General features: G+C 37.8%; 2 protein-coding genes and 1 long non-coding RNA gene across 18 annotated transcripts; 1 reads left to right on the top strand and 2 right to left on the bottom strand.

Moving 5' to 3' along the window:
* Positions 1 to 6,330: 6,330 nt before the first annotated feature.
* PRKACB (protein kinase cAMP-activated catalytic subunit beta) lies at positions 6,331 to 72,324 on the bottom strand. Of its 5 annotated transcripts, XM_038144695.1 has the most exons (11): positions 71,826 to 72,324; positions 25,835 to 25,843; positions 22,927 to 22,988; positions 21,850 to 21,978; positions 21,293 to 21,391; positions 20,161 to 20,243; positions 19,531 to 19,657; positions 17,266 to 17,361; positions 15,696 to 15,818; positions 13,512 to 13,676; positions 6,331 to 9,796 (listed from the first exon to the last, which is right to left on the bottom strand). In XM_038144695.1, the coding sequence occupies exons 1-11, from the start codon at positions 71,869 to 71,871 to the stop codon at positions 9,671 to 9,673; spliced, it is 1,065 nt and encodes a 354-aa protein (XP_038000623.1). In that variant the 5' UTR covers positions 71,872 to 72,324; the 3' UTR covers positions 6,331 to 9,670. The 5 variants fall into 5 exon arrangements, with proteins under 5 accessions (XP_038000623.1, XP_038000624.1, XP_038000626.1 ...); XM_038144696.1 differs by lacking the exon at positions 25,835 to 25,843 and having other exon boundaries at positions 71,826 to 72,318; XM_038144698.1 differs by lacking the exons at positions 25,835 to 25,843; positions 71,826 to 72,324 and adding an exon at positions 71,195 to 71,742.
* Positions 72,325 to 78,996: 6,672 nt separating this feature from the next.
* LOC119704055 lies at positions 78,997 to 86,726 on the bottom strand. Its single transcript, XR_005257827.1, has 3 exons — positions 86,549 to 86,726; positions 80,884 to 81,025; positions 78,997 to 80,551 (listed from the first exon to the last, which is right to left on the bottom strand). It is a non-coding gene; the product is annotated as an uncharacterized LOC119704055 (long non-coding RNA).
* A 17-nt stretch (positions 86,727 to 86,743) lies between these two features.
* On the top strand, positions 86,744 to 153,187 carry TTLL7 (tubulin tyrosine ligase like 7). Of its 12 annotated transcripts, XR_005257822.1 has the most exons (25): positions 86,744 to 86,805; positions 88,290 to 95,050; positions 106,662 to 106,837; positions 106,991 to 107,125; positions 108,022 to 108,143; positions 108,919 to 108,986; positions 114,028 to 114,186; positions 115,665 to 115,881; positions 118,308 to 118,472; positions 119,276 to 119,434; positions 124,174 to 124,268; positions 124,926 to 125,073; positions 125,157 to 125,230; positions 128,132 to 128,267; positions 129,078 to 129,164; positions 133,489 to 133,684; positions 134,399 to 134,679; positions 136,003 to 136,059; positions 137,592 to 137,726; positions 139,413 to 139,493; positions 143,229 to 143,389; positions 147,480 to 147,653; positions 148,023 to 148,062; positions 148,888 to 149,191; positions 150,885 to 153,187. XR_005257822.1 is itself a non-coding variant. In XM_038144690.1 (23 exons), the coding sequence occupies exons 2-23, from the start codon at positions 106,813 to 106,815 to the stop codon at positions 150,939 to 150,941; spliced, it is 2,772 nt and encodes a 923-aa protein (XP_038000618.1). In that variant the 5' UTR covers positions 86,747 to 86,805; positions 106,662 to 106,812; the 3' UTR covers positions 150,942 to 153,187. The 12 variants fall into 12 exon arrangements, 4 of the variants coding, with proteins under 4 accessions (XP_038000618.1, XP_038000617.1, XP_038000620.1 ...); XR_005257819.1 differs by lacking the exon at positions 88,290 to 95,050 and having other exon boundaries at positions 86,747 to 86,805; XR_005257823.1 differs by lacking the exons at positions 86,744 to 86,805; positions 88,290 to 95,050 and adding an exon at positions 87,001 to 87,265.
* The last annotated feature ends 96,606 nt before the right edge of the window (positions 153,188 to 249,793 follow it).

Genomic DNA, 249,793 nt, shown 5'->3' with positions numbered 1-249,793 from the left:
ACTGGAAAGGGACCGTCCAGGCCATGGGGTTTGATCTCCTGGTGACAGCCAAGCCCTCACACAAGCCCATTCACACCCAGCGATGGCTTGGGGCCCGTGGGGAATCTCAGCCCACTCTGCCCTGCAGAAAGGCTCTGTGCCGCTCCTCTTTGCAGGGGATTAAGAAATTTTAATCTACAACTTAAAGAATATATAAACAGTTTATACCTGTTTGTTCCTTTAGTAATAATCTTTAGTTTAATATTGTTAAGTGTAATATTTGACGTCTCTGTTTCTCTGGTATTTACATTCTTATAGAGACTCAGCCATCTGAATGACCACAGCCCTTTTGTGGTCTGCATTTTCTGATTTTGTTCCCCTTTCTCCTCTCTGTACATTCACCTTCAAGGAGAGGACATTTGGAGCTGCACCCTGGGCTTCAGTAGGGTTTTGGCAGTACCTTCTTCCTTTCCTGTCTGCTCTGTCCTTACCCCACACTACACACTTATCACACCTATATGGTACTGATAATTTGAGACATCCTTGCACTGATAAGTAACTCAGGGTCTTTTCTACAGTTCCTGACAACTCCTATCTACCCAGAAAGAGGAAAAATCCCCGTTACTGGTCCAGTTGCACCTTTTCATCACTTTATTATCAGAAAACTGTCTTTCCTCACTTTCCTCCAGATATTTTCCACCCCTGTCCATAGTATTTTTTACTTTGCTTGAATGGAATTTAGCCATTTACCTTTCTCCACAGCATCAACAGCTTAATATCTGTTGTCCTGCTCTCCCTTCCCTACTTCAGCACTCCACAGAGGAATGAGAGACAGCTCCCAGCCCACAGAGTCCAGCAGTGAAGTGCCTCTCTTCAATTCCTGTTTTGGCCAGGAAGGTCCTCCAAAAACCATGCTGTGTCCTCTTCACAGTCCCCTTCTGACCTGCCAGGGTGTTCTGCATGGCTGGGTATTGTCATGTTGCTCTGAAGTTCTGCATAAAGCCTAGACAAAAGCCTAAAGAGCAATGTTGTTAAGCAAGTGAGGAGGGAAGGGAGGCAGAAGACCCATGGCCAGCATGCAGCACAGCAACTCGGTACCAGCCTGGCATTAATTTTCGAGGCAGTTATGTTATAGTGTGTGTTAAACACAAAATCAGAGCACAGCAGCCAGTGGGCCTGGATTTACCTTCCATGCAGTTCCCTGGGTACACTCCCACAAGGTAAAGAACAGGTCTGTAGGTGTGCACAACCTTGTGTGAAAGCTCTGGCTGCCAGGCTGGGAGCTCTGCAGGTGCCCAGCGCCGGATCAGTGACAGCTCCTGGCTGCCAGTCTGAGGGGACCAGCACTGCTCAGACTCACTGACCAGGCAGGGGGGCAAAGATCTGGCTTTTGTCCTGGTGAGGAGCCCCTGAAACCTTTGCTTTAGTATCCTAAGGCACTTTTGATACAATATGCATTACTTGACCTTTTTCTCATAATCATATGAATCTCCAGTAAGATGACTAGAATTGCACTCTTTTCATACAGCCTAAAAATGAATGTGTACAGTAGCTGACTACAATGCCAGGCCAGTGACACCTTTATGCTTTTGCTTCCTCTTTTTTTCCAAGACTGAATTGCTTAAATAAATCTTCCTGCACCTGAATTATATCCACTTCACTGAGAATTTCCTGCCCTACTTATTTTGTTGTGCAACTCCTTATTGTAGTAGTTGCTCATATTTAATAAAGCTTCTGTCTAGACTTAAACCTTTGTTATTTTAAGGTTTATTCTTCACATTAAAAAATCACTGTATAAAACACAGCTCATTGTGCCCATACTAGCAGTAATACCTGCCACATATTTGCCCAGCTTGCATTAATGTAGCAAGAAGCTTATAAAAAGTATTCATATGAAATACCAACACTGTTAAAGGTAATCCAGCCTGATAAAACCATTTCAGATAAACATGGCTCAGACATCTCAGTGAAATAGCTACTACCTCTCTGGGAAATCTAAAATGTATCAATTGGTTGTAGGAAGTGAGGCAAATGAAAAAGCACAACATGGTGATGCACTCAGAAAAACAGTTACAGACAGAAATGTGTCAACAAAACACAAGCAGAAATCTCAACTATATTTCAAACAGTACATTGAAAAATTAGTGCTAGGTTTTTTTCCCCCACTTTGCTGGGAAGCTCTTCTCCTGTTCTTCACAGTCAGTGAAGAACCTGACTGTCACAAATATCCAGATTTTTAAGATTTGTAAAGCAACCATGTCTCAGCAAATACTGGCCTCTTCTCTCCATGTTGTTCTTTTGGTGTAACTGCCAGAAGTGATGCCAGGTGTAGAAGACCAGAGTCTGGCATTTCATTCTTTGCTCAGCCTTGGAAGATGCTGCTCCTCAGCCCTCTGAAAGCACCCCAGACCCAGGAAAGGGTCTCAGTTACTGGTTCTGTTGGGGGGACTTACAGGTGCTCTGTCTGCTTTTAGGCCCTGAACTGTGAGCAGACTGGAAGAAATGACATCCCTATGATTTGTGCACCAATATGCAAGCTCAAAGCACGCACACATTGCTTTGGTAGGACAATGGTTGCCAAAACCACTGCAAGAAAGGAAGCACTGTTACAGGGCAGCAAATGTTCCAGTCACACATTGGATGACCCTATTTTCCTCTCTACTCTCTCCTTTGATATAAACCAAACCCAGATGCATCTGAACATGAACAGACATGACATTTAACAGTTCTGCATTAACACTTTAACAGTTAAACTGATAATTTAAAAACTTACTCAGCTCTTAAATTGGTTGATGAGGCTCTGATCACGGGTGCTCTCAAGAGCACATTTGCTGTAACTTGTTCTCCAACTGCTCTGGTGATCACATAATTCAGAAATATATAAACAGTTGTTCTTTTGCCTGTAAACATAATTAGTAGAGATATATCTAAATTTGATTACCATCCAACTAAAAATTTTATATCCACTCTACTATAAATACTATTTACTTAACAAATCAGCATAGGAACACTTTTCAATTTTTATTTGGTGACCATCTTTGGTTAAAAACAGTGTATTTCTGAAATTTCAATTGCACATAAAATAGAAATGTGATTGTGGGCTAGTAGTACAGACACTCCCCTCTGGTTCTAGCTTCAAATGGAAATAGGAATTATCAATCAGGGATTTTTAGTGAAATTTTTAGATAGTCCATGCAATAATACATATGAAAAAATACTTTTGTTCAAATTAGTGTCAAAACCTCCTTTCTTGCTCATGCTGATATGAAAACTAGTAAAAATATTGCAGCTATTAACTCAAAAAGGATTTAAAGGCAAAATTTACTAATATACAAAGAACAAATACTCATGGGTTGGTATTGCATGTATGATTCCCTGACATATTATGTGACTGGTACAATCTAAATTTTTCATTCCCTATTGCTCTTAAATACTTTCCAAGTCTCTTGTTCTTACTGTGCTCTGCAGCTGATATTTCTTACACAGCATTCCACACCATGTAAATGTGACATCTACTGGCAAATACATGTAACTAGAGCAGTTGGTTATGGAAAGCTCCCGAAGACGCAATCACAGAATACTTTGGGTTGGAAGGGACCTTAAAGATCATCTCCTGTCATGATTTTTGTTGACAGGATTTTGCAGTAACCTGAAACATTAAAATAAACTTCAAGAAAAGTCAGAGTTGAGTTCTGTTAGTCAATATGTAGTAGCAGAATTAAGATGACTTAGATAACTTCAGACATAATACTAGGTATGCCCTAAAGGAGAGGTTTGTGTTGCACAAATCCCAAGTGAAAAAGAATTTGTGCTGATATTTCAAGTTTCCTTGAGTGGCTTTAAAAAAGACCAAATAAGTTTATGAGATTTTAGGGAGTTATTTTCCTCCCAGCATTCCCCGCAATACTTCTCTTGGCAAGAAACATCCCTTGCAGCAAACTCAGTCCTGCTCTGAAAATCCTTTCCAGAATCCATGAGCTGCGGGTGCTGTGGCTTTGGGAGCTGCCTCTCTGGAGTGGTTCTTCTGTGGAAGTAGAGCCACTCTGGAGATGAATTCATGTGCTTGCACTAACAGACTGTATCACCACATGCACATTACATCACATGTTCTGCCACTGTGATCCTCTTTCTGTCTCAAGGGAATGTTTTTACTAAGGCTGTCTGCTCAGTTCCTCTCTTAGTTTTTCCCACTGGTAAGCAAGCCTGCCAGATGCACACTTCCCAATGCATATGGCCAGAGAAAAAGGGAAATAAAGATAATGTTTTAACTGAGGACACACAGTGCCTTTTTTTAGAGGGGCACTTGAAAGCAGATATTTTATAAACACTGGGCACTTATAAAATGATTATATATTGGTTGCTTGACCTGAATTACCATGCCTGTGAGATAGGTGAATAATGTTTTACTTATTCAGGGTGTTACCTATTATTAACAGAGTCCTGACACTCAGATCCCCAGTTCATGCAAGCATCAAGTAGAAGGATGGCAAAGACGAGAGAAAGTGAAAGAACATCCCAATCAAGCATTCATTTTGTTGAACTGTTATTTAGATAACTACATACACATTCAACATAGCAATGTAGATGCAAATTAAAGAGCAATACTTTTCGTAATCTTGTGATATTGCTGCGTAGACCAAATCATTAATACACCACTAAATCTAAGTGAGGTTTGGATTTTTTTTTTTTTTTTGCCTTCAATTGAATCAAATTACCTTAGTGGGGGAAGATTTTTAGTTAACCAAGACTTTCCAGCACTCCAATTTTCTCTCTGTTGCCCTAGTCAGCAGTAATTTTTCCTGGAACTTACTGAATACACTCAAAACATACCACACTGCTTGCCAGGCTGCTGAGACCTTGCTCCATTTGTGTCAACATAGCTACAGCTGTGTCCTCTCTGATCATCTGCAGCACCTTGGAAGCAAAGGCAAAGGAAGAAGTCTTTGATAACAACCTCCCAGCAAAGGAAAACACCTGTTAATGTAGTTGCATACAGATGGAACAGATCACTGACCTCCCTCCTCAAACTCCAACCACCTTTCATCCTGAAGAGGTTTTGTGCTGCAGCCTTGCCATCAGACAACTGTGTTGCTACTGTGTGTTTCATCACTATCTAGACCTGTAAGCTTAGCAGCAGTAAGAAATGTGCAAGTTTGTCACTGGCTCTTCCATTTGTGCTTCACTGCCAGCAGCTCATGTCAATGAACACCACAACTATGTTTATTTAAAGCTTCAAAGCAAAGAGCCATACACACACAATTCTTAGGAATATATTTTTGCAAAGACATTTATACTTGACCCTCTAAGCTGTAAGGATTCTAAAGGAATTTTTACTGGCTTTGATACACTGTTGGGAACTGATCCTGATGATGTCATAGAAACCTCAAGCTGTTTTTATCCCTCCAAGGGACTACACTCTTTGTACTAGTCAATGATAAAAATAAAATACATTTTCAGTATATGCAAGTTTCCTTCAGGCATCTCTTTTTGTCAGACAGTACCCCTCCCCAAATCCAAACAATAAAGAGGTAAAAATGTGACTAGATCTCAGATTTAATTCATACTTTTATTCATCATCAAATTCAGAAGTTAGAAAGGGAAGATATCTTGAGATCCTGTCTTGCCTCTAGGTACCCATCTTACACTTCTAAAAAAATCCAACACTTCACATAATCCCTATGTAAGATGACAAACATTTACTATCTATAAGGCATTTAAACATCCTTGTGGAGTTCTAACCCTTTTACTGCCCAGCTTGAAGTTAGGTGCTCATATTTTACCTTTCTGTTAAAGAACTTCAATCAGTCAATACCTCATGAAAATACCTTTCCATGAAAAACATTTTTAAAATGTATGCAAGACCCACACTTGTAAAACTGTGGTGGTCAAACTTTCTCCTTTTTTTTACTATCATCAAACAGATCCAGATCAGCTATATACACCTCAGCTAGAGAATGGAATTGGTTTTTTACCAGTTTCTTATGGAATGGTTCTTCAATTCTGATCTGGGATAAGTCCTCCTTATGCAGGAAATCAGAACAGATTTGAATGACACCTTCAAATCTGTGGCCCAGCATGCTGTGCTTGTTTAGGAGCTGTAGTAAAAGCAAAAGACAGTATTTTCGCAGGTTTTTTAGCTCAGCTTTAGAAAAAGTACAAAGGTCTTTAAAATGTAATGTAGCAGTGGTACCAGGAAACCAAGAACACAAGACCGCAGTCGCAGGTGTACAGCAGCAGAAGCACAGAGGTCACAGCTCAGCTCAGACAGTGGGAAGAGGAGGAGCTGCATTTCAGAGCAGGCACCAGAGCCTCTCCAAACACCACTTGCAGAAAAAGCCTCAAGACAGACAATGCCAAGACCATGAACAGTCTTTACTTCTATCAGTTGTTTCACAGCACAATGAGACACAGCACAAAGTTTGTACAGCGGGATCTGCAGACAGTTTAAAAACAGGCAATTATCTTTAATAAAAAGCATTGAGTCTGAATGAAAATAAAATGAAGACAAACAATACTGAAGCTAATGATCACCTTGCTTGCTTTTGATTGTCTAAGAAGTCCAAGACTTCTCATAGTGCCTTCAATGTTCTCCACATCACCTTCTCCAGACACCCTAGTTAGTGTAAAGCTTACTGTGCCCCAAGTCATATGTGTAGTACGTTTCACAACCTTTTCCTCTTGCTCTCAAACCCTGCTCACATGTGGGGAGGTGCAACAACTGTCATCATACATTCTGATTCACAAAGAAGCAGCACAAGTGTTGTACATAATTTAATTTGCACTTCTGTATATAAATGTTTACTATTGCACACTATTGCAGCACTTAAAAACATCTAATTATTTGCAAAAATTAGTAAAATACTTTAAAGGATTTAAAAATAAGGGTTTTAATGCAACTGACAAGATAATAAAAAAAGCAATTTACTTAATGAGATACAATCCTTTATGTTGGAAATGAAAGTTACATACAACTAGAGTACAATTAAAATATACCATATAGTTCAACACTTAATTCCTCAAATGTGTAAAATTAACAAGCTTCTACTGTCATAGATATACAATTTTTCCATATTGTGAAAAGGATTTTTCAAATTAAATACAGGTAACATAATATTCTGTAGTTATATTTCATGACTGTGTTTAAATGAGAGGGTTGTATAATACTCACATTGTCAAATGTACTCACTAATGCCTTGGAAATTGCACACTTCCCCTCCTTTTCCAAAATAGAATCTCATTTCCATACTGAAGTCTATTATGCCATATTGGAAAAGTGTTTTACTTTCTAACAGGATTTTCATAAAATTAAAAAATAGCATAATATCATGGCATTATGATGACTTTCCCACTTATGCCCGCGTAGAATTTAATCTGGATATCAGACAGACATGTCAGAACCAATTTCCTAGACTTTTGTCTTATTGTACACGCAAGATGAATGATTACAGTATTTTACAGAACAGAAAAATCTTTGAACCTTTCTAGAACTATAAATGTAATGATTAAAAATTAAAATCATAACAGAATCAAATTGTGATCTTCAACATTTATTAAAATCTTTTAAAGTTCATAAACGACAACAAAGTTACTGTAGAATTTATCGCATACAGCTAGCATACAGCAGCATGTCCTTGGTCTAAATGAAATACAAAAGATTTTAACATTTTCATACAAAGGATTTCTTTAAATTTATTAATGTGACGATATATCTTTGTTACATAAAATTTGCTACAGCAAAGTATCTTATACTTTTCTTGCATGTATGTAAATATGGGTGGACAAAGACTGCATTCAGTGTCAGCCTCCTAATGACGTTGTGCAAAAATGCTCAACAACCTAAACAGACAGAACATTGGGTGGTATGTTTCATACTCTTTTGTAAAATGTCTACAAAGGCCTTTCTTTTAGGAGCGTCGTACAGATTAAAAGGAAGGAATGCCAGCTGTTTATTTGCACTGGCATTCAAACAAATCCAATGGCTATGTATCAATATAGCTCATTTTTTAAAAAAACAATTCATCCTTGTATGCATGTAAATTTATCATAAAACATGAGTCTAGTTTAAACTTTTAGATGTGCTGTTTTAAGACAGGTCACTGAGACAGCCAGAACCAAGTGTTCAAATAAAACTACTATGAATAAGTTTAAAAGCAACCCCGAAAAAAGTGCTGAGCCGCTGATTATTAACATTGAAATAAATGTGTAAAAGTGCCCAAAGCTAGCACATGGTAGCAATACCTTTAAAGTCAGTTGGTGAGAGTATACAAAACATAATTAAACCCAAATACTTGTATCTGTGTGACCATACATTCTGATTGATTGAAAGAAAGTAGGTTAGAAATGAAGACACAATGCAACTAAAATAAACTCAGCTGTTGCAGTTTTTAAACTTGATCTCTTTTCTTCATGAATGAAGTGCTGTAATTAAAAAGAAAATGATTGTAGCAGTACTCCATCCTCAGTTTACTAATATAGTATACCAGAATAAAAACTTGGCAATAACCTCTTATTCTTAACAGCTAACAAAAAATAACCGTGTTCATCCAGCGATGCATCTAGAACATTATTTTGCATTTGCTAAACCATTTGTTTTTCATAGCTAATGGCAGAGCGCATTTTACTTTCTGTGGCATGATGGTTTTATTCTAATGGATGCCTTTTTTAATCAAAAAAGGCTTGAAGCAAGGAATACTTTGGGAGCCGAAACATTGGCTACTTTAAAAAAATAAGAAAAAAACAGAAGAAGAAAAAGTGAATCAAAATGAATTCTCTACAGTACTGACCAAAACTTCCTTTAAGAGTTTAGGGTTCTTGATCTTAAACAAGCCATTTCACACCTGCCAACTGAAATGCTGGTAAGTTGACTTGGTTTAATATGGTCCAAAGTCCAGACCAGATGGAATTACTCCCTCTCATGAGACTGCAAGCTTTCCATGGTACAGTCTGCTTATGGCAACTTGCCTACTGCCTAGGTGGGAAATACAAAGGAAGGAGGCAGTGACGAAAACTGCAGGGATGTAGAAAACCAAGGCACGGGATCTAGCTACTGTCCCCTACTTAAGCCATCCAATTGATTCTACTGAATTTTGGTCAGCCTCCAGGAAGAAATGTTTTTAAGTTAATTTAGCAGACATTTATATGGCGATAAATACTACCTTCAAAAATGCTAAAAATGTTGGCTAGGTTTAGTCTGAGCTACTAAAAAATTATTATAAATTGTAGCATCAGACACAAGACAGACATGAATTATTGGCTGGCACAGACTAGAAGCAACATTTATCTTTCACTTCAGTCTAAATCACACTAGCCGCAACACCTTCCATTTCACTCACACAAATAATACATTATTCAAAATAAAATGGAGCATTCTTGGGTAAAAAACTACTTCATTTCAAAGGGGGAAAATGAACAATACACAGAAACAAAGAACGACAGAAACCAAAGTTAAGTAGGAAAGTGGTCTATTATTCTGTGTTACTGCACAAACAGTGCTTGCTTAATTGTGCCTAGTTAGAAGGGTTGGTGCAAACTGCACACATGGAAGATGGCAATAAAGACCTCAGTCAGCTTTGTGGAATGAAGTAACTAGGTAACTGTTTTGACATATGATGGTCTCAGCTCCACCTCATCTGTTAACAGAGTGCAAAGATCCCAATGTGAGCCCTGATGTCATCTTGTCCTCTTACTCCTACTAAAAATCAGCAAATTCTTTTGCACATTTTTCTGTTAGAGAAGCACGAATATCTTCTTCTTCATAGTCATCAAAGTTGCTGGTATCTCCAGGACCTCTGCACTTTGGTATGAATGGAGCTTCTACCTGTATTGGTAGGAAATACAAAAAGGCACATGAAATGTTACTGGCCAAATACCAATAGATTTAACATTCTAATGAGCACAGCAATTCTCCCATTACTTCTCAGATCCTGCCAAGAAATTGGATATTACAGATTTAAGTTGTGGCACATAAACAAAACCAGCCTAGGAAGGTAGAGGCCTAGATGTGTGAATCTAAATTGAAAAAGACTAATCTCTTGCTGACAGACTCAAAACAAAGATTAGTTCCCTCCTTGCAGAGGCGACCCTGATCCTTCCAGCTCATTAGCACAGGACATGGAGTATATTCATCGCTGCCACCACCACTACACAAAAATCTTAGGAAAGTTTGGAATGCCTCTCCCTCCTACTTAATAACAATCTTCTATTTCCAAATAAAAACTAACCTAATGCAAGTGGAAAATAATTTGTTCTGCATCTTTTAAAAAGTTCCTCCTAGGACCTAAGTGAGAAGTGAAAGCCTTCTAAAACCTAGGCCGCAATGAGACATAAGCAATGACTTGGAGTCACTCAAAGACTATATCATAAGGTAAGCAAAATTACAACAAAATTATGCAGGTCATGCAAATTTAAACCTGGAAACACAAAGTAATCAGTATCTTTCTCCCAAACATCTCAAGGACTAAGTGTGCCAGAGGCAGAAGGGTGGGGAGACAATGAAACGGGGCAGGCACAGCTCCAGCTGAGGCAGAGGATCACACCATACTGTGCCCCCGGGTAGATTGCTGATGGTCAGAATGTGTTGCATGTATAGATCAGTAAATTAAAGAGGTACAGCACAGACCAACAAAATTAAACTCTAGACTGTGGGCAATACCATTATACACTGCCAAGAAATAACAGTAACTTGTGCATTTGTGTGTGCAATTGTCACGTGTATATCCTCTTATTCTTAAAACAAGATATGTGTTTCAGTGACTTAGCCTGAGTGAACACACAGTCTGTGTACATACCTAGCCTACAAAGCCACACATGACCAGTATCTGAACTCTGTCTCTGTGTCTTCTTAAACTGATTTTCAGTTACTTTCTTACAGCAAAACTCAAAGCACAGAAAATATCTCATTAAGTGCTTGAACTTTAGAACACTTTCAAATGAGACACATCAGACTTTTTCCTATTGTCTTCACTACAGAAATTGTTAAAGAGAGATTGCAGGAGATAACACTGGTTTTTAGTGGAAATACCTGTTTGGACCTAAGTACAATCATCTTATCAGGCAGCATGTTAATATATATGGAAACACATAAAGAAAGGAAGACTTGATGGTATATCATGCAATGGATGAGCAACTGGCTCACAGGTGGGGCACAGAAGGTTACAGTGAATGGGAGGACATAAGACTGGTGAGCTGTCACTAGTTGGACTCTGTAGGGCTCAATTCTTGGCCCTGTGCTCTTAAACATTTTCATAAATGATTTGGATGCAGGAGTGGAAGGGATACTAAGTAAGTTCATAGATGATAGAAAACTGGAAGGAGCTGTGTACTCTGTGGAGGGCAGGGAGAGAGAGACTGACTAATTTGAGGACTGGGCAATCAGCAAGTGTATGAAGTTCAACATTGAGAAGTGCTACATTCTGCACCTGGGATGAGGCTACCCTGGATGTATGGACAGACTGGGGGACAAGAGGCTGGAAAGCAGCTGTGAAAAGAAACCTGGGGGTCCTGGTTGATGGCAGGTTGAGCCAGCAGTGCCCTGGCAGCCAGCAGAGGCAACCATGTCCTGGAGACATCAGGCACAGCATCACCAGCTGGGCAAGGGAGGGGATTGTCCCACTCTGCTCCGCTCTGCACTGGGGCAGCCTCACCTCGAGTGCTGGGGGCAGCTTTGGGTGCCACGATGTGACAAAGACATTAAACTATTAGAGAGTGTCCAGAGGAGGGCAACAAAGATGGGGAAGGGCCTCGAGGGGAAGCTGTGCGAGGAGCAGCTGAGGGCACGGGCTCTGTTCAGCCTGGAGGAGACTGAGGGCAGAGCTCACTGCAGTCACAACTTCCTCGTGAGGGGAGGAGGAGCGGCAGGCACTGATCTCTGCTCAGTGACCAGTGACAGGACCCGAGGGAAGGGCCTGAAGCTGAGTCAGGGCAGGTTTAGGTTGAATATCAGGAGAAGTCTTCACCCAGAGGGGGTTTCGGTGCTGGAACAGCTCCCCAGGGCAGTGGTCACTGCACCAGCCTGAGAGGTCCAAGAAGTGTCTGGACAATGCTCTCTGGCACACGGTGTGACTCCTGGGGTCCTGTGCAGGACCAGGAGTTGGACTGGATGATCCTTGTGGGTCCCTTCCAAATCAGCAAATTTTGTGATTCTGTATCCGAAATATTAAGTAATTGACTGGTTTACTTACGTCCGTAGCATTAAAAAAAAACCAAACCAAAACTACAAACCAAACCAAACCACAAAAAAACCCACCCCAAAACAAAAAATAAAAAACAAAAACAAAAATCAAAAACCCCCAAAACCATTCACATGACATTAGGACATTAGCTGCCAAGGAACACTATGTTTATTCAGGAGAATCCATGCAGTGGTAACAGCCACTGTGAAAAACTAGTATAAGTCTAGGGTTTATTGCTGTATTTCTGTGACTACTTGAATGACATTACAATCCGTGCTGTTGTTTCAGACCCTATTACAGTATTTATTCCTCATAATTAGAAGCTTCAAACTTACTCAGTATCAGTTTTCACAACCCTTTAAATCTAGTAATAGCTATTCTGACTCTACTACTTCTTAACATTTAAAAATATTTCTTATTTATGTGAAAGTAATTCACTATAGCAGTACACTAGCAATGCTAAGAGTATTTAGCACAGTATTAAAACACTGTTAATATTATGGGGCCTGGGTGTTCCCAAACAGTGTACTGGCAAATAAATCTTGGTGCATATAAATCTGCCTTGCAAAGAGGCATTAAGCAAGTGAAGAATAGATAATTAAAATTCCACAATGGGGAAGATTTTCTTAAAAATATCTATACTTAATGCAAGGAATACAGGATGCATTAATTGTACCCTGTCTTCTAGTAATTAATACATTAGTGAATAATTCAACAACTGTACTGTCAGTTTGTGTAGCCAAACAACCAGTTTCTTTTTATAAACTATTGTTAGTATTTAGGTTTGGCCCTTAAAATACTGCTGTTACAGCAGCAAGTTCATGCCTCTATAGTCAAGACTGTTAGCATTTAAAATTCAAACCAATTTCTTTAAATATTATCACTTATCTCTAGTTTTTTCTTTAACAGAGGGAGCGGGTTGCTTTAGGAGAAAAAAGAAAAGCTGTAGCTTTGGCATGAGCTTCTCCACAACGAAGCACAGTCTGAATGCTATGACCTAGCTGGAAAGGAAAACAAATTTATTTCTGCTGTGGAGGAGCATTTATAGATGCCACTACAGCAGAGGTTAAATAAAAAGTGAGAGAGACAGGAGATGCCATGTCCTGAGATAATCCAGAAATAGACTAATGCACAACATGCATGTTAAAGAGAATGTGAACAGAGGTCCAGGCTAGAATACCCAGAAGAAACAAACATAATTCAATCTATACATATCCTTTGGAACCTTAAAAGATTAAATTACTTTCACCCTTTCTCAATTTAAAGTCCCCGATCTAGGGAATAAAAATTAAACACAATAATTAGAAATTATACTTCAATCCTTTAAAGACCTGTAATAGTTTTGATTAGGAAGGGTCTTACCTTTCTCTGATAAATGGCAATCCAATCTGTAGTTGCAAACCACTTGTGATTCTTTATGTCATTTACACCATTCTTGAGATTTCCATATCGTTTGGTCAAATCTACCTGGAGTAAATTTCTTAGAAGATCCTTTAGGTCTGAACTGAAGTGTGATGGGAACCTCACCTAAAATTGTACACCCACAACATTAAAAAACATGATACAGATTTGATTCTTTCCCCTGTGAAGGGAAAAAACTTGACACAAAGAGAAACAGTAGGGCAATTTTCTATCTTTCTTCCAAGACCAAATCAAGCAGGAATGCATGAAGAGAGAGATGACTATTGTTGCACATGTACTTCTGTTTTACAATGCCTTTATCAGTAGCATTACATTGCCCATCTACAATTTCTTGAACTGAAAGTTTCTAGGGGGCAAGATATTAATTTAATGTAACAGTGATCTAAAAGCTAAGTTGAACTTGGTGTTTTAACAACACATCATCTCAAGACATTCTCAGCTATTTTCTAGGTATAATTTTTTAGATTATATTATATATATACACACACACAGAGGAGACACAGAATATAGCATATATACTGCATATAAATACATAGATAGGCTCTGAAATAACTGTACATTCAGCAATCATATATGAAAAGTCAATCTGGAACTTTATGCTGTACTGCAATCTGTTTCTCATAACTAAATGCACCAACATCAGAAGCCTTACATAACAGCACTATTTGAAGACAGCACACTAGTGACTTGCAATTCATTCAAACCTGGCTAAAGGATATTTGAAGATGATTCGTGGGATGTAATTACAAAGGGTTTTTCCAACACATGATCTACTGACACCATTTGAGTTGGCAGAGAGAAGGAAGGGGAAAAGAACAGGCAGAAAGCTGTATTTGTCATCCTCATAGTCTCAGTGTTTGACACTCCCGATACTGAGCTGATCAGTTATGATGTAAATACAGATCATGGAATTACTTAACATAAGAACATTTCAAAAAATCAAGAAGTCCAATTATTAAAGACCCTGCTTCAGTTTACCTACCAGTATGGTTCTATTGTACATTATGAGAAATTCACAGATTTAATGACTATAATATCTAGACCACTGAGAAGTAAGGAAATATTAACTCAAATTTTTAAGTAGAGAACTATGCAAATGAGGTAGAATAAATGAAAGACCCCAGGTTATAAACAACGGCTAGCTGAGGACTGAATTACAGTTTCCAGAGTTGATGTCCTGTGCTATTTCTGCTGTAGTCCATCCATGGACTCAGTAAAAAAGGTAGATAACTTTTTACAGATGTCAAGCCAATTAGATAAAACCAAAAAAACTGCCCAACATTTTGTTTTTAGTTTAGAATAAAAAGATTTCTTTAAAAATATGTCCTGGTAAATTAATTCCCATATATTCATGGACACAGGTGAAGGTTCACAACATTAAAACCTTTCAAAGAGCAACCATCAAGCACCTTCTTTATTAAATAAGAATCGACTTCAGTGCAGGGCACCACAGGCCTACTGAGGTACTGCCCTTGAGTGGAATTAGAGGCACCTGAGATGCAGCACAGCATGTGTCTGTGTAGGGGCAAGGAAGAGAACAACTGTAACAAATCAAGTGAGCACAAAGAATCAACACTGGCTGGCAGGGGAAACAACAGAATGACTAGATTTTGCTGCTATCCAGCACACTAAGAGATATTAATGAAAAATAAAAGGGAAACACTGGAAACACTTTTTAAAAATTTTGTATTACAATGAAAGCCAAACAACGTTAGACCTGTGAGACTGTGGAAGTAAAGAGATCTAGGAATGATGGAAACTCTTCAGGGCTTCTCAGAAATTGCAAAAAAAATTAAAGAAAATAGCTAGGCAAATTAAGCACACAGCTAAGTAGTTGTTAATAGTCGTTGGATCACTTTAATCCAAGCATAAAAGGATATAATACCACAATGTCTGTAAATTTAGTAACTTGCATTTTAAATTTGAAGGCAGGGAACAGATTCTTATAACTTTGGTTTTCAAGTAACAATGTCTGTACTTATGAAATGTACATTACAAATTTCTCCTAGGTCCTTTTCAAATTGCTCACTGTCTAGAGGCCAGTAAATTCTGCATCTCCTTCACCAAAAACCAGGTTCTATAAAAACAACTGCATTTGTGAAACCACCCAGAGCCTTAACCCACCTTGCCAGACACAATCTTCTCATAAATTTGAATGGGCTGATCGGCAAAGAATGGGGGATATCCAGCTGCCATTTCGTAGATTAACACTCCTAGTGCCCACCAATCCACTGCCTTGTTGTAACCCTGAATGAAATGAAACATGCCACTGTTAGTACAGTTTCTAACACAGGTTAAGATTTTCAGTATAGATCTATATATTTACGGAACACAAAGAAAACAAATACATTATTGTTCATTTAATGCAGAACTTACAACCTGACTCCAACCAAACTAGCTTTTACAGATTCCAACAGCAACACGCTTAAAACCCAATACAGCAATGACAGTGAAATAGTGATGGAAATAAAGCATTCTGCACACATTCCTGTGATGAGTGTCCGAGATTTCTTTACACTACTGTGTAAATAGGCACAATTTATTTATTTAAAATCAAAACAATTTTTTACAGACTGATAATTCTTCAAAGCTTTAGGAAATTTCATTATAACAACATACATAAGAACACGTCCTATATTGTACACTGTCACCATTTCGCTTGATTATCCACATTTTGGAACATTCAGTTTCATATGTAGTTAACTAGCTACAAGAGCTTAAAAGTTTAGTTAATTAGCTGTTAGAGTAATTTATGATCTGATCTTAAAAGCCTGAGCCTTAAAACATTATTAGGTCCTATTCAATGTTACAAAAGACAAAGAAACCACCAAACCCATATATTTCATATATGTTCTCTGAGATTTTTTACAAAGCTCAGGGCTCAGACTCAGTCTTTCAGGAAAATCTATTGTAGCATATGCATTGCAATTTCTTCTGCTGTTTTAGCTGCACAGGGAAAAATAAACATGCAAACAACAAACTTTTTTCCCCAAACAGAAGTATTTTTTTGTTCACTTTTGACGATCTGCAAAGGGTATGTAATTAAAGCACATGTTAAATGTGTGCTTTAACATTATGCACTACAATTGTTTTATAGCATAAGCAGTTCTATATTTTCCATTTGCAAAACATACAGTGCTACAGGGAAACAGCTATAGGATAAATAATATTGTTTAATGTTGGAACACTTAATGCAAGTAATGGACAAACAGATCTACAGTCAGCTTAGACTGCATGTGCTTTATGTGTAAAAGCATTGTCATGTTTGATTTGATGTCAACTGCCTTAAACCTGAAACTCTGCAACTAATTATGTAATGACTACTGATTCATCCCATACACAGTTCTTGTTACCTCTGGAGTTTTTGTTCTAGTGTGTTAACACTTCAGAATGTAATCACTCAGATCTGTTCTTCTGATAAGGATGTTAGTTAAATAACCTAATTACAGGTTCTTTAAATTTCTTTGCCCCTCACAAGTTACATGGCAAGTATATGTATCTGGCATAAGTTTTAGCATACTAAACAAATATTTACAATGCAATGACTGCATTTCATGTAATTTGTCAATTTGTCAATTGACTAATCAATATTTCATTTTTGGAAGTATCAGCAACTGTTTATCCCTCTGAGCTTGATAATTGGGTGAGAAGCTTTAACTACATAAATGCATGGCTGAGTAACAAGACAAAGTACCTTGCTGAGAATTATTTCAGGTGCCAGGTATTCTGGAGTCCCACATAACGTCCAAGTTCTGCCTTTTACTCTTTTTGCAAAGCCAAAGTCCGTGACCTGTCATCAGAAGAAATAAATTGATTGTAAGTGCATTGTTACAAAGAAATTTAAAATTAAGTACTTTAGAAATATTTTGGAAAGCCACTTTTTACAGAGGAAAAAATTATTTCTCAAATCACATAGTATCATATACTCAGATGTACCTTTATTAGTCAGTCTTCCTGGTACTTCTAAGTCAGATAAATAATCTCATGATAAAATTAATAAAGAGCACAAAATATGTTTTTTCACCCTGACACCAGCTTCTATTTATAATTTAAAAATCAGTGGAAACTATGGTTTACGAATCTTCCCCATGTACTGCAATTACGTTATTAATTTATCTTATATTTTAATGTCAGACTGTTTGTAGCGCTGAAAATTTGAAGACTGTAAACAAGATATTTATCTTTTCCTTTAGTTAACAAATAAATGAATCACAAAAAGGGTCAATATATCCCCCAGTCTTGTGAATCTTGAATTTTATTGCATAACTGTATAAAGGTCATATGTAAAATTATTGTGGGAATAAGACAACATAGAAGAGGTCTTCCAGTAACTTCTGATTCTGAGAATCTTTGAAAGCATCACCAGAGTCAAGTTTGTTTATTTGAGGCCTGGTGGGGGGGAAATGTAGCAATAACTACATTCACAAATGGCAAGTACTTGGACATTATAAATTCCTCATTTCACTTGTCATGGTTTCTACAGTAAATTTTCAGAACTCTGTATGCAATATCACACTGTCTGTGCTTTTACCTGGACCATATTGTGGAATACATACAGAACCCAGGAAATTACATGTGGAATTCTGGGATCAGTTTCAAGCTACTAAGTCTGTGCTTGTTTCTTTTGTTTCCTCCTTCTTGGTTTCAATTTCAACCCGTTCCTTGAGAAAACATACTGTACCAAATGAGAATCACTGCTAATCATACAATAACCCCTGCTGTTGTAGCTGTACATTAATGTCACAACTAAAGAAGCCAGACTATCAAGGAAACTTTTTTTTTTTTTCATTTTTGGTAGAAACAACAGCATCAGCAGCTGGAACTGAATGGAGTGGGTTACATGCTGACTGGAGAGACCTGCTTCAGTCAGCAAAGAATCATTTCTGTGTTTGGGAATGCACGTCAGTCTACATAAGAAGAATACACTGCAGACACAGGACAAACAGTAATGGCTTTAAAATACAAAAAGAAAATGAAGCTGGAGCTGCAGCATCAACACATGAACACAAACCTCCCTCTGCCACCATCACAAAAACATACTGTTGTACAGAGAGCTGCGAGTGCTGGTGTAAAGCAGTCACAGTAAATGGAGTAAACCAGCCATACATTAATGGTGCGCCCCAACTACGTTAAAGGAACTTGTATTGATCTTCTCCCTACAGTGTTATCTTAGACTCCACGCAAAATTATCTTACAGTTATAAACAACCTAAGATATGAATCCTTTACACTTCTCTCAAACATTTTTATTATGCATTTTCTTGTTTAGATTCGGCTGTGGCAAAAGGTGACATAATGAGGGAAGAAGAACTTCCTTTTAAGGACTGCACAGCATTGCAGAGTGCTTGTTGCTGCCCTCCCATTTACCATTTAGCTAAAAACATAAGAGATAAGAGGAAGATGAGAAGGTGCCATGAGAGGCTGTTGTAAAACAAAAGCTGTCATTTGAGCACTGCAGCGCGGACTCAGCTCAGCTCCCACCCCAGCTGTGCTGCGAAGGCTAGGACTCTCCAAGGGTGGGATTCATCTGATCTGATTCACCATTCACTGATGGACATTAGGTACTATCATGTCAGGGCTAATATCTAAGCTGGTTTTCCTAAACTGCTTATACAGACAGTGCAGGGAAACAGACATTTTAGGGCATCTTTCATCTTGTTCTAGGGCACACGTATAAAATAGGTCAGATGAACAGAGCCATGTAATCACCTACTTCTCACCACAGACCCCAAGGGAAATCCTGACAACTGGCTCAACTGCAGACAGCTTTACTGTGCATACTTAATGTTAGTCAGAGGAAGTACAACCCAAGGGTTTTAACCATTACTAGACAGTACAGCATTTGAATGCTCCACACAACCATGCTAACAGACCATTTATTCTAAACACATTTTCTCAAATTACCTAAATCTATGCTGCAAGACAAAATTTGATCCCTAAATAAATGAAGAATATCATACCTGGATGTATCCTTGCTGATCAATTAAAAGATTTTCAGGCTTTAGATCTCTGTAGATGAGGTCTAATGAATGGAGGTACTCAAATGTTAGCACTATCTGAGCTGCATAAAACCGTGCATGTGGTTCACTGTGAAGAATTAAAAGAATATTAAGTACCCCAATGCTACGCTAAGGTACCAAAACAACCACCTAACTGTCAGGGATAGACAAAGTAAGTATCTTTTAACTGGTTCTTTTACTGTGCAACAAGAAAAAGCAAAACCAAACATTTTCAGAATTTATACATACATTCCCTAAATTAAAGTCTTGCAGCTAAAATACACATGCAAATCAAAATGAACATATCCCACAGTGAAGAGCTTTGACTTCAAATTTTACTTTTATAAACTACAGATAATTTCAGTGACAATATGCATAGGAATTCCAAGATTCTTTCATGCACAGATCACAAATGCCTGTATTAACTAAATGAAAAACAAATAGTAGTTCTTCACTGCCTGACTAATTTAAGTCCATGGAACAGTTAACCCTTCAGAATTTTTTCTTCAATGCTAACAAATTTTACAAAACCCTCTTCCCAAATCAGCAAATTAAGCTTTTTTAAAGGAATAGTGTCATTAATACTCTTACCTGAACCTTCCAATTCTTCTTAGATGTGAGAACATTTCTCCACCAGGAACATACTCCATTACCATGTATAAATTAGAATTGTCCTAAGGAAATTAAGGAGACAAGTAAACACATACAAATACATTAGGCATGCTACAGTCTACAACTCCCACGTGGAATACATTTAATTAATGAATGAAAATGAAAAATTGTAGCTATCCAATGACATTGACAAATGTTGGGCAACATAGGTAGAAATTCTCAAAAAACTGCAAAAGAAGAATCATATATCTCAAGAAGTATATTTTAAAGCAAATCTGATAAAGATAATTAGTGAGGTCCAGACGCAGACTGGTGTGTAAGAGACCTGATGGAAGAGAGGGTAAGATGCCTACTGCAAGGCAAGACCTTGGACTCTTCAATACTTATAACTGACAACCTGAGGTATTCTTGTCTCCACAGCCCCTCCCCTGCCCCAAACCTCAAACCTATAAAGATTAAGGTAGAACATGTCTGCTCATTTCAAATTAAAAAAAAAATAAATAAAAAAATAAAAAAAAAGAAGGCAGCTATCCCCATAAACTAGATAAACTCCATAAACTAGAAAGCTTCTCAATTTCTTTACAGACTAACTAGTATGTACTTCATTAAATTAGAAGCTAAGCTCAAAGTTGTAAGCTTAGCCTCATGTTCAAACTGTCCTTCATGGTTAAAACTGACATTAAGACCTGCCTCAGTTATAAATCTCAAGCAAAAAGATCTGCAGAACAATTACAAATTTACCATTCTATATAGTGGTACAGAAGATATGCTTTGATATCTCTCAAAGGTAAAATGATGCCTTAAAGCTCCCTTGCTGTACAATCCAGCTGCCCTCCAAGAGAAGAGAAAACTCTGAGGAGTTTAACTTAATTTAATTTTTACTTTTTTATTTGGAGATATCCTTTCAAACATTACCTGATGAACCGGGGTATATGAAGTGTACACGAGTGCACTCCACTCCTACTCAAGCCCTGGCAACAGTGCCAAATGAAGGATCTTTGAAAACAAAAATACTGGAACTGTTGTACAGTAAAAGTTATATATTTTAATATCTGAAGTGTAAGCATGCACTTCCCTGAAACCCAACAACTACTTTGAAAGTAATGACTACCTTAAAAGAATACTCCAGTTTAACGAGGAAAGGAAAGTTCACCGCTTGTAATATCCTCTTCTCATTCAGTGTGTGTTCTATCTGCTTCAGTTTGACGACCTAGGAGAGAAAAAACAATATTCAGCTTAAGTGTGGTATTTTATAGTTCTTCATAAACTTTTTAGTGTTAAACAATTAGTTGAAAGCAAATTTGTAACTTTATGGAAAATGAAAAACCTTATGGATTCCTAGTACAGTAACAGAACCAAGAAAGGATTTAAAAGTCTAATGGCATTTTAAAGAGTAACACTTGTGTAATATGGTTTGCAGACAACTCTACAAATAGTGTTTCTTCCTACTTGCTGAGTGTTAGAGTCAGTGAGGAAAACCTGTCTGCATTTTCTAGGAAAGGCTGAACCTACTGGCTAAAAGAGAAAATAAAGCATTTAAATTATCACTGGTGTCCATGTGTTATAAGAAAAAGCACAGTATGTGCAACTCAGTTCAGCCACAGCTACCAGATCTTCATGTACCTGAAACTCTTCTGTAGGACAAAACCCACAATGAATTATACCAACCTTCTGTTTGTCCAGTATCTTCATAGCATAATACTGTTCTGTGGATTTATGTTTCACCATCATTACTCTCCCAAATGATCCTGTTCCAAGGGTTTTTTGCCGCTCAAAATCATCTAGGCCAGCAGTATTCTATATGTAGGATATAATCACATTGTTTACAACAATACCAAAGAGAATTTCAACTGAATGAATTCAGTTATGAAAAAAGTTGGGAAATACTACATTCAACAGAGATAACTATACTAACTATACTGTTATAATTTGATATTTCAACAGTATCAAATGTTAAATTGATACTGTCAAATTTTAATAAGAGATTTTACATTGCACTCATTAAAACAGAAGTAGACGTAAATGAATTATATCAACATTTCTGTAATTTGTCCATACATGCTTAGTAAGGAATATCTAGCAGTAAACAGATCATGAATACAACATGCAGATAAATAACCCCTTCATGCTTCATGATCAAGAATATTAGAACATGCAAAAGACCTCAAGCTCTAGAGACAGTTCTACATGAGAGTTGTCTGAAGAGCACATCCCAAGTACATTTTCTCAGACATTTACTGCCATAGCATCTCAAATATTGCATTAGAACAAGAATGAACCTTCCCCAAAATCCCAAATTTTACAAGAATTCTCTCTAACAAGCTCCTTAACCAGCTCCCAAGCCCTATGCAGTAGTCTTAATACTCTTAATTCCACTTACTATCATGGCAGAAATTATTAACATGATAAATTACAGATGTGCCAATGCTTCTGGTTATTAAAAAAAGCCAAGTAAAAACATGCCAATAGATTTTGAGTCTTGTCATGTTCATTGTGAACATCATTCTCATAAGAGAAAATGTTCAGCAGGAGCATTTTATCAGCTCAAATCTGGAGAAGACTTAAGAATCTTTGTTGATGAACTTCAATGGAAAGTGACAAAGCTGGCATTAAAACAACCTGAAACTCCTTTACAAATTGCACTAAAATTATTTCTGCACTACTCATTACAGACTGATAACATACTGATAACATTATCCAAAACTTGCAATACAGAAAATGACTGAAGGCTTAAATGATTGATACCTGAGGGGGGCTTTCCCATTTTCTTAAAAAGTCTTCTTTGGCTTTGGCTAGGAACTCTTTCACTGAAAACACACAAAAAAAAGTACATTTCAATTAATATAATTCATCATGAGTGCAATGAAGATGCTTTGTTAACAAAATACATAAACTTCATTATCAACTTCTTTCTTCAATTGATAATATACTATTTTCACCATGGATAAAAGCAAGCATCGATGCCTCTAGAACTTCTACTGTATCTCCAGGTGATATCTAAGCTTTCTGGAGTAACTACATCATTCTACACAAAGTACTTAAACTTTACCAGCTCTAGTAGCTCAAATACTCTATAGGCAAGCAGGCTTTAAGGTGATGTCAGACATTCTTAATTCAGCTGGGAAAAAACCAAACACCTGACATTTATAAATAGCCATTCCACAAAGATTGACTTCTTATCTCTTTAAATAAATGTTGCATTTTCTTTCAGCTGCTTGAGTGTAATGTCAATCTCATTGCTTTTTCCCCTCATCACCTTTATTTAAAGGCTGTTTGCAAGCTCAAGGACCAAATGGACAGCATTACTGCAAGCAAAGACAAAGCACAGGGCTACAACAACACTGCACATTAGGCATGCCCACAGTCAGAGAATATGCATTTTTAATATTGATTTTCCATTGAAATTGAAGGAATGTACAATGGCAAAATTCTGGATGACTGTTCAAAATGTGCACCAAAATATTTTTTCAGATCATCTCTCAGCTGTTCTCTTTTTTTTGAATATCAATGCTCAGCCAGATCAATGCAGTTTACTTCATGCGCAGTCATTAATGGGAGGTGTTTCAGACATTGCTGTGGTTCTGAAAGAGTCACAGATTCAAGAAAATATCGTACTGGTTGTGTGTTCTCTGAATCATTTCACATAATACAACATTAATAACAGTGGTTTTTTTGTACTGTGACGTTCTGCCACAAGCAATTGCTAAAAATACACAGCAATATGCCAAGATTATTCTGGTCAATATCTAGCACTCTGTTTTAGCAACTGTATTTTACATTCTGACAGTCAAAAAATTAGGTTTATAACAGGTTGTAAACAAATCACTTGATGAATCAGAACTTCCTTGTACTTTTCAGTGAATACTAATGTTGACAAAAAACAACTTCAAAAATTCTCTTCTTATACTGGTACATTTCCAGCAGCAGTAAAACCAGCAGCAGCCCTGGAGAAGGCTAGTTGTAAATTATTTTTTATCCTTTTTCCCCCCTTCTTGGGTGTTCTATGGGACTTGATTATCACAAAACACTCAAAGGAGGTTTATGGCTCCCACTACCACTGGCTCTGATGGAGCACTAAATAAAATGGTAATTTCGTAGAAGTTGTCAAAAGTTCTGGCTGACCTCAACCTCAGAAAAGTGTTTAAAGCAGGATATCCACTCAGCAATTTTATTTGAAGAGAAACAAGCAATATCAGAGAAGAGGAATATATTCAGTACTCTAAACTTACGGTTAAGAAGAGCAATAAAAACACAGTTTATATCAAAGAAACTGGTAAAATGGTATTAAAACTAACTGAGAGTTAAAAATATTTTAGTGGCTAATCAGCAAAAAATGTTAACGTATTTATCCTGCGTGTCAAAAATATTTCCTTTGTTTATAAGTTATAGAGGTTATTCATGTAATGACTTTCAATTATCCTAATTTGAAGATAGGACAGGATTTCCTGTGGCATGAAATAATTTTCAACACAAAAACCGGAAACTAGCAATGTCCAAATTCATGTTTGATGATCCTTCTTCCATTAGAAGAACAGAGATGACTTCAGCAAGTGAGGAATACTGATACAGTTTTTCAAACATCAATTTATGTCACAGTAGCACAAATATTTTCTCTTAATAACAAGAAAAAACCCAGGAAAATCATTAAGATTCCCAAAAAGCTGAGCCTTCAAACTTTAGTGGCTGTAGCTTAGAAGTGAACATTAACACTACACAGCAAAACCACAACAAAAAGTAATTGGGTTTTTTAAAATGTTATTACAGTACATATGTTTAAATATCCCTCATGGTATCTCTATTCATATAAATAAATATTTTAAGTTGCCACTTATTTCACATTGAAGTATGACTATTCAGTATTTATAAAAATATACAATGACATTTGCAGTCATTTTTGTCTCTGTTCTACTTATGGAATAAAGAATGCTGTTTATGAACTAAATGTGATCCAGCTGGAAATATTCAAATTGTGGATTCATGAGAAAAATCTCTCATTTCTAGAATACCACTAAGCCACAAGCTCTCCTGCAACAAAACTCCTACATTGTTCTACTTTACTTTGGTCCTCTTTTCATAGAAAGCAGCACTGAACATACATTTTCAAAATAAAGCTACCCAAGGGTAATAAGTTATCTGAAAATCACTGTGTTTTAAAAAGAGTTTCATGTTCTGTGCTCAGTTTTATTAAAATCAGTTTCTTCCTAATGACAGAGTATATTGAATTATGCCTGGTTCTCACTTTCAGAGGTCACCTGGGCTCCTACACCTCAACACAATTCCGCAGGTGCTTCCAAACAGAACATAGGCAATTTAAATGCATGCACTTCAGTCATTTCTCAAAGCACTACTTGGAATTTGAACTTTTGAAAATTATCTTTCAAGCACATAACAGCAGCTCTTGCTACAGGAGAACACATTTAATTTCTATCTTCAAGTGCAGAATCAAAATTTACATCAACTGGGTAGCAGTGGCCATTGGTATCACTGTGATGATGCAAACAAATAGGGCGTAATAGATGATGACTTAGAGGTTTTCCTCAAGTGCACATTTTTAGCCACCTTACATTGTGATGATGTGGCTCTTGTTTGCTTTTCTAGTCTAAACTGTACCTAGCATCTGTGACTTTGGGCACTAATGAAGGAATGAGCATACCAAACGTCTCTATAGGTTCCCCAAGGGTTTGCAGGAACATTCACCCACACAGATGAGATGATGAAGAGAGGAAAGAAAGAGAAGAAGAAAAAAAAGTTTTATGCATTTCCACAACAAACACATAGAAAACACAAATACATTCCACCCTTTCCCCTCCCCACTCAAGAACAGACCCTGTAATAAACCAGCCCTTTCCCACACAGACAGAATGACTCATGTTAAATCACAGAATGTTTGAGCAAAGAAAGAAAAAAAATCACCAGCTAAAATCAGTATGAAAAAAGATGATGCATCACAGAAATAAGCACAGCTTAGAAAACTTCAGGAGATCAAGTTGGCATCTTTAATTATTAATCTATTCCAAGACATACACATCCACGGAACTGTTGCTAACAATAGTGTATCTATCTTCATCACAGTATGCTGGATCACAATAAAACCTGTAATCGGGTGATCTTCCCACTACTTAGCACTTTGTTCCAGAAGACAGCATGTGTGAATTGCATGGCATGTGGTAGATAGCAAAGAAGTGGCAAGCAGTCTCCAAAAAAAAAAAAATCTCAATCAGATTTCAGTCCTATTACCCAATAACAGCAACTTGAGAAGTCTAAACTGCACAGCTGAAGTTACTGTATGCAAAGTGGAACGTACACAGGGATCTGGTATGGTCACCATATGAGCATGATTTAATTTGGTAAGGCTGTCAGAAAAAAGGAACTAAGGAAGTGGATATACAGGTTCCCATAAACACCGAAGAGCAAGGATCACTTGTCTGCGGCTGAGCGAAGTGAAGATGGGAGTGGGGCAAGGAGTGCATGCACAGACCAGCAACAAACACTGCTCAGACTGGCTTTGCTGCTACAGCGGAAGCTGGAGCGCAGGAGGCTGAAACCAAAGCAGGAGGAGCTGCTGCTCAAGAAAGGAAGGTACTAGGGGACAGTAAAGCACAGGTAACAGCACCAGCACAACAAGGACCACAGCAGAAACAACTGAACATGGCAGGAAGGACACCAGTTGGGGAAGCAGAGAGGATGCACCCACCAGCTGTCCAGAGATCAGGCAAGCACAAACACACAGCACAAACCAGCCCTTTGTGGCCAGCATGAGCAAGCGTTGGCAGGAGAGGCAGGTTCTATGCAGCGCAAACACCCAAAGCAGGAAATTTGGTGAGGTTCAGAAGAAGGTGGGAAGAAATTGAATAATGGCCACGGACCACAAGTGAATGGCTTGAAGCAGTCTTACAACTTCTGCCTGCTCTGGTTCACCTTGGTCAGAAGCAGTGCTGCAACGACCACAACACAATGCCTCAGCTACTCCCTTGCATATCACAGGGGGCTTGTGGGGAGCTGTACTTGGAACCAAGGCAACATGAGGATAAGCAGGAAAGTCTGCTGGAACAGTGCTCTAAGGGAAGAGGAACCCAGCATCCAGAGGTTCCTAAGTAATGCCAGCATAGGAGGAATTAAAGAAAACCCCAAGCAAACAAACCAACAAAACCCAAACAAATGAAAAAACTCTGCTACACACAGAACAGAACCACCCCTGAGTCCGCCCCCAAACAAGAGGAGATTGGTCTCTATTAGTATATTCACACAGTACACAATATGTTTGCTTGTTTTATTGATCAACTTTTCCATGAAAAGTTAACATGCTTATAAAAAAATTGTTAACTAAGGGTATGAGTACTGTAATGAGCACTTTAACCTAAAACACAGCTTAAGGGCAAGTGAATCAGAAGCAAGCGCCTAAAAAAAAAATCAAGAGGGTGAGGACCTCTCAGTTGCAGGGTTGCAATGACAGCAGAGGGAAAGGGGTCACAGATGGAGCAATCCTGAGAGTTACCATGAGTTACTCTGCCTTTCTCCCACCTCCCACATGCACAGTATTTGTTATTCTCAATCTCATATCCCACAAGAGCCAGCAAGCCAGGATTTTTTTTTTGTAAGGGGGGAAAAAAAAAGTATTTGGCTAGGATTCACGGCAAGAAAGCAAGAACTAAACTGATTAAGACTAAACACTGGGCACCACTACAAACCCCCATCTGCTGTGCTAAATGCCAATCTCTGTCTGGTATTTAAAATGCCCTTTATCAAAATACAATTCAAATTTTGTTCCAAAACTGTAATATAATCATTTGAAGTCTGGAGTTAAATGGGCTATTTAATTAAATCATTTAATGGAAAAATGAATATGTATGAAGAGATTCTGGTAAATGTATATGTATATTTCATTTTTTAAAAAAGTGTATTTATAGCCTTAAACTTTATCAAGATGTATATAGATATCTCAGTGAATCCTGTGGTTATGGTACCATATTTCAGATGCAAGTGAGAAGCTTCTGATTCCGGTTCTAAGTCCCATTCTTACACCATTAACCTGTTGTCTAAATTTTTAAATATTTTTCTTTTGATTAGTAGAAATAATATAAAGTCTCAAAATAAGGTTTCTCTGCCCTGGCAAGTGTTTCAAAATGAACACAGCTAATGTTAAGTATTATTATACACTCCGAGGAAGCAGTGGGAGCCCCAGTTAACAATTTAATAGCTGGAAAACAAAGCACAAACTAAAATTGTATCATTGAAACAGACTGTCAACAAAACCAAAACACTTTGTTTCTCACAATATGACAATGGTGGGTGAAAAAAGTCCAGGTGATATAAACCTGGCTGAGGGCTTGTTTGAACACTACAGCGAGCACAGCCACCAACCCTCTCATGAAGAGCTAACCCGCAAGGAGTCTGCCTTGTTTCTGCCAAGGCTAGATCCATGAACTGCATCAACTGAATATCTCATTTATCAAGGTTTTGACTTCAACAGCAAAGTTTCAACTTCATATTTCTCTTTAAACACTAATTATGATAAACACAGGCGATGCAGAGTAAACTTACCAGCTAAAATGGGTAAGACCCTTTCTTCAGTTAAAAAACCAAACCAAACCAAACCAAAAAACCAAAATCCAACACTCCCCAGAAACAAAGAGCCCAACACATGGAGCTGTTCTGAAAGAGCCCATTTGCTGAAATACAAAACCACAAAGTTCTTAGTAGCAACATGATCATGTAAGAATTACTTATCTACTAATTAGTAGATTAACTGAATTAAGCTTGCTGTTCACTGAATATAAGCTTGCTATTAAAATGGAAGCACTAATTATCTAACTGCACACTGTAAACTTTTCTATAGAATACTGGAAAGAATGGGGAAGAAGTGGGAAAAGAGAGAGGCATGGAAAAAAGGGAGACAAACAGGATAAACAGTAAATTAAGACCAATTACAGCTGTTGTGCCTAAAAAACTAGAAAAAGGCACTGGAATCTGATCTTTGTAGGCGCACATTCAAAAGTTAATTTAAAACATGCAGCAATTGTAAAATACAAATTGATCTTATCCATTACAACTCAATTTTTGAACACAGGCAAAAATCTTATTTTAATCCTGTCCATGATTTTCAAGTTTTGAGCTAAACAGTATTTTTTAAATTTCATAAAAGCAAAGTTAAAACAGTTAAGAGCTCTGTAAAGAACCCAGTTCACCTCTTTACTTGGCTGGCTACACAGCAACAGCCTGTACAAGAGATGTGACAGATTAAGACACATCAGAACAGAAGCCAGCTTCTCAGCCATCAGAGATAACACTGATCTTTGTTGAATTGTGAGCATTAGGTACTCTACTGCATACAACTGCCACAGTCAGACTGATATCCTTCTATTTTTATTATAGACAATATAATTAATTTAATTTTCAAATCAAATGCTCAGTCTTTCTCCCTTGATCTGTTCTTAAATACCAAAGTACTGCTTCAGAGGTGGTAAACCCTGATGCCAAAAAATACAACAGGGGCCACTCTGGGGCGACAGAACTAAACCCAGATAACAGAGTCACTCAGGACATGAATCCCTGAAATTTTGTTTAACCCCCCCCCCCGCCCCCGAAACGTATAACATAAATCAGTTTATTCAAATGTATAATGCAAAGCAGTATTTTTTCAGTCACAAACACAATCAAATCTTGTACTAGCACTGATCAGCAGAGTTGTACATGCATCCACGTCCCAGTTGAATCATTTTACACAAAAAATATACCTGAGATAAAGCTCTACTTTCTTAATCTAAAAGATTAAGTTCCTCCAGACCCAATGTTCATCAGAATTTACAAACACATACTTTAATAATCAACTTCTCTCTCAACAGAAGATAAATGCCAAAAGCACTATAGCAGCTAACCAAAACTTATGATCCAAACTAGGATCTATTATTCAAATCCTAAAGTAATAATAATGTGCAAGACTTCTTCAATGCTGACAAGCAGAATATCTTCATCTGAGCAGCCATGTATAGGACGTGACAAAGCCTCCTGCAGATGCCTGGTGGCTGACAGCTGGTCCACCCCACCTTTAGGTATTTTGGTCCCTCAGGCTGCCACCCATCTTTATTACCCAAGTTTCCCTTTCAAATTAAAGGGCTATTAGCAAGGTTTTGATGATGGATTAGAGTTGAGGTTTTTGTTTCATTTCTCTAAATGGATCAGTTAGAACTAGCATGCAATCTGGTCTGGAATATATTAAAACCAGGCTTTGGCTTAATGAAAGGAGTCTCACTCATACCTTCTTCCTGCTCTTGAAGCATTAATTGAAGGACATGACACATCTGTAAATCTGCTTCCTCTCTTGCAACAACCCATGTAATTTGAGGATTTCAAGTCCAAGAAATAGCAGCTTGGTTTGTTAGGCTACAGTTCAGTGTTCAGTGTGGGCTGAAAAACCCCTACATCAGTCCTATCCTCCCACAGTCACTCACTCCTGCATTTCTCCAATGACTTTCCTTGAAAGAGCAAAAGCATTCTTGTGTCTGACGGCAAGCCAGGTCAGGGAACCAGCCCAGACTAAACAGTAATGGGCAGAAGGCAGGGAATGAGCAGAGAAGCAGCTCCCACTTCTCTTCTTCTCATGAATTCTTCTCCAGAGGTGAGTGGGCAAATATGGGGCACAGAACTGCTCCTTTTCTGAAAGGGTATCAGCTTGTGCTAGCATGCACAGAACCATGAACACATCACACTGGACTGCTGAAAAGCCTTCTGAGAAATAATTCTAAATTCAAGTTATTGGTTTTCAATTATTGTATTGAATAATTCCATTATCTTAAAATTTAAAATTAATGAATTATGTGTTTGATACAATTACTTTCAAATGCAGAACATAACACTCCCCCACTAAAAAATTTGTTCATACAGAAAAAAATCTTTGTGAAGAATCTCAACACGTAACTGAAGAATTTTAACACGTAATATTGTCATACGCTGAGGTACTTGGTAAGCAATTAGGAATTAAGCTGCAGCTGTGCAGTACCATCCTCTGTAGTTGTGGCTGAACTTTATCCAGCAAATAATCTAAAATGTTTCAACTGTCACAGAACCTGTAGTGTAAAAGACCACCTTCCTGTGTGAAATATAACAGGTATTAACAATACAACAAAGAAAGCTGAAAACTGTGTGACAATTGTCAAAATTCAAACATCTTTTGTTCCCGCAGTGCATATATTTCCATGGTTACCATGTGGGGAGAAACAAAAGAATACAGTTTAAGAATGAGTTCCAAAAACAACATCTTCTAGGGCACTACTATAAAGTATTTTGTAAATGTATCACAATTTGAGTAAAGGTTTTTAGCAAATTCTAGTAGTTGATCCAAATACACAAATTAATCAGATTTTCCTCTTGCAATCAAAACCACTCACCAAGAAAAATGTTTTCAGCACCTGCTGCAGATTCCCTCTAGTTAAGCTCTCTGCACCATTAAGATTCTGGCCAACTGCTCAGCACCCATCTCCCTCTCCATATCACTGCCCCACATTTCCTCTTTGCAGGGGTTCAGTGACTACAAAGGATAACATACTGCCATGCAGCTATCCCTGAGACCAGGCTTTATGGCTAGATTATCACCAACAGTAAGCATGAAACTGCAGGTAGTTGATCTTATCTGCATATTGCCTAATGAATTCCCTGCAAGCAGGGAATAGTACCACACACAGTCATGCACAAATACCCCTTCCTTTTAAAAGCAACCTTCAGAAGTTTTACTAAACTAACTTCTTCCTTATAATCCAAACTAAACAACTGCAGAGGCTGTTCACTGTATGGATGAATTTAAAAAGTTACTTGAGAAGAGAAACTATTTTGTTGCTTTTTCTTTTTTTCAAATATTTAATACAAGGCATAAAAATAATAGTAGGTGCACCAATCTTGGTCTATGTGCACTCATGTCTAAATCCACTTCCCATAAGCTATCTTGTTCCAGCCCTTGCATTATGAAAACTCCACAAAAATTCTCACATAGATGCTTTGGGATCAGCAAGACATCTTCACAGCTGTCAGGGTAAATCAGCAAAATAGTTCTTCATCTCCTCACAAGATCTGAGCTTCTGACACATTGCTGCACTGACATATCTCCTGCAGAACATGCTTTATATATTTACAGGAAAGGGTTGCCTGCAGTAACCAGCCAAGCAGGAGAAGTTCATTTATACCCTTAAATAGCAGGGACTGGCTTCCTGAATAAGGAAGTCTTATGTAAATAAACACATTTCACAATTCAACACACTGGGTGAATAACAAGTTTTTGTTTGTCTCAGGATTAAAGCAAGCAAAAAGTAGGCAAGAATGTCTATTATCCATTCTGATAAAGAATGAGATTTTAGAGAGAAACTGGGAAAATTCGGCACTTATTTGGCATAGAGGCATGCATAAAACTTGCACAGAACTGAACTGCAAACCCTGAAATAAAAAAGCTGAAGAAATTAAACCACATTAATTCTTAATGGGCTGGGGTATCTTTCAGCAGCTATAAATGAATAAAGAAAACCACCAAAAACATTGTGCAAGTTACAAAACTATGTGTAAGAACCTCCACAATTAAAGCTGGGAAGCTTCTGTGAACTCTGGCCTACAACAGCAGGACTAATAGAAACTCTCAGAGTAACCAGCAACAAATATATAAACAATTTGAGATGTTAACTAAAAACGAGGGCAAAAACCAAATCTTTCTGATAAAAAAATATACATAAGTAATGTAATGGCGACTAGAGTAAGTCAGAGTTCAAGATTACAACATACCAAATACCCTTTCCTTTGGAAGAAATCTCAATTCTGTTAATCTCATTTTTTTGCTTCTACCCCAAACCAAGCACTGAGGGACCGTGCTTTAATACATAAATGCATAAAATACATCACTTTGTGGATGTATTTTATGAATTATGTAAATGCAGCAGCTTTTGTCTTGTCTTTTTCAAATATTTTGTACAAGAACTAGAATTAAACACGAACCCAAGTTAACACCCAAGAAACCACTGTAGTTTGCTGCCAGAGGGTAATGGGTAACAGTGGGGAATTTTTCAAAAGAAAGCATTGGTGCCATGAGACACACGTAGGAAGATATATGGTTCTGGCACCCGGAAATCCCACAGCATCCTTCCATTTTTTACAATATTTTGAGCAGTGGGAATAATCAGTTGCTGCTTATTGTCCCTTGCTGTCAGAAATGTCCTCAGTGCAAACAGCCTATGTATTTATACTACCACCCTTCACCCTTCACTCCTTACACATGCCTATGCTCTAGTGTGCACAAAACTGGACAATATTTCAGCAGAGGCCACCAGCATGGCTCATGCCCTTTCCATGTACTGCTCCATCTGTCTCCATACACATCTGGTGACTGTCTTTTGAGTGCAAATGTCTGTATCACCAATTACCTCTATTTGCAGTATTGGAAAGTAGTAGCCCATGTAATTAGTGACATCCAGAATATTAAGCCCATTCTTAGTGAAACAGAAGATTTAGCAGACCATACCTTTCACCCCTGGGAGCTGGGGCTATTAGTTACTTGACCTTACAGTTTTATCTGTTCAAGCTGTTCAAAACAAAAATCCAACTTCAAAGAAATAGAAAACCAGCTTTTCCTTTGAGTCTTTCTAGAAAAAAAAAATCTAAGCATATAATCAGACCTTTTCTGGGGAGGGAAAAAAAGAAGAAATAAAACGGGAAAAAGATTAGCCACTTGTACTTGCAATTGAAGAAAATACATAATTATTTCATCAAGGTTTCACTTGTATCTTGGCTGTCTTTCACAAGGAAAGCATCTGATTTTATCCGCTGACAGGGTGTAATGTAACACTGCTGCAGTGAAGCCAGCCACAAAAATGCATTGAAAAGCATAAGTGGTTTAAATAGGGAAATCTTTACAGCAAAGACTTAATCTTGATGGAGCAGGAGATAGTTGCCTTTCCCTTGTCAAAATTAGACTATAGGTATTTTTGATTTGGAATCAACACCTGTTAAAAGTTCTTGCTATTTATTTCTATTTTTTGATGGAACTGGGAGCCTGCATGTCAAGATGAATAAAATCTACATATGCAAATTGCAGAATAAACCTCCAGGGGAAAGAAAAAATCCCCAACCCTAAAAAGAACCACTACCCCCCAAAAAAACCACACCACTAAACAAACAAAAACCCATCATAATTCTTGAGGTTACAAACAACTATAACCTCTTTCTCACATAGCTTGTGTGAAATTTATTCCTTTCTGACTCATAAATCATAAGAGAATATCCAAACAAAAAGCCAAAACTCAGAATTTGCAGAGCTGATTCCCACAAATCTCAATTCCTGTGGACGCTATGACCTAACTGTAAGAGAAACAGAGGACAATGTGATGGAAAAGCCACCCTGGTACCAGCTGGTGAAAAGTGGAGACTTTCTGACCCCAGGAGAGACCTCTCCCTGAGCAGAGGAGGCGGCTGTGACATGGAGGAAATGCAGAGGCTGTCGCTTCCCCCCTTCCCCAGAGGCTGAGCAGGGGCAGGTGGTGGCGGGGATGCCGGGAAGCCATCGTGTCCCTGCGGATCAAGTGCAGCCGTGTGGCCACACCAGGTCCATGCTGTGCTCCCACCTGCCAGCATCCCTGCAGGGATGTGGGGAGCACACAGCAGGGGCCGGGACACCACTTTCAGGGACAGCCTGCATTTAGGTTTATTCAAACAGCCATGAATGATGCTGTACCACAAATCTCCATCGTGTAGGTACAAAGTACTGAAACACTGCCTTAATAACTGCATCGGTTTTGACATTTGTACTTTGTACACCGAGGAAATGACAGCCACACTTTCCATTCTGGGGAAGATGACCTCAACACATTTGTATGAGATAAGTATAGATAAGCTGATGTTAGATAAGGCAGTGGGATAACTCCGCCCTGCCATGCACACAAGTGAAATCTTTGTAAAAATGGTCCTTTAAATTTGTAGTAATAAGCAAAACCACACAGACACACATGCACACAAACACCCCACATACATGATTAACTGCCCTTTCTTTTCAAAAAATCTCAAGTCATTTTCCAGAGCTCCAGACTATCTGTTTGAAACAAAAAGGCATCACTTCCGAAAACTAGCATATTTGGGCTTTTTGAAAACAATTTTCAAAGGATATATTTTTCTAAGAAAACAGATTTACAGTCTATATATTGAAAAAAACCAACTTTCAATAATATTACAAGTAAGACTATAGAACTTCATACCTCCATTATATTCAAAGTACCTTATAATAACTAGTCACAGTGGTTTTGAAAAGTAAATACCTGCCTGATAAGTTTACTAGCTCTATTACAGTATCTCATTTGAAAGGAGACTCCCCTCCCTTACTTCCATGAATGACCTCAACTATTCTGCCATCCCAGCATTTAGAAGACTAAAAATAATAGCAGAATAAGCTGGTTCAGATGAAAAACAAAAGCCTGTTTAGATTTTTCAGGTAATGATTACAATAATTTCAAAGGGCTTCTCTGATTTGTATCAATTCACAGAAAATAAATTATGAGTGATACAGAAAATTAAATGAACAGACATATATATTCAATTACAAAATTTTCCAAATCAGGTATTTCTAAAAAAAAAGCTTTAAAATACTATTTGAAACACTAAATACCACTCAAGCAAAGCAAACTGTTTAATAAAAAACTGCAAATCTTTAAGACTAATAATTTTACATAGAAACCCACAGTGAGTCGATTACAAAAACAAAGAAATCAGCAGTCGATGCAGCTCTGCAGACAAGAAAGGGAAACCTGGTAGATTTTCCCTGATTGTGAAGACGGAACAAAAAATGTGTCAAAGGGAATAGAAAAGACTTACCATTCATGCTGAAGAGCTAGTTTTCAGAAACATATTGCTCCAAATATTAATCCAACAGTTGATGAAATATGTTAATCTCTACCAAATCAGTGCTTCAATCTCTAAATACACTTACACACTAACCAGAAAGAAAGCACACAGAATCCAGAGAGCTGCTCTTCCTTATGAGCTCCTTGTGATGCAAAAAACTATGAAGCACAAAATACCAGTAGAATATCAAAATCAATATTCAGGACACAGGTATTTGGTTTTGCTCATTAACTACTACTGCTCTGACCAATGCTACCTATTCATGTCTAAAGCAACTCAAAATGGCAGGGGAAAAAAGCATGCAAACACCAGGAGGGTTTAAGATGTTCTCAATTATATCAAGCACTGGTTGTTTCCATGGCAACCTTAGACCAGAATTATCTGTTGACTTGTACCCAACTAGTAGTTATTCTAAAGCTTTAAGCAATTCATACAGTATGCTCTGTACATTATTTCACATTTAATATGCGTTTTTCTCTCTCTAAACACACATACACAAGTAGACATATATATTCAGCTAAATCTCTATAAATCATTCTACTGTATTTGGAAGTATACTGGTATTATTTTGAATCAGAGACCAAATGACATGCTTTTGACTGTTTATCACCCATCCACTTCCAATTTAGAAACGATGAAGATGGCAGATGCACTAGTGGTGACTCTCCTGACCACTTCAGGTATCCAAGTTGTTGATATTATTATGCAGATTTGGAAAACACTTTTATTGGTTCAAGACTGTAAGACACACTGATCTTACAGTCTCTACATTCAAAACCAAGCAACCTCATTCTTATTTCCTTTCGTATTTCAATTTTTGAAAGAGCAACAAGCAACTAAGAAAACAAAGCAAAAATCAAAATGTAGGTTTCATGTACTTGCAAGTGGTCACAGTCAAGACTTCTAAACAAAGAATGAAATGCATCGTTCTGATGGCTCCCACCACGTCCCTTTCACCCTTGGGCGGCGCAGCACAACTGACCTGGTCACCAGCTCAGGCTGTACCATCACATGTGTGCTCAGTCAGCTTTTTAAAACAGATTTCGAGGCCTGTGGTGCCCTGAGTCACCTCTGCCCTACTGAACTCTGAGGATATTACAAAACACATTAATTTCATGCATCAACCAAGTGTCCAAGGCAAGTCGGAGAAACTGTATGCTTTATATATCAAAATAACAAAGCAAAGAAGCTAAGTTTCAAACTCAACCACTGAAAACCCCCTAAGGCCATAGACCACATGGTAATTTATTCAAACCATAACACTGACAACAGCAACTGACAACCAAAGTCCACCCAAACAAGCAGCAGCTCCTTCCCCTTCAGCAAACCCAGAGCTTCTGCAGGAACTGCTTGTAAAAGAAACAGACCTGCTATTGTATTTCATTACACCAGAATATACAAATACATTCACTTCCCTTTCAAATGGATTCTACCTGAAGCCTCAAACAACAAAAACTCTGAGAAGTCACTTAGCAATTTTTTTTCAGGAGTTAGAGTGTTTTTGCCTTGAACTTCAAGATTAATTCATGCTGTCTGCTGAGTAGCTTCACCTATAACTTTACACTAATGCTTCTAAGCTGCGGTGATATGGATAGAATAGTTGAGAATGTTCAAATATCCATCCAAAACAAACACCAGCATGTTTCTAAAACACTGCTTATTCATTAAACTTTCTGTGAAATTAATCTACAAGCTAAATTCAGTGACTCTAGGCAATTCTATGACATTGCCCTCTTGGATATAAAAACCCCCCACAACAAAACAAAGTGACCCCCAAACAAACAAACCAACCAACCAACCAAAATGAAATTAACAAAGAAAACCCAAACACCTTGTTTCTCTTTCATGTTTTACAAACTATTTTCACAGATGATGTATTTTTCTGAAGATCTAATTAGAAGTCAGGAGTAGACAGAAACACTTCCTCCACTGTACTCCTTTTCTTCTCTATCAGTCTGGCTACAGCGGTAGCAAAATGAGAACCTTTAAATGTGAACTCAGTTCATGGGTACTTACAGTAATTTATATTATTACTTTTTAAAAATAATCTAGAGATTGAAGGTAGAGTTTCAGGATGAAGATTCAGAATTTCATCCTAAAACCAAAGCTACATAGTCACCCACCACTCAGTTACCAGCTCAGCAACTTCAGCTCAGAAAACTGCATGCAACTGCTCTGCTTAATTACGACTTAAAATAGCACTCACAGAGCAGCCATTTTCACCATGTTTATCAAGAGACACGACAGTCCATTTCCTCATCAAACATGTCACACTAGGAAGCCTGCCTTATGAAGAAGGGGAGAAAGTAGAGACTTGTACAAAACAGGTCGCAATTTGTGAGTGTCAGTAGGTCATTACCATGTTTTTTTCTTCATGTTATATAAACAAAAATGCTTCAGTGTTATTTTTTTCAAACAGCTATTTACATAAAAAAGAGCTTCTACATAAACACAAGTATGTGCCTATTTTTACCAAGCTGAAAATATTATGGAGAAGTGAAAGCTCAGAATTTATGCCCTTTCATCATTTATCTTCACAACAAAACGAGTCAATTCTTTCCTGTCTCGTTTGGGAGACCTAGATTTAATCTATTTTAGATCACTGCATTAACACCTTTTTGTTTCCATGTTTACTGCTTATCCTCTGAGAATAGATTCACTCCCTACTCATAAAATATTTTAAATTTTAAGTAAGAAGTATAAATGCTGATTTTCTTCAATACTGTGATGCTGAGAATTTTCAACATGGCCTATCTTCAACTGAAATAATTGTGCTATCTCAAATCCATCAATGAATCTGAAATTTGGAACAAAATTATCATAAATTTCCATATTGTAACATTTTAAAATGAGTATTTAACCAGAGACAAGAATTGCTTTGCAAAATACTACACAGCTTTAAAATTAAAAAGAAAATCAAATGTCAATTTATTTAGATTTAGATTGTGATTTTTGAAATCTCTTTCACTACTCAAAATACAACCATGAAAAATTTTAATCCATACAAATAATACTCTAAACTGTTCATTTATTAAGAAATTTAAGCTAATCAGCATTCCCACGCTAAGTTAATATGTAATAGTTAAAATCAAACTCAATTTTATATTGTTTACCACTATATACCACTACATATATGAACATTTCTGATGTATATATATCCCTTAAAGTAAAACTATGAATGATGAAAATCCCTTTAATTAGAATTTTAATCTGCACAGCAATGCCTGCCTATTTTGAAGTTTAAACATTCTAGTCTTTAGTTAGAGTCTTCTATTTCTGCTGAACTCACTGATTTCATTTGAAAATAAGTAATTTAGAAGTAAGAACTGGGGTGGGGGCTTGCCAAAACAAGTCAACTGTGCTTTGAAAGAAAAAGGAGCGCATGATGAATTCTCCTGCCAGCCACCAGTCCATGAACCAGCCTCCATCTCCCCCTGCCTGATGCAATATGTTCTTCTTCCCATTAATACCTTTAGGTAACGAATTACAAAATTGCCCCAGAACCTATCGCACATCAGTGTTCACACTTCATTCAGGAGGCAAACTGAAGAGCAAACACCTATAAAAGAAACAACCCCCTCCCCACACTTACTTGATTCGTCCCACTGGACAGTGAACTCAGAGCACTGCTGGCTCTCATTTTCCAGAGCCGCTCTCTGCTCATGCGCACCACTCTTGGAGTGCCTATGGAAGAGGCGGTTAGCAAACCCTTCCAGTCTCTGCAGCGCCGTGGCCGTCCCCGTGCCCTGGCTACAAGGGACCTCCTTGTGCCCTGCCATCTACACACACCAGTGACTCTCAAAAAAGCAAAAGAGAAAACATCTAAAGGGAGCTGGACGCCCCAGCGCCACTAAGAGCTATGCATGTGTCGAGCTTCCTGCCTGCAGTGTTTGCTAACCACGACTCTCTTCTACTTCCTGTTAAGGAAAGCTCTATGATGTACTGGTTTATACAGCAAAAAGTTTCATTTCATGTAAATTGAAAAGTGTTTTGTTTTCTAAAAAACAAACAAGCAATAATTTCTCTACTATGTGTTCTCAGAGCTTTTTAATGCATTACACTTCATACTTAAGTATACATTTTATGTTAGAATACTACAAACAACCTATTCAAAAGTAAAGATCAGAAAGTAGATAGGTATTTTTTTAATTTACCACAACCACACGTGAAAAAAAACCAAAAGTAACTATTTTGCAGTTCCTCCCCGTTATTAAGATGGAGTACCACACCATCACAGCAAACATAACCAGCTGGAATCTAGTCTTTAGCAATCTCATGCTTTCAACTAATCCACTTCCTAAGCAAGGAAACTACTTGCAAACACTACTGAACAAACTTATTTTATTACTGGAGGAAGAAAAACAGTATTGTTTTCCTCCTTTGTGGATAAAGTCAGTGAAGAAGTTGAATTCTATTGCACATTTAAACACAACTGCATTATAATTTTCCAAACTGGGTTCTACTTATTCCATGAATGAACCGAACGTATTTAACTTTTTGCTAATAAGATTTCATTCTTTCACAAGAAAACTTAGTATTTTCAACTGTGGAGTAAGTCTAGAAAGTGTAACTTTTAATGGCACAAAATATAAGGAAAAGAAATTGAAAGCTGTATTTAACACTATAATTATTTGCAAATTATGTAATTTTGCATGCTTACAATGGGTAATACTAAATATTCGTTTTTGTGAAAATGGAAACACATATATTTCTGCACATCTACAATGTGGCTTTTTAAAACTTAGGGCTATTCTTAAGAAAGATTGAAATATGTTTTCCACAATCTGTCTCCTGTCTTACAGTCAACACGTGTTAAAGACATACCTCTCATTTTTCACCACCATACTTCTCACTGCATAGTTTTCAAATGTCAGCAGATACCCACCCTTGGACATTATATAACCATTTCATAACAGCCCTGTGCCTTAGAAAAAATCCCTCATGCTGACAAACTGCCCATGACAGTGATAAAACAATAAAAATGCCAACAGACAGATTTTACAAATGTGGCTACATTCTTCCTCATGGGCACTGCTACACTTGTGATTTGCCTCAGCCAGCACAACCCATTAAGTTTCTAGACTCTACACAAAGCCCAGGAATGCCCTGTGCTTGCAGGCTCCAGATACTCTAGAAATGTAACTTCTATCTTCAGCCCCTGGTCAAAATTTGGAACCAACTGTCTAAATGCCTACATTCTGCACAGCCATCTGCTAATTTGGGTGAGCATCAGCTATCGCAGCGGTGCTCAGGCTGCTCCTCCATCAGGGTCTGGTGCTGCAACCTTCCCTGGGTGCAACCTCATGCCTTCCAGCCTTTCACCTGCTCTGTTCCAAGACCAATTATGACATCCACAACATCCCACTGGTTCAAGGCTCTTCTGCCAGAAACAAGAGGTAGTGAAGATCATGAGGATCTGTTTGCCTTACCAGGGGTCACAAATAGGCAGTGGGGATATATTGCATGCCATATATAACCCAACACTTTAAAACAGAGTAAGGCCGTGCACCTCCCGCACAACAATATAAAAAGTATTTAAGACAACATCAAGATGCTTATTCCCTGCATGGTGATCTTTCTGGAGCTGAAGAGCCTCTCTGGAATTGTACAGATGTGCTCCACCTGTAGCTCACCACAAGTCCTTGGGCACTGAGAGATTCTTTCCAAGAGACTCATATTCTCTCTAACCTTGGCTGTTTTCTCCAGTAAACAAAGCTACCTGGTATGATGGTGTGCTTATCTTGTCTCTCTGCTCTGCCATGGTTCTGAGCTGTTACACTACTGTGTCTTATCTTTCACACAGGTCTTCAACTAAACCATTTTGTTTCCCTGATCTGAAAGACAGTAATTTACAAGATTCACATTACATAAGTCTGCCAGCCATGTCGAGTCCATGGAGAGATGTGGAAACTGCCACAGAGCAACTCTGCCCATCAAAATTCAGGGCTCTTAATGCACCCAAATGTCTAGCCTGGACACTTGATGCAGGGGCCAAAAAAAGAATCATAAATACTCATAATCTGACATCATGAAGGTAAGTGGTTTAAGTGAAAACATGTTACCAAAAAGGAATTCTTAGAAGAATTCCTAAGAGAAAGCCTGTATTTGCCAGAATTTTATGAACCACAGCCAGTGTATGGTTACAGAAGTTTCTGCACACATAAAACATGAAAAGAAAGCACTGGTCACATTTTCACAGATAGTAATACACTTTCCTGATCTAGAAAATTCTTGGCATTGATTGGCATTATCTAATGACAATACAAAAAACTACCACACAGGCCCACATCCCACATGGCTTTCAATGTCTTCAAATGAAGTCCATGATTTTTAAAGGTGGAACTTCCTATTTCCGTTTACTTTCACCTTATTGACACACTGATCTTCCAATTAATTATTACATCAAGTAAATTATATGCTATATAGGAAGAACAGAATGCAAGAGAGAATCTGAAATTCCTGTTCTGTAAGAGATAACGAACTTCCAATTTCTTGCAGCCAAAGTCAACACTGAAATGTTAATTTTCTTTAGAAATTTTATTTTTGCTATCTTCCGACCACCAAATCTTGGCAAAATTTTAAAACACATTCAACAACTCAGAGCAGTAACATTCAACAAGTAATATAAAACTGAGACATTCAGCTCTGAATTTGAACATTGCACATGCAAATTCTCATATTTTGATAAACAGTATTTCAGCAAACAATTTTATAAAAAGCAACATCATGATGTGTTAGCCCAAGAACAAGAGCTAACACAGTGGTTCCCCAAGCTGATAAAGGCAACAAAGCCATTTACACTTTTCCTGATGCCCAACCTATTGGATGGGCAGATTTCCCAGGGGCTGATGCCCTGTGGCATGTTGCAACACACAGCACTATAACCCAGCCACAGATCTTCCATCTCCTTGCTGAAAAAGAATCTACCGGGTAGCTACATGCACAATTTGTTTTTTAATAATCTCTGCTAAAACAATATTTCCCAGTTTCTAAGAAGAAACTCTACTGTACTAGTCAAGCCTTAAAAATGAAGGATTAAGAATAAGAGAACACTCCTCTCCTCAAAGGACCCAGATGGCTGAGTAACAGCATGTTACCATGTGTTGTAACTTTACTTGGAAATCATTTGAAATATTTTTAAAGGATAATGTGTGCATTCTTCTATATTCAGGCAAAGCAGGACTGTACAAATAACACCATTCTCTAGTGTTTAATGAAGGTTAACCCTGAGAATCTTGCAATCAAGAACACAAGTTTTTAAGACAATTAAATCCATTCCTTGACAGGACCTACAAAATTGGGTTTACAATACAAACCAAATTTCAGATCAACAGCTAAATAAAATTCAGGTTTTAATACCATATATTGAAACAGTGTTTTTCTGGTTTCATGTTCTATTTCCCTAAATAAAAACACTATTTTTTATCTTCTTTTAAATATGAAAGACATAAAATTAAATTGAAAGATTTATTTTTTCACAGGCCTCTATCTGTATTAAAGAGACATACTGCAACATTTTCTGCAAATTTTTTTGTAATCAATGGAAAAAATAACTTAAACCTTATAAATGACTAATAAAGAACTTATTTTTCCTAGAGGTTAAAGAAAGTTTATTTATTTGCTTTAAAAATTGATGACTTGGTGAAACACATTTTCTCCTTTATGCATCAGTTATTTCAAGAATGAAAGATGAAAATGCAACTTCAGCATTTATTATTTATTACAAAAGGAATGAGCAATTACTTGAAAGTATTAGTGAGGGATCCTCCATTTTTAAGAGCTTGGAGATCTTGCCAAATTTTGCTGGTCTCTTACTGACCAATAAAGTATTTGTAAGTTGAAAGATGAAACCAACACACTTCATAAAAAGAAAATAATTTAAGTGTCTAATTTTGAATTCAAAAATAAAAAAATTTCTAAGCATTTAACGACTCTCAAATTTTTTAGATGATATATACAAAAAAACCTAGAGTGTCTGTGCTATAAGCCTTAGGCAATATGTGTGGTATTTTTCTAGTTATTAGATAAACCTTGAGAGAAAAGGATGTAAAACAAAGTATGCAGATAGCCCTTTTGTAACTTAAAAACCCCCTACATTTTCATCCGAAATTATGTAATTGAACACAATCCATTTTGAGTCTTGCCAGGCATGCATATTTCAGAAGGAATTATGGGTAGAGAGACAAAAAAAGGCTCTTGAAAAAGCAGATGTGTTTTGATTTTCACTGTACATCCAGCACTATTCCACTGGGTTGCATTTCTTCTTAAACACACAGAAGGAGGAGCAGCATTTGCTCCCAGCTTACAGCTTTAATGGCTCTCCATTTTGAAACAAAGATTTTTCAAGATGTGCATAAAGAAAATACACAAAATCAGTAACCTCATTGTTTAATAAAGCATGAGAAAGCAAACCCATACAGGTTCAGTGTGCCTCTGTGCCTACATTTTTTTCTAACAAGGTTAACCCTTCCTAGAGAGTCCCTCCGAGAGCTGCACTGAGGCTGGGACTGCAGCACTGCTATAAATAGGAGCGCCAGGAGGAAGTTGTTGCTATGGAAACACTAGTCATATTTCTATTTTGACTCCATAGGTCTCTACTGGCATCTACTGTACACCAGTTTAACTGCAGCACACATTTAATGCCTTCTCATCAGGAAGCATTAATTTAAGCTCACATGGTCAAACAGCATTGTTTGCTTGTTAACCCATGATGTTACAAAATGAATAAAAAATAAGTGAGAACTTGGAGTAAAGAAAGAAATAAAAATGTCAAATTCAGCATCTGATTTTTCATATGTAAGCCAAAAGTTCTTACTTACTCTTCCCATCAGTTTTCTTGTCATAATTTGACAAATTCATCATCTAAGATGTTGTGATTCACGGATGTGTTGTGGACACATACCATGGCAGCAGATCAAGTCTCCTCATTTCTACCAACACATTATCTGGTCTTTTTGAAATCAAATACCTTGTAGTTACAGTCCCACATTTAGCACTGACAAGAAGGGGACAGAGACCTCTCTCAGTACAAAAGGCAGACCTTCAACGAAACTGTCCGATTTGCCAAAGACAACTGGATTTCTCTCCTAAGACATCCCCTTGCTCCATGCTTGTCTCACAGCTTCCTTCAAGGTGCTGTGTTCACTGATGCTTGCCAAAACGACAGTTCAGACTGCAAGATCAACATTGGCAGAACGTGAATAAAAATTACACAATTGCTCCACAGTAAAACAAAGGTTAGCCAGGAACCATCTTTGAAACAGCTGCTTTCACATAAGTACAGGAGATCTGAAAGTACTGGTGAAATCTGCTTGGTGTCCATGCCCTTCCAAATCACACACACTGCTCAAATAACTTTCTGTAGTTAGTTGCTAGCACAATTTATGATAGCTTGACAGCCAATCAGAAGTTTTGTACTGTTACTTTGCAGTAAAAGAGAAGGTACCTATGTAAGTGGTTTTTGTTGTATTTACATAAAACAGTAATCTACCCAGAGTAAGCTGTTTCTGCTTTTGAACCAACGAGGTCTAGAAAAAACATGTAAGCATATGGACTTTAAAACTTAAAATCCAAGGTTAGATTATGAAGCAATTTAGCATGAACTCAGTTGCTCTGCCTCTCTGAAAAACCTAACAGCAAATAAAGGTTTTGGTCCACTTAATTTACATCAAACTAATTACTACTGTTGATTAATGTTGAGCATTAATGGGTTATTGATCCAAAATGAGTAAGATGAAGTTCTTGAATTAGAAGAACCATGCAGACATTTTGCTCAGTATCTAACTGGGCTCAAGAAGAAGCTCCCCGCTTCCATCCTGGCCATTCTCCATCAGAACAAGGATGCTGAAGATCTGCCTCTCACAGGAACCGTAAAAGCTCCTGCAGGTGCAAAGCTGCTGTGGAGAGGATATTGGCTACAGGAGGCTTTGGGTAGAGGAGCTCTCCTTTTTCCAAAATCTACAGGTTTGGCCTATCCTTCCTTGGTTTAGCTACTTAGGTAAAGGAACTTGTAAGGAACTACCCCAAATGAGGCACACTTAGGTTCAAAAACCCCTTTCTAGGACATATTAAGCATTATGTGTCCTGAATCAGACTGCCACACATAACAAATTATTATTAACCCTGAGAGATCTGGAGACATAATTACAGATAATTTTTGATGCAGGATAATGGGAGGAAATAAAAGAAAGTACAGCAGTAAAATGTCCACCTAAATGGAAGTCTTGTAGGCAAAAATTATTCACTATATTAGCAGCTACACTTCACTATCAGATCTGTACTGCACAGTAAAAGACCAGAATGATAAATACTAGAGTAACCAGAGACATTTTAGTAACACTTTCAGGAAGCCAATCTGCATTTTAAATCACCAGCACACTCCCTAGCGGAAAAAAATAGCCCAAACCGAATTACTCCACCTTTAGCCAAGCATTTTAAATTCATACCTTTGTTTTCCTCCAAAACTGGAGCATTCCTTGATTATATGACATTTAGGTTCAATTAGAAAAATATCCAAATAAGAAAGAAAGCAAAGCCAAAGTAACTCTATTAAAAGGGATAGTGCTTTTTGATAGACTGAAGGAGTAGAGAGTGCAAATTAGAATACAGTAGTGGCTTCCATAAAGCACAGTCTGAAGCACAAAACATATGGCCAAGTGCTGCAGAGATGTGCTCACCACTACACAGCCCCTGTATTCCAGTGCCTCACCAGACTGCAGGCTGCCCTAGAGGATCCTGCTCCCTCCTCTCCCACCAGCCTGCTCTGCTTCAGATACCCCACGAAACAGAGGAACAAGTGAAGCACCCACTGTCCCCCACAGCAGCTAGAGTGGAACATGGGCGTTAAACCCTGGGAAGTAGAGGGGATGCTGCTGGCCACAGGACAAGAGGCTGCAGAATGTCTAAGAGGGCATTTCAGAGTTCACATAACACACCTTGTGCTAAATGGGTGGAATCTCAGGAACTTGCAGGATGCAGAGGCATCAGAAGGACAGCTCAGAAAACAAGATTTCTCTATATGCTGAGGTTAATTACACCATGTTTACAAAATACATGTTAGTCCGACTTAAATGGAATAACAAATGCCATCTGCTGGTTTAAGACCAAACAAAGCATGAGGTAAAAAACTCAAAAGAAAATTTTAGAAGTACTCAATCATTCATTTGTAAGGTGTTCTGTAAAAACAACTGAATATCTCATTTTTTTTAGAGGGGAAATAATTCACACACCAACCTTCTAATTACTGGCTATTTTTCTTAGTGAAGCAGCAATGAAGTTCACAGATTGTACTTTTCTCCCTACTTGTGATGGGTTTTAATTTAAAATTCTAATTTATATCGAGTTTATTTCACATAAAGTGAATTTATTATTAGTCTGAATATATTCTTAAATAGTATTTACATTTGAATATAACAGAAATAATTCACCAAGTTTAAAAAAATTCTTAAAATTAAACTTTTGCCGTTAGCTATTAATGAAATGTGTTTACCAGTAAGCAACAGGCACTTTGTTTCTCAGTCCACATTACCTTGTGGCATTCCTAAGTTTTACTTCACAACAAATGCCAAAACAACTAAAGCTTGGACAGGTAGAATGGTCAAAAGATATCTTTCACTCTTCTATTTACAAAGAATGAGATAAATACATGACTATTTTTGTTTTAAAGCACAGGAAAGCAGGAAGTCTTTTCCACGAAAGAAACACTACAAGATTAATCTTGTAGTGTTTCTTTTCTTTTTTGTGGATAAAATACACCAATCTTGGTAATTCTCTAAACAATTGTTTGAACAAAGTCAACCAATTCACATGGCATGCTAGCTCCACATGCAATATGAATGTCTGCAAAGATATAATTCCTTAATACTATATCCTCAACCTTTCAATTGTATTTTCCCTTTCAAAGCATCATGATCAAAGATTTTTTTTTTAAAAAAACAAAATAAACTACTGGTTCCTTCACCAGCTTATAGAGAATAAATTACAAGCTGTGCTGAACATAACATTTTTTCTTATTTTTAGTGGAAAATGAGTGCTTGATAATATATAATATTTTTATTCTGAGAAGTTTAACAATTCTGCATTTTGTTTGAAGAGCAAATATTTTCTTTCTAAGAAACAGGTTTTTGTTATGCTGGCTACTTGTAATAGAGCTCACTAGATTTCATTTCTCACTAGAGCTCATTAGATTTCACAAAGAATAAACTTTTCCACAGTAACACTATTTAAATAAAATAAAGAAATAATTTTGAATTAAGTGTAATATAAACTTTTAACTGACAGGCTAACCACAGAAAATCACCTTGAAGCTACCTTTCAATTAGATACAAGAACATCCATTAGTTGAAATTGTATTTACCTTTAATTTTCTCTAAAGAGAAACAGGAGCAAAGAGTAATTAAAAATGCATTCTGAAAATCACCGTATCGCATACTGCGAATTGCCACTAAAAGCATCTTCTCAAAGCAGCGACAATCAACCCCATACCCTCCTGAACATGGATACTGTCACTCTTGTGTACCACCGCATGCTTCAGTGCCCACTTCCACTGCAGACTGCACACAGGGAGAGCAGATCCTTTGCCAAACAGGCTTCACCATCTAGGGCCTTCCTGCTCATAACTGGGAATGTCATCCTTCATCTGGCAGTGGTCACATCATAGGATAGGCCATCCTAATCATGATTACTCCAAAATACAGAAAATGTTTTGACTATTCCTATTTTGAATGGGTGAAGTCTATCTCATGATAGCATCATACAGGCCCTTCTTATTTCTGGGAAATAAAAATCTCTCTAATTTAGCAGAGCTGGAAAACATCTCTTGAGTTTTTATCTTAATTTACTTGAACCATTTTGAGAAAAAATGCTTAAAAGTTTGTAACTAGCCTGAGGCTTCATTTCTTCCCCCTGGAAGAACAAACATGTTTCACTGGGAGCCAGTCTCAGATGCTCATAGCTCTTCCTAACAAGCTCAATACAGAATTGTTATTTCTGGGAGTCACATGGCATGTGGGAAGGTTCTGGTTTTCTTCCAATTCCTCTCAAGTTAAAATCTACCCAAGAAAGCTGCCAACTGCCAAAATGAGGTAACAGTTGCACTACATTGGGCAATTTTTCTAAACTTATTTCCACTACAAGATCCACCTTCCTCCACTCTAGGGAGGGTGGGTGGAAGGAAACACATGGCATCCCATTTAAGTGAAGTATCAAAATAATGAACTTAGTAATTGCAGTAACTGAGCCCTCTCCTCACCTTTCTAATACAATAATAATTAAAAAAGCCCAGCACTTAAACTACAAGAAATAAAAGCCTAAATGAATACTTATCTGAAGTGAAAATGAGTGCTTACATATTATTATTAGGTAATATATGACATCTGCATTCCTTTGTCTCAGTGAAGTTGACACTTTCAGAAGAAAATATCAGCTTCACTTATGAGCCAAATAAGGCAAAGTATTATTGCAATTTTTGAAAACACTGCTGATACATGATTTTTCTGTAAAGTTGTGCAAGGCTAACAATGCATTTATGCATTGCTGGAAAACTTGCAGCCTCATTGACATTCATGTTGAAACACCAAGTCTATCTTCCTTCCTTGCTCTGAGGAAAAATGGGTACATATATACTCACTCTAAGAAACAGGAAAGAAAGGCTGATATTCTGTACAAATTTTGTTCTACTTAAAGCAACCAGCTCAAGGAATATAGATAAGAAAAGCATACTTTCAGAAGAACTGCAAACAAAACCATAACTAACTACCCTAATAACAAAATGCTTGCAGTCACCTAGAATAGGTATGAAAATAGCAGGGCAGGAAACTCAGCATGAACCTTTAACTCTTCTCCTTTTCTACAAAGACAAATTCTTCTCAATACTATTAAAAATGCAATTCATGTCTCTAGGTAAATATTTTAATTCTGAAAATCATATATGAATATTATTACATGAATATATACACTACACAGTATATAGAAAAACTTCCCCTCCTCCTCTCTCTCACTTGGACAGTTTTTGTTGCAATTACTTGTTTCACTCCCTTGAAGGAGTGAACACACATCTAGAGGTACAATTACCAGACACAGGACTGGACACAGCCACCTGCAGGAGAAGAGGCCACTTACTCGTGTCCTGGGCAATGTGCTGTGGAGGCTGAGCTCAGATGTTCTCTCTGCCTTTCTTCACAGAATTCTTTTGCACCTCTGGTTTTGCAAATACCTCTTTGATATAATTCTGTTCCACATATTATACATTCAAGTATTTTTCAGTTCAGGCTGACTCCTCAATATGCCAAAATTTCTAATCATACATTTCCATCTGTTCTCATTAATTTATGTAGTCTAAAAATAATTGGTAGCCTGAAATTCAACAGAAAACTCAGCCATACACATAGAAACAATTTCAAATAAAATTGAATGTTTTTTGTTTAAATTAAAAATAAGACTTATTTTGATGTTTCATGCTTAAATTGGCATCCTAGAGTTCAAACACTTGTTTTTGGGTTTTTTTGCATCAGACAAGGAGATGGATTAATATCACACTTTTGACAGTAAACAACATAAATTGGCTGACATACTAAAAATAAAGAGAACTATAAGTACACGTAAAAAAGACACATTTAATAAAATCTGATTTTTGTCCTAAATCAAATAAACCCTAAATTAAGGCCTCCTAAGAAAACATATTGAGTGAAATAGATATTTTTCAAGACATATTTACACCAGCAACTTTAATTATTGCTAAAACAGGTTAAAATATGAAAGATAAAGGAAATTACACTTGCTTCTTGGCTTACAAGTAATTGGTGAGCCATTAAAACACAGTTTAAAATTAAAATATTCATTTCTCTGCCAGTAAGTGTCCACTTCAGGAACAAGTATGACACAAGCATGGAGAACATAACAATATTAGAATATACCAGAACGTCACCAAAACTCGGTCAAAAAATAGGATTTCACAACAGAACTGGGGGGAGGAAAGGCAAAAAAAATCAGAGGAAGGGCTAATAGGCAAAGAATTGAGAACTGATGCAAGACTGCATTAGGGAGCTGGCACAAGGCAGAGGTAAAACTGAAACAAGGAGCTAAGGAAGGACTGAGTGAGGGCTCTGCATCTGAAACCACTACAGTGAGAGAAGACAAAACCTGAGCTTGAGGGTAACGTTAAAGAGCAGGAAAAGGCATCTTCACCAGTAGCCTCAAACAATTAGAAGAGTTTTATTCTTTCATATTATTAAAAAATAAAGTTGTACAATGCAAGTCTCCAAGAGTGTAGTGTAGCCAAAATTTTTCTAGATAAAAAGCTCTGCCTTATCACTGTACATGGAGAAGAAAATAGCCTAACCCCTTGCTGCACCAATTTTTCAGCCATTTAAATTTAAAGGACAATACTCCATGTCTCTATACAACTTCACCCTTAATTCTCTTTTAGACATTCATTCTAGAAGGTCAAAGGCCAAAAACTGATTTAACAGAATCTTATTATGTCAACTCTTTCCAGTTCTCAAACTGAAATGGAAGCTTAATTTAGTTACTGAGTGCCAACTGGGCATAAAAGAAAGATGAAACACCCTATTCAATATTCTTCAGTTTTTAGCAACTTATGACTTGGCTATAACTGACTTAGGAAATGAATACCAAACTACACATACACTTTGGGCATGCTAAAAAACTTAACTCCTCAAACACTAAAGTTTGCTAGATCTTGTTTTGCTATCATTTGTTTTTATCTGTTGTTGCCACAGATACTGATTGAGACACTTAAACAGTAAAACTTGTTGGCTGCAGCATCACTAATATGTTGAAAATGATTAAAAAAAATAAATCTGACCTTGAGGTGCAATCTCTTCTGCCAGAGCCAGGACTGCAGCATGAAAAGCGACTTCAGAAAAGCATTTCTACTCTTTGGCTCACAGGCTAAGCAATCAAAACATCCAAAGTTTATAATGGATTGCATGGATCACCTAAGGGTACTCCCCTGGACCCCAAATTATGATGCAAAAATAATTAATATTCCTTTATGATGTGGTTAAATACAGGTATCAATGGTGCTGCTTCACATTGGTATTTTTGTCTTTGCAACTTTCAGACTAAATTACTACAAGCGGTGATTACACACATTTATGCTCAAAAGCCCAACTACAATCAGTGTACAACACCACTGCATGCACTGACAGAGCCATGGAACCAACAGTTTAGTAACATTTTACCAGCTCTTCTAAGACTCATCTGTTGCATTCTACAGCTGCCTTCAACCTAGAAATGACTAAAATTCTTTATTGCCTTGGCAACTCTCTCTTTATCCATTTTCATGACTGTGATGGTTTTGTGAGGTGACATCTAACATTTAACTTTGACTGTGTGCTGTGGGGATAAAGAGATCCCGATTGGCCATTACAAAATAAATATTAACCTAAACATAACTTCTGAGCTGTGACTCCATGACTGCAGAGCAAGAAAGGTAAAGACTGTTTGCTTTCCAATATTTGGCATATTTTTAATATGAGACTTATTTTTAATAAGAGATTAATAAGTTTTGAAAATTTTGTCACTTACAGGGAAACAAGCATTTTTTCTTTGGTGTTGAATGTAAGTTCACAGAGAAAACAATTTTAAAACAAAATACTATTAATATGATTCTGAGCTCATGACTTCTAGCATACATTTCATTTTCCCTTGCAGTATCTGAACATTTTCAGGACTGAAATGAAGAAGATGAAGTTTCCCCAGCTTGCTTATTTTGAAGAAGAATTTACACAATTCACCTGACTTTACTTCATGTTTTTTTAATTAACAAACATAAAAGCTTGAAACCTGGCCAGAAAGACGAATGGCTATTCCAGGACCCCATCAGGAGGCACTTTACGCAGGAACACATGGGAAACCTGCTCTGCAATAGAAGCCAAAAGTTTGCAAAGTACTTTCCCAGAGTCCATTTAGGTTTAAAAATAGAAATGTAGTATTATGATACAGCAGTCACATGTGGTACATTTGATCTATTTTGAGCTAAAATTAATAAGCACTTTGAGAACGTGAAGTAAATTGATATACTAATTGCCATAAAATAAGGTATAGTTTTCTCTCTGTAACAGACTGCCAATTTAGATGTATGACTGTCAAAAAATGAAGATACACATTATTTTAAGTTACTAGAAGTGTTACTACAAGCCTAGCGTAATTATAAGAAGTCGCTTTACTGTATTGCTGCGTGCCTAGGTCTTCTAAAGAGTTAATTGTTAAATTAATATTTGCAGCTATTTGCCAGTTTACAGATGAAAGGTGCTTAACAGCGCCAACTAATTTTAAAAGCTAATTATTTTCCCAAAACAATTTCCCTGTTATTTTCCCTACACTTTCCCCAACAGAAATTCAGAAATGGTTAAAAGCAATAGGACTGTTAAGCCTGATTGCATTGCCTCTGCCTTGTTTTTCTGGAACATCGCGAATGAGAAGTAAGGATTTAGACAATCATATGACTCCCAAGTTTAACAGCCCAGATTTTCAGTGCATCAAGCCTAAGTAGGAAGGTCAACAAATACTGCAGTTTGACCTTGGATAAGAGCTGAATAGTATCTACAAACAATTTTCATACTGTGATACCAGAGTGTGACACATTTCTGCTATTTCTACAAAACACTGATGGGCGGGCTTCTAACGAGATTTTTAGGAGTATTTCTGAGTTTATAAAAGAGAACTCCCTAAGAGTTCCAGACAGCAAAGGCTTATCACAATACCTATTCCCTTCTTATCCCAAATTGTCTTTCTTAAACCTGATATAATATATATAAAGATTGATTTCTTCCTAAAATTTTTAATAAATTCCTCTACCTTGAACATAAAAATATGCGAACTACAAACTATGTCACTGAAAAAGCTACCATATTACCTCTTAGCTTTATTGTACATTCTAAAAATAAGAACCAGGAATTCCAGTGATGCTGGATAAAGTCAACTAAACCACTGTCAACCTACTGTCATACTAATGATGAATATTTATGAATAAAGACAATAACTGACTAGTAAAATTTACTGCCTTTTCATAGGAAAGTACCTGTCTACATAACTTAAACAGAAAGCTATGTCTTAAAGACATGATTTATATTTCACATTTTGGCATTCAAAGGCATTAAAAAAGTCAGAATTCGTATTCTTTTCATAACCTCTGCAGGGCCCTTGTTTACACATTCTTTGTAATAACAGATACAGGCACATGTTCGATTTTCCAGAGACTGGTACTTCCTGTAAAACAATGTATGGAACTATCCTGGCACTCAATCAGGATCAGGCAGAGAAGGAAATGTATCAGTTGAGCTCCTTTGGAAAGACCTACGGAACTCTGGAAGCAGGATGAAGTAGCCTCCAGCATCATCAGGACAAGCTGCTACCCAAGGGTACTAAATACCATCCTTGAAGAGTAGACACTATCCTTGTTCTGTGACAAGTAACTTATACCATATGATTTTCAGCTGTAGGTACTGCTGCTTTTTTATCCCCAGGATGATGAAATGTTACTTGGGTGCCTATTTCACAAAGAAGAAATAAAAGCTATTAGAACAGGAAGAAAAGCAGAGAGGAAAATGAGGGTTTATTTTATTCTCTACCCACTGCATTGGTTAACTTTTAGTAACAAATCAAATAACTTTCATATAGACCTTCAACAGAAAATAGTTTAATGCAATGTGTGCATGCACTATTGTAAAAACTCCAATTTGAACAAAACTGTAATGGAGACATAAAACTAATCTGTCTGAAACAGATCTATGTGGAAAGACAGCTTGGGAAAAAGGTGTAATGAAAAAACAGAGAGGGGCTCTGCATGTATGTTAATTACAGCTGAAAGAAGTTCAATAGTATTCATAAGAAGTATACATAAAAATGAGGGAAATAAGTTCAACTCCTTAATAAAACCCTTTCCCCCTGCCCACATCATGAGACTGATTTTAATTTGCCTGAGCAAGGAATCCTTTAATTGTTATAAGAGCTATATAACCATAAAAACTCATTCTAAGATGACTCTATTATGGACAATAGAGACCTGACAGAACTGGAATCATTTCACCAGAGCTTTTTTAAAGCTTATAAATTTACACAAGAATTACAAACTATCTTAGCAGCAAGAGAGAATCAGTTTTGCAAAATAAAGTGGCACACTTTATGTCTGGTGGTGTGTGATCACAAACTCTGAGCAGCTGTTTCTATAGAGAAAATATACTGATTTTTAACTGCCCAGGAAAGGAAAATTATGTATCACCTGAAAAGTCCTCCTTGGCCTGTTGATAGAAACACCAAACCATAAAATGAAGGCAAAGAACTAGGTGATACAGCAAAAGAACCTTTGGACAGTACATATCATTACAGCTCTGCTAGTCAAGAAAAAAACAACCAAACCCATGCTCCTCACACAAATGCATCGTCACCTACTTCACCTGAGCAGGTTACCTGCTTCCATCACCCGCTCATCCCTTGAACAGAAATAAGTGAAATGCTGCTCTCTGCTGCAGATTGTCTTGATTCAACCCTGGATATTTATAAAGAATGTATAAAATTCTACCTATACAAAAAAATGAACGGTGAGAAGTCCATAACAAGTTTTCTTTAGCCATGCTCAGTCAAAGTATGCCTTGCTCTGCTTTTCACGGGCCGTCTTCCACTATTTGCTCAAACTCTTTAGGGACTCTTTGCTGTGTCTTTGACTCCCCTCAGAAACAACACACACTCATGTTCTCCAAATGATATACAGGTACACAGGTTCTCCTTCCTGAAATATTCCACTGGTGAGCTAACTGGCTTTTTATTTTGAAAACATCAATTTGGCTGGTTTGAGTTTTGGTGGACTTTCCGGTTTATTTACCAAGAATAGGAAAGTTGCATTTCCAGCCTTCATTTTCTCTAGAAATCTACCCAGCCCATAATATCACAGATGTGATAAGAACAGACAGCATAAGAAGTGTTTGAATAATTTTACTCTTACCAAGCAACGTAAGATACTGAAAACGACCTGAATATACTGATACTGAAAATACACATACTGAAATAATGTAACCTTTATTTCTAAGCAAAGCAAAATTAAACTAATAGTGAGTAGCTAAAAATATTAAAATGCATAGTTTTTAATATGCAATAGTCATCACTGTTTACTACTTAAAACAACACTATTAATTATCCTGTAAGATGAGATTAAAATATATTCTTGAAATACAATGGGTTAAAAAACACCCCATGGCACCTTGTTTCAACAAGGGGTACACATTCTCTCTCTTTTTTAAATATTACCTGAACAGGTGCAGGATTTGAGGGGTAATGTTCATTAACAATGACAATCTCGCTAGCCCACAATACTTTCTATACCAGCCTTTAGAAGACAAAAGACAAAACAGAAGACAGATGCATGGTGTATAAACACTGGCTGGCAAGAAAATATTTTCTTAATCCTAACAGTGTTTGTCATCAAAATCACTCAACGAAAAGAATGAGAAGAAAATACTTTACAGCAAAGAAGATACATCTTTTACGTGGTTACATGTACTAAAATAGAAACACTGAATTAAGACAGACTGTCTTGATCCTCATAAATTAATTTGTTCCTAAGCTAGATTCTCTTTGTTAATAAATCAACAAGTAATACTGCAATGCATAGCTTGAATTAAGGAAAATGCAATACTTACATTGTGTAACAGAGGACCATAATATAAGATTTCACTTCAAAAAGATTTTCAATTTCTTAAAGTAAAAGTCTTCTTAAAAATGTTCTTGTTAAGAGGTTAAAGCATTCATTAATGTAAGAAAAAATGTTAATTGCACCATGCTAGTATGTGCCAATAGAACAACCAAAGAAAAGCAGATCCCTTACCTATTAATGGCTTGATTTTAAAAAATAAACTTTGAACATACATGTCCAAATTCTTCTACCCTTCGCCAGATGCCCAAATTCAAAATATTACTACCACACTACCACTATAGACTGCAAATCATTTATGGCCTATTTACAGGGAGCTTACATACATATCATTATCTTCAGATCAAAATTAATGCTACTTGGAATAGCAGTATGACCCACACATTCTGAGATTTAAATGGAAAAATTTAAAAAAATTCTAAGAGGATAAATATTTCAGATATACTTTATTTCCTTTTATTTAAATGAATCAAATACATTTGCTTAAAAAAGCTCCCCATGATATATTAAAAGACCTTCTTTTGAAACAGGCCTCTTATTTTGGCCACTTTATCAAAATTGGTGACTAAGATGGGAATGGAACAAGAGCTGGCCATCATCTTCACTCTTTTGTGCCTTTACCAGTAAAAAGATGAACTGATACCTGCTTTCCTGTATATGTCTTATACAATGTCTGCAGAATATTAATATGTATTACAGAGTTATAAACTACTACCACATGAATGCTTTAAGATGCAACTGTCAATATATAACTACTGTTTCTTCCCATTTTCCTAACTTTAATTCCATTGCATCACTCACCAACATCATCGTCAAAATACAGTAAAATGTTTACAAACAATTATCTTGCCTAGAGCATAATTATATTTGTTGTATTAAAACTGTTATTCTTCTCCTCACTTTCTCCAACCTGAAAAATCATTAAGTGGTAATGGCATGAAAAATTTTTCTTGCCCTTGTTCAGAGCTTTTCTTCCTTCAGTTAAATGAATTCCATCTATACATCAAGTATGCATACTTCAGTATAAAGCATCTATAAATATTAGGCTGCCATTAGGGCTACATTTTCGCCTTCTTAAATTGTAAAAATTTCAAGGACCAGATTTATATCTGCTTGTAGGTCATCTTTCAAAACTATTCTAATTTTGCCATCCCTTCTTAAACATTATCACCAGTGAAGAAGTACTTGAACAGAGCGATTAGCTGGAAGTACTTTTTAAACAGCTATGATATCGACGCATAGTATTTTGGTACTTCACATTGCAGTCCTCTAAGTTCAACTCTAAATTATCCAATCTGTGACAATTACTCCGTGTTTGGACCACAAAACCACCTCAGTAAGTACACCTATAAAAATGAAATACTGGTTTTGTTGTGGTTACATATTGTCTCATGAAACACTGCAAGGTTGATGCTGCTGCAGCAGGAAAACTAATTCTGATTCAGATAACCCTCCTGCAACTACACAAAGAAATGAGAACCTCCCAAACAATAACAGATGTCAGCAGCATCTGCAGTTTAATCGTTCATGAGAGAATACACTCTGCCATGTGATGAAACACCAGAAAAAAATTTAATGCTACCTTTCATTGAATAGTTCTTGATGCAATCACAAATAGGGAGATCTAGTGTTTCATCATATCCTTGGAGTGCAATAAAGGTCCATTGGGCTTTTTTCAGTAGGAAAAGAAGTGTCCCAAAGAGGAGTAACATCAACAGACATGTCAACGACTCCTTTTTTTTTTTTTTTTTAAACACACAATGCTAATATACTTCTGTATTTTGGAAGAGGAAAAATACTCTTCATGCTATAACACTATAGCTGATACCTGTAGCATTAGCAAATACTTAACAGGTACTAATGATATGATTTCTTAATTTTCTTGCATCTTCCTTTGTCAGTATTTACTATTTGACTCACAAAATTGCCAATATTGTGGCTTGTATCCGTATAAAGAATATATTCCTTCTTTCACAACTGAAGAACACATTTTCCCCAAATGTATTTCTCTCACTAAATGTCTCCTTTTCACTATTAAATGTGCATTCAACAAGAAATCAAAAGGGTTTTTCATATAACTCTTGCCTTCTTGAGACTATCCAACCATGGATAGTCTCAAGACACACCATTTCAGAGGAATCAAAATTCTCACCCTGGATTTATTTCTTAAAAGTGTACCTGTTGTCTCTTTCCCAGCCTGCAGTCACTTAATATAAACCCCTCTCTAGTGCTGCACAAATATTAAACAATCTCAAGCTCAACAAGCATGCTCTGCTACTCAGCTTCTCCACAACATGCCAGAGAATCATAGAACATCTGGTTGGAAGGGACCTCAAGGCTCACCAGTCCAACCTTTCTTGACAAAAGCATGCCCTAGACAAGATGGCCCAGCGCTTTATTCAGCTGAACCTTAAGCGTCCTGCTGTTGGTGAATCCACCACTTCCCTGGGGAGATCATTCCAGTGGCTAACAGGTCTCCTGCTGAAAAATTTGTGCCCAAGTCTGAAGGGACTGCATGTGAAAGGACCACACTTTCTGCTTTCCATACTGAACATCATCTGCTCTGTTTTCTCAGCCACTGTGTCTTGGGCTAGTCCTCTTAACAACTAGACTGGCAGCAGAACAAGTAAAGTTTGTATGTATTAGTGGAAATGAATGAGTCAATTTAGTTGGTGGAGAAAATTATAGTGTTGTGAATAGAACTGTGTAAAACCAGCCAACTACTATTTTCTGTTTGGAATTATTTTCACACAAAGAAAGGCAGAACTACCACAAGCTATTTTTGAAAGAAGGGACAGTAAGGCTATGAACTTTATTTTTACTTTAAATGAAAAAATACATCCCACAGAAAATCAGTATCTTCACCACTAAGCAAGAATTCAGTTCAACTACAGAAAAGATAAATGCAAGAAATGCCTTCAATTTTTTTTTGCCAAAGATCATACTAAATTTCCAGTGCTTACACCGCTAACTTTACCATACCATTTAGGTTAACTTTGATATTGGATTCCTATACATGTCTCATTGGGCTGCTGCACAATTCTGTAAATCTCTTCTTCCTCCTGCTACTCCCTACTCACATGCTATATCTAAAAGGAATGTGCAGGTTTTAGTCATCTTCCAGTTTTATTTGTCCTAACAAATACTTGAGTACATTCTGGAGCAATAAAAATATGAAGAGGAAGGCTGGTGATCTTTTTGATACCTTTAACAAAATAAATTGTGCTGACAACCATGAGGGTAAATCACATTTAACAGAACTAAAATGATACAAACCACTATTTTAGTCTCAGTTGTAAGCAAAAAATGGGGCAACTCTTGCAGATAGTATTTGAGAATGGCATGGTGATGCATAGCACTACAAAGTCAGTCAGCAGCTCCTCTGGATCAAGGGAAGGCTCCAAAAAGTCCTTCAAATTAAAAACCATCTCATGTTAACATATCCAAAAGGTGATATCCACACCATGGATATCAACACCATTTCCCCATTTTAGATCTCTCCTTTGTATCAGCCCAACACAAGGGGGGGGGTGGTGTTTTAAGATAGGTCCATGAAATAAAAGCTTTAAACAGCAGCACCAGGTGGGAGCAAGGGTCTTAACCATTGTGATGAGACACAGAGCAGTCCTTGAACAGCTGTATCAGCACAGGAGGAGCAGTGAATTTTAGCTATGAGCAGAGTAGCAGGGGTGAGAAGGGCAGGCATTTTTCAAGTCAGCTTTACTGCCAAGGAAAATTGGTCATGTAAGTACTGCATAAGCAGCAAGCTGAAGAATGGTTCATAATTATAGCCTCAAACCTCAAGCTGAAGACAGTAGAAACATGTTTTGTTTTTTTTCAAAAATATCATACCAACAAAAAACAGGTTCTACTCCAAAGACTCCTGCCCAGCAGACACTATAAAATTGCTTCTAAAATAGGTCCTGAAAAAAACACTCTAAAGTAACAGTGACAAGTAAAGGAGGCTGTAACTGGTTTAAAAATTCAACCAAATCATCATACCTCACTGTCTTATAGTTGAAAAGAGCAAGTTATTTGACCAAACTATGTTCTATATTTCTGCTGTCAATTACTTAGCAGATGTTTTTCTTTAATAAACTGCATAGTTTCAAGCATCTGCTTAAAAGCAGAAAACACAAAACAAAACCCAAAAACCACTATCACAAAAAAAAATCCCAACTCTTCTGAAGTTAATAACTAATACCATTTTAGCTCCTGAAAGTACCAAGCTTCTAGAGACACCTTCCATTTAGAAAAACAACCAAACCAACCAAAAAAAAAAACAAACACCAAACCAACAAAAAAAACCAAAACAAAAAACCCCAATAAAAACCAACCAACCAAAACCCCAAATAAACAAAAAACATCAAAACCAAACTAAAAAACCAACACCCCCCAAAAACCCCACAAGAACTGGCTGAAACTATACAATGTGCCAAGTATACCTGGCACCTCTGGCAGAGCAAAATCCCAGAATGTATCCTCAGGCATCTGGCGTGAAGGTAGTCAGGGGTGTCCTCTCTGCCTCTGTAGCAAGAGCTGAACTCAACTACAAGACTGAGGCAGGAGTGGCCCAAACAGAAGACTGTTGTCTCGTGAGACACATGTCTTTCTCATGCAGTATTTCGGCAGGCTTCATGGCATCCTGTTCATCTTCACACCTCATCTTGGAAAATTCCATTATGCCCTCATACATCACTTTCTCACCATTTGCCCTGCCTAGACAGCAGGGGATGGGATCTCCTACCATCAGGAGAGGCACGATGCCAGGTGGATCAGCTTGTACTTTGGGCTAAATCCAGAGCCCAGTCAGGAAAAATACATTAAAGATATGAGCACATCCATAATGCTCTGCCTGGGGTCCTGGAAGCTTGCTCCCTCTGGGATAAGGTGGAACACATGCATGCCACGGCCCAAGTGGGACTAATGGCAACCTAGACTTCAGCTTCTCCAAAACTTCTTATTAAGATGCTCTTGGTCCATCTTTACATTTATACATTTCCTCTCTTAAGTCTTCACATGATGGAGGATCTCTTCATCAGAGACTACTGCTCGGACCAAGCTGCAACCAGGTGGAAGAAGCTTTCCAGGATGTCCCGACAGCTGTGGTATTTTGACCTCCTCAGGCAGAGCATCTCTGGCCAGCATTAATCAGCTCCCTTTGCTGGGATGGGAGTATGTGGACAAGACCCAAACCATATTCTGCTCAGAGCTCCCTTTGTCACCCTGTTTTTACATTTCTTGACTCACGTTTGTTCTTTTACCAGCTCTTGCCTGTTTTTTTTAACTCCATCCTCATTTTCTGTAGTTTCTCATTCTCAAGGAGAGCTCTAATGTTTTATTAGGAATAAATTGATAACTGTTCCTAAGGAAAAAGCCAACAGAAGCAATGACTCAAAGCAGCTACTTAAAAAAAGCAAGAAAAAAGCAAGCATAGGACATTTCTCACTCCCCATGCCACAGAGTTTAACAGATCATGCCCTCTAGCCATTCTAGATAAGAGATGTCACTTACATAGCAATTACATAGTAATTCTTCACATGAACATCATTCCATCCTTGCCAACCTTTTCCTGAGTGTTCACCTGAGATGCAAGGTGTGCGATGTTCATCACCGACACATGGTAATAAGTATTGCTTAAAACCAAAAAGTTGTTAATTGAAATTGAAGCACCCTAAACTCTAAACATATTCTTTAAAGTTCAAGAACGTCCTACCTTGGAGTTCAATATAAAAAAACCTAAGTTATTATGCAAATGAAATAAATTCTGCATTTGAATATTAAATGAACAGTTGAATTATGAGGTAAGTAGTATCAAAAGAGCAATCTTTTGGAAGAAAGCAGGTCATAACAATAGACCAAATTTAGGTAGAAACTGAACTTTATTAGGTATTAGTGCAATCTGTGTGAAAAGCTGGCTAATTTTTTTAGTGTCAATTTTGCATCTGATCATTCATCCTCAAGAAATTCAAGGGAAAAAGAAATTGCCAAATTGCAAAAGAACCAGGAAACACCCGAAGAACCACTACAAAGCACTACACACCCTCAATCTCCCAGGCAATTCCACATCCCATGAAGCTGCTGTACATTTAAACAAATTTCAAAACTTGCTTGTTTTGCAATTTGTTATTCATACAAGCTGTTATACTAAGCTAAAAGATCTAGCACCTAATTTCTGTCTGAAGTTCAGTTCACTACACACATACCACTGCAATGTAGATTTTTCAGCCAATGGAGAGAATCCAGTTTGAACACTCGATGCGCTGTTGCACTCTGCTGCTTTAGAATGCTTAACCCATAGTTCCCAAAGCAGAGGACCAGTGCGGGAGTTGCAGGGTGTGCTTCTCACTACACAAGTCTTCACAAGGAACAAACATACAACTGAGGCATTGAATTTTTCAAAACTGCCCAATATAAAATAGTCCTCAACAAGTTAATAAAACATGTCTTCCTTCATCACAGCTGTTAGAGGGAAATACCAGGATCTTTCAAATGGGCTTGGCATGATTTTAGCTACATAATGCTCTCTCTCTCTCACCACCTACCCTGTTTTTCAATGAGAAACCCTGATCAAAACCTCCATCCTCCACAATAATCTATGAAGCAGTTAATAAAATGCTTGAATATAGGTAATTTGCATTAAAAACTTTATCTTAATGATAGACTTTGGTGCAGTTAAATCACAATTTTGCCCTGTGCAAAGTAAGGCTATATTATCATATGCTTAACAATCAGAATTTACATACACAATAAAACTGTTACCACTGCTTGCTACAAGACAAAGAATTTCAAACTGCCTAATGTTATAGTAATCAAAAGTAACCTTAATCACTATAACAATGCAACTACTGAAGTAGCAGAGTACATACACCCTTAATTATGTCACTTTGTGAGAGAGAAAAGCAAACTGATTCTGGGCACAGGCAAAGTAACAGTCTTTTCTATCTTTCAAATTTCCATCTTCTTGCCAAAAAAGCACTTTCCTTTGTTTTAATTTCTTGAGCCACATGGCAGCTGTGGATGTCTGTGGGTTTACAGACAAGTGCTAGCAACAAATGCAGTATGTTAATGAGCACAAACTTCCTGGAAGCAGCTTAACCTGAACGAAACAAAAGAAACAAAAAGTTCTTGATGCCCTCTGTTTAAATATTACAGTATTTTAGCAAAAGGATACAGGTTAACAATAAGCAGAGGAATAACAAATTAACAATTACATTTACAAAGCACCAAACAGTTTATATATTCACTCAGCTAGCAACATTTTAAAGGACACATAGCTAAGATACCTTGCTACTGTACAGTTAGTCTATCACAGAAATACTGTATCTCTCTAAAGAAAAAAGGTCAGTGCAGGTAGAACAGCACATCTCTAAGCCCTTCATAAGGGGAGGATTTGGCTAAAAACGCTCATCAGGCTTTCTCTGGTAAAGATCAGCTGTGTCATAGAAAAGGTTTTTGCTTTCTCAGAATCTGGACACCCATTTAGCTCTTACACACAGAGCATATTTATATGCCTCCTTGATTTACTGAAAAGTATTTCTAAAGCCAAAATTCTTGCTCAAAACTACAGACAGATGACATTCCAGTGTGGAGAAACTGATTGTTTATTCAGAAGTCACAAAAATGTGGCTTTTAAAATCCACACAAAACAAACACCAAAGTGTTTTCACACCTATACTGCATAGCATAATGCTAAGAAGTTAGCCTAACTCTTACTACACGTCTAACAAGGAACACATACCAGAACCCATTCTACCAGAAGCCAGAAAACACCTTTTCCTTCTGGGCAGGGAAAAGCAGAAGGTAATTTAATGGAAGAAATAAAAACTTTGTTACATTTCTTCCTCTGAATAGCAAATTGGAAAAAAAACCAAACAACAACCAAACAAAACAAAAAATAGATACATGAAAATCTTAAACAGGAAAAAAAAAAAAAGAATCCTCTTCTAAAATACTATTGTCTTAAAGATCCATATGGCAAGTGTAGAGATAAAAGCAAGCAGTGTTTTGCTCTATTTTCCTCTACCTTCATATAGCTCTAGATGTCCAACTGCTAGGTGCTAACAGCTCTCACCAAAAACTTGAAGTCTTGAATTTCTTACACAAACAAATGCAGATGAGAAAGTGGTAGTTTGGAGTAATATTTTTTCAAGAAGTTGGCAGAGTGATACCTTGAAGAGCTCAATGGTAAAAAATATAGACTCCTTCTTCTTGCCACCTGAGCATTTCATTGCCAATTACGCTTTCAACGCTTGCTTTGAATCTGTCTTTTGCCATCTGACACCTCAGAGAATTGATTTGGTGTACAAAAATAATTATGGATAGCCCAAAGAGATAAAACCTGCATTGTTTTCTGCCTATGTAAAATACCTTAACAATGGATTGCAGAAACACTTGAGTCCTGACCTGAGAAGGGTCTAAGAATGAAATCTGATTTTTCAACAGAGCCCAGATGGGCTCAGCTGTTTTGTGAAACCTTACTCTTAGCGGATGTGATTTTGCTGAGAAAGAGCAGGGGAGATGCCAAAGAGAGGCTCAAACGAGCCCTGAAGAGACTCCTGTTCCCTGCTGCTGATCCCAACACCACAGGCAGGGCAGCAGCTCCCTTTAGGTCCCTGCAGAGCACACCCTCTGAACTGCTGCATCCAAATGCTCCTGCTACACAAACTAACAGTCTCACCTTCATTTCCTGTCAGTATTTACCTCATTTCTCAAAAGAGTCTCAGAGAAGAAAGTATGTTTGTAGAAACAAAATGGGGCCTAGCTCATGACTAGCCCTCCTGAACACCAGGATAACCAAAAGAAATAAAATGCGTTTAAATCTTTTCCCAACCATCGAAGGGGAACGTAAAAAAATAAACAAAACAAAAGGAAACAAAGTGATTTAATCTGCTTGTTTTGCAACTCTAAGACAACATACTCCTCACTTCAATTACCTCCTCAGGGCTCCACTGCTACTTTGTTCTCTTTCCCATTTCCCAGGAAGCACTTCTACCTCACAGCGGAGAAACTGCTTATGGTAGGAAAATACTCGCAGTACAGCCTGAAACCACAGCTCTCTTTTTGGCAACAGCAGTAGGTCAGGCAGCTCCTGTTTAGTGCCTGCTATCTACTCTCTTCTCTGTGCCATATCCTACCTGCACTGGTGCAACTGCTTGTGTGGCTGCAGGGAACTGGATCAGGAAGCCAAATACAGGTAACTAAAGTCCCTTCTGCCTTCCCTTTCTGTAGGGTTATTTTTAACCTAGATCAATCTCAAATTCAGTTCACCTTGTTTGTCTCCTAAATAGTTACTCCAGCACACTTCAGGGCACAGAGGCAGGAAAACAAGTAGCAGGGGATAGAAAAGCACAACTGCAAATGAAAGAATGCTTATGAAATAGCACCTTGCGCCTGAAACAAAGACAAAGCTTGAGAGCAGCACTACAGAGTAGACTTTTTACCAAGTTCTAGCCCTAAATTTCACAATTTTATAAGGAAAATCCCCACTGACTCAAGGTTCCTAACACTGAAAACTTTGCAAGCTTAAATGCTAGAAGCACTGATTAAAAAAAAAAAAGCAACAAAATGAACCAGTCTAGATCCAGTTCTAGATCAGATCTGATCTGGAACTCACCTACTGTATAGCAGAAACAATATTCTTTATTAAACCAACTGCTGTAGTTTAGAAAAAAACCCAAAGCATCTGAACAAACAAGTCCCTCATGATGTCTAGAAAGATGCAGGCAAAACATGAAATCTGACAGCTGTCCAAATGCCTTTCTAAAGGAGCTCTGTCCAAAGGAGGGATGTGTCAGCTCCAGAACTCTCACTGTCTGGAGAAGACTCCCTGCCAGCCTGGCGTGGAACAGAGCAGCGCCCTCCACTCCACACCATAACCTGCAGCACCGTGCATCCTTACATTCTGCCCTCTGTACCAACGAGAGCCTTTTTTTTTTTTTTTTTTTTTTTTTTGCAGCATAGCATAGCCTTAATTAGGCTAAGGAACAAAGTGACTTTAAAGAACATGAGCAATCCCAGCATAATTCAAGATATTACTTTTGATTATGTCACTTCTACAAATGTGGATGGATAGATGAACAAACACTAAACAAACCCAGCAAGAAGGGAATGCCAAGTAATTTAAAATACTCTGTCTCTAAAGTAGTCTGAGCCTGTAATAAAGGCCTAACCACAACAGCTAAATACAAATCAATTTATCACTTGGAGGCCCTTCAGACCTTTTGTTGTGCTACCATGTGGCTATCTTTAATGAGTGATAACCTCTCTCTTTGCTAGTCCAAGCTGTGAATAAGTATTTTGTTTTTAATTAAAGCAGAATTTTCAGATGGTACCTCTCTTCACTAGTAGTCTTACGTTGGTGGTTACAGCAGAGGGATTTTCAAGTATTTCTTCAGCAAGTAATTACAAATCTTTCTTATCTTCTTATTGCTGAAACATACCTGATTCATAGATGATACAACCCCAACATAGAGGGAAAGAAGCATTACTTACATTGTTCAGACATGTTATTCATGCAGACCATTCTAGCATCACTCCAATATATATATTTAATTACTCTTTATACAATACATATTTTAGGTGATAAAAGAACAAGCTCCAAAAGATACCCATTTCAAAACCAGAGTGCTAAACATAATGAGCAAAAGGAAAAAGACACTCTCGGTTGAATAAAACTACACTCTGATCAAAAACACTCAAGTAAGAGCCTCTGGAAAAGTGGCAGGGAATCAGCTACCTTGGGATAGCAATGAATACAGTGCTTTTCACCACTTCTTGACCAATTTTAATTTAACCAAGGTCAGCAGTGATAAAGCCTTGCCTCATCTAGTCTTAACAAGAAATACACTTGTGGTCTCTTTGGGTCTTCAGCAAGAAAATACAACAGAATGACCCAGCAGGGAATACACATGAAAAATATGAAAAAAAAAAAAATACCCTCAGTTTTTAAGAAACGTACCCAGAAGAGGTTAAAATCAACTGGAAAAAGAAAAAGTAGAAGGCTGCATCTTCCTGTCAAGCACACTTCAAAGGAGCACTACTTAAATTTTCCACAAATTATAAGACTTAAAAAGCAAAGAATTGAGTATAATGGGAACTCTGTCATACTGAAGATACTGTGGAACACTTTGAGGAAAAGTGAATGAACACAAAACTCACACGCAGAATACACATCACATATGCTGCACTTGGCTATTTAAAGACCACAAAAGTCACAGTTAGTAAAATCATGCTGGGTTAATAGAACCAGAGAACTGGCTACTGGGTAAGAAGATGTACAGAATTTGTATGTACAGAATTATGCTTTGAAAATCATGTATAGTTTCCTTTTAAAATACATTTTAAGAGCAATTTGCTACCACATACTGCCACAGAAAAGGCAGCAAAGACCATCTCAACCCCATCAAATAAAACTCAGAAGCCCAGCCCACATCATCAAGATCCATTGGAAGAAGAGAAAGTTTACAAATCTTCCAGCCCCTGAAGAGTGTGTTCTCATCACCTGGTCTCTCAGCCAGTTTGGTGATTACAAACCAACAGACATCACACCTAAGTACTCTTGAATCTGTGGGGGGGAAAGGGGAATGGGCAATGGAGGAAACAAAATAACCCAACAAAAACCACAAAAAAACCCTACAAGTTGGATTACTACTAATTTATAGCCAAACCTCTTTCTATCATGTATGACATTCTGCTGCATATCTAATAGGGCAAATAATTCAGAGCCATACATCATAATTACTTTAAAAATCTGTATTATCATGTTATCTGAAGTAAAACACAGACAAAACTTTCTACAAAGTATATAGTTTTGCTGAGCTGACATACATTCTAGTTTAGAAAGCAGTTCTAGTAAAGTTAAAACATTCCTGTTTTGTGTAAAACTAATGATTTTGAAAGTAACAGATTCACATGCTGAATTAAAAAGTTGTGACCTTTTTTAAACCTCGTGTGTTGTAGTTATGTTTCACGCTACTTTCACAAATTATTCCAAGATAATGAATAATAATAAAGCTAACATTTTCCTACATTAATTGCAACAAGTTAAGGAGGACTCCCTGTGGCCTTTCTTAAAAAATGAAATTTACTTCATGTTGATATTTTTAACTTCTAGGTTGCAAAAGTTCTCAACTACTGTAAATGGAGCAGCTGAAAAAAACCAATAAATAACGAAGAGAATAATTAAATTAATATTAGGATGAGGAATCAGAGTAAATTTTATGGCAACTGATAATTGCGTCTCTCCAGATTTCAAATGAAAGATACTTATATTACTATTCTAAAAGGCCCTAGGTTGCTGTGGAAAACCATGAAAACATTTAAAACAAAGTTTAAAATGGAGCCAGAACCTTGACGCTTCTTGTTACCAAAGGACAACTTTTAGTTTTGGTCCTCCAAGTCAAAATCCAAGACATACTAGGAGAACGTGGAACAGCAGGCCATGAAATAAACCCCTAACAGATTACACTGAAGCTCTCCGTTCCATCTTCTGTATACACAATGTGTCTTACTCTCCCCGCTCCACAAGCCCGATTCACTCTTGTGGTGAGCAAGCTTAAGAACCACCAGCACCACTCAGATTTCATTCGCCAGCAACTTCAGCCCAGAAATACTCCAAAACCTTTCCTCTCATCTGCTACTGGTGTTCACATACTCATGGTTTTATTCCACTTCATTGCCTAAGTGAAGTAACAAGTACTAAAGACATTTGGCTATAATTGGAAAGCTACAATAAATGAGAAGGATGTAAGGGCCATAGTTGGGTGAACAGCATTTACTGTGCTGGCCATAGACACTGCAAGAGGTCTCAAATTACACTTCATGAACTAGTAAGTCTAGTTATCAGGGGAAGCTGCGTTACCCTTCATTGTTCTTCCAGGGACCTTAGCATGCCCTTGATCCACACAATTCCATATGCTCTATGCATGAATCAAGGCATAACATCACCTTTGGAATTCTAAGCTGGATATTCTTCTGTTAGCCCTCCAAAGAACTTCATTTTCAGTGTCCTGTAGTCTGGAATACATGCTACTGAGGACGCTTAACATGCAAAAGTAGAAAACGAGTTCAATAATGCAAATATTCAGAAATATTAAAGAAAAAATATTAAAGAAAAGTTCAGAAATATTAAAACTCCATCTCATTTTATATTTCTTTAGTTTTTGGTTGCCATGTATCATATGAATAGATGACAACCAACATTCACTGACAGTAAACCAAATGTTGTTTCTAATAATTAATTAGTTGTATAATATCCATATCTTATCAATCTTCCATGCAAGTGAATCCTGGTCTTTCCCAGCAGTATGTCAATGACAACCAATTTTTTCTCCTAGTTACAGAAGTTGTATCATTACAGAATTTTGCTGCTAAATATACTGAGTAATTAAACACCTGAGCTTGATGGCTCTAGCAGCATTTCATTTTTAAACACTAACAAAGGGGGAGAGAGGTTCTGAAGGAAACTCCTTCTGCAACCTAAAAATTTACTATATTTTGTAATATGAGAATTCATTAAAATGAAAGTAAACACTCTGTGTTGTAGTGTTATTTAAATGCACAAACTAATAGCAGTACAGTTACCATGAAGTACAAAATGCAGTGTTTTGTCATCTGGAGTACTTCAAACAATCCACCCTCTCCACACTTATCTTTATAGTTAGGCTAAAATACTTCCCATCAAAATTAATGCACTCAAGTAAAAAATAAAACCACTAAATAACGGTCAAACACTCATAACAGATTTGAATTGTGAAGTCTAAAATAATAGTGAGGTAAGACACAAGAACTGAAAGGTGAAACCAACAATCAGAACTGGGTAGGTCAGCTAGAGCCCCTGCTCCCACAGCTGGAAGCACCCACTGCAGATCCCTGGGAAGCCAGAGGAATGCTGTGTGGGCAGGACCCGGCCTATGCAAATCGGGTTACCTAGTTCTACCCCAGACCTCAACAGTAAATACACAAAAAGTACACACACTAAAAAACCCCAAAAGAACAATTAAAAAAAAATCCAAAATAAGAGAAAAAAACCCACCACAACAACAACAACAAAAAAAACCCCAAAACCAAACCAACAAACCCCCCCAACTTCGACGTTTAAAGTTATTTCCATTTCAATGCCCTAGGATTTTCCAGTAACAAAGGGTATTGTTGTCACAACACCGAGCTTGCAGAACTGCCTGCTCACTACATCTTGTCTTTACTCTTATCCATCACAAACATACCCAAAGTTTTTCACTAGAAACGAAGTAAGTCAACATGCAAAAAAATAAAGTCTAGGGTTTTCTTCCCAACAACTGAATCGGCTTTATATTGTTCAAAGTTATGCTGAAATACTCAGAGGAAAAAAAAAAACCAACAGAACAACAAAAACAAAGCAAACAAACGAACAGAAACACCAGTGGAAAGCTCCCTGCCATGACGAGTTCAGATCAATGCTTTTGTCTTCCATTTTACTCAGGGCTCAGGAGAGCAACGCCGTACCGAGGGCTCTCCCAGCGCGCTCTCGAGCGATGTAAACACGCCGCGGGGCTGGGGCTGCGCCGCGGGGCGCGGGCACGGCCGCAGGGTCACCGGGGCTGCACGATCCGGGCGAGCACAGGAGTTTCTGACCTACATTCCCCGCAGCGGGATAAAAACCCTCCCGCCGCAGACGGAGCGCGGCGGGCGGGCGGCCTCCCCCGCCGGCAGGGTGTGTTCGGGGGTGGGGAAAGCGAGCGGGCCGGGGCGAGGATGAAGGCTGGCGGAGGCGCCGACACCTGCCCGCCGACACCGCGGCCCCGCCGCCGGCTCCTCCTCCACCGGGGACGGACACCTGCTGCGGGACAGCCGCACGCGCGGCCCGGCGGCGGCCTCGGCCCGGCGGCCGCGGGCGGGTTTGTCCCGCTGGTTTCCCGAGAGCCCGCTGAGCCCCGCGGCAGGGCCGGGGTCGGGCGAACTCCCCGCGGCGCCGCGCAGGCCGCGGCCGGGCCTGTAGGGGCGGAGGGCTCGGCCCGAGGCCGCGGGGCCTGCGGCGGCGGCGACGCGGGGCGGGCGCGCCAGGCCCGGCCCCGAGCCCTCCTCCGGGAGCGGAGCCGGGCGGAGGCGGCGGCGGCGGCGCGTCCCCCTCACTCACCGCTCTCGATCTCGTTGCCCTTCTTGGCGGTGGCTGCGTTCCCCATGGCCGGGCCGGGGCGGGGGGCGGGAGGGATGCCGGGCGGGGGCCGGGCCGGGCTCGGCTGGCGGGGCGGCGCGGCCCGCGGGCGCGGCGGCGGCAGCGGCGGCGGAGCTGCCCTGGCCCCGCTCTGGGTCTCTGTGTCTCCGGCCGCCGCGGAGGAGGAGGCGAGCGCTCTGCCCCCTCCCCCGCCCCGCACTCGGCGGAAATGACGGCCGGGGCGGCGCCTCCTCCCGCTGCGCCGCCCGCGGGGGCGCAGCCGACCACGGCCGGGCCGCTGCCGCCGCCTCGGGCGGGGGCTGGCCCGGGGCAGGGGCTGGGGCAGCCTCGGGCGGCGTCCCCCGCCCGGCAGCGGCTCGGGGAGGCGGGGGCGGTGAGTGCCCGCGGCCGTCGCCCGCGGGGTCTCGGCACCCTCCGCACCCCCCGCCTGGCGGGCGGCGGCCCCGGAGCGCCCCCGCTGCCGCAGGGCAGGCCCGGCCCGGCCCGCCCGCGGGGCAGCGGCCGAAGCGGGGGCGAGGCCGCTCTGCCCAAGGTGACCCCGGGAGGCCGCGCGGGCCGCGGCCCTGCGGCTGCGCCCGCCCCGCGCCTCTGAGCATCCCCGAGGACACTCGCCCGGGCCTGCACCCCGGCGGCCGACGGGAGGAAACTCGCGCTTGCCGCCTGTTCAGTGACTGTTTTTACACGGCTCACCAGACTATAGGAAAAAAAAAAAAACGTAGAAAGTAAGCGGGCTGCCAGGAAAGAGGTTTTTTTTTTTTCCTCCCCCCCTTTTGCTGCCACCCATCATAAATAGCTACAGTTACACATTTTCAAGCGGTATTGTGACTTTCAAGTTGATGATAGCTCTCTTTATATATTTATCATGTGAAACACTTTGAGTGTTTTAGCTCTGAGAGGAAATGCTTATCAAAAAAAGGCACTATTTTATGTGCTTTTAAGTGGAGAGAGTGGAGAGCAGAAGTGCTAATCTTATGGATCACAAACTGCATATGTTCTGCCAGGACAATGTATGTGATACCCAGCCTCTTCTGGCAGCATTCTTTCCCCAAGGCTGCAGGAATTGTTCTGGCTACCATCCTTCTCTGGGGTTATCAAAATCCTCTCCCAGCACTGTGGGCTGCCTGCTGGTGAAGCACATGCTGTCACAGCTTAATACTGAATTACCTTACTACCAGACAGGATTTTATGCACATACACTAATGCACACTAAAGTAGATACTTCTAGGAAATGTCCAGTTCCCTAGGCCTGTGCAGTGGAGTACAGTGTATGGGAGCACTGGGCAGATCTAGCCAGTGTGTGCTCTACCTCGACAGTTGTACAAGCTGCCTGGGTTATATGGCTGCAAAGTTTTGGGAACACTTACCTGAATTATCTTGATGTTTTGTAGGTTGAGGTTTGATCCATGAACTTTTCAGTTGAAGGGACTTTCTCCTGATTTTCTTCACCTTTTCCCTTGCATTACCCTGACGTGTGTTTTACTGCTTACTTCAGGGGAGTACCTGTGTTTCTATGATTAAAGAAGCTGTCTCTGAGGAAGCCAGGTCTCTATTGCTTTGAAGATAGAAACAAGACTCCAACATCATGAGGAAATAACCTGCAAATCATTGAGGGCAGTGAAGCAGCTACTATTGCAGAGGGCTGTCTCATTTTGCCAAACATTCTTTATGCACTTAAAAAGAGGTTCAGCAAGTTATCAGTAATTCACTTTGCTGAGGAATGGCATGTAGATTGCAATGGCTGGATCTGCACCAGGAGGAGAACTTAAGCACGGGGAAAGGAGAGGGAACTTTTGCCATCTGTTGTCTCAATCATTCTTACAATAACAAAAAATAGAACTCTAAGGTGCTGTAGTATTTAAATAAATATCGGAAAATGATATCTCAGGTAAAGGTCTTATCCCAGTTTTAAATGTTTTCCCTGCTCCAGCCATCATAATTTTCATTTTGGCCAGATTGAGTCTGAGTCAGCTGATTTTCATCCAGGTGCTGACAGGCATTTTGATATCCTTGAGAAGACAGCAGTGGCATCGCTAACAAATGAGATTCGCTGCAGCATCTTTAGCATATTCCTGGCGTTACAGCTCATCCCTTCGCTAGCAAATTATGCTGCAAAGGCTGCATATGTGGGAATCTACCAAGGTCCAATACACGTTACTGCCCTTTGGGTCTTGCTGGACAAGGATCAGCTGGTCATTGCATGTACTCCAGCAAAATCCTACATGTACACATCTAGACCATATATATGTGTGTGTGTGTGTGCACCAATGCAATGACACTGGTTCTCAAATAACCACATGCTCTTAATGCACATGCAGCACTGATGGATTTGCATAAATGTTTTTACCCAAATACTCTCTTTATCAGAAACCTAACAAATATAATTCAACAGTGCTGTGAAATATTAAATTAACCATATCCATGGTTCTAGCATTACACGTGTAGGCAAAGATAACAGAAATAAAGACTTAGGGATGGACGTTTGTAGTCACATTCACACTACTCACATATCTTATGCTGTATTAACAAGTTAATAGCCATTGATTAATTGCAAAACATACCAATGATTATAGACATTATGTGTATCCAATCACTTAGCATTCAGACTGTCAACTCTTATTCCAGTCCTAATCTTTAGGTTCCTTAATTTTCTTATATAAAATCTTTTTATGCTGAAATGCCTCATAACACTGCTTATTTACAAGTAGTTTGCCTTCTGTCAACACAATTAGTTAAAAAATAAAGTAATGCAAATATGAAAAATGTTCTGTTGGTGTATGTTAATATATTTCACTAAAGTCCCAATCTGAAAATTCAAATTTCATTTATTTTGCTGATCTATACGAGATTTAAAAAAATATACTCTAAAAAAGTCATTTCAGCAGTTTTAGCAGTATGGATTTGATGATGTTGTTTCAATGACTCTCAGCAGGTTTTCATCCATTTTTAAACATATTTCTTGGGAACTATCAGTTAGGAATATCCTAGCAAGACCAATGCTTCACTCTGATAAAGCCTAAAGCTCTGTATCAGATGTATAGTTCCCTCATGAAGCTCACATATTTTACCCTACATAGACTTAGAACTAAAAATAAGAGGGTCATTTCAGGACAAAAAAAGAGAAATTTCTTCTAGTTTAAAGACTCCCAGGTGTTTTCAGTAGAAATCACCTATTCACATAGTAATTACTTCTGGAGCCACATATCCTTTCACTCCATAATAATTTTGATTTCTAGATGAGGTAGTGGCATTTCTGTAGCAACTCCAGCCATTGTTTTCAATACACATTTGAAACAAGTCACTAAATTTAAATCATTATGCATCTTCATTTTCTTCTCTCGAATTTGAGGTGTGCCTGCATTGCAAGGGGTTGGCATACACAGATTGATGGTTCAGCCCATCCATACTGATCATCCTTAGCCTGAGGGTGTAGGCTCTACTTGAGTTATGATTATTTACCTGCCTTAGCTGGGGTTTTCTTTCTGTGGTCAGCCTGTCTTACCATTGCAGCAGTGCCTCTAAACTGCGGGCTTTGAATACCAAATTAGACTGCTCTTCCCAAAATCCCACATTCCTGCATCTTTGAATACCCCTGGCAGGCTCCTTCTCTCTCCTAAACACAATGATATATTTGGCATTTAACTCCTTGTTTTCCTTTTGGGTTGTTCCAGGCTACTGGCACATTTCCTGCTCTCAGCTAACCCCTGTTCTGCCAGTGTGGGATGCTTTTCTAGCAGGTTGCTAACGTGCCAAGAAGCATATGTGTTTCTTTGTGAATATGGAAGATATTTTCCAAATTTTACAGCTTCTGACCCAGAAACAGGAATATTCATCACTGCAGCATAATTTCAGACCTGCCAAGAATACATCAATTATGTCATGTAGATGTGCTAAGGGAAAGGATGAAAGCAGGAGTACAGCAATTTCCCCTGCTCCCTGTACCAGCTATACAGACAGCAATAAACTACATCCTTCTGCAGGGAAGGCTTCATCCACTGATGCCAAATTCATTCCAGTTGAGGACCCACCCACTCAGAGAGAAGCGAAAGGACTTACATCATATTTCTACAATATCTGAGATTGCCAAGGCCTGAATCCACTATGAAACTAAAGCAACTTGGCCCAGAACTTGCTCTGCCAGATGTCCTGAAAAATGTTCTTTGATGCTCTTCAACTGTGAATCCAAAAGGAATCTGAAGCCTCAGGAAGGTGTTTGTCACACCATGGATGTTACAATTTTGAGGGACATTTTATTTTGGAAGGAGTCTTAACTAAGGGCAACTTGGGCTTCCTTCAGGGTGACTAGGTAGACTTAAAGCAAAAAGCTCCAAAGGAAGTTTACACCAGCAGCTACTTGTTCACCACTGCCACCCCTTCTTTCTTGGCATTAGATGTTTCCCAAATATTTCCCAAGATAGCCACTGGTCAAAAAACCCCCATGTAAACAGAAGAAAAGATTTTATATATTCCCTTACTGATTTTTAACTACGGTTCACCACAAGCCTCTCAAGAGCCGTAAAGCTGCAAGGTGGGGTTTTTTTTGGTGTTTTAGACCTAATTTAACAAAACAGGTTCTACGCTTTTGCTGTCAGTATTACCCCCTACAAGAGAGCATTTGATCAAATTTTCTATGGATATTGGCTACATATTAATTCACCACAGGAGGTGACAGGTGCTGTGTTGAGGTCAATGTTCTGCAGAACAGACATGTTTTTTCAGAGATAAGCTACAGACTGCCTTAATGGGCAAGTCCAGCTGCTCAGTTCTTGGCCTTTATCTCCTATGATCATTTGGCAGTGGGTGTAGTCTCTTGCTATCAGCCAAGCAGCACTTTTTTCAGTTGCTTATAATTGTTCTGCAGATTATTCCATATAAGTTGAATTTGTACATACTGAGTAGAGGAATGCAAACAAATAAATTCACATTTTTCTTGTATTTTTAGTAGTTCAGCAACATATTTGTACTGCTGCATATGAACTATAGCAGGAATGAAACGTAAGTCAGAGTTGATGGTATACTTGTCTGATATTTGATTCTAGTTTACTCCCACAGATTTGAATAGAAATACTACTTGTGTAGTCAAAGTTATTAAAAATGCATAGCTGCTTAAAGAAACTATATAATAAGCCACTTTCAGGGCTTAAATTACTTAAGTTTACCATAATTGAGAGGTGATCAATATTACACTGTTTGTTCTTACTGTATATTAAGACTCTGAATCACCTTCTACAGAATTAAGAAGATTAAAAATGAAAAACAAAAAACAGTGGTGTTTTTAATTTATCTTTTTAGGTCTTTTCTACAGAGATCTCTAAGTTAATTACAACTGTTAATTTAAAGTAGACTAAGCTATATTAAATGCCTCAGTATCTATTTTTCCTCAGAATTAAAAATGACCTTAATTCAGTTTAGCTGAACTCACTTTGGAAGTGAAATATGCTAGGTTACCTGAAGGTCATTTTAATTCTAGCTAGGAAAGTTCAAACAGTTTAGCAAGGTTTCCTACATACTCTGCACCCAATAAGTGAGGAATGATGAGGAACTAGTAGTCTCACATCTAAATCTAGGCTTTACAGTATTCTGCTCAAATGTATGTCCTTTACATTGTGTCCCTCTGTCACTTATTACTGTGTTGGTTAAAGAAGTCTAGCTAGAAAAGTTCTTAATGCATAATCAGCTTTTCTGCTGGTAATATCTTTAGTAGTGCCATCTAAAAATGGGAAAACAGTCCGAGATGGTTTTCCTGTTTTGTTTTGGTTTTTTTTTTTTAAATTTCTAGAAGCACATTTTAAAATAGAATAAAAATCACTTTCATAAACCTGTATTTTTACCCCTTTATATTTCTCCAACTTGCTGTTTTTATCTCAGAGTTACAGCACAGTTGCCAGAAATACTAGGAGCTGTGTATATATGCCTAACAAAGGCAATATATCCCATTTGCTCTTATGCTTATTATTTCTTCTGCACACATCATCTTTTGCTGCAAGTGTTTTTATTGTACAGAAAACAATCATCCAAGGCAGCAACATGCAGTTTCTTCATGGTTCAGACCCCTGGCACCTGAAGACAAATACAAGGTTTTGCTTAATGTTCAGAGTCTTCCATCTGCTTTATTTGTGTTGTTATTCCTTGCTCAGGAATTCCAGCTCTGGGTGTTTTTCTGCCTCTGATATCTCTGTCTTATGGTATTTCCAGCTCTTGGTAATATCTAAGGTTCCAAAGTACAGTCCAGTCCAACACTTGAATATTCAATACTAGTTTCTTGGCAGATTCTAAATTGCCTTATCTGCAGTCTGTTTCTCCCAGAAGTCTATTTCTGCATTATTTGCTCCACTTTCTGTTGAAAACCAGTAGCTTTTTAAAGTTGGAAGGGTGTTACAATTTTTTTTTAAAGTCTAAAAATCTTCACTAGATCGTACCCTATGGCAAGGTAATGCCACACTTTATCATACACTTCTAGCACCCCAATCTTATATAGTAAGTATCTTATAATCTTGTCATCCCAATATTATAAAGTAAAATACACTTTTAAACATTCAGGACCAAAGCATATAACTTTAATATGCTTCATTTTTGTACCAGCTTCATGAATATCCTCCTTTTCTTGGATTGCTGAGAAGTGTTAAATATGCCAAATGCATCAGCACTTGCTATTTTCAGAAGGAAAACCTCTTTTTGATAGACTTGCTTTTAAATAACACTTACTGTTTCCAGATGTACACTGAAGTGTTCTTGCCTTCTTTTCCAGTAGTTTCTGCCATTTCCAGAATTTGAGCCTTTAAATGCTTTAATTTCTTCTCAGTGTATTTTTTTTTCAAAATTTTTTCTATTGCTGGTGCCATAAATGAATGGTCATTCCAGGCTCAGAGGGTTTCAGCAGATTTCTTCAGTCAGATACCTGCAGTGCTTTTTCCTTACACTTACAAGCCAGGAAGCTAAATTGCTAAAAGAATATTTAGACCAGTAGCCTTTCATTAGGAGAAATAATAAACAAAACCAATAATAATATCATATTCATAGGGGTGAATTTATTGAAAAAATATTCATGCAAGAAAAAAAGAGTAAAAACCACTTTCCATATGAAAAAAAAGCAGCAAAAACCAGATTTAAAGTTTATTTACTATTTTTGGATTTCTTTGTGTTTGACTCACAAAGCTAAAAGGAGAAATATCTACAGTGCATGCCAAGAAGAACTTATAAATTCTCATTAGCACAAAGAAGAAGTGGTTATTTCAAGTGGTTGTAATGCAAATGTCAATGTAAAAGTGTTTTTCCCCCCAACTCCAGAGCCTGAGAAGCCACTGTCAGACTATACTTTGATATCAGTAGATGTTCTGTATATTTGATGGCTGTATGGCTGATTCACCAAGAAAGAGAAGTTGAGTGTTTTCAAGCATTGTTTTAATCACAGAACTTTGACTTCTATTTGCATTTAGCCCAAGCCAGATTTTCTCTAAACTCAGTTTCACATCTGAAATACAGAGGTAATTTTCTAATAATAGCTGAAATAAATGTAATGCTTCCAGTGAAGCTCTTATTTTTTAAATCCATTTTAAAAGACAGTAACCATGTGCAGTACAGTTTTTGCACATGAATGTGACAGAAAGGGCTTTAAAACTGGTATTAAGTATTATGATTTTAACCATCACACTTATAAGAAAGAACTCCATTCTTTTTGTGCAAAGAGCAGATGCATCCTCAAGTAATATATTAGCCAATAAATGTCTACATATAAAAATCATCCTCAAGCATTTCTCATTTCCAATGCTGTAATTCCTTTCAAATAATTTCAGGTAAAATGAATCAATCAAGGTCTCTAACAGAGGATGTATAGAAATCTGTCTTGGGGATAACATCTGCATTTATTTCTTATGCTCAGGTGCAACATTTTATCACAGAGGTGATGGCATTATATGTGTAGATCACTTGAAACAGCTAGATTTCAAAGCTTGTCCTTTGGTATTTCTCCTCAGAAATCTCCCCTTCCACCTACTTTATCACAGTAAAAGTTATTCTGTGATTTAATCAGATATTTTTTGTCCCTCCTAGTTTTAATTTTTTATACTGCTAAAATAAATCATATTTCCATTCCTCCCAAAAATGTTCTTTTCTATCCTCCAAAGGCTTTATATGCATGTATTTTCACACTTGGCTTTTCCTTTTTCCCTATCCCTTTTGGCCTCCATTTGGTTTTTTTTGCCACTCTATTCCATTTACTTGGTCTTTCCCTTCACTGTACTGCAGATTTACTACCAGAACTGTTATTTTGTAAGAGTTCACAAAACCAATGGAATGCAGCAGCACAGTTTGGTGGTGCTTGGCATCCCTTGCCTTCTCCAAATATTTGTAGGTTAGATCTTAATTTTCATGGATAGTGTTGAAGAAAAATGAAGGCATGTTAAATCAGTCAGGCCTTTCCTCATCATTACTGAGAAGACAAACCAGATTTCTGATCCCCTGAGCACACACAAGCAGGGGCAAAGGGCATAAAGGCCATTACTGATAAGAAATTATTTTTCTGAAGTCTCAAATGAAATCTTGATTTCTTCGTACTCAAATGAAGTTTTGCCATCGGTGACATCAGGATGTTACTTGCAACACTGGGCCTGGGTGTGTTTTCCAGTTTTGTGCCTGTTACTCTTCATAAGCTATCTCAAGGATATACTTCTCTTGCATCCTCCTTTTCATTTCTGCAATAACATGCATCAATTTATGAAGAGACAAGAGTATGTATAATTGACCATATCCATTCCTCAAAGTTAGCATAGGATAGTATATTGAATAGGCACAAAAGACATGTTAGAAATGGTCCTTGGGTAAATAACTGATTCCTATAATTTCTTAGAAATGCTAAATCCAGGTTACAATTGCTCTCCTTCAGTTTAAAGTTCATTTTCCCTCTGGATGACAAGGGAGGAATATTTTTTTCAATTTATTGTCTGTTTGAAGAGGGAGGTAAATAGTTTGTATATGAATCCTTTAACATAGAAATATTAAGAACACAATCAATACCAATACTTACCATTTATAGAGGGCTTTTTCATCCACAAATTTCAGGGTTATACAGTTAGAGGTAAAAGGCTTCTGAGAGTTTCAGTGGTGTTGGTGAGCAGGACTTCTATGGCAGCTGGGATTTCAAGGAAGGAGGAAAGAGAAAGGCTGGGCTGCAGGACAGAAGAGAATGTTTGAAAATGGTAGAGAGAAGAAAAGGAAGCCAGGACAACTGGAGCACATACATGTGCAGGAGAGAGGAGAACAGATAAAATAATTATGGAAGAATTATAGAACTTGCCTCATGCAACAGGAAAATATGCAATGTATAGTCTTTAAAGAAAGATAATAGGAGATGGTAACCCATCTCATTTGGAGAGAAAAAGTGTTGCTTTAATTAGGAGAAACTGTGATTTTGTTACAATCTTGGCAATACACACACTGTCCAGGTTCATCCCTGCCTGTGTGTGCTCTATGTGTGCTGCTGTCTTTTCCCTGATGACTCTGAGTGGAGTAATTTGCAGACTTCTGGTCCAGACACAGTCTTTTAATAGATGTTTGTACAGCTGCATCACAATGGGGGACTAATTTTGAATGGGGTCTCTGTTTTCTACCATAATTGAAATAATTAATCATAGTCACTCAATAATGTTGTCACTGTCACTTCTTGGACATAAAATCCAATGAGATCATAAGGAAATGCACATTATGTTAATATTATCTATTATAGTCAAAAAATTACAATCCATAGTCTGAATCAAAACTAGGCTGTGTTTCTCCACAGGCAGGGCTCCTTTCCTTGATGTGAGTTTGGAGCCCACAGCACAGACAGGGCAGGCCCCTTTAAATCTCTGTTTTATCTGGTTGCCTAGACAACCCCTGTAAACATCAGTGGAACAACTGTGGTCTTCAAAAAGCTGGGGACCTTGAGGAAAAATGAGGTCATGTGGGGACAGACAGATCCAGTGTATCCTTACCTATATGAGCAGACATTTTTTTTTTCACAGACTTCTTTTGTGCATTTGTTTTTGAATGCTTAATGCTCTTATAGTCTGTTTCAATTTGTGATATATGGAAAGAATAAACATGTTTTCTGGCAGCAGGTTTTTTTCTTGTTTTCCATATTGCTTTCTGTTGTGACAGAAATACATACCTATATACAGGAATTTCCACTTGTATCTGGTAAGGTATGGATTGAACAGATACTGAGAACATTCACAGTGTGAAAGGACACGCATGGGAAAAAGCACAACTTTGCTGGGGTAGAAGTCTCATGCCCACTTTTCTCATATTTGACCATATTGCTTAAAATAATGATTTAATTACTACGTCCAACAGCAAAGGAGGAGTAGCTCACACCCCTCTTTCTACTTGGGCCTGCCTGCCAGCAATAACATAAGTATTTAGTAACATTATATGAACTTGCACCAGTTTGTGAATATTTACAAAAACTGGTTTTATTTCCTGGATGACCCTACTAACTTAGTTGACCCACAGATATAAGTTTCCACTTTCCTTCAACTTATGCCTCATTTCATCTTATAGCCTTCATACAGTAGAATAATTTTTTTCTTCATGGCTGCTCAACAAAAGGAAATGTTTCTCCAAACTGCTGAAATTCTGGGACTTCCTTTCTTAAACAGTGGCAGACAGCAGATGGAAACTTGAAGATATTTGAAGAAGAACCTCCAAGCTTTGATTACTAAACAGATACAGATGCTCCAAAATGATATTTTGTGCGGCTAAAAATAGAAATGTTCCTATCTTAAAGCTGTTCAAAATCATGCCTGAACCAAAGGAACCTCATTAATTTGAGGATAATTGACTGAACTCTGTGGATAGCCTTGGTGTTATAGTATCTGCTTACATCAGTACTGAGTTTCACCCAGAGTGTGTTTGGAGTGTTGAGGACTATAAAAAGTTATTGTATATGAAATGTTACATTATGTCAATATCATAATGCTACAACTTGTAAATTCACATTGATCTGTATAATAAAAGACGTTTACAGCACTAATGAACTCAATCAAGTGCATGTTTGCTGATACATAAAAAAGTAACAAGCCATCTTGCTGGGCATTTGATTTCCAGGAGATAATCCCAGACAGTACTCTGAAGATTAGAGAGAGAGGAGATAAGAAGCTGTGACAGGCTGGCAATATCTGCCTGAAACACCATCCCCTGATAGCAGGTGTTGGTGCTGCTGGGAAGCTGTTGCATGGATTTTGCTAACATGCTGAGCAGATGGCTTATAAAAGAAATGGGTGTTGCTTTTTGAAGCAAAAATTATGTATGGCCTGAGAAGTATTGTAGCAAGAATCCTAAGGGAATATAAAATGTAGGGATGGAAGTTGAGCTGTACCTTGTTTCTTCATTGGTATTCTAGGCTGACACTAGTAAATGGATGGTTTATGACAGCACAGATTATGTTTGGACATGGCTTTATAGCAAGGGGGAAAATGCACCTGTTTAGAAAAGTGTTGATTATCTACTTAGTAAATATATTCTAAGGTAAGTGTTGTGCAAACAGAAGAAAACACACTATTTATAGCTATTGGCTAATAAGAATAGACATTATTCCTATTATAAATCTATATGCTGATTCTGTTTCAAAGCTTTTGAACTTCAGGATTGTCACATTAAATATTTTGAAGATCTTTTTGGCATTTGCGAGTACTAACAGCTGCACAAGGATAGAGCCTGTTTCAACAGCAGGGGTAAAATGCAACTTCAAGTTTTCTGGACCACATCAGACTGTGCATCCTACTGCAGCTCTGTAAGCTGGTGGTTCAGCAAGCAGGAGAAATAGGTCTGCATTTCCAAATCTATTCTGTGATTTTGTTCAAGTACCAATGTTCTTTAGAGAATTTAATTATCCTCTTTGTAATTTGAGGACATTGTATTTACTGACTTGGAGATGGATTACATATACATCAGTACAGTGCTCATAATTATTCAGGTAATATGTTTGTAGTAACAGGAAGCGTGAAATAGGAACTGTGTTCAAATAAGTCATAATTCTTTCTCTTGAAGATAGAACTGATTCGATTGCCCTCACCATTTTTCAACTGTAACAATTAAAATTCATAAAGGAATCCAGAACTTCTGAATGGAAAAATTGGAAAAACCGAAGAAAATTCTTAGAAATACGTCAATTTCTGAGAAAGCACTTTCTTCCTGATCTGTTTTTCTGTCTTTCCTGCTTGTTCATTTATGAAATTTATAAGATAATCTTCATGCTATGTAAAATGTATTTTTATTACTATTTCTATTTACAATAATTATCTAGGCACATCTGTTCTCAAATGCATCAATATTCAATATTTAAACTAGCTCAATATTAAAAATATAACTCTATTTAATGCTCCTAATTAAGCATCTGTGTATTTAATACCCCGCTTTGGTTCCTTACTACATTTTGCTAGCTCTAATGTTTCAACATGGAGGTAGTGAGTACCATTTACTCTCAGAGTGATTCAGAATGCAGATCGCATTAAAAAAAGTAAATCTGATCTGCTTCTGGGAAACAACAACTAAAAGCACATTCAGGAAGAGATTAATGCCTCCTGCCTCCCAGGAATGGAGAGGAGAAAAAGCATTTCTGCTGTGAGGCTCTGGCCTTTGCGGGGAAGATGTGTTGCCAGCAGAGAACAGCACCCATTGGTACCAGCCCTCTGAAAAGAGGAAGCATTAGCTGCACTTGGAAGAGGAGGCTTATCCTAAAATCCTCCCAGGAGCCAAGCAGGCCACAACTATATTTCCAAACTTCAGGTTTGCTTGTGAAACATGGAGCAACAGCTGGGTGCAATCTCCCATCACAAACTCCCGCTTGTGGTTTGCTGATCTAATGTACTTTGCTCAGCAGAGGTGTGCACATCGCTGGGGTGGAGAGGCCTGGTTTGGGCTGTGGAATGTGGACACACCGCTAAAACAAAGCAGGCAGGGGCTGCTACATGCCCAACCCAAGCTTTGACCCAGAGATAACGTGCAGTGCATGTCAGCCTCACAAATGGTTTCATCTGCAGTCAGTGGCAGCATTCCAAATGACTAACGGAAAGAGAATCAAACCTTTCCTCAGGAGCATCCTGGAACACAGCTTTGGCACAGCTTGAGAATAATGACTGTTTACATGGGGACCAGCTTAAATCCTGTTGCTTCAGCATGGGTTTTCTATCACTAAAATTCAGACCTGTTCCTAGAAACATCTACACAAACAAGCATGGGAGCTTCTATCAGATTACATGTTTGTGGCCAGAAATTATATCTCTGCAAAAAGTAAATTCTTCAACTTTACAAGCTACAAATTGATACCATACATGAGAAAACAGTCTGATATCTCTCTAGGATTTCTTAAAGGATTTTTCATGTGCTTTTCTGTTCTTAACAATAATTTTAGCATTTGCAAGAAGTACACAATCTGTTCGTATTAAAGTATCAGCTTACCTCAAAGGATGTTGAAATAGAGTAAAAAAACCACAGCTTAATGCTGATCAAGCTGCAATTAAATTTTCATTTTTATTTAACATTATCAACTTTGTTTCAGTTCTTTCTGACCAAGAAATAGAAAACTTGAAACTAAGCCTACTCAGTATATTTATTTCTAACTGTCTTGAAGAGGTAGTTGCAGACATTCTCAAGGTAGGCTTTTTTTAGCCAAGAGATTGTGCAGAAAAGACTATGCTGGAATTGTTTTTAAAGGTATGTAGTAGTGAGGAATGTATGATATAAGAATGTAATAGTATGAACAACAGAAGATCATTAATTAATAAATCAGAAGTCAATAAAAGATTACAGCTAGTTCCATGGCAAACATAATGCAGACAAAATCAAATGCCATGGTGACTTCCACTGCTTGTGAATTGGGCTCCTAACCTTGATAAACACAGAGGATGCCACATAATCTACTGAGATAATTGACTAAATTTCAGTTGCAGTTTTATGATTTATTCTGTAAGTATTCTTTTTTTGTGACACTTTTTATTCTTCTGAAAAATTCCTAAAAATTTTTGTTGGGCAAGCGTTTCTCTATTTTTTCAATCCTTATAGCATTTATCTGATTAGGTCACGTGCCTTTATGTGAGGATGCAAAGTGTTTCAGGAAAAGCCCGAAATGTTTTTTCAGAGTGGCAAACAGCGATTGTGCACACGGGAGGAAAACATTTGGCTACGGTTCCAAAGGGGAAGAGGAAAAAAAACCTGTTTGGAGCCGCGGGCAGGGGGCACGGATTTGCGGATCGGGCAGGTGCCGGGCTGTGCGCGGGGAAGCGCCGGCGGCTCCGGGCCCGCGGGCGCCTCCACCCGCCCCGGCCCCACGCGCCGCCGGGCCCCGCGGCCGCTCGGGGAGGCTCAGCGGCCGGGGAGCGCTCCGCAGGGTTCCTAAGGCGCTTCCCGGCAGCCGGAGCCGGTCCCGCGGCTCGGCTCGGCCGAAGGGAGACGGCCGCAGCCAGCCTTAAGTGCGGCGCGGTGCGGCGCGGTGCGGCCCGCCTCGGCGCTCCCGGCGGCCGCGGGCCGCTCCGGGCGCTGCCCGCGTGGCCGCCGGCTCCGCTCGCGTCCTCGGGCAGCGAGACAGCGCGGGCCGCTCCACCGCGAGCGGGGGGGCGCACCGGCGGACCGGCAGCGCTGCCCCCGGCCGCCGCGCCGCCCGCCCCGCTCCGCGGACGCCGCCCGACGCCCCTCAGGGCAAACCTCGCACGTACCTGTGTGGGAGGGCCCGCGCTCCCCGCCCCGCCCGGCCTCCCGGCCGCCGGCGGTGACCCCTCGCAGGGAATGGTTTGTCCCGGCTCCCCGCCGTAACCTCCCGCTCCTCCTCCCGCCCGTGCCCGGCGCGGATGCTGCCGCCCGGCATCGCCCCGCCCGGCATCGCCCCGCCCGGCATCGCGCCGCCCGTGAGGCGCAGCACGCGCCGCCCGCGAGCCCCGGAGCGCCGCAGGACCGCCCGCCCGCGGCCCGGCAGGTGAGGTCAGGGTGAGGGGCCGGCGACACCTGCTCCTCCCCTGCGGCGGCGGGGGACAGGCTGCCACCCCCGTGAGAGGCGGCGGAGCGGCGGCCCGCCGTGATTCAGCATCGCCGGCGGGGGAGGGAAGCCGTGTCCGGCCGGGGGGCTGCGGGAGTGTTGGGGGACCGGGGGCTGCCGGAGCGGGATCTGCCGCCGCGGGATCTGCCGCCGGCTCGGGGCGATGCTGCGGGGCGGGAGCGCGGGGAAGTGCCGGCAGCCCCGCCGCTTCTCCGGTGCCCCGGGGCGCACGGGGCAGCGCTGTCCGCCCGGGGCCGCGGGCAGGTGCGGCGGGAGCGCGGGCAGCGGCCCCTCGGGAAGTTTCCTCAATGCAGCGGGCAGCCCTCGCGCAGGGAGGGAGCATGACTGCGCGTGTCGCAGTGTGAGGAATAGGGAACCAGGAGGCATTCCAGGATTAAAGGTATTCATTTTCCCTTCTCCCCCCCCTTCTCCCAATTTTTGCATGCGAAGCCCATCGTCTGTGCGGGTCGTATCGCATGTACGGCCGGGTCCCTTCAGAACCAGTTAAGGTTAAAATGGGATCGTCTTTTGGCAGTGGTACCCAGTGGAGTCTGAAATGTAGAACAAGTTAAATCTCTGGAGATGCAAGTCAAATATCTTCCTGTGCTTTCTGTGCTTAGCTGGAAGCCCATAATCTGTGGGATCTTTTTGAATTTCTGCTGCTGAAACCACATATTATTGTAAGCAAAAGGGAAAAGCAATTGATGCTGGAATTTGAACGTACTGCTGAATTCTGTGAAACTGACTTAAGGTCTCAGTGTTGATTGCTTTTGTGCCTTTCTTATGTATTTGCAGTATGAGTACCAAAATTAGACTTTGTTCCTTCTTAAACCCCCTCTAAACCAACCAAATACACACATCCCACCTACCTCCAGTTCGATATACTTTTCTGTCTAAATCCCTCATTAATTAACCAGAGTGTTATTAGCTATCTAAATAATATTCAGAGAAATCCTGCTGGTTCTTTTCACACACGGATGATTAGAAGTACTCTGTGGGAATTGGTTGTCCCCCGAATACTGCAGAGTATCTCAAAATATACAGTGACTTGGCATCTGTAGAAGCTTTTGCCCCTGTTTTAAGTGCTGTGATGGGGATTTTAGTAGAAATAAGACATGTTATTTTTTGAACTAATGATAATTCAAACAAAAAAAAATAGAGAAGCAGGTATTATGCGAGGGGTTTTCCTGTGTGGCGAATAAATATAATGTCTGTGATGACATATGGAGCTATTACTTCTAAAGCAAGATTCTCTGGAGAAAAATGTTACAAAGCTTCAGAAAACTACAGGAGCTATTTATTGCAGAATATGTGACTTCTTTTATAATGATGAAATATGTTTTTAGCTGCAGGTATTCACCATAATATGCAAGAACATATAGAAAAATAGTTGTCAGGTTTTTTAATTTATTTTTTTTCTTTAGAAAAATGCCCCTATTCTAGATTTCTGATGGTTTGGATACATTTCACATATTTCCAAAGGGATCTACCCAGCACTTTGGGAGTGTTAGAAGAGGCCAGGAGATCAAGCCTGTCAGCAGTTATTAGGTAATTATTCCAGTAATCTAACAGTCATTTTAGTAATGTGAAGCTAAGGCTTGCAATCAAAATAAAATTTGTTCCCATGTTCTTTCAAAGCTGATAGTGGTAAATTGGCAGCATAGATTTAGTTGTGGACAATGCTGAAGACCTGGGAGATTAATTGACCAAGAAGTAGTTAGACACAAAGCCATCTTGCAGTTTTTTGTATAGTTAGGATTTTTCTCTAAGACGTTTCTAATGCTGTATGTTGGTTATGAAGGCCATAAATAGAATTTTGAAGGTGAAATGTAGCACACTGATACTGACTGCTGAATGTGCTCACTCTGAATTGACAACATCAAGAGTGACTGAAGTGTCATTTCTTGATTTTGAATCTCCATCCTTGGATATTTATTATAAATTTTAAAAGTCTCTGTAGGATGCATATGGCAAATTTCTTGAACATCCACATTTTCTAACGTTCTGTGCTTTTTTTTCCCCTTTTTTTCTCCTTGCCTATATTTTAATGTTTAAGGATTATTTTTGCATTTGCTAGCTACTTGCAGATGTCTCATACTAATTGAGAACACATTAATCTAAGGATGTAAATCTTTAGGCCACAAGAAATTGAAATGAAACCTTAGTGTCTGTAATAGGGAAATGGATAACATCTTCCAAGCTACCCTGCATCTACTTTTGCAAAACTCCTGTTTTAAAAAATGCAAATGGCAGCATGTTGCAAGATAAGTTTTTGAGATGAGTTACTGATGTTTTCTAAATTTCGTGGTATGAATTTATCAGTGTAAAGGTGTCTTGTAGAAACCAGCAATGTTAATTTCTCGCTTCTGTATGTTTCCACAAATCTTCAGAAAGTTCCAAGTGTTGTTACTGCCTTGAAGTGTTGTGGCTTTTGGGCCAATCCTAAATCATGAAGACACTGATGTTGTTTTGATAGGCCTTGTATCAGTCCCTGACAAAAAAGATGAATACTTGCCAGTTATTTTTCTTTTTGATGAGGTATTTCCGTCATCCATAGTTCACACAGTGACTCTACAATGATCTGAGTGTGAAAGGAATAGTTTGGATTTGCCTAAAAGAGGGAGTTAATTTTATTTGGAAAGGTGCATACAAACTGTCAAAGCTAAGAAATCTCCCAGGGAGTACCACAGCATTCATATTGGAGCATATTAGCTGAATTTTGTTTTTCCCTTGTGAACTTCAGAACACTTAGCCCTCGATTAATTTTTATTTTCTATGTACCTGAAAGTTAATTGAGGCCATTTGAATCCTACTGATGGAAGTCAAATGGCCCTTATTAAGCACGAGGAGCTCTTTAGAGCTCCATTAATGCTTACCTAAAGTCCTGCCAGAATGATACTTTGAAACTACTCCTTTTGCAGACATTATAAGCTTCCTGGAAAGTTTACCGGAACCAGTGAACCTTTTTAACATTAATATTTAAAATACTAATGTATTTTTAAATTTAGAATGGAATTTTTTGATGTCTACTACTCTGATGTGTAAAAGAATGATTTGAGATTTTATGGATATGTGAGAAAAAAGGTGACATTCTGAAGGAGTCAGCCTTGGAACCTGGTGGGCATTAGAGCAAATGTTCCTTTTCCAGGGTTGCAACCCCTTGGTGCCAGAACCTCTCACACTAGGAAATTCCATAGTTCCCCAGTCTACTGAATCCTCTTGTTCATGGCAGTGAAGGCAAGAACCTACAGGTTCTGTAGGGGTCAAATAATAGATTTTGCTAAGAGCATTTCCCAGTTTTCCTCCTTGCCTTCTCTCTGAAGTGTTCATACAACTGTGCAATATAGTTTCACAATTCTACCACATTAATTTATACTCATTTACCAACTTTTACACTTTTGCTCTGCCTTGAATTCCTTTTGCCAGGAAACAAGCTCTAACATTAGAATAAATTTTTGGCTTTGTGTTTTGAAATGTTAAGTAAAGCAGACATAATGGTTCTTGCTTTCAATATCAGTTTTAATCAGAATACAGGATCTCCAAAATGAAGACCACTGTATATAATTGTACTATTTGTTTTCCCAGTGTTAAAAATTAAAGTTCAGATAATTTACAATGTTAAAATATAGATCCACATTGTTTCAAAGGCAGTATTAAAAAGTACAATCACATGGGGTTTTTATGAACATTCATTTCTGGGGACAGAGGAACAGTACTGCTTTACAGAGAGCCCAAATTAACAATAATGAAAGAAAGACAAAAGAAAACATTCTGATTTAGGGATCACTTTTCACTTTCTGGAGTGGAGTGAGTGTCATGCCACTTCCCACTTATGCTTGTATTTGGTTTTGGAAGGATTCCAGATTGAAGTTTAATATGCATGACTGTCCAAATGCACCTTAGATGGCTGCATTACTGTTAATTGATAGAAAAACTGGCTGCCTGAAAGGATGGAAGTGCTTTACACAGCAGTTCAGGAGCCCTTTGTGGCCAGCAGTAGTAACAGAGTACTAACAGTCACTCTTCAGAATAAAGAAATGAAGGCTAAATCCACTTTTCATATATAATAAAAGCTGCAGAAAGAGTTGAGTAGGGTGTGGGTTTCACAGTTAGACACAGCAATGTGTTGACATGTTTATTTTCATCCTTGCTTAGTAGCAAAATGCTAAATATATTCTTCTTTGGTTACATTAAAGTATGATTCCTTTCAACTTTGTCCTTGGGTTGACATGTGTTTGTTTTATTTTTAGCACTTGAAAACCAACACAGTTATATCCCTATAGGGTGCAGTGGAAGCACTGGAGTATAGCAAGAGAAAATGAAATCAGATGCTTAATACTGAATTGTTGCAGGTGAAGAGGCAAAGATCTTGATACTGATAACAACCACAAAAAAAAAACAAGTGGACTGACAGGACAGAATATTGTGTGATTTGTTGGAAAAATCACTCTTATCTGCTTGATCAGAGTGAACTTCTTGAGAAATATAGAATAGAGCTATGTGATAGAAGACTGTGCTTTCTATGCTTTTGTGGGTGGTTGTCAAATGTTTAGTGTTCATTGAACATGAAATTTCTGTGAATTTGTAATAGTGTTTTATCCTTCCAAGCTTATCTTGGTGTTGTGGAAGGTGGGAGAAACATGCAAAAACACTTCATGTGAAGTATTGGTGAAAGAAATCTCAAAGATGTGCAATTTACTCACCAAGAAAAAAACTACCCTTTGAATTAAATTTTATTTCATGGGGCTTTTTAGAGGGATATAATATTATCCTAACTTTTTATGCCAACTTGAAGTCTTTGAGAGACTATAAATTACTAGTGAGCATTAACAATTAGGCATTAATTTGAATAATTTTTTTTTTCTAAAAATGAGCAAAAATTATCTGAGAACATGAGTTTGGTACATTTTGTGCCACTTAAAAATGGTAGCATTTACTGAAAATAATGTTTCTGAGGATGGAAAGGAGATATCCAGTTGAATAAAATAAAGTATGGAGATACAGGAATCAGTGCTGTTTCAAGCCAAGCTTGTTTCAAATTCATAGAGTTGGGAGTCTTTTAGGCTATTGTGCTAGTTGTGGCTGGGGAAATGTTAATTTTCTTCACAGTACATAGCTTGGGGCTACCTTTTGCATTTGTGCTGAAAATTGTGTTGATGAGAGATGTTTTTGTTATTGCTGAGCAGGGCTGACATTGAGCCAAGACCTTTTCTGCTTCTGGTACTGCCGTGCTGGCAAGGAGACTGGGGATGCATGGGAAACTGAGAGGGGACACAGCTGGGACAGCAGATCCCAGCCCACCAAAGGGGTATCCCAGAGCATATGACAGTCATGCTTGGCAAATACAGAGGGGTGAAGAAAGAGGAAGGGGCGGGGGGATGTTTGGAGTGATGTCTTTTGTCTTCCCAAAGAACTGTTACTCATGATGGAGCCGTGGTTTCCTGGGGATGGTTCAATGCCTGCCTGTCCATGGGAAATGGTTTGTGAACTCCTTGTTTACTTTTCCTGTGCATGCAGCTCTTGCTTTCCCCATAAAACTGTCTTTATCTCAACCCATCAGTTTTCTTACTTTAGTCCTGATTCTCTCATCCATGCTGGGAGATTGAGGTGGTGGGGAAGAGAGTGAGTGGCAGCGTGGTGCTTAGTTGGCAACTCAGCTTAGTGACAGATATTGACCCAGAGCAGCATCCACAAGTGCAGAAAGAGAAGACAAGTAAGGGAACAGTACAGAGTTAGATATGAAAGTCTGGACACCAGTTGAGAAATTATGCAGTTAATGACCCCGAGCAGTCAATTAAAAAAGCCTATATATTACTTTGTTCTGTTGCCTCTAGGTATGAAGAGAAAATGAAAGGACATTGTGGCCTTTTTGCCAAAAGCAGCACTCAGGAATACAAGCACATACAGGAAGCAAATCTTTGATATTTTATGAGAAAATGAAATAAAACTTATTAGAAATGAAAATAAAAAAGAAGATCTATTCTTGTGAATGTGTGTTTGGGAAGGTCTGACACAGATAGTCAACACACTGTTTAGTTTCACTGATAAATAAGTCTCAGTCATGGGATATGCATACATAATATAGTTCCAGTTGTTTGAGGATAATATCGATTAATAAATCAATTAACTGTACCAATTAATCTATTGATTAATGGTGCAGTTGAAGCTGAGTTTCTGCAACAGCTGGGTGGAAGACACCTGGAACCAAGACACTATGAAGAGCCATGGGGAAAAGTCATCTGTGGGAAGAGACTTCAGGAGAGATGTTCAGATTTCAGTCCCTGTTCTATTCTTCCACATGAAATTGCATCTCAGTTGGCTGCACTAAGTTTTCTCCTGTAATTTCCTACTGTTTTGAAGTCCTTGAAGTACTTTCTTCAATTTTGGAAGATGTACCTGGCCAATCATGACTGAAGTGGAGGCCTTAATCCTTCTCTTAGATGGACAAGCAAGAGACATTCTCTGTTTTTCAGAGAGAGCTTCTGCTCCTATCATTTGCAAATTAAGAGGGTAGGAAGTAAGGGGAAATGTCTCTTTCATACACTGTAGCCTTTGCACATTCTGCTCCTCAGCTGCATTCTACCTGCATTTGATTTCCAAAGGCTGGCATTTGGGCTACTAGGACTACCAGCAGTTTATGTGAATATATCCCTTCCCATCTCACTAGAATCTATCCATAATACTTCATCTGATGCCTTGAGAGGCTATAGAACAGAGGCTAGACAGTGTTAAAGGAATAAAGTAGGTATTTATTAAAAAGGCCTTGAAAGGATACACCTTGGGCAGCATGAGAGCCTGTACTTTGTGTACTAAGGCTACACCCAAGAGGGACAATGGATCACGCATTTTCACACTTTTATAAGTTTTGGTCCATTTACATATCGGGGTTAATTGTCCAATTATAGCTTCAAGTTATGAAGTTGTATCCTCCCAGATTGCTCTCCTCAATTCCCTGTTGTTTATACCTTTGGGCTGGAAAAGGATTGTTTTATTTAACTAAACTGTGAGAAGAACTTGCTAACACTTTATATGAAATTCAGAGTTGTATACTAATGCAGCTCAGAATCTGGATAATATGAAAGCTAAAATTTAAGGCATCACATCCTTGTAGGATAGGTATAGCACTAGTGGTGCAGTCAGTCTTGTCTGGCACATCCGATGGGCCTGATTCCTGTAAAATTAATGCAAAACAATGGAGTGCACTTGGTAGCTCCAGGTTTCTTCCGTGGTTGTTCTTTTTTGGTGGCTGTTGTTTGTTTAATTTTATTCGTGGGAGAAGAGTAATCCATTTGAACAAAGGAACTTTGCAAATCTTATTGTCAGATATCCTTTGTGGTCCTCTGTCCATTAAAGTGTACTGAGCTGTCAAATCAGAGCAATCTTTTCTTAATGTAAAAGAATAATATGACAAAGAAAAGCCATCTTTGGAAGTGATGTCAGAAAACAATTTCTTATTCGTATAAATTGACATTGTAAAAGAAAACAACCTCATTTGAGGAATATGAATTGTTTCAGAATATGATAGAAACAGCTTTTCCAGTAAAGGACGTACCTTTTCTCTTGCCATTACTACACTTAACATTTCATTTGGTTTAAAAATTGATCTATAAGGTTGTAATGCTGGCTTCACTAAAACCAGGTAGGTTTGATGTCAAAGCTCAGATCTCATTGGTCCAAGCCTGGAATAGAATGAGAATATTTTTTCTTAGCCTTCTATACTAGTGTCTTGTGTTATTGTGATCTTGACCTCTTAATTGTACGTTTGGAGAAACCATTGTCCTGGTTACAGTAGCTCATATCCCTGTTATATCTCTTTCCAGTCACTGAGTCATTTTCTGTTTTTAGATTGTACTTCTTTTTAGCTTATTGTTATGACTAAATCCTACTGACTTTCTTCCCACAACTCTTGTCACTAAGTAAAGTGGGAAATAATGCATTTTTTTCTTATATCATATACCATGCCTTTGTCTTGCCACCCGAAATACAGGGAGAAAATACCTAGAAAGGGTTAAGAAGGAGATCTAAAAAGTGCTAGAGATGGGTTAAATGGGAAGGAGCTGCTGCTGCAGCCAGTCTTTCCCTGGTGTATTACTGCCTGAAACTGTATCAGCTATCAATTATTGATAGAAAAACCTGTTTCCAGAGAGCTGACTCCTCAGATAGTTTCAGCAATGCTATACTAACGGTAAGTGATTTCATTTTGCTACTTCTGTTGCAGAATTATTTTAAATCTGTTTCTATATCAGTGGGAGGTCTTGGTATGACTTGTGTATTCTGCAGTATGTAATCTTGTCAGCAAAGTCCATGATAAATAAATGTTTTGCACTATCAGTAATTGTATGCAGAAGAATTTGGTATATCATCCTGCCACATGCTGCTGCAAAGGTTCGGTTTGTTTGTTTGTGGATTTTTTCACTATGACTCTACTGCAGACTATGTTAATTGAAATCCATTGCCTTCAGTTTGAATGCTCATGCATTCTGTCCACCACATATATTTTGCAGTGAGTTCTTTTTCCAGAATTCTTGTTCCTTTTCTCTATTTTTCATGCTTTTTCTCATCCATTCTTGAGCTTGGGGTTTATCTTTCCTTATAACAGAGAGCTAGATTCAGGAGCATCTGCTGAATGCAGTAAATTGTGGGCCATTAGTTGGACAATATGTACTTGAGGAGAGCAGCATGAAGCATTTTCTGTGGCAGTGTATCTGAATATCACCTGCACAGTAATCCCTGTTTCTAAACATGTGAATCCTGCATGTGCTGTGGAATATGAAGTCCTAGCTCTAGACAGCCAAGCAATGCTGAAAGTGATACTTGGAGCTTGTAATCTTTGCCAAGAAAGAGAGAAATCTGGAGGCAACTGAGTAAGTTTGAGCTGTAATTTCTACTGTCATGGAAGTTCGATTTAAATGGACTCTAGTTTTGACGTGGATGAGACCAGAGTCTTAATTATAATTCTGAATTGTGTCATCAGCAGATCTGTCCTGGAACTGAAACATCATGATATAAAGTCCACAAAAGTCAATAGAAATATCTATATTTACTTCACTAGGTTACAGAGAAAATCCTGTATGCTTGATCTCATTTACATTATAGACTTTAGAAAAGTTTTGTCATTTTTGTACATATCTTCAGAATGAGGGGGCTAGGAAATTTCCTGAAGAAAGCTTTTTCTTCCTTTGAGCAATCAAAAGAGCTAAAAAAATTGGCAAGAAGTTTTATATTTGTTAAGTAATATTCAGAGTCCTGCATCAGTGGCCAACTATGAGAGCCAGTTTATTATCCTTTTTTTCCTATTTGGTATGTCAGTTGGGATTGTCTCCATTCTCATTTGTATTGACACTTTGCGTGAAACTTTTTCTGAAAGATTTGTTGTTGTAGCTATTAGGTGTGTGTACCTTTTCCATACCTTTGGATTTACAAATGCCTTTGATTCGGTTTGGTGCATTTCCTTTTTCCTCATCTGTGGTTTTAAGGAAAATATGCTACTCTCTTTCTACATATATTTTTCTGTAGTGTGAAGGGTATAATATGTCTGAGAGAGTCAGAAGTACAGAATAATAAATTTCATAATTTTCTGCCTAGGATAATATGATAAAAAACCCTGTATGTGGCTCAGTTCCCAGTCATGTTTTATTTTGGCTGGCAGTGATGTATGTTGCTATAACATAATAAGAAATTAATGTATTTGTTTCTTTTGAATATTTGAAAAGGAGTTAGCTTTGTAGCCAGCATGCATTTGACTATGTAAGTTTATGCATTTCTTTTTCATTATGAATGCACCTTTAAGAAATATAGGATTAAAGCAATGGAAAATAAAATTGAACCTTGCTAAATGAATGGAATATCTCACTGCTCCAGCCTCTAGTTGAGGACTTTAATTTCAGAATACTTTTCAAGTGTAGTTCTTAGCTCTTAATCTTAACCAACACTTTTTTGTTTTAATAAAAAAAAAAAAAAGGAAGAAGAAAGGTAATACACACATGCCAGAACCTCTTACTTTTAAGTGTAGCTTTTTAGGACTTGACGAAGATGGATGAGGACAGGACTAACTGTGATATTGTTCCAAACCTGGAACGTGACTTCTGCTGTGATTAAAGCAATGGAGGCAATAGTCATGCTTAGGGCAGTTTTCTCCTCAGGTTTTGGAACTATTTTAAACTACATTAAAAAGCTCTGGTGCTATTGTCAGTATGGGCTCTGCAGCTCAGAGGTGGTGTATGATTACTCAATAAATAAACTACTGAATACTACAGGGTTACCTCAGTAATGCTGTACTTATTCAGAAAGTACATTATCCTGATCCCATGAGTTCAAGCAAATCCCAGGAAATTGCTTTTTGTGGGCTATTCTCGTGATTTAAGTAAAAATTAAAGCTATTGTGTATAAAGTCTGGTATACTTCACTTTTCTCTCTAATTTTGGATATTCAAAGTATTACATTTGGGTTCAATATTTTAGACGTTATTTTTCTAGGCTTTGTGAATACATGCTGTATTTCTCTACAGGTGACCAGTATTTGCACAAAATATTCCTGTAGTAGGATAATGGAGTCTCATCTCTGCCAATGGGGATAGTCACTCTATTTAGATCCCCTACAATGGATAAAATAGTGTGATACAGAGAGTTTGGAGCCAATCCAGCCTTTTAAGGGAATTTCTATAAATCAGGTCAATTCATTTAAAGAGGCTTCTGAGGGCTCACATCCTTTTGAAACTGCTTGATGTTCTCCTGTTTTTATGTGCAAAAATATTTTCAAATCAGTGGTACCCCACTGAGCCCCAAGTACTAAGCTGTGGGGAGGAAAGCATGTTTTTGTGAAGTATTTTATGGCTGCTGGGGTTTCTGGTTCATTTATCAGCTGTTTGCAAACTTTTACTAGCACTCAGTGATATTGTAGGCCAGCTGTGAATATTTCTGACCGTCACTTGTTCTTTGCAGAGTAGAAGTATGTGACAGTCATTAAAATGTTAGAGATCTACCAACACTCATACAAGCATAGAGGTATTGCTAGTGGAGCTGAACAAATGATTTCATAGTTGAAAATGTCAAGATAATGTGATAAAGAACTTGGTGATCATAAAAGAGCACCTTTCTTGTGCTTTCATGGTCAAGAAGCCTTTGAATAAATGTTTCTTGTGATTGCAAGTAACTTATTTTTGGTGATTTGTTCAAGACCTGATTATTGTCTTAACATTTGCACGTCTGATGCTGAAACTACAGGATAATGTCTGCCAATTTAAATTTCACACTGCTGTGGGAGTGTCACCCTTGTTGTTAAACTAGAAAACAATGTTATGTAGCAGCATGTGAATTAGGATGATGTAATCTTCAATCAGGGTTGTCGTGGGCCGTGTGTGAGGATTGCAGCCCATGTCTAGTGATGCTGAAATGAATCTATGAATCGCAGGCTTGTAAAATATGTGATGAAATGATGCAGACCAGCACAGGGCTGAAGTGTGGCTCTTGTGATACACAGAACTCTGTAGAAATGAATTTATCCATATTTGTGTTCTTGTGTTCCTGAGCTTGAGGTTGTTTCACACTAAGCCAATGCTGCCAGCTTGAAGCAAGGGAAGGAGAATTTGATGTGTGAGGGGGAACGGTCTAAAGATATCTTTTTCTCTTTTTTTTCTTCCCCAAGATCCTTAGCAAATCTCTCCCCATGGTCTATTTATAATATAATGAATCACTGCAAATGTATCAGTTTCATTAAAGGATCAGTGCTTTTTATGCTAAGACAGCTCTGCTGATATATGTGAAATGTTAAATTGTCCTATCTTGTAGATCCCTAAGGCCTCCAGCTCTTACTAGAGAAATAAATCTTTAGAGAAGTGAATGATAGAAAAAGAAAGGAGTAGTATAATTCCAGCAATGATTAGTGTGGGGTGTACACAATTTGAAGCGCTGCGTCGTAGCTGTTGGTGTGTGTTGACGTGCTGTAATGAAGAGCGTGGATAGCACACTGCAAAGTCAAAAGAAGAGCAGAGATGTTCCCAGAGGTGCCACAACTCAAATTCCTCTTCTAACTCTCTTTTGTTTACCTTTCCCCCTACCAAACCCACAATGTTGATGTCACACCTCAATATTACTACGACACTGGATCATTATGGAACGTTGCCATCTCTGTTTCATTCATTCGAGGCCATGGCTGTCTCACCACAGTGTCGGCCCTCAGCGCGTGTGATTCCATCAGTGAGTGTGGCTTCCTGGCCTCGGTCCTCAACACAAAGCAAACAAATGTCCTTGTGCTGCTTGGTTCAGGGAAATGCTTCATTTGAGGTGACAGGGCTCCAGCCCTCCTGTGGCCATGGGTATCCTGAGGCTCTAATGGTGTGTGTGTTTCTAGGCTGGAAATGCCTACAGCACACCAATGCTGTTTTAAATGAAGCTGAAATGGTTGTACATAACACATTTATGTAAAACCATTTCACATATATATATATGAAATATTAAAAAATGGTTCTATAATAGATTGAGATTGGCTTCCATTCAGCAGTGTTCAGTGGTACTTACTGTGATCAGGGGGTAGGAATACTTTATGTTCCAGAGTTAGTGAAATGTCCTGCTGTCAGATTTATGGTGTAATTGATACTTGGTGAAGTGATGAACAGTAATGCAATATCTATGCATTGTATCTGCTTTCTGCTGGCAGAGAGTAGAATATGAAAGCTGATTTTTTTAGCAGCAAGTGACAAAGATATGAATTTTCTGAAATTTAGATTTTTCTGTATAAAAGCATTGTTACACTTGCTTGTTTGAGCTATTTTGTCAGTATTTTCCTTGCCATTATGAATGCTAAATAATGTTTATTTAAAGTTCACAGCATTTTATTTTTTGAATTATTGATTTTTAAGTCATGCAGATTCTTATCTCTTACCTTTTCAATTAATATATTTTCAATGTTTTACTGAACAAGTAAAAGATTCAAACCTTGACCTTTCTGTACTTTTCTAATTTGGTCTCACTTTCTTTGATGGTCCTTTTTCAGTATACAAACCATAATTATGAAACTCTATACTACTCAATTTGCTAACAGTCTGAAATATGTTATCACATTAGAAAGGGCTTTTGAAGGGTGAGAATGAGCTAACAGATAGTCACATTGTGTGGTCTGCTATGAAAGTCACTTTGGAGGCCATTTTTTAAACAGAAAATCAATCTTCAGATTTGAAAGATTTGACATTGATTTAAATTTGGCCAGTGTCTTGAAGTTTCATTTTGGAAAATGGATGAATGAAAAGAGAAGCAATATTACTTCAAGACAACACTGAAATTAAAAAAAATTGCTTCTATGCTCAGTTACAATCTCTGTATTTTGTGAGTAGGAAGTGATTAATGCCTGTAAAACTTTGATGTGAAACTCCACCATTTTAACAGCTTCTAACATAAAACATTTCCTGTTTTCTGAATCAGGCACTCTATACTTATAATTTCATAGATGTTTTGTGATATTAAACAATAAAAAAAATCAATCCAAAGCTGTGAAGGGCAAAGTCAGGAGAAGACCAAAGTAAAATCTGTGAACTAACACTGCAAAGCTCCCGGGGCTCTGTGCCACTGTGTGTTGCTGAGCCTTGGAGCTGGCGCTGAAGGGTCTTTTCCTGGCTGGACTCCAGCCATTTAAAATAATGCACTGTAGCTTGGCTTGGTCATTTGGTTTGGTGGCTTAGGGAAATGGAAATGCTGGCCATTGGGATAAACTAGTTCAGACAGTTGTTTTACAGGATTGCATTATTCAAAAAAAAGTGGTGTAAATCATGCTGTTTGGATTAATTTGTAGCTTGTACCTGTCCATTTAGTAAATCAAACACCTGAGAACTCTGTGCATTCTCTTTACCTGAAAGAACTGCTGAATAAACATCTCATCTCTTTGGTGGTGGGAATTAAGAATGTTCAACTGAATGGACTTCATTTGACTTCAGAATATTTTGAACCAAGCCCTAATTACAAGCAATTTTAAGCCAGCTGACAGATAGCCTTTTAAAAACAACCTTGTCACTTTGACATATCAAGCTTCAAAATGAAGACTACTTTTTGCATATAGAATTGCTCTGTAAGAGTGAGAACTTGCCACCAAATTGTTCTTTGAACATGTAGCAATAAAACTGGTCACTATGCTTGTTTGTAGCAGGAGCACTTCAACATACATTTTATAAGGCCATATATTAAAAAATCATGAAAGGGTAGGAGGCTTTTAGTTCTGCAGTTTCATTACTGAAAATTGTTATTATCTTGCTAAGCAGTGTCCTGAAAAGGTATTTTTCTCTATTAATCTCATTTTGAATCTGCATTTTATATCTTAATTCCAGATCAACAGTAGATTATAGGTTTGCATAACTGTAATAAATAGCACACTCCTCACTACAGTGTGTCCAGACTTCCACATTCTAAGATATAAAGGTAATTAACTTAAATGTTAGATTGAAAAAAACCTGTAACTCAGATGTTTGCTAGGTCAATGCTCTGAAGACTATGTTCACATCTTTCTTTTACCTGTTTCTGTGAGATTTTTGTTATATTGATTTTCCAGCTAAGTGAAGAGTGGGGATTGCAGCACTGTGATTTTGTCTTTCCATCCCTGTGGTCACCTGCCCAGTCCTGTAACTGTATCTCCAGTGTGTCTCCATTTTATTGTGAAAGCTCCTTATGTCAGGAGCTTTGTGGGTTTCCTTCCAGCTCCTCTGCATTTCCAGACACTTGTGACAGCACTGAGTAAATTGCACTAATGGGCTCAGAGGAAAGCAGTCTGCTTGTTTGAAAATCTGTTCTAAAATATTCCAGCTCACTGTTGATGAGTGAGTACTTATCTGTACCCAAAGAATTCAGGAAATTACCCTGACAATCCATTTTTGTAGCCTTTTACCTAGGTATGTAGGATGTCAGATGTCTTTGAGAGGTCTTGTCATATGTACCATGGCTTAAGATCTGAAGTCTTGTTTTCTGTTCGTGTATGTAAAGTTAAGCAAATGTATAACCCATGGAGCTTTTCAAACTGGGCACCAGTAGTACCACAATTGCTTAGAAGGAAGGAAGTTCTCATTACGAACAGTACACTGAGTGATGTGTGGAACATCAAACATAGGGTATTTTGTAGCAGGTGATTCTGCCATTCTGAGAGAGTAAATATATCGGATTAAATAATTAAAAATGTGCATGTGCAATCTAGTCTCTTTTTCTTGGGGTTCACAGTTGTGGTTTCAAAGTTACTGGTATGATCCAAACTAGGTTGAAGAATCTCATTGACTTGAGTTGTTTGGAATAGAGTCTCAAATTACACTACCTTACTTTCAGTTTGAATTTGACTCTCTTGCTCTTTTTCAATCTGATTAATCAAACCTTTTTTCTGTGATACTTACTGTTTTGGGGGGGAAAAAAGGGGGTAGGGTCTAATTAGAAAATTACTATTTAGAGATTAAAAACTTTCCAGACTGCGTCAAGACATGAAGTGAAGATTCATGAAAGGCATAGGTCACTTGTGAGTAGTCTGGAGGACTAGGAAGGAAATTAAAATGAATTAATTAAAACAAAGGAAATTAGAGAGGGATTTGCTAAAAAATACCTGCATATAATCTAGGCTGGAAGAGTATTTTTCAGGGCAATTTACTGACTTATTATGATACACCTATTTTTTGTAACAGCATGAAATACTATTAATTTTTGAGTTTCTAGAATTTATTACAACTTGTCAAAGAATAATTCTATTAACTATGAAACCACTTCTTTCCACTGTCCCCTGCTCTTTACCAAGGCACTGTTCCTTTAAATGGACTTGAGCATCTGCTATGTTCTCTGTCCGTGTGCAACTGTGCAACACTTCCCTCTCTGGCAAGAGTATCCTGCCTCTCCTGTCCCTGGAGGAAAAAAGATCCTTTTTTCTTTTTTTTTTTTTTTTTTCTTTCTTTTTTGTCTTCTGTGCCTTTCTAGGACAGAAATGTATCTTTCCTACTGTCACTCTCACACCTTTGCCAGGCAGCTGTAAAGATAACATCTCATCTTTTTTTTCTCTGTAGAGGACTTTTAGTCAAAGTGCTTGCTTATGTAAGAGTGTGCTAACCTGATGAAGATGCTTTCATTTCTTCTTCACAAGTCTTTCTCCATTTATGTGTTAACCATTTTTGTCCAGCTACCCTTGAATCTGTATGGTTGAGCAACAAACCTTCACTAATTTATGTGCATCAGGATTTCAGGAGGGAAATGGCATATGCAGCAGGAACTGCATTCCTTTTCTGCCTGAGTGTAAATTCAGAGATTTCTGACAGCTGACTTGCTGCAAAAGTCTCAGTTTGAAAATAGAATGCTTTATGTTATTAAAAGCAACCTCTTGGAAACAGGTCTCTCAGGTAGATTGCAAGTGAGATATGCCACTGCATTATTGTAGCTGAACGCGGGTTATAGGTTATGCTTATTTTATAAGCAAAAACTTGTCACAGGTATGAGAAGTGACTCAGAATTTGATGTAGTCATTACCTGACAATGCTGCTGCTGTTACTGTACGTGATTTGGGTGAGTACTGCAATCAGCTTTGGCCTGTAACTGGCAAAGGCTGCCTGCAGAGCAGTCTGTGCTGCAAGACTTTTCCTTCAGCTGTGCTCTGACCTGGGAGTAGGGCTTGGCAATAATAACAAATCCTAAGATATGAGCTAGAGGAAGATGCCTGGCGAGGACCTGGATCAGAGAATGAAGTAAATTTAGGATGATTTTTGCTGTATAGAATTAAAAAAGAGGTGTAGGAGCTTGTGGCTGCCAGGGCCTGTACACTGCTGATGTTGCCTGTCCGAGTGAGCTCTCCTCCTTCCAGCTCCCTCCCCCCAGCAGCAGCCCTTCATGTATTGCTGTGAGAGCTGTATTCCTGTCTCTCCCAAGTGATCCATTCCTCTGCTTAGAGAGTTGGTCATCTAAAGGCAGTTAGAGCAATGGTTGCAGTTTACCTGGGAAGGTTGCAGCTTCTTCAGCAGGGTGGTGCTAGGTTTTCTTGCTGCAGAATTGGAGCATCTCATGCTGCTGCACTGGGGATACACAAAGCAGGGAGGTCTAAACAGGGGCAAGTCTACTGCTCCCATGGCTTAGCCTACAATTCACTGCAGCAATTCACTGCTCTGGGTAATGTATCCCCCCAGATGAGATGCAGTATCTCTTGACATGTCATGTCATGACTCTTGATCTGTCACTTGACATGATGGGAAAAAATGCTGAGACTGTCCCATTTCACTGGACCTTATTTGGCCTTTGGAAAGGAACAAAGGGAAGGCTGCATCCTATGTAAAATATTTTGGAAAACTAATGGTTTAGAACTGCTGGTGCTTTGGTATTCAGTGAAACACTTGGTTGAAGATGGACTACTGAAGAGAAGTCAAGGAGTTGTGAAACAATTTTGAATTATTACATAGAAGCTTAGGTCAGAATACAAATATTTATTGGTATGGAATGGTGCTTTTGAAAAGTTAAAATCCTAAAGTAAGTTTGAGTACAGAGTACGGTCCCATTACTTTGTTTTCCATATGGCTGAACTACAAATTGTCCTTAGAATACTCTAAAGGTAGCCATAAATCTTTACCGTCAACTCATGTATGTGTGCGTAAAACTTGACTGGTCACAGACCTTGGTGTTGGTACATGCTATTTAGACCCTAAAGAGTATTCTTTTGAGAAGAAAAGAATAGTGTCTATCTAAAGAAAAGCAGTAACTCAGCAGTGTGGTGTAGTTTGGAATTTTATGGTCCACCTTCAGAACACAGTGTGTTGTAGTAACTTTGGGCAGATAATTTTCTGTGATTGTTAAATGAATGAAAGTTCCATGAGCTGCTCGCTTTTTATTAGCATATCATAGCTTGTAAATCATGCTGTGTTAGTAAAGGGCTGGCATTTCTCACAGGGCAGTGTTAGTCCTCTTAACATTCTTCCAAATTTATTAAAAGTTTTTAGTCAGTACAGCAAAGAAACAACTGCCATGCATTTTTGTACATTCATAGAAGTCCTTAATTGGCTAGCAGACGAACTTCAGTATTATTCCCAGGAACTAAACATGTCTTGTACTCTGGTGGTATTCTTAGCCTGAGAAACAGATAACATGCAATAGCCAGTGAGTCACTGTGCCCAGCACTGCTTTTCCTTCACAGTGGTTTTAAGGAGGACAAATGCTTTGCTTTCCCAACTCTGTGTCTAATTTTAGTATGCTAGTGGGCCCAAGGACTTTCAGGCCACCTTCTCAGATAATGTCATCTAAAACATTCAAACTTCAAAATGGCTGGGTGTTACTGCTGCACTGTCTGACATTGTATCTTTGTGTAAAACATCTCCTCTTCTTTGTGGATAAATACACAGGGGCACTAAATGGACACGAGGGAGATTTGTCTTGTTACAAAGCAGAATTTGACTACTGGTATATTTGTGACACTCATAAAACAACCATAATCTGTTCTTTTTATGCTTTTGCATTACTGGGCTGTTAAGGGTAAATGTCTGTCTTGAAAGGAAGTTAGATCTTGGAGCTCAAAATATCTGCTTTTGTAGTTTCTTAAAAGGTGAGTGACTTGTCCAGAACATACATCTCTCTCTCCTCTGTTGTGTGTACACACACAGAGAAAAAGAAAAAATGTGAACTTGTAGGTAATGTTTTAGTAATTTCATTAATGCATATCTTGTCCAGTCTTATGACCACATATATTTCGCATCATAAATCATGGCTGAATTTGACTTTGCTGTAGTATTCTGCTATTTATAGTAGAAGAAATCCCTTGTGCTCTCTATAAGCTATTTTAAATAAGTCTTGCAATCACCAGAAGCAGCAATGTAAACTGATCTAAAGCTGGTGTGCGGAACTTCAGCTACACATGTATCTGCAGAAAATAAATAAAAGCTTTTAAATATCAGTAACATATTATATACATTTTGAAAACTTGTAGATTTGTTCGAGGCAGCCTGCCAAAGACAGCATTAATTTTCTTGGAGACTTTGGTATAATAGTGCTGCATGCCCTAAGTCGTGTAGCAGTGTGTTTAGAAGTGATGTATTCCCAAGGTTTTTTCCCTAATATTTAACCCATTGTTCTTATGTTCTTAAGCTGGACCTAAAAACTTCTTAACATGTGTGGTTTTTCATGTAGTGCTGTATTCATGAGGGAAAAAAAAGAAAAAGGAATTTTGTATGACTTCAGATGTGAAAAGTAGCATTTTATGCAAATAAATGTTCACTTTAAAAACTGAAAATTTAAATGTTTGTCAAACCAAAATATCTTCAAATCATATCTGTTGCGTCATGAAGCAGTCATTAAACTGCAGCCACCTTACCACATGGTTATTGGACAATTGCTTTAAAAAACATTGAAAAGTGAAAAAGAAGGAACAGATTATTACTGTGATTTCAGTTATTTCCCATTTGGTACTGAAAACCTGTCACACAGAGTGTCTGATTTTAATTTTTTACTTAAAATATGGTTTAAAATATAAAACTCTAAATTCATTGAGCTTTATGCAGATAGAAAGTGGTAGTATTGATTGAATTCAGTGTTACCTATTTTCATGTCCGAAATGTCCCATACCCAAATGAAAGTCAGAAAAAGAGGTAATGTAATTTCATTTTGAAAATTACCACTGCAAAATGATTTTTCCAGAAAGAAAATAATTGAACCGCAATGAGCAAAGTTTTGTATTTACAGTAGCTTGGTCAATCTTCTAAAATAAGCAATTCTTTATACATGCAATGTAAAGTGCTTTCATATTTAGTTTCCTGATATTTACTTTTTTTTTTTCCCAGGATTTGTCTATGACAAAGTCTCTCTTACATTTTTTTAACACAGGTATCTATCCATTCCAGAACTAATATTTTCTACAACCAGAGACTGAAATGGCATGACTGAAGTTTTAAGTAATTTGGCTTTGACAGTTTCACCATTTACTGAGAAGCTGGAACAGAATTTGAACTCTATTTCTGCACTATCCTAGGTTATAATGCCATCCTTTCCTAATGAGGGAGGTATGCTAGTCTTGGACTTTTAATATACCCTATGAATCATTCAGTATGCTTGTACCTATAAATTGTGATGGAGTACTGTTTGTATTTTTAGTTAATTTGTGTATGTTATTTGAGATATAAAAATGTTAATAGTTACAACATTATTTTTCAAAGATAACAATGGAACTGCTCCTCTGTCTTTGAGTTCGGAGCTACCCTATCAGAGCACAATTAAAAGGAAAGTCAGAAAGAAGAAGAAGAAGAATGGAGTCATCACTGCCAATATTGCTGGCACAAAATATGAAATTGGTAGGAAGCTGTATATTTTGTTTTCATACTTATAGCCTTTGATGTGAGAGAGTTACTGATTAATGGAGTGAATGAATGGACTCTGTATCAAGCTGACAGTGAGACATTTCTGGAGGAGTTTCTTTTATAAGAAACCTGGTGTTTTCTTGTAACATTTAATTCATAGCTTTGGATACTGTGCATCTATTAATCCCCATTTGTTACTCGTATTGACTCCCACTTGTTACCTTGAAATATAAAAACTTAAGTAATCAAGAAGTCTATGGAAGAGCCTTCTAAATACATGTTATAGATGTGTTTGGAAGTTTATTAAAACCTTGAAAGATGAGCAGTGTAAATTCAATGTTAAATGCTCTAATTATTATACAGAGGCTTCTCAGTAAAATCTGTTAAGGTTTTGTATTTTCATGTTTAATGCTAAAATATTTTTTCCTAGAATCAGAGTTATGCTTGGCATGTAATCAGGTTTTTTTTTTTCAAATTAAAGTAATGCATGCATTTTCTTTTGTAACACTGTACCTTCTCTAAGGAGGCATTTTTGTCCCTATCTACAGTGACACTTGTAGTCATCACTGTTTTAAAATTAATCAAGATTAAATCTAACTGCTGTACAAGAGGATTTATGCTGGATGATTGGGGAATACCTTGAATCTCTTTGCAGTTCCCATCAGTGGTTGTGCTGATTCCTGCCTCACTTTAAGGTGTTATAACATTATAATGGCAGGTTTGCAATAGACTGATGGAAGTATTGCAAGATAAATAGCTTTTTTTTACATTGTTCTCGGATGAAGGGTTCTATATTGGAAGTATTTAAAATCTTAATTGATTTTTAAACGTTGAAAATGAATCTATTTTAGAGATTCAAAATAGTCCCTAAGAGTGTGATTTCTCCACAGTGCGTGTAGTAATACAAGAGATGGGATTTGTGAAAACGCGTGATGAGGATGAAACAGCAAATCTGATCTGGAGTGATTGTGCTGTGCAGCAGGAGAAGATTGCTGAGCTGCAGAACTATCAGGTGCAGTGGTAGTTAAGATTTTTGACATGTTTCCATAAACTGCTTTACTCTGAAATGTTCAGTAATTGTCAGTAACTGCTCAGTTCTGTTCGTGTGGAGGGGAAAAAAACCCCACACAAACCACAACCAAACAGGCTACATTAAGGCTGTACCACTGCATAGCTTAAAATCCTATTCTCTTTTCCAGAGTTATTTGTTCTTACAAAACAAACAAATTAAGGCTGTAGCACTGCATAGCTTAAAATCCTATTCTCTTTTCCAGAGTTATTTGTTCTTACCACTTGGAATCTGGTGTATAAATATTTGGGGCTGTTCTTTCATGCTTTTTCTGCCAGTTGGGTGGTGTGAATGATCAATTTAAAGAAGATACAAAACATCATTTATAAGTTTTTCATAAGCTTTTAAGCAGTAAGTTAAGAAACAGAGGTCTCTATCTACAGTCCTGTGAATTAAATTTTTTGGATTTTTTACCATTATGTTGTGTTTGCATTCTTTGTTTCTAGATAGCTTTGTGAATAAAATTATGATAATCTCATGTATGAAATTATATCAATGGGCACTTATAGGGATGGAAGAGAATACAACTTGCAGCATCTTTAGCATTGTTAAGAATAGGTAGTATAGTGTAAGATATTATGTTAAATAATTTAGATGTAAGAGTACTTGTGTTTGCCTGAGCATGCAGTTGAATGTTTTAAATGACTGTAATTAGGTATGCCAGAAAAACTAAGAAGTTTCAATTAATTTCCCCTTTTTTTTTTTCCTACTTCCTCAGAGAATCAACCATTTTCCTGGAATGGGAGAGATATGCAGAAAGGATTTTCTGGCAAGAAACATGACTAAGTAATATTTCTTTTAATATTAAAAAGTTTTCCAGCTGTGGTATTTAATGCAATAATATACAGAACTATTGCTTTTTGAGGCTTGTTTATTTTCACTAAGAAACTAGGAGAGGACCAAGAATAATTTTCAAAGTTCTTTAATGACTTTGGCTTTGGTCCTGAATCTGTAGTATTGGAGTGGGCTACTTTATTTCTCCAATTGACTTCAGTGGAGTATTATGTGGGTTCACTTCTCTGTCTAAACACTGCAGAGTGTGGGTGAGTCTTGAATTATTGTACAATAAACCTAATAGATAATACACCCACATATGTATCCCATAATAGTAGAACAGAATAAAAGAACTGCATGTGGCTGGATAGTGCATCTGGACTATCCTGTGCAGTGTGTTGTAGGATAGTCCTGTTTCATCTGGGACACTGGACCAGAGGACCCACTGAAGTCCCTTCCAACCTGGCCAATTCTGTGATAGTACTTGTTTAAAATAATTAATGGCTATATTTTTGTGTGTATCAAATTTAAAAAATGTGAAGCATCTTACTGTTTATATAAGAAATTAGTCAGTGAGGCTCATTTGCCTAATTACAAATTCTCCTCACTCTAGTGGAATAACTGGGTTCTGAGGAATTATCCTAGCTGAGAATCTGTGAGTAAGACTTGGAAGAAAACAATACTAAATAATGATCTGATAGCCTAGTAAGGAAAGGTTTGAGGGTAAATATATGTCAATGTTTTATTCTAATCTAAATTAGTTTGTAGAGCAATTATTAATAGAGCTAATCTTTTGGCCCTCAACCTGACTGACACAACTTAACTGCTAACAGAACAGAATATGTTTTCATGTGAATGTAATTGATGTGATATTCTCTCTCTTTCTCAATTTCTTTCTCTTTCATTTTCTGTTCTGTAACTAGAACACATAACATGTAAAATATATGCAACTATTATGATGTAAATATTGTGTGCGTTGCTGTGGTGTCTCCATGTCCTATGTGTGGACTAGAGCTCCCCTGTGTCAGTGGTGCTGCACAAGCACTTTTCAGTGCCCCTCTGAGACTGAAATCTCAAAACAGAGATGGCACACAGAGGCAAACAGCTGTTTGGAGAGGTCTTGGAAACAGTCAGTCAGCTTGGTACACAGTGCTACTGTGTATTTCTGCAGTTCTGTGATCTTTTTTAAAAAATATGGAAAATGGACAAAAGGCTCTTGTTATCATGCACTCATTCTTTCAAATACAGTCTGATGATACCTCTCTCAACCTACTGAATTCTGAGTTCAAAACATAGTTTAAAGTTACTCAGTGCTGAGATTGCACATATAAATAAGATGGGAATAATTTCTCTTACATTATAACTCTGGCTCAAACATCAGTGTTGTGACTTCACTTAATATCAGTAGATACAGCAGGGCTTAATCAATTGTTTTTTTTCCTCAATACTGGCCCTCACAACTCAATACTTAGTATTCATACTTTATAAAAATCAAAGTGATATGCCTTGAGATTGCTGGTGAAATCCTAAGTCAGTTGGGATTTGTGGTTGAGCAGGCTCTTTCCTGTAGAATGCAGGATTTTGTTTCCTGCAGCTCTTGGTCTGTCTTCAAATTTGCATGTGTAGAAACACTAATTCTCTTGTCTTGTTTACTGCTGCATGCCATCTTTTCTATTCCCATTACTGACTCTACTGATTACTATCATTGAGATATAATGAAACTATATTGAGAATTGGTAGAGAGTTGACTTTTTTCTTTTACTTCCATGTTTGTTGTTGTACTGATTTCACCCTTCCATTTTATGCAAGTTGTTGGGAATAAAGTGAAAGAACAAATCTACCTTACTTCAAGAGGGAAATACTATTCAGGAGGTAATGCACTTCAGGAGTTCTTTTTTCAGGCAATATCCAGGCACTCTGGATCACAAGGCCATGAGGTTTTCACATGCAGAAAGGTGGAAGGGAGCAGTGTAATACATAACATGTGTAATATGAAAGAAGACAACTCAGCGAAGAAAGTGTAGGAACACAGAGTAATGGAACGGATGGAAAGAGGAATGTAATTGAGAAAAAAAAGGCAGGCATGAACATAATTTTCAAGGATAATAACAGGAACACAGAAAAGAAAAAAGTAACAACAGAAGTGCCATCATAGGGCCAACTAGATCTTAAGAGACTGTTGTGAAGGGTCTCTTAGATGAGAGCTCCTCGTGTGGAGGATAAGTGTGGTTACAAATTTGAATTCAGTAAATGGGGGAGAAGGTGCATGGGATGAGTGGGAAGGGGCACAGATCCATCTATACAATGTTGTCTTTTCCAGCACCTTTGTTGATCATATTTAAAAGGTTCATGAACTGATCATGGGCCAAAAATCATTCTCATCCATATACAGCCACTAACTTTTCATATGTGAAAAGTGAGAGGATTTTGAAATTTAGGCCTTGGAATCTGCGTTATTAGACTGAAGGTTGTGTCTTTAGTGAGCTATGTTTTGTTCAACACCATTGATTCTTTGTACAGAAAGCACTCTGAGATCAAGAGCACAGTCTGACCACATTTGTGAGCTAAAATAGTACTCAGAAGAACAATAATTTGCTGTTTACTTCTTAGCCCTCCTGATAAGGACAGCAAAAGCTAAAGGATAGAGCATCACAGTCAAATAGTGGTTACTCATAGTAGTGGACAGCCCATGTGCTGAAAAATAGGGCTATTGTAATGGAATAGGCCTTGATTACACAGGCTACTTAATGATGTTCCTAAGCCCTTTCTGAATAGGGCCTTGCAGGGAAAGAACAGAGCTCAATTCTTTTTTTGAAAGTTTTAGTGAGCCCCAGAACCTATAAACAACATTGAAGTATTCTACTTCATAATATTAAGTGTTTTTAATCCACCCAGTTATGCATTATAAAGATAAGGCGTATAGAACTGATATACTTTCAGTCAAAAATAATATCAATATATCAGGAGTAGCTTGAAGCTATATTCAATGAGTAGGGAGTGTATGTATTGAAACCCTTGAGTGAGTTAAATGGCAGGTCTCTAGCATGTAACAGGATGCATATGATAAATAATCTGGAGAGGGATTTAGACTAACACAGAAATTGCTTTTTGCCTAAAAATAGGATAATTTCTGCCTAGATAAGGTACTCAGTTGGCAAAGTAATAATATTCATAAAGACAGAGCAGATGGAGAATAGTTTAACAATATGAATGAATCAAATATCTACTTCTGTTCTCAAAAAGTTTTCCTGAATACTTAGTGGCTTTCATTGAACTAGATTTGTTAGAACAATAGTTACAGTGAAGCTGCAGAAGCACTGAACCTCATGCAGTACTGCTGTAGCTATTGTGGTTTCTGCAGAGTGTTGGGAAGACGGCTGCACAGTTTGGTGACAGTGTATCCATTATACCAGTAGGCCTTGGCTACAGTCCTAGCCCCACACATGCGGCTGAAAAAAAAGCTCTGTTTTTTCCATCAGTATTTTAGCCACTTAAAGAAAAAGTATCTACCCAAGAGTATTACGTAATCTCATAGTACAAATGAAAAATAGAAATTATATTTCCTCTTTTACATGTTAGTTATGCTGGTGCTATTAGTTTTCAATACAAAAGGAGAAATATACCTAAATCTGTATTTAATTAAAAAATATTAAACTTCACCATAGTAGCATTAAAAAAAAAAAAAAAACAAAGTATGGGAGCTTCCTGTATCACGTAATTTCTTTTTAAACCTCCAATTCCTTTCTGTTGGTCTGTGGATATTTGTATTTTAGATGTGTCCACTCTATGCTACAGAGTAGTTGAGAGTTACCTGAACTAATTTTGTATGAGGTTCTGTATGAAGGAAGTTTCAGGTACTCTGAGTATCTGAAACAAGCTAGCTACACCAGTGTGTAACTGAGCAAAGACTAAATTCATCCTGTTGGGAGCCATGATGCCAGTGTGCACAGCACCACCAAGTCCCCATTGCTCCTGTACCTTGGTGCCAAGCAGCGTTAACGCAACCCGTGTGTACCTCAGCCACACCGACAGCGTGGCGTGGGTGGATCTTCCTGTCTGCCACGCACACAGCTCTGGCTGATGGACACTTCTACTCCCTGAATTCTTTACCGTTCTTCTTCTTCCACTTTTCTTCACAGACAACAGAGGTATAGAATGAGATACACTCACTACCTCAGCTGCCACAGCTATTAAAGCAGGGAGATCAGGACCTTGCTGCATCCTTTCCCCAGATTCAGAATTTTATTCCCTATTTTTATTTTAGTTCTTTTGCTCCATCCCTACACCCTACTCCCTTCCTCCTTGATATTGCTTTGAATATCTTTGTTTTCTTTTGATTAAATTAGGTGCTCTTAGAATCTTAATCCAAATATACTGGGACCAAAGACTAATCAAAGCTTGTATTATTTGTCCTATATAGGAAATTAATGAGTTGCTTGGCCTGTGTCAAAGTCTACATACTACAATTCCTTATTTTTAAAAATCTTTCAAAAGGAACAAAAATCTCTTCCTTAATTACTTCCAATTGCTTTTTAATTTTAAATTCAGGGGGTTTTTTTGCACTCAAGAAGAAACTCCAAATATCCCAACTCCTCTTTTTTGTATCTGTTGATCCTCATAGCTCCTGAGACACCTACCAATATGAAAAAATACTTCCCAAATACCACCACCCCACCAAAAAAAAAAATTCCATTGTTTCTTATGAGTTCAATATTTCTAAGAATAGGAATAGCATTAAGTCATTTGAGTGAATGGCCAAAATTTGTAACAGGAGTGAGATGGATGCCAAGAAATTAGATGGATACCAGTAACATAATAACCGCATAAGCAAAAATGCTCAAGATAGCTTGCTTTTGAATATAACACATTCACACTCATATGAATATGTAATAGAACTCTAACTATTCTTAAAGAAATGCAAAAGTTTGCTTTCATATTACAGAATTTTGCTGAAAAAGCTCCCTTGTCAAATTGTCACGAGTGCTTTTTAATCTTGAGGATTGAAACATCAAAGTAGTCAAAAGATTTTAACTCAATTACCCTTTCTGTGCAGAATGATCAAGAGTCAGCCTCAGGAGTACAGTTTCATTCCTCGAACATGGATCTTTCCTGCAGAATACACACAGTTTCAAAACTATGTGAAAGAATTGAAGAAGAAACGTAGACAGAAAACTTTCATAGTCAAACCAGCTAATGGTGCAATGGGACATGGGTGAGTTGTCAGTTAACTTCAGTCTTCTTACCTGTTAAAGGTGAAATCCAGTGCTACTTACAAGGTTAACAGAAGCTGTGTATTAATAAGAGGATTATATTTCGAGTTGTGTGAAAGTTAGTGTGTTGGGTGAAGGCTTCACAAGCCTTAAATAAACTCAAATAATTATTATGAACACAGTTATTTTATTGTGAATTTTCCTGCTGTGCTTAGATTTATGGGGTGAGATTGTATTGGGCATAAATAGCAGGGTTTTGGTGGCTGGAGGCTGCAGGGATGTGTGTGGGAGGTCAGGATCTTTCACAGCTTTAAAACCAGGTCAAACACAACATTGTGTTCTGAAACTGCAGCCAGTCAGAGAAGCAGAAACGTGTTTGAGAGCAGCAGCCACAAGTTTTAGGAGAGACAGAGGAGATGCTGTTGGGGATGTGGCTGGATGTGCACTCTTGAAAGCAGGGCACACCCCTGAAGAGACTGCAACCTGCAGCTGAGTTGAGGAAGTTTTGTTTGTGACAGGGCCACACAGTAAAAACCCAATGAAATAAATATTGCAATTGTATTTTTAGTTCTTTTTTTTTTAGATATTTTGCTTTTATTGCTTTTAATATCAATTTGAATCATACTGTATAGTAAAACTCTTAGTTTTTCAGCATTTGTCAGAAATACTATAAAAGTAAGGCTCCCAAACTTTTCAATTTCTTCATTTTTCAGTCCTCTTGATAAGGGCTAAGATAAGATAAAGGGAAAGGTACTAGCATAGTTCAGAGAAATTTCTGCAAATTAGGAGTATTTAGTACCAAACCTCTGAAATGTATAATAAATAATAGGGAATAAGGTTAAGGTAGCATAAAGGTTCTGGGAATTTTAGGTTAATAATTTTATACTGAAAATATTAGCTTTTACAATTATTTAAAAGTCTATGTGGTTAGAGATAGGAAGTTCATAGTTCATATATAAACCTTTTTTCATTCTGGTGTGAGGGAACTGGAAATACAGAAATACTGAGCTTATTCTATGCCATCCTCAGTCATACAGATCAGTGTGCTGCTTTGCAAACTTCATCACCTAAGGTTAGCACTGAAAGTTCTTTGCAGCCTGTGCCTCGGGGAGAAGTTGTGACAAAGACTGGAAGTCTATTTTTAGAGCTGCATGAGGAATAATCACAGAAGCTGGAGACTGGTCGTTCTGCCAAACAATTTCTAAGTGTAGAGCAAACCCATTATTATGAATTGTTGAATCAAAGCAAGCAGAAAGTTACTTTGAAATGGCTCGTTGCCTTTTTCCATCTAGTGAACCACAATAAAGGACAGGAAACCAAAAGCCTTGTAAGGGAATGGAACTTCTTCTCTGCCCTAAAAATCAGATATCTAAGTCTCTTTCTCTAGGTAGACTTTAGCCTCACTACTTGGATGGGTGACCACGATAATCTATTTCAAAGAATAATGTACAAATTTTAAAATAACTTTTGTTTTTACCAGGATTTCTTTAATAAGAAATGGAGAAAAGTTACAAGCTCAGGATCACTTAATTGTTCAGGAATATCTTGACAAACCATTTCTTATGGAAGGCTACAAGTTTGATTTACGTGTGTATATTCTTGTGACCTCCTGTGATCCATTAAAAATATTTTTATATCATGATGGACTGGTGAGAATGGGCACAGAAAAGTATCACCCCCCCAGTGACTCAAATTTGGTAAGTTGGAGTTCATTCCAGTTTATTGCTTATGGTATAGACTTTAACTTGTGTAGTGTTTGCAGGTGGTAAAATTAAATGAACTGGGACTTGAGTTCATCTGGATAAACTTCTGCATTGTCATTGAAGAGAAAAAAATTTATGTAAACAATACTTAACACATGGTTTTCTATCAAAGTCACAAGTATAGCCACATTTTTGCTTATAAATAAAATTTTATATGACTTTGCATGTATGTATGCTAAAGAGTTTAAATATATTCGAGAGGAAAGTTAAAGATAACAACCAAAAAAAAAAAATAAAATCACTGCAAGAACGAACACATTGCTTTTATGTTCATCTGAGACTGAGGCTGTGATGGTAAGTGATAATAAGGTTTACCTCCTGCTAGATCATTGCTTAGCATCCATGAAGTTTGGAGCCTTTGCTGCGGGTCCTGCCAGGTTTCAGCCATTGTGTTGGGAACTGAGGCAGAAAGGACAGAACCAGCACTGCAAGTGCCCAGTGCTCACTGCAGTCCCTGAACACGAGGGAATCTCCTGCTGCTGCTGCTGCTGTTTGTCAGTGACTGCTTCAGCAGGGACACGAGTATGTACTTGGCAGCTTTAGGGTGATTCAGTAGAGCTGCCTGTAAACATAGAGAAAACCAAGAAACAGCAAGGGTCATGCTAAAGATTTTGCACAATTTCCTTCTCTTGTTCCACTGTATAGCATGTTGCCCTGTTGGGGGGTGTAAGCCCTTCTCTTTTGGCTCTGACCAAAATGCAGATGTGTAAGATAGAAGTGGATTTGCAGCATTGGAAGGTATTAGTAGATTTGGTTTGTTATACCTCTCTCTGTCCTCCATTGCTTTTAGAGCAACTTCCATGTAATTAGGAAACAGAAAACACTATAGACCCTTTTTGCCTATGTGAAGCTTAAAATTCTGACTGTCTCTTGGTGTGCCTTTGAAAAACGCAGGTACAATTTGAGGCCCAGTACAAATGCTATATTTGGAAGTGTTCCAGTACTATATTTGGAATAGTTTGCTTTTACAATTTGTGTATTGCTGCTAATCGCAGCATTAGCAGCACTGAAATATGCTCTGAGAGGATAAACAGAGCAGGCAGTTGTTTCTATGTTCTCAGAACTGTTTATGCTGGAGGTTGTCTATTGTGTGAAATAACCTGCTTGTCACTAATGACATTCTTCTCTGAATGACATATTTCCACAGTGACATTGTTCCAAATAACTTTGGACTATCTATTCAGATGCCCAAACATGTTTTTTTGGCAGTCTAACACATAATTACTTTTGTCTGAAATAATTTGAATTTCATGGAATGATGACTCAAAACCTATAGATTTCAGAATGATTCTTAAAGGAGTAATGGAGCCATGGGAGAAATTCATTGCTTCTAGTGCTACTACAATATACTGTTAACTCATTTGCAATTAAATTGATTGGTTTTGGTAATTTCATTAAGTTTTTTAAAGATAAGGAAGTGTAGTAAGGTAAATGACAGCAGAAGGCATTTGTTATCTATTAAAGATGAATTGGAACAGAAGGCTTATGGTCACCTTAGAATATCATCTGCTCTCAGGTATGTAATCAAACATGACAGAGAACTGTCACTGTGATGAGGACAGGCATCACCATAGTGTAAGTGAAAAGCTGAATTAATCTCTGGGAGATGATGTAAATGTACAGATCATGATTTATAAATTGACCTTGGAAAAGGAATACTTTCTTTAAATTCAACTGATAACATGAGTCTATTGCTGCTGACATTTTGCTCCATAAAGGAACTGTAGCACTCAGTCATTTATGTAACGTATGTTTTGAAATTTACCTCCCTCTGATGTATGGCTACCAGCCAGTTAAAAATGAGCAATTTTGGCAGATATCAGCATGGCAGATGAGTTTATATGTAAAAGATATTTTAAAGTATCACTATCATGAGAACACTTCTCATAAATAAGCTACAGTGAAAACCGAAATGTGGGATTGTCTATGAAGCAGATGCCAAAGTGTCTTTTAGCACTTTTAAAGTAGCACTTCAAAATACTGACTTTATTGTTTACTTCTTGTGGAATGTAATCATTCTCTAAGTTATGATAATTGCTCTTTACTTTTTTAGGTAGTTGTTTATATAGAGACCTGTAAAAATGGCAGATATAGTATCTAACCAGATGTGGAGTGGTGGATCAGTTCACTGCAACTGGCCTAAGTAGAAGCCCAGGTTTTGTCGTAAGGCTATGGAGCATTCAAGTCATGCAATCTCCCAGAACCAGAAACACTAAATCTGCACGTAGTGTATTTGCAAATATGAGCTGTTTGATTATGTCTTTATTGATTTAATGTCGGTTTTTCTTTACATGATTTTGAATTGACTATTTTAGAATTGTTTTTAAAGTTTTTAACATGTCTTTTCTTCCTTTTTTTAGAGTCAATTGTATATGCATCTGACTAACTACTCTGTCAATAAGCATAATGAACACTTTGAACGGGATGAAACAGAAGACAAAGGAAGCAAACGCTCCATAAAATGGTTTACTGAGTTTCTAGAAACAAATAATCTTGATGTCTCCAAATTCTGGAGTGATATTTCAGTAAGATAGACTAAAGCACTTTATTTTATTTTGTGTATTTTTAGAAAATTATTGCTTCTGCCATCTGCTTTACTGCAATTCAGAATGATTTTTGAAACTTTATTAACCCAAATTCTCAGCAATGGATGTCACAAAGGACATACTATAAACTATTATTATGTTTTTTAAAATACTAAATTTATAGTCTGATTACAAATTAAACGTTGGCGCTTTTTCTGAGGATCAAAAGTCCTTTCAAGCAGTTATTCACATAAGTAATATGTTACAAAGGAATCATGCCATTTAAACTCTTGGAGACTTTGTTTTAGTGTATAAAGTGAATTTTAGGTGTAAATATTTGCAAAATTGTAGTCAGTGTTGCATATATCTTTGTACTTACTCAAGCACCATTGAACTAGTTGTGTTACAGGTGCCTTTAGATGAGGAATAGGCTTAAGATTGTTAGAGCTTAAAGCTGTTTGTATGATTCTGAAAACACCAAGAATTATACTGCAGAATGAAATGGATGAAGATTGGCTATACTATACTACGTTACCAATTTGCTTTTATTATTTAACTTGTTGCAAGTCTCAAAGTTTGTATGTACCACGGGAAGTACAGCAATAGTCTAGAACTATATAAAGTTATATATGGTACTACATAGGAACAGTTTGTTTACTATAGACTATTTATTTGGTATTTTAAATATTTTTTTCTAGTAGATATGTAAATGAAATTTAAAGTATTAAAGCATGAAACACTGTAGTTCAGAATGTGCTGGTGTTTCCTCTCCTGATGAATTTTTCTGACCCGAATCCCTGCAGGAGCTGGTGGTGAAGACTCTGATAGTTGCAGAGCCGCACGTGCTTCACGCTTATCGCATGTGCAGGCCAGGGCAAGCACCAGGAAGTGACAGTGTCTGCTTTGAAGTCCTGGGATTTGATATTCTGCTGGACAGAAAACTAAAACCATGGCTCCTAGAGGTAAGCCTCTTTATACAGATATAAAGTAAATTTTTAGGCATAAAGCTAACTAAGCCCCAGCTGAATCCATATCTATGTAAGAAAACCTGCAAATAAAATCTGTGCAGTGTTGTTGAGTACACAAATGATGCTTTTCTGCAGCATCCATACAGAACTGTGGTATCACCTTGCAGTGATTTTTTATACTGAAAAAAGGTAATTGTTTTCCTAGACCAATGTTGCATTTCAGATGTTTTTGAAAGTTTTAATGGGAAATGTAACAATAATGTAGTTGTTATTGTAGCTGGAGGATCTTGATTATAGCAAGTGGGTGCTACATAGATTTCCTTCATGAGTATGGCTATGTAATATGGCTCTGGTAACTTTTGTGAATGTGTGCCCTTAATCTTTTCCTTATTGTGGATATGTGTTCTTTTCCTCTCCTGTGTTTTTTAAAAGTACTGCCATAAACAGAGAAAACGAATTTGATATGCAGAAAATTCTGCAAGTAATTGGTATGATGGGATTAGAAGAAACATTTCTTCTCTGATATGTTTGTTAGTGGTGCTCACACACATTTTCAACCAGAAATGTTTGAACTTTGTCTGTTGTGTCTCTTATATTGCCCTATTAATAACATATAGATAACGTTCACTTGTCTTTTTTCAGATTGTCTTATTTCATTCTGTTAGCTGTCTGGGGGGCTGTGCAGCTTGGGGAATAAAGCAAAATACATTCAAAATCTCTCTATTGACAGCAAGTCATGAATATGATTTGGCTACTGATGAACAAAATGTACACAATTAACTTACTGAATTATAACCTCATTTGCAGGCCATTAATACTGTCAACAGTTGTTTTGTCATGCTTATTTCTCTCAGGGATTCATTATAATTTTAATTAGAAAAATAAAATTCCTCCACTGTTGCCATGCAGACGTAGCATATTTGGTGGCTTTGATGTTCTCGCCAACAGCAACGCATGACATGAACTTAGTCTGTACTACATCAACATCTTCTGTTTTTGTCCAGTGAAGCTTGCTGTCCCTTTGATTTAGCACTGCACTTCCAGATTATCATCTGTAGGTTGCCTATAGCTTGCATATAACTGTGTGTAGTTATTTGAGTGCAGACTGAAGGGTCTGTGTTACATTTCATTCAGCCTTGTAGCAAATGCTGACAGACCAATTCTGTGAGAGGTGGTGAGTCAGCCAGCATAGGGAGTCCATTCTGAAGGACGCCTCTCGGTCTGCTCTGATGTTTCCATCAGGTTTGGAGATTTTGGGGGGTTTGAGTCAATGCTTATGGGTCTCAGATGAGAATCATATTATCCCGAACTCCTTGTTTAGGAGGGAGTAAAGTAGTAAATGCTCCTGGTATTTTCAGTTGCTGGAGAATACTTCAGGACTTGGAATTGTGTACTTAGTTATTACTTTTTTAAAAAGCAAAAGTCCAAGTAGTTCCTTTTCGGCTTTTGGTAATACATGTATCCTTCAGCTTGTTTTGCCAGATATTTACCAAAACTAACAGAAATTTCAAACTTTGAAACTTGCTAATTTTGCATACTCATTTACTAATTTTTCCTTGTTTGTTCATGCTGTTTTGCAGCACTTCCATCAGAGTGTAAAGATGTATGTACACTGTATGTATGCTATATGTAGTGTAGTAAAGGTCAAATCTGCAGTGTATATACATAGGCTATACATAATATATATAGTCTGTATGTATATATATATATATATATATATATATATATATATATATTCACATATATAGATAATAATTTTTTTTCTAAAACACTTGTGCTACTTCCACAGATTTCCACTCTTATCTCTTTCCACCATTTCCCTCTTGCCAAAATCCCCTTAGGGGAGTGAATCATTCTTTCTAACAGTGGTAACGACTCCTAATCACAAGGCCCTGAATGTTCCCAGGGAATGTTATGGGAAAATTGCCAAAATAGGATTAGGATGATTAGTTTCATGTTTCCATGTCTCATGTAGCTTTTCTGTTATAAAGATAGCTTAACAAACTACTAAAAGAAATAAATTGTGCAACATATTATAATGTCTCTGCCTTCCTCAGTTGACTTTTGTTTATATTGCCTTGATGCTTTGTAGCTCCCCTGCTCCTTGATGCTATTGAACTTCCGGAACCTTCTACCGTAGTGAGGGTTGTGGGAAATGCAGGATTGCCATCTTGTGGCACCAAGTGTTTCTGGCAAGGATCTGTGCAGCCTCCATCCTTTCTCAGTAGCAACAACGACCTAGACCTCCCTTCGATTCCCAGGAAAGCCGGTTTTACTTTTTGACCAAAATTTTCAAGTTAGTTTATTTTATGTGAAAGAAAACCATACAGTTGAAGTTCTTGGATGGACTCCAGCCTTGTTCACCCTCATTATATTCAGTTAGGTTCACACAGTTGTGGTCATTGGAGAAAAAGATAACTTGCATTTTATAACTTCCTCAAGTGGAGGGTACCTAACTTCCTTTGTGATTCATGTGGGCAAGGCAAAGGAAACCTTTCATACACATTTAGAAAGTTGTTTACTGTCACTGAGATAGCAAAATCTGTTCAAAACTTTGTTATCAATCCAGGTGAAATGAATGTGAACATCTTAAACTAATCAATTATTGCCAATTCCTAATAATTAAGTAGTTAAAGTTCACATATACAAACTTTCTGGCATCTGCTTGTTTCTCTTGTGTTGTGCTTGCCCTGTTTGTACCCCTGGAGTTCCAAAGGTCACCATGGGGTAGGGGAAGTCTACTTTTCCAAAACGAGATGGTAGGTGGTTATACCAAGTTTTCAGTGTCTTATGTTCTTCACCAGGAAGAACACACTCTTGATGGTAAGGTTTTCTTCATCTTTGCTCTTAATTTCACTTTGGGTTATTTTTCTTTGTTTGCTGCCATGATCTACTTGCTGACGGTTCATTTACTGGCCAGTAATTCTACATTGTCTTCAAGTTTTACCACAAGTCTTTTACATCTCCTGGAATCCTGCCATGTGCTTTCTTTGTTACCTCTAGACCCAGTATTATCTAGTTTACAAGACAATTCCTGTAGCGAACACAATTTGACCACTGGCATCAGTGTCTAGATTTTCAAGGCCTTTGCAATCATCATTTGCTTGTACTTTTGGGGTCCCTCATACAATCCTGGTTTTGACAATAATCTTCAAGATGTCCCTTGCTGATAAAATTACTGATGTTATATTAACACAACCTAGTTGTGCATGTCCTGGTTCTCGGGTCACTGAACTCTAAATAACCATCTCCCAGCTGGCAGATGCACAGACAATGGTTTGGTAAGCTGTTATTGTGAGTAGCTATTGTGGCATATCACTAGTACCTTATCAAGATTACAATGCCACAATCGTTCAGATTAGTCAGCAACCGTATTTATCGTCTTCTTTGTGATATGATAGTAGATGAACAGGTCAGTCTGAAGAGGTTGGTCAATTAAATGTTTGGATGAAAGTCTTCCAAAAAAGAGTATGTATAAATCTTTTCACTATTTCTGCTGAATTTTCAAAATTTTCTTTCAACATCAGATCTCACTGCTCCCTTTGCCAGTCTGTCTGCAAAAGCAGCGAAGGGGCTGATTCCCAAAGCTGAAAGGTACCTGTACATTATGAGCATAAGTGATGGGGCAGCTGGGACTCAGCCACAGGACGCTGGGTGGCACAGCAGCCACGATACAGTCATCCCACAACTGTAGAGGCTCTAAGATGCTCTAATATATTTAGAGTGCTGAAATAAAATAAGCTGCTTTTGCCCTCTGCTTTGGACATGCAAACTGTCTCCTACTTCTGATTTGTGTGAGGCACAAGGCATTAGTTTTCACTTCTGAAGATCTTTTTTATCTGTGCCTTCTGTAACCAGCACTGCTCACGCACTATCAAAGTGAGATTCCTGCTTTTCATTAGCACCCATTACCCAAGTATAAATTTTTATACCAGCCTGGAAAGAGTTCCTAGAATAAATCATTATTCCTCCTCAAATCTTCCTGAAAACTGAGGCAGGGAGTTTAAAACTTGTTGGGGTTATAGGATGTTAAATTTATGACTTAGTCTCACTATGAGATTCCCAGTTAGATTTTCCTTGTTTCTCTATATTTATGGTACAATTTTTAATCTCTACTCTTGTACTTAGCTTATAAGCTTTTTGTTGTGGAGACTGTTAATTATCTTATGTTTTCACACTATGTACTGATTGAATAGCTTAGATCTCTCTATGTGTTGCTGTCAAGTGTATCTGAAAAGTTATGTAAATGTGCTTAAAAAAGACTTCAGATTAGAGCCTCTTTCTGTCCTTGTATAGTTGTTACTTTTTAGAGTAGTATTTGAAGTTTCTTTCAGACTGGGAGCTAGAAAAGAGTCGGACTCTCTCTTTGCTGGACCACCATAGCATGGCACATCACCTGTTATAATGTGTTTAACAGCACTTTGTGTGGTAAGTTTTCTGGTGGCAGCAACCAAGAGTAGATTAGACTGGATTCACAGTGGCAGGACTTGAATGGTGTTCACTGTAAATGTCTGGATAACCTGGTGACTGAAAGGGTACATTTCCCAGCTCCCCGTATCTGTGATGCTCAGTACTCTATTTAAAAAATATACAAATGGAACAGAACTTCTCAACATGCATTCTCTTAATCTCTGATGTATTTGAAAGAGCCATTTCTACAAAGCTTGTTACAATAGGTGTGTTCTCGGTGAACCTGAACATTCCTGAGTCTTCTGTGTCTCATTTTTTTTCAGATTAATCGTGCCCCAAGCTTTGGAACGGATCAAAAAATAGACTATGATGTAAAAAGAGGTGTTCTGCTAAATGCATTAAAGCTTCTCAACATACGGTACCTTGTCCTCTTTTCTTCAGTCCAGCTCTATTTCTGTTGCTTTGATTTTTTTTTTAATTTTTTTTTTAAATTTGAATTGGACTTAGAGGAAATGAAAAAACCTTTTTTCCCACCTTCATATTTTCAAAATGTAAATGTTTCCCTTGCTTTCAGTTTTGCTGTAGAAATTAACCTAAATTTAATTTTTCTTCATGCATATGTGCTTGCAAAAAATGATAATAGCAATTTTTGTACTTCTTTTAAAAAATTTTTCAAACACGTCTTGAAGTTGGTATATGTGTGCAGTCATGGGTACATGGCCACAAAAGAAATTTGCTTGAGTTATAGTGTCACATTCAGTCAAAAGCCATACCCCTCTAGAGTAAAACTTTGTAGCTGAGATATGTTGAAAAAAATCTACACCTCAGGAAAATAGATACGACCATGTTTGTACATTAAATTATAGCACAGAGTAAATACAGTATCCCTTAAAGTGTTAAAATTTTGTAGCCATGAATGTTAATATTTAAAAAAAATCTTAAATAATGTTTCAATTCTAATTTTATATGATAAACACACGACTGACTGGAAAATACAGATTATTTACTTGATATGAAAGTTGATCTCATTTCAGCTGCTTTGAATTGACATTTCTTAATATCATCTGTCTTTCAGAACAAGTGATAAAAGGAAAAATTTAGCCCAACAGAAGGCTGAGGCTCAAAAAAGACTGTATGGTCAAGGGTCAGTGAAAAAACTGCTGCCAGGTTCCTCAGACTGGGAGAAGCAGCGCCACACACTGGAAAGGAGAAAACAAGAACTGGTAGGAAGGGGAAAACAGTGCTGTTTCTTGCTCATGGTTCATATTCCCTTTTGTTTTAATTGTCTTACTTTCTTGATTTGTAGAAGGAAAGACTTGCACAAGTACGTAAACAGATTTCCAAAGAGGAGCATGAAAATAGACACATGGGGAATTACAGGTGAATGTTTTTGACTGTACTAGTAGGAAATATTCAGTATATTCTTTAGGAACAGTGGAAACAAGTATTTGTGCTAGATGATAATTTTCTGCCAAAAATGTGTAGGCATTTATAGAAAATATATACATATACATCAGGTATCTTTTTTTCAGATGGTTCCTTTTTTGATTCCAATTTTTTCCATGCACTTAGGAATTTATATGCCAGCAGTCACCTTATTGTTTGTGCAAGAAATTTGCTTCAAAGACGTGATTGCTCACATTCAGTGTACCATGAATCATGATTGTTGTTATGGACTTGTTCTCTAATCACATATGATCACTCTTATCACGGTGGCATGGGTGTTGCCACTCATGTTGGCAAGTATGATATTCCTCTGTAAAAATATAATATTTGAATTGTATCTCTGAGGCTTGCCAAAAATTCAGAAACTTTATGGGTGCTTCCATCATATTGAATAGAGTGACATTTGAAATACTTTACTTTTATTTTTGCACTTGACTTTTGGATCTTGGTAGGCTGAAATGTAAGTACTTTCAGATTCCTTAGTAAAAAATGTTGAAAGAAGAGATTTACATTGAAGTTTCAACAGGCATTGACCAAAAACCAAAAATTTTGGTTTGTGATGTTTTTTTTATTGTTTCTTGTTATTTTCTTCATTGATAAGTGAAAGCATGGCCTAGGAATATTTGGTCTTTATAACATTCATCCAGAATGTGAGAGGTCTGACTTCACATATTTTATTGTGAACTAGTTTAAATGCCTTTATTGCTGTTCTTCATTGCTGCCTTTTTTGAGCAGATGTTCTATATTTCCCAGTAAAATTCTCAGTTAAACAGATAGATGTTTCTGTGAAATTCGCATTTTGATGACTTAATATTTTGCTTACAAAGAGCCTTTCTTTGTAACTTTTAATTACATATTTTCTTGATGTTTGGAGCTGAACTAGTAAGTGAAAAAAACCTCTAGATGTACAATGAAGTGACAAAGTGGTTATTTTCATGCTACTAAAAGAAAGAAAAGCACTATGATGCTTTAACACATTTTTCTTTTTGCTAACTTAAATGTCTAGCTTATTAATGGATCACATTTTAAGTTGCTTATTCAGTTCTTGACTGAAAATCAGACACGTGTTCTCTTTATTTAGCTTTTGGGTTAATGTAAATCAGTAAAACCATAAAATTTTCTTTTCCTCAGGAAAAAGTGAAGTGTCACTTCATGAGGAATCTGCACTTTTAAAAAGGCAGAATAGCTTTGTGTTTTCTTATTACTATGTCTTTGAGAAAAGGCTGAAGGATCAGCAGACCATGAGAAGAAAAGTAATTTTGGCTAGAGAAGAAGAGGAATTTTACCTGAGAGTTATGCAGTATTTTCTCCATGTGATATTCATCTGTAGAGCAGGACTAGCTTGTGTCAGGCATTGACATGGAGTCATGGAAACTTTGGATGCTAGTATTGCTGAGTGGTTTAATATTGCACTTCCAGAGACACCTCAGTCAAACTCAGGAGGTTTGGATTTAATCTGTGGCTATCAGCTCAGCAATTGGCTTAGTCCATGTCTGTCTGCAAGCACAGCAGGCTCCAGGAGGAGTCTTGGGGCAGCTGAAGTAGGAGCCACACTTTCAAGCTCTTGTGAAATCGTGAGGAATTGGAAAGGGTGTAGATGGCTTTGAAATGGCCTTTAGCTGCAGTCTATTTCTAAATACATTAAGAATATGACCCTTCCTTTAAAGCATTCTTGAATGGCACCTTTTCTGCAGTAGAATCAACACCATTAAAAGGTGTTGACTGAAACTAAATTAGAACCTAAATCTCCTTTAAGTGTTTAATGCAAACTGGAAGCATCTTCATTTGGGTCTACAACTGCCCTGAGACTAATGGTATCAAATCATCCTTTTTTTTTTTCATTGAAACAAAATACTCATGGTAGATACATTTTCAGGGAGAAAATGTCTAAAAAGGAAGAAGGAGAAAAAAAAGCAACTTGTAAAAAGTTGAGAAAAGACTCATAAATACAAAGAAGTCACCTAATGTCATGCACTGTATAAATAGTGTCCATACCTTACACAGTGCAGGCAAAATTAACTTATGGGTTATTCCTTACAATACATTAAAAATTAGTCCTCCATCTTAGCCATATTTCTGGCTGTGTTTCAGGTATTCATGACAGATGGATTGAAGTGGTTTTCTTCAAAGCCCATTGTTGCTTGATGAACATGAATAAATCACCAAGTCCTGCTTCTCATATTGTCATAATCTCCTTACCTGTGATTTTAGAGAATAATGGCATAGCTGCTCTAATGGAAAATCAGTCACTGTTTATATCCATGTACCAGGGTTTTTTTTTCTTTCTTATAACACCTATTCCTTCCTGTTATTTTTTTTTTTTGAGGACTTAGCATTCAAGTGCACTACATACTCAATCTTTAATTCATATCCTGCCCATGGGATCAAAGCTATTGTTCAGATTTTCACTGTTTTGTGTCCTTTGATTGCTAATACAAATTGTTTGGTGTCCTTTTATTGCTAATACAAATTATCTTGTGGCTCTGAATTTGACATACAATATTTTGTTAATATTTCATGAATCATTCACACCTGTATGAATCACTCACACCCACTGAAATTTCTGAGCACTGCAAAACTGGGTTTTGGTATACCTCTGGAATGACCTCCATGGTATTTCTTTTGACTGGATAATTGGTGGTTTAAACATGAATGTGTTCACTGAATTAGATTTAGAGAGCAGTGGTCTGAGTATATGTTTTATGATTTGTTATTATATAATTAATATAGATGGGATGCATACATGTTAAAAAAGAGACTGTGTATTAGTGACACTACTTTTGTGTGATGAATACCTCAGCTTCTATCTTAAACTGTTCTTTTTTCCTTTTTCAGGCGAATTTACCCTCCTGATGATAAGACATTACTTGAAAAGTATGAGAGTTTGTTAGCCACCGCTTTCCAGACATTTCTTGCTGGAAGAGCAGCTTCACTTCAGCGGGAAATGAATAACCCCTTAAAAAGAATGAAGGTACTGAAGTACACCAAGTCCTGGCTTTAGGAGTTACTTTGAATTCATGACCTCATGGATTAGTTTCACTAAAATCATGTATGATGGCTGATAAATGGCATTTGATAATGTTCCATGATCTTATTATTATTCTTTGTGCAGCTTGTGGGCCAGATCCTTGAATCTGGATGAACTGCAGTGGACCCAGGGTGGAGACAGGCTAGATGGCTTTAAGCTACTTTACCATATCCCTGATCCTCAGCCTTACCCCTGGCCAAACCAGAGGTTGGCAGAAACTGCTTTTGAGCTGGTAATTGCCTCTTTCTTCCTGCAGTAATGTTCCCAGCCTGTTCATCCACTTGTATGGACTGGAACAAGAGGTACCCTAAAGCCAGCTCCACTAGTTTAAGGATTTAAGGCATCCAAAAATTTCGCCTGATTTGCCTACTTATTTAGTCAGAGACAGTAGGAAAACAGCTATATTAATAACCAGCTAACATTATGTAATTTTAAATCTGAGAAATAGCTTTGCATCTTTGTAGTTGGCATCATCCAGCAGTTTTACAGAAATCTTTGTTCAATCCTTTCTTCAGACTTTTTTTTTTTAATATATATTAAGACTTGATTTAACCCTCAATTTCATGTTGCTTGCAAGAAGAGATGCATGCATGAGAAGAAATATTTCTGTTTCCTCCTGTGGAGGAATTCATAGTCCTATTTCAGGAATGAGTAATCAGAGTAATTTCAAATTTCTGCCACTTTCTTCTTGAATTTTTGAAGGATAGGGTATGTCCTGCTTTCAGTTAATAGTAATGAAATTGCCATTTCTAGGAGGAGGACATTTTGGATCTTCTGGAACAGTGTGAAATAGATGATGAAAAGCTAACGGGAAAATGCACCAGGCAGCGAGGACCTAAGGTATTTGACTTCTAGATACCAATTTTTTATTTCACTCTATAGACAGGTTTTCTGAGAATTTTAAGTGGGGAATTTAGTTAGCTGATCCAGCTGGAAGTTTTCTTCCTCTGACTGCCATTAACCTTTTTTTAGTTTTTTTTTTTTTTAAAGTATAAATAGAGATATGAATACCATTTGCCTGACTAAATCCCATTAAAATTTTAAGGGCATATGCAATCCTTCTTTCCCTCTCTAAACCATTTGGAGGAATTGCCATGCATGGCAACAACTGTTGTATGAGAGATTGATTTCAGTGTGTGAAGTGATTTTTATATCAATAGTGGATCTCAAAAGAATGCTTTCATCTCTAATTGATTAGTGCCAAAATCAGGATTTTTGAGATCATGGGATAAAAGGCAGTATGGAAAGTCAAAGAATGAATTATAATTTTGATATATCTGTAGCTTGCTGCCTTGCTAAGAGGGTTGTACAGTATATCTTGGAATGCATTTTGTATCCAAAATCAGCTTTTAATGTGAATATAAATTATTTTTAGCTTAATGCTTTCTACTTGTGTGCATAGTTCATGTGAGTCTTTGCCTTAAATAAACTGCATATCTCTAAGCCAGTAAAGATAAATAGTTTGGGCTTGACTAGAATAAGTATGTTTTTTATATCCTGTAAACATTTTAGGTCAAGTCTGCTTAGAAGAGCCTACATCTCTGTTCTGAGCTTTGATGGATTTGTTTATGGATGCATGTAAATTTTTTTACAGTGTTTTATGTTTCCGATGACATGGTGTACAAATCTGTGGATATCTGTACAAAATGAATGCTAACAATTGTTCTGAGCTTGAAGAGGTACTTTAAATATGTGCAAGAATCCAAAGAGCTACATCTTATTACAGGCATGCATTCTGGAAAGAGGATCTACATGCCCAATCTGGTATTAAGATAGATTTGCAGGGACCTCATTAAAATATGGGGATTTTGTGAGCTCGTGCTGTAACAGCAGTGGATTCATTTAAACAAGAGGAAAAAAACTCAGTCCACCCTAGCTGTACACTCAGTCCTCTTTCTTACAGAGATTCTTTTCCTTGAAATTTTGTTTTCAGTTCTTTAACATGGGGTCAGTTATTCAAGTTTAACATCTCAGTCACATTTTTCCCTTTTTCCAGAACCCTGTCTTTTCCCAGGAGCCCTAGAGAGCAGCTATCTGGTTGCCTGAATGCACACTGACTTGTTCTATTCTACCTCTACACTCCTTGCTCACAAGGCTTTCCCAGGCTGGAGACTGTAACATTTAATTAAACATTAATAGGGTACTAAGCCCAAATTGAGAAACCTCACTCAATTAGTTTTAAGATGAATTTTGATTAATTTATGAGTAAGACTACATGCCTTGGTCTTCTTTTATAGCAGGCGAATGGATTGTATAGCTTATAGCTGCCTTACTGGTACAATATTGTTTGCACATGGATGAGAAAAAAAAATTACTTATGAACAAAATTTCATTTCCCCCCCCTAAAATTGACAAAATCAAAGCAGAAAACAATGAAACTAGCTTATACAGGGAGAATTTATTTTCCTTGCACTGTGCACACTTCATGCTATGCAGGATTCTTATTCCTGCATCTTTTTTGTGACCCTGACACATTTCTCAGTCATTTAAACCTTGCCTACAGTGAAGTCATGTAAGCAGAGATTTCCCTGGTTGCATAATGTCCTGTGTGCTCCCTTTAAAATACAGATGCCCATGCAGATGGTCCTGGTATCTTTTTCCAAAAAAACATCACCTCTTCCCTGTGAGGGTTAAGGTGCATATGGCCAATCATATGCATTTAATTGGGCACCTCTTTGTAAAGAGGCTGCTAAGAGATGTGTAATGTCTAAATATATGTCTATACAGAAATTTGCTGAGTGAGGCAGGCAGTAGAAAGTACTATTACCTGTCAATCTGTCAGGTAAGAGAACAATCCAGCTGTAAACCTCATATTGTAACCATAAAATCCTACAAATAAAGAACCATTGGCATATACAGGATCTAATAGAAAAAAACCCAACAAAACAACTGCAGGACTGCTACTTTTCATGTCATGTAATCCAGCATGAAAGATTCGTTGAGAAGGTCATGGAGTCTTTCCCCCCTTAAATTCAGCAGCTGCCCTGCTGACTGATGGTACTCTTAGTTCAGATGCTCTGCCTTGGGTTGTACTCTTCCTTGAAAATACCCATCAGTCAGGACTCAGAAAACTAACAGGACAACTGGAATAGTTAGGAGAGAGAGATGTGTTCCTCCTCATGCTCTCCATACATAGAAACATATAAACATCTACATTTCCACATTCATACCTCTGCATAGGAGTGGTTGAGGGCTGTGCACATATAAATAAATACAAGCTTTGCATCTAACAATTATTCCGTATTTGCTAGGAATTTCAGCCTTATTTTTATTTGAACGTGATTGGGCACTCAGTGTAGGAAAAAAGAAATCAGGAAGTTCACAGAATGAAGGCATTTTTTTCCTCCACTTAAAATATCACTGAATTTTGCATAGATGGAGAAGGGCATTCTGGAAATGTCCAGTTTATTTATAGCCTCTAGAGGGCTCCTGACACCCACACATTGTCAGGGTTACCCATGTGTGCAGGACAATGGACTAAGGAACTAAAATAACAGATATTGTAGAGGAAATGAGAAATTAATTTTAATTCTTTTGGTATAAGATCAGATGAGTTTAATCACGGAAAAATTGGGTTAGCATAAGGCTAAAATCAAGGTGATGAGCTAGGCAAGATGTGCTAGGCAATCAGCTATCTCTTTAAGAGATCAGTTTATACCCAGATTCATATATTATTTGTTATTATTTCTTTTTGTAATTTCTTTGATCTTTCTTTTTATTTGTCTTTGCTAATTGATATTGTTTACTGTAGAACGTGTGAGGAACATGTATATGATAAGTGCAATAAGATCTATCTTGAAGTCCCTGTGAGCCATGATTGAAAATGTTTGTTATACCTTGTGTAACTCCTCAGGAATGTCTGATCAATATGTCTACATCATACACAGCATTTTATGATAAGAACAGCTATTTTTAATAAGCTGGTATGTGTTGAGGCACCTTACTTTCATCCCTTTGGCAGACAGATACATATCAATCTTATATATTCTTTGTGTAACAACAATTGTCAGGGCTCTCCTCTATGCAATATTCTTCTCTAACTTCTCCGTATCTGGCCTAACAGCTTGGGATGGCATAAACATACTATTAGTTAGTGACAGAAATCCCTTGCCTTCCTTGTCTGGAATAGAAGTTTATGTAGCATCTATTTAGTTTACAAAGTGTATCTTGCAGCAACAGGACGTTTTGAGGCCTTTTCCTGTTACCCTCATAATAAATCTAGGTGCATTACATTATGCTAAGATGTTAGGAAAATTTAAATTCTTCCTGAGAGTTCTTTTTCACTTTGACTCAAAGTATGTCCAGAAATAATGATTTTAATTTTTTAAAAAAATCTGATGTTTAATTGAAATCCATTCACTAGATGAGGCTATTAGCATAGCTTCTTGTAGCTGGGAGTTACTGGAAACAAAGTGTGTAGGAAAAAAAGGTGACCACATTAGCCTACTTAGGAGAAGATACTGCATTTAGTATGTCTGACTAATGGTAGATGGAAGATGAAAAATTTTCAAGTATAGTTTCTGTTCTTGGATCAGTTTCTCTGTCTCCACCTTTTTGGTTTTGCCTTGCAGTATCCTTGGTAATAGCACAGGATTAATTAGCTAATGGCACTGAATCCCATGTGCATATGAGGCACCAAGAACCCCCAGCACAGCTTGCCATATATTCTTTGGTTGCTGCTCTCTGCAGGATGTAGATTAATCACTTTCTTTTTAAAAAGTTCCCTGATGTATTCCCTGATGTAAAAGAAGTTCCCTAAGGTATTTTTCTACTTATGTTGATCATTGTTAAGCTGTAGTTTCAGTTATTGCAAATCTCAGTGAGGAACCTCAACTGATTGTAAATGGTATTCTGAATCAATTGATTTATGATTTCAAACCATAATTCAATATGTTTGGTAGTGCAATCCCCCCTTCCCCCCCCAACTATATTATGCTGCTCTTCATGTGACAAAGATTAGAATTACAGTGGAATTAATTTAATGAAATATTTAAGCAATTATTCTAAAATTTAGGACAGAGTTCCAACTAATTTGGGAAGGTTTGTAGCTGTGCAAATACTGCCTGAACCTGCCTGAATAAGGGCTCTAGTGTGATAGCCTGCTGTTTCTTTGGGATTCAATTCAATTTCTTGGGTGTTTTTTCTTTTTTTTTTTTTTTTTAAGCCCTTGTGTTCAATGCCAGAAAGTGCACATTCCTTAAGGAAACCTAAGAACCACAGCAGTGACAGTAGCTGTGATAGTGACAGCAGCGTGTCAGAATCAGGAGAAGAAACTGAAAAGGAAGATCACAATGAAAAAAAAGAGAAAAAAGTTTCATATGATGTTGAAGAAAATAAATACAAATCTTTGGAACGATCAGGTAAGTTAAATAATCACTTTTCTAAGGAAATCTGGCATTGACGATGAATTATATTAAATTCCTCAGTCTTGTAGAATGCGTCAACTTTGTATCTCAGGTTGAACACTGGTTTGCTTGTTTCAGTTTCTTTTAAATGTTTTGTAAATTAATAGATGTAGCATGTTATTTTTTGTTTTATTGATGTATTGTCTCAAAGAATTTTATAATGTAGTTGCATATGTATAATGCTGCTTCTAAAATTTTATTTTTCATAGCAGCATTTATTTAGCTGAAAACTGAATTTAAAAAATGGTTTAACTATGCCTTAACAAATGAGAGATACTGAATCTGCAAATATGGCAGATTCAGCAAAATCATTGACCAAATTTTCTCTCCTGTTTCCATATCTTTATAGTCAGGAAACCATGCACAGAAGTCACATACATTTTGACCTAAAGAGCACACGCCCTATCTAATAAATCTCATGCATGTTATAGTGGATTGGAGTCTGATTAAAGCTGAGTATGAGGAAGAAATAAATGTTCCTTTAAGTATGTAAATTCTGTATTATTAGGAGATCTGACATGACTGACTTCTACATGTATAGTTGTTAGCACACATTGTAGTACAACATCTGTGCACACATTGATCATATGTGTTGTTAGTTACAAAGACTGAAAAATGGATATTAAGGAAATAATAAATAATAACATAATTAATTTGATCTGTCTGCAGGTAGAATGAACTGCAAACCTTCAAATAAAAATGTAAAGTCTCCATCAAATTCATCCCCCACACCATCCACAGGTCCAATAAGGCGTTCTGTGAGCTGCCCTCGTTCCATATCAATCCTCACTATGCAGTCCCAGGGAGCTGAGCAGCGCCCCTTTTCAGCCAAAGCATCTCTCCAAATGCAGCGAACAGCCTCAGTGAACAGGTCTCACTCTCTAAGTCGTAGCCCATCTTCAGCCAGATTCTCTCAGACAGCCACCTTGGGAACTATGAACTCTTCAGGGGTGAGTTAACACAGTAGTTGCATTCAAAATGTGTTCCATCCTTCTCTAAAACTCAATAAATACACTAGTAATTTTTGCAACATCAGAAAACTTGAGGTACCGTAGTCAAGATTGTTTTGACAAACACAAGAGCATATAAGATCTCTAGACCTGTGTGTGAAGTGGGATGAGTGCCAACTGTGATGTTTCAGTGTCCGTGGTGCAGCAATACAGATGTTACATTTTGTAGAAATAGGTGTCTTAAGAGAATGGGAAACCTTCACTTTGTGAATGAGAAACCTTCGCTCCTAAGCAGCCTTTTGAAGATAGAAAGGATCATTACCTTTCTTAAAAATTTTCTGTGATTTGTTTGGGAGCTACTGGTTCTGAAGTAAGGCTTTACTTACCTTCAGAAAATTTACAGTAACAAAAATACATCCAGATTTCAAACCCAGCGTATAGTCCAAGGGTAAATACATTGTGCCAGAATAAAACTTTAGGAAGGTTTTGTATGACTGTCCATTGTAGAAGATGGTGAGATTAATTTTCAGCCTACTGGGCCTCTTTTGCATATGCTATACCACTGCAGTAGAGCTCTACTTCCAAAGTGAACAGCTGAGAATTTATACAGTGCTTGTGGTCTTTGAGATTTGTCACTGCAGTAACTGACTCAGAAGCCATTCTCTTTTTTAAAAAAGAAGATAAAGTATCTTTCATTTGAACCCTCTTCTTGAGACAGACAAGCAACTGGCCCAAATAATCAATAGATTAGATTAAACACTTTTAATTGTTTATGATTTTTGTGGTTTGTTATACTTTTCACAATGTACTTCTGGATCATGTATATTTTTTCATTTTGTTATCAGACAGTCATCCTCTTTGGTATCTCCTTCACAGCCCAGGCATTTCTTCTTTTGTGTTGGGGTGATGGAGCCCATATTCACTTATCCCTAGGCAGTGTTTGCAGGGATCAATCCCCAGCCTCAGTCAGGACTGCATTGCCTGCTGGTGCCAGAGTGTTTCCATTCGTGCTTGGATGCCTGACCTATATATTTCATCCCCCAAATAATTTGTGCGGAGATGGGGCAAAACAAATTGGCACTTTTAACCCGTATTTGCTGCCTCTCTGTATGGTGGTGAGCTTTGATTGTGAGCAATCCTTTTGTAATGCTAATTAACTTGCTTCATAGTATTTACTATCTCTAATCATCATTTTTATCTGGTAGAATGCTCATTGTCTGTTTTGCCTGTGAGGCTTTGTCTAAATGATGAAAAAGGGTCCTTTTAAAATTGTGTGCTGACATCTTGTGAAATACTCCTTAACATGGTTTTCCATCTTTAAAGTCAGCTAATAGAATTGGAAAGACATTAAGATTGTGTCTTCACAACAACGTGTTAAAGGTATTTTTTATTGCATTAGCTATCTCAAGTTTAAAAAGTACCCTTTTATCATCACCATGTACCCTGAGAGTTTAATGAGACAGTGCTAATATGGATTTTTCTATTCACATTAACTTTATATCAAATACAAATTACTGAAAGATTAAAAGCAGTCTTTTACCATCTGATGTTAAAAATGGGCTACTTGCTTAAATTAACATTAGTTAGAAAGCATACTCTCTTTTTCATTGAGAAAGCTCTACCACAGAAATGATCTTGATCTTGATGTGCAGAACAATTACTTTGGGTGATAGAGCTTAGGTCATGCTTCCTAAAAATGATGTGAATAAAATGACTTACAGAATGGATAAGAATTACTTATAATTTAGCACTGTATTCTGAATGGAACTCTGTTCATAATTATTTTTGCAACTAAGAATAATATATTATATATTACTGCTAGAATAACATTAAAATTGATAAACTGTGACTTACTAAGAAGAAATCATTTGTGCATGATAAAGTGTTAGTTTATCTATCCTTTGGTAAGAAAAGAGCAGTACACTGCCATTTTTGGAGTCTGCTGAGATCCAAATGTTCTAAATGTAGGGAAACAAAATTTAAAATAAATAATTTACAGTTGGGAATTACAGACATATTCTTATAGGAGTTATAAGCAAAAGTGGACTTCAAAATATTTGCTATCTTATTATTTCAGCCATATTAACATGTATCAAATATCAGAGTATTTTTTTGTGCTTGAAAATATTTATCACTCAATTAAAAATATCCTTAAGTATTGTAGTTACAGAATACAAAGATTAGAAGTGCCTAAAAATTTTGCATTTCACTCTTGAAAAATGTCAAAATTAGACTGACTTGGTCTTGCCAATGGGAAAAGGTAAAAGAATGTGAAAGTAAAGAAAGAGGATCAGAAACACTTCTAACTAGTGTGTCATGTTTTAAAGAAGACCCCCAAATCCTCCAGAGATGGTCTTCTGCTGACCCTGCAAGGGTTCAGTTCAGTGTTGGTGTAAAAAGCATTGATACTTTAAACAAAACTCTGGACAACTGGAGGCCCTGTCAGACCCCTTACTGACTAAAGCAGGAGAAAAGTGTCCTTTTTAATGCTTCCTGAAATGTTGGCCCTGTGATATATTGCCTGTTTATGTTAAACTGTTGAAGGGACGAACTGAAAGGATGCTTTTTATGACTAATAATATTTTTATTATGTTGGATTTAAATTCAAAGTCTGTTATCTCAATTTCAAATTTATACTTTGTGGCACCATAAATATGGAATATATGTTTGTTTATTCTGTTTCAAACAAACGAACATTTTAACTGTTTTTCTTGGATTTCTTGACAACTCTCAGTAATGGTGATGCATTAATGTATGTGATATATATTAGTTCTGTATTAGATAATATGTCTATGCACTTTATTAATGTATTTTATGTCACTCTGGATTTTTTTTTTGTCAAGCAAACATCTTTGTAATGTGATTTAACGGCACGCTTAAAATACTTTCCTCTGCTTTGTATTGGCTTTTAGAGTGAGTCTTTGCTGCAACAGAAAACAAAAGAGCAAGAAGTTGCTTTGACAAAAGAGACTCTTCTCCGTATCAATGACTTGAGAGTAAGGTTTCCAGGAAAAACAAATGAAGAATCGGAATTAATTATAGAAGATGTAAGTATCTGTAAATAAGAAAGAAGAACAGGACAGACACTGTTTAGGCTACTGACATGAAGGAAAGTAAAAAGCTCAATCTATGATTCATTAGCTCCTGTGGCCTTAAAACTTCCAGAACTCAGGATAACTCAAAAGAATTTGAAAGCTTGGAGCTTTGCATCCTTTCTGACCTTAAAAGAGCAGCACTGAAAACATTCCTATGTCCTTATAAAATATGTGAGAAATAATCAGGAGGGTTAGGAAAATTCAGTTTTTCATTGTAGAGAAAGTTCAAACTTTTAAGTAAGCCAAGAAGAATGTTACAATTCATATTTCATCTGATATTGTTAAAACAGACCCTGACGTGTTTAACTTGCTCTCCAGCAGGCGTACTAGAGAACTCAGAACGGTATGCTGCAGGCAGAATGGAGGTTTGAGGGTCATAAAGAACACCAGTCATGTGCTTTTTGGCTCTTGTAGTCCACAAATTCACCTTTCTCACATCTAATGTTGTCCTGAGCCTTGTAGTTTGGTATCAAAGACATGTGAAGCAATGCCAAAATAAAGGTCAATTAAACCCCAATACTTGATATATAAGCAGAAATTGCATGGTGACTAAATACCTTGTAAATATTTAATGCAAAGAAGCTAACAGGATAGAAAAGAAAAAAATAAAGATGCATGTTCTCTTCTCATTTTAGAAGGAAAATGAAAGCATTCAAACTAACACCTGTGCTCTGATGTAGTGAGCACAGTCCTTGATGTATTAAAATTCATCTGATTTATTATCTGGCCAGAAATGTCCTGAGCTCTGTGAGCTTCCAGAATGTTGATTATGTTTCTAGCAATCTCTGCGGCTACATTGGAGTGGGAAGGAATTCTTCTGTAGTGATGGTTGATTTGGTGCTGGTGGAAGATAGTACTCACAAGCAGCAGGCTGGGTTTCTCAGAAGCAGAGCTAGAACGCTCCATGAGATGCTGTCCCTGATGCCCCGCGGGCGCGGTTCTGCGCGAGCCGGCTGCGAGCGCTCCATCTGGTGCTGCTTCCTCGCACAGCGCCAGCCTGGGGAGCCCCGCGCCTTCCTGGGGAACAGCTCTTGTAAAATTTGTCTGGCCATAACCAATTCCTGATGGGAAAGAGTTCATCACGGGGGCAAACGAGTGCTGGCGAGACAGAACTTGTTGAAGATCTGGAGTAGAGTAGAAAGATAAAATAACAAAACAAGAATAAAAATGTATGTTTGCAGCTTGAACTATTTTGGTAGCATTTAGATTTTGTGAAAGGAGAGTGTTGCAGTTCATATATGATTATTTATAGAAAGAATGATTTCCAGGTATGTCCAATGTCCCATTTGCAGCAAAACCTCTCACTATTTATAGATCAGCAGTTATGCATTCTTGAACTTACTACTCTCAAAAAATCTGAGCTGAGTCAGTCAAGGCAACTTTCTAACTGCTTTGTAGTGTATGATTGTCAGAATCAGGTAGAAAAGAGGGTGGTATTAAACTGAAGTATCACACAGATCTTTGCAAATGTTGCCCCCCATAAATTTGCAAATATTTTGCTATTTCTGTTAGAGAAAACTTTTCACAGCAGTCTTTAAGAAGCTCACATTTTTAAGGGTTAGGAGTGCTCATGAATGAAAGACCAGCTTTCAGTTGTTTTCATGTGTATTTTTATCTTGTGTTTTACAATGACCACAGATTATGGATAATTGGAAGTATCATAAAACAAAAGTGTCATCCTATTGGTTGGTAAAACTGGATTCAGCAAAGCAACGAAAAGTAAGTGACATATTTCATTTTCGGAACATCATCTAAAGTAGATGCATAGCAGTGTTTCTACTGGTGTTTAGCAGTAGCTGGGAGGGACTTGAGATGCCAAAACACAGGCTATTGGTACTAACATAGATATGCATTAATTCAATTAAAGGACATTATGTTGCTCCATATTTGGAGAGTCATGATTGTTCTGGATTATAATTTAAAAATCAATTTCTCAAAAAAGTAGTCTTCTAAAAAAAAGCAAACAAATAAATGATTAGTGCTTACATACCTAAGTTCTAGCTAACATTCTTAGAAGGGTATTCACTTGGCCAATTTGATTGATAAGGGCTACACCAGTCAGCAGTTTCAGACCAGGCATATTAAAACTCCATTAGAGGTAGTGATACTGCACTTGGCTGGTGGAGTATTTGACCCACAGTGTTAGAATAGATCATGCTGAATAAAAAATGACCTACCAAGCAAAGAATTTTCTGCTTTAAGTGTTATTTCAGAAAGCCTCCAATAGAGGGTGGTTCTGCCCTTTATTTGACTGGCAGTCATGTTAAACCAAGGGCACATGTACAAAGTCAGGATGACAGAGATTGATGTGTCAGGTTGTTACTTGCAAAAACTGCACAATCAGAAAAGTGGACTTTTTGCTCTTCCTGTGAGGACATCTTTTACAACTTTAGGAGACTTATAATTCCTGAAGCACTAGTGAGCCCTTCATCTTTGCTTGCACTGGAAATGATTTGCCTTTTTTTTAAACTGCTTTTAACCTCAATCCCTTCAAGCAATCAGATAGTTATTCTTAGAAGGGTAGTTTATAAAAACGGATTAACTTTGACAATGACATTGCAGCTGAGAACTGCCAAATGTCTTTTGTTGATTTGAAAGAAGTATGTTTTATATTCCAATGAGGTGGGTGAAGGAGAAATGAGCAAGGTGGAGAATATTTATGCAAGTAAGGAATCTGTCTCAAAGGTACCTTTTGCAACTTTGTGAAATACAAAACAGACTCTCAATCCCCTTCACTCTTACTTACTGGGATATTCTAACACGCAAGAAGAAAATACCTGGGCAGTGTACTAGATTGCACAATGTTCATATCTGACAGCTGTATTTGCTTAACAATTATTCAACATGATATAGAAAATTAAACTTACTCTTATATTCTTAGTGTGTAATGTTCTGGCATTACAGCACAGGTACAGGAGGCATTCAGAAGTATGTTGAGAGTAAACCAATTAGATCAATTCATGTTAAAAAGAAATTTAACCTCTAAGACTTTCAATGAAAAGAGATTTTGGTATGGGAGGAGTTATGACTGCTCCATGTTGCATCATTTTACATAATTTCTTTAAAAGTGTTTTGATGGTTACTAGAGGGTTTTGAACATGCCTTTTCATAACATCTTGCTCTGTTATACCTAGATAATTTGTTAAAGTAAATGATGTAAATTAAAGAGAAAAATGAAGGCAAGCTAGGGAAATTAACTTAAAAAAATGAAGATGTAGGTTTCATGAAGTTCTGGCCCTTATGCAATGCCTTGTCTCTTTTCTTAAATGGATGATTTTTTTTGCCATGTTTGCAAATTAAGGACAATTAACCAGCATATTTCCTGCTCTGGCATATTGGCAATATCAGCAGAGTAAAAACAGCAAGAAAGATTTTTTTTCCAGAGTATTTGGCAGTCTGTGGCTTGCTCTAATATGTTTAGTTCTTAGTTTTCTTCAATTTCAGGTATTACAGTAAAAGAAAAAAGCTCTACACTGGCATCGTTGCTCTTAGCTTATGTCTTTTGGACTAGTGAGAGAGTCTATACAGGATGGTATTGTTCTTTTTCACACAGGGAGGTACTATTTGTCAGTGTAACATTGCAAAGAAATGTAGGGCTGATGCTCATGTGCTTTTGGGACAAAGTGGTTTCAGATGTGTGTTTGACCACAGATACCGGCCATGTGTGTGGGGATGCCTTGGACAGGTGAGACACAAGGAAAAGGGCTTGGCTAATGGAGGCTAGTGCTGCTAAGCAAGTGTCTGAAAGTCTGAGCCTGTCCCACAGGCATGGGACAGTCCAAAACCTGGGCTTAGCTCCTGCTGTTACTAGAAAAGATCAGCACCCTTAGATTTTAATATCTGACTCCTTCTATTTCACTCTTTGGGAGGAGCAGGCCACGGGTGTGGGTTTTAGTGCATTAGACACCTGCATTCATATAGATTCCCAACAGAGACAACAGTATTCTATTTACTTTGGGCTATTATGTACATGGAATTGCTACAAGACCTGTGCATGCAGAGTAATCCCAGGTCTTCAAAAAGTTTAAATAACATAGGAAAAAACATATTTCATCAAGGCTCTCATTATTAGGTATCTATAGATTTTCTGCCCATTAGGCGTACTAAACAGCTTCCTTGTGCTATTGCAAGCATTTTGTATATTTAAGCTTTGTTTCCTTCATTGCCAGACAATTTATAAACAACAGTTTGTTATGTAGAATCTAAAAATTGCAATTCCACACCATTCTTCCATAATTTACTGTTCTATTCTACTAAATCTCTTTCACCTTTTGAGAACCATGATTCACCACATGAATCAGTTTGTCTTACCTATCTGAAAGTTTCCAGGGAAAGCATTGTACCTTCTAATTTATGAAACCTTGTACCAAATTAGCAAATACCTCCATCTGTTTACCACCCACTTGAGTGTGATTGTTTTTTTTGGAAGATGCTGTTATGCAAAAGAGGCAGAGAAGGTGTTTCCTTTAAAGGAAATTTCATGGATTTAACTGGCTTTTTTGTTGATAGTTTACATGCACCATAGGCTTTTTTATAGGACAGATTTTACGCTGTTCAGAGTGTCAATATGTGGTCTAAATACTATTTTGGTCATTAAACTATTATCAGACTTATTGATAGTATCTAAATAGACAGAATCCAAGACACTCTGGAGCCTGATTCTCTCCAGGGATTATAAAGGGAACATAGAGGACTCAGTTAAGAGAATGTCCAGATATTTGAAAGCAGGCACGATGAATCCCACCTTCCTTCCATGCCCCAGTTCAGTGGGATGTGCAAAGGTGTACCCAGGACTCTGGTAGGTTGGATGTGCAGCTGTCTAGCACTATACTGAATGCAGCACAGCCTTTATGCTCTTGCATTTAAATGTAGTCCATATGTAATAAATCCATGGTGTGCCTATAATGTTTCTATTTTAAATATCTTGCTGATTATTTTCTTACTGATTTCACCTCTGTCTCTTGCCAGGTACACTAATATGGTTTGATCCGGGGTAATACAAACATTAAACCAAAAGCAGTTTGTAGTTTTTCAGAACATTTTAGGTCTTTATAAAATAGATAGTATTTTACAAGGGAGTGGGAAATGAAGACACACAATGCTTGGGTTAATTAAGTTGCTTCTAGTCTTTAATTGCATCCATTTTGTTTCTTTTTACTCTTTTTGTCATTTAAACGAGCTAGTATTGAACAGACTGAAAAAACAGAAATGAACTTTTCAGTAATAAAAATAAAATACTTTGATTTGGCTTTGCAAAATGTTACTAACAGAAAGAACATATAATAAAAGTTAGCTAATGACTGCACAGAAATGAACCCCAGACCTCTGTAGGAATGTACAGGTATGCAGTCATACATCCAGGGATAGCCATCTGTATGCACGCAGGGCATCAGCCATCAGTTGGGTTTTGGTTTTGCAAAATGTCTTTGATTTACTTGGAATGCTCTTTCCTAGGTTTTAGATATAGTCAGGACAAGTGTCCGTGCAGTTCTACAGCATGTCTGGAAAGCTCCAGACATTGAAAATCTACATCTCTACCGTCTTTTCAACCGTGTATTTAATCGCTTACTTTGGAGCCATGGTCAAGGCCTATGGAACTGTTTCTGTAATTCAGGGTAAGCTGATTTTTCTTTTCTTCTTCTTCATAACTTCACAATTACAATCAATGCTGGCATACTTAGTTGTTCATTTTCATTCAGAAGAATGAAATTGAACTTGTTTTAGAAGTACCTTAAGATATATAGTAGAATTAAATCTAGCAATCAAGGCCAACCTTTTCAGAAATGAAATCAAACATTTAGTAAGGTATTTACAAATTTAATAATCTAAGGAAAAAAATCTAATATTCAAAATATTTCAGCCTTAAGTCAACTCTTTTGCTGGATGGTGCATGATTTTTAGGCCAGACCACTGTGTCTAATGTGGACTTGCCATCAACAGAAATCACAGTATCTATTTGTGCTCCAGACTCATAAGGAGAGCTCAGTCACAAGTGCAGCTGACTTCTCACACCAGATGCAATGTCACTTCTGTTGTTTACTAATAAACTGTTCAAATTTCTGTGCTTGATTACATTCACTGTTTCCCAAACTCGTAGAAAGTTAAGTATATGCAGAATATGAAATGTCCGTGTAAGCAGATATTTTTTTGGTGTGGGTAGCAAATACACATTTTTTTACAGGGAAGAAAAGATGTGGACATATAAACAAGTTCATTAACCTATACTTCAGAATCTGCATTCCTGAAATCAAAGGCATTGATGGAAATATAGATTTGGGGGATCCTATCAAAGGTATTAAACAATTCCTCCCATGCACCAATTTATTAATAAAATAAAAATAAAAAAATTTAGATATTAAATATATTGCATACAAAAGAGAACATTTTCTCTGTTAGTATATAAAATGCATAAAGAATGGGAGGAGGTTTTGTTAGCTTGCATAAGGTGTTGTAAGAGATTTACTGAAAGTGAATTACAGCAATTTATATGCTGATGGATATTGTATGTACAAAGGAATCAAGTCAATATATTGTTCACATATAGTCATTTATCATATATGGAGAACTTGCACATTACCCTTGTTAAATGTTGCCCAAGAAAATGGATAACAAGAAGAAGAGGGATCTCTGGGGTCCAAAAGATCAACAGGTTTTTTATCATCATCTCATTGCTGAAGGCTTGTTGTTGTGCAAGCTGTTAGGATTCTTTGTTTTTGTTTCTTCATGCTAGCAGAGGTGTGTGAAGTCTTGAGTACTAGCTCAGTTCTTTTGTTGTCATAAAATATTATAAGTGGAGCTATTCTTTGACAAAGATCCAGTTCTGACAAAGATCCAGTTCCTTGTAAGAGGAGTTGTTACATAAAAGATGCTAAAAATACTGTAGAATATATAAATATCCAGTATGTATAATGATCACTCTGCATGTAAAACACTTGTTACACATAATACAGAATTCATGGAAGAAAACAAAAAGGCTGTTTGCACCCTGCCAGTATGTTTTTTATTTAGTTACAAGCATCCTTCTTGCTCCATAACACACAACTGAGAACTCATGGCAGTACCTCTGTAGCAGAGAGGTCAACTTCTCATCACTCTTCCCCAAGAGTTCATTGTGCCATTTTAAAGAACAGATTGGAATAAACATAGGGTGTGTGTAGAATTTGGAGAAACATGTTGGGAAAGAGATATTAATGTGCTGTTTCAGAAACAACATTACTATATGAAAATCCATGAAGGAGTGTAGTGTGTTCACTATTCATAAGATAGATGTCTTGGGAGAAGAGTGGAGCTAATGGCCTTAAGGTTTCCTCTTGCTGGTTAGATCTCTGCTATAGGTATGTGCTATTTTAATGAAAAGAAAGAACAAAGAAAATCTCTGTGAAAAAAAGGGGTTTCATAAAGGTTAATTTATTTTACTGTATAATAAACAATTAAAACTAATAGAAAAAAACTAGAAGAACCAGTTGACTTCAGATGATTATAAAAAGAATAACATGTGATTGACCACATTGCACAATCCAGTATAATACTCTTTTTTGTATCTGGTAAGGAAGGAGTTTGTGATTTCTTACTAATGGCTGGAAGCTAAAGTTACAGCATAACCAATTAAATTTAGGAAACAGAATTTTGTTCCTGGTTGATTGCAGTATAATGGAGAATAAACTGCATCTGTATAACACTTGGAGGAAGTTGCACACACAGATTTATATGAAAGCTCATTAAAATTCATGTGTATGTTTCCAAAGCTCAGCTTTTGTTATGACGGTAACTATTTAGTACTAGTTCATAGTCAGCCACAGTTGCAGCAGGCCATATATTATTTGTCACTGAAAAAATGCCACTTAACTGTAGAAAAGTTATCACAAAGTCCAGAATCTAAGGAATTTATCAGGAATGTTTCTTCTATAGGATTTCTGAGTGAATGGAGTGAATTATAATATAATTATGTGTAGCAATGTGAATCTGTTGAGGGAATGTAATACTTGGACTGTCATCTTGCTACTTTCTACCAACATGACTTCATGAGGAAACACTGAAGACAGTATATTAATTTCTATATAAAAATACATGTGGACAGTTCCCAGACAGAAAACAATTGATAAAAAATATATTAAAGAAAAGTAGTAGTATGACTCAATGATCTTAAGAGGTCATTTCCAGCCTAAATGACTCTATAATTATTCAGTTTGTGAAATAAAGTTTTGATGTATACAAACAATACTTAAACAATTGTATGAATAATAATTAAAGACAAATGCTTGCATAATTGAAATTTATGTTTGCAGTAAAAATTTTGTAGGACTTAGTGTTTTCAGCTGGAACATACCAGCTAGACAGAGGAGCCATGCTGACAAATCAGTTAGCTATACATACAGCTCATCTTTTAGCCATTAACGGTCTTAATTCCATCCTAATCATAGAATCATTGACTCATACAATGTTAAGGGGTTGGAATGGACCTTAAAGATTATCTAGTCCCAGCCCCCCAGCCACAGACAAGGACACTTCCCACTAGACCGTGTTGCTCAAGGCCTTATCCAACCTGGCTTTGAACACTGTCAGGGTTGCGGCATCCACAGCCTCCCTGGGCAACCTGTGCCAGTGTCTCACCACCCTCACAGTGAAATGCAGCTCAGTTTAAAAAAATCATACTAGGCAGGCGCGAGCTTGCTGGTTCTATGATGTTGTTTGAAGGATGAACTTTCTACACGGGCATTGTGAAATCTACTGCTGCTCTCGGTGGGCAAGGCTAAAGTGACCTGGATGCTATGTTGAAGCCAGATGCAGCAAATTTTCCTCACTCTGTGAAGTGCTTCTTTCATACACAAACAAAAGAGCTCAAGCTTACAAACCATCTGTGCTACTGGATAATAATTTTGTCCAAAAAAAGTCTTCACAAGCACCATGTTGCCTTTTAAAACAGATCAAATGATCTATAATTTGGTCAGAATTTTGCACAAACAAGAATGCTGAGATATATGCAAAGAACTATTTATTGTAATCTTCTGCACTGAAACACTCCTGATTTACATGGATGTGGTAGGCCTTGGTGGCTCTTTTCTTCTCAAAGAACAAAACAAAAGGAATTTTTCTATAGATGTACTCTGCAAGTTGCACTTGAGTGTAGATAACCAACTTATGTGACCAGAGAAAATAATAAGCAGTATTCGAATGACTAAACTGAGAGACTCTCTTCATATGATTTTTTGGATAAGGAAGCGGAACACATACTAATTTCCTGTAATTTCTTTCTTAGTATCATGTAATTAAAAGTATTATTATGTTGTGTGGACATATAGAAATAATTTATTACTTTTGTTAATTCCTTTAATATCATAATTTCATTCAGGTGGTAGACTGTTAAAAACAATAAGTGTTTTGTGTTATTCCTGTTGTAAGACAAATATACAATTTTGTGACTGTAACTCGTTATGTGCCAAACTTAAGTAATGGCTCTGTAAACACTTCAGGGAACAAACCAAATGAAAAATGGCAGTGGACATTTCCCATATAAAGATTAACTTCTTACTTTGTGTTTTGGACTCAGCATCTGCCAGTATTTGTGTTAAATAGTATAAACTTTCCTGTACCTTTCCTGCAAGGTCGGGCTTTTTCTCTTGTTCCTCTGTTGTTAAATCTGATACAAAGCAATAAAGTTCTTAGATTGCAATTTGTGACCTGAATTTGTTTCTTTTTCCATAATAGGAGCTCTTGGGAAACCATATTTAGTAAAGGCTCAGAGGCGCTGACTCCAGAGCAACTTCAGTGTTGCCAGCGAATAGTACAGCTTTGTAAACACTGCCTGCTGGTAGTTTACAAACATTCATCAGATTCAAGAGGATCTCCAACTGGGATGAGCCACCACTGGGATGATACAAGGTATAAATTTGAATATTTTCCTCCTAGGTTATACCTATAAAGGATAGTACTGGAACAGGTTTTATTCCATGTTGCTACAACCAAACTGTTTTTTAAGTCTGGTTCCCTCTGTATTTAAGAAAAAAAACCCAGCAAACTCCCCAACATTTCCCTTGATCCTGACTTTCAGTCATTCTAATCTCACTACCCCAGTCATGAAGTGCTACCGAAAGAAAACTTGACATACACATCTTATATGTCTTACTAAACTTCTGTAAACTTGTGTACATTTTGTACACTTATTAAACTCTTGATTGCCTACTGCCTAATTAGCTGCAGCAAAGGCTTTCCATAAAGTGAACTGAAAATCTCCTTTCTTCCCCTTCTCAGATCCCTCAAAGTCAGTGTTTCCAGATTTGCATTCCTAGAGGTATCCTAACATGTCAGATACTTCTGGCTTCACATTCGCAGTGGGCTGCTATAGGGGCACAGCTCCAGCCAAGGGTCAGGTAAGTGCCATCCCATTTACTGTATTGCACAGTTTTGCAAAGTTGATTTCCAAACCTACAGACCGAAAGTTTTATTATTCCATCTTACGGAACATAAATATATTTTCAAACCTTGCAAAACAGCATCATATAGTAAAAGAATTATTTGGCACTTACCTGATTCTCCATTGGCTGGTTTAGTTCCCCAGCTGGAAACAATAGGGGTTATAATATTATCAGTGTAGAGATTACTGAGAATACTCCAGCTGTGGCAGTCAATAATTTGCAATTAAACAGTCATAGATAGAGGATTAAATGTCAGTTTTAAATTGCTTAGGATCCAAATTCTATCCCATTTTAATTGTATATATAAAAATAACAAATGCTTTGTTTATATAAAATATCTTACATATATTGTTTCATAGAAGGGCTTTGTGATTTAAGCATTATGTGAAGAACAAATTTTTGATATCTATGAAACTTATTTTATTACTTAATTGCTTACTTGATATATCTCAGATTAGTTATTTGATACACTGGACTCATGCATTATTGACATATGGATCTTAAGACATTCTAACATAATTTAAAGCCAACCAGAAACTAAATTTGTTTGATTACAGCAAAAGTAGACATACGTTATCCACAAACCAATCATATTCAATATTAACAGAATATTAACAGCTACTGAGTTATAGCAGGAGTATGGTAAAGTCATTTGGATTAGCTAAGACTAGAAAATCTCAAAGTTTTTATTGCCTTTACAGTTAATACTGCAGAAAATTTTACATCATGACCAACCACAAGCTATTCAAACAGATCAGATTACTCTAATGTACTCAGCTAACAGGCTTGCTTTTGGAATGCAATGAAAGGGATGGTCCAAGAGAACTTTCTCGTCTCCAGTTTCTGTATTTCTTTGGATGCTGAATGGAAGTTATTCATAAACTTCATAGGCTGGAGGAATCTAAGCCCTCTATAGCCTAAATATCAGTAATGGAGTGTCAAGACAACTCTGATTAAAGTTACAGTTAAACATTTCATCTAGACGTGAATACAGCAATATGCCAGGTAACCATGATATTCTGAATTTGTGAAACTAAAGACACATATGGAAATAAATCCTCTTGTCTGTTACAGCCCACAATTGTAAGGGTAATGAACTACTTTTCTAGAAGTGGGAGAACCACAATACCAATTCACTTTTCACTTAGGTTTCTGTTTTTAATCAATCTCCACTACTAATAATAGTGTTCCTGACTCTCCATAAAATTGTGTGGTGCAAGAAGATATTAGAGTACAATGTAATAAGTGTATGAGAAGTCAATTTTTTCAAGACTTTATAAAATCTAATTTGAGGAACTTTGTTTTTTCTGAGCACAAACAAATTTTTTATTTTGTTTGTGTTTAAGAAACAAAAAAGTTTGTGAAACTAAAGCTCTCACAGTTTACAATTAGATAGCTTTTTAGCTGGGAAAATTTATTTGTACAGGGACAGATAAAAAGATAATGAAAACTGCCACAGAACTTCTCAAATTTCTTTTCAATTCTATCTCTTAACTGTAAATCCACTAAGTAAATGAAACAACAAGATTGCTCAAAAAACTATACCAAAGTCTCTTTAAAAAGTTAGCTAAAATCAAACTGTGTAAAAAGTCATAAATTAACCTGTGTTACAAAAAAGAAAAAAATTTTAAAATCTACCACTAGGTCCTTGCAGCTTGCTAAATGACCTTATCTATTACATGGCATATTCTCTGAGAAGTACTGGAGTTTTTCACTGTATCATCATCAAAGGTAGGACTCAGTCTGGTGACACAGTGAACTATCAAGCTCACCACCAACCCATTCCAAATCAGACTTTTTCACAAATTCTTTAAAAAAATATGTTGTTGATAAGGTTTTTCTCAAGCTTAAACAAAGCACGTGTACACTTTCTTATATAGGTTGTTCCTTTTGTCTCAGTGCTGCTGTTTCTATCCATGAGATCAGTCTGACCAGTCTTTTAACTTGTCATTAATCAATATGATTCACTAGAATTGCACAACAATTTTTAAGCAATAATAAAGAAAAATTTATACAATGTGTTGTGTTAATCATCCTAACATTGACATAATTCATTGTGAAATTCTGACTTAGTATGGATATTATTTTTGCACACCTTATTGACTTCTACAATTAATTTTTAGGTAATTACAGCATGAAAATATTTAAGAATTAATATTAGGCATATGATAAACTGCTGTTTGTATTTTTAGATGAAAAACAAGCTTTACAGTTGTCTGAATTTAAAAGGTAAATAGTCACTGATGTGAATTGAATTACTAGGTTGTAGGATCATTTCTTCCTTTACTACAGTAGTGATAACATGTCTATTCTTAGAACATTAGGGATGGAAATCTTTTTCGGTGTCTAATCAGTTTTTTTTTTACGATCCAACTTTTTATAAGATGGTTAATGTCATTTGCAGTTTTTGCCCAGTTTAAACAGGATTCTGTTGTTTACACAGGATTCCATTGTTTATTTATTTAATAGCTTGAAACATAAAAGACTGGAAAGATGTTTGATCCTCATACAACAGAGTTTAGATTCCTTTTCTGAGTTAGTTTGTGCCTATTGCCCTCTGTGTTTCATAAATAGCATTTACTGTACTGAGTTTCCTGCACACACCAATTATAAAGTCTGGCACATTAGCAACTAGTTCTTTTGCTCTTGAATGTTGCTTTGTCTGTAAACTTTGCTGTATTTTTCATATCCTTTCTAGGTGTTTATTGCCAAGACCTTCACTGTTCATCCTGAAATCATCCTCATCCAAACTTAGCTGCAGTCCATCTGGAACGCCTCGCCCTAACATTTTGTTCACACACAGATACAGTCACTTGTGAAGTAAAAGGAAATTGCTGTTTGTAAATAAGAGCATTCAGTTTCTTTTTTTTAACTTGTGATGGAGCTAAACATAAGCACTGTTATATATTTCCTACCATCATATTATAATAAAATTTAGCTGAAAACCTACTGTAAAAGCATAGCTTTTCTGGGAACATAATAAACCTTGTTAAGTTGTTTACACACACATGTGAATGTGTAGATCTTGCTAGGTTTATAAGTAACTCCTTCCTACTAGAAATGTTATTTTTGCTGCAGAATATATAAAATGGAATTGTTCTTGAAGATTCTATTACAGTATTACATTATTTTGTAAGTACAATACTTTGATTGAAATTATTTATTGTAAACTATATTATTTATTGTCTCAAATGTCCTTTAACAAAGCAGATAATTAGAAAATTCTTGCAGAACAGTGAAACTGTAACAGTTATCAAAAATAATCTGATCAGTTCTTGGATATGTTTAAAATAAACCCCAAAACCCTGTAAGCCAAACCTAAAGCAGACATATTTTTATTTCTCCTCTGAAATGACAAGATCTATTTAATACTGCTATTTTTCTTAAAGGACATGATATAGTATCTTGTAGCCAAAGCGAAGGCATCTAGTACACAAACAGTAAAATATCAGTTTAGGCATTCACTTCCTAATTGGATTCTCATAATAAAATGGAAGCCAATGTTTGTTTCCAGGTTTTCATTCACATTACCTGTATCCTGTGCCTTTAGGTTTCCTTTGGGAGCAAGCAGTCATCCTCAGCTCCACACGCATGCATAGTGCATAGTTTTTCTGTTACGCTGCCTAAGTGGTAAAGCAGACATTTTTAGGAAATACTGCAGCTGTAATGTATTATTTAAAACTTAAACTAATCGGTTTGTTGTAGTTTTTAGCATGCAATCCAGTACCTACTGTAGAATGTACCTTTGCAATGGACAGTATTTTCTAGATTGCTGACACCTTTAAATGTTGGAAATCTAATTCACCAGAAAGCTCTCATTCAGCTCTAGATTCCTGAGGCTGGCTGAACAGCACAAAACCAAAATGAGCCAGAGCAGGAACCTAGTATTTACAGGATTTGTAGCCTGAAAACATCATTCGGGTTTTGATACATACAGCCATTCATCCCACTCAGCATTGTGCCATGTGAGCCTTATTCATTAGAGAAATAATTATTAAAGAAATCAGTTACTCTAGATTTAAAAATAATTAAGTTTTTTATTTGAGTAAAGAACAGAGTAGTTATTATTTACCAAAGACTCATGTACTTATGAATTGTTTAACCCTGAAGCGTGTTTGTAAATTATCAATATATTTCAGGTATACTTTAAAAATAATTTGGGGGCTAATTATCCTCAGGAGCAGGTATGTTAGTGTTTTTTGATATCCAGCAATTTAAGACAAATTTAAGAGACTTAGGAGATTTGGGACTGAAGTTGTATGGAAATTATTTTTTAAGAAGTTTTAGTCATAGGATATATAAAAACTGGGAATTTGATTGAGATTTTTGATGCCTGTGCTGTAGTGCCTCAGCTCTAGAATTGCAGAATATATAACAAGATTATTTGTAAACAAATAAAAAAAAACCCTCTTGAGATTACCAAATCAAAGCAGTCTTTTGGTCTGGTAAATTCTTTTTAATTTTTGTGGTAATACTAGTTCAGTAATATAGTATGTTCACATCAATTGTATATCTCTTTTGGTCCATACAGTGACTATTAAAGCATACTCTGGTTACCTGTAACACCTAATAAAAGCTGTACATTTTCTCTTCTTGGAGGAGGCTTCCATTGTAGTCTACTTTTGGCCATAAGGATAAGATCAGCTTCCAGCTTAGCTTGCCAGACTCTAACAGAGCTTTAGGATAGGAGGTTCACAGGTCTTCTTTTTTCATTTTTTTCTAAACTTCACTATATGATTTCTATTTCTGAATGCCAGTGCTGGGCCAGGTCAGTCTGTACAGAGTACTCTGCCAAAAGAAAGAGGGCTACTGACCATACCTATGGGCAAATCTAGGAAAAAATTTCATTTAGCATGTACAAAAGTGGACCAGATTGTGGTTTACGTCTGACATGACTTAATATATTTGTATTTCTGATAACCTTTCCTAAAGTGGTCATGTGTTCCTAATATAATGTGTGAATCAATACCTTCAATAAACATCATGCTACACTTGGCTGCAGCTCCTCAGAACCAGCGTGTGTGCTGTGCGGGTGAATTACGGGCTGCACCTGTAGCCCAGCTCCAGGCAGCGCCGTAGGTGGAAGCAGTCACTCCTTTCCTCTGCTAAACAGCAGCAATTTACTTTGTGGTCAGACCAGTGCTTCTAATAAGTCTTAATTAGTGGCCTTGAACTCCTGCAAGCCCTGCCGTGGCAGCACCTGCAGCCTTTTGACCAGCAGGTCTGCCTGCCCCTCATGCTGGCCCTGCCGCCGGGCCCCGCTCAGGGAGCAGCCATCTCATGGAGCGCGGCCGTGCGGGCAGCGCCGCAATGTCTGCGGCAGCGCAGCAGATCCCGGCTCTGTTTTCGGGTGCCGTGTGATGGCAAGCAAAGGAACACAGAGGTGTTACCAGCGGTGATCTTTACCCGGCTCCGACACGACTGGAGTGAGGTGATTAATGGGTTGTGTGCGGTGTATCACAGCACCTGGAACGCGCCCGGTGCGTGCCCGGCTCTCGGCGCCTGAGGCCGCAGCCCCGGCCCTGGGAGAGGAGCGGGGAGCGCTGGGCTCCTCGATTATCAATAGCGGCACCTCCGGAAGCCCCGCTGGCGGTTAGTCAAAAATATCGCCCTTTTAAAATTATTATTCTCCGCGGTTATTAGAGTTACACGGTTTTTACAGTTAATTAGTCGGGAGCGGGGCCGGGACCCGGCGGGGCAGGCCGGCGGCCGCGCTCACCCGGCTCCGGGGCTGCGCGAACCGTGCCCCGGAGCTCGTACTGCCCCAGCGTAGAGATGGGCTCGGAAATGCCAGTTATTAAAAATTGCAAAGACTTCACGTGTTATTTGAGGACCAGAGCAGGGAAAATACCCTTTTGGAACCCTTGCTTAAATGATGTTGGAGGAAATATTACTTGAAGTACATCATAAGGACACCTATTTGTAGACCTTGACCTTGGGTTGTTGTCCTGCTTCGAAAGACTGTCTTATACTCATTATAGAAAAATTAATCTCTAAGTGCTGATTCTCCCTACTGAAAAGTAAACAAATTATTCACTGTTTAAAATTATATCTAAAAGGTTTCTTATCTGGTCTAGGAGCTCTAGAACAAATTCACTTTTATATACAAAACCTTAAGTTTATGGTTATGACTTTCCCTGTCATATTCAAGTGAAAATATTAAAAATATGCCCAGAGGGATCTGGATAGGCTGGATTGGTCAGCAGAGACCAAGAGTGTGAGGTTCAACCAAGAGAAATGCTGAGTCCTGCCCTTAGGTCACAGTAAAGCTCTGCAGTGCCACAGGCTTGGGGCAGAGTGGCTGGAAACTGCCTGGCAGAAAGGGACCTGGGGCTGCTGGTCAACAGCTGCTGGGTATGAGCCAGCACAGGCCAGGAACGCCAATGACATCCTGGCTTATATGAAAAGTAGCATGGCCAGCAGAACTAGGACAGTGATTGTCCCCCAGTCCTGGGCACTGGAGAGGTGTCTCGAGTGCTGTGTGCACTTTGTGTGCACTCTGCGCCCCTCAGTGCAGGAAGGACATGGAGGGTGCTGCAGGGTGTCCAGTGCAGGGCAGTGGAGTGGGTGTAGGGACTGGAGGGTAAATCCTGTGAGGAGCAGCTGAAGGGAGCTGGGATTGTTTAGCCTGGAGAAGGGAGCAGGGGAGGTGGAGGGTAGCTCAGGAGTGGCATTATTTTTCTCTGTAGCTCCCTGAAAGGAGGGTGTAGCCAGGTAGGGTCAGGCTGGTCTCCCAAGGAATTGGTGACAGGACAAGAGGACATAGTCCTCTTGTGCCAGGGGCAGTTCAGGTTGGACATTTGTAGGAATTTCTTCAGATAAATTATTAGACATTGCAATAGTTGCACTCCCTGGGGACTGCCCAGGGAGGTGGTGGATTCACTATCCCAGGTGGATAAGAAACACTTGGTACCATGCTCTAGGTGACATAGTGGTGTTTGGTCATAGGATGGACTTGATCTCACAGGTCTTTTCCAACCTAATTGATTCTGTGAAAAGACTGAATTGCCTTGACAGTTATAGCATCTAATTTAGGCGTTAGCAAATATGAGTATTTGCAAGTTAGCTTTGCATGCATTCTTAAAACAGTTAACTTGAAACTGTTGCAATGGGAATCCATTTTCAGGAGGAAATAATTTGCTGTTAAATGGCATTCTTACTGGCAAATCTTTCACTTCAGCATTTGCTAAAAACATTCATAATTTTTTCTGTATGTGGTAAAATTCCCATGCATTAGATTGTTATTCTGCATCTGTGTTCTTTGTTCTCTGCCAGCCACCTCTGTGCAGTTCCCTACATTATTGAAATCTCTTGTTAATATAGAGGAGTCTTTGTTAGTGTGTAAATACCTGTAGCACTTTAGGACTCTTAAGGAAATGGGGGTAATTTTACCTTTTATGTATATGGAACAGAAGACTCTGCTTGTGGGGAATCAAGGCAGGTGCATTCTTGATGTTTTTAACATATCCTCATTTCCTCTTTAAAACAAAAAGCAACATTTTTGCAGAAAGGAAATCTGTCAATACTGAACTGAGTACTGCCCTCCTTTCAACACAGATTCTATAGCTTATGCCATAAAATAGTGCAGTTAAGGCTACTGCGTATGGCCCCAAGCCCCCGCTGCGTGGGTCAGCCTGCTTTTAGCACCGCGGAGTGAAGTGCAGCCCGTGCCGGGCTGCGCTGGTGTCTGACGCGGGTGCCCAGAGCCGCCTCAGCGTGCCGTGCCGGCTCAGGTGGCTGCGCAGCAGTCGGTCCCCTCTGTGTCTGTCCCTGTCAGGACTGATCAGCAGCGTTGTGCAGGGTACGGGAGCGTAGGGAAGTGACCCCTGTCCGCCCTTCCTCTGTGCCCTCACACCACCGCTGCTCCCGGCAGCAGCGCGCCGTGCCGCGGGAGGGGTGTGTGAGCGCGGGCAGCCCACACGCTGCGAAGCACTGCGTCTCACGGCTGAGGGGGGCAGTCATGAGGTGGATTGGAGCCCAAAAGGAGTATAAAGTGTAAGGGGATATGGTGAGAAAAACCCACTATCCTGGAGATGGTTTTACGTGAAAAGTTTTCCTTGTGCCCACCTTTGTGGAAATTGTTCGCTGTTGTGGTAAATAATTCTGCCGTGGCAGAACAGATGGTTTCACTTAATGCTATATAGAATTTTAAACTAAGTGGTGCAGTGTCATCTGACTATCCTATATCATGATTACACAGTCAGTTGTTTCTTACAAAATTCCCCACAGTCCACTGTCTTTTTTTTGGAAGCTTATTAGAAGGACATAGAGGACCTTATTTTCTAAATAGAAGCCTTCAATTTTAAGATTAAAAAAAAAAAGTAATTCAGTTCTTTTATTTCAAGCTTCTATGTAGTGCACAGATTTCTTGATTTGACCCAGGTATCAGACTATCACTCTGGTTGTGCTTGCACGAGAGGGATGGGATTAATTTACTTTGCAAAGAGAAATACAGCTCTGAGTGACACAAGTGGACTCAGCAAAGGTGCATCTGGCACAAGAATAGACAAATATGAAAACTAAAAATGTGTTTCCAGGAGAATGCACCTGTGCCTTGAGCAGCCCTTGTGTGCAAGCACCTCTCTGCTGAATGGTTTGCTCTTAACTGAAATTGCTCTTACAGCTCTGACATTGCTTGCTTGTCCAGGGACTTGTGGGTCATGTACAGCTACAGGTCTCATTAGTTCTAGTGTTTGTTTGGTGAAATAACTGATTTACCACGTCCCTTACAAAGACATTAAACTTGTCAAACAACTAAACATAGACAATGAGAAGTAGTACAAATTGTCCTGTGTAGAGATCTGGACTCTTTCTGTTAACTAATGAACTGGGGACACTGCAGTCTAGACACATTTTTTTGGGAAACTGACCATGTTGGTAAATAGCTGGCAATTTCAGAGATACATAAGTGTTGGAAGAGTTGGACTTTAATCCATCCCATCTATCCTTTCCCATTCAGCACTATTAGGTGATTGCAGGTGTTCTGCTCAGTCAGGTCTCTTCCCTCCCCATGCAGGGTTTGTACTCTCCATGGGTGTGATGTGCTTTTTCACAATTGTGCGGGATTCAAGCCATCTGATTTCTTTTATTCTGATTCAGAGACTGAACAAAGTAGCTGCATCAAAATAGCACAATAGTAGACAAGTGTGCTGTGGGGCAGTTTAACTTCAGTCACACTGTTGGTTGCTCTGGTGTTTGCTCTGGTCTGCATTATGCAGCCAGAAGCAACTGAGAAATCTTACTGGCATGGTGAAAAATATGTTCCTCTGGCACTTAAAATAGCTTCTACAAGTATTGGTAAAATGGAGCTGACAGCATCTTTCCAAACTTGAATTCAGTTAGTCTGTGGGAATGGTTTGCCAGATTAATCAGAATGACTGCCTAAAGCTGTGTGGTTGGTTTATACTCACTAAACTTGACTATATGGCACACCAGACAGAGTTGGTGCTTTCCTCTATTTCTGTCTGCAGTCGATTCAGCCTGTATGTTCCTCTCCTGTCACCATGGCCTCTGCTTTTGTTTTGAAACACAGGAACCCCTAACTCCCTTCAGCAGTGATGTGCCTTTTGACCAACTGAGAAGCCAAATGCTTTGCTCCACAGGTGTGCCACTGAGTATGACAGTACTGGTCACAAGTAGTGAATAATGGGAACATGTGTAGCAAGGGAATTTTTTTTGAAAAGCAGGGTAAGGGCAGTAGTTCTGTAGTTGCCATCCTCCAGGCTGTTGGTGCCTCTTGCACGTGTTGTTGTAGCTGTCAGAGTAGGGTGGCTGTTTGCTGTGGTAGAGGAAGTTGTTGTGAACTCAGCGTCTTCTTCCTAAACTCTGCAGTTTTTCCTCCCTTCCTTGCCTCCCCCAGCTCACTCAAATGGAGGAAAGAGTAAGTTTTGTATATCTTATAGCTTCCAAATGCTGACAAATCTGAGTTTGAGGAAAAAGCTTTAATAGAAATATGAATCATCATCTGATGTGAAAGGGTGTTCAGACTATCCAAGTATATGTGCTTATCTGTGTTTGAATACACCTCTTTTACAGAAAATGTGTTTCAGTTGCCCAAATGGTATCCAATTAGTATACTCTGCAACACCTCTGCCTGTTGTGTATTTTCTTTCAAGTGCGCCAATTCAGGTATTATTAATGATAATAAAAAACCTACTTAGGATTAGAATGCGAAAGTAGTTGGATGTCTACTCTTACTTGAAAAACACCTATGTTGTGAAGAGGCTTGGCTCTCGGTCAAGCTTTCACAATGATTACATCTATTTCACAGTAATATTTTTCCCTTGTGCAGGCTGGAACAACATGGTGAGGATAGCTTTACCAGTTATTATAGTCAATTCAAGTAAATAAAGTTGGTATACACATTTCTGTGAATTGGTAGCCATATAACTTGTTTTACAATTCAAGGAGGACAACTTTTTTTTTTTTTTTTTTGGTGTCAACAATAACAACATCCAGTAACTCTAACATGCATATTGTCTTGTCAGCATTTTTGTTATTTAGGAGTTTGTACCTCACCTGAGTTGCAGCTTAGCTTGAAGAGCCTCTGCAGGAAGTATAACACTTTAATTATTTAATCAACACTAAATTGTACTTTCCTGTGTAATGCTGTCACATTTTATTATTTAAAATAAAATGTCATGCTTTTCAGAAGCAACTTTCCTTTCAATGCCTACCTACTGGTGAGCCTCCTCTGCCTAGTAACTGTAGTCCAGCAATGCTCCTTTCTCGTGTCTGTACACCCATAAAATTCAATATCAAGGTTTGCTATTCTGTGCACAGAAAGGATTTCACGTTTTGGTCATGTTGGTCTTAAACTACTGAGTGTTGAGATTATTTCTAAACTCAGGAACTTTATGTGGAAATCTGACAGCAGTGGAGCCACGTGGCACGGCAGCTGTGCTCTCACACTGCCAGTGCTGCGCTCTGCCTCCGTCCTCTGCAGGTGCCACCAGGTCACCCGTGCCACTGGAACCAGTGCTTCCAACAGCAAGGGTGTTGGGAGCAGGGTCTGCGGAGGGCAGAGAAGTCCTCTTCCTCCCATTCCTCTAACACTGGGCTCTCTTCGTATTTTAGTTTCTGCGTGGGAAAGCTTGTAAAAAACAACGATCCTCTCTGAGCAAGGAGGGCGCTCTCAGCCTGCAGGTTTTGCTTCAAAACACTGGTGAAATAATCCAGTTCCAACTGCAAGCCTCTCAGAACAGAGGAGTAAGGTTTTGTCGTGCAATGGCAGTAAAGGAATTACTTTAGCACTACCAGTGATGATTTTTCTTACCTATTATTATTTTAATTAGTTTCTTAAAAATTGTTGGGAGAGATTTTTTTTCCAAATTAATGTTTTCTTGTTGCCAAGGCCAAGTGAGACACCAGTCTAGTAATAATTACCCTGGACTTTTGGTACTGGTAGTCATTGTTTCTGGGAAAATTTTCTTCTGGAAGATTAAATTAAATTCCTTTCATCAAATAATGCAGACAACCCTACCCCTACACAGCTGAGAAGCAATTCTTAAGATAGCAGTAGTTTTCTACAAATTAATGTCAAGAGGCTTGGTGTTTATTTTTTTTTTAAATTTATGATCTTGTGTGATTTTATCAGGTGGAATATGAGGGCCAGCAGCATTTGTGCAATCAGATGTTGTCAGACATATCTATAAAAATGCAATCCAAAGGTGCTTTCCTTAAGTTTTCTCCTTTTTAAAAGCAGTTTGTTTTTGTATTTTTTTTTTTTTTTGTGTGGAAGATCACAGGAAAACTGCATTTTTAGTATCTTATAATGCAGCATAAAATATTGGTGTTATTCAGGAGTCTGAAATATCACTAATGTGTGACTTGTATGAACTAAGTATGTCACATGTAACCTGGGGATTAATTTACAAACCTAGTTCATGTCATTGTAGTGATATGGGAAACTTGCAGTTGTTTGGAAGAGAAAAAGGTAGATTATCAGAGGTGTAGAAAAGCCAAGTATTTTCTAATTACTTCTCTAGTTAAGGAAGAAAAACCCTTCTTGAGCTGCCCCCAAAGGAGTTCTCTCTAGTTTAAACCAGTAATTGCAATTAAGAACATCAACTAAAAGAATTATATAATGCTGCTCCACTTTGCTATTAAAAGCTTAAACTTTTGCTCCATTAAAATTGAAAGAGAGGGGGAAAATCTAAAAGGGATTTAATTAACTAGTAAACTTGAATATTTATCAACTGTAAAAATGATTTGATTTCTGTAGCAATAGGATACAAATCAACTTGGAGATTTTAAAGATCAAAGTTAGAATAATTGCAAAAACACTGATTGGCTATTTATTTATTTCTATTTTTAATTGAATTTTTGAAGCTCAGTATTTCAGGATATTTTTTCGCCCTCTTACTATGGGTTATTGGGATTTGGTGTTTAACTTCGCATTTATTCTGTAAACTGTAAATTAAAAGGCAAAATAATATTTGTGACCCTTAATAAAGCCTCAGTGGTAGAAAGTTGCTCTTGGATATATCAGCTGTGTCAAGGGACTGTAACCAGCAGATTTCTGCCTTCTGTTCATGTTTGAGCTCAACTGTAACTGAAATAATTCCAATTAAGGAGTTATTAGATCAGCAACAGCGAATTGACTGGTCTGGAGTGTGAAGGGTCATGGTGTAACGGGCTGCATCCCACCAGCTCCAGAGAACTCCAGCCTAAAGTGTACAGAGCCTTACTTTTCCCTTCCCCTTGGTCTCCAGGCTGGGACAGCTTCTCTTCTGCTCTCTACAGCTGGCTTGCAGGATGGCAGGAAAGGAAGACATGCAGGGTGGTGAGCTATATGGGGTGGGGATCAAGAGACAATTGATGGAGTTGCGCAGGAAATAGCTTTGAAGTTTGTTGGAACTGGTTTCTAGAGAGATACAGTAGTGGGTGGTATTCAGTGGGGCAAGGTTTTTGACAAGCTCAGGGCAGGATGAGTAGACATCACTGAGACTCTGCCCATATTAGCAAGCATTAGACTTAAACTCGTGTCAAGTGTTTGAAAATGAGTCCTTACACATTTTAGTGTGGCTTTAAAATGTTCTTCCTTGTTTTGGAATTTAGCTCACAAGTGACAAGTGACTCTCTGAGGAAAGCAGAAAGCAAAAAAACATTTGTTCTGTGTTAGCTTGTGGGAATTTGTGCACTTTTCCTTTTGAACCGCACTGTCTTCTGCCTAGCTTCAAGTGAGTGCACTGAGGTGCTGGCAAGCCGTGTTCAAGTGAGAAACAAAGAATTATGGTTGTAAAACAAATTGCAAGGGCACCCTGGGAAAACATGTGACCAGGGAGTGTAGATATCGAACACTTATCCACAAGGTTTGTCCTTGTGCTGAGCCCAGGTATCTCCTCCTTCGTTTTGCCCCGAGGTGCTCTGAAGTAGCAGCAGTCTGATGCTGGAGTTGAGTAGGATGGAGAGGGTTGAGAAGTGCTGTAGCAGATAATTTCTCAGGATTCTCTCAACTCTTCACATCTATAGTTTTGGAGGTGTTTAGCCTGAAGAAAAAGAGGCTCAGGAGGGAATTTAGTGCACTCTCTAATTACCTGAGAGGATCGTAGTTGGGGAGAGCACTAGGTCAGTCTCTCCTCCCAGGTGACAAGAGGAGACAGCCTCAAATTGCTCCAGGGGACATTTAGAATGGATATTACTTAAGATTCCTTCACTGGAAGGGTAGAACAGCATCATGACAGGCTGCCCCGGAAAGTGGTGGAATCATCATCTCTGGAAGTATTAAAAAAAATGTAGATGTGTCTCTTAGAAATATGGTTTAGTGGTGGATTTGGCAGTGCCTGGACTTCATCATAGAAGTCTTTTCCAGCCTTGATGATTCTATGATTTTACAATCATTCTGTTCCTCTTGAGACCAGTTTCTATTATCTGGTATCCAGCTTATCTGATATCCTGGTTCCCTGAATTCTACTATTGTTTTGATTCTGTTGTATGTTGCAAAAATACATCTTTGGGCCACTAGTTAAAACAGCTACTACAATTTCTACTCCAGAAGTGTGTTGCTGTTTATGAATTATTCAGTTTCTGTTCTTACCATTCATGACTTTGGCGGAATCATTTGGCTGAATCATGACTCCATTCATCTCTCTCTTCAGTATTTATATGTAATAATTAGTTTAAAATTTCCCTCATTATGATATCTGCATTAGGTATAACATCTAGTTACTCCAGGGACAGCAGCTGTAGTGGGAATACTAATCAAATGGCATGGTCACAACAGTTCTCCTGCTATTAGTGTGTTCTGTGTATGGATGAAGCAATTTAACTACACAGGCTTCCTCACAGGTTTTTAGGGAAGTGTTAAAGAGGTTCAGAAACTTTCATTGATTTAACCCTCACACTTCCATGTGTGATTTCTTTGATTTACAGATTATGTGGGTGCATCTGGATCAAGTGGGAGGAGTATTATTATTTTGAAATATGTTAAAAGATCAGATTTTTTCTAAATATCACTAAGTCCTATAGTAGCTATTCTTTTTATACTTATGCAAAATCTATGTATTCCTTTATTTGTTGTTCACAGAAGAAGGACAAAGCTTCCAAACTGTGGTGGCTAAAATTATGTGTTACTACAGTTAATACAGTCAGTAAAAGAAAGAGGATTTAAAGATGCTGAGCACTTCATTTTGTGCCACTGAAATCCAGGAGAACCAGTAAGTTTTTTCTCATGTTAATGAGGAATGATTTTTGCTTATTTTTATGCATATAGGTTTGAAAGCTTCATTTTAGGTGCTTAAATTAAGAAGACTGTCCTTTGATGATTAGACTTTTTCACAAAAATAAATGGAGCAAAGTATTTGCTGTCCTTTAGTACCTTAAGTCCATGTGTACCCTAAGGATTAATCTCTTTAATTTAGATTATTTGTCCTGAATGAGAAATAGCCTGAAGGTTAGTGGGCTCTGTATAACTGCCACACAGAATTGGTTATAAACATTATTACTGCAGTTCTGTGCAGCCCAGGTGGAAAGGACAGGGATTACTATTAAACATTTTTATAGTGCAACATATGTACAGCAAACAGGTGAACACGGAGGAGACAAAATAGGACAAAAGATGAGGAAAACAAGGATCTAAAGATATCACTGGTGAGAAGGTGTTGGTTAAGGAAGAGTTTAAACCAGGAGGATGGGGAGGGTAGGAAGGCCCACAGAGGGTGAGATCCAGGAGAGTATAGGAAGTGGGAAGGACTGTGTTTTGATGCTGTGCTAGGTCTCTGCTCTATGAACTGTGATGGGGGTCTCTCAACAAGCATGAAGTGAACAAATCCATTTGCTTTAATTTTCATATCCTGTTTATTCTGCTACTACACACAAACAATTGTATTTACACTGAATTTTTCAGTGAATGCTTTACTGTTTGCTGGCCTTTGCTTCTCCTGCCTTAACCCCCAGTGCAGTAAAGTACAGCTGCCATTGCCATGTTAAAAAACTAAAACAATTTATCATAATATTTTTTTCAAAACTATTTTTCTCTTTCAACATTTTTGATTAATATTTTTGTGCATGTATATAAGCTATTGTAAAGTATTTGAGACACTTTGGTAAAGTAGCTTGCTGCGTGTAAGCCTGGTGAAGAGGCAAGGACAAGAGCCACTAACTTTTTACATCATTAGCCTTTTCTGAGATGTAATAATGATGAAAAAATAATCAGCATTTTAATAGGATTAAAATCAGAAGCTAAAGGTTATTTGTAAGATTCGTTTTGGAATCGGAGTTGAATAAATATTTTTAAAGCTAGAATTGTTGCACAGAAAAATTTGTGTCAGCACTGCATATTCACCAAAAGAGAGCAACATAGGCACACTGTATGTGCAGCAGGCAAGGGGCCATTTTACACTGTAAGCAGGAACATATTGTCCTCTGTTTTAATCTATATTTTACCTGCCTCTGAATGTGATGAATGTGGTGCAATTATTATTTAGGTTTATAGTTATTGATGATGTATGTTTTATGGATCATATTTTTGTCTTTCAAATGTTTATGTGCAATATGTTTCCTCATTCATTATGACTGCATTTAGGATACATGCTTAGACATTTGCTGAAACATTGCTGCTTTTCTTTCCTGCTAGAAACTTTTTTCAACAACACAGTTTATATTAAAGAAATTTTTTTAGCTAAAGTAATTTAAATGTGCTTAACATTTTTAGTTTTATTAAATGCTTTGGCACGGGATCAGATATGTGTTTGATTGACTTGGAATAAAAGCACTTGTCGGCCTAGAAATGAGCTTTTTTTTTTTTTTTTTTTTTTTTTTTTTTTTTTTTTTTCTTTTTTTTTTTGCATTAGTATTTGTCACCATCCTGAGTATGCAGACTACTTTATTTAATATTCAGATTCATCTTGCTAAATAATCCTTCTAGCCCCAAAGCTAATAAATGCTCTCAGAAATACTTATTTAGGTAAGCATTTGGAAGTTCCTTGAAGTCTTTTTCCTACTATTATGTCCATCTTGAGTTAGCAGCTGTGAATTTTTCAAAGCAAAACTAAAGATAAATGATCCTCAAAATAAAAGAACAAGGATGTTGTAATGCACAAGGTTGTTTTAGGAAGCACTTACCTGGAGTGTCCAAAACCTACCTGTGTCATTTCTCATAACTTGTATTTGGGGACTGGTTATTAGCAAGTTGGTTGTTTACATTGTCTGTATATTTGTGCACCCTGTGGCCCTTGGCTGGCATCAAGGTGTTGGGGTGTGACCTTGTTTAGAGCAATGCTAGATCTGACGGTCTTCGTAGGCTGAAACAAGGGGAGATCTTACTGCAGTGGCAAAGTGAAACATGAGCAACAAATCTATCCTGTACCAGGCTGAGAAGGAAAGTTTTCTCCTCCCTCTTTCTTGAATGCAGGAGAGAAAGAATCACTAGACTTCTTTTCCCCTGTTAGTTCAGAGGTTGAATTAAAAGAGATCCAGGTTAGTTTCAGCTATATTCCTGCTAAGCCGCTAGAAACTAAAATCTGTATACTTTCTGGTCACTTCCAGTGTCCCAGTAATAGACACTTCTTCAATAGACTCTGGCTGCACACACTAGACCCATGTTTGGGAGGATGCTCTGTAACCTGGGGTCCTCAGGCAGTGATGGGGCCAGACTTCCAAAGTGCTGCTTGTGCCAGTGGCCACCCATGACTCAATGGATGTCCTCAGCTCCGCAAAGACTCTCGAACAGATCCTGTAGTCCAAATGGCTTTACTACGATTCACTTAAGAGGGTCCAGAAAAAAGTCAGCTGAACAACATCGTCAGGCTTGTGGCAGATGGAGAGAGTCAGAGTACAGGAAAAGAGGAAAAGAAAATCCTGAAAAATTCCTGTAACAAACCATCATTCCATCATGGTTATTAGGAATGTGGATGATGCATAGTGACAGAAATGAAATATGAGATGTTTAAATTCAAATGCATTCTTATTTTACATACGTGGCCAGAGGCAAAGCAAATGATGGTGTTTTTAGTAGAAATCTTGCATCCAGCCTTGCTGGAGCTAGGGAGTGCTAGGTATAGGTGTCACTGGAAAGGAAATTGTAGTCTACTATAGCCTGGATTTTTGCATGTATGTGCCCCTATTTACTTTTGTTTAAAGATAAATAGTTAATTTCAGACTTCAGTATTCTGTGGAAGTTCCCTGTGAAGAACAAAAGGAAAGCCCTGATAGATGCTTGGTGTGGGAGTGAGAGTACATTGGGCTCTGGAGAGCTGAGCAAAGATGCAGCAAGATTTGGCTGTGCTGGAGGCTTTGAGCCCATGTTTGTTTGTTGTGGTGTGTCTGCTGGAATAAGTAACTCTTCATCTGAGACCTCTGTGCACAGAGAGTGACCCTGTCTGTGCCAGGCAGACTCAGCCCCTGAAGAGCCAGGCTCACATCTCTTTGCCAGCTGCTTATAAACGTTGGATTGAACCTGTTTTTCAATCCCACTAGAAGAGATGTCTGCATAAGCTGCCCAAAGTCTAAATGTAAGGACTGCATGTAAATAACACAAAATGTATATATCTCTACAGATCTGCATGCATGCACACATGAATTTTGCTCAAAATAATTAAATCCAGATTTCTGGAAATCTGTGTTCAGTAGAGTGTTCAGTAAAGACTGTTTTTCTAACAATAAGCCAAGGCATCATCCTTTTTCCAAATATTTTCAGACTAAATCATTTGAAAGAAGCAGAGACTAGTAATTCTGGGGCTGCTGAAGCTTTCAAGCTTTAGGACTCCGGATGTTTCACATCTCAGATTGAAACAGAGCATTTTTGAAACTCCTGTTGCAAAGGTATGGGGTCTTGCAACAAAAATTTGGCTAGTTTTCTACAGAGTTGGGGTACAGTGATTCTATCCAAATGAGAACTGTTGGCATAGTTTAAAAAGCTGAATTTAGGAACGCTGCTGTGCGACCTTATGGATTACTTGGCTTTATAGACTGAGCTCACTTTCCTAATTCTGACTTACAATGTGAGGAAAGAGTATTCCCCATTTCCTGATTAATGAGATTTATCAAGGTTTATAAAGTCAGGCTAGGGAACCCAGCTGAGGGAAGAGCGTTTGCACAAGAGACATCTAAATGAGAGACCCTCATGGATTTCTGAATTCACATTTTGGCACATAGTTTCCTAGAAACTATTTTTTGTGAAGAATGTTGTTAGTGAGCTGACTATTTTTTGAACTTGCTATAGTAGCTGTCTATATATGAACATCATCAACCATGAATGATATTTTAAGTATTTAACTGTGTTAAATTATCAGTGTGAATTAAACTGACTTCAGTATGAATGCCACTGGTACCCAGAGAGACAAAACACAACCCAATGTTTCCAGAATAAGTTTGTACAATTTCTGTGAACAAAAGGTGCTTATCTTTCACTAGCAAGTTATATATTAATCAGTATAATCTGTCATGTTGTGACTGAACCATTCTTATTTGGAATGAAGTGTATATTTTCATGGCTCTTGTTGCTCTGCTATTTGGTCCTTGTAAGCCTTCTTCTCTGGTTTTCAGAAATGCCAAGAGTGAAAACATGGGATTGCCAGTTGTAGAGTATAAATTCAGGGAAATTTTGGTGAAATGAGTTTGTGTGGGCAAGAACACCCCTCCTTTACATTCCAACTAACAGAAAGTGACAAAAAGAGGAAGAAACAAGGGCCCCACTGTAAGTGGGATGATGTTTTTGAAATGTTAAGCAAGTGAGTGTGCCAGTGCTGAGAGGTTCCTGTGCTCAAGAAGTGCTCTATTACTCTCTGGGCAGTTGCACAAGAGTTTCTTGCTTTGGCCTGCACCCTTTGAGAGTAATGGGTTAGTACTGGAGACTGGAACCCTGTAGCTCCAAATTGTGATAATATCAGTATAAAAAACCACTGAGGATTGATCTTTGAGCAGGGATTACTTTTCATGGTCATACTGTGCTCCTGTGAAGGTCAAGTTTGGGAGAAACTTTATATATCTATATCTATGCATCTGTCTATTAAAGAAACCCCAACTGAACAACCCTTTCTGTTCCCCTGATCATATTCTGTAGTATTTCAGGTATTCCAGGTTTTTGATTATTTTTAGTTTGCCTCTTTCTAGCTTCTATCTATTTACAACTATTTTCTGTTCATGTCTATGCAAAGCAGAATTTAAAACGCTTTGTGCAGTTGGTAATGGAATTCCTGGCAAAGGTAGATTTCAGGTGCTAGGAGAGAGAAAATTTATTGGAACATAAGAAACATCCAATTCAGCTCTTGCTGTGTTTGCCTCTGTGACTTGTTTGTGTAGCTCAGCACTGTAGCTCTTACCACCTAAACAGCCCTGCATCATCTGGTCCCCTGCTGTAAGGGCGAGATGTCTAAAAGAACTCAGCAGGGGCATGGCAATTGCAGAACTTGAAGATCAGAATGGACCAATACAGGACTTACAATAATTGTTTAAATCTGTAGTATCCAACTGGTGGTGGATGATGGTTTCAGACTTCTGCTTCTCATAATAATTTTAATGAAGCTGCAGCTTTCCAGCCAAGTGATGTGAATTTGGAGATTGGTTGTTGCTCTGCAGTGCCCTCAGCAGCAGGATTGTGGACACTGCTGCCACACCACCGACAAGATGTAACTGTGTTACCCAAACAAAGCGTGTGAGCAGCAGGATGATATTGGGTATTTTTTGTAAAATTATGTTGGCTTTTGTTTTAGACAGAAAATCTTCCTAAGTTTAGAAGTCATTTAAAGAGCTTTTAAGCATGTAACTGGAATATAACATGAATTATCATGTCACATTTCATTGCAATTCTTTACATGCTGTCAGTGATTCCTGGCTCTGTAAATTATTGCTAAGTTAGGCCAACCTGCAAATCCTGGTATCTTTGCATAATCTCTGTTGTGAACAGTAAAAGCATGTGCATTCTGCTAATCCATATTCAGATAGAAGCCTGCAGTCAGAGTGCTAAATATAATTTGGTTTTAGGCCAGGAAAAATAAGTTATCTTTTTTTTTTCCCCATGAAAAAAACAACTATGAAGCAAATATTGCATTTTTTGTGTCTTTTTGTTTTTAATTTTTGAAAAAATATTCCACAGCAGACATTCTCCCCACAGAAAACAGCAGGAGGGTTTTCTTACATAATAATCTGACAGATGTGTCATGGTATCTAATCCCTTAAACCTCCAAAGCCCTCTGATAGTGGATGTTTTAAAAGGCCAGATTGAAAAGCATGCTGCTCTTTTATTGAGTCTTTACCTTCAGTGCCCATTCCACACTTGATCGCTTCATTTTGCTAAAGCACAGTATGTGATAACTTGAAGTCAAGAGGAAAAAAAATTATATCTTAGACAGCAGAATTAAAAATACCATTAAAACAATTAATTCCAAATGAAAATACCATTTAAAACCTACATTTACACCTGGATTTTTTTGGTGCTTTCTCTGAGATTGAGTCAAGAAGTAAATCAATAATAATTATACACACAAAATGACCAGCAGAATTGCAACTGAACCATCAGGATTTTCACATTCCTGAACTGTGCAGCCGTGTAATCACATTACTGTAACTCTTGTACCTCGTGTCTCGGGCCGTGCTGTGCCTTCCAGCATCCTGTCCGAGTGCACTGTAGGCCATTCTGACTGGGGGACTCTGGCTTCTCCTTGCCTGGGTAATCACCTGGCATTCTTTTTAAAATAACAAAGTCATTAGAAAAGTCTTTGCCTCTTAGCTCATTTTAGCCTTTTCTTTTTCAGAGCAGTTATAGCTTTAATAATCCAAATGTCAGAGGGAATATGAATTCAGAGGATCAGGGTTTCAGTTAATCATGTTAAATAAGTTCCCCTGATAGTTAGGTACAGCAGCATATGACCTTATTTCAGCTACCAGGAATTTTAGATAACTGGGGTTTGGTAATAAACATTAGAATACCTGTGCCTAATGCACCATTTGCCATAAATTTGTGTTCTACATAATTTAAAAAAAATTGTATCATGTGCTATTACACAGGTGTTGGATTTGAACTTGTACTGAAACTCAAAGGGAGTAAATATTTAGAAAGAAAAGCTGACTTGTTTGGGATTTTGACATCTGCAAAATTGCAATGTGGTCTTAAATATATAGGTTAAAAAATGATGCTTTAGAATGTGTAAGAACACCTAGAATTTATTTCAAAAATATTTTTAATATTTGTTTTGATAAAATTGCAGCTTTCTGGTTTTCATAATCCTCATAACTTTTTCTAAGGCAATTATTTAAGGCTTTATCTTTGAAATGTGAACTGACTTACCTCACCTGATGAGGTTATCAATGATTTGTGAAATGACACTCTGGGACTGAGGAACTAATCATCATGTTTGATGACACAAACCTGTCTGTCTTTTTCATGAATTCAGCAGCTAACCTTGACTAACCTTGACACGTGGCCAGTTTCTACATATTTTGCAGGTTTAAAAAAACCCAACATTTTTCAACAGATTAATCCTATAATGCAGTGATTTCTTTTTACTGGGAGGATTTCTAAGTGATTTTTAGTTTTCATGCTAAGGTTCTTTATGTACCAGCTGTATACACACAGAATGCAAGATAAAAACAGAAGAGGACAGACAAGAAATGAAGATTTTACACAAAGACTTCTAGGTTAATGTGGTTCTGCCAGTCTAGCAAATGTGAAATACAAGATTAAAAAAAGATGTCTTTATTATTTAAGCGGCATATGTTGCATTATGGACAAGAGCTTTTTCTTTTTTCCCTGTATATTACAGTGCTGTCTAAAGATGGTCTCCAGGCATTGTTCACCCCTTCTTGGGGGGCAAGATTCCTCTGCTTTTCTTGCAGAGAATTGATCATTGTCAAATTATCACCTCTCTGTGATTTTTTTTTTTTTGTTAGTTGTTAATTGCTGTGTGTATATTGAGGAAATCTTGATGATTCAAATGAAAACTTTAACATTTGGGCTTAATCTACAGCATGCTACAGCATGTGTATTTCTCCTGTACTGATGAGATTGGATGGTGGATTTCAGACCCTTGTCTCAATGCTGGCGGGTACTCTTTGAGAAATCAGTGATACAGTATAAATGTCTAGGCAAATCTGACAGCAACTTACTTGGTTTGACTGTTCAGGTCTGTAAAGAATGGGGAATATGAAAGAAGAGAAATGGTGTTTTTTTTTCCTTTCTGGCCAACTGAAGGAAGAGAAACCTCTGTTGGTTGGTTTGATGCTAATTTTACTGCCTGTTGAATAGTGAGAGTTTTCCGGAGCAAGGATTTACCTTTTCATGGAACCCCTTCATTCCAGAATTGGTTGTTTTGTAATTCCTGTCCTTTCGGTACTGTCCTAATCCTTCTGAAACAAACTATGTGATACGGGGGAGTAGAGAGCTAGAGAGCCAGCCTGGAGAGCTCTTATAAAACTGCTGCTGTCCATTCTTAGGCAGTTTGACCTAGTGGATGTGTCTCAAAGGCTAATACTTTTTTCTATTGCTGGAAGCACTCTATCAGTTAACCAGTTAAGGGGACACTGTAGACTTCAGTCCTGCAGTAGATAACAAGGTGAGAGGTCTGCTTGATTTTGTTGTCTTGTTAGAGTAACAGACATGCCTTCTGCTCTTGTATGGAATATGCTAAAATAACAGGTTGTGATTAAAGTGCTTTGATTTTTGGAGGCTCAGACTTTTTTTTTGACTTTTGACTGAGAATCTTACATATACTTAACAGCTATGTAAGCTGTTAGGCATTTGATCTTTCTTTTAAGTGGCATTGACTGTTTTAAAATCCTCTTGCCCTTGCTACCTCAACCTGATATTGATACCTCATAGCCAACCGTTTGTTTGAAACCAGAGCTCTGCAACAAGATCAGCAAAGTTGAATTGCAGAGGCACTTTTTGAGCAGGCAGCAGCTGAATGGTGCTCATGCACAAAGCAGCTGAAACCAAAAGCAGGGGAACTATGGTGTGCTGAGATGTGACCAGAATACTTGCATAGTGGGAATTTTTTTTCTTTTATTGTTATTTGAAATTATTTTTGTTTTTTTACCTTGCAGGACAAATCGAAATTTGGGTCTCTGGTATCTCAGGATAATATCCTAGATACTGAACTGTAGATGAGATCTCTTTTTTCATTATAAATTTTACTTATATCAAGCAGAGGAGTTTCAACAAGAAAGAAACACCTCCTACTTAGCAATATTTTGATAGCGTGGAGTTTTAACTCATGCTTCACCTTGATGGTTTGAATACTTACTCAAGCTTATGAGGTATTTTAGATTTGTTGGTGGTTTTTTTTTCCCCCTAATTAAGCAGCGGTGAGCTTTTCCAGGTGCTGGTTTTGCACTGGGGGCCCTGTGCCTGGAGTTGCACAACCTGGAATTAGCTGTGCCAGTTGTTCTCGTGGATCAAGCCCTTCATTTCTGTGCACCTCTCCTCTCCCCTTGTAAATCAGAGGGCACCCCCAGCGGGGGAAGATTCAGGAGGTGTTTGTGTCCTGCCTTGTGCTGGTGGGGTCCGGGCAGGCATTGCAGCCAAGGGAAAAATGGCTTTGCAAGGGCAGCTACAGAGGGGCACTAGGGCGTCAGATTTCCACATAATTTAGTTCTAGTTTAATCTGCTGTTTCTATTTGGATCTTTATTTAAAACCAGCTGGTTTTGCTTGATGAACGCCCAACTTTTGCAACTGGCCTGAGTTTCGTGACTATGTACAAGGTCAGACTGTTTCTGTCTAAAATACATAATTGCTAGGGAAAGATATTATTAAATGAATAATTGCATTTCCTTTTCCTGTGTAGCTACCACACAATAATTTCTAATATTCTGTCCTCTTAATTTTGATATATATTTTGATATCATTTATGAACCACATAAATTCTTACTTCTATGACTGAGTTTTAATTTTGCAAAAAAAAAAAATCATGACATGATTAAAAAAAAATTTTTTAAGGTTCTTATTCCTGATTTTTTGGCTCTGCTAGTGATATTTACACTAAATGCATTCTTGCTTGCAAACAGGAGAGAATTAGGGTAAATGAGCACTGTTTTTTTTTTTTTTTGTGAAATGTTTGCTACACTGTTGAAGTCCTACTTTTAAAAAACCTCAAAAAATAAACCTGTTCCCTGATTCTAGGATCATGTTACAGCACTTCCAGGTGTTGTCATATACAGTTCTTTAGTGTAGGAGCCTTCAACAAGGAAACATAAAGCAGAGAATCTACACTAGATGACTTGAAAATTATTTCACGTGATATATCATTCTGTTCCTTTAAAAATGGAGCAAGAAACTCACTGGTCCTGCTTAAATATTTGAGGAAATTACAGGCAAGAGGTACATAGGTTTTGTCTCAGCCTCAAATCTGTATTTCAGTGGATATTTAACCATTTCTATTTTAAAGAACTTTCACAGGTTTACTGCATTTATTAGTAGAAAGGTTACAGTCACTGAGAAACTGTTGAAATGTGCCATGGTCCATCTGTCACCAATTAGATTCACTGTTGTCTTTCTATGTCCAAAATTTGGATGCTCAGAAATCATGAAGTCAGCTGTCTGGCCATGAAATGTTGCAGGAGAGAATACATAAAATTTCTTACACCGAAACTCTTTACTTTTTTACTAGAGAACTAATTGTTCCTGCTGCCAAAGTGATACACTCGAGACCAGACATCAGAGCAGCTATCTAGAGCTGCTCTAATTACAGTTTATTTAGAAGAGGGTATGTTACCCTAACTGGATGAAAAAAAAAGAGTAACATTCCTAATCTAGAGCTATGGATTCGTTCAGGTACCTAGAGTTATGTGGAGAGTTAGTAGGAAGGGTGTGCAGCTGGAAAGGCCTGGCTTTAGGGCAGGGGAGCTGTGTCAGCCAGATATTCCCTTCTCAACTGGCAATTCTGCACAATTTCTGTGGGATGCTCTTTATGTGCCATCACCGCAGATCAGGCCAAATTCTGATATTGCTGCTTCTATGAAGAGCACATGGGCTTGTGCAGGTGTAATGGGTTGGAAATCAGCAAAATTAGACAACAATTTTGCTGGCACTTCAGAGGGAGGAGTAAAAGTCACAATCCTTTGCAGCTGGCTGAGGCAATACAAAGGCTAGCAGGAAAATTATCTATTTGAAGAGAACTTTTGCAAATGAAACTGGTGGTTAAAACTGGTATTATCTCAAGACCCCTTCTAATGAACTATTAATCAGAAAAGCTTGGGATCCTAGGTTCAGTTTTGCTGTGTGACTCTTTGTCACCTAATTGCCATGTACTTTGCTCTGTTCACTGGAAAGGTACACGGTGTGACAGCTGTCAGTGGTACCACTGTTAAAAAAAAACCTGAAAAATCAATGACATCTGGTGTGGAATGTGGAACTTGTATTATGATACTTCTGGGGGGTGCTGCTTGAAGTGGTGCTGTGGTTTGAAATCAGAAGTATCAGAAGATGGGCAGCAGGGAAATGTCCATACCATGGATGGGTTACAGAGGTTTCTGACTTTGTGGAGAGGGAGTTTGTTGCTGCTGTTCTGCTGGGGGACTGAAGCAGTGAGTACCACTATTATAACAGTCTCTGCAGAATCAGAGAGCAATTGGGGTAGACTGGATGCTGAAGTGCAACCCTCCTGCTGAGAGCAGGGTCAGCTGGAACAGATTGCTCATAGCTGTGTCCAGCTGGGTTTTGAACATCCTCAAGGATGGAAACACTGCAGTCTGTCTGGGGAATGTGTTCCAGTGTTCAATTCCCCTTATAGGATAAAAAAATAGGCTATTCATATGATTAAATGAAATTTCTTGTCTTTTTTTTTGGGCCAGTCCTGTACATTCTGGGTAAATAAACCCCGTGGTTACAACACTGACAGTCTTTAACAAGTCTTTAACGCTTCTCCCCTCCCCCACCTTCTCAGCCATTTGTCTATTGCAATGATTGCAGTTAGTACAACCCAGGAAGGTTTCCAGATAGTATTTTGTTGTGAAAAAGGCATCGCTAGGAAGAACTGGACTTGATTCTAATACTGAAAACCAATATTGACAAGTGTGTACTATTCAAGGTTTAGTACTGCTGCAGCTCTTTGCTGGCAACCTCTTATGTGGTGAAGGTCATAAAGAACACAGCTTTGTAACCAGGCAGAGCAGAAGTTCGACTGTTATTAATTTAATTATGTAAGGATAAAATGGCTGTAGTCACTATTAGATGTTTAATGTGATAGATATAGATAACTTCAGCCCTGTAATGTCATTGAAATGAGTGGAGTAGCTATAGCTTGTAACATTTCTTGTCCCATCAATTGCAGTCAGAGTTGTTTTCAAATTTCAAATTACATTAAAGTTGCTTCTAGTGTTTGGATGCTTAAATGCCAGTAGTTTTGGAAGGTGGCTGGGGAGGTCTCCATATATGTTTTCCACTGTGGTCCAGCTGGCATATTCTTGCAGCTGCTGCTTTACAGTTTATTCCAAGAGGGTTTTTTTGGGGTTTTTTTTTTTTTTTTTGTTTTGTTTTTTTTTCCTTCCAAAGCTGTATTCTGACAGTGCTCCTGTCTCAGTTCACATGGAGAAAACTTGTCGCAAGATCAGCATCTGAATTGGGACCAGTGGTCTGTGCTTATTAACAAAAATGCTTAGGGGGTGCAGATAGGTTAATTGAAGTTAGTTATGTGTGGCCAGGTTGGTTTGTCTTTAATCTCCTATGTTTAAATTTCATATGCATAAAGACAATTAATCCTCTTAACTGCTGTAGACTTTGAATGCTTAGTAAATAAGTGGCCTTTTTAGTTGATGCTATGGTGTTTGCCTGTTTAAACCAAAATAACAGTAAAGAGCTACACTGAGCCTTGAGGGAGTCTTCCTCAGTGCAGTGAGAGGTTCTATTATGTAAAAGGCTTAAGAGTCTTCCCAGCTCATTATTTTTATAGTACTGTCTGCTTTGCTTTTTTAAGACAATGCTCTTTTTTTTTTTTAGCGTCAACAATTTTGAGATCAGAGAGCACTTCCTAAGTCAAGGCAAATTGAGCAAGATATTTCAGCACCTGGCAATCAAAGATGCAATTCTCATGCATGCAAGTTAACACTGGTTTCTTTCTCTATCTCTCTCTCCCTTTTTTTTTTATTATTTTTTTTTGTTTGTTTGTTTTTGTTAACTGAAATCCAAAAAAGTTCCTCTCAAGTGAAGGGCTTGTTATTTTTGCAGTGTGTACTTATTTCTTCACATTGAATCATGAAGTGCTTTACAGAGTGTATGCCTAGGGATTAATTGCTGGCCAACTGACCAAATTACTGGTATTCTGTACCAATAAATCTGTATAATAGTTTTAATGAGATGTGAAGAATATGTTCGTCATTCTTAATTGGGTTTTGAATTTTGTTCAGGTAGGATGTTAACACTTATTCCATTGAATGCCATGTTAGTGACACTTAATAAGCACATCCTTTTTTATACCAGATTTCAGATCATAGCTGTGTTTCTTAAATCATTGTTCCTGTGTTGTTCTACTGTGGCCTGTGTGATGAATGGATTAGGTGTAATAAGATAGAAGGAAGGATCTGACATTTTAGAGATAATTTTTTATACATGAGATATGGTAGAAAATGGGATTGTTGTCTGATTTGCAATGAAATCTAAGTTCCGATGAGTTTCACAATAAATATTTTGCTAGGCTGCGAATGTCCTCAGTATTGTGTCAGGCAGCAGCTGAGCACAGATGAGATTTTTAGTGCCTCAGAGAGGCTTTTTCCATAGGTGCCACACTTACTCACTGCCTCAGCCTGCTGCTGCATAGCTGTGCCCTGAAGTTCTCAGATCTGATCACACTTACTTATGCATGTAATTGTGGTCATATGTAATTTTTCATTAAGTTTGCTCATATTTAATAATTTTGGAGAACAAATAATCTATGCCAAGTGTAATCTGTATTTTTGAATAGCTTGCTTTTGAGGTTCTTAATTTTTTAACATAAACTTTTAAGGTCAGTGGTCCGACTGCGTAAATTATTAAATACTTCTGAATTTTTAATAAACTTTCCTAGCGATGCAGACTGGATTTTTCCACCTCTTCATAATTCCTGGATCTGTGCAGTATGGAGGGTGATGCTGTACATACTTTGATTTTTTTTCAGAACATAGTTGTTAAATCTAAGCACTCATTTTACAAATTCTAGTAGTAACATGGAAAATATTTTGCTCCCTCCAAATAGAATTGACCTGTGTCTAGTCTTTATGAGACTGAACAGCAAGTGTCACGTTCATCCCATTGTTTGGGCTTCCTCTCCAGTGGACCCCAGGTACTTCTGTGGATCAGTTCTCAAGGCAAAGCCTGGCACTACCCCAGAACACAACTGTTGCAGCAGAATTTGACAGTCTGCACTTCTACTGACTCTAAACCTGAAATTCTGCCCAAGGTCACATTGCTCCTCTGAAATCGTGGAGCAACATGATAGTTCTCATTTTAGTTGGGTGACAGGGAAACATTTTTCAAGGCAGAACATGTCAAGTTGAAGCCCATTTGAAGAATTATTCCAAAGAAGGATGCAGCCATAAGTGGGGAGACACATTTGTAGGGTACCTCTCAGACTGCTGTACATTTCTGCAGGGATCATGTTTGTTTTTATCTGTTTGAAATTGCTGACTGCAGATCCTTTTTTTCTCTATGTGACTCTGATTGTTTTGCTTCAACATCTATGTGACTGTGCTAAGGCAGCCCTTTGGAATGGGTGCCCTCTCTATTCTCTTGCTCTCTAAGCAAGAATCAACCTATAACAAATAGTTGGCAACTCATGAGAAAATCCCTTGTGGTTGGGCAGGCATGTTTATAAAGTATCTGCTTGATATGGGGAATGAAATGCCAAATGCCTTTAGACTCTGAATTCCATGGGCAAGTCATCCCCCTCATCTTGACCCTCCTCTCCAAGATTCCTACAGCCTGTTAAGAAGCCACACCATGACCACATCAGTGGTATGGAGTGACACGGAATTGCGCTTCTTGGGCTGCCCGCACAATTTACAGACCATATTACTTTCCTCTTCATAATTCTCCAGTGGAAGAGATTAACACCTGTGTGTGCTGGCAGCTTATTTTTTTTTTTTTTTCAAATTTATTTATTGGAGAAGGCAATGCTGCTTATCCTGCCTCAGCCCTTTCTAGAGGGAGTAAAAGGGCTTACCTGGTAACAGCATATTGCAATGGGCACAGAGGATATTAATAATTTGTGGAGCAGATAAACACACTGCCAGTTACTTGCTGTAGCAATGAAGCCTGTTAATCACAAAGAGCTAAAATTTTCCCTGCGCAAAATTTTCAACTGGACTAGTTTATGCTCAAGGGAATTGAGAGCTATCCCTTCTGGTATTTCAGTATCCACATCCTTCCATAGATTGAAAATGTTTGTCTGTAAAGAAATAACTCTGCTAGATAAGCAATAGCTTTAGAAACATTTATCTGAATTTCGAAGCTTGTTTCACTTTCCCTAGAGCACATATCCGAAACAGTTCAAATAGTTCTCAGTTGGAGACCACCAACTGAGGGTTTGGTGTCTGCAGCCCCCTCAGTTGGTCTATTTTATCATTGTGCCCACATCACCTTGTAGGCAAAAAGTAAAAATGTGGTTCAGTAATTGAAAGCATTTAAATTCAAATGTGAATTCAAAGCTTTGCAAACATGACATTTTTGTTTAGGTCAGCCTTTAGACACTTGTTTCCCTTAAAAAAAATCAGTGCAATATTTTCCTATCAATGACAGTCACATCAGATCCATAACCAGCAGCTGTAAAAGAAGCTATAAAGCAAAAATACCATTCATTAGATTTTCCAAACCCAAACATGACTCCCTCATCAGGAAAAATTTGCCTACTGTCTAAACCAAGAGCTTTCTTGTCTGAATTTTCTAAATTTTGAAATTTTGGTGATATAAATATTTTGTGTGTTGTTTGACTCTCTGAGTAGATGAAATTTTTTTTTTCTGTAGTACATTGTAGCTGGTTTTACATCTTGCTTGTTCTTTTCCTTCTTCTCCAGAAAAAAAAAAAAGAAAAAAAAAGAGAAAAAGCTAGAGAAACATATATTCTTAGTTCTGGAGGCATAGAAGATTCTTTTCCTCTATCCCTTTAATTCTAGCATTATTATCGAGGCATTTGGTAAATGTACCTAAATTTCTCAAGTTTCATTCTTGCTGCAAGGAATACATTCAAGTAGTTCCTGGATGTACCTTATAGTTGCAAAATCACAGTTCTATATAAAATCTGAGTCAAAGCTATAGAAATTAAGAACAACTTAAAATATAGAGACTACACACCAAGATAAGTGAGTCTGTATATGAGATGCTGCTTATGCTTAACTCGACAACAGATGTCACGGTCTTCAAAACAGCAATTCAAATACCAACCAGAGCTTTTTAATTCTGCTTGTCTGTTAAAAGAGAAGCTTAATTTTATGCTGATGGAATCAGGCAACATGTGATGTTTTCTGTTGCTGCTGGGTGTGTGTTCAGATTGAAGTGACCACCCATCCTGTGTCTTGTAATGTCTGGTCTTGTGAAGCATCTCTGCCCTTCAGGCAGCTACCTTGTGCTGTTTCTGATCCAACATGAGCTATGAATGTTCAGCATCTCTGGAAATCAGACACAGATTGTCTCAAGATGGGTGCCCCAAATCTTCAGAAAATGCTGCTAATTAGGCATTTTGCTGGAGGGTGCTCTCTGAAACCACCATGAGATAGGGTTACTGTGATTGAAGTCCCTTCTACTTTGGCATCTGATTTTAAAATGAGTGACAATAAACACAGTGCCTGATCAAAAGACATGCAAAGCATGGGGTCCCCTCCTGCTGCATATTTATATCTCGCAATGTGTTATAAATACATTTAACTCAGTAGAAACCATTGTAGTTTATATAAATCAGCTGTTTTTGAAGAGCTATCTAGTTCATTAGTGTATGTGCTTTTGCTGCTAGAGGCAGAGGGTTTCTAGAGTGTCAGACCTGTGATGGTCCTCTTGCATCCTTCCATTCAAAGCATCAGCAGTTAATTGCTGAAAACTGCAATAGCTTTTATAAATAAAATATCTAAATCTTTGTCTTTTTAAAAATACCTTTAAATCAGTTACAGCACAAGCAGAGGAACAATTATGAGACATGTCTGACTTGTGAAAAACATTTGCCTTTCAGAAAAAGATGGTCCCTCCTTTTAATGTCTTTTTGGAATATTTTGTGTCAAGATTGAAGAAGGAAGCTTTGTCTTTGTGGTTTTATCTAAATTTATGTGTCAGGTGAAAGTAAGGCTCAGTGATTCAGATGTCATTTTACCTCACAGATAAATATTATTGCAGAGTGAAAGGAGGACCACGAGCCTTACTTGTCCTCCCTGACATTAGAACCAGTGCCATGATGTGGAACAGAAGTTATCCATGGACTCAGTAAAATATTTATATATGACACAGTTTTATTTGAACTGTGTCAGAGGCAGAATTGTGCTGCTGGAACTAGCTACGCATTTTAATTCTTATGCATTCCTGGACATCTGCGAGAACAAAATTGGTAAAGCCAAGAAATACATAAACCAATGAGAGATATAAAAGATAATTTCATTTGTCATAATTTCCTTTTTTTCTACAGAAACATGTTACCATCCAACTGACACACTGACCAAATATGTCTCTAATGATTGCAAGTTTCCTGAAAGGACCAAAAAAAAAAAAAAAAGGCAAAAATAGATATAATTTTTCAAATATAGAAAATCCCTTTTGTTTTGAATGGGCTAGTTTCTCCTGGATATAGCTGTTTATTTTCCCAAGACCAAAACTTCTTTCTTCTTGTGAAGTTAAATGTTAATCATGGGGAAATACCTGTCAAAATAGAGAAGTTAGTTCTTTGCAGGGATGGTGGTAGGGGAAAGAAGGCTCTTTCTCACCATCTGTTTTCCCTAGGAGGTGGCCCGTGTGGAAAATTGCATGTATAACTGTAAAGTCAACTGCTAATGAGCCACTGGGGGGGGGTCTTGAAGTAGCATCAGTAAGTCTTCTGAGTCCCCTGCTCATTGTGCTCAATAGATATTAATGTTTGCAATATTCCACAAGTTGGTGAAATGTTGTACAAGTATTATCTGCTGATTATATATCAGCAACAGAGCCTAGAAACAAAATAATTTTCTTACAGATCACTGCTGAAACTTGGCGCAACTCTTAGGGAAACAAATCTGCCTGTCCTGTACTCACAGATGCATCAGGAGAATCCTTCTGTTTCCTCAGCATATCTGCAGTGTGATGCCGGCTCATGGCACGTGCAGCCCCCTCTGCACCCCTGCAGGAGCCCACGTGCAGCCCCCCCTGCACCCCTGCAGGAGCCCACGTGCAGCCCCCCCTGCACCCCTGCAGGAGCCCACGTGCAGCCCCCCCTGCACCTCTGCAGGAGCTGCTCTGGCATGCCGAGCGCTGTGAGAAGAAGCAGCTACTGAGCAAGGCCTCGAGCATAGCTTTGACTTCAAGGCCCTGTGATCTTTGTTTCTGGTGAGACTGTTGTCCTGTTGAAAACAGCATACAGATCTAAGCACCTTGTTGAAGCAAGGTGTAGTCGTAAGCAAGAATCTAAAAATCCAGCTTTAACAAAGCTGTCATCAAGTGGTTTGCATCTCCGCAGAAGTACAGAGGGCAGCTGCTGCCTCTGTGCCTTGTTATCAGGAGTTGTGTGCTGGCTCTGGAGGTAGCAAAATCCACTAAACCAGAGAATCTCTTGACATACATAATTATCAGCTTCCACTGCGTCCTCATTTGGACACCTGGTTCCCTTTCTAGCTGGAGAACTCACATGTTGATAATAGCTGCTCATTTTACAGAAGAGAACTGAAGTCTGGAGAAGAAAAAAATTCTAATGGTAATGTTTACCAAAATCTGGTTAAATGTAGTCAAGAGTTTTGGTGGTCACAGACAATGTGAAGGGATATTATTGGTGGGGAAAATGTGAACAGCTCACATTTTTTGTTGGTTTACTGGCTCAGATAAATTAGATTAGTCTGATGGAATAGGCAGATTAGTGCAGTTCAAAGTATTTATGGAAGTGCTTTCTCCATATTTATTTTGTTTTGTTACACTCACTAGATGATAACTAGGCTGACCTAAACTGTATATATATATATACACATACACATACATATATCTCACAATTCCCAACTTGTTTATTTAATGTTCCTGGTGCACCATTCCTAATAATTTCATGTATGCTGTAATCTCAAAAAAAGATTAATGGACTCTTTGTTGGATATAGTAAAGAGAGTAGTTTTGTTCAGAAGTGTCATAAGACACTGTGTAGAGAATGTTTTTTTCATGTTAGGTAGCTGCCTAGTGGATTAAATTTTGTAGCAGAGCCTTTATTGGATGTTTTTAGTGTCAAGCTGAAAGGCTGGTGGCATCACTGCTGACTAAATAGGTACATACTGATGTTTTTAATGCAACCCTGAAATAACATCTTGGGATGGTGATAGTATAAATGCAGGTAGGACTAGGAAATGGACCCTGGGCAGGAGCAAGTTTTGACAGCAGACTGTGCCAAGGAGAAGTGTGCTTTGTTTATATATTCTCTTTTTGTTACACATTGCTCAGCCTTAGCAGATGAAAGGAGGTTCTATTTTTTCTGTTTTAAACATAGTGATACTACATGAAGAAACTTCTTACCCACACACTGATTTAATGAATCTGTAATTTTAGGCTTGTCTATTTGGAGAGAAGGGATTTTCTGATGTTTCCTGAGGAGACTTTCTGAAAAGCAATAACTATAAAATTAAAAACCACTAAGTCACTTTTTTTTCCTCACAGGAAATAACACATCTTTCCTTGCATCTCTAGCAGTATTTAATTATACTCAAATTCTTACAGAATGGCAAATGGCAGGTTGTCTTTGTCATAGAAGATTTGAATTTTTAGATGTGAAATGTAGATTTTTCTGGGTCCTGGATTATCTGGGCTTTGCCTGTGTATTGGAGCTCTGACAAAATTTTCCGCTTACCTTTGTACTGTAGAAGACACTGAAAGAAATGCTGCTTATAAATGAACTTAACAGTATGTCTCTAATGTTTGCTGTGTGCTCCTGACCTGAGGAGACCTCAGCCTGCTTTATTGCCTGACGCTGGACAACCCCAGTCCTCCATGGGGTACATGCATTTGCTGGAAAGTGGTGGTAGATGCAGATTTATTTACACAAAGCTTCCTTATGCTTTCTGTATGTTTTTTTTTTTGCCTTCGTAATTGCATGCAGAACCTTTTTTAAGATAGAAAGATGCTTGCACCTTGGTCTGGAGTTCTTTTTGGACATTCCATGGTTAACAGTTCTTTTGGCAAATAGTTGTCAGAGAAAGATGTTCTGACCAGAGCATTCTTGGTAGCAGGGTTAGGGAGCTTATTGCCACAGGAGAAAACTGTTTGCAACTTGGGTTCCCAGTTCTGACCTTTGTAGGTATTGTTTCAGTATGGCACTGAAAAAATTGCAAGTCATCACCTCTTTGGGGAGTTCACAGTTTGGATGTGACAATCTGTTTTATTCCCCCCAGCAAGCCCTTTTGAGCAGTGCTGGAGCTCCAGCTCCTGCCCTCTGTGCTGCCCAAGTCCTGGTGGCTCAGAAGTTGTGCCAGAGCTCACTGTGCCACTGGGGACACCCCTTCACAGGGCCCACCCATGCTGCCGGTGCAAGGCAAACGGGGCCATTCTGCAGGAGCAAAGCCGCCTCTGTGCTGGGTTGGTTCGTGCTTGGGGCTGTGTGTGTTGCACACACATCAGGGGCTGTGGGCACTTTTTAGTCAGAATTGGAAAGAAAAAAAAAAGGAAAAATTAAAAAAAATATATATAGGGGAAAAAAAAAATCACCACCCCATTAATGCACTTCTTTTTGTTATAACTGCTGAGAAATGTGAATGCCTGCAGAGATTGGGGCTGACTGAAACTCTAATCATTATACTTCAAGAATATTTTTGATGGATTTTCAACAGCTCCAGAGTTCCTGTCAGCATCACTATGTGGCTTTTGAAAGTTCTTTGCTTTAATGGGTCCCAGGACCTGTGAAAACACTCAGGTCAGTTTAGTACCTGAGTCTTCCCAAGTAATTAGCAGGTAGAATTACCTGGTAGCAGTCAGTGTTTTCTGCTGTAATCTGTCCACAGAAGCTGCAGCAGAGTAATTGCTGTCTCTGGCGGCCCTGCAAACATGTCTAATTTGATGTGTCAATAGGGATTTTTCTCTCAGTTTTTTTCATCCCCAATGCCAGGCTGTGAATTTTCCTTTCAGAAGGCCAGACTCAAAGTGAGATGGATATATTGAACATGTAGATTTAAAGGCAAATGTTTTTCCCAGCAACTGTAAATGTGTAAAAGCATTCAGAGCTCATTCTCCTCTCCACATGACTTTTCAGCAGGTTAAATAAATGTTTGTAGCAGACGTACTCAACTACGTGTTCCACAGTTACTGGAGCAGATAAATGCTAAACTGACCATGGTGTCTCCTTGCCAGCAGTGAACTGTTTCAGTCCTCCTGACTTCTTTGGGGATGTTCTGGTATTCTCTGATGTTGAGTCAATGATATCAGCTACCGGTGAGACACATGTAGCCTTTTAGTCCTTCCTTGGTGAACATTTGCCGGTAGTGAAGGAACAGATGGGCTCGGATCTGCTCCAAGTTCAGATGTGGAGTGAGGATATTTACAGGGTACTCCACAGGTGGGTTTTGCACCAGCAGGTTCTGTGTCAGGGCTGCCTCCCTGGGTATTTGTGCAGCTGTGTGCAGGAGCAGAGCTGGGTCTGAGGGCTGCAGTTATCTTTACTGCTCCATTTGCCTGAATACCACCCTCTTTTGTGTCACATTGCAGCGGCTCGGAGCTTTTGCTCTGTATTGAGAAATCCCAGGGTCTTATTCTGCATGAGGGAAAGCACATATTCTAGTGATAAAAAGGGTTATTCCCAAAAGAAAGATCTACGTGTTATAAATTCTCTACAGATCTGTAAATAGTCCTTTGGGTCATTCAGTCCCAGCAGTCACATCATGCTGCGAGTCACTGATGTTGCCTCTTTACTTTTCAGTGAAACCCCTAGCATCTCAGTTGTAAAGGAAAAATAAAAATAAAATATACTTACCTTGACCAAACCCACTGGGCATGTTTATGAACAGTCCTGGATACACAAAACACAGTATTATTAGATATTAAAGGAGAGGATCCCTGAGAACTGGAGCCATATTGTGTCAGGGATTCCAAGCATACGAGTAAAACTATCCTTCCTGACAGCATCAGCAAGACCTGGGTGACCTCATCCTTGGGTGACCTAACTGGCACTGCTAAACTGAAGGCAGGAGACCCATATTACATTAGCCACTTGGTAGTATGGCCCTTTCTTTATGTTAGAAAAATTCCCTTTTGAAGGACTATTTAGTGTAGTTTGAAATGCTAGAGGACTGTGGTGTGCTGCCCAAGGTCTTGTTGCTTTCCTTTTCTTAATCTGAATTTCCCAGCTTTAAAATGGACCCTTTGAAATTTGAAATACTGGTTCCAGTGGCTAGCACTCATGTATATAAATGCTGCAATCATGGTGTAAATGGATTTTAGGATTAAATAACTGTGGCAGGATCTACAGTGAACATGAGCAGCACAGCTTTATTAATGAATTAAGACTATAATTCATACAAAACAAAAGTGGATCCTATGTCAATTGAAAGATTTAATTGCTGAAATAAAACCAAAATTGCTTGTCTTAAATTGTGGCATTTTTAATACAAAAAAATATTTTGAGCCTTAAATCTATGCAATATAATAATGCTTGAATGTAGCTCTTTTCAGAAGGAAGACCTAGAAGTTTTACAGGGAACTCATTCAAAACTGCCTTTCTGCTCAGCAGAATAAAAACTGAAGTCCCTCTCTGGTTTAAATGGCAGTCAGAAAATCCAAGGTAATCCCTGTAACTTTTCATATAAATTTGATAACAAAAGAAAGGTGTGCTACTGGTATCTCTATAACATGAGTAAGCTTCATTGCATAACTCAAACCATGATGGAGATTTTGACATGCTTACTGGCAGCCTGGCAGATGTGTCACAGTGTCTAATCCCCAAAAGCCCCAAAGCTCTTTGAAAATGGGTGTTTCTGAAAGACTGGATTGGAAAACATGCTACTTTTTTTATTAAGCTTTTTTTTTATCAGTGCCTGCAATACTTCCAATGTCATCTTGTTGCCAGGCTGATTTAAAGATCTGCACTAACCAGGCTGGTAACTCTACTTTGTTACAAAAAGGTAAAATATCTATAATTACATCTAATTAAACTGTTTTTTAAATATAAATCATGAAAAACCAACAGTTTTTTAATTAAAAAACCAGGTTTTTTTCCTGCAGTATGAAAATAGTAATTTTGGAATTTATGACTTTTTTATGCCAAATTTTCCTGTTGTGTGGAGAGGTACCTCTGATGTGTCCCAGCCTCAGTATTTCTGGCAAATAAGACCAAAAAAGTCAACATTAATATGGATTTGTAATAAGTTCAGAGAGTATTCTGGAGCAATATTTGAAATTCCAGTTGTGAGGAAGAAAATAAGCTACGTGTTTAAAAGTGTGCTTGACAAAACAACCCCTCAATCTAAATGCAGACAGCATCTCTAGTGGGGGATTTGCCAGCGTATCTCTAGGCCAGACTCTTGGGAGACTGAAAGGAGGTTTCATGCAAAACCACTGTGTCCTACATACTGTGCTTAGTGGTGTCTCCTTTATCTGGATGACATCCACCCTTGGTAAAAAAGAGGAAATTGGGCCAGTTTGCATTCTGTTACAGAGCAGCTTCCTCAATGACAGAATAATTTCCAATAAAGGTACCCTGGATTACTCCCTGCTGTGAGCTAATAGGGTGCTAATTAGCATATTTCATTTATTTACTTAACTGGGATAAAAACAGTTGGGCACAGGTCCCATTTCCAATGGTTTCCTGGGGAAGCTGCAAACTGCTGTAAGTGTAATCGTGCTGCATTAAAAAGATGTAAGCTCACATAAACATAATGTGCAGATTGAACACTAACTGGCATAGCTGTCCAATCTCCTCATACACACAGAGCAGTTTAGAACATTAAATAAAGCTGTATTTCTGTTTCCTCCAAATCTTTAAGTAGGCAAATGAAATCAGAGCAGTATTTTTCCAGTCTTTGCAGGTCTGCAGGTGGCAGTGCTGAACAGGTGCTGTGCTCTGGACAGCATCATGCTTTGCCTTCTGCTCTCCTTTGTGCTCACTCTTGCCTTAATGTCTCTTGACTATTAACAGTACTGACACCTTTTGCAAGTACAGGGTTACCCATGAAAGTGTGTTGGAAATTTTCCTGCAACTTTTTTCCGACTTCCTCCCATGTATTTCCATGTTAGGGCTCACCTGCCCAGCCCACAGTGCCATTCTTGAAGATGTTTTTAGTTGCACAAATGTTGAAAGTGCCCATTGATTTATGCTTCATGTCCCCAGATTTCCCATGCTGCCAGATTCCTGCATCTTCCATAATTTATAAAATTTCAAGTTTTGTAGTTTCAAGTACCCAAATTAGTACCTCATCTTGAATGTATATACTGAGATTGTAGAGGCTGAGGCAGGAAGGAAAACCCCTCTCCTTTGCTAAACAAAGGTATTTTTCCAAACTGTGTGATGTTTAAAATAACATTTTTGCATTTTTATATCTTAAATAAGAGTTTTACTTAGGAAGCAATTCCTTATACATTTTGATCCACATTCTGCTAAGTTATGAAAATCTGGATTTGCTCTAAGGCAGTATAATATCTCTATGCATCTGGGAGTCAAGATCATTAAATGAAATTGAGAGTTTTTGTGATCAAGAGAACTGGGGTCTGCTTCTTCCCTCTTTACATCTTCTTGTATGACATTGAATAAGCTGCCTTATGTTCTTAAGTTTCCTTATTTATAAACTGGAGAGAATAAAGCTTTATTGCTCTACTAAAAATATTTTAAAATTCTCAATTAGAAAATGCTGTAATCCTAATCCTAGGTGCAAGCCTAATACTAGTTGAGAGAGAAAAAGGTGCATGGGGGTGACACTGGTGCCAAGCAGAAAGATGAGGAGGGAGCCTAGGGTTAGGGTTCCAAAAACCACAAATCCCAGAGCTCCAGGCACACTGCAGCTGCAAAAAGCATGCCAAGGGGAGCACAAAACTGCCGCAACATGGCTTCCTCCACAGCTTTTCCCTTGGAACCAGTCTTTGCCCAAGGCTGCTTTTACTGCCTAGGGTTAGCTTAGGGTTCTGCCTAGGGTTAGGGTTCTGAAAACCACAAAGCCCAGATCTTGCAGAGTGGAGCTACAAAAGGCATCCCAAGGGGATCACAGAACTACAAAAACGTAACTTCCTCTCCGGCTTTCTGCTCGGCACCAGCCTTGGTCCCACACGTCTTTTACTGCTCTGCCTACTCTGAACGGATTCTGAACGGAAATGTCCGCTAATGCATTTCCTACCAAAACTGTATTGGGTGCTATGTGTTGCCTCTTTTGCAGATGTGTGGCTTAATCAGTCATTCACATACTCAGTTTCATTTTTTTCTCTCTTTGAAATGTTTGAATATTTATCTTCAACCTCTTTAGAGTAGAATGGATGTTTTCTTTTCCTCTACTCTAGTAGATTGGATGTATTTTGTTTTTGTCTTCGTTTTCTTTTCGGATGTGAGAATTTAGTTTTTTATACTTCAAAGACTTTCTCTAATTGTATGACTTACATGTGTAAATCCAGAAGAGGCTACTGACTAAGAATCCTGGTCTCCAATAAGTTTGCAAATCCACTAGAAGCCAAGTTGTATAAACATGCTGCTCTGTTGTCTTTTGCCCTACTCAGCTTGCTTGGGTTTTTGAGCCCCGGTTCTACATGTCCAGCTCTCTCCTTGAATAACATCCAGATCTCAGGGGTTGAACTTGCAATATCAAACAAATTCTGCTCCTGAAGCTGAGTGAATAAAGTTATCTTTGGGAGCAGCCAGCTTTAGCACACTCAAGTGCTTTTGTGAAGCTGAGGAATGGAAAAAGACATTTTATTGCTGTTTCTGCCAGACATTAGTAAGTGAAACAAAATCACATGCAACTGTGGAGTAAACTTTGGAAAAAAAATCTGGTGAATTAGTGGTTCATTTCATGAAACCTTTCCAAGGAGTACCACTGCTCCTTTTTCTTGAAGGCAGGATGGAGGCTTGTTAATTGAACTCAATCTGTTTAGTTTATCTAAGAGAAGGTTAAAAGGTTACCTGATTATGCTATTTAAGTTACTATACAGGAAAGATATTTCTGGTGGTAGATGCCTTTTTAATCTAATAGAGAAAGGTGTAATGAGATCTAGTGGTTAGTAGATAAGGCTAGACAAATTTGCACTAGAAATAAATCAGAAATTTTAGTAGTGAGAATAATTGATCAGTGGCAAAACTCAGCAAGGGATGAGATGAGTTCTTAATCATATGAAGAAGTAAGATAGGAAAACTTTCTTAAAAATATGGTGAAAGTCATACAGAGATTATTAATATAGAAATTGCCCACTGCAACTCCTTGCCCTGCATCATTTGAGGTCAGACTAGATCATCATTATGACACCTTTTATACTTAAAATGCATGAATCAATAAATCACAGAAGTTATTTGTTACATCTTTACTTCAGACCTCTTACTCCGTACACTTGCTATGTACATGTTCTGAAGAGAGCAGTCAGGACAGAAACTACTGCCCAAACTGAAAAGATGATAACTCACAGAGCAGGAGGCTTTATGAAAGTGCAGATGGAAAGGGTCTGAACCTTGTCCATCCACAGGCTTTGACAGTATCTTGACAGGTACTTAAAACCTCTGAATCTTCCAATTCAGGTAAAAATATTAAGGCTAACATTGTTTTCAATTTAGGCTGAAATATCTGCCAGATGTAATCGTTTCCCCCTCTGCTAAGAAGACAAAATATACTGGGAATGATGACAACCCATGTGTGGGCTAGAACAAAAGCACAGGCTGCCTCATCAGTTCATCTCAAGAAATGCAGAGAATACTCTATCAGCACATCTTCATTTAGACAACCTACAGGGAGGCTGAAAATATCCTGACCTCTCCACAAGACATAGCCATTGCTCTATTAAACAGAAAGGGATATTACTGACAAGATACATTAGGTAGTAATTTATTAGGTGGTGTGACCACTTCTTATGTCATTTGCCCAGAAAAAGCCAGATGAATTCTTTCAGCCACTCTTCAAACCTGATAAAAAGAACATATTTAAAATATGTTAATATTTTTCCATTTTCAAATACTGAGTCCAAGGATTTATGTGAAAAGAAATGATAGGGAGAAAAGGATACATGAGTAAAGAGAAACAATAATATTGGAGAAAGACTGCTAGGTGTCTTGGTAAGGGTCTAACCTTATTTGGTTAACCTTGTTGTCCATACCTATTAAAGCTGTTCAGTCTGGGATACTTTGTTCCTTTTCCTTTTGTCTCAGATTAGTTTTCTAAGCTGAGCCATCCCTTAGAGTTAAGTTGCTTCAGGAGCAAGAAGAGGTGAGAATTGCACATATGCAGTTCTAGCATTCCAGGTCTCTTCACCAGTGATGAAATTTTTTTGTTTATACAGCCCACCTGCCTCCATTCCATTAATCCATGCTCGTTGTCTTCTTGCTGCTGGCACTTTCAGAAAGAGAACAGCGCTATGTGAGTTGTACAATAGGGAATGAATGTGCTGCTCAGAACAACAGAGAAAATGTTATCACTTAACAGAGCTATAGGTTATGGTGCTAGTAAAATGCCAAATGTGACTCTCAGCTCTCTGCTTTTCACCAACATGAGAGCAGTTCAGTCAGTTATGGCATCTGGCCATTTGGGGTTCTCATGCTGCTCAGAGCTAATCCCATAGTTTGTTCATGGGGATAGGTTGTTAGAGAGTTTTTCTAGGCTAAAGAGTTTGCAATCTGGTTCATAGTAGTTATCAGATTTTGCATTGTTGCATTTCCAGTAGGAAAGATAAGTATTGAAACAATTGTACATTGTTGATCAGCTCTATAAAAGAATGCTAAATTCATTGTAGGATGGGTGAGAGAATTCTTCTGGAGTGCTAAAGATAGTGGAGAGCCGATGTTATGACAAAAGAAAGAAGCTATGCAACTTGAAGGGCAGTGTTGAAATACCAGCATATATGACTGCTCTGCAATTAAACTGCAAATGAAAAGGTTCTTCCCATCATGTGCTATTGTTGGTATGTGTATGCATCTGTATGGTGTTACAGTAATCACTAACTAATCTAGGAGGTCCTTTCCAGTGTATTTCCTATGCTGAGGTGTTCCTAAAGAGCTGTGTTCATGTCTTTTTCTTGGATTGCCTGAAATGCCAGAGTAACATGTTGAGATCTCAGTTTTCAATGAGTGAGCATGTGAATTGAAATACATGTGTAATTTAAAACAAGCTTTAGGATTAGGAATATTTGAATAGCTGGTTTTGGTTAACTTTTCTCTTGATCTGCAAACATCAGAGTTACTGAGCCTACTATAAAAAGAGCTGCATAAAATTCTGGAAAAAAAGTCTTATGTAAATTACTGTCATCACTTAATCACTACTTTTATTTAGTTGAGAAGTTAGAAACATCTATCTTGTACTTCAAATTTAATATAGTTCTAAGCAAGTGGTACTGGTAGATTTGAATTTTTCTAATATACCCTTTTAACACATTATTGTTAAATTAATTGTTGGAATGTAGCTTGATTTAAAATTTACATAATTTTTTGTGTTTGATGTGGGATGACTAATTGAACTGAGCTCCACACAGAACTGGGGGAAATGTAGCACCTTCCTCCTCCGTGTTAGAGAGGTTCTCTGTCTGACTGGGATGTCTCTGGCTTGGCGACCTTCCAAGATGACCGTCCTTCATCATTTGTGGTATGGTGTTCTGTTATGGCTTCCTCACAACCCTTCCTGATAGATCTGTTTATTTAATTATGCACCGAGATGAGAGGTAGAAATGTCTTGGATATTTAGGAAGAGGGTGTGAGGCTCTGACAATGGCTGGACATTGTCCTTACCTGTGTCCTGGCTCTAGTGAAGGGGTGTCCCTCCAGAAGGACAGGGCAGGAGCGTGCTGAGGCAATGAATGCTGTGGCTGTTTGGAGCATGGATTGAATGTGTGAGTAGCCTCTGTCTCTGCTTTTCTCTCTTTATGCTCCAGGAACACAGCACATATCGAGAAGTAGAGGGAGAATGAGCAAAGAGTGTCTTATTTCTGTCTATTTCTTCAAATATTTCTAAGTATAACGATTTTGCATGCCCATCCTTTTTGCCCACTCTCTCTGCACATTCAGACTCAGGAATGTGTAGCTGGGAGGAACTGAGTAGTTCTTCCTGGCTCTAGGTAATTTATAATGGTAATTTTTATCTATAAAAATTAGGGAAGCAGGGAGGATATTGTGGCAGCAGAGTGCTCAGAGGAGAAAACTGGACATTTACAAAAAAATTAAGTTTGTTTCTGCTTCCATGCACACAAGAGATGTTCTCAGGTATATTTACTTAATTTTTGCTGTTGTCTCATTTTCTATGTTCCTTTGTTGCCTGATCAATTGTTTTGTTATTTGAACATGTTCTTTTTCTTCTTCTGAAAGTGATACGTGCATAAGCTGAAGCAGCAATAGCTGAATATTGAAGATTTTGTGTCTGAGACTCATTCTACTGTGAACTGAATATTACATTTTTTGAGACTCTTTACCCATTACAAAAGCATTGCTAAATATATGCATATATAATATATTAAATGAACAAACCCCACATAGGTTAAAGAATGTTTGATTAAAAAAACCAACCCTGCAGCTAACTTTTTTACATTTCAAAATTCAATAATTGCAAGGAATTAGGGTTGGATACTTTTCTGAAGACATCCTCATAAAAATCAAAACAGGAACACCAGTTGATCTACTCCATAGCAACTTAATTCGTTTAAATGTTAATAGAGAAAAAACAAAGGAAAAATGGTCATGATATAAATCTACCAAACTCAAGTTCTGAGTTGGAAAAAATATTCTCAGTCTGTATGTGCAATGCAATGTCAATGCATATTTTGCATTGCCCACATGGCTGCTTATTTTCCTCCATCAGATGATCCTTGTGTTACTTTTTGTGGGCTCAAGAAGAAGCTGTGTGACCTACAGGGGAGCCAGGAACCCCTTCCCTGCCACTGAGCTGGAGCAGATCTGGATTGCTCTGCTCTCTGTTCCTTGCTTCCTTCTAATTCCACACTGAGGTGTTCAAAGGAGGTGGTCTGGGAATGACTTCTGCCAGTGCAGTCCAGTTCTCTATCAAGACTCCAGTTTGCTGCTGCCAAACAAATGGGACTTTTGTTTTGCTTAAGAATATTGTTAACTTGGAATACTTCAGGAATGAAGTGTCCTGTCAGTATTGACAGCAGGTGAATTGTGCAGTGTGTGCTACATGTAAGCAGTTCATAACAGTTCTCATTCAGCCTTGTGGATACCAACTTTTACTTTCACAATATTACTTGGAGAGCTAAATGCTGCTTTCTTAATGCAGAATGAGGTTTGTATTTTTCCTTAGTGCAATAAATGACCATGGCTTATAAAATGTTAGCAGCTAATATTGTCATGACTTTAATATGCAGAGAGATTTTTATAATTTATTCTTTCTATTAATACCATTTTCTTCAATTGTATACAAGCATGTATAGTGATAGTTATTTTTTATACTTTATCAGAAGTCTTCATGTATCTATCCTTTTGTAAATATATGAAGCTGTAGACAGAAAAGCAAAGCCACAAAGAGAATTGTTAAATCAGACTTGATGTGCTTTGCCAAACGAAGGAAAAGTTCAAACTGCATTGTAGATACAGTGCAAATGAATTTCTTTGCAGCTATAGACACTGATCTGTGGTCTAATAAAGACCATTCTAATTCTGTTCTGTCTTCAAGGCTTTACAGCCGTGTCTGTCTGTCTGAGAATTCTTATCAGTACTGTAGCAGATGGGGTGAGAACCTGCATCACCTTGGGAAGTTGGTCAGGATCTGAGTGGGGCCCAAAACCAGCACAAACCACAGGCCATTTGAAATATATTAGAAAAAAAATGGTACTGGATTGAATAATTATTTTAATGAAAAACTCAAGTGTTCCTCTTTATGTGAAATCTTCTTTTGAAAATCATCAAAAAATTAAGTCAGTTACAATATGTTTGAAAGTGCTGGGGGAGGAAGAAAAAAAGACAGTGTTCACAAAGACTAATTGAAGTACAGAGATAGGTATCTTTCTGTATGTTCCATTTATTATTTTTCACCACTTGTTTTATTAACATGCATCTAGAGTTACATGTTGCTTTAATCTCCTTGATTAAGACTTGCTGAAAGGATCTGTCATTATTTATTGTCTGAATGCCTCAGGTCTCACTTTTTGTTTTACATTAGCCTTGCCAACTACTTCTGACTTGAAAAGAGAATACTGTAGTTGTGGTAAAGTTTAGCATAACTGAGTTTATTTAAAAAAAAAAATCAAACAACAAACCAGAAAACTAAATCAATTATGTGATTGTATGATTAAGGCAGAAGAACCCACTTGCCTACAATTGATACATAAATTCTTTTGAACAGGTTTCCAGAGCTGTTTTCTGTGCTGTTGTCTAAACATAAGTTTGCTATGACCATTTTGTTTTTGCCGATGAAATCCTTGTGATTTTTTTCTCCTTTAGTAAATATGTGTCTTCGAAGCTGAGGTAAATTCTTTTCAGCCAGAAAGAGTTAAGTCAGCTTGCTAGTGCTTTGCTGCTGAGCCACATTTAAGTGGTTTATTGGAGCAAGTTCCTAGAAAGAAATTCACAAGAGTTTACTATGATTTCAGCTCAAGAGGAGAAAATATATTTTTAATGTAGGATTTTTTTTTCCCTTGTCATTGAGTTCAGGAAGATGCTTAGCGGGAGAATGAAATAAAGGCCCATTGTAAAGGTACCTAACTCATCATTACCTCATACAGGCTGTACATTTCTGCTGCACTGTTGTCATTGATATTATAAACTGATGTTGATTTTTAAATCCTAAATTGGTTTTTATGTTCAGGAATATATACAGAAAAATATAATTTAAGAAATATTTCTAACATATGGTAGAAGTATTTGTATGCATGAAAATACCACCCTGGCTCCCAAAACTAGACATACATAATGTATTTTGATTTTGCTTTGTTTGTGTGTGAGTGTATTGGAGAGAGGTTCCAGTTATGAAAGACTCTAGTTATAATACCTATTGGTTAGGGAACAGGGGATCTGCTTGGAGAATTGGCAGCTAAAAATGCCATTTACATATTCTGCTTTCTTATTACTTCAGGTTAGTAAGAACTGCTGTAAGAAAATATTTTAGGATATAGATATTTAGAACAGTTGGATTACTTTTGACAACAGTGCAAGGAATCCATTCAAAGCTTATTTCCCTCTTTTGTTCACTGAGGACCTGCAGAATCTAAGATAAAAATGGCAGTTGTCCTGAGGGCACCCTGAGGCATGTCATTAAAATTGGAATTTGATCCTCTTTTCATGGTTACTTGGGACAATCAACCACAGCAAACCTGAAAACTCATCAGTTTTCAAAAATATGACATGCCCTTGACTTTGTCAGTTTGGATTCTGTGTGCAAGATTTGAGTATTTCAGAATCCCTTTAGATGTCACTCTGTCTTCAAGAATACAAATATTGTGCCTTGTTCTATACAAAAGATACAGTACTTCTAAACATTTCTGAGCACTTACCTTATTTATGGCAAGGGAAAAGCTAAATTATAGTCATCAAAATGAAATGCTTTTTTAATTGAGATTTTTAACTGCTAATTGTCAGAAATAGAATTGTATGGAGTCCAGTATTTTTAACTATTAAAATGTTTTAAAATGAAAATTTGACAGTCTGAACTGATATGGACCTTTCTAAAACTGGATGAAGCTACTGATTCTAACTGGCTGTGTATTTCTATCTGATAACTGAAATTTTCAAAAATACCTATAAAATGGATTCAAACTAACATTTTTTTGTTTATCCCTCTGTAACTGGCCTCTTACTGCTTTCAAGCCCCCTGCCTTCCCTCCTTCCAGGCTGTCAGGTTTTTAAAATTTGCACACATTTTCATGTGCATTATGTTTTTTTCAATAGAAAAATAATCACTTTTCTGTTGCTGCAGCTGGGCTGCCAGAAAATTGAATTTTGTCTCTGTGACAGAGAACCCACGAGCTGGCCACTTTGCCATCCCTGCAGCTTGCCATCAGGAGCTCACTGACGCTTGATGTGCTGGGAGCCATATGGCCACTTCTTGCTGCTCTTCCTCTTGCTGCTCCCCTGAAAGTTGCAAGGGAGAAGAACCTGACACCAAGGACAAACAGGGATTTTGTTCATGAGAGGGATGGTGATGGTGACAGACCTCTGACTGTACCTCAGATTCCCCTCGAAACATTTTCCTTGCAGCTAACTTTTGCCCTCAGATTTTCTGTAATAAGCATATGTTCCTCTCTCATGTTTTTATTTTTTTTATGTTTTGTACTTCTTTTATTGCTTAGTCTGTACTAAAGTTCCTAGTTAATATGCAGATTATTTGTAACTGCAAATCCATTCATTTGATAATTGGCATAAAATGTTACACATGGAGCAGCACAAAACTTGGCAGCAGTAGGCAGGAGGAGGTTTCGGTGCCTAATCCCCACCAGGCACATGGGTTAAGGTGTTTACTTGCACCATTTGTGTGGGAAGGAGCAGCCTTGCCTGTTCATGTGGAAATTCCTAATTGCTTTCTTTGTTTTGACAGATTTATGGGTTACAACAAGACATAATTGCAAGTAACATAACAAAGTAACACTCTCCTGAGCACCTGTAGTGTTGTTATTATAAATAGAACTACTAATGTACAATGTTGGTTGTTGTAAAAGTACATTCAGTTGAAGCTCTCAATTTTTCTTGTCATATGTGCTGTGCTCTTGGTCTTCAGCTTTAGTTTGCAGGAGAATTTCTTCAGTCTTCAGCCCAGACATGCAACATCTGTTGCCTCACTTTTCTCATCTCTTGTTCAACACTGAAATGGTTAATTATGTGCTAGCAGCAAGTTAATACCTGGCAACCTGTTACTTGTCCTGAATTTCCACTCTCATGGCTGAAATTAATCCCTGGGTTTTTGGAGACTTCTCTGCTTTGTGAAGTAGTCCTCTGCAAAGAGGTGTTGCACTGTAAGACAGAATAAAGTAAAATTGTGCCTGTGGCAGCTGAGGAAGTTACATGTCTGTGTGCGCTGCAACAGTCACAAAGAGATCCTTGGATCTGCTGAGATGCTCACTTAGCTAGTGTAACTGTTGAGGAGTGTCAGGCGAATAAATGAGGGAAGGAACCCTGACCTGAGGTTGGAAGAGGTCATGGATGTTGGTATTTAGGACACTTCTGCTGTCTGCTTGCTTGGTGTACTGACTTTTCTTTTGCGACAGTTGACAAATTATCCTATTTCTTTGAGCCTTGGTGTCCTTCTCTACTAAATGAAAATATTTCTGCATTTTAAAAAAAGACGTTTCAGTGGCAGAATGCTGTAGGAATGAATACTTGTGCAGGCACTATAAATTCCTCATACCTGTTATGGTGATGATTTAGCAAATACATTTGTTCTAAAGCCATATAAGAATATAGCACTTCAAGTAACTGATGAATAGCTGTTCTCATTGAAAAAAAAATAAAGAAAAAGAAAATGAGCCTCTTCAAGAAAGTAAGTAGTTCTCTGATTTAGAACTGTCCAGATCTCTGTCTTCACCGTACACTGCTCTGGGAAGGCTTTGCAAACCTGGCTTCTTCTTTGGCCGTTCTGCACACCTGAGCTGCAGAGGTGTCTGTGCACTCCCTGGTCTCCCACCACCCCTATCCCTGCGTAGCCCCAGCTGGGAGACAGGTAGGGGGGATGTGAAACCAGAGTTCAAATTTTATTAGAGATGAGGTTGCACTCCTTTGAAAAGAACTGGATAGTATCTGTGCTTGTATTTATAGCATGTAATATGGATTATTTTCCAGAGTCCTGTTTTCAAGACTGCTGTGTTTATGGAGAATGAAAGAAATTTTGATAACTCTGAGGCTGGGTGTGTTCCCCCCTTATACTGTTTTGCAGAATCATTTTCCCCCTTTTCTAATATGTAGATTCTTTTTAATTCTCATAGCTCTGTGCCATTGTGCTGAGTATCTCCTAAGAGCTGGGAAAGATACGTGCATGTTAGTGTGATGAAAGCTACATGTTTTATAAACACATTAAAAATTGAATTATGCTGGTATTGAAAATTGTCTGTTGAAAATACTATGCAAACTGAATAAATTCTGCTGTTGCAAATCATATATTTGGATTATAGTTGCTGTGAGGCTGAGCCCTTACAGATTCTTAAACTTTTCTTAGGATAATTTTAAAGCTTCCCTCAGCCTGGGATTTTAGCTTAAATCTGTTAAACAGAAAGGTCTTAAGATTGTCTGTCAGAGTTTTCTGTCAACAGTAACACAAATACTGGGCTTACTCAAATGCTGGCCTCTCTGGAATCTGAGTACCTTGAGCAAGGTGCTTCAGAGCAAGACCTAAGAAATCTAATATTAGAGATAAAATATTTATTGTTTTTATTTCTTGCTGAGAAAACTAATCAGCATTTTATTATCAGTGAACATGTTTTTTCTTACAACGTTCATTTATATTTGGTGAATATGAAAAAAACCTTCTTCAGAGTCTCAGAAATTCCTGTCCTTAATTTTAAAAAGACACAGACTCAGTTCTGTGACCTTTATCATAGCAACAGTGAAGAGTAAATCTTATTGAAAGCATTTAAATGAGATCAAACGTAACCTGCAGAGTAGGTAGAACGGAAAGTCATCTCCTTTTGTAATGCTTCTGATAGCAAACCCTTGCCTTTCGCCCATGGATATTAAAGCATGACACAAATTTCTTCCAATAGCACCCAAACTGGTATTGGTGCAGGTGGGTGTGCTCTGAAGTCACTGCAAATGAAATCCAGATCCAATGCATAAAAACTGCTCCCTTTAAATAGAGGAAGCATTTCCTCCACATCCTGATAGTGGAAACATTTCACTGTTGGAGTGATGGGAGTAGGCACTAAAGACAGTGTTGGTAATACGTGTGTAAAACTTGTTACATATGGAATTCTTTTGGTGTTTTTATCATGCTAAGCCTCACTGTGAGGCATCTCAACAAATAGCACCGATTAATCATTGCTGGTATGCCTTAGTTTTGGTCCATTTACTTTTCTGACACCAAAAATGTAGACTTGAAGACATTCAATTATAAATTTCTGCTGAGAGAGTTTATTATTAACATTGAGAGAGACCTTTTTTATACAATAGAATATATGTGAATTTAGCAGTCTTAGATGATTTTTATTTGTTGTATTTCCATCTTATTTAGGGATTTTATGTTGAAAGGGAAATTGCTTAGTATCTTAGTTAAAAGTGGTGTTATAGAGCACATTTTGTGACTGGCAATCAGGTAATGAGGGGCTTGTACACTTCATGAAGTATATAATTCTCCTCCTAGATTTTATATGTCCAGATTTTTTTTATGTCTTTAAGTGATGATCAGTAAATAATAAATTCAATTTACTGAATAGAAGTTTCATCACTTAGAAATACTTGGAATATATATTTTTAATTGGCATCAATGGCACATTTCCCAGGGAGCATAACAAAATGGATCATTTAATAGATGCCCAATCTCTCCATCCATCTATCTATCAGCACAGCACATGATGTTTTGACTTTAACATGGTAATTATCTCAGGCTGACTTCAGAGAAGAAGCTGCCACCCACACAGCAGTGCTTAATTACTTCAGACTTCAGTTTGCCAAGAGAAAAATTGACTTTTTTTTTTTTTTTTTTTTTGCACATTGCATGGAAATGAAATGATTTCATTGTCATTTTATTTGAAATGCAGCCTGACATCACCATGGCATCATGGGAAAGAGAATACAAAATTTCTCTGAAATTCCTAAAATAGGCTGAAAGCTGCCTTATATTTTAATGGTTTTCTATGAAGCCTGTGTTCACATTCCTTGAATGTTAATGATGAGCTGCTTCAGCGTATGGGAGGAATTTTTTCGTATGAATACATTTCATTTGCAAGCCAATGAATGCATTTTTTTAAAGTTGCCAAAATTAACACAAACTTTGGCATTTTAAGGGTAGGTTACTGTTCAAATTAGTGTTTGTGCGCTGTAGAATTTGAGAACATAACTAATAAAATGAAAGAGATAATGAATTAATGGTAGTGTACAGGCAGTTTAGGAATCAAATAACTAATTTTTTTTTGTCATTGAAAATTACAGCTATTATCCTGAAATGAGATAAGAAAGTTGCATATGTGTGTTTTCAGCATCTGAAAGCTAAATTTAATATCTATGAAAATTAGTACAAGGTTTTATATGTATGTTGTTAAACATGCTGCTAATTGATTTGCCACACAAATACTTGAGGCAACCTGCTTGAATTAAGCACTGTAGACAGACTTTTGTGCTCAAAAGAGGAGAGAATTTGATTCCTAGATGTCTTACCCTATGTTTTCTGAGGACAAAGAGCCATTTTGGGATGGATTTCAAAGGCTTTAGTGGGTCTCTTGCAACCCCTAATGCCAGTGGCATTAGACTCCTGGAAGCCTATGGGGCAGGGAAGGAGCCAGAGCACACCAGTAGCCCGGATCCCACAGGAAAAGGCTCTTTGTTGCCAGGATGGAAAGCAAAAACTTGGGTCTCGCCTGTGATGCCTTCCAGTGCTTCTCTGGTGAAAGCTTTTGTAGGGCTGCAAGTAAAGCTGATGAGGTCTGTAAAAAAGCTTAAAGCAATTGTTCTTTAAACTACCCGGTGTGCTGCTGGCCGGGGGCAATTGTGGGTCCTGGCCAGCGCTTGGACACTGCATCTGTGCACACTTCACCTGGCTGTGCATGCAGCAATGAGGCAGGACAAAGCATGTGTATTTATCTGTATCAAAATCGGTAATAAATCTTCACACAGTGAGCTCTGACAGTCTTCCTCTTAAAATTTTACCCTAAACAAGAAAATTCAATATACCATCTTCCCAAATGGCAAATAAGTAATATTGAAAGTGTCCTTTTTGAGGTAAGATGTATTTTCTTCTTCAGTTTATACATCTGTATAGTAAAGACCCACTGAAATTATTTTATTGTCACACACACTTCTCACAAAAGAATAATGTGGAGAAGCCTTTTGAAATAAATCTGGTGACACTAGAGAGTTTACAAATACTAGCATATTAATATACAGCTAAAATAATAATAAAAAACAGCATGCTGCTAAAGATGTTTAGTATTATCTCCTCGCTGCGGGAGTTTATTAGAAACTCCAGCTTTCTTTTATTAAAATTTCAATTGGCTTGGTGAATGAGATCCTATGTTAGTGTCATAAAGTGAGAAGCCAGAAGGAGAGGATATTGGCATTTAAGTGCAGATTTCATTTTGAAATAGTGTATATTATTATACCAGAATATTGCATATCACAAATATTACATACTGGTGGTGTTAGAAATAGTTGCATTGATTTCTATATTCATCAAATTGTCATTGTTTTCTGTGCCATCTGGTAGTTTATACATGTCATTTTAAAATATATTCTAAGAAGTTTTTAATATATCTATAAATAGAAAGCAAATACCGCCCAATTCTTTGGAGATTTTAAAAGATGGTTGGCACAGATATCTCCCACAATTGGTTTCAGCATCAAGGGATGCACTTAAATCAAAAGACCAAGCCTTTTCTGAATCGTTGTAGGGAGGTCATGGATTTAGCTTTGACAATTGTATCTTTTTAGCTATGTGGTTTAATAGTGATTTTTATTTAAGACTCCTTGGCGTGTTTTCAGCAACATTCTCACTTATGTAAAACAACATTGTGGCTGTGATAGCTTTTCTCAGCTGAAAATTAACTCTTGATTCATAACTCTTCCTGGTGCACTGAGCATTGCTGGGTAGTGTAGTACAATGATGCTACAAGCAACAGCAAAGGCTTTTGCTGCTTATAGGTCTCTGTTTCCTGGCATCCTCAGAGAAGATGAGCTGAAAAAGACAAGCAGTTAGTGTGCAGTAAAATGGGTGGGGTGTGCTTATCAGTCCTTTCCACTCTTCCCAGAATTCTCCTTTGTGTCTAATTACAGCATCTGGTGGTGTTGTCCTGTCAAACACGCTGGGAGTGGCAGAGGCTTTGTTGGGAAGGGAGGAACATGGCTTTACTCTCCCATTTCTCTGCAGTGGTGAAAGCACTTGGGTGAAGAGAAACTCAAAGTTTTATTTCACCTAAGATCCCATGGAAGGACTGTAAAGTGAATGTGATTTTGTGGCTGAGTGGGATTGTGTGTATATATTCTATATAACCTCATACATACATTTGTATGTATCCTCAGAAGCAATATGAATATATAGTATATCTATACAGTTCAAATCTCAGGTTTGTACCTTTCGCTTTTCAATAGCATGTCTGAAGTGCTGTTTAATTCTGAACTGGTATTTTTCCTTACTTTTTTTCATTCTGGTTTCATGTAATGTAACTTTGGTGGTCTCAGAACAGTGACATCTGGACATGTTGCAAAACGGTCATAAATTAGCCCACAGTCTTTCACATACTTGTGTAATTATCTTCACATTTTTTTCTATTTTATTTTTAAAGACATTCCTCTGTTCTGTTGTTTGTGATTGGATAATCAGTGTTTCATTATTTGGTGAAGTGTTGCTCTAAAAATTGATGGCACCAACAACTCAATCCAGCTGGAACCCTCCATGGTGGAAAAAAAAAATCTCTCACATCCCCCCATCTGGATTCTTCAAGATGCAGTGAGAAATTTGCACTTCTGCAGCTGCAGTTCTTTCATGACAGGTTCTGTAAATTTTACACATGGCTGCCTGCTTGGAAAATATTTTCCAGATTTGCATGTTTACAGCATTGACATGTGAAGCTGAAGAGCCTTCCTTCTCCATTATGGCACAAGTACTCACAGATTGCACACTAACTTTATAAAATCTGGAAATGGATCATTTATAACTTTCAAACAAATTGAAGTGCCCTTTGATCTTGGCTCCAAGTTTCCTTAAGAGCAACAAATAAAAATAACTTTCTGGTGGGTTTTTTCCTCTAAATATGGTCAATATTAATGTAACTGTTATATCTCTCTGAAAAATCAAGAAACACATTTAATAAATGTGTTTTTAGGTTTTTATAAATATAAATAGGTTTTTATCTCAACCTATATATCTTTGGAAGAGAAATATAATTCAGCAAATGTAGGCATCATTAAGATCATTGTATCATTGGTAAGTGCATCTGTAGAGGCTGTATGAGCTCAGCAAGAGATAATCTGGTCCATCCTTTATTCCCTCCTACATGTGTGGTTTTATTTTCACTATGTTATCAAAAATTTAAAATAGTGTTACTGGAAAAAGCCTGACAATGCAAAACCTATGGAAATCTGTAGTTACTTTGATGCAAATTAACTTATCCCATAACCTTCAATTACATTTTTCTGATTCCTACAGAATCGCTAAACACATTAAAAATGTATGCTGTTGAAAGTGTGAAAAATATGCAACAGTTGCAGAACACTTGAATTTTAAAATATTGCATTAAGGCGGTCATCATTGTGATGAGCTTCAAGTCACCATATTGTCTATTAGTCACTATTTTCCTTGGCCCATCATTTATTCTAACTTGAGTTATGTTTTAGATATCCTTTTGAATATTATAAAAGTTTAAAAGGAGAAAATACAGCTTGCTGACAGAGGAAATATGCATTGTTTGTTAACACTGGTTGAAAAGATATTTTTATTTCTGTTAGACATTGCTGATTTTTGCAAACATGTCCTGTCTCTTGTAAGCTAGCCAGACTGGAATCCATGGTGAATATGTCCAGTATTTTCTTAATGTTAGTCATGGTGCTGCCTGAAATACTTCACCTTTCTAACACCTGGCAAAAAATACATTAAAAACCCTCTTTAGTAAAGACAGACTTTAGGAGGAAAGGGCTGAGCATCTCAAAACTAAAACCAGCTCTTTAGAAACGTGAAATCACGTGGGTTGACAGGGTAGGTGCAAAATAGCTCATCTGCAAGGGAGGAGTGAGGCATCAGTGGGCACTTGGATCATTTGCTGACCTGCTTTCAGAGAGCTCAGACGGTTGGAAGTAGCTTTTCATTCAGTAATGTTTATTAAGATGGATAGGTGCTTCAAGAGGGTTTGTTGTGTTTGATGGGGAAGGTGGTAGCATGGCTGTGGCTGCCTGAGAGGTGAAGCCGGGCTCTCCAGTCTGACTCTGCTGGCAGCTGCCCTGCTGAGAGGTTTGGAAGGCTTCAGTGGACAGCAAGGGTCAGAGCATGGAGCTCACCCTTTTCAGGGCTAGCACAGGCCACAGAAATAGGTTTCAGATGGAAGTAAAACATCTATCACTTTAGATAATTTTTAACTTGTTACTTTCTAACATACATGTACAAGCCACTTGTAAACAAATACCTTAAAATATTTGATGATTCCCTTACATGGTAAGAAGGGTGAAAGATTTCGTTAGAACCAGAACTGTGCACATGTCTTCCCTCCCCTTCTGCTCCCTTAATAGTTAAAAGAATAACCTCACATGTTTTGTGGTGGAAGCTGGGAAAGTATGAGAAGATAGAAAATCAGATGACGTTAGGACTATCTCTGCATGCAATTCAGGGTGATGAATGGCAAGGGTAACCTAGAGGAGCAAGATGAGCTAATGAAAGAGTGATGTAAAGTGCAAGTCAACTGTTCTTTAAAAAGTGGCATCGTCACTCTAAACAAGAGAAATGAGTGCTATCACTTTGTATTTAATCATACAGTACCCTCATGATGGGCTGAAAGGCTGTATAAAAAATGAGCAAAGCAACCTGCTCGGAAGGAAAATATGTGTCTGTTTTTCTTAAAGAAAAAAAATCAGCTTTTTAGCTGACTTGTCATGCTCATAGAACTTAATGATGATCTCAAAATACAGAGCCACACTGTACACATGCACTGTACTGGACTGTACACAAGCAAGGCCATGCGTCTGTGACTTGCTTTCAGCCTGAATTTCTATCCAGCACTATTTAACTCTATCATCCTTTCTGATACATGGAAAATTAAAAATGATCCTCACCATCTTCTCTACATCTGAACTAAAAGTTCTTGCTGTAATGCTTTAATCCAAAATTCAACAGTTCAGAAAGGTTTGGATTACTTTATCAAGGTAAAAAAAAAAAAAAATCTATTGTGTTTCTGCAAATGATGATTATTTGAAACAGGTGCCATACAGCTTCTAAATCCTTTCCCCTGCTGATTAAATGTAGAATTTCTTTACCATTTTTCCACAAAACAACTTTTAAAAACTAAATATTCTGTAGCTTTGTACTTTTTTCTTGTAAAGTGTCAAAAAAAGAGCTGTTAAGAAATCCCATCGTCTTTATGCTTGGTGTTTTTTTGTTTTTTTGGTTTTTTTTTTTTTTTTTGAGAAGAGAGTGGACTCTGTTGAGCTAATAGGCATTAATATGTTAAAATTGCCTTTTCAGATGATGAACGTTTGTTTGCTCATAATTAGGATTAAACCCAAGTCTAGCAGGTAGTGATTACGTGAGTGGCAGTGCTGAGTGGAGAAAAAGAGAAAAGGGTGTTTTAATTTTATCTCTGTGTTCCATACCCCAGCAGTCACAAAGAGGTGAAGTTTACCGAGTGATCAGGGTGATCCCAGGGTTGGGATGGTGGAGGAAAGGCAGTGTCAGCTGTAGCATTTGGCATTCCTGGGCAGCCACTGTGGCTCCCAGCTTCTGATTAGGACATGTGCACCGTTTTCTTTTTTTCCACTTGCTGAAGCAGTGACTAGTGCTTGGTCTATGAAATGGTTGTAAGAGTACAAATGTGCTTTTCAAGGCTTTCTTGCCTAATGTGGGGACATTTTCTTAGTTTTCATTTAGTTGTTAGCTACATAATGCATTTTATCAAAAAGAGGTTGGAAATCTTTGTGTGCTTATATTGAAAATTTTATATAAACAGAATTCCTTTGCCCTTTTTTGTTTGTGTTCCCTGAGAACTAAATCTTCAGGCATTAGGAACAGTTTGGAAATTCTTCAATGTTTTACTAACATAATAAAACCAACAAAAATATTTATTTTTTTTGTAGAGCTTGTAGTGTGGCTTAGCTTTGTGCATATGGGTAGTTACTTTTACATATGAGCAGTATTTGTGTGTGCTGTCACACAGAGGTGGTTGCAGATCTGAAGGTACACTGGCTGTCTTTGGTAGCACTTACAAAAAAAGAAAAGACAAAAGGTTATTGTAATTTGGAAGGATCTTCTCAGCAGGGAGATTTTCTGGTTGTTGAAACCAGTACAGATCATGCAGCCTTTACATGCTTAGTGGAGGCAGGTCTAGTACTCGTGTGACTGGGAAGAGAACAAGAGATGGCAGGAGTAACTCTGCATGTATCATTTTGTAGCTGGGGAGGACAATTTCAAGCACCTTCTTGTTTCATTCAGATAAAGCTGAGGGAGAGCCGAGGGAGAGTATGGTGGGATAGCTAAGAGAATAGAAACTGTTGATTTCATTCTGCTTTTTTTTTCTTGTCATTATTTTTTCTTTTTTTTTTTTTTTTTTTTTAAGAGACTTGAGACAGAAAAAATATCTCTGTATCCCAGTTTACCTCTCAGTAAAATGACTTTTATAATACTTAATGTCCAGGGATGAAATTTATATTAAATTTCAAAGGCCCTGAGATTAATGGATAGAATGCAGTGGATAAATTTAATTGTCATCCAGATGTTTTCCCTTTCTACTACTTCATCACAGTATAAAAGTTTTAATGAGATTTTTAACACAACTGGTTGCTGTTTTTGTTTCATCGTTCACAAAATAATTTTTTCCTTGCGAAATGTCTTGCCTCAGAGTGGTGATGAATGTAAACTGTGTAATCTGATAAAAAATATTTGTGTTTGCAGTAAACTGTTTGTGAAATATAGGCAGTGTTTTGAATTTATGGTATTTTTTGGAGCGAAATTGATTTTACAAGATACTTTAAAATTTCCTACATGTAACAGGGGTGTGTAATGTTATCAATTTAGCCCCAGCGTGAGCCAAGGTGCTCTGGTTTTGTCATGAGGAACATATTTTCATCACTGCTCCTGAGTATTTTAAGGGTGACTTTTGACTTCCAGCTCCCTCTTTGTGTGGAAGCAGCTGAGTTAAGTGTGGTGCTCTGAGTCTAGTCCTGTGTGCCATGGACCAGGGAGTGTGCTGAGCAGAGGGGAATATTCTCCTTGCTGGTTGTGTTGTGCTTCTCTGTTGTGGCTGCTGCCAGAATCTTCTCCAGAGAGGCCTTTTTATTATGCAGCAGCTTTTGAAACATGAACCAGACCCCTGAATTGTTCCTTAGTTTCTGGTTCTCTCTTCCCTTTTAATCTCTTCATAGTGGTCTGGATCCTGGCATCCTGAATTAAACCTTCACCAAGGTAGTGGCTACAGGTGGTGCATCCAGACAACAAGCTTGACTGACAGTTTGCTGGAAATCTCCCTTGTTCTCATATTTTTCCAAATATTATGGTGGAAAAAATTCATAAATTGTCATTACAAGGTACAAATAAGGATAGATCTACCCTTCACCCCAAAAAACATTCTCCATGTTTCTCACTCTTTGAGTGAGATTGTTTCCAAGCATTTCTCAGAAGATTTTAATTTGATTACACTGGGGATCGATCCTTTGTGTTCTTGGGAAAATACTTGAAGAGAAATGGGAGACAGAGCCCAGAGATATCAATAAGTAATTATTTCGCAGACAGCAGTCACAAGGCTTTCAAATCTTGTAAAGCGTGGCATCCATTTAATACGTTTTTGACCAAGTGAAAAAGTAGACGTTAGGAGTTTCCCCCTGCCTTTTTAGTTTTCTCCAAACAGAAGTCTCTAGCATAATGTTCCCAATTGGGAAAGGCTCTGTGAATTTCTAGAGATCACGTTTAGCAAAGAGCTGATCACGTTTAGCAAAGGAGATTCATCTTCTGTTGGCTGTTGTTCATGGGGCAGAAGATGACCTAGCTTGACTCTCAGATTTGATATTGTATTTGCATATTGGCAAGCAGAAAAGTAAACAACACTTAACTTGTAAACTTAAAACTTTATTAATAGTATTAAAATAATTGAAAGAATGTGAATATAAAATGCCAAGATGTTGTTTTTATTGCACCCTATACAAAGCAGAACTGTAGTAAAAGTAAGTTATTCTGTAGTGTAGAGGAGTATGCATTATTAGTACATTAATATTCGTTTTTATTGGAGCTTTTAATGGTTTATTTGGCAATTGAAACATAAAAAAAATTAAAATCCTGGGATGGCCAAGAATCACAAAGGACAACAAATATATTAGGCTATAAAGTATAATGTGCTGTGTTTCTAGAATATCATGAAGAAAAGGTGAAAGCCATTTTGGTCTGGATGTGACATTCTGCCACATTGTTACTGTGAAATAGCACCCAGAACTACAGGGCAAACTGAGGCACAAATCTCTGGGTAAGCTTTTGCTTACACAGCTTTTACTTGGTACTGCTGTAGAGGCTGTTTGAGGCCTCAGAGGTGGGTGCTGGCCGTGCTGTGCCCCAGCAGCCATGGAGAGCTGCTCCTGAAGCCTTTGTGATGGCAGAAGCAGCAGGGTGCTGCAGGTGAGTCACTCAGACCTGGGCGTGATGCGGTCCTGACACCGCGTGCAGTGGCTGAGCTGAACTGGAGGGTTCAGGGTCAGTTTGATTTCAGTTCTGCAGCACTGATGTTTGTGATCAAGGGCCAGTGAAAAGAGAGAATTAAATTCTCTATGTTTATTTATGTGGGCATGGGGGTGCACAGGAATATAATTATCATGGGAATGAATGGTTAATGCTGTGTAATTAAATAACCTCCAACACTTTCCAATGTAACATTTCTGAGAGTCATAATGCAATAGCAGTGCTATTAATTAAGTGGGTATATAGATAAGTATGGGCAGATTATCCTGAAGGGTAATTGAGTCAGGTAAAGATGAAATGAGAAATTTGAATATTAAAGTGAAGGAGATGGAGAGAAAGGAGCAACATGAAGCATCTGGGTTTGGGGACTTACATAACTGCAAGCCACGTAGTTTGACTGATACTTGTTAGGTAACTGAATTTGTGTGTAACTATAACATATTCCTGGATGTAAGATAGCAAGTCAACTCTTAAAAAAAACCTCAAACAAAACTCGCCTTAAATGATTGATTCCGAAAATAGGTCAGGGTTTACAATATGATTTGTATAATGTACTTTTTAATCACTATTAATTTCTTAAGGTGTTTTTTAGAGGACCTTTATAAAAACGCTGTGGAAAATTCTACAGAAGTTGAATGCACTTTTTTCTAGAAAAGCCATGGTATACTTTCTAAGCAGTTTTTAAAGTCTGGAGGATTTTGTGAATAATGTATCCCAATATTCCTTGGGATCAGTGACCCAGTAAGTGTTTACACATGCATGTATACACATATGCAATAGGATATTCTTTGGTTTCCAGAAGAAACAGAAAACATTGCCATTGTACATACATTACTCCATTGTAAATAATGGTAAATTCATCAAGGATCTTTTCTAGATTTTTTTAAATTCTTGGTTTTTATAGATGTGTATTGTCAACATTTTATGACATAGAGCAACAAGTGGGGTTTTTTTTTTGTGGAAAAAGTAGTTCTACTTTTTGTTTCTAATTAGAGATGTTACCAAGAAATCTTCCTGAAATTAAACTGTATTTCACTTTCAGACATACTCTTCTCTTTTTGTAGTGTGCAACAGAGTTTGACCCTGGCTAATGTTTTTCTCCAGTTGTAGTGCCTGAGAGAGAAAATATGTTTGCTAGCTTTCTACCCTACAACTAAATTAATAGACTGAGGGACCAATTCATTAAAATTTTATATCTGATTTGTTTGGGTCATAGCTCTATTATAACTTGTTATAAATATCTTATATTCCTTAGTATTGCATACTCTATTAACATAACAGACATTAACAACTATAGCCCATCTGGAGCTAGAGGGAAAAAGCCATAATCATTTACCTTGCCAGCTGAAAAATGATATAAAAAAATCATGTGTTAGAAAAGTGATTTGACCCCTCTCACTAGTAATCAAGGAGGTTATAAATAATTAAATAGCCTTGGGTGGTTCAATAGAAACTGTCCTTATTCCTCCCCGATGATCTGATCCTCTTATTTACTCATTCAGATATTCACTAAATAGTAAACTAGGCTAAGGACTCTTTTTCTTGGCTCTGTTGTAGAAGATACTGAACAACCCATCCTGCTTTATGATAAGATTAAGGTAACACTAAATCTCCAACTTTTCTGTAGAAATTCTTTTGTGTATCACCCTCTTTAAGTATCAGCTCTGACTCAGGACCTGTGAAAATGTTCAGCTGGGGAGCTCTGGTCTATTCCCTCAATTTTATTTGGCAGGGAAGGAGGGCCGAAATGTGATCCAAACATCTAAGCATCATATTATTCTCCATGGTTGATTACTGAACATCTTTCACTTTTTAATGTTTTTCTTCACTTGTTCCAAGCTCTGGTCTTCTCCCCCTAGTGGACCTCTTGTCCCTGCTGTCCAGTGATAGGGTGTGTGCGAATGGTTCAGAGCTGCACAAGGAAAGATTTAGATAGTAATCTATGAAGCTTTCCTTTACTGAGAGAGTAGACAAACTCTGGAACAGACTTCCTAGAGAGGTGATGGATGGCCTAAGCCTGTCAGCATTTAAGAGACAATTGAACCACGCCCTTGCTACCATACTTTAATTTTTGGTCAGCCTTGAATTGATCAGGCACTGGGACTAGATCATCACTGTAGGTCCCTTTAAGGGGAAATATTCTATTCTATTTCCTCTTTGTTAAAGAGAGGAAAAGCAGTTACACTAGCAATACAGAGACAATGTTTGCATAAAGCAAAAAAAAGAAGTCCTTGTGAAAAAAAGGATCAAAGTTGAGCTGATTTTATTAGAAAAGCTATCAAACACTGATCCTGAAGATAATTCTGGGTAGATTTGATGGATGTCAGGGGAGAGCTACTGATGGGTTTCTCTGAACCAGAAGGGGCCATTGTTATGGATAGTTTATAAATTACAGGGAAGTAAAGAGAAAAGTCTTGTCCTTGTGGTACAGTAGTTCCTCTTGTTCACATCTGAATTGCTAGGTTTTGAACCTGTGTGCTAAGTGACGTTAGAGGATGGCACTGGTTAGCTCTTTCTGCTCAAAGTGAGCTCCCCTAATGCAGTGGTCTTCAGGGCAGTTAGGACTTGGTGAAGGGAAGGAGAGATCTTGACTCCATTTCAGAAGGCTGGTTTATTATACTATGATATATATTACATTAAAAAAGACCACACTATAACTATACTACAAAGAACAGAGAGAAAGATTCATTAGAAGGCGAGACAGGAATAGAAAGTAATGAATAATAAAGTTCTGTGACTCCCAGAGAGTCCGAGAGCTGCTGCTTTCTTGATTGGTCATCAAGTAGAACCATCCCACATCGACCAATCAAGAAAGCACCTGCTGCATTCCACAGCAGCAGATAACAAATTGTTTACACTTGAAGCTGAGGCCCTCTCAGCTTCTCAGGAGAAGAAAATCCTAGCAAAGGGATTTTCATAAAATATCATAACTACACTCCCCTGTCTATGTTTGTAGTACAAGTCTTTCTGCACCTGATGTGGGTCCAGATATTCCTGCCTCCATATGATTGAACAATCCACAAAAATTCTTTTATGCCCAGAATTGTAATTAAACAAAGGCCAAAGTAAAGAAACAAGCAAACACTGGAATCTCATGTTGATTGACTGTGGTTCTTTGAAATTCCATAGTGTATAATTTGATACTTATGCCACAACTTGTGGGTAACTCTGCTGGAGTGGGTGGAAATGACATACCACTGATTTTCTCTCTCCTGTCCTCTGAATCTAATTCAGATCTCATATTCCCAGGGGCAAAACCAGAAGTGGGATGTATATGGTTGTTGACTAAGACAGTGCATGTGCGCTCGTAAAAAGGAGGGCAGCTTTTGATCTTTGCATTTGCATAGCTAAACTAGGCATACTGTAGCCCTCACATTTTGGACTTTGATCAGCAAGCCAAACATAGGAGAGAAAATCTGAACAGAATTGAAGAACAAAGGCTGGTGAAGGTTACCTAAACACTACACTTCACTCATCTGCAACTAAATATCTGATTGGGTTTTTGAGTTCTTCCTGATGGGTGTAGATTAGAGAGATGATGGGATTCTGCCCATCTCAGGTGGCCCCTTATTAATAGTGTCAATAGTTGTCAAGATGTCAGAAATGCATTTCAAGTTTTATAGCTCTCCAAGGAGATGGGCTGAAAAAAGGTAAGTGCCCATTTTGTTCCTGAAGTAAACTGAGAAAATTGTGTGTGGGGTGTGGGGGGAGAGGGGAGGAGCGCTCTCTCCTAAGTAGAATAATTATTAATTCAGAATCCAAGAGCCCAGATTGTCTTTGCTTATACACAGTGACAGTGCCTCACCAGATTCTTACGACTCTTCAAAGAACACTGAGTTGCAGATTCCTACTTTCTTTATCTATTTTTGTGCCAACACAGTGGGAATGTCAACCTTGGCTCATCAAGTGGCTGAACAGCACGGAATAAACTTTTGTGCATTAAAGCAGGTTCAGAAAAAGCTTTATTAGTAATAGTAGCATTAGGAAAGTGCAAGAACCTTTTCAATGTGTTAACAGATTTTTGTCATCAGAAGTTTCTAAGTTTTGAGTAGATTAATTCTATGAAATCATAAATGAGTGTTGCTTTGCATTCAGGGAAAACGGGGGGAAAGGGTCCTGTTTAATTTATTTCTGTATAGGTGACCAGTCTGGCGGCACAGTGCATTCCATTCTACCTTCTTAAATAAGAATTAAATTTTCTTTCCTTTAAAAGTATGTTGAAATTATTCATTCAGGGAAAGCGGGATGTAACCTTCATTTTTACTAGTGCATTGTAACATTAAACACGCAAAATGGAAAACCTGTTAAATATGAGACATAGAGCTTTTGGAACATTGCAATGCAGACAAAAGATTGCAAAAGCTTCCATGCAATACAGTAATTTCAGGGTGGGTTTTCTGATGTTTTTTAAAACACATCTCAAACCTTTGTGGAATGCATTTAAGAAGTAATGATTTGTTTCTCGAGAATAATATGTTTCTTGATTGCACTTACAAGGTTTTGTCACTTTTGTTATTAATCACAGTGACAATCTTTTTTCTTTAGGCCAAGGGCAAGAGTTCTCTGTTGTTGATCTAGACAGAAAGTACTCAAAGTTTGTAGTGGCATGTCATTAATATTTACACTGCACAGGTAATAAGAGTAAATATTAGGGCTATGAATTATTGAAAGTGAAAGAAAAGTGATGAAATACTGTTTGTTAGTTTGGTTGTTATGTAGTTTTGCATGTTTTTGAAAAATGAGGATCTGTGAAAGAGAGCATCACTTTCAGCAGAGCTTATGACTTCTGCATTAATAGGAATTTTCTTTGTCAAATGATATGAATGTTTAAAAAGAATTCCAAATCCAATTCTTATGATGAGTTGTAGGACAAAAAAAAAAAAAAATTACAATAATTTAATGCAGCTGCCTTTGAGAGGTTGAAGGCGTGTCCTCTACAAATGGCTACCCTTGCAAGGAAGTGTGATTCTCAGAGTATTCTGTCTCTACTGTGATTTCCTGTATGACATAGTGCTTTAATTCTGCTTTTCCCTACTCATCATCCCTGAACTTCTGTTTATGGATCTGGTCAGTGGACAAAAGCCTTTGATAGGCTTTAGGTAAGTTTCCTGCTTAACTTTGGGGCAGGAGGGTAAGAAAATTACGTACATACAAGCTGGAGAGTAGTGCAAGTGGCTTTTATGTCTGCTCTAGTGTAAAACAGGGAAATGAAGAAGGGGTTTCTTATGTGTGTATGGGTGGACTTCTACAGCTTGCAGCAGTTCACAGCTAGTACTGTATGTAGCAGAGTAAGCAAGGAAAGTCAGCAAGGTCAGTGTATAAGCAGAAAGTGAGTAAGACAAAAGCTTGCACCAGCTATTGGACTTCTCACCTGTATATGTACTCAAAAAGTGACATTATTAACCAAGAGATGAAGCATTGCAGAGCAGGCTGGTCCTAATGCCAGAAAGGATCTTGTGGTCCTGGGTCACGCAAAGACATGCTAGTGGTACTGTAGTTTGAATTCGCCACCAGTGAAGTGATTTCTTGTGATAAAATCCATTCTGTGCCCTGATTATTTTTTTTTTTTTCACAAATGGTTTCAAAGTTTCTTGGTTGTATGGTGTGCAGATCCTTCCCCAGAAGTGGATATTAACCCCACATCTGGCCATGGTTTTTTAATTCTGCTCTGTCAGCTCCTTCTCCCCTTTAGCCTAGCAGCTCTGTGGGGCAGCATTAGGGCTGAGGGCTCATAACCATCCCTTCCTCAGAGAGTTATAGTATATTTTCAACAAGCCTGCGCCCTACTGTTGCAGAGCCAGCTTGAAGGAGACCTGTGCTTCTGTGGGAGCAGCAAGGGTTTCTCACTTGAACTTTTGACTGTTGCCTGTACTAGCCTGCTGCTCTGGCAGATTTTTCATGCTTGTGCTGTGTCTAGGTGTGCTGATTACTGTTTTCCTCTCTCTACTAAGACAGATCATATAGGACTTCATTATAAATACAGAGAGCTAGGTTAATGTAATCTATGTCAATATCCACTGATACTATTGCTAGATCAGCCAGTGAAATTACTTAATGGTAAAACCAGGTACTTCTGTAGTGATCAATGCAAAAAGTCACCCAACTGTATCCAAAATTACTGCTGAAGCCATAGCACTTGCCAACAGCTTGCAGGGTGTGGTACCAAAGTGATCAGAGCTGCTTTCCGTGTCATGCATATCTCTTTCTATCAAGCTTCTTTGTTCACCTTCTGTGGTACTTATTAGTTAAACATGACCATGCATGACCAAGCACTCTCCAGAAGAAAACCTAATCAAGCTGACTTCTCTGGTAAAGCTGGCAAAGAGTAGAGTAGAGTGCAAAAAGACCCCTGCGCTGACTTCTAGTGGAGTTCAAAGAAATTCTGAGCTGAACCACACCCTGCATCACCTGCATAAGATGGTCGTGCTTCTGAGACAGACCAGGCTGATGACACACTCACAAATCAACTCTGGGGTCATGACTGAGCACCCACTGTAATTAAATAATGCATCATTTCAGGGTTGAGGGATTAGTTTCAGTCTGAGACAGACTGCCAAAGACTCCAGGCAGCAAGGCAGTGGCCAGTGGGCAGAGCTGGATTTGGCCAAGCAGTCCAGCCAGGGACAAGATGTAGCACAGGGAGGACAGAATAAAGAACCACGGTTCAGCAGGTGGGAAGCATGATCAAGAACTAGAGCCAGGAATCAAGGTGTGAAGCAGGATACTGAGGCAGACTGTGAATTCCCACAAGGTTGCTTGTCTCTGTCTCCTGTCATTAAGAAGAGACACTGAGTATGGTCTTTGTTTTCTGTTACCTCTCTCACTATTGACCAACGACCAGAGATGTCTCACTCCAGCTGGGCAGTGAGTTCATTATATGCTTTTATTTTTAACACTGGCTTTAGTGGCAGGATCTGTAGTCCCCCTTGTCCCAGCAGTTTTGTGCTTCCTACTGAGTTTGCAGTTCTTTATCAGACAGGCAGTGGAATTGTTTACCAGGGATTTACATTCTGACCAACCAGGCTGCCTGGACTGAGCAGAGCAAGGGCCATATTCCTCCTTGGCCTATTAGGCTGGTGTCTGTCTCACCTTTGCTCCTTTGCATCGAGTCTCTCTGATTGCTTGCGAATGGAGAGGCTCTGATTTTGCTGACTGTGCTGCTTTGCTTCAGCTGTGAAGCAGTTGCTTATAATTGGTGCCAAGAAGTAGCAATCAACTGGAAAAAAAAAAAGCTCTGGGAAAGTTGATTTTTATTTTTTTTTCCCCTGCAAAATGTTTTTGTGAGCTGATGCTTGAAATGAAAATGTGGGTAGAAGGAAAGAAGACATTGTGGAGTTTGGTTTCAGTGATTTACAGCAAAAATCTGCTGCTGGATGGTGAAGGGATAGAAATAATGATGGTTAACCCACATGCTGTTTGGGCCTGGTTCTCAACTTTGCTTTTTTGGTGTCTCAGGGGGTATTTGGTAAACAAAGAAACAACACCCAGTTTCAAAATGTGACCATGAGCAGTTGTTCAGATTAAAGGAAGACTTCATTAAAAGAAAAAAAAATAAACACTGGCAATGACCAAAAATTAAGTTAGTTCAGTGTTTTTGATATCTGTGGGGAAAAAGTCAATTCCAAATGCTAACAAAAATGAGAATTTAATTACTCCCAATAATTGTGTATTCCTCATTGGTGGATCTCAGGGTCATTTTCACAGTACAGTATGGTTGGGTTTTTTTTTGATCCCAAACTGTTTACTAGTATGGTTTTGTGCTTCTAAACAGATGCTGGCTGTTCTACCCTTAAGATAAGCAAAGTAAATTCTGATGTCAGCTACTTCCAAATATTCAGGAGGCAAACCAGAATGCTATGTATGTACTGTTAGGCTGTGATCAATAAAGGTCATTATTTGTATTTGCCAACAAACTTCCTAATTTTTTTTAAGCAAACCTTACTCTGATACATGAATTTTGAAATTACATCACACCACAGCTTTGCAGCACAGCAGGCTTTTTTGACTTAAACAAGGGTCATCTGTTGGTTATGGTCATTTTTAATTATTATTTTCCATGCTTTTAGTTTAATAGCATCTTATTATCCAATTTCACCTTTCTCTTGCTACTTGAGTTATTAAGGTCAACCAGTTCTTACTAAATTTTAGTGTCTCTTTTCTTTCAGGTCTTGCATATTTTTGCTCTGATTGCCCTCATCAAATTCAATGATATCTTATTTTTTAATCACTAAAATAAATTCTAGTATTTTAAAGTCTTTGATCCTGTTTTGTCTAAAAGGCTCAGTTATTATCCAAATTTTTAGTTCAACATGTTTAAACAGAACAAGTTCTGCTATTTCAGCTGTGACAATTTAAATAAGAATCACAGTGTTGAGAATATGCCAAGCTCACCCCCCGACTTTCACACTTTTTCTGGTCTGATTACTTTTTCTGTGTAAATTCTTCCCTTCCTAAGGAGAAATTTCCACTTTCATTATTTTTTTTTTTTTATATAGAAGAAATTGCTCCTGCTATTGCTGTTATTTTATACCTCTGGTCAGGTAAGTGCTTTAGAAACCAGATTTATATATTTTAAAGGCTGATGAAGCTCAAAGACTGATGGAGCTCTAGCTCCCCCCAAATACATTGTGTATCCGAATTTTTTTTTTCCATCAGAATGTGTGGATCTGGAACTTGCATACCTGTAAACGTTTTGGGTGTTAAGTTGCTCCTACTGCATGTGTGATCAGAAGAGTGGAAAGTATATGTCATACTTAAACATTTTAGATAGAGTTATTAACAAAAAACAAAAAACCCCAGCATTTCCTAGCTCACTGCCATTGGATTTACTGTAGACTTGAGACATGAATGCAGCAGTGGCTCAGCCATCTCAGGATTACTTTATGTTTCAAATTTGAATCTCTAGTCATTTGTTTTTTAAGAAAGGCCAGGTAAGGAGTTAACACTGATTCACTTCCTTCTCCCTGATTACACAGATAGGTAGTGAAACTTTGTGTGGAAGCTAGCAGAGATTTGTAACACCATAATCTCTTTGCCAGAGCTGCCCCTTGGAAGCACGGGCCACAGAAGCGATGTGCTTGCTGAGAGCAGCAGTGGGGGAGCTCCTCTTTGGGCCAGTCACAGCAGGAGGCAGCAACTCAACCAACTAGTGTTTTAAAGAGTTTCTTTCAGAATTCTTACTTTTTGGAATTCAGAATTATGTAAGTCAGGTACAGACGGGCTCTCTGCTTAGCTGTAGCAGGTTTCATGTTGGTCACATGGAGCCAATTAGCCTTCCAGAAGTCGAACCATGAAACTTATACCTGTGGCTTTGTATAACAGTCACAGCATTCATCCTGCAAGGGGGAGAAGGGGAGGAAAGAGAAATAATTAGCTTCCAGAAATGTGTACAATTCCAGATAGTGACCAAAATTACATTTCTGATTTTAATGAAAGGTTTTCTGGCTCAATAAAATTTAGAGCAAAGCCCTGCTGGTTCAAATTATTAGTGCACTCCTTAGACCTGGTGAGTTTTATATAGTTTCATGTGGCTCTTTGTACATTTTGCACAGCTTTAGTTCATCTCTATTGCCCTCCTTGTAAGAACCCTTTTATAGACTTACATAGTGATGAAATTACTCCTAAGGAAGAGTATTAATGGAATGATATTACTCATAATCTTCTTGGAGACTGGGATGTTTTCCAAAACAGCAGTATGCTTTTGAGTGCAAGAAAAATTACAGATCTGGGATCATTCCGTCTGAATTTAGGAACAGTGATAGTTTAATAAAATGAAATGCAACCAGGTCAAGACTGTAGCTGTGCCATGTCAGTTACAGTGGAGTGCATTGAGGAAGGTAGTTCTGGCTGTCCAGGTGGCAGTTGGCTTCCCCTCCACGTACAGGGCTCTCTTTTTGGAATTTTACTTAGTATTGCTGTTGTCTCAGTAATACGTTTTGTGATTCTGCGTCCCTCTGTAGCATCCTGAATACAGCTGCAGTAATCACATGGAGCAGTTTGAGCTGGCAGGAGGGATGCAGGTGGCTTCTTCACTTCTAGGTCAGGGGATCCAACAGGTGGGAGGAGGGAGCGTGGCGGAACTGCAGCTCATTTAACCATCTCATTTTAAAGCCTGTTCAGGACTGCTTTGATGACACATCAGAAGGGAGAGTTTCAAAGCAGTGCTGAAGTGGCTTAAGTTTATTTCATTTCTGTCATTAGAGAAGAAGATGGAAGACTTGTTATCTGCAAGGTTAATGGCAATAAGTTAGGTAAGAACAAGATGAAGGAAAAAACCCTTCCTTCACTTCCATTAATAAAAAAGTCAACATTTAGTTCTCTGCAGGTAACTATAAAGAACTGCATTGGGCACACACAGTATTTTTCCTGCAGGAAATCTAAACATTGATTTCAGGGGAAAATACATTTTTTGATACTTCCTGAGTATGAAATAAAGGAATTTTCACCATTCAGCTATCACTCCTCTGATTAGCAAAACACAAGGTATTTTCACCACTTGAAGTATTTTATAGGCAAAGTTCTTCTGTTGTACTAGTTTCATTAATTATTTCTAGAAAAAATACATCATTTTTAATACTAATTTTGATGTAATTGTATGTTACACTGTACATCCTGCAATTTACTCAGTGTAGTCTAAATAAGTAATGTGTGTGAAGGGGGAAGACACTGGTCATCCTAGAGACCAGTCGTGGGTTAATGCACTGTGGTCAAAGTCCTGGCCAGGTAGGAATGATATAGAGATTTGATCATGGAACGCAGAGTTTTCTATTGCTCTCTCCAGAAATGCTGCTGTTTTCTGCCTACTGTTTACAGTGAGAGGAACAAACCATTGCATAGACACAGAGTGTGCAAGAGAAGTTTCAGAAAGGGCCAAGACTTCCACCAGAATAGTAACAACTCTCATCTTGAGCTAGTCATTAACCACTGCTTATATTGACTCCTGCATTTTGTAGAGTGTTTATAACCACTCATCTCTTGGTAGCAGTAACTTGCAAAATGCACACAGTGGATAAATGCATCAAGATGACAAGACTCATTTCACCCAGTACGTGGGAGTAGTTGATGTGATGTTTTCATCTTTTAGAGCTACCAGCTGTCTGGCCTTGAGCCACCAGAGTTTCTAGTGGCCATGGCAGGGACATCACTGAGTGATTGCAGTTCCTGTGGTGTGCCCTCCTTGCACCGTGTCCTTTGTTTGAACTGTGACACATTGCTGATGGCTTGAAGAAACAAGGAAGCCCATTTGAGTGGCCTGAACTGTCCTGTTCAGCTCTGACAAAATAAGCAAAACTGGCAGGTGAAGTTGGATGTCCCCTTACTTCTGAAAATGACAAAAATACACTTTTCTGCCTGATTTTCCACATACTGAATGTGTTAGTAGTCTCTTAGTCACAAGTCTCTTCACTGTATGCTGCTCACCAGAGTTAGTAAATATATTATAGAAGACAGAAGGAAAATTTATATTTCAAGTAGTTTTCTTGTATGGATGTGACACATAACTGCTGGCTGACAGTAGTTCTAAAACCTTATGAAATACACAATCACTTCTGTGTCCATCTGACTGATGGCACTGTTCAAATTATAAGCTTGTGCTGACTGAGAAATGTGACTTCTGGAAAGTTATTCTTTTTTTTGTCTCTAGTTGTCAGGGTGCTCTGTGTAAGGATGGCATTTCAAAAAAAGGAACATATCCAACAATAATTCTGGAGATATTTCATTATTGCAGCAAAGGTGGATAAGAAACAAAAAATAATTTCCTAGCTAGAGGTGGACAGAGACTGTATTATTTTCAAAGTAAATGAGGTATTGATGAAAATGTAATAACAATTATATGACTGTGAAACTGAAGGAGGGTAACAGTACTAAATTGAATATAGCCAGCACATAGCTGTAGCAATGAAAAAAGCAGCAATTATATATATATATATATATATATATATCTTGTGAAAGAGAGGTTTGATTTGCTTTTATATGTATGTGTTTTTTCATTTTGAAACAAAGACCTGCTATTTCAATATAGAAAGCTTAGCTTGAAGTTCCAAATTGTAGAACTGATGGGTAGGCAAATGTGAGCTGATTAGTGAAGTTATTCCTGTTGCTGGCATTATTCTGCCAATGTCCTGTATTTAATTCTTGTTATCACCCTTACTCATCTTGAAATGTGTCATCAGTGAGTGTCATTACTTCTTTTTGTTCCTTGAGAGAGAGGTGACAGAGAAAAAGAGAGAAGTGTATTTCTAAATAAAATGTGAAAGTTAAAACAATTTTTCTGTATTTGGGGCATTAGATTAAAATCAGCACAGTATTGAGTGTATCTTAATTGTAAAACTGTTCTTGTCCTTTTAACCTGTTTGCCTACTACAGACCTTTGGCCTCCAAATCTTGGAGGGCTCAAAAGGTGAGTGTTTTATTTCTTTTCAAATCAAGCTGGTTTGGGAGGTGACTTGCCCTCTCAAAGTCTTGGAGAGCAAAGGGATGACAATTCAGCATGAGACATGGCAGGTGTTTAACAGTGTACTACTGAGTTTAGATACGATTTTCTTTTTAAGGATTTTTCTGCATGCTATTGGTTTTAATGAATGGGAAATGCTGCCTCTTACACGTGCAGAGAATGATCCAGGTACTTCTTTAAGAGGTGCAGGATCAGGTTCCTCCCTTATTGGTCAGTCAGATGCGATGCAGTTGGCTGAATAAATGCAGACTAGCATGACCTTTGGGTTACCAGTCTGTGCTGAAAAACAGCAGGTGTACAAGGAAATAGAGGCAACAGCAAAATTTGGAGGAGACAGGTTAGCAGCAGGCATAGTGTCCTCAGTCCCAGTGCTTCACTGTGAAGAAATTACATTGAAAGATTGTCTTCTTAAGAACAGATATGTGAGTAATTTTGTAGAAATGAGGCGGTTTGAGTATTGATTAAAATTTCTAAAGGAGCTTCAGGAATCTATAAAATGACATGCAAGATTCCTGTTTTATTACAATTAACTTCAGGAAACAAACATTTTTTCGTATGTGTGTATTAGAAATATCCTATTAAATTCTACATGTGTGTTCATATCTCAGTTTCTCGTTCCAGGAAAGAGTTAAATAATTAAAACACCTCTTGTTTATCTGAAGAGAACATGTACCCATGGGACTCTTCAGTTTAGACATTTACTCAGATTCGGGTGATTTCAATGTTCACGTGGTTGTCCTTCCCTCAGCTGGACTTCTTTTTCCTTTTTCTCTTCTTATCCAGAGTCTGCATCATTCCCATGGATTCCTGTCCCCTGTGCTCTTGGCTGCCCCATATCTGCAGAGAGCTACTTCTCTGCCCCCTGCATTCCAACAGCAGCTCCCTTGTTCCTTTGGATATCATATTGTGAGAATCAACAATTCTAATTTTCTTTTTACACTTAAAAATGTAATCATGCTGTCACTTGTACTGTCCACATGTTCTAGTTTAGTTCAGACTCTCTAAAAGATTCAAAGGTAATGAGGTGGAAGCATTTCCTATTTCATATTAAGCTTCTGCATCTGTTTTAATTTGCTTAAGGCAAAATATTTTTACAGCATGACTTGGAAGTGGAATTTAATAATGGTCAAGTTCTAGTTGCAGTCATTCATAGGGTCTAGGAGTATAGCTGGCAGCTGGCACCTATACATGAGCCCACATATATGAGCATGCACATAGACACACACACATTGATGCATTCTAACACCCTCCATCCTTGCAATCTGCTGCAACACACACCCCATCATGCACACACAGCCTGTTCTGCTGCACAGCAGAGGAAGCAATGTGCTAACGTGTCAGTAAAGAAGCTGATGGGAAATCATGCTTTGGCTCCACAAAACATCCTGGAGACATTTTACAGCAGGGGAGAGAACAGGTACCTTGACAGAAAGATAAGGAGGAGAGAAGAGGTAAATTCCTAAATGTGTCATGTTGAATGCAAGTGATGGAGATTTAGAGACTATTAGGAATAAAAAGCAGAGGGGAAATAAGATGGGAGAAGAGCGGGGGAAGGAGAGCCTTAAGTATCATGAAACAGATTGAAAGAAAGATCTGGTAGGAGAAACTGAGAGCATAAGCAAATTCAAAGCATGAAAGTGGTTGGGTGGGGAGGGGTTTGCAATGGTGTGTCTGAGCAGAAAATGATGACGGAATGAAGAGCATGAATACAAAAAAAAAGGGTATAACCGAGGAGGAACAGAAATTGTACACATGTTACTAAAATTTAGGCAGCTTTGCTTTGTTGTATAATGCATGCGTACATGCATTTCATAGTCTAAAACAAGAACTAGGTAATAGTGAGAGTAATAAGTTAAAATGAATAAAAAATTGGAAAATTTAATAAGACAAGTGTAGGACTGCTGAAATCTGGGGGACCATTGGCTCACTCTTCACAACAAAGATGATTAAAGGTGGCAAACCCTAAAGGTTGCATCAACATCTTTGATAATGAAGAGAGTTTTCTGCCTCCTTAAAAAAAAAAAAAAGAAAGAAATAATAATTTCTCTTTTGATTCACATGTCTTACATATCTTGTGAAATGTCTTTGTCCATTTCATGTTTGTTTGTAAATTTTCACTATATAATTTTAAATAATAAAACCTACTTATTTTCATAAGCGTCTGTACTAATAACATTTTTACTTAGTAAAATGAATTAAACATGACCTACATAATAGCTAAATATTTGTCATGGTAATGGTTTTTGTGAGAGATAAGTTATTTTAAAGCACTCAAATCTTCCAAAATAAATCCCAGATTGTGTTATTAGAAGGTAAAATAAAAGAAATTATAAGCCTGTTATTTTTATGCAGAGGCACCATAAGTACAGTAGAATGTTTCCCATCCCAATAGCATGTAGTCTTTTCTCAAAATACTCACACATAATTGTGTGAACCAGAAAGCTGGTGCAATGTAGGGGGCTGACATTTTCTGAACAAACCACGATATTCAGAAGTGAAAACTGTCAGCCAGATGATAGACTTTGGCTTTTCTTGTGTGCTGAAGTTTGTCTTCAGTTCCATTACTAACTGTGTATAGATTTTGAAAACTAGGTCATCAGTGGTATAGCATCTTTTTATTATGATTTATACTCTGCATGTTTGGACAACCAAGAATAATTTTCATGTGTACCATGAATCATAGCCTTATTTTATCCTTAGTTTTCGCTTTTTTCCTTATATAAGCAAACTCCTATCGATTTTGAGCAGATTTTCCTTGAATGAGAGCTGAGGAGGGACTGTGGTATTTGGCCTGGAGGATTGTATAAGCTAGTATGAATCATAAGAATTTGGAGACAATATATTTTAAAATTATTTCCTCTCAAGTACATTACTGCATCTTGCATGTTACTAGGAGCTGTCTGAATGTTGTTACCATATGGATAAATAAACTCTCCCATTCCCTGTTCACTCATTTTTCAGAGCCTCCCTAGTTTTCTTGGCAGGTTGTGTTGCAGAAATACTATTGATGGGGCTCCTCAGCACATGCGCCCTGATTCTAAAGCTCTGTCTGAAGAGCCTGTTATTTGGCTTTTATTTATCCTTCTTTTGAAGACAGCCCCTCTTGGTATAAATCTTGACAGCCTACATCAAGGTCTCAATCTTTCTCCTTGTGATGGAGTTTGCGATCAACAGTAAGAAGTCAGCTCTCTCTCCCTTATGTCTCTGGAGCTTTTAGAGCTCTGAAAATACCAAGAGCATGACCCTCAGTTATATATATGAAAATACTATTTTTTTCCCCAGAAAAAGAACAAATAGGGACTTGTCAGTCAGTCTTTTTGAAAACAAATTCTGTCAGGAAAGCTAGAATCTGCATCTGTCATTTGGCTAAGGGTATAACTGTGGCCCAAACGTGAGGCACAGTGTAAAGCAGTGCTCAAATTAATGAAAGAAGTTGGTCAAAAAGTTTCTGCCCTTGTGCAGTGACTTTTGTGAATCAGGACATGAGCTGTCAGCTGCGGTGTACTGCTCACAGGCCTTTCCACCAGAGGCTGCACACCTTAGGAGTTTTGGTGACTCCTGCTAGATGGTATATGTGGGAAAAAGAGGTATTTTTGCCAGAGAACTGGAGCCCAACGTGTCTGAGCAGTTTTACACTGGTTTGGAGAAAGCCAAAAGGGAGAGCAGTTTTAATTTTAAATTATCAGAATGGTGTTTCTGATACATATATATGCACTTTTTCTCAAACAAATTAAACTAATTATTCAGATTGACTCAAAAATTCCTGCATGTTTCTTGTGGATTTTTTCTGGTTGGATTTTTGAACTCATATAAATTGTAGATATAAAATTGTGGGTCCAAATGAATTATTTTAAATTTCAATACAATGTTGTGCATAATTGGAAATATGTGCTATCAGTTATATACGAATAGAGTGAAAAGCAAACTAAACTTTTTTAGCCTTATGGCTTGAAGGTCAACATTTGAGTACAGTGAATACTTGTAAATAGAAAATACAGGAGGAGAATAGGATGTTACTCAGAGAAAATGATGTGTTTTTGAAAAAAGCAATTACCACTCAAAAAATGAGAAGGGAATTTTGTGTGCTGGTTGCTAATCAAGTATTGTGTATTTGCACACCAGTCAAATTACTTTCGTTAATGGCTGCACAAAACACAGCTTCTCAGATGTTATCTAATATGCAAAATAATATATTTAAAAACCCCTTGAACTTTTGCATAGTATTTTCTGATAGCAGATGTATATCTGTAGCAGCATAATTAGAGCATTGTTCCAGAAAGCTGCTGCATTTAAAGTTATGTCAGTCACGGGCAATACTAGAGGCTGCTTGGCTCCTGGTGTCTCTTTGGGCAGGGTTATTTCCAGTGATATATTCTTTTTTGATATAGCTAAATAGTTTTCTAAGTGCTTGTTTTTTAGCTATAATTAATCCTTTGAACATCTATAGCTGTTCCATTAAGATTCTCATAACTAATGAATTAAATCTGACAAAATCCCGCTGGAGATGCATTTAATTTATTGGCTTTAAAATTCTAATGGAAGTAGTTATGGATGTCCGCAGGATTAAGGATTACTTAACTGGGAGGTCAGTCAGCATTGCATCCATTTTAGAGATGAATAAACTGAGGTGGTGGGAGATAAATGAAAAATGAAAAGTATGTTAGAAAGACAGGAAGCCAAAGCTTTAGTGAGTGCAGTTGCACTATATGGAAAAACCTCTGTATTTTCACTGTTTCTTGAAGGAGTCACAATATGTAGTTCATTGCTTTTCTTTTTAATTGCAAGAATGCCATCACTTTGGAAAGCATAGACATTGCATCTGAATTGTCCTAAGTTTGTTTCCTTCTCCTGCCTCATCCCCACTTTGTGTGACATTTTGGAGCAGATATATTTTCCTTCTTTTCAAAAACTGACAGTATTAATTCAATCTGCAAATTCAGAGATGGAAAAGAGTTAATAGAAACATTAATAAGTACAACCTCAATAGGATTTGAACTTACAACCTTTGAAATATGAATTAGGAATTTATCTGGTAGTCTACACAGTCTTTCATTAGCAGCTGTGGGAATTTACAGGTGTTAAATTAGTTAGAGAAATGCTGCACTATTCCATGAATGCAATAAAACATAATGAGAACTACAAGGAAATAAATTAATTCTAAAAAAGGAATCTAATATAAGGGCAGCAAAGTTCAAATAAAGCCTGCTCTCTAGCTTTTAACAAGATTTCTGAGATGTCACCAATATTAGACATAATATTGCATTGTTATGCTTCACTTGTTGAAATATTTTCATTAAATGCAAACTTTAGTGATTTTTTTTTTGCCCTCCCTCTTTAAAATTTCTTCATTTAAAATATTTCTGTGTAATAGTTTGCCTGTTGAAATGATATTGCAGTGTGATAGGTTAGAATTAGAAGCCCCTGGTCTGAAGCCTCAGTCAGAAGGGTGCTGGCTGCTCCCAGGTGTTGATGCGAAGGGGAGCGGAGAGCTGCTGGAGGCAGAGCACTGAGCACTGCCCCTCAAGTTGTGGGGAGGAAGGGAAAATGGATGGACCAAGGCTGTCAGATGTGTCAGATATGTGACAGCTTTAAAAATTTTGAGTGAAAAATATGTTTCAACTTCAAGGGCATTAAAATACTGTCATCCCAGTTGGCTAATACATGAATAAAAAAAAAACAAAACCAAACATGACCAAATGTACAAAAGCTTTGATTTCATGATGTGAATGCTTTGCATTATGTCTTATGGGAGTTACGTTAATGCAATTTTAGGTCTTGTACTGCTTTTCTTCCTTCTGGTTTTAGAAAAACAAAAACTCAGCTATAAAGCATTTTCAGTCAACAAATGCAGGAATTAGTTGTACCTCAGTGAAGGGAGAATGAAGAAACTTGTTACAGGGGCTTATAGATGGTAGCTCAGAGACCAGCTCTGTGGGCTCAGCAAATCTGTATTATCCACATCCATGTATGACATTTTGCTGCATTACTCCCTGCAGTGTCTTCAGCAACATGTTACTGCTGGTGTACATTGCTACAGCAGCTGGAATGAAGGAAACAAATCACACTTGCTTAGTGGGGAGAGTAGTTCATTGGCGCACAGGTCTGTGATATAATCACTACTGAGAGGTCAGCACAGATGCCCCAAATCTGATCAATATAGATGTGCTAGCAATGACTCTGGGCTCTCTGTGTCTTTTGACAGAAAGCAAAGGCTGAGCAGTGGATGGATCTTATATTCAATATTTATTAGAGCTGCTTGTGTCAAGCTCTGATGTTTACAATTTGTAGAATCAGACATACCCATTTTGTCAGGAACTTTTGAATCATAAGCTGTAATGTGATCTATGCTCTTGAGTTGTGCCCAACCCGCCTGAATCTAAAGTTTGTAGAAATCTTTAAAAAACCTGCAAGCCATTCAACATGAACAGAGTGAGACAAGCCATTCTAGCATGAACAGAGTGAGACAATCTCAAATTGCTGAATATCTTCTGACTTGCTCTTTCCATTTTTCTTGAATGAGGGAGGTGGAAAACACTTCTGGATTATGATAACCTCTTTCTCCCCCTTTTTCTCCCCTGTTGCTCTGAATTTCTTCCAAAGCCTTCCCAATCATTAGGGAGTAGATAATAATTTGAGTTTTAGCCTTTGAATATTCTTCAGGAATATTTAATCAAGTAGATAAGAATAGGATATATTCAGCTTCTTTAAGTTTATACCCACGAGTTTCCTCTCTCCCAGAATTTGTGATCATCATTTACAGCAAGTGAGATAAGCTGAATAAAGGTCTCCAACCCTTGAAAGAACATGGTGAGAAATACCCAGCTATGTTAGAGAATTTTTTTTTTGTTGATTTTTCCAATGAGGAAAAAGAGCCTCTGCTGCTTGGAAGCCCTGGTTGTGAGCAAGCAACTTATATTGGTGATGGTACCGCCCTCTTCTCCAGGGTTTTTCTTGAATCAGTGAATCCTGATGGATTAGTTATGGGACAGATATATTGCAGGCATGTGGACTGATTGTCAAGTTAATGTCTGTGGGTTTTCCCATTTCGTGTTAGCTGTCTTGTTTTCTGGCTTTTTCTATTTGTTAACATCTATTTTATATTGTGATATATCTTCAGTGTGGCATCCTGTAGTAAATACAGGAAAACTAGGACTTGTTGGCAGCAAACACAATTTAGGATAAAATTGCTGTTAACCTTGAATTCAGCTGTGTTGTATGACTTAAAATGGATTAGGAGTCTTTTCTGGTCCTTTAGAATTGCATCATTTATATATGGGTATATTGTTTTCATATATTTAAATATATATTATTTACATTGAACAGTATATTGAATTGAACATGCTTTGAGAAAATATATTGGCATTTAATGATGCTTCATGACTTCTCAAAATTAAGGTTGAAACATGCATCACAAAAATGTTTCCTACATTATTTAAGAAAACATAATTTTTTCATTTGTCATATTGGTGAGATAATGGCATTCAAATAATTCCCAATTTGCAGTCTTTGCATATAGAAAATTCTTAATTTACAGATTTAAGACCATTTTGTTTCATCAATTTAAAGTGGGGCTACAGATACACATGTATCACTGTATAGATTTTTGTGAAACAACAAGAATGTCTTAATATTTTAGTTCTTAGAAAAAAGAAATGACCATTACAAAATACACAATAACCTGAGCAATCCTAGAAGTTCTGTTTGATCACATTTTAATTAAGATTATTTTCTTTAAAATACTTAATATTTACTTGAGACCTTTAGGATTGCTCACACATTCTCTAGAATGCAAATCATACTTCAAAATTTAATTACCCTATTTCCCTTAATTTTGTATTTTGGAAGTATTTATTTATGTCTTTTAACAGAATTTTTTAGTTTCTTGTGCATTTGTGTTGCTGGATATCACTGTTAGGCGAGTGAGAGGATTTTGGTTTTGTTTTTTCTGAGGGAGGTGATGTAGGACACTTGAAGAGGATGCAGGTGGCTCAAGGGTCTGCAATACCTCCTGAAGGTGGGCTAATTTACCCTCCTCAGCACTGTCAGACAGAAGGCTGCTGACTTTGTCTCAAAACAGTAAAATTTCAACTGTGCAAGTTTTACTGGGTCCAGATGGATGTGAGTCCTTGCTGTTGCTATATGCTCTTTGTTCCTGCATGTCTCATTTCTGACTGGAGACCTGAGGACAGTGCCCTGACTTCTTAGGGTAAAGCATGACCCTCACACATTCTTTTGCTATAATAAATACTAGTGGGATTTTTTTTTCTCAGGCTTGTACCAAATGATACCAACAGTTTCAGGTGACCTTGTGTTCGCTGTCCAGTCATTCCTTTAAAAACAGTTTCACTGTGATGCTTTGCTTGGCAGTGAGTTTCTAAATACTCCACTGAAGAATCTGTAACACTTAAGAATTTCAATGTGAACTATCCCCTCCATTACAGGAGTGCAGACTCAATGACTCCTGTTCTTTTCTGTGGTTAACTGAGGGGACAAGCAGTTATTCACTGTACTTTTTTACCAACTGATCATATTTAATTGTGCTTGGACCCTTCCCACATGCTCTGTTATGCAGGTATGGTAATTCAATTCATACAAAATGAGCTTTTTTTCCCCTCTGCGTTCAAGATGAGCTCAGATCTGGCTTCTGGACTCAACTCTTTATTCAGTCCTTCTTGTACCTGGAAGTTTCCAGAGATTCCCAAGCTTCTGTCTCATGCATTCATTTTACTGTTCTATTTCTTGATTTTTTAAAAGCAGTTTGACACAGCTGAATTGACTCTTTGAATCACAATCTGTTGTAGGAAGTATGTAGAAAGTACTAGGAATACTCTCCAAAATTTCTGAGTTACTGTCAGAGGTGAGCTAAGCATTTCTGGAAGCAAGTATGATTGTAATCCAAAATCTTCTTGGAAGAGAAGAGTCAGAGGTTTTGTGTGTCCCTGCCTCATATCTCCCACTCCTGTTCAGGGGGAAACTGCTTTGGAGACCCTTCCTGTTCAAATAAATGTGGGCATGTCCATTACTCATAGCAGTAGTAGGCAATCAGACTCTTGCTCCCAGGAAAAATAAAGAACAGAATTCTGGGGTTTAAAATGCATGCCCTGTCTCTTTTTAAAGAATGTGAGAGTTCCAGAAGGGGTCATTAGGCAGGATAGCTTTGTATGTTTGGTAACTTTCTTGCAAGGGTCAAACCAACCCCCCAAACACACTGGTTCTTTAGGCAGAACATGTGCAGCAGCACTGACACTAGTACTGGAGTGAGAACAACAGATTGTTATGCATGGTTGGATGAATTTATCCTATATCCTAAAAAATACTTTTGGCCTTCAATTTAGCAAGCTCTGACATTGCTCGTAAGTGGTGTAAAGTGTTATTGGACTGATTTGGACTGAAGAGTGTGGGTAAAATAAAAGCAGTTCTATGTTTGCTTTCTGCAGTGTTCAAAGTCTGGAGTAACACATGTAAATGAAAAAAGATTGATTAGTAGATAAGTAATAGATTGTACAACAAATATAGCCATGTGTAGGTAATGGGAAATTCTGTATGGGTTTTGGTCTGGAATTTGTATTCATCGAAAACAACCTTCAGTAGCTGTCTGGAAATCTCAGCTTTCAGACAGCTGGCTGTCCTGCTGCTTTGTTCACTTGCTTTCAGAATAACAACTGAGGATTCCAGTGGCTTGATGGCACATCGTATCTTGGGCTTGGGTAAGGATCTCATTTAAATAAAGCAGTACTTTCCATATAAAAAAAAAGTTAATATTTTAGTGTGACATGGAAAACTGATGAATGTAAGTAAGTCTGTGGGTCCAATACCTTTCTTTCAGCCTGTGGCAAATATACCACTCCTTTTGTAAAGGCCAAGAAATTAATGAATGATTTTATTCTTCCCCATTGCAGCCTGCACAGGGTAATTATGTATTATTAATAATGCAGCAGTACAAATGATATTAAATGAACTACATTTGTTAATGTAGATCTTATCCAACTGCTTTTTCCATCGGTGAACTGTTTCTCATCAGGGGGTACTAATTAGCTCTAATATGTGGAACGATGGGACAGAAATCCAATCAGATAAATAGGATAGATCTGGAAAAATCCAGGAAGGAAGAATACAATTTAAGATTCTGAGTGTATTATTAAGAGGAGAGATGAAAATTTATGCTATTTTGCTTTTACATATATTTCATGGTCATTTGAAAATAGCATCAGCTCTTGTTCTACCAGGTCCAAAAAGACTCGCAGAATAAGCCATTTGTCAAAGCTGTAATGTTAGTTTCCTTTTGCAGTAATAGAAGGACATGTGAAAGCTTTTGGAGGCTTTGCTGTTTGCTCTTGTATTTATTCAAGCTTCTGTGCTGATGAAAATTGGTGATTGTCTATTGCTGTTAGAATTTTTTTATTTAAATCCCTAACCTGCTGATAAAGTTTTTTCTCTCGCTCTGTTTGCACAAAAATCGGTTAATTTTTACCTCAATATTGTCATGCCTTTAATTGTGGTTATGCAATAAATACATGTGCATAATGCATAAATGTAAAGGATTTGATCTGACTGCCTAGAAATCAATAAAAATATTATTGTAGACTTCAGAAGGTGTAGTATGAGACCAAGTAATCATTCTTATAGTTAATGTAGTGTTGAGACCCACTTCACATCAAAATGAAACCAACATAATTTCATTTGAATGCAGGGGTTACATCTGTGTTTACAGGACAGAAATTAAATTAATCTCATACATTATTAACTCTACTTCACATTTGCATTGTGTTTCTTGTTAGTAGAGTCCAGTGGTTCTTGTATGCTGTGGGATGGACTATTATCATCCAGCTACACAGTTTTCATTTCCTGTCCATCTACAGCACCCTGACATTGGAAACTTGTTTGAAAACCTGTGGTAGCAAACTCGGTGCTCTGTCATCTAAAGGTTTGTAAACCATCACAGCAGGCACTGTTTAAAATCCTCTAGCAAGCTGGATTGCCTCATACATTTTTAAAGATAATGAATTGTACAACTTTATATGCCCTCTGCAGTGGTGGAATCTGTTCCTATTCTGTAGCGACTCCACCCTTCCCCACCCACCCATCAGTCACCCAATGACAACACTGGCGCATCCCACTGCCAGCAGCTGGTAGGGAGTAAGGGGTGTCTCGGGGTGAGGGGTGCAGCCAGCCCTGGGGTGCACCCCCAGAGCCCTGCGGGGTGGGTGGGAGCCATTGGTGGGCATGTGCTGTTACAGACAGCAGCCTCGGGAAAGTGAACACTGTTCTGAAAACTCTGCACAGCAATATATAGATTCAGAACTATTTACATTTTAATACCACTATTTCATGTAATTAAAGTAAACAGATAAACAGATCAATATGTTGAAACAGATGTATAAATATATAGATAGACATATTGCACAGAAATCTTAATATTTCATCCAAATGAAATACTCTCTTCCAAATATGCCCTGTAGGAGTTTTGCTCAGGGCTATGCTTAGGTATAGTCAAAAATTCCCGATAGCTAGTCATGAGGGAAAATATGTTCTCTTACAGATAATTGCTACTGGCAGCTAGAGACCTAGAGAATTTGATGTGCAATAATGTGACCTGACTATGTATTAAACTTTTTTGAAGGACATGTGTAGAAAAATTTTATTTGCTTCTCACACACTGTATTTTTTTTTTAATTTCACTTGTGTTAACGCATTTTTAACAGCTTTCCTATGTTTAATATCTGTTACATTTCATCCTAATAGTTCTCAGCCATAAAAGATCCTAATATTAAGTTGTTGGGTTTTTTTTCCCTCCAAACAAATGAGCTTAAAAAAGCTTAGGGTGGGAAGGAAAATAAGGCCCAGGTCACTTGTAAGGAATACGTAAACAAAGCAGAGTTGCATTATTGATGATAGAAGTGGAGGAAAAAACCCAATAAATATTTTTTCTTTAAAAATACCTGAGATTAACAATTCAGCAGCTGCTTGTTTCCCCTGCTTCAGTTTGAATATTATCTTTAAGCATCTGGTTTGTATACTTGCTTCTTACCACTCTGTTGTCTCTTAGAAAAGCCTAAAAGATGATTGCTTTTTTATACTAGAAAGGTTATATGTTGTATATTGCCTTTAATCCTATTAGAAAGCACACATTATTTATACAAAAATAAGTCAGAATTGTTTGCTATTAGACTTACCTTTTCCTTTAGTGTTGGTTTGTATTATTTATTTCCCAGTATTTGGGGTTATTACTAACCAGTGATGTGCAGTTTGAATTGTCGTAAAATGCTGGAAACTGAAAGTGAGCTTCCAAAAGATACAAAATGACACAACTTCAATAAATATATTTATATACTTTATAAAAATTCTTGAAATAATCTTGCTTTGTGGTTGGAAGATGTTAATAGGCTATATATATATATATATATATATAGTTGTTCAGTGGCCAAAGTTAAAAGACTAGAGTAATTGTTTCCCTGCATGATAAAGTACTTTTCTTCCTTTTGTTCATTTAAACCCCATCCTGGATTCCAAATTTAGATTTGTAATTGATACAAGTCACAGAAACTTTTATTTTATCTTTATAATTTCCATTATTTTTTTTGCACACTATATGTGGATATAGACAACAATACAGTGTTTCCATGTAAGTTGGCATATTTTAGTTTAATATAGACATCTAAATAAAGCATCATTTGGCATTATTTATACAAAAGAATTCTGACTTCTTATAAAAAAAGTCATGGCTTTTCAGTAATTTATAATGTGTGATATTTGTGGAAAATAGTAGAATGTAGACTGTAGGAATTAAATAGAAAATGTATTGCACGGCTATTCCTCCAGTCTCCTTGGGCTGGCCAACTTAACGGGGCTGCAGTCTTTCTTTGATGCATCCTGGTTTTGTGGAGATGAGGTCAGGACAGATGGTTTGCTAGGATTCAGCAAATCTTTAGTCTTGATCCCACCTTCATCTGAAGTTCCTTCTTTGCGTCGCTGCCACGCAATAAGGACGTTTGATAAATAAGGTTCTAGTGAGAAATTATGAAACTGTCACACAGGTTTGTGTGGAAGGAAATCCTATGGCTTCTTCATCCCTGGGGTGCATCTAACTCAGTTGAATGAGTCCTAGTATGCTGGAAACCTCTCTACCTTTCCAGACATATTTGAATTTAAAAAACAGTTGTTCCATTTGAGCTTTGATAGAGGCATTTTTGTGCTCCTTCAATTCCACAAGAAAGTATCAGTGGAGTTATAAACACACCAGGGGGGACACATATTTCCAGTTTTCTGGGGAGGCATTCTGGTCCCAGTTGCTGTATGAGGTGTGGTAGACAGGTGGCATCAGGTGGTTATCAAATACAAGATGAAGGCAGCAGCAGCAGCAGGTTACAGCCCCAGGCTCAGCAAATATTCGACTCAGCTGCAGCAGGTTCAGGCCTGAGGTGGGACAGTAAAGCTGACTCCTGCAGAAACAGAGTCAGACCTGTCACCGCTGCAGTTCATCTACCAACGTGTGCAACGGGGATGCTGCACAGACATTGTGGAGCCGTGCAGTTACAGGTCAGTCAGGCAGTTTGCACCATCTGGCTTGCTTCTTTAATCCTGAATTCCCCCACAAATGGGAATTGGGTGATACCTGGTGAATAATCCTGTTCATTGAAATGTGCATTAATTAGAAGAATTTGAAAGTTGCTTTTATGGAATGTGTAAAGAAAGACAGGTGTAAGCAAAGAAACTATAAACAGACATAAAAGATGTCCCAGACTTGGCTACTGACAGCTGCTGGAAAGGCCCATTGGGAAGGCCCAGGAAGGAAAGCATGAAAGAGACAATCCTTTGCATATGTCTGTAAGGAAATCTATATTCAAGCAAATCTATATGCCTTTCTTTTATGTATTTGCCCCAGTGAAAGTTTTTTAGCCCCAAACCTCTCTGTTTCTCCAGTATTGGTCTAATTTTCTTTCTCTTCATGTGCTGTTCTTGGATCCTTAAGACCAAAGTTGGATATAGCAACTTTACTAGTGTACTTTGAGCAGCAAAAATGTTAAAAATCATCCCCTCTTCAAAAAAAAAAAACCAAAACAAAAAACAAACACCCAAAAAACTAGATAAGCAGAGCTTTCCATCTTCTAAAATTCAAAGCATAATATGTATATTCTAACAAATAAAATAAAATCTAGGCCTATTTTAATCTTGACAGTGAAACTTTAATCACTTGAGAGTGGAGGCAGAGTGAGCTTTTACACTATATTGTCATAAACATTTGGGCTTGTTATTTCTAGCACTCAGAGCTCAAAGTCAATGGGAATCTCTCCATAAATATGAAGCAAGAGATCAATCCTGAGAGCACAGGTTTTATTAATTGAAAGGCTAGACCTCAATAAAGTGAAATATAATTCATAGAAATCAATCGATGCTCTGATACTCAAACATCCATGTAAAAACAAAACAAAACAGCTATGGTTTTAACTGCATCCTGTAACAAAGTAGATGAAGAAAGAGGACGGAAAGATGAAGAAAAAGGTCTGTCTGCCCAGAACACTGTGTCTTCTTTACACATGAAGCTCTTCTGAAGTCAGTGATAGTACAGACTGGGAAACTGCTAACTTGAGAACTGCAGCCAGAGAAACATGGGGGCAATGTACCAAGAATTTTTCTCTTTTGCCAAGCACAGTTGCATTTGTTTGAAATGGAAAAAAATTGATTAACTGAGAACAAGATTTTTCATTTCAAAGAAAAAAGAAATGAGAAATTTTCTGGCCTCGTCAATGACTTCAAAACACTTGGGCAAAGAAAATGTATAAATTTACTGTGTAATTCTGTAATGATTTAGATCAGTGACAGACAGCTTGTCTGTGAATTCATCCATGGCTATGCTTTACTGGGATTTCTAAAGCAAATGCTGAGGTCTAATTTAGGGGGGCTATTATGAAATGGTAGAACAATCCACAGGGGATAAAATTCTTTGCTAATAAACACCAGTTAAAAAATGACATAATTACTGAATAAGCACTATTTAAAATGAGAAGTATCTTTAAGTTTTTAAATAATGCACATTTAACATAGAATAGTATCTCTGAAACAGATGTCTCCTTGACATGTGCATTCAAGCTGTTGGCGGTGACCTTGTAGGGCAAAGCAGTTTTGAAAATTAGTTTTTGCCTCCCAATCTGTGAAAATAGTGCTGTAGTGAAGATTTAATAAAAGTCATAGCTTCTCATATAAGCTTATTTCAGCAAAGTAAACAATTAAAATAACAAATGTCAGCTATTTCTCAGCTTGACAGTTAACACAACACAGCTTTTGCTTAGCATGATGTACAGAATGTATGGGAGGTATACCTATAATTCATTTCATCTAGGTATGGTTCACCTATTATATTCTAATACAGTGATAAATTAACAAACAATGCAGCAGTTTTCATGGTGGTGTGAGAGCTTGGGGAAAACCCATCTGGCATGCAAAAAGTGAATGGCTAAAATAGAGGAGAAAAATGAAATTAGGGAATTTCTGAAGGATTTTAAGCCTTGCAAAGCAAAGGAAAAAAATGGTAACCCTTTCTCTTGACTTTTAGAGTTCTATTACCTACTGGAGTGGAGATAGAGGAATAAGGTTTACATTTGTATTGCAACATGGTTTTTGCCTAAAACAAAAAAAAAAAAAAAAAAAAAAAAAGCAAGAGGGCAGAGTTATGGTTTTGAGTTACATGTGCCTATGAAGTTAAATGTCTCTCAGGAGCTGAGTCAGAAGGAAGCTGCCATTGCATACTCCAAAAAAGCTTTATTCTGACAAAGGGGGATGCTGGATCTTAGCACAAGCCAAAGCAGCTCTGGGGGGTATTGCCCACTCTTGCCACCTCTTCTGCTGGGTGGAATCACCTAAAGGAAGCAGACCAGCCTTGTTTCTCAGCTTTGCAATACTGAAACAGATTCTTTATGTAAGCTTTACATTCTGCTCTGGGCATTTCTGTAGATGCATTCTTCTGTTGTTGGCCTGATAGTTTGGTGTAAAAAAAGACATAAAAATGAACATGTGAGATTCAGGTTTGCATTCTCGACCTGCACCTGAGCAACCTTGTTAATTCTGTGAGAGAAAGCAAACTATGTAGTGTTTATAGCCTCTCATTTTGCAGTTCTGCTTTTGTGAACACAACTTGAAGTGACAGAGAACGTTTAATTTCAACTACATGCCTCACTCCTTTGAATGAGCAGAACTGCTTGCTCTTGTCTCTTGGAATCCCAGAACTAAGAGAGCATACTTTGAGAAATTTGTCCTTAACCTCTGCCACAGGTTTTTTAACTGCAAGGTATATAAAAGGAATTTTTTTTCTGAATAGTTTGTGAAATAGCGATAACTCCCATTTGATTTTCTTTTCTTTCTTCCACTTATAGCTGAGAAAGCAAATTGTTGGAGACAGGTGAAAAGCCAATGGCCAATGTAAATAAGGTGATAGATTCACAAAAGTCTAAGCATGGGTCCAAAAGCAGTCAACAAGGTTATGAGCCTTCACCTCAGAAGTCAGCATTTCAAAAATTTGATGGTCAGTGACTAGGAAATTTAAAAGTCAAAAACAATGTACTTGGTATGTTTCTGCAGGAGCAAAGGGATTTTTTTTTTCCTGGAGAAGTTTAATATAATCTCTATTTGTTTGGGGTTCTGCTTTCCTTCCTGGATACAGTTAAGAAAACCTCTTATAAAAGAATAGTAAAACAAATGAGTGGGTTCTGCTCTCTCTGATTGTTATTTTAATTTTTTTTCTGATCCTGTACACTGTGGCACAATGCTTGTCATATTCAAGGAGAGGGACAACATGTTTGAGAACACTGTCAGAATACTGATAGTGCAGATCTAAATTTTTTCATGATTATCTGAGAATGCACCAGCCATAAAAGGAAAAACCCCACCCCATTCTAACTGTTTTTATTTCCTTTTAATCCTGAATGATTGGAGCACTCAAAACCAACTGTGTAGAATCTAAATATTTTTAAAAGTGGGAAAAACCATTGCATTCATCCCTTTTCTAAGTCAATGAATCAGGGAGAATAGAAATCAGTTTCTAGATGTTAATTATAGGGCTGCCCATAGGAAAAAACCTTCATCCAGCCTCCAAGAATGCACTGACTGAATTGCAACTTCTGTGTTACAATTTTATTCACACAGATGTGCTCTTGCTATATAGCATTTAAGTTTTGGCAGGTTTTGTCCTTGATGCTATGCTGTACATTGTATTAAGTAGAGCCACTAGCAAAGAGAGGTGCTACAGCCGCTTCCACATCAGCTTTCTTGCACTCTTCTCCTTGAGTGTGACACCCTATGTGAAGTGCTGGTTATTTGGCATTTATAGAAATAAATAGTGCTGGGAGTAAAACCAGCTTTTTTCTTATTCTTTAGCAATGGCTTTTATTGCTCTAAAATCTTGCTTAGCCTGATTAACAGGGCTGAGTAAAGATATGAATATTTTTATCATTGCAATCAATAAAACTGTAACCTACATACTTTTTATGGCAGCATTGATTCCATGAAGCAATGGGAAGGAATCATTCTGTTGGTTTGAAGACTGTCTGCAGAGCAATTTAGCAAGAGGAAGCCAGGAGTAGTGTGTAGTAGATGAGAGACTGGTTTGGCAAGAGTTATTGAAGTTTTCACTGGCAATTTTTGCCTTGTGAGTCTGCAGTCTGTCAGTCTCTAGGAAAGGAGTACTCAAGGTACTGAAAATAAATGCAAGCATTAAAGGTCAACTTGTGAACTCATTACCACAGGATGTGTAGGCAAAGAGAGCTGAATCCTGATACTTATATTTCTGTGGGTAGAAATGATGTTTATTTCAGCTCTGTTCCTACAGAAAGGCCTTCATTAGGTGTGTGTTTGGTCTTCCACCACAGGCTTTTTGGATTTGAGAGGGGAGCATTTCTTGAAAGCTGAACAGCCTATGGAACTTGCACTTAGAAAGTGATTAATTGTCTAAAAAGGGCAATTTCTTTAAAATTAAATAATGGAGTAATATGTATCAAAGTAGAGATCTGGTAATGTTTAGCAAACAAGTGCACTCACAGAGAAAAGTTATAGTGTGTGAATAATCCCAAGATACCTCACCTCCACAAATTGTTATGTGCCAGCTAAGCAGCAGGAGCTATGTGTGTTCTCTGAAGAACTGCAAGGTAAAACATGTTGGACTGCAGCATGCTTATTTTTTTGAGAAGCTATCTGGAAAATAGTAGAAGACACTACATGTTATTTCACATTTTCCAAGTGCATGCAGATGCAGGTGAGTTACCAGGGCTCAGCTGTATGTTCACAGCAGGACACAGCAAACTGAATATGTATAGGTCCCCCATGTAATGAATAGTATTAAAATCACACTATTAGGCAAATCACCCATGCCTAAAACATTTTTGAGATGATGCAATGTGTTTGTGAGTGTATTGTCTTAAAACATTGTAACTCAGTGAATGAGCACATAGAAATTATTTGCTGTAGCTGTTCAATTACAAAACACCTTATATCAGTAATGGTAAGAAGGTGGTATATGGAGCACGGAACAAGTTCTTGGCTGTAGTTTTCTATCAGATATACCTTAATTATTGCCAGGACAATGTCAGTCCAAATATTAAAGAACTTTGGCTTATAAAGTGATTATCTTTCTACAGTGAATGTAAACAAAAATCAGTGTCTGTAAAAGGACTGAGGCAGAGATGCTGCTGGAGCCAGAAGGAGGGTCGGGTAGGATCTGTGCTAGCTCTTGCAGGCCCGTGTTCCCTGACAGATGTGAGCCAAGACTGGAGTCTTGCTGTGCTGAGAGCCAAATCAGCTCTCAGACTTCAGTGCTGCATGTGCTACTATGTGTTGTTTGTAAAGGCCCCCATGGCACCACTGGGACGCTTCAAGGGGTTGTCCTCAACATAGCTTAAAAAAGTACAAGTTGGAATTTTTCAAGCCCTAACTCTTATAAAAACTCGTATTTGATGTGTTATGTTTATACAGATCGTTGTGCTTAAATATTATGTTTCACTTCATGATACTTTTGGCATTTTCAGTATTTATGCAGTTATGGTTCACAAAATAAACATGATGTTCTTGGAACTACTGGGAAGGATCTTGCTGATCCAATTGTGTATAAAATAGGCCCATTCTACTTGTGCAACTTTATAAAGAGAAAATTCTGGCTACATCAAAGATGGTTATAAGCATCAGGAAAGAACTTGTAATTCCCACAGGCCTAATACAGCTTTTGCTATGATCTGTGTCAATATATGTATACCAGAGTGGGTCAAGCAATCTGAAAGAGCTTAAACATTTGTCTTTGACACAAATAGAATAAGGCTGTTGTGTTATCTTTTGAAGGTTTTAAAATACAGTGTTAATAATCACTATTACAGTGCCTCTTTTCACATGCTATGTTCAATTATCTCTGCAGTGAGAGAGTAAGGAGATCCTATTCCATTTTCCTTTTAAGGCATACACTTTCAGCACTGGAATTTTAGGTGCTTCTGATAAGTGAATTTTTGTTTTGGTCATGTTTTTCTTTCTCCTTACATGTTAGTAAGAGCTGAATTGAATGTATCTCATCAGTTTGTATCGTTCCTTCCTGCCATGGGGGTCTCAGAAAATACAAGATATTTGTAGAGCTGTTTTATATGTAACTGTCTGCAATCTGAGCCTTGTTCTGTTCAGTCAAAGCTCCAAGGTGAGCAGTAGTGATCAGCTTTCACATATTTTTCTCTCTATTTATGAGTATGTTTATTTTCAACGCTAATTCACCTGTTGCAGTGCTTAGGTCCAGGCGTGAGGACAAGACTATTTCTCTAGAAACTGGTAACTAGGTAGGCATTTACCTACTTAGGAACACTTATTCCCTGTGATTGTTTCTCGTTATAGTGTTGTCTGGCTCACAGTGGAGACTTCTGTAAAGGATTGCTAAATTAAACTAAAATAAAATATGCTTTATAGGACATTGTTATAATCATAGTGGTGAATTCAAAATAAATGCCCTTGTCACTGGTCCCAGATTTCAGTAGGAAATACCTGTGATCTTTGGAGATTTTAGTATAATATTGCAGCCTTGGGCAGTAGTGTCTGAATGAATCGTTCCATTACTGGAGTGTGAGTACATGCTGCATGTTTAGCTACACCTGAGGAGGGACAGGGTGTGTCCTTTCCTCTTTTTTAAATTTCTCATGTTATGGTTTCATATAAACCTAAGGGTTTTTCCAGCAAAACCGATAGGAAATGCAGGCACTCTGCACTTGTTAAATGGTCTTTATTTTCCAGGATGCTAAGCACCTTTTGTGCTTAGTGACTCAAAGGAAACTGTGCTTGCTCAGCACCTCAAAAATGTTAGTCCTTACTGCAGGTAGGCACAATTGGAAATATTGGCTGTTTTCCCAGAAGGAATTTGGTTTAGCACTGTGCAGAAGAGGAGAGTTTGTCTTACCCACCCTTTGTCCTCAGGCTCACAGGTGACTTATATTTAGCTGTTATTGCGGCACAGAATAACTCATTACAATGCAAGAGCCCAGTCTTCATGCTTCAGTCACTCTAAAGACTCCTCTAGTAAGCAGCACTGCAGCTCTTTTGTAGTGGAGAGAGCTTTAAAACTATTTAAAGCTGAGAGCATATATGAAGCATCTTCCTTGAGAATCATAACTTTTTACAATGCTGGGTAAATGCTGCTCACTTGCATTTGGTGTAGCAGAATCAGTAGCACTTGACAGCAGATTACTTACAGAAACTAAAACAAAAATATCATTCCTTTTTCTCTCTTCAGTATTGGTAAAAATTTGAAATGCACTCCACTAAACCAGAGAAATAAGGAAAGTCCTGGTAGAGAGGCTTCTACACTGGCTGGTAGATTTAGGACAATAATGTAGAAAGGGTGAATAACAACAGCTGTATCTGCTGTAGCATGGATTCTCTCTCTGCCCAATACTGGCACCAGCAATAGTGTCATCAGCCCAACGTTTTTGTCACAAAACACTTGGAAAAGCAAGACTAATGATCTAAACTTAGGGATTGCCACTGACCCCCCAAGAAATCTAAGCACTATTATTTATCTTATTATGGGTTATTATTTTTGTAGCCTGTTACTTTATATCCTGTTTTAGAACACAGTTTAGGGACATCAAAGGCATCTCAAGCTCGATTTCATTAATAAAGTGAACTAGAATGCTTGTATGAGGCTGCTATTTTGTGGAATAGCTGTCTCCCTAAAAATAATGGATTTCTGTGGACAGCATATAATGTTGACTTTGCAGCTTTTATAGATTTCCTATGCTCTAAAGATTAAATCTTTTCAGCTACTAGTCATTCACTTAATAGATTGCTTATATTGACAATGACTATTCCTATTTCATGAATATAAAAGAGAAATTAATTTGATAATTGGTTCTATTTACTGGCATTTTTCAAGTGAAGGTTAATATATCTTCTATAGATATTGATTTCAAGTGGTGCACATGTATTGACCGAACTTAAAGTTCTCTGCCCTCTGCAGAGGAGGACTCTTCCAACTAGAAATAGTAAAGTGAATCCAAGGAAAATATACTATTTTAAATGAAACTGCCAGCACATAGTTTCAGACAAATGTACTTGCAACTTCACTTGCTACAGGATAGTACTTTTAAACAGATTTCTGAAAAAAATAAAGAGTCTTTTCTTGTCAGAGTAGTATCAGGACAATTTTATTAATCTTCCTGTAAATGCAGGGAAGTCAGCTATTAATAGATTTATAATTTGGAATACATATGGAATATGGACTTATGAATAGAATTATAAAAGGCACTGTTGGTTTGTGTTTAGCATTTTGCAGCAGCAGTAGTAAGAACATGGTATTTCAATCATCCAGAAGCAGTTTAAAGTCTGGGTTGTACTGTAACCAGAATGATGCAGCAGAACTCAGTTTCTTTTTCATGCCAAAGTAAAACTGTATCACATAAATGTATCTTGGAGACCTTGCCAATAGTTATCACAGTCTCTATTGAGAAATGAATTACCAATTTTTGCTAAATGATTAAACATGACACATGTAGTTTAGCCGGGTCTAGTTGTGTTGCTTGCTATGGGGCTTTAGTCTGTGTTTTATGATTTGGCTACAGTAAATCCGAATTACCTGTAATTTGTTTCTCTCAACATGTGTGGTCTTGTACTATTTTTGAAAATTAAATATAACTGCTTATCAGACCATTCACATGGAGGGTTGTCCTCTTCCTTTGGCAATTAGTAAATGGGATTTTGTGTTTAGCTTGAGCTATGGGGTATGGCCAGAGAAGATGAGCTTGCTAACCCATTCTGCACCATGCCTCAGTCCAGGCACAGCTTTCTGGAGAGGGTGGCTGCTGGTGGCATTGCTACCCTTCTGCTGAAAGGTGCTAGATTTGAGGGTGCCTTTTGGGGTGGATGTGTAAAACCAGCTGTTTCTGCGTGCCTCCTCTCTTTGCTCCTGGCAGGTTTTCTTACCAGCCCCAAGTGGCTGTTATTGGTTGCCACGTCCCAGGAGCAGTGAGGACATGCATGTCAGCAGGTGGTTCTGGTTCAGCAGAGATTTATGTGGTTTTTGGTGTCTGCTAGGCATTATGAAAGAGCTCCATAAGCTGCCCCATGGCTTTGATTTGGTTTTCATTGAAACACATTAGAGAACTTGTTCAGCAGGCTATTTCTTCTCTGCTTTGATACAGACTGAAAGGCTTAGCATAACATATAGTGTGTAATTTTTACCAATGTGGTGTTAGTGAGGATTACAGTAAGATATCTTTGACTTTGTTTAGAATTCTCTTTAAAGATACTGCCTCATTACTTAAAGCCTGTTGTCCTTGCATACAGATTCCATTTACTGTCTGTGTATTAACTCTAACTTGAGTTTGGTCTAACATGAAACCATGATGCTGAATGCTCTAATAATTTTCTTTTGAGTTAACAAACTGAAAGGAAGTAAACACAACCACTATCGTTAGCAAAATTTGGCAGTCCATAAAATAATATTTTTTTTTCTTTTGGTACATTAGTTCCTCTAACAATTGAATAATCTAATCTAATTCTGTGGCTTTTTAGTATAAAATTTATTTTTAAAACCAATTTCTTGAAGTTTGCCATGTTGTATCTTGATTAAGATTAATTAATTGAAGAAGGGTTAACTCAGGTGTGGTTAACTTACTGTGAATATGGAACCTGACTTAAAGCAAAGATCCTGAGCGTGAACAGATTCACAGTAACACTTCTGCAACTCCTGCTCTCTTCTGGAGGTGTTGTATTCAAACACACCTAAACTCACCCGGTTTAGCTGCATGACCTATGGGATTGTAGTTGAAGACTCTATGGCTGTAGGCATACTGAATCTTATTATTTCAGTAATATTTCGTCCACCAATTTATAAATTAAGTATTTAACATGTAGAAGCTGTCATGCTTCAAAAGATTATGGGGCTCAGCTTTGTCCTACTTCAGGAAAGAATTGTATTTGTTGCAGTGTAGTTTTACCAATGGATCATGAATCTGGAGTTTTGTTTTATGTCTGCTGAATAAATAACTCTTTGATCCATAGATCACACAGCAGGCACTGACTAGTTTCCTTTGTTGGATGCCACCACTTATACTAGATATCTTAGATACAGAATTTTTGCTATGTTGTTAAAAAAATTATGGCCTGAATATTTTTGGACGTGATGCGGTCCCTCCCAGTGTTATGTTGGTATACACAAGAGTTTCTCTTAAAGCATGTCAATATTCACCCTGCCATTGAAGGTGCTGCTACTGTTATGGACTTTAATGGGGTATAGATCTTTCCCAGAATCTGAGAACTAAAAGACTGCATATAGCCTTGCCTGTCTTCATTTTGGAGGTGGACAAGACATCATATTAGGTAGGTCAGCACATCAGTAAGTATTGAACTAACCATAAAGGAGCCTTGGAATAGTGGGTAAAGAAACATCGATTTTTTTTTAATGCTAGAAATATTTGTGCATAGAATGGATTTCCACATTTGCCCTTTACTACTGCATTGACAAAAAAATAAAAATCCACACTTGTTTGTTTTCCATCAGGTGGAAATGTGTAATACACACAAATATTTGCCACCTTGTTTGACCTTGTCCCAAGATATTTACATCTTGGTACCCATTTAAATTTTCTTGTTTTGTTGGACTTTGAAGTACTCGGCAGTGAAAGAGATGTTGTTGACATACCAAATATTAATTTTAGCTTTAACTGCTTATCATACTGTATATGCTGCATGGAAATGAGAAACATTTAAACCAGTTGACTTCATCTGCTCTTTTCAAGACAGAAGTATATTTATTTAAAGGAAGGAATAAACAGCCAAGGTTCAAAATTCTGAGCCTAATATACCTGAGTAAAATAATAACAAACCCTTTCTTAGGGATATTTGAAAAACATCTGTGTCTGTGCTGAAATGCTCCTTGCCTTAAAAAAAAGAAAAATAAACCCCATCAAAAACAAACCAGAAAACTGCAAAATGAAACTGGCCTGTATGTCTGTTAAGATGTGGCCATTCTGAGCTGAACTTTTTGGTAACAGTTGATGGCAAATCCTTCTGATGTCTGTATGTACAAGGATGAAGGATCATTATTAGTGCTGGCTTCTGGGCTTTTTGGGGTTGTTACGTTATGTATGTGTAAGTCTATTTGAGTCTGTTCCCTGCACTTCCAAAAGTAGAGCTTAAATTAATGCAGTACAATATTCTACTTTTTTTAAAAGCAAACCTTGAAAAGTTCTAGCCATGCTTTTGCTATGTGGCTACTGTGGTTCTGATTCATCTTTTGGCTTCTGGCCTCATCTGCTGCTCTTGATATGTGTGATGTTAACAGTTGTATAAAATATGTTCTGCAATTTTACCTGTGCAAGGGAAGTTGCAAAAGGGTGGAAGAATCCTCCTGTCACCCAGGATTATGTGATTCAGATTTTAGACTGGAGACCAAAAATTATACTTGTAACTTTTTCATAACTACTGCTATTTGTGTATATAACAGATTTTCAAAACAGTGATCATGTTGTAATATCAAAATACAAAACTCATATATATCCAGTAAAGAGTATTGTGTAACAAAATCTGTGATGAGTATGAGAGTGAAACTTATAATGAGTAATCCAGCATTTTAAAAATCTGTAGAAATGGGCCCACTAACTTCACAGAGTTTATTTATTTTTTAAAGGCCCAGCAGCAGTTACAGGAATTTGTGCATTAATGTGTGGAAGTATATGAGTTGTTAGTTTAGGGTGCCAGGGAAATTCCTGCAAAACTGAGTATTAAGGTGGGCAAAGGTGCTAGGATAGATCACAGAGGAAGCTGAATAATATTGCTTATTTCAGGAAGGGTTTGAGTGCTCTATGCAATCTAAATGACATTGCAACTGTGTGAGTTCCACCAAATCACTCAAAATTAGTATGGAAATGGAGACGTCTTCTGAAATTGCATAGTGTACACCTTTATTTAAAAAAAATGTTTGCAACTTTTCTTTTGAATGTCTGTATTTAAATTCTTCCCTATCAACAGAATTGATGCTTATTCTCTGTATTTGAATGGCATTCAGGTAGTTTTAGTTGTGTTTATTGTTTGAATGATCTGCATCATTGGTACTTGCTGCCTGCTTTGTAATTTGTTGCTGCAGGTGAATGTGACTTTGAATCAGTCTTTTTATCTGAAGATAATGTTTTTGAGCAATCTGAAACAACATTCAGCAATTCCAGCTATGGCCCCTGTATTTAAAACAGCACCTTGCTGATTTGCTTTGTCTGTTTTTCACTGTAAGCCTCATCATGTGTATTCCCTGACATTGTTCTGGTACTTTTTATAATGTCTACACCTAGCTGATCCATGCAATTCTAGCTATGGTTTTAAGTTTACAATGCATTTGTGTTAAGAAAGCCAGGATCTCAGCTGGTGCAAGTTAGTATAGCTCTCCTGAAATCAATAGCGCTCTGCCAGTTTCTACTCTTTGATGATCTGGCCATAATAATATAATATTACTGAAGAGATAACACAGTGAAAAGGAAGCATTATACTGATTCAGCTGGGGCAGCTATTAGATTGGAGTGCTGCTGAGCACATATTGTCTAATATTCACCTAATGGCTGATATCCATTTCATGAGACAAAATTTTTAAATCTCCACTAAGCGGAGTTAATGAAGTTAGTTCTTCAGTGTAGAGCATGTGATTAAAAAAAAAAACAAACTTCAGCTCTTTACCAAAATGCATAGTCTTCTGTTGGAATAAGATCAGCTGATAAGATTAGTATGTAAAAGTGAGTTTTGCCCACTTGTCTGCAAGGATGTGGCACCAAGGCTTTATGGCTTTATTAACACTACTGAAATTGAAAAGCTTATTGTATGAATGCCCTTTCAAAAATCCTAAGATGCTTCTATTGAAACTTTTATTGTGAGTAACCATTCTTAGGGTAACTCAGAGTAAAATGCAGCTGGTTTACATTGTGAAGAAAACATTCAACATGTCTTGGTAGATCTCTATAGTATCACATACCTTTGTTTCCTTTTGTAAATGGGAATATGCTCTCACACATAGTGTAAATTGCAATATCTTTAGAGAAAATGCTTTTAGGGATAAAATGATTATGAAAACAGAATAACAAGTTTCACTTCTAAATGTGCAAAGATTCATAATATATTGTTCTAATTATACTAAATCATATTTTTCTCTCACTCTACTGAGAAATTAACTATAGTGGCTCTTTCAGGTAACTTTTTATAGCACTGTGATATCAAAGGCAGATAATATTATTGTCTCTTCTTCAGTATGATTTTAAATAAGTTGTAATCTTCATTTAATCTTCAAGTCAGTTATTAATTGCACTCAAGCTTTTTTGCTCAGTTCACCTCTAATTTAATGACAGTCAAAAAAAAGATTTAATTTTCATACTTTTATCCTCTAGCACATGCTAATGGTGAAGCCAGTGTTTTTATTTATGGTTTATTGTCCTAATATTACTGCAATATACAGCAGAGCTATGCATAAGCACTTGGGCTGGCAGGAGCACACATAATGTCTGGGCTTACATGCGGGGTATTGGATGGAAGTCTTTGGAATACCATCTGTGATTGCTCAGATATATCTTATTTTCAGAGTTCATTCCATAATTTTTTTCCTAAAGTTCTAGTAAAAAGTGAAGTGACAAGTCTCTAAGTTAACTGTCTGCCAATGCTCTGATTTCTTTTGTCTTTTAAAATTGAGATAGAAAAAAATATATATATATGTGAAAATGAACTTTGGGAAGTAATGTGACATTTTTACTGCATTTTCTCAGTGTTGAAAATGGCACTTTCTCCTAGCCAAATATACTTTGCAATGCTTGGAGTAGTACTTCACAATATTTCAACTGGCTTCAAAATGTGGTTTTTTTTTTTGGTTTGTTTGGTTTTTTCTGTTTATTTAAAAAATCTTTATTGTATCTAATTCAAAAACTAGAGTTGTGCTTTTCGATTGCAGATTTGTCTTTTATATTGAAAGAGATTTGCTCTCTGTTCACTTTTTAAAGAAAAACATGTATGCTGAATGAGCACCTTGCATAGTTCTCATAAAGCAGAGTTACAGATCACCCATATTTTCCCTTACTCTTTGGAGAAATAAGATGGATTGGCCTTCTCCTCTCTCATCAAATTCTTTTGCTAATTCTTCCTTGCTCAGCTTACAAGCAGGGACAATGGCCACAAATTCACCCTTCTTACTGCTTGCCTGATCAGAATGCTGAATAACAATGGAACACCTTGTAGCCCTTCACCTTCCCTGGCCAGCAACAAGGAAGTCCATTTTGGAAGTAACATTTTGGGCAGTGTTTCACACCTGACTTCTTTCAAGAGACTTACAGACTCTAAGGGTTGAGACCAAAGATCAAAAGCTTTTGTGTGTACTTTATCTATTAAGGCCATTGTCTACATGAATGTAACAAAAAGATAGCTGGTGAGCTTAAGTTTTGTTCATTATCCTTGATAGTTCTTTCTGTTTATAGCATTCCTTTTCAGACAGTTACACTAATAATAATGATGCTTGGATGGACATATGGATGAAATGATCGTGGATCAGGCAGGAAAACTTAGCTGAATACTTTATTGGCCCCTGACAATCACTTTTACTTAATCTGTATAGAGTGAGCTGATGCATTTGCCTCCGAAATTTCCCCTTTTACTGGCTGTTTCAGATACAATGTAGCCTGGTTGCTGAACTTTAATCTGTCAGAATTATTCAGATGTATTTTCATGTGTCTCAGAAATAGTAAACCTTAAATCAGAGTTATCCACACATTAAAAGAACGAAACCATACAAAGTTATTTGTAGTGTATCTACTATTTGTTAATGTGTATTGTCTTTGTAAAATGAGTAAGGTTTTCTTTTCCAGCACCCTAGGTAGGGGAATGGTAACTACAAAAGAGGCTTCATACTTTATAACATTTTCAAGCCATTGTGTATAACAAGTGGTGTTATGGCATATCAAACCAAGACAGGATGATCCCTCTTCCCTTGGTTTGATATACTTTCAGCTTCTTTAAAGGCTCTTGAGATCAGGACCTCTACAGAGTCTTTGAAGCTTGTGTTTCTCTTTCACTAGAAAGTGAAGCCTTGGCTTTTAATGGCAGCTCTGCAAATATCTCATCAATATTTAAAGTGTCAAGTGTACCTCTGTTAGAGGTACCAATCACAGATCAAAGATAGTAGCACCGAGGTGCAGCATTTCCTTCAAAGATCTTCACAGTTCAGCTTTCCCTTCTGTTGGCAAAGAACTTTTTAACATTCGTTGCTTGCATGAGTCTTAAACATGTTGTTTGACAACTGTGGGGAATTAAATGTTTTGTTACCATAGCCAGTGAGGATGGTACAATAGTCTTGAATAATCCTTTGGGCTTGTTTAAGAAAGGAGAATGCTCGGAAAGCCTTTTGCTGGCTGTTTCTACCTTTCTTCAGTTGAACAAAGTCTGTTGCAGTTAATGGTAAAAATGTCATGCTATTTGAAGAGGTCAAGAAGAATTCAAAATGGATGAAAGTTTAGTGACAGGTACAAATAAGCTGTAGTAGGATAGTTCTTTTTTGCCC

Source organism: Motacilla alba, chromosome 8 (assembly GCF_015832195.1).
Source record: "Motacilla alba alba isolate MOTALB_02 chromosome 8, Motacilla_alba_V1.0_pri, whole genome shotgun sequence".
NCBI classification, from domain to species: domain Eukaryota; kingdom Metazoa; phylum Chordata; class Aves; order Passeriformes; family Motacillidae; genus Motacilla; species Motacilla alba.
This window is presented reverse-complemented; position numbering and strand designations above follow the sequence as displayed.

Bases quoted from the DNA above. Each gene is read 5' to 3' on its own strand.
- PRKACB (XM_038144693.1), bottom strand. From the start codon at position 39,821: ATGGCAGGGCACAAGGAGGTCCCTTGTAGCCAGGGCACGGGGACGGCC. The intron at 22,989-39,634 runs GTAAGTGTGGGG...GTGTGTTTTCAG, and splicing joins TGTCCAGTGGGACGAATCAA to TGAAAGAGTTCCTAGCCAAA. The intron at 21,392-21,849 runs GTTGGTATAATT...TTTCTCTCCTAG, and splicing joins AGATACTGGACAAACAGAAG to GTCGTCAAACTGAAGCAGAT.
- TTLL7 (XM_038144689.1), top strand. From the start codon at position 106,813: ATGCCATCCTTTCCTAATGAGGGAG. The intron at 108,144-108,918 runs GTGCAGTGGTAG...CTACTTCCTCAG, and splicing joins CTGAGCTGCAGAACTATCAG to AGAATCAACCATTTTCCTGG. The intron at 115,882-118,307 runs GTAAGTTGGAGT...TCCTTTTTTTAG, and splicing joins CCCCCAGTGACTCAAATTTG to AGTCAATTGTATATGCATCT.